The following is a 288,358-nucleotide window of genomic DNA, read 5'->3' on the forward strand; positions in this document are numbered from 1 at the left end:
CTAGCTGCATATCTACTATAGCACAGTGTTGGCTAACCTGTGACACTCCAGGTGTTGTGGAACTACAAGTCCCAGCATGCTTTGCCAATATATAGCAGCTTATTGCTGGAAGGGTATGCTGGGACTTGTGGTTTCACAACACCCTGGGGGTAAATGTATCATACTCCGGTTTGTACAAGTCGCCGGAGGCAAGTTTTCCTTTACAAGGCAGCGCCGCTTTAAATTTTAGCTGTCAACTCGCCGATTTCCGGCGACTTGTACAAAATGGAGTATGATACCCCCTGGAGTGTCACAGGTTAGCCAACACTGCTATAGCAGAAATCTTTTCCACCAAGTTCTAACTAAAAATAATCTATTCATAAATAATGAAATAATGATAAAAAGAACTGCAATATGATGATATTCTGTTCATGTGTGGACCCAAGAGCACACAAAGATAATTAATAGTTAATTAATTGCTTACATTCCATTGTTGACCATCACAATCCTGATGTAGTCTTTAATCTATTTGAACACTAGGTGGCAGTCTAGCACCACATAATAATTAAGCAGTTTCATTGTTGCTCAAATAGCGTCACTTTTATTTTAATCACTTATAGTCGGTATCCACCTTGGTGTTCATTATGTAAACTAGTATATTACAAGTAATAATCTACTACAAATTATTACATATGTTAGAAACAATATTGGGACCTTTATAAAAGCACGACCTATGGATTTGTATATTTATATGGTCACAGTTATCTGCAGATAATTTACGGTAGTTGGACTTCTAACAAACACCGCTCTTTTGCACCTTTTCTGAGTTATAAATTGATCTAATAATTGGCCTCTTACTCTTTTTGCAGGGGATACCTGGTCCAATGTTAATATAAAGATAATTTAAATGAGGATGAGTGCCCCCAGTACACTCTGTATTTGCTATAGAAAGTGGATACTGCTGCCCCCCTCAACCAGACAGAGTCCAGGGTCTATTTTAAATGCTTGTCCCTTGTAATTCTGTTAGTGCTGTTATGGTTTTCACCTGGGCAGGACATTGGTGGCTGCTCTAAAGTTTCAGATGAATGAGTTTCTATTTGTTGGATTTACCCATACTTGCCAACTTTTCCTCATTGGCTTCAGGGAGATCCCGGGGGAAATGGGTGTGCAGGGGCGGGGCTTGACTGATCACATAATTTTGGCCCCGCCCCCTAAACGATTGCCACTATTTTGGCCAATTACAGCAGGGGGCAGGGCTAAGATGAAGCAATATTTGCTTCATTAAGCCCCGTCCCCGCCACTTATCTATTGAGAGGGCAAGAGGCGGGAGGTTGCCCTGCTCTCCCAGGAGCCCAGGAGGTCTCCCAGAAATGCAGGAGTCTCCCGGACATTCCGGGAGAGTCGGCAACTATGCATTAAAGAAAAGCAGCTAATGAATCTCTAGAGACTGAAGTGTCTTTTACATTTCTGTCTCCATTACTGAAGTCATGTTGTCTTACCTGTCAGTCTTTGATTAAATCTTGGTCTCCATGAAAATGGCCACCTCCATAGGCATCAATACATGGACATAGGACACAATTTCTGAACTGTGTCATCATGCCACAGATAGCGAAGCCAACCACGTCTTGTACTGGCTCAGCATCAGGGAGAATGTCAGACTCTTCAGGGAGTGAGGGAGATCACCCCTATTTCAGGGAGTCTCCCTGAGATTCAGGGAGCATTGGCAAATATGGTTTTTACCAACTATCTATGTTAGTGATCCATGAAGTCCTTGAAGACCCCTGCTGATCCCTTCTGGCCCACCCTGGTGGTGTCATCCCGTACAAGGTGGCTCTGGGAGCGTCGTCAACTTCTGGATTAGCGCTGGATGAGACAACGTGAAGTCCTGTTACTTTTGCATGACTGAGACTGAGACTACTCCTCTCTTTCCTGACATGGACGGTCTGTCCCTGCTCTCACTCCTGTTATCCCTCTTTTCTGTGCTTTGTCTGACGCCTGTCTATATCCTTTTATCCTATCTGCCCAAATTTTTCCCATTAAATAGCAGACTGTAAAGCTGGGTACACACTACAGGGTTTTCATCCAATTATCGTGCAGATCACACAATAAACGACTGTTTGGTAAGATTATAGAAATCACATCTGTGTGTACACTCCCACCATCACGTTTTATCGTACCAAAGCACGTCGCATCGTTTGATTTAATTTGATAAACTTCCTAAAAATAACAATCAACGATGGAACGATGTTGGACAAATGTGAAAGTGTGTACACACTCACGACCAGCAGTGTCCATAGATCTCTATGGAGTGTGCAGAGTCTCGATCTTTTCAGCAGATGGTTATGACAGATAAAGAGCACAGATCTGAAGGTAAAACGCGTAGGTGTGTACACATATATCTGCATAAACATTGGGACTTTCAGTCGTTGGTAAAATCGTTACAGAAATCTCATCTGCAATGATTTTCTGTAGTGTGTACCCAGCTCAAGATATAAAGTTTTAATGACTCTACATTTTACTTATTTATCAACTTGCCTACTTAATTATTAATTGTATTTACCTGAGCTTGATCCATTAACTATTAATCTGCTAATTAAATGCCTAGCAATACCTGACTTAATTTACTGATTGAAAAACTAATAATATTGTACTTACTGATTGATGTGTAATTATTTTTTAAGACTAAAGACTAATATACTGTTATACACTGACAAACTAATACTAAAAAGGGCTCTATTCGGTGGTAGTCATTACCGCGACTACGAAAACGCTGACAACAGTTTCCACCACATGGTTAGCGCAAAACTGTCATTCACGACAGACTGGTAATCCCCAGTGCTTTAAAAAACAGACCTGCAGCAAATTGCGACAAATGATCATTCCGGCACCACAAAATGACGTCAGTTTGAAGGGCGATACTATTATTGGTGCTGTTAAGGGGGTAATGGAAGGAGGCGCTGCCTCTACAATTTTTTCTACATTGTACAGCCGCCACCTTCTTGCATTACCATCTTAACAGCACAACAAACCCATTTTGTTTGTTCAAGTGGCACTGCGGTGTAGAAGCACTCCGAGTCATGTAAAGAGCTTCACACACACAAAATGGCAGTCAGTAAAAACAGTCCTGGGGGTATAATTACTAAATATATTTACTAAACTGCGGGTTTGAAAAAGTGCAAATGTTGCCTGTAGCAACCAATCAGATTCTAGCTGTCATTTTGTAGAATGTACTAAATAAATGATAACTAGAATCTGATTGGTTGGTATAGGCAACATCTCCACTTTTTCAAACTCGCAGTTTAGTAAATATACCCCATGGTCTCTGCTTACTCCTTATTACGCTATAAACGAGGCCAATCTATAAGCAGCATTTTAGGAGAAAAAATTTAAAAAGCTTAATTCAATTAAATAGATGGTGGTAAACGGTAGTAGGATGAACTTTCATGTGATTATTAAATGAGGCGCACACTATATAATATTAGGTGAACGTATTTTTCTGCAGTTTCTCCTGTGCTTAAATACAGTTCTCTAAATGGCTCTGGCATTGTTTTTCCTGAATATCTAATTTACTTTTTCTTTTAAGTCTTTAAATTGTGGTGTTTTGCTTTAATAGATATTCATCATCATCACCATCATCATCATTTATTTATATAGCGCCACTAATTCCACAGCGCTGTACAGAGAACTCATTCACATCAGTCCCTGCCCCATTGGAGCTTACAGTCTAAATTCCCTAATATAGATGCACTCACACACATAGACATATACATACAGACAGAGAGGTAGAGACTAGGGTCAATTTTTGATAGCAGCCAATTAACCTACCAGTATGTTTTTGGAGTGTGGGAGGAAACCGGAGCACCTGGAGGAAACCCACGCAAACACAGGGAGAACATACAAACTCCACACAGATAAGGCCATGGTCGGGAATCGAACTCATGACCCCAGTGCTGCGAAGCAAAAGTGCTAACCACTAGGCCACTGTGCACTGTGCAGATATTCTGTCTTCCCCTATTTCTTCCAACTTCTCAGATCATTAAGGCATCCAACTGTCTTTGCAATTGGAATATACATTAGACGACTACTGATTTCTAAACATGGGTTAGAAAAGATATATCTTGAGCTTTAAGAAATTGGAGAACCTGATATCTGCTACCTATGCTGGCATTTGGAGTGAGGTTTTAAAGAATAGCTTAAATAGAAATGCAGGGTTGGCTTGTCATTTGTATCTGGTATTGTAGTCTTAGATACCAACTAAATTAAAATACCAGATTGGTATACTAATGAATCATGTCTTACACTAATCATCCTTGTCTCTTTATATTTTGCAACATAATTATCATTTTCTATAATCAATTTTATTTGCGGACATGTGTATACTTCTATCTCTATACCTATATATATTAATTTTTGCATAAACTTCTTGTTATTTTCCCCAATAGGTGGTGCTACCCAGAATTGATTCTATCAGCAGAATAACAAAGAAGGAAATACCGATTCTGATTGGGTCACTCTTAGTTACAGACCAGATTCTAATAATAATATAATAATATCTTTATTCAATCCATTAAAACGTTTGCGTTTCTATGTTCTGACCCATTTTTGAAGGTTTAGCAAAATATAACATTGTAACGTGAAAAGTGAACAGTATTTGTGCTCTGTGCTCTTAAAAATAAAACTTGTTAAAAAAAATTGCACTCTTTAGTGCCATGTCAATTTATTATATTAAACAGTTTATAATCTCTTTTGGATTTATGTGAATTAATATCAATATATTTCCACTTATTAATGGTTAATAATAGGGTATTTGGGTTTTTGATGTTCTAAGATAAAATCATTACTATAATGTGATCACTTGGCTCTGTAATACCTAAGGAAGAGACATAAAGTCACCCATTTAAATTTCTTATTGAAATAATGATATTCTGAGGGGTGTGTGTTGTCACATGTTGTTAGAATAAGATAGATTCCTCTAATTTTGTAATCAATTTTCCATATACTAACAGCCATGTTAAATTTATATTTAAATACATTAAATTTATTTCACCACTTGAGGGAAATGTATTTTCAACTCTTCATCAACTAAGTACACTAGTATAGGCAGCTGCCCCTATGGATAGATTAATCTATTATATCAGTCAGACATTTTATCTTCATGGGAACGTTAGTCATTGTACTCATTAATTCCCTTAATAGGATTCTCTGCAACCCATATAGACATAGAATATCCTCAATGTGTATTGAACTATTGTGGCCAGATGCGAATTTCGCTGTCATGTTTTTTCAACTATGAAAAAAACTAACAACTTTATAGCAAGGTTTATATTTGAGAGCACAGAGCACAAACACTTTTCACTTTTCATGTTGCAATATTATAGTGCGCTAGCAACTTTCAGACATGTGGAACTGCAATGGGCACAATATTTGCCCCAGAATTTGCAAATTCATATATGGGAGGATGTAGAAAGGATAACTTTGATGCATAAATAATATATATATATGTGTGTGTGAATAATCCCTTTACCACTTATATAAAACACTATGACATTATAATTATAGTATCATGCAGGTACAGTTTGGTTAATTTTTATACCCTATTAAAAAAAAACGTTAACAATACACTAAAAATAAAGGATATAAAAGAAATAAAATTTCCACGAGGATGTCACATATATGTGGTGAAACAACTTTAGCGTGACTCCTACATGGGCAACAGACACAGTTTGCTCATCTCTTTAGTTTATTATTTTATTCTTACATATAAATATATATGCAAATAAAACATAGATACAATACGGGGCTTAACCCAATATTGGGATTTGAGAAGGTTCATGTAACAGACAGTACACTTCTTTATGTGCAGGCGGCTACCAACCTTCACTATGCCTGGTGGTAGTTCCAGAAAAAATGTCAATATAAGAAAAAGAAGGAATAGGGCACCTAATAGTGTAGTATTTAGGAGGTGATGTCTAATACTAATGGTGGTAATAAATAGAGATAGTGTGATATCATTTTGACAAGTGAATAGTTACAATCAACAACTCCCATTGATAGTGCTTAAGCGTACCCGATAAAGAAAACATTGAGCTGATCTGTATTTATCTTGGGTACTGCTGTGCATCTTGGCTGTTTTCACAGATGGCACGAAATATGCCAAGGAGCCAACTTCTTAGACCCCTGCTGCTGTTCCCGGTTCCGCGTTGTGATGTGCCTCCTCACCTCTGTTTGGTGGGGACTTCTGTAGTGCCTTCAAGTCCTTCTCCTTTGGTACAGGGGGTGGGGTATGTTTCTCCTACTGCGATAATTGCGACACAACAAATCCGATTACTATAATTGCCTAACCCTAATCCTAACCCTAAACCTGCCCCTTAGATCAGATTATACAGGAGGTGGGTCCAGGCATTGTCCCCTTAAAATCGGCAATCTCACTGTCGCAATTTTAAGTAACATCAATCCCCACTGCCGGCATTTACTGTACTCGGAATTTATAGGAGACCTGTCGGAAATGTTCTTTGGCTGTTTTACAGTAAGTCTGTAATTCTTTCATGTTGGGCTTATAGTAATCAGATTTTTTTGTGCCGCTATACTAAGTGTAGCAATTATCGCATGCAGGAATAATGACTACCACTGGGTACGGGGTAGCGGCAGCGTTATTCAATGGGAATTAAATGAAGAATTGGTGTGTCCATTGCAGTCTCACCAGTTATGGTCCCATGTTGCTGTGAACTCGGTGCGAACCCCTCTGCCTCTCCTCCACTGGGTGGAGCGTGTTGAGCAGCAGTTGACTAGGGGTAATGAGCGTGAATTAAGATAATGTACTAGGTGCCGTGGCGGTCAACATATAACAATGTGGTTCAGCTGAGTTGAGACAGAAAGCGTCTCACCGTAGGTTTGAATTGTGGTTAAGCTTCTTTTCAAATGCGCTTCGCTCCTAAAGGTCAACAGTGGTAAAACTCAGATGCTCAAAGAAGTGACAACACCCAAAGAAACCTCTTTCAGACCCACATAAGTGTTAGTAATAACTTTTTCAAAACTCTTTATTCAGATATAATTCCCCATCTGCTGTACATTTAATTCTGATAACATCAGGCTATGGCCCCCTCTCATTGTTTTTTGTATTAGATTTGTTTTTGGCGTTGATGATACAGCACCCTTCAGTGTATATTTGTAAACATTTTATGATGTTTTTTTCCAACAATGAAACTTCGTCTGTGAACAGTTCAATATCAGCCGTTAATTTAAGGAGTAAGTCACGCATGTAATTGAGTTTGTCAATGTAATTGTATTTAAAAAATAGATATATTTTTTGGAGACCGAGCGAGCACGGTATTTGAGACTCTGATTAATTCTATTATAGAAGTTAATTAGGTAGACTGAAAGGGGAGGGTTATTTTGTCCTAACACAATGCATTAAAACTATCAAGCTCTTGTCTGAAAGTGAATCACTTAAGATGCCATGTAGCAAAAATAAATAAATAAACATGTTTTACTAATTCATCTATATTATAGAAAGCAAGTGTATGGAATTGGAAAGATACTGGGAAATCACAAGTGGAGGAAAGAGGGTAACGTGGATAATGCTGATATATTATTTCAGCTGGAAAATTGGCACATTTTCTAACTATTATAAACATAAATGTTTGCATTAAAAAATATTTCAGTATTTTTGCATTTTTAAGCGAAAAAGGAAAACCTATTATAAAACATAATATAATTTATTTAGATAAAATACTATGTTTTACTAATCTACAGGAATACTTTTGTTACAGGTTAAATGAGATATGAGGCTATTGATGTCTACGACAAAATATTTGGAGTGTAGGGCTAGCTGCATATATTAAAACAATCCAGATAACGGCTTCTGTTCATTCAAATGATAAATTAAACTCAAATTGTTCCTAAAGGCTCGTACACATAGGCCGTTAATCGAAAGCAAAGGCAAAACATGGTACATTGTCTTCGCTTTAACAAAGTGCTAGCAGCACATACCCATAGCCCCAAATGAATGAGCCTTGACATAGAACTCTGATGTATTTTACTGAGCATTAACCCTTTTAAATGTTGCAGACAACATCGAAATTGACAAGAAGCAAAGTGAATTCTATCCGAAATTCTGGACCAGATTCATTAAGACAAGCAAAACCAACGTATTCTGCATTTTTTTTTAAACGCACATAAATCGGTATCTGAAGAAACGTCTCTTGTTGAATACAGGTCTAGGTACGCTTTGCTTATAAGTCATAATCAATTATGTCAATGTCACCTGTTAATAATGTAGTAATTAATGAGAAAACATTAAAAAAAAAGTTTCCAAATGTTTCCCCCCATAAAATACATTTATCATAATGTTATTAATGTCTACTGTACATAAAATACATGTTTACAGTTGCTTCTGATTGCAAACACATGTTCTAGCATGTATACGTGACAATCATCCTTATCACTCGGCACTTACATCAGACCTGTAGCTGGTGTAAGTGATACGACAGCATAGGCAAACCGAGGGGGGGGGGGTTTCCAGGCACTAGGAACCCCCCAAGCCTCGGGCACTGTATAATCGAGGTGGCTGGAACCTGCCTCCGCTTCACACGGCTCTGCTTGAAAAGGGAAAGCTGTGTGCACCTAACAGTAGTGCACACAGCATTGCCCATGTATATTATGGGGGTAGGAAGAGTTGGAGAGCAGCCAAGCACTGTCTAAAATTATAGCTACGCCCTATGCATTCTTGCCACGCCCACTGGCGGCGTGGTGTAGAGACCCCCCTTTACAAATCCTGCTTTTGCCCCTGGACAGAAAAACACGTACCTTAGAGGTGCCCAATGCTTGAATAGGACGCTGCTGCGTGCACTAGAGTTTGCACGCCCTTACTGTACATTGACTACGTGCATACGCCCATTCTCTGGCATATAGCCCGTTTCTGAGCATGCACAGAGCGATTTAACGCAAAATACGGCCTGTATCGGCATTTACATTCCTTAATGAGTCAGCCCCTCTATGCGCAAGTCCATTTAATTCCATTAGTTTTTGAACTATCTCCGCCTGTGTTTAACATGCACTCCGGGTATTGTGAAACTACAAGCCCCAGCATATCTCGCCAGTTGATAGCCAGTCAATTGCTGGCAAAGCATGCTGGGACTTGTAGTTTCACAACACCTGGATATCCACAAGGTTGGCCAGGCGTGCCCTATCCACTATCCAGTAAAGCACTCAAAGAACACATCAACCTTACAGCAGCTGGTACCCTCAATGTATACTTCCCATCACATCTCTCAAGCTGAAAGTTTATTCCAGTGATGATAAACACATAGTTGCCAACATTTAACGATTGGCCTCTGGGAGTCTCGGTGTAGAGGTGGGCGTGAGGGGGCGTGGCTCTGTGAATTGTGCCATTTTGGCCCCGCCCACTGTGACGTAATGAAGCAAAGGCGTCATTTTAGCTCAGGGGGCAGGCCAAAATAATGAGATTTCCGGAGAATCGTATCACGGAGGCTTCAAATCTGCCCACTTCACTAGCAAGTGTGCTGATGCGGGAGAATTGTCAGCTCTCCCGGGAGTCCGGGAGACCTACCCTGAATTCTGGAGCCTCCCGGGCATTCCGGGAGAGTTTGCAAGTATTGATAAACATCCTTGTGTGGCGCTCTCAGACCCTCCCTCTATTGGTGTGAAGTGCCCAAGATGTTATACCCCGTGGAAAGGGGAGCTTCAAATTAATATTTTTCTTCTAGCAGTCCTGGCACCGGCATATTATTTCAATATATAATGACAGGGAATAGAGCTAACCAGACACCACAGATTCCGCACCTAATTGCTGGCTGACATCCACTGATTTACAGAGTATTTGATCACTTGGCAGCTTACTGTTCAATGCTTGTTCTCATTTATAAAATGTCTATGTATAGTTAGATCAGAACTAAAATTCTTAATATTGTAAAAAAAATGAATACATAATCAATTTGGAATCCATTAATGATACTTCAGCAGGTGTTTCTTCTACTAAGTACTCAGAGGGGTTGTTTAATATTTGGCTTTCTGCTTTCCCATCTGTTTCTCAATTACATTTACAAAAATTAACGATTGAAACAAATTTTTTCAGAAAATGACAAATATATATTTTTTTTAACAATGGCGGGCTGTGTAAACAGCGTGAGAAATCTTATTTAAATATAATGATGTTGAGATAACCGGTAACAATTGCGGATTAATTATAATATGCATGCTGTGATGACTTTGTATCTACTTAGGTGGCAGCTTTAAAATTTAAAACCTTCCAATGTAATTATGGTGTCACATGAGACTGACAGGTGACATTCCCACCATGAGCGGGTCAAGTACAGATATTTACTAGGCATGTTCATTATAATAATCACAGCTGAACCCTAAAGGTTTTAAACCTGGCTTAATTAATATGAGAATGTTCTTTCATTTATGTAAATTACTGAAATGGCCTATTGTCTAATGAGTGAATATACTTGTTAACTATCCACTATATCTGTTCAAAGGGGGTTTAACATTGAGGTGCATCTCTGAGTATCGAATCTAAGGTCTGGGTCTTATTCTCCATTATTATACAAAAAATATAAAATATATCAATGGATTTAGTGGTGAGTTCTGTATATCCTAAGTAGCCATGTTGTGGGTTAAATCAATCATGACAAGAGAATCCCTATAGACAAAGGCACTTAACCTCTTCAGTGATACTGGCACATATGTGTACGTTTCCTTTTATATAAAAAATAACGGTTATTTTTAATTATAAAACGTTTTGAAGTTTGAATATATATTTATAACTAAATCGTTCATTATAATCAATATTAAAATCTATTTACAGACAGCGCATTTGCAATTTCTGTGCATTCGATTGGGGCACATACACAAATATTCAACAGCAATTTGCTTCAGTAATATGGTGTATTTTTTCAACATAATGTAATTTAAATTTTGTGCAATAAAAAAACAGGTAAGTACTCTAGATATGTTTAGGAATTGTGATTATATTCATCTATGGGTTTTTGTATTGTGTCTATTCAGTGTAAATACTAAACGTCCACATTTGTGGACATTTAGCGCTTGTGGGTATTTTTGTGTGAGTGTATGTTCTATATGTGTTTTTTGTGCCATATGGCTGCCGTCGCCTATTGATGACATCACTCCCGCTCCGTGGCACAAGTCTCCGCTTCTCCAGGATTTTTGATAGGGTTGGACATCGGAAGTTCACCATCAAACTATGGCTGGGCTTCCACCATTGAAACTTTTAATGTGATGGTAACTTACCATCACATCAAAAGAATTCAATGGAAATATTTGTATGATTTGAACATGCGCAAAAAATCCATTTTGCGCATGCGCAATACCCCTGCAGCGCACCCAGCTGGCGATGGGACTGGGAGCGGGATCACTGGAAGAGGCGGAGCAGGACAAGACAACACCATCACCTCCACCAATGACTGACTGCTGTGGCTGCTGTGCTGCTCACACAGGGCTCATGCAGGCAGCTGACTGAGTGTGGGACTGTGACAGGTCTGTGTGTGATTCTGTAGCCGGCTGTGGTCTGATTGGCTCTATGAGAAAGTGAAAGCCAATCAGAGGTAGCAGTATGAAAACAAGGAAATCAAAAGGTTCCTACATTATAAAAACAACAGTGAAATACCAGATGACTGCAACGATATAAAAGTTATCAAAGATTTGCCCACAGTTAGATATGTTGTCCAAAACATTTGCTGATGTTACCAAAAAGCATCCCCCCAGTCATATTAACCCTAATGCTGCCAGCCTAATGCAGGTCGGAGGAAAATCGGGGGGACAAACAGCTTGGGGTCCCCTTGATTCTCATCCAACCAGCCCTAGGCTTAGCCAGCCAGGGCTGGTGTCACCGTCGCAGGTAAACCCGCATCAGATGGTCCCCCTGCCATGATGCCAACTAGCCCCTGGCTAGTCAGCACGGGGCTGGATTCCCTAGTGAGTTGGGGTCCAAAAAAAAATGATATATATATTTACTCCCCATATCCATTCCCTTGCCCATTCCTCCATTTTCACAAGACCATTATCCATGCCCTTGTCATCTCCCGCCTTGATTATTGCAAACTTCTCATCTCTGGCTTGTCTGACTAATGTCTGTCCCCCCTGAAATCTGTGCTGAATGCGGCATCGCGACAAATCTTCCTCTCCCGACGTTCCTCTTATGCTATACCTCTCTGCAAAACCCCCCATTGGCTCCCCAGTCCCTCCAGAATACAATTCAAGTTGCTTACCCTCTATAAAGCCATCTTTAAAGCCTCCCGCTCCTACATCTCCAACCTTGTCAGGAAATACTCCCTTACTCGTCAATAACCTTTGCCTCTCATAACCTATCACCACCTTACACTCCCTCCTTCAGGACATTTGGAACTCTCTGTCCCACCCAATCAGACTCGTCCTTACCCTCAAATGTTTCAAACGCTCCCTCAAAACTCACCTTATCACACTTGCCAACCTGGCCGTATCCTAAGACAGTTCCCTCCTTACGCTCCACCTGCCCCTTTCACTCCCCCCCTACTGTCTCCATCTACTACTCTAATCCTGTTAATGGTAACACTCACAAGTTTAGCCCTCTTTACCTCTACCACCTATCTCCTCATCTCCTCATCCACTTTATAATGTTTCCTTTGTTCTAGTTGTGTCTTCTTATGTAGTTGCTTCCTCTATAGTCTCTTGTATTGATGTTTTACTGATTTTGTTGTTGATCTTGTTTCTTACTTATTTACGTATTTTTTCTCCAGTTTATTTTTTGTTAATTGCGTGGCGCTGCATTTTCTGTGGCGCCATATAAAGGACGATGACGGTATCTGATTGGTTGCTATGGGTTGCCGCATATGTGGAAAATAAACTTGTTAAATTTTGTATTTTGTTATACCTTTGTATAGTAAAAAGTAATTTCTTTGTATAAGTCCTGGTGGCTAACAAACAAAACTACATCTGTTTCCTCAAATATTAAAAGTCCCTTTTTGACCGTTTGAAATATTGGGATTTAAGCCATTAAGGACACAGTACTATAAACACATACATTTTCACCTGACATTGCAAATGATCCATCATTGGAGGTCAAAGATATTAGAGTGAATGAGGAAACTAATTACAGTTATAAATAAGCCCTTGAACAGGTGTGTTAAATGTAGCCCTTGGGGTTAATATAATGGACTAAGCAGCCAATTACAGCAGCTGCTCTCAAATAATAAAAGATATAAAACACCACACATTTCTACGTTTCCTTCCAGAGATGAAGTTGCACTGCCGAAAACAATAATGAACATAATATTGCAAAAAATTTTTTACAGTTGGTTGCATGCTTTTACATATGTCTGTCCTGGGATTTTGTGTAAAATTATATCACATATAACAAATCTAAACAACAATGTATATTTCTGGAATATAGTTTAGATTAAAAGGAGGCAAAGGAATGACATAAACGAGCAAAAATATGCTGAACATATTAAAGCTAAAAAATGTTCAACTGTAGCAAATTTCTATGTTATTTAACGCTATGTTTTTGTCTATATAGAGGATTTTTATTATTTAATATTTTTTTGTTACTTGTGTGCAATTTTTATTATTTTACACAGATAACAATATGAAAGCATTATCATTTTTTTTAAAGGGTAATTCCACTTTTGAACCTTTATTTCCTCCGTCCCACTTACCTGAATTGTGGGACTCCAACCCCAGAACACTTACTTTCCTTAAAAAAACCACTCTGCACTGTCAGGGTCCCTGATAGCGGAGTAGAAATATGGCCACTGCAACCTCTGTTGGCCCAGCCTTTTGCAGCATCATCAGGATAGTGATGTTCTCTGTCGTTGTACACAGCAAACATTTCAAATAGTACAATAGACAATACAACAGGTACCACCCCTGGCCTACCTTTAATGGGGTCCTGACCACAGGGTGAGGAAACACAGAACACCGGGAGAATTTATAGTTACGTGAGCACTGCAAAATGGCCACTGGGAATTTTGGACAGGACAATGGGGACCAAAATGGTGGACCTCCTGCTGCAGGCAGGTCTAGCACCTGAATTAGTGTCCACTTTCCAAGGCTCTGAGCCTAGCAGAATTGCTGCACAGGCTATGAGGCTCAATTACTATGGCCTCCAGTCTAACCTTGAACAAACTGCAGGGCAGGCTTTTAAGCATACTTGCCAACTCTCCCTGAATGTCAGGGAGACTCCCTGAAATAGGGGTGATCTCCCTTACTCCCTGAAGAGTCTGGCATTCTCCCTGATGCTGAGCCAGTACAAGACGTGGTTGGCTTCGCCATCTGTGGCATGATGACACAGTTCAGAAATTGTGTCCTATGTCCATGTATTGATGCCTATGGAGGTGGCCATTTTCATGGAGACCAAGATTTAATCAAAGACTGACAGGTAAGACAACATGACTTCAGTAATGGAGACAGAAATGTAAAAAACACTTCAGTCTCTAGAGATTCATTAGCTGCTTTTCTTTAACGCATAGTTGCCTTCTCTCCCAGAATGTCCCTGAGACTCCCGCATTTCTGGGAGACCTCCCGGGCTCACTGGAGGACACGTCAACTTTCTGGTTCTCGCCCCCGCAATAGATAAGTGGCGCGTGCGGGTCTTAATGATGCAAATATTGTGTCATCTTAGCCCCGCCAAATGATGCAATCCATCGAGCCCCGCCTCGCACATCCACCTCCCACGGGATCTCCCTGAAGCCAACGAGGAAAAGTTGGCAAGTATGATTTTAAGCCTGAAATTATTATGGCCCTAGGCTTGTAAGCGTATTAAAAACTATGCTAAAAATGTAAGATAAAGACCTACAATAAAAATTATAGGAGCCACCAGGCCTAGTGCCCAACTATTTGCTCCATGGGACTAGTGGTAGTTAAGAAAATAAAGTGGTGCTCTCTTTATCTCGGTGTCCATCTTCTATCTTCAGCCGCAGATCTTCTGCCTCGCTCTGCCATCCTCTTGGGTGATCTTGGGGTCTGGCATCCGGAGCTCCTTTGAGGTAGGCCTCTGTTGTCGGACTCCTCCACTTGCGTGGAGAAGGTCCCTCTTCGCACTCCTGCACCTTTCTGGACTTCGCGCTCCTGAGCCGCTGTTTTTGTCTTCGACCTCCTGAAACGGTCTGAACAGGCCAATGCAGGTGGTGGGGCCTTGTGACGCACCAACAAGCAATTGGCTTGCAGCAGCACCAAATACACATGGCCAGCAGTGAGCCTTGATTGGCTCACCGCCCTGGCCACTGATTGGCTGACCAATGCCGGGGAGTGGGTTGACGGAAACAGGCTTAACTGCGCTGGATCGTTGGTCCTGTAAGTTGACCCTTTGTTTCTTCATGGGCTCCGGTACAGGGGACCACTCTGCTCCATTTGCATCAGCCAGAGAGTTATAAGGCTTCAGACATGAGGAAATTGCAGTAAAAAAATAATATATTTAATGGGAGCTATTTGAAAGTCAAACTATCCTTTAGAGATCACCATGTAAGTTCCCAGTGAGAAAACACTGAGATAAAAAGTTGGTTAAAGTCTGTGAGCATTCATAATTGAAATGGTATTTAAGTTTTTGACATTAATAAAAGCAGTTTACTGCTGATGTACAGGTTGTCCTGTTGGAGTGTACAGCAACAATGCATTTTGCACTCTGACCGTGCAACTAAAAATGATGCTGCAAAATTTACGTTTTGCATGTATCTCAAGATATGTAAAACTCAAAACACAGCAGTGTTTCTTTGTAGGGTGTGGTGTGACTGTAATCAGTAGTAAATGCAAAAGTCACGTTACCCTATTCATACACAATTTAACAAAGTGTCAAGATATAGCCTTACAGTATTAATATTAAATGTGGAAGTCTCATTGTACATATAAAATGTTATGAAATACAAACATATGCATCGTTTACCACTTTAAATCTTCTAAGATGATAAAATAAAGTATCTGGGAGAACTATGTTCTATTTAAGGACATTTATCCATCTAACTACTAGAAAGACTTCATAGATGTGTACACATATGTATATGTTTTATATACCCTAAAAGCAGTGGTGGGATTCAAACTTTTAGACACTGAAACGCGTAGGTAACACCATTACTTTATTTACCATCTAGCTGTACCGGTGGAAAAACAAAACTTTTTACCATGTGCCAAGTGTGCATTTCATAAACCACCTCCACTGTTGGCATGCTGTGCTGTTGCCTTACCTTACGATCTTGCTGTACCCACATGGACTGGTACATGGCGAAACCATGAAGCTTCTTCCAGCTAACACTAAGAAATACAGTATGTGGCTCATAGTAGTGTTAATGTGACATTGTACAACATAACTGTACATTCTATTTCTTTGATTTAGAGTCTAGGGGGCATATTTACTAAACTGCTGGTTTGAAAAAGTGGAGATGTTGCCTATAGCAACCAATCAGATTCTAGCTGTCATTTATTTAGTACATTCCACAAAATGACAGCTAGAATTGATTGGTTGCTATAGGCAACATCTACACTTTTTCAAACCCGCAGTTTAGTAAATATACCCCCAGGTTCTCATCATGTGGTACATATAACCCAAGGGGTAGTTCAGATAGATTCAAGAGGTAAATATAATTCCAAATAACTAAAATAACATTACAGTGTATTGCTTAAAATAAAACCTAAACAAAACTAATGAGAAAATAATAAAACATTTAGATGCATAGGGAGGTTCTTGGTATAAATGTACTTAGGTTTAATATTGTGAATACAATGTACACACCTTAGGGGCTATTTAGCATAAACAAAGACACAAGGCAGACTTGGCAAATATTTACTATGACGCATGGGTAACTGTTAAAAAAGTGGAACCCTGGTTTAGAGCAGAGGTTGGCAGCTTGCAGCGCTCCAACCCCGTTGGAAGTATAAGCTCCAACAAGCCCTGACAAGATATGCTGTGACTTGTAGTTCTACAACAGCTGGCGATCCGAAAGTTGCCTACACCTGGTTTAGAGCAATAAAAATAATAGAAAGTAGAAAGATGTGAATGTAATACATCTGCAATTTGTCCAATTCAACCAGAAATAACAATTGTTATATTTACTATTATAATTGCTTATTTGCTCAGTTTGTTTTATGTACCACATTCTGGTTAGAGGAAAGTCTCATTTATTGTATTGCATTTTTAAATATTTTATTCATATAAAAAAATATTTTCGAAATTGATGAATTAATTAATTTATAAATCTAGATGCAACTGATTCAGTAGGATAAATGGGTAAATTGATTGGTTTAAAGAAGATGTTTGTTATCCATAGATTGTAAGCTTGCAAGCAGGGCCTTCTCACCTCTTTGTCTGTTTTACCCAGTTTGTTTATTAGTTTATTATGTTTGTCCCCAATTGTAAAGCGCTACGGAATATGTTGGCGCTATATAAATAAATGATGATTATGATGATGATGCAACATTTACAGAAAGGGAGGAAGAGAATAGTAATATAACTGTATGAAGGTCGAAGATAGGCAGAAAGGTAATTATACCATTAAGCAGCTGCTGTGGTATACAGAAATTTCTATCCAAGGAACGTTTGTAGATGATTTCACTGAAAATATAAACCGCCAGCTGGAAAAGCGATGCAAAACCACTTTTTGAACTTAGAACTATTCACTGCATATTTGTACTGTTGAAACTGCATCTCTTTTCTACACAAAGCGGGGGCAGACATTTTGTGGGCTAAACCAATACTCATGAAGAACAAATGCACCTAACATGCTTCCTTCACTTATATCATTGGCTAAAAGTTATTTTACAAGCTGCATTTCAATTTTTACAGCTCACAAAATTATTACTGGCACGTAAATATAAGATTTGTTGCACTGTGCATTGGACCATACTTCCCAACATGTTGGTCCCCGTCAGCTGGACAGGAGGTGTGGCCATGTCTCAATGGGGGCGTGGTCACATCCCGTTGCGGCGTGGCCACACCTCCAGGGGTTTGTCTAGCGCTGTCTAGCACTAGACTGCCCATTAAATATCTATCGCACCCCCCAACATTCCCACCCGCGGGACAGATATGTCCCCAGGCAGGACTGCAGGATAGTCCTAAAATCGGGACTGTCCTGCTGAAATCGGGACAATTGGGAGGTATGATTGGACACATGGCTGTCTCTACGCCCCTACTGTGTTGCACTTATAGGTGGATGCCACTGAGCTGCCTCCCCCAGCACAAAGAGATACAAGTACATGTTATGGAGTTTCCTACCAACCCAACTTATGTCCAATACCAAAACAAGCCCCACAGGTGTAAAATAGACCTATTTGTAGGATTAGTAGAGTTTATATAGCACTTAACTTCTATAGCCCCTACCATTTTTGGTGGTCCAGCTGTATCGAGTCTGTTGCCTCTGGTGCATCACAAACTTGATGTCGTCGAGTTTGAACTCTGTTCAGAATTGACGATGTTGGCAAGATGACGTGGCCATACTGGTGGCGAGAGCGGCAACAGAAGCAAGCGCTACATACTCTATTCAAGAGCGTATATAGCCAATCTTTACTGATAAGATGGGAATTATATTTCCCCCCTTCCCCCCGCAGAAAACAAAACTCCACATAGGTATTCCTTTACACCTGGTAATATATTGCTAAGCAAATTAAGAATTTTCTTGCCAATTAAATTCAGTTTCTAACTACAATGTCAGAATTTCTCTTATCTATCTTACACACATTGGTGCTGTTTGTTTTATTTTTAGCTGAAATAAATCACTGCCATTATTTTTCTCTGAGGCACTTTTATGTGCACACTCAGCAGCGGGACACAACAGATTGGTGTGTAATCATGTACTCTCTGTAGCCTCAAATTTTTGAGGTCAATGGATGTTCACTAGAGGACTCATCAAGTAGATTAATAATAGGTGCATAACATTAGGTCAGGGTTAATCATTAAAAGTAGGATGGGGGACAGAGGAACAAAAGGTTCTGGCTTTTTAATAGAGGTGGGAGGCTCATATCGCAGAAGGCGATAAATAAAATTAATATTTTACAATGAAGCTGAGAGAACAAACATTTCATGGGAAAATAATTTACAAATTTCCCCCAAAAAATGTTCTTTTACTTTTAATTTCAAATGACTGTTATAGTCAAATTCACAAACACTGCATGTTAATGTAAAAAAAAAGTTATGTTCATTATATGAAGCTAACATTTTAATGACTTAAGTACTTAACACTGTAGTCAAATTTTTTGAGTTATATCAGAAACTAACTTTAAACAGTGGTCGCCTATAGCAACCAATCAGATTCTAGCTATCATTTTCTAGAATGTACTAGATAGACGATAACTAGAATCTGATTGGTTGCTATGAATAACACCTCCACTTTTCCTTTATATAAGGTTTGATAAATCTACCCCATGGTTTGTAAAAGTTTTAGATGCAGAATGTTCAAATTGTATAATATCTCACCAAGGACAGAGTTTAGAGTTGGACGTAAAATTTGTTGCACTGGGTATGCACACAATTTATGCCCATATTTTCAGTTAAGCATATTTTATATTTGCGCCAATTTTGCTTGGAGAGGCAGGTCAGGGGCGTTCATGTTTAAGCTAGGGGTATGGTCATGCATCCAATTTTGACTTACACGTATCTTGAAGATATACCCTTTAGGAAGCATATCTTTGATTGTCCCATAAGCTGGGTGCAAGTTTTCGAGTTGATGATGATGATGATGATGATGATAATGGCCACATCTTTGCTCTGGACGTATTTAAAAGCTAGATTTAAAGCTATATGTACAATTCAAATTACAGCAGTAGAAATTTATGTCACGGAGACTCCTGAACACTGGGTAGATCTCCCGTGAGAACTGGCCATTCTCCCACAAAATTCTGAATGGTGCAATTTGCATCACTTTGGTCCCACCCCTGCAATGAAATTACGCAATTGTGTCATTCTTTAACGGAGACAGGGCCCCGTCACATTTGCTATTCACCTTCCTTAAGGCAGCAGCAAAAAATACCCCAAGGAAATGGCAAGTTGCTCCATTAATTTAATGGTGGAAATACAGGTAGGGGCAATTCCCTACAAGAGTGCATACAAAGAGATCTCAGCTGCACTCCTCTGCCAGCTAGCAAATACATCCCACGGGAGGACCATCGAGATCCATGGGAATTATCATAGGAATTCTGCAGCTGCCCTAGGGGTGACTCCCAAACCGTACCCAGGTGCACTGTGGAAAATGTAGACATCACATCAAAGCCATTCTTTTATTTCAATAAAATAAACTTTAAAATGTGTCTCCAAAAATGCTATTCAGTTGAGCTCCATTTATCGCTTAGATCAATGGATCCCAAACTTTCTTAGTTCAAGGCACCCTTAGGGTCTTGATAATTTTTTCAAGGCACCCCTAAGTCAAAATAATTACCAAGTAGACCGTGGAACCCCTGTGAGATCACCACAGCACCCCAGGGAACCAATGCGATAGCATCCAAGTGATGAGGGGAGTGTCAATGATAGCCAAGCCTCCTGTACAGGAGGTCAAGGTTCAGGAAACACAGAAGTTTATACTGGGCGGGTACCTAAATTGTTTTTCGATTGAAAAAGTATCTTTATTTGTATACACGTACAAAAAACATACGATACATTACATTCATGTGTACGCAGTACACCGTGAAACATAATCATTCATACGTTTTAGCACAATATAGGACATAAGGTATAAGATATGGCATCCTACACTATACATCAAGTACTGCACTAACCATGCAAAACTTAAACGACATAACAGATTGAAATAAGCAATAGATGTGAGGGGACGGTAGGTGAGCGGGGTAGGATTTGGACATCACAAGCCCTAAGCTTTATTGAGAGACAGATACAAATATAGGGAAGGGTGCATAATTTAAGTCAAGACATTACAACTAAACTTCAAACAGTGATGGGGTAATGGGTTGGAGGGGGTAAGGGAGGGGGAGTCACAAGTCCAAAGCTTTATTGAAAAATCTGATACATAGGGGTAGAAGGGAGACAACAATCGATCATCATCCTCTTCCTCAGGACTGTCAATGGTGTTATAGTCTCTTTGCAGGCTGTGGATCAGCCTGTAACAGTCCTGGATGGTCATCTTTAGGGGTGTGCACCGGCCACTTTTGGTGCTTTTGGTTTTGGGTTTTGGGTTCTGATTAGCTTGAGGTTTTGGGTTCTGATTTGTTTTGCCAAAACACCTCACGAAAGGTTTTGGTTCTGATTTTTTTTTTTTAAAAAGCATAAAAAGTGCTAAAATCCATATTTTAGTTTTTTTTTCACTCCTACTCTACTAACTTGAATAACATTAATTTCCACTAATTTCCAGTCTATTCTGAACACCTCACACCTCACAATATTGTTTTTAGTCCAAAAGGTTGCACCGAGGTAGCTGGATGTCTAAGCTAAGCGACACAAGTGGGCAGCACAAACACGTGGCCCATCTAGGAGTGGCACTGCAGTGGCAGACAGGATGGCAGTTTGCAAGAGTTTTCTAGAGGTGCAAGATGGAATTGTCCAAGTGTGCAAGTACAAACATTCAGAAGATTCACACATGCCTCGCACAGTACTTCATATACTTTTAATAGTCCCCAAAATAGCCGCCAACTCCCATTTTCGTAGGGACCTGATTTAAAGTTGCCTGTTTACGCGCAGCAATACGTCTGTACACTTACGTTTCTGAGTCTATTCTGAGTTAAACACATTTTAAAATACGTCCAACCTTTAATCCAACGTCCAGAGCAACAAACGTGCACCCAACTTACGCACGTTGCATGCCTTATTGCTACCGTTGAGGTGAATGGGGAATGTTCTGTCACATAGGAGCAAATAAGCTCTTAAGACGCTGCATGCAACGTTTTCTCTGCATAAACGCTAATGTTCTAAGCGGTGGTAGTCAGCATATCGATGCTGACTGCCCCGACACTACTTACCCTGACGTGGAGAGACCGAAGGGCTCCTTCCCCGACCAGCGTGCAGGACGACTTCTGTGTAAAGTGACTGGAAGTCATGGCGATCCCTGAAGAAGCCGGCACCAGCTGATGATGTCACCGATAACCCCTGCACGCTGGTCGGGGAAGGAGCCCTTCGGTCTCTTCACGTCGGGGGAAGTAGTGTTGAAAGAGATAAATAGTTATGAGATAGATAGATAGATATGAGATAGATAGATATATATGACATAGATAGATAGATAGATAGATAGATAGATAGATAAATAGTTATGAGATAGATAGATAGATAGATAGATAAATAGATATGACATAGATAGACAGATAGATAGATAGATAGATAGATAGATAGATATGAGATAGATAGATAGATAGATAGATATGAGATAGATAGATAGATAGATAGATAGATAGATAGATAGATATGACATAGATAGATAGATAGATAGATAGATAGATAGATAGATATGACATAGATAGATAGATAGATAGATAGATAGATAAATAGTTATGAGATAGATAGATAGATAGATAGATATGACATAGATAGATAGATAGATATGAGATAGATAGATAGATAGATAGATAGATAGATAGATAGATAAATAGTTTGGTCTCTTCATGTCGGGGTAAGTAGTGTTGAAATAATGAACATCATTATTTCATACCCAACCCGTTATAAGAGTCCGCCTGAAACCACCTTTTAAATGATGGAATTCCATGTGTGAAGAGAGAGAGAGAGAAATATCAGATAGATATGGGACAGATAGATAGATAGATAGATAGATAAATAGTTATGAGATAGATAGATAGATAGATAGATAGATAGATAGATAGATAGATAGATATGACATAGATAGACAGATAGATAGATAGATAAATAGTTATGAGATAAATATGAGATAGATAGATAGATAGATAGATAGATAGATAGATAGATAGATAGATAGATAGATAGATACAGGGGCGGGCTGGGCAGGGGGGCATCGGACCCCCGGGCCGCTCAGAAGTACAGCTATTAGGGCCAGCCGGCTGCCCCCCCAGAAGCAATAAAAACCGGCGATAAATGTGCTGCATATCTGTGATGCGGCCGTGCCTGGATAGATAGATAGATAGATAAATAGTTATGACATAGATAGATAGATAGATAGATAAATAGTTATGACATAGATAGATAGATAGATAGATAGATAGATAGATAAATAGTTATGACATAGATAGATAGATAGATAGATAGATAGATAGATGGATGGATCATAGAAAGATGTTGCAGAGTGTAGTTTGTGTTGAATGTAAGAACCAGAATATTAATATGGATCCTTCAAAAACTGGCAGGCGGGATAATGACTGATACAAGGTTCCAACATTGGTGATGAGATTAGTAAGACAAATTACTGTAGCAGCTGCATTTAAAATGCATTGCCAGTTTAGTTATCACGAGGCCAATCAGAGCTTTCCAAAAGACTAAAGACTGATTCATCAAGGAAAATAAAACAACAACAAAAAAAGAGTAAATTTGCTCCTGGACAAACCATGTTATAATGAAAGGGGTGCAATGAGTTTATTACTTTGCAGATAAGAAAACTACTGGCTGTTTTTTCAAGTAGCACACAAATAATTGATAGCTTTATTTTTACATTGAAATTTAAAGTTGATCTAGAACATGCCCACCCCCAACTATAAATCTGTCCCCGCATTTTAAATTTACCTCCCCCTCCAATGCAACATGGTTTTGCCAAGATGCAAATGTACTCCTTTTTTTGCTTTCCTTCCTTAATGAACCAGGCCAGGGAGTAGTATAACAGGGTTACCAAGTGATGCATGTTTGAATACCAAGCATTAACTATACCGATCTGCAGCACCATATGTGCCTATACTTACACTGCCGATCGGACAATGATATCAAACCTATAAATGTAGCCCAAATCTTATAATTTACCATCATTTTAAAAATGGTAAAGTTCATTACATTCATATATTAAAAACATATTGGTATATTCATATTTGTCCTTTAATACAACAAGTACAATAACGTCCTATTACCTTCGCTCAGTCTCCTTTCCAAATGGAACTGAGCGCAGCATCTACTATACCGGCCTCCGCCGCCTCCTCATTTAGTAACTCAAGCAAGATGACAGACGCAAGCAATAACATCTCCCTCCACAGCAGAGCCCAGGTCAGTCCTGTAACATCTATATTTCCCAAGGGGCCCGCTCTTCACACATGAAGAAAAGTGTACAGACAGCCTTTTGTTCGGGAGTGCACAGAACATTTGCTGTCCTTTTTTTCATTCCAAGGCTCTGACAGACATCAACAAGATGCATCCAGCACCTGATAAAATACAGGCACCTTCAAGGTCAGGCTAAGAAAAAGAAAACACCGACCTCTAACAGTTATGGCAACAACTAAAATGCACTGTGCGAGTGTTCATCGGTTCTAAAGGCAGATTAAGTATATATATACGAAACCAGAAGTTACAATAATCAGATAATAAAACAAATATGATTATTTTATGCTAATTAATACAATCCAAAGAGAGAGGGACTGTCAAGCTTTTTACATTTTAAATAATTTGCCCTACTCGCCAAAAGCACATTGTTGGTGTCCTATTACTGTGCAACCTCTCTCTTCTAATACCGTATATGGCATTCTGGAAAATTGGTTGCTCTAACCAATCAGATTTCTTTCATAAGGTGGTAGCCGAATCAAAGGATGCCCCCTCCAGCACTTTCTTATGGAAATCTGTTAAATGAGGAACAAAGACTTCTGAAAACGTTTTGTAATATCTTGCTGTAAAGTTGTCGGGGGGCCAGGGGCAGAAGAGTTCTTGAGGGATTTTGTAGCAGTTATGGCTTATTCTTTGTTGATTTCTTCGTTTAAGGTGGAAAGCTGAGGTACGGTAAGTTTGGCATGGAGAGTATTTGCTAGGTACATCTCCAGGACATCAGTGGTTAGATCCCCCATGGTGCCGATCTAGGTAGGTTATACAGGGAGTTAATAAAGTCTCTCAAAATTCGTTAACAATTTCCATAGGATCATAAGAAATATACCCAGTGTTGTTTTATCTATCAGACCAAGGGCTCTTTTTTGCCTTAATTTTCTCACTAGCATTGGAATCGGCCTTGTTGGCCGTATTGTAAAAACATTGTTGAAGGCAGCTCTGTGGGAGAGGGGAGTATTTAATTGACCTTTGAGAGCCTCGATCTGAGAGAGTAAACTAGAGTCAGGGCATTGTTTATGCTGGACCAGCAATGATGAGATTTGGTGTTCAAGTGAGGCCACTTCCACAGCCGCCAATTTCTTGGCAGCCGAGGCCTTCGTAATGAGATGCATTCATGTTTTGTCTTTGTGGGCTTCCCAGACAATTCCTGGTGCGATTACAGGTGATGAATGGTCTATTAAATAATCACAGATGGCTGTTTTGATGGCAGAGAAAACACTAGTGTTTAAGAGCATTCCAAGCACCATCTCTGAGGCCGAGGCAAGGTTCGAATTAACTCTAGAAGGATATATACTTCCACATGATCTGTCCAAGAAAAGGGAGTGTTTCCTGCTTTTGCAGTCAAATCTATCATTGAGTGAGAAACGTGGATCGTATTTATATGGGAGTATATATGGTGGGGAGCTGAAAAATGGATGTAGTCTTTGGCAGTAGAGATCTAAAGGTGGCAGGAGTCATATAAGTTATGTTGTTTGAGTAGAGCAGAGAATCCAAGGAATGGGTGTTGACTATTTTTGAGGCAGGAAGGGAGGGTGCCGATTTGTCTAAAGCCAAATTCTGAGTAATATTAAAGTCACCTGCCACAACAACATGGCCTTGGGCTACTCTCTCAATGCATTTAAATCACTTAGAAAAGAAGGAGGCCTGACCTTGATTTGGACGTAGACTGATATCAGGGTGACCTTAATGGAGCAGAGAGTGCTAAGTACTATTAAAACCTCAGGGTAAGTCTTAGTGTATAAAAAAGGGGACTCTCAGGATTCGAACCCAGGGCTTCTGTCTCTGTGGACTCTGCTCTACTGACTGAGCTATTCTGGCTGCTGGATGGTTCTTTGCCTTTATCCTCTGTTCCAGATCAGTCCCAGTGATCTCCTGATGTTCCAGCATGCCTTAGCTCCAACCCCTGACCTCTTATAAAAGCCTGGCCAGTTCCTGTCTCCAGTGACTGATTATTGTGCTCCTTGCCAGCGATCTAGCTCCTGTACCTGTTGCTTTTCTTACCTGCAGTCATCTACTACTCGTGTACCGACCTTGGCTTGCCCTCGACTTCGCTTCTTCCCTCACCATTGGACCTCATTGCCTCTAGGTGTACCGTACCTGGCTACGTTTGACGGTTCTGATATTCTAATCTACTGTTGGCCAGCCTTCCTCCCTGCCACTGGGCTCCTATCCAGTTTCCGGACCGTGACAGGGACCTTATTATGTTTAAGGATTACTACGCCCCTCTACCAGACGTTTCATTCTCTAAACGCTACTAGAAGATTGTCAGAATGTGATTGGTCCGTGAAAGCAAAGTCACAGGTTCAGTTACTGGTAATCTTCTATCCAAAATATTCCTGGTCTTAGAATAAAGACTCGAGGTATCGAGATTGTCAGAATTGTGGCAATACCAGTGTAACTGCATCTGGCATCCAGAACTCTGAGTCACATCCCACATTGCTGAAATGAGTGCACCTTCTATTCTCTCACAATCACCTTGGTCACGCGCTCAGCAGGTGTTGCCGTCGGCCATTTTGTATTTATGAGGTGACATTTCTTAAATATGTTATGTTGTTTTGGTTTGACGCTTGGAATGGTGTCGGCATAGAGCCGAGTATGATCCCTAGCGACCACCGGTCTACGACAGAACCGCATTCCTCTCTTCTGATCATCTGGAACGTGAGGGAAAGAAAAACATCAAACCTCTCTTCCTGTGGAATAAAAAACCCAAGATTGAAAACACTTATCCCCATGTCAGAAACATCTCCCTGTGGGACAGACTTTCCTACAAACATAACAGACTGCAGTGACCAACTTTTGGTGTCCAGTTCCAGTTATGTCTTTCACAAAGCTGTTCTGAGTTTCCTCAATTTATCAAATATTTTATATACAGTTTTACTTTAAGCTAAAATACAGAAACTAACATTAACATTTTAAGAATAGGTCTTAATAATGTTATTTATGATGTGAAATGATAGCAAACATTTGTGTAACGACGTGACAACACTTTATTATCTTATCAAGTTTCCTAGAACACATATAGGGGTATATTTACTAAACAGCGGGTTTGAAATAGTGGAGGTGTTGCCTATAGCAACCAATCAGATTCTAGCTGTCATTTTGTAGAATGCACTAAATAAATGAAAGCTAGAATCTGATTGGTTGCTATAGGCAACATCTCCACTTTTCCAAACCCACAATTTAGTAAATCTAGCCAATAATCTCAAACGGTTACATAAGTCATGTGGATATTACTAGTGTTCTTTATTATGACAATGTGTAGAACAACTCTACCTAAATAAGCATGTTTTATAACTACTTTCCTGATAAATTCTCTAGAGACAATGTAGGTAGCCTGCAGCTCTTCAGTTGTTGTGGAACTACAAGTCTCAGTACGCCCTGTTAGTGCTGTGGTAGCAGCACATGTTATAAATCCATAGTGGCTTGGTGGTCTCATGTAGACTAAGCCGGCTCCAGAATACCTTCATTATGTTAGGGCTAGAGGACAAGCTCCATCTATAACTTACCACATGAACATAATCGTCCCTGCCAAACCAGTGGTTGTGGATCTTCCATAGATGTTTTCCGCCACAAGTCCAAAGTCTGATATTTATACATGTTCCTCATCATTAATGACAATGTTCTCTGGCTTAAAGTCTCTGAAAGAGACAATTTAATAATAAGTTATATTTGTAAATGTTTTAATAGTGACAAATAAATGGTCACCTTGACTCCGATGTAGAGTTAGATAGAGATGCTGAAATCAGGGGGTGTTCAAGTGCAACTTATTTAAAGTAAGAGGGGAGGTACACCTAAGTGTGACTTTCCCCCTGAAAATGCGGTCTATTTATTGTAGATACACCTCTTAGGAGGGGTGGGGGGGTACGTTTTTTCAGCTGCAATAATGCTGGCAACAGTTAGCCCGATGTAAAAATTCCGATTACTATAAGTCCGACAAGGAGGAAATAGGGACTTAGCATACAGCAGACATACAACTTTCCCTACACACTTAATTGCATGACCCCAGCGCTGTGAGGTAGAAGTGCTAACCACTAAGCCACCGTCTAATGACATTGTATTCAAATACATATACTTTAATATGAAGTTGGTCCCCCTTTTGCAGCGATAGCAGCTTCCACTCTTCTTGGAAGGCTTTCCACAAGATGTTAAAGTGTTTCTGTGGGAATTTGTGCTCATTCATTCTGTAGAGCATTTATGAGGTCAGACACTGATGTTGGAGGAGAAGGCCTGGCTCACAATCTCCATTCCAGTTCATCCCAACGGTGTTCAATGGGGTTGAGGAGGTCAGGTCTCTGTGCGGGCCAATCAGGTTCTTCCATGCCAAATCCATCAAACCATGTCTTTATAGTCCTTACTTTGTGCACTGGGGAACAGTCATATTGGAATTGAAAAGGGCCTTCTCCAAATGGTTGCCACAAAGTTGGAAGCATAGCATTGTCCAAAATTACCTGGTATGCTGAAGTATTAAGATTGCCCTTCACTGGAGATAAGGGACCTAGGCCAAACCCTGAAAAACAGCCCCATACCATTATCCCTCCTTCACCAAACTTCCCAGTTGTCATAATGCAGTCAGGCAGGTAACGTTCTCCCAGCATCCGCCAAACCCAGACTCACCCATCTGACTGCCAGAGAACCGTGATTTGTCACTCCACAGAGCATGTTTCCATTTCTCCACAGTCCAGTGTCGGTGTGCTTTACACAACTCCATCCAACGCTGGGCCTTGGCCTTGGTGATGTGAGGCTTTGAATGCAGCTGCTCGACCATGAAAACCCATTCATTTAAGCTCCCGCCGCACAGTTTTTGTACTTACATTAATGCCAGTGGAAGTTCGGAACTCAACTATGGAAGCAGCAGAGCGCTGGCGACTTTTACGCACCATGTGCCGGGTCTGATTGAAACACCTCAATTCAATAATTAACAGTTGTGGCCAAATACTTTTGTCCATATAGTGTATATGCTGTGACTAGAAATCACTAAGGTAAAAACACAGTTGAGGAGATGTGGGTGTGTCCAGCATTTATATATTATTATCGTAGATTTGTAAAGCGCCACAGTGCTCCACTGCGCCGTACAGTGGTGAACACAGGACATACATAAAACAGGGACATACAAAAAACAAGAACATACAAGGCAGACAAAATAAATGCAGACATGAAAACAAAGGGTATGGAGGACCCTGCTCATTAGAGGGATTACATTCAAAGTGGAAGAGGGCACAGCTGAGACAAGAGGAGTGAGTGTGGCTTAGAGTGAAGATTGGGACAGCTGTGAAGGTGTATTAGTGTGAATAGTATCATCAGGGATTAGGTAAGCTTTAAAAAAGTGATAGAACGTCTAAAGAGATTTGAAGACTGTGGGAAACCTTGATTGGGCGTGGTAGGGAATTCCATAAGTGGGGAGCAGCACAGGAGAAGTCTTGTAGGCGGGAGTGAAAGGTGGTATAAGAGGACGAGAGGATATATATATATATATATATATATATATATATATATATCTATAATATAAATGCTTAGTGGCGTGTGTTAGTCTGTCTGTCTGTGTGTGTGTGTGGAAAAAATAAAACCAAACTGCAGCGCCACCTGCTGGGCGGAGTTATACACTGACCTACTAAATTCTTAGTGTGTGTGGAAAAAAAAATTCAGAAAGGGCTGAAATTTGGTATACTAAGATGTTTTTAATTTGTTAATTTAATTTGTTAATCGTTAAAAGTGTTTATAAAGATTTAAAAAATATATATATACATTTCTTGAAGTAGAAGTGACAGTTGGGAGTGGTTGGTGGTTGCCGGGGGTGACAGTGGGGAGTGGTTGGTGGTTGCCGGGGGTGACAGTGGGGAGTGGTTGGTGGTTGCCGGGGGTGACAGTGGGGAGTGGTTGGTGGTTGAGGCCTGGGCTATGGCCCAAATGCATGACAAGAACCTTTTTAACACCTTAAGTAGCTTGATTTGACAAGAATGCATGAGTATAATGCACGGGTTAACTTGTATGTATATATATATATATATATATATAGGGCAGTAAAGAATAAGAGGGATCACTGAGAGGCAGGAGAAAGAGTTCAATATGTGGGGCTGTGATGGGCATAAGAGAGGGCACTAAATGTGGTAATAATAGGCATGAGAGGGGACAAAGAGTGTGGCAATAAGAGGGACATATCGGCTTGCAATGAGCATGAGAGGGTATGGTTATATATTAAATATACACGGTTACGTTGATGCAGAGCCGTAACTTAGAATTCTAGCGCCCTGGGCGATAAAGACAAATGCCGCCCCCCTAGCCCTCAATTTTAACCAAATTAACCTAAAATATTCCTAAATTGCGCCCTCCTTCAGCGTTGCGCCCTGGGCGGTCGCCCCTGTGGCACAGCCCTAGTTACGGCCCTGTGTTGATGTGTGCTGCCGAACCATCTCTGCACGCCATACTTGCTTTTTTTGACCTCCCCTCCAAGAGATCCCGGGAGGACGGTCCAAGGGACAAGGGCTGGAGGCGTGATGACGTGGTCGGTGTAAATGCATCCCCACCACTGCTGAGCAATGGCACAATTTGCATCATCAAGCTGAGGGGTGTTCATGATGATGTGATTCCTCCGCCCACCTCAGAAGAAAGTAAAATTAAAAAAGTTGTTGTGCTGTGCTTATCCAGTGTGCTTTGTACATGACGACCACTGTAAACATTTATACATGTACATTATTTTTATGCAAAATACATTTTCACTACTCCAATGAATTTTACTAATATTTTCCAAAACTGTTGTTTAATAAACGTCTCACAATTTGCTGCATTTAATAGGTCTTTCATGCATTCCTGACATATACTCATTTCTTTATTCAAGTCTATGGGGGGTATTCAATTGTTTCTTTTAACGCGCTAAAACCAAAAAAAACGAGCGCTCTAAAAATATTACCGTTAATACGGTAATTACTCGCTAAATTTCATCTCGCAGCTCCCTGAGCAGCGAACTGAAATTCAGCCCGCTGGCAGCGAGTAAGTACCGTATTAACTGTTTACGCGCGCAAAATTACCGTATAATATGAAGTTTTTTTCGAGCGCTCGTTTTTTTTTGTTTTAGCGCGTTAAAAGAAACAATTGAATACCCCCCTATCAGTCCTCCTAACTCTCTTGTCCTGGCTCTCTCCCCTAGTTAGTACCACCCTTTTTTGTGTCTCCCCCTTCCCTTTAGGTTGTTAGCTCTCATGAGCAGGGCCCTCTTTCCTTGTGTGCTCCTTCTACTGTTCCTTCACCCTCTGTACCTCTTGGCCTGCTTCGCTAGCCCTGTTTTACCTGTTTTATTAAGCTTCGGCCTTCTTCCTGCTTATTTCTACCATCCCTTTCACTATCTGTCAGATATAATCTGATTTGCTTTACCCTGTCACCTGTGTTTGTATATATTTGTGTATCATGTTGTGTCTTGGTTCTGTTTTCTGTATATGTAATGTACGGCGCTGCGGACCCTTTGTGGCGCCTTATAAGTCAAAGATAATAATAATAATATATGAAATAGCCAATGCATGACTTCAATGCAAATAGTTCACATGGTTCATGCTTGCTGTGATGATGCAGATAACGCAGCTAATTGTGGTCTGGGTATGGGCAGCATGGTGGTGTAGTGGTTAGCACTTCTGCCTTACAGCACTAGGGTCATGAGTTCAATTACCGGCCATGACCTTATCTGTGTGGAATTTGTATGTTCTCCCTGTGTTTGTGTTGGTTTCTTCCAGGTGCTCTGGTTTTCTCCCACATTCCAAAAACATACTGATAGGTTAAGTCGCTGCTAACAAATTATCAAATTGTGTGTTTTGTGAATTTAGACTTTAAGCCCCAATGGGGCAGGCACTGATGGGAGTTCTTTGTACAGCGCTGTGGAATTAGTGGTGCTATATAAATAAATGGTGATGATGGTCATACAGCCATGAAAATGCATACTTGCCAACTGACCCCCGAAATTCGGGTAGGTCTCCCGGGAGAGCAGGCAAATATCCCGCAAATGGCATCTTGCTTCTCAAAATGACGCGATTTGCGGTGAATCGCGTCATTTTGGCCCCGCCCCCTGCAACAAAACGTTATTTTGTCACGGGGTTGGAGCCAACCACGCCCCCCTGCCTGGGATCTCCCGGAATGAATTTACCAAAGGTTGGTAAGTATGTGAAAATGTCACATGTCTAGTTTACATGGGTGATCTTGTCTCTGTCTCCCTCTGAATCTGGGGACTGATCAGTATATCATATTTTCAGTGCTTGTCTGTTTAAATAAACTAAAGGCAGAATGGTGCAACCTAAAACGTACTAAAAAGTGTATCTAGTTCATGTGAACGAGTTATATTTAATCAGAAACTATCTGTAGCTTGCGGCTTCAACAAAATGGCTGCAGCAATGCAGACAAAATTAAAACACATTTTTCTCTAGCAGTGCTCGGACAGAGAGGAGGGTTTTTCATGACAGAGGGACAAGCAATCGCTAACCCTGGGTGATGTAAAGTAATTAGACTCTTAACTGTCATAGCCGAGTGGATTGGTCTTTTGTCCCTGCTGCTCAGGTCACCCTGTGTTGATACTTGTTTCAAACATGTGAGTAGAGGAGTAGTCCCTGGTAGTCTGGAGAGTGCTGCTGGCTGACACATGGAGAGGAGAGACCTCTTCACATCCCTGCTGGTGAGATCTGTAGTCTGCTGTCACTGTATGATAGGGGGCAAGTGAAAGTTACTGCTGATATATACCAGAGGCTGGCAGGGCATGCTGGGACTTGTAGTTTCATACCAGCTGTACCTTTTATCAGACAGGTGTGCAGACAGTTAATGTCAGGGGAGAAATGTAATCACCTAGTTCTCCAGAGTGCCATATAGCAGTACTTTATAGAAGGTCTGAGTTGTATAACTATGATGTAATTGATGTTTTTTTTTAAAAAAAACTGACTATATATATATATATATATATATATATATATATATATATATATATATATATATATATATATGCTCTTGGTGATATGCTCCTCTTGAATACTTGCCTGCTTGGGTGTATTACACTTTCACAGAATGTTTACTCATTCTACTTTGCAGGGTTACACTGTTTGTTTTATTTTTTTACAGATCTTGAAATACTTTAGCTACTATTTGTAAATTTTGCACCCACATAAGTTGGGTGAGCATTTTGGAGTAGGTGATGTTGATTGTCGCAACTGCTACAAGGGCATGTCTCATACTTGCCTACTATCCCGGAATTCCTGGGAGGCTCCCGAATTTCAGGGAGTCCTCACGGACTCCCGTAAGAGCAGGCTAAGCTCCGACTTTTGCCGAAATTCACGGCATTGAATGGAGGGGCGGGGCTTAATAGCGTCATTAAGCTTTGCCCCATCCATTCAAACTTCCCTTTACAAGGCAGCGCCGCTTTAAATTTAAGCGCTGAAGAGGCCGAACTCGCGGGAGTTCAAGAATCCGGAGGTTAATACATTTACCCCCTGGAGTGTCACAGGTTAGCCATCACTGCTCTATGGTATGCGCTGCTGATTAACTATCTCACGTATTCTTGAGGTGTTTACTTTCTCCCCCTTCTCAGGACAGATGTGTCAATTTTTCTTATCCCAAGGGGAACTGGAGGTTTATCTCCTGTCTGCCATATCCAAAGTCATGGACACAGCTCCCACACTACGAGCTGAAAATGAAACTACCTATTGTTCACAAATTCTTACAGGAGTTCTCTATGTCAGCTTAACCTGAAGGCCGTGCGCTTATATCTTGCAAAACTGCATTTCAGAAGAAACATGAATAATCTCTTTTAGCAAATAATATATCTATGCGAGTTACAAAAATGGCTCAACGAGGGCCTTATGAGGTCATTACAAAAAATCATATTTAACACCGTTCACACTGCAGGCGACCCGGGACTGACACGGGAATAATCCTGCAAAAGTCAGGTGTCTAATTCATCAGACTCCGGTCGTGGGAGCTTGCTCTGGCAAAAACACGGATTTTATAGTGGGAATGGGGTATAACCAATCATTTCCTAGCTTAATTAAGCTGGGTACACACTATACATATCTAAATATCTTTAACGATTTTACCAACAACTGAAAGTCTCGATCAGCAGCCGATTCCTGTGTACACACTATACACGTTTTACACTCAGATCTGTGCTCTTCATCTGTCATAACCATCGAAAAGATTGACTGCACACTCTATGGAGATCTGTCTACACGGCTGACCGTGGGTGCGTACACACTTCCACATTTGCTCGAAATCTTTCTATCATTTATAGAGATTTTTAGTCTGTTTTCTATAATCAAATCAAACAATATAATGTGCTCTGGAGCCATAAAACATAATCCTGGAGCGTTCACACTAATGCAATATTGGACTTAACGGTTGTTTATTGTGTGATTGTCACGATAATTGGGTGAAAATTCTGTAGTGTGTACCCAGCCTTAAGAAACGGTGATTCCAATTCAGATTGAACAAGGTTTGATGTGTTACACTTCCTAGAATTTAGCTCTAATTCTAAACTTTTTTTTTTGCTAAAATGTTATTATTTTAAAATGTTATATTTTTATCGTTTTAATTGTTCTGAAATGCCTGTGGATTTTAAAATTTTTGAACCGGTCCGTCGAACCAGTTTGAGAAACAATATGCAACCGTCTCTAGCATCTCCAAACCTTACCGCAAGAAATGGTGCTGACAAATGCAATAATGGAATTGAAATATGGATTCCTTGATAGCTTACAAAAAATAAACAAGAGAGAAATAAGCCCGCGCTCGGTATATCTCACATTATATATGGTACCAGCTGCTTGGCAATAAGCCTGCGCTTAGTATATCCCATATTGTATGTGGTACCAGCTGCGTGGCAATATAAATGCCCATATATGTATACAAAACAAAAAAACAGTTGTCAGCGCTTATCCTTTAAACTGCATATCTGTGTGTGTCTAGCAAAATGAAAACATGAGGTATTCGTTTATATTTTGATCAAAAGATTTAAGCCTGCATCCCAGCGTCAAGGGAACCTCATCATATGCAGGTCCTACACTGACCTATATACTTTAAACACCATTAAAATGCAGTTAAAATCAGATGCACTCACCTCCCAGGTATAGGGGTTTACATCTAGCAAGGGCTGGCTTGTTAGCTTACAAAAAATGTCCACTATAGCTGGTAGAGGACATGATGGGTATGTTTGTTCCACAGAATTAATTTGATTTCTGTTTATCAAGGGAGGAAATGTTATCCTCCCCCTTGAGGAAAAATTGTCAGTTGCCTATGGCTGGGTACACACTACAGGTTTTTCACCCGATTATTGTGCCAATCACACAATAAACAATCTTGGGTCCGATATTGCATTAGTGTGTACGCTCCATGATCGTGTTTTATCATTCCAAAGCACATCATATCGTTTGATTTTATATATAGACTAAAAATCTTGTACAACAATGGAGCGATGTCGTTCCAATCCTGCAGTGTGTAGGCACTCAGGACCGACAGTGTCCATAGATCTCTGTGGAGTGTGCAGAGTCACCATCTTTTCAGCTGATGGTTATGACAGATAAAGAGCACAGATCTGAAGGTAAATCCTGTAAAACGTGTATAGTGTGTACACAGGAATCTGCATGGTGACCGGGACTTTCAGTCAATGGTAAAATCCTTAACAATAGCTCATCGGGAGTCATTTTCTGTAGTGTGTATCCGGTCTTACTGGTTTGTTTTGCTTGACACAGTAAGAATGTGAGAATATGTAACAGGTTGAACTTGATGTGTCTTTTCTATTTTTATTTTTCTCAACCTTTTCAACTGGGCTATTGCATACCTCACCTCTTTCTCCAAAAACTAGTTGTGATGGAATTCTAGGAACGATAAATCATACTTGCCTGTTTCCGGGAGAGGGGGCGTGACTGGAGGGCGGGAGGGGGCGGGACGAGGCCAATCGTGTCATTTCCGTCGCGGGGGCGGGGCCAAAATGACGCGATTGACCTCGTCCCGCCCCCTCCCACCCTCCAAAATGGCGTGATTCATGCGATTCTCGGTGAGATTGGGATGCGGGAGAAATGCCAGCTTGCCCGGGAGCCTGACCCGAATTTCAGGAGTCTCCCGGACTTTCACTTATAGGTATGAGACGTCTTCCCTCTGGATGAGCATGTAACAGATTGCACATGAAAGTGGCTCCTCTCTGTATTTACTGCCCTTTTATTCAAGTCTTTCCTTTGATTTTACACAAGTGAATTTTATATATTCTTGTTATTTGTTATTTTAGCTTATATTTTTCTCCGTTCATTTTTTTTTGATACAGTTGCAGGATATCTTTTTATTTCATGGTCATCATATAGGGAAAAATAGTTACTTTTACACAATTAGTGACTACAGTATGTATACAGCTTGATGTTTGCAGGATAAGACGTACCAGATATGCGTCTGACGACCTAACAGGGTCCAGGGAAAAAGGTTTTCATTTCAGTTTTTGTTTATTTTCTTTACGGTCACGTTATGCTGCCTCTGGACGTAGGTACAATGAACCTGTGTGCTCTAATCAGGAGGTTGGATGTAGTTGGGGGTTGGGCCATGTGTAGAGGGTACAAATGTCAGATGACTAACACTATTTGGGGAGTTTTGGGGTATCAGACATGAGTGTCACCCAATGGCTAATGATGTTTCATCAAGCTGGGAATGGGGCTTGGGGGGGGGGGGGGCTCATTTTATTCATATTTTCAAGAATATTTTACACTTTTTATATTTATTTTATCTTTTTTTTATTACTTCCAAAATTGTCTTTACTTTAAATGAGCCTTTAGAGCAAGAGGCGGGTGTATTGGAACTACGTTGCACAATAACACTATTGAATCTAGCCGCCTACATGTGTGCTGCGTCTAGATCCAGGCTACACCGTAAGCAATTGTATTGCTCTAATCTACAAACCAAAGACTTGTCCCACATGTAAGGGAATTACAGTGAAGTCAAAGTGACACTGGGGGCTAGATTTACTAAGCTGCGGCTTTGAAAAAGTGGGGATGTTGCCTATAGCAACCAATCAGATTCTAGCTGTCATTTATTTAGTACCTTCTACAAAATGACAGCTAGAATCTGATTGGTTGCTATAGGCAACATCCCCACTTTTTCAAACCCGCAGCTTGGTACATCTAGCCCTGGGTCTCTTAGCAAAAATGTGTGATCTGATCGCTTGTGGGGGTCAGAGTGCATTTGGGTGCATTTTGTGACAAGTGTGGGTCTGAGGGCTTGTGATGGCAATTTGGAGCAGAATTGTAAGTAAGGGGCATGTGGGGACTTTTGGGAATTAATGATGTGGACATGCCGAAGTTGTTTTTGAGCTGTATTTTCACTCTTGAAATTAAGAGCAATGTTTAAATGGTCACTCTTAGAAAACTGCAAAAGATATAGCGGAGAAGCGCTGCAGTAACTCATAGACAGATATATATCATAAATGCATTGAGAACACTTATAAAATAAGAAGAGGATAGATAACTAGCTGTTCCCGTGCTAAAGATGATTCTCTTCGTTCTCCTTGTGCAATTTTCCCTCTTGCCCCTAAGGAAAGTGTGTAGAAACTAGGGATGAGCGCACTCGGATTTATGAAATCCGAGCCCACCCGAACGTTGCGGATCCGAGTCGGATCCGAGACAGATCCGGGTATTGGCGCCAAATTCAAAAGTGAAACTGAGGCTCTGACTCATAATCCCGTTGTCGGATCTCGCGATACTCGGATCCTATAAATTCACCGCTAGTCGCCGCCATCTTCACTCGGGCATTGATCAGGGTAGAGGGAGGGTGTGTTAGGTGGTCCTCTGTGCTGTTTAGTTCTGTGCTGTTTAGTTCTGTGCTGTTTAGTGCTGTGCTGTTTAGTGCTGTGCTGTGCTGTGCTGTGCTGTGCTGTGCTGTGCTGTGCTGTGCTGTGCTGTGCTGTGCTGTGCTGTGTTCTGCAGTATCAGTCCAGTGGTGCTGTGTGCTGTGCTCTGTCCTTCTGAGGTCAGTGGTGCTGCTGGGTCCTGTGCTGTGTCCTGTTCAGTCCAGTGGTGCTGTGTCCTGTGCTCTGTGCTTCTAAGGGCATAGTTATTTCCCCAATATTCCCCTGTGTTTAAAAAAATAAAAAAAAGTTTTTTTTATAAAATACCAAAAACTACTTTAATATTTTTTAATTACCACAAAATTTTCACAACCAATCCTGCAGTATAAGCCCATTGGTACTGCAATATTACCAAGTTCACACATTCAGCAGTAAAAGTCCAGTGGTGCTGTGTCCTGTGCTCTGTCCTGCTGAGTTCCGTAGTGCTGCTGGGTCCTGTGCCGTGTCCTGTTCAGTCCAGTGGTGCTGTGTCCTGTGCTCTGTGCTTCTAAGGGCATAGTTATTTCCCCATTATTCCCAAGTTTGTAAAAAATAAAAAAAAAGTAAAAAAAAATTAAAAAAAATAAATAAAATATAATAATTATAACCAAATTTGCAAAACCAATCCAGCATTATAAGTCCATTGGTACTGCAATATTACCAAGTTCACACATTCTGCAGTATCTTGTGCTACATATAATGGAGAGCAAAAATTTGGAGGATAAAGTAGGGAAAGATCAAGACCCACTTCCTCCTAATGCTGAAGCTGCTGCCACTAGTCATGACATAGACGATGAAATGCCATCAACGTCGTCTGGCAAGCACGATGCCCAATCTCCTAGTACAGGGCATGTAAAATCCAAAAAGCCCAAGTTCTCAAAAAACAGCAAAAAAAGAAACTTAAAATCATCTGAGGAGAAACGTAAAGTTGGCAATATGCCAATTACGACAAGTAGTGGCAAGGAACGGCTTAGGCCCTGTCCCGTGTTCATGACTAGTGGTCCAACTTCACCCAAGGATCAAAGCCCTCCTCCCCCCCCCTACAAAAAATTTAAGAGAGTTATGCTGTCAGCAACAACAACAAAACAGCAAAGAACTCTGCCTTCTAAACAGATGACATCACAAATCCCCAAGGCGAGTCCAAGGGTGTTGTTGGTTGTGAACCCTGACCTTCCCATCACTGTACGGGAAGAGGTGACTCCATCCAGCATTTGCAGCACGCCCTCTGCATATGCTGGAAGGATCACCCACAGTCCAGTTACAGATTTGGCTAATGAAGGTGTGAATGTTGTGCACTGGGAGGAGGATATTGATGTAGCTGGCGCTGAGGAGGATGTTGATGATTATGATGCAGACAGATACCAAATTGCATTTCTCAATTTCTATTTATATTCTAGATTATATAACGGCTGAAAAGTTTTCTGTTTTACTCCTAGTGGAGAGGGGATCTGATGCAGACAGATACCAAACTGCCTTTGTCCATTTCTTTGTATATTTGAATTGCTAGTTCTACAGTCTATGCAGGCTGCTTTATTTATATTCAACTACAAGTGTAGGGCGGGGGGGGGGGGGGGCATAGATAGCCACCAAAGTAACGTGGTCCATTTAATTTCACTTTCTAGCTCCACAGTCTGTGCAGCCTGCTTTTTTTTATCTTCAAAGTATTTATATTTACAAGCCTTGCAATCTAAATTAACTAGAGGTAGTGACGTGGTAGAACTCCAAAAGGCAGTTTGGAAGCCCCTGTACAAACTGGCTCTATTTTTTAACTGAGTTGTCCCCCCTCCAGTGTGTACTCGGAAAGAGTTTTTAGTGCAGCGGGGAACCTGGTCAGTGAGCGGCGAAGGAGGTTGCTTCCTCACAACGTTGAAAAAATGATGTTTATAAAAATGAATAATCAATTCCTCAATGAAGTACAGCACTGCCCTCAAGACAGTACAGAGGGACTGTGGTTGTGGAGTCCAGCGGGGACGAATTGATAATGTGTGAGGAGGAGGAAGTACACACTGTAGGGGGAGAGGAATCAGAGGTTGAGGATAAGGACGACATCTTTCCTCAGTAGAGCCTGTTTAGTTTGTACAGGGAGAGATGAATTGTTTTATTGGTGTGGGGGCCCAAACAAACCAATCATTTCAGCCACAGTTGTTTGGTAGGCCCTGTCGCTGAAATGATTGGTTTGTTAAAGTGTGCATGTCCTATTTCAACAACATAAGGGTGGGTGGGAGGGCCCAAGGACAATTCCATCTTGCACCTTTTTTTTTGGCATTATGTGACCATTCAACAGTCGTTTGCCATGTTCAAAAAGTAAAAGAAAATGCCAACAAATTCAATAAATTAAATCAAAAGTTAAATGCCCTGTCATTATTTAAAACAAGAGGTTTTGACGTGCTAGAATTAGTGTAGTGTTAAGATGTTATAAACACTACACTTGGAAATTGGAGGAGGTAATGTGGCCCCGGTATCAAATTGGGTACCGGGGCCACCCCACTATGCAGTCCAGATACTTGTTTGGTGGAATTCCGACACGTGGAGGGTTTTTTAATTATATTGTGGCCTCGGTACCAAATTGTGTACCGGGGCCACCACACTACGCAGTCAAGATACTTGTTTGGTGGAATTCAGACCAGTTGAGGGTTTTATTATTATATTGTGTGGACCACTCTATCTATACCACACTACAACTCTATACCACTCTATTTCCTACTTTAATTCTATTTAATTCTATTTCCTACTTTAATTCTATTACTAATTAATTAACATAAAGAGGAACAAAAAAAACCAATTTTACCAAAAGTATAATATGACTTAGACTTACAAACACTACACTTGAAAGATCGTGCCTTTAAATGAAAAAGTAAGTCTTCATTGCACGACTATGTGCAACAGGGACAGTTTTTTTCTTTACAAAGTCAACTAATAACACTTGGACCCTGTCTGTCTTTAACATACTTAATGGGATCTCAATGACGAATTGTCTGTAGCATGTTTGGAGGAGGTATTGTGGCCCCGGTATCAAGTTGGGTACCGGGGCCACCCCACTACGCAGTCCAGATACTTGTTTGGTGGAATTCTGACACGTGGAGGGTGTATTTATTTTATTGTGGCCCCGGTATCAAGTTGGGTACCGGGGCCACCCCACTACGCAGTCCAGATACTTGTTTGGTGGAATTCTGACACGTGGAGGGTGTATTTATTTTATTGTGGCCCCGGTATCAAGTTGGGTACCGGGGCCACCCCTCTACGCAGTCCAGATACTTGTTTGGTGGAATTCTGACACGTGGAGGGTGTATTTATTTTATTGTGGCCCCGGTATCAAGTTGGGTACCGGGGCCACCCCACTACGCAGTCCAGATACTTGTTTGGTGGAATTCTGACACGTGGAGGGTGTATTTATTTTATTGTGGCCCCGGTATCAAGTTGGGTACCGGGGCCACCCCACTACGCAGTCCAGATACTTGTTTGGTGGAATTCTGACACGTGGAGGGTTTTTTAATTATATTGTGGCCTCGGTACCAAATTGTGTACCGGGGCCACCACACTACGCAGTCAAGATAGATAGATGCGTATCATAGATAAAGTACATTCAGTGGTGTGGGGCAAATTGAAAAATATTCAAAATGCACTGACATTATCAAAAACAAGAGGTTGTCACACGCTAAAACTCCAACATGTATATGATGGAGAGGATGGAGGAGCAGCCGTATGTGTAGTGTAATGCAGACCTGTTGAAGGTTTTTTATATATTTTATTGTGGTGCCCAGTGCCCACTCCTCTACGCAGTCCAGGTACATTTATTGGTGCGAATCAAACAAGTTGATGGTTTTCTTATTATATATATTGTGGTGACCCACTCCTCTACGCAGTCCAGGTACATTTATTGGTGCGATTCATAAAAGTTCAGGGTTTTTAATATATTGTGGTGACCCACTCCTCTACGCAGTCCAGGTACATTTATTGGTGCGAATCAAACAAGTTGATGGTTTTCTTATTATATATATTGTGGTGACCCACTCCTCTACGCAGTCCAGGTACATTTATTGGTGCGATTCATAAAAGTTCAGGGTTTTTAAGATATTGTGGTGACCCACTCCTCTACGCAGTCCAGGTACATTTATTGGTGCGATTCATAAAAGTTCAGGGTTTTAAATATATTGTGGTGACCCACTCCTCTACGCAGTCCAGGTACATTTATTGGTGCGATTCATAAAAGTTCAGGGTTTTTAAGATATTGTGGTGACCCACTCCTCTACGCAGTCCAGGTACATTTATTGGTGCGATTCATAAAAGTTCAGGGTTTTTAATATATTGTGGTGACCCACTCCTCTACGCAGTCCAGGTACATTTATTGGTGCGAATCAAACAAGTTGATGGTTTTCTTATTATATATATTGTGGTGACCCACTCCTCTACGCAGTCCAGGTACATTTATTGGTGCGATTCATAAAAGTTCAGGGTTTTTAAGATATTGTGGTGACCCACTCCTCTACGCAGTCCAGGTACATTTATTGGTGCGATTCATAAAAGTTCAGGGTTTTTAATATATTGTGGTGACCCACTCCTCTACGCAGTCCAGGTACATTTATTGGTGCGATTCATAAAAGTTCAGGGTTTTTAATATATTGTGGTGACCCACTCCTCTACGCAGTCCAGGTACAATTATTGGTGCGAATCATAAAAGTTCAGGGTTTTTAATATATATTGTGGTGACCCACTCCTCTACGCAGTCCAGAAAGATACCTTGTTGCAACGTTTTGGACTAATAACTATATTGTGAGGTGTTCAGAATACACTGTAAATTAGTGGAAATGCTTGTTATTGAATGTTATTGAGGTTAATAATAGCCTAGGAGTGAAAATAAGCCCAAAAACTTGATTTTTAAACTTTTTATGTTTTTTTCAAAAAAAATCCGAATCCAATACCTTAAATCCGAACCGAGACCTTTCGTCAAGTGTTTTGCGAGACAAATCCGAACCTCAAAAATAACGAAAATCCGGATCCAAAACACAAAACAAAAGTCGCCGGTGCACATCCCTAGTAGAAACAAACTCAGATTAGGGCCAAGTTATACCACTTTCACATTGCCACCTCTGCAATTTCCCGGGTCTTTCAAGCCGGATTTTTGCTGTCATAGAGCATCCCAGCTCAGAGACCCCGCACCTTGGACCCGGAAATTTCCCGGGTCGACCCCGTTTATACTGAACCCGGGTCTGCCTTGGCAATAAGTGTGAGTCATCACAAGAGGAGCTTTGATTGGCTGAAAAATGGTGATGTCATTTAAAGGGGACTTTTTTTTTTTTTTTGCACGCAAAGATGAGGCCAAAGTGGGTGGTGACTGTTCACACCATTGCTTTAATCATGGCCAGATCTGTTCGTATTATTTTATTATTATTTTTTCTGTTAGTATTTTTGCTAGTACACTGTTTACAGTGATTGTGATCTGTTTTTTTGATTTTCTCCTCTCCTCTAATGGCCAGCAGCTCACGCACTTCTTCCTCTAGTCAGTGTGCCATGCTTTCTCCTAGCCCTCTTCTCTGCAGCGTTGAAATGACGTCATCCTCCAGCGTCCCTAATCCCCCCCCAATCAGCTTCTTTATGTGAGACCCGGGTTGAAAAACCCGGGTCACACTGTTGTTGGATCTAAAATCTGATCCAAGTTTGCCTGTGGTGTCAAGTATATCTGGAAGCGCTTCAATCAGCTGGAGAGAATAGACACAGACCAAGTTCTGTATACCAGGAATCTTCTCTGTTTATTGATATCAAGATACAAGTCTTTATAGCCAACTGAATATATGAATCCTACGTCATAAGCATACAGTAGTCTATGGGATGCGCTGCTGATTAACTATCTCATGTATTCTTGAGGTGTTTACTTTCTCCCCCTTCTCAGGACAGATGTGTCAATTGTTCTTATCCCAAGGGGGGCTGGAGGTTTATATCCTGTCTGCCATATCCAAAGCCATGGGCACAGCTCCCACACTACAAGCTGAAAATGTAACTACCTGTTGTTCACAAATCTTGCTACATTCTTACAGGAGTTCCCTATGTCAGCTTAACCTGAAGGCCGTGCGCTTATATCTTGCAAAACTGCATTTCAGCAGAAAAATAAATAATCTCTTTTAGCAAATAATATATCTATGCGAGTTACAAAAATGGCTGAACAAGGGTCTTATGAGGCCTTTACAAAAAATCATATTTAACACTGTTCACACTGCAGGCGACCCGGGAATAACCCTGCAACAGTCAGGTGTCTAATTCCCAGGTCATCAGACTCATGTCGTCGGAGCTTGCTCCAGCAAAAACCCAGGTTTTATAGTGTGAATGGGGTATAACAGATCATTTCTTAGCTTAATTAAGCTGGGTACACACTATACATATCTAAATATCTTTAACGATTTTACCAACAACTGAAAGTCAAGATCAGCAGCCGATTCCTGTGTACACACTATACATGTTTTACCGGATTTACCTTCAGATCTGTGCTCCTCATCTGTCATAACCATCGAAAAGATTGACTGCACACTCTATGGAGATCTGTCTACACGGCTGACCGTGGGTGCGTACACACTTCCACATTTGCCCAACATCTTTCTATCATTTATAGAGATTTTTAGTCTGTTTATATAATCAAATCAAACAATACAATGTGCTTTGGAGCCATAAAACATGATCATGGAGCGTTCACACTAATGCAATATTGGACCTAACAGTCGTTTATTGTGTGATCGGCACGATAATTGGGTGACAGTCCTGTAGTGTGTACCCAGCCTTAAGAAACGGTGATTACAATTCGGATTGAACAAGGTTTAATGTGTTACACTTCCTGGAATTTAGCTCTAATTTTAAACTTTTTTTTTTTCTTTTTTTTGCTAAAATGTTATTATTTTAAAATGTTATATTTTATCGTTTTAATTGTTTAGAAACCTGTGGATTTTTTAATTTTTGAACCGGTCCGTCTAACCAGTTTGAGAAACAATATGCAACCGTCTCTAGCATCTCCAAACCTTACGCAATAAATGGCGCTGACAAATGCAATAACGGAATTTAAAAATGGATCCCATGATAGCGTACAAAAAATGTCCACTATAGCTGGTAGAGGACATGATGTTTGTTCCACAGAATTAATTTGATTTCTGTTTATCAAGGGAGGGAATTTTATTCTGCAACATCCCCCATTGGCGGTTACCTAAGGCTGGGTACACACTACAGGTTTTTCACCCAATTATTGTGCCAAACACACTAAAATAAACAACCGTTGGGTCCGATATCGCATTAGTGTGTACGCTCCATGATTGTGTTTTATCGTTCCAAAGCACATCATATTGTTTGATTTTCTAAATAGACTAAAAATCTCGTACAACAATGGAATAATATCGTTCCAATCCTGCAGTGTGTGTGCACTCAGGACCGGACAGTGTCCATAGATCTCTATGGAGTGTGCAGAGACACGATCTTTTCAGACAATGGTTATGACAGATGAAGAGCACAGATCTGAAGGTAAATCCTGTAAAACGTGTATAGTGCATACTTGCCAACATTTCTTTTTCTTTTTCCGGGAGATGCCGGCTGGGACGTGGGCGTGCAGGGGGCGGGGCTGCGAAATCGCGTCATTTTGGCCCCGCCCCCGTGACGGAATGACGCAAATCGCGTCATTTTACAGCGGGGGCGGGGCTAAACGCCGCGATTCCGGGTGAATCGCGGCGTTTAAACTGAATTTTTCCCCCTTCCTATCAGGGAGATTGCCACACTCGTCCGGGAGACTCTCGCAAAATGCGGGAGTCTCCCGGACAATCCGGGAGAGTTGGCAAGTATGGTATAGTGTGTACACAGGAATCTGCATGGTGACCGGGACTTTCAGTCGTTGGTAAAATCCTTAATGATGGCACATCAGGAGACATTTTCTGTAGTGTGTATCCGGTCTTACTGGTTTGTTTTGCTTGACACAGTAAGAATGTGTAACAGGTTGAACTTGATGTGCCTTTTTTATTTTTCTCAACCTTTTCACCTGGGCTTTTGCATACCTCACCCGTTTCCCCAAAAACTAGTTGTGGTGGAATTCTAGGAATGATAAATACTCTCCTGCTGGCATCATACACTGTAACTGAGTTGTGATCTGTTGATAAACTGAGGATTCACCCGTGTGAGGAGAATACTAATAAACTATAATAAACCAATGTGAATCTCTAGCTTTAGATTAGATGTGTAATTAACTTATTGATTAAAGTTTCACTTATAGGTATGAGACGTCTTCCCTCTGGATGAGCATGTGACAGATTGCACATGTGGCTCCTTTTTATCTATTCATGTTCTTCCTTTGATTTTACACAAGTGAATTTTATATAGTCTTGTTATTTGTTATTTTAGCTTATATTTTTCTCCATTCATTTGCTTTTGATACAGTTGCAGGATATCTTTTTATTTCATGGTCATCATGTAGGGAAAAATAGTTACTTTTACACAATTAGTGACTACAGTATGTGTATAGCTTGATGTTTGCAAGACCAGGTGTACAAGATATGTGTCTGACGATCTAACAGGGTCCAGGGGCAAAAGTTTCCATTTTAGTTTTGTTTATTTTGGTTTTTTTTACGGTTACGTAATGCTGCCTCTGGACCTAGATACAATGAACTCTGTGCTCTAATTGGGAGGTTGGATGTAATTGGGGGTTGGGCCATGTGTTGAGGGTACAAATGTCAGATGACTAGTACTATTTGGGGAATTTTGGGGTATCAATCATGAATTTTATTTGCATGAGTGTCACCCAATGGCTAGTGCATAGTTGCATACTTTTGAAGGCAGCTGTCCTGGAGGGGGGTCCGTCAAGGGGGGCGTGGCCACGCATGATGCGCCGTTCGACTCCGCCTCTGTCAATCTTAGGCAGTTTTAACCAATCACAGTAGGGGGCGGGGCCACAATAGCATGTTTAGCCCCACCATTTTAAACAACGGGGACAGCTGGATCCAGGATTATTGCCTGCTCTCTCGGGAGTCCAGGAGAACTCCCTAAAATTCGGGCGGCTCCCGGACATTCCGGGAGAGTAGGCAACTATGGGCTAATGATGTTTCATCAAGCTGGGATTGGTATAAATAGCTGATGATGATGAATGGGGTTTGGAGGGGGGGGGGGGGACTCGTTTTATTCATATTTTTAAAATATTTTACACTTTTTATTTATTTTATATTTTTTATTACTTCCAAAATTGTCTTTACTTTAAATGAGCCTTTAGAGCAAGAGGCGGGTGTAGTGGAACTGCGTTGCACAATAACACTATTGGATCTAGCCGCTTACATGTGAGCTGCGGTTAGAGCCAGGCTACAAAGTAAGCAATCGTATTGTTCTAATCTACAAACCAAAGACTTGTCCCACATGTAAGGGAATTAAAGTGAATTCAAAGTGACTCTGGGGGCTAGATTTACTAAGCTGCGGGTTTGAAAAAGTGGGGATGTTGCCTATAGCAACCAATCAGATTCTAGCTTTCATTTATTAAGTACCTTCTACAAAATGATAGCTAGAATCTGATTGGTTGCTATAGGCAACATCCCCACTTTTTCAAACCCGCAGTTTAGTAAATCTAGCCCTGGGTCTCTTAGCAACCACATGGGGCTGAATGTAGATGCCATAACCTGTGAGCGGCCACAAAGAGGTGGATGAGCTGAGTATTTGTTTTGTCTTGAATCCCTTGTGCTATTATCATGGGCATGTCAGTAGGACCTGTGTGTAGAGAGCGTTCAAAAGTTGGAATAACCAGATCCAATAAAGGCATATCATCTTTAATGATACGGACCTGGGAACCAAACGCTCCCCTAATAAACTGAACTGTAACTAGGGGTGATTGATTGTTATGATAAACCAATAAGAAAGTGAGGCTAACACTATGGTAGGAAACTGAGGTGTTTCTACAGGACCTCCCGATTCATGTTTAAGGATTGAGACACCCCCTCCGCTCTCTGGTCTTCCTGTGTCTCGGGGGTCCTCCTTTTTAAAAGCATTTTTGTTTGTTGATTAGAAACTAGTATGAAATATATTATTGCTCCCTGGTATAATGTGTTTTTACTGTGGCGCTGGGCCTTTGTGACTGTCTAATATCCAGACCATGGTGGATGGAAATTGTTGACTGCCTGCTACAAGTATACAGTGTTGGTTTCCTCTGTGTATTATCATCATCATCACCATTTATTTATATAGCGCCACTAATTCCGCAGCGCTGTACAGAAAACTCACTCACATCAGTCCCTGCCCCATTGGAGCTTACAGTCTAAATTCCCTAACACACACACACACACACACACACACACACACACACACACACACACACACACAGAGACTAGGGTCAATTTTGATAGCAGCCACTTAACCTACTAGTATGCTTTTGGAGTGTGGGAGGAAACCAGAGCACCCGGAGGAAACCCACGCAAACACGGCCCATGTATTATTCTCACTATAACGTTTCTGTTCTCGTTTCTCTGTACACATTCAACTTGTTTGTTGTGTATTCTGAACTTCTTCAATAAAAAGCTTTGATGTAAAAAAAAAAGAGTGGCTGAGGATAGTGGTCTCTCCATCATTCCTACTCCTTCCATCTTAAGCTATTTGTTTCCTCTGTGTTGCGAGTTCAAGGATTCCAAGGCCAAGATCAATTCATGCACTGTTCTGAAGCATGCCGACCACGTTGAAGTCCTGGATTTGGCCTCCCATGTTTATGGGACGTATAGGGTTAATGACTTACAATAGCCATATAATGGGTAATTCACTTTGATGATCTCCTAAATAACTTTAGAACCTTGGTGAGTAAACTATAAAATATATGATCCATAGTAAGTTTACTGATGTTTATTGTGTACAGAATAAAACCCTCCACCGCAATTTTTACAAACTCCTGAAATATTTTGCGTATATGTTTGTGGGTGTTATTCATATATCTGTATCTATGAAAGTTTATGTACTCTGTGTGTTTGTTTGTTTGTTTTAAAAAGGACTAAAGTAAAACATTTCACTGCTAATGTGGCAGCACGGTGACTCAGTGGTTAGCACTTCTGCCTCACAGGGGTTATGATTTCAATTCCCTTATCTGTATGGAGTGTGTATGTTCTCCCCGTGTTTGCGTGGGTTTCCTCCGGGTGCTCCGGTTTCCTCCCACACTTAAAAAACATACTAGTAGGTTAATTGGCTGCTTTCAAAATTAACACTGTTTGTGTGTGTGTGTGTGTATGTTAGGGAATTTAGACTGTAAGCTCCAATGGGGCAGGGAATGATGTGAGCAGTGGTGGATCCAGGGGGGGGGGGGGCACAAGTCCTTTAAATTTAGATCCAAGATGCCGATCAAAACGGGTGGAGGAGGTGGGGCCAATCACGTGTGGTGGGCGGGGTTTCCCGGGGCCAGCCAATCAGAATAACAGAGAGGGGCGTGATTATGCAAAATCGCCCCCTCTAAAAATTACATCTAGGTCCGCCCCTGGATGTGAGTGACAAATATTTTCTGTACAACGCTGCAGAATTAGTGGCGCTATATAAATAAATGATGATGATGAATTTGCAAATTTTTGAGATGGAGTGGGTATAATCATATATAATTATAACATTTGGAGAATCTATGCCCAAGTAGCATGCCCACTTTTGAAGCACAAAGCCTTGCTTTCTGTAAATATAATATAAGAATACACACTGCCTTTCAAACTCCGAATCGATTGTTTTGTTTTCCAGGCTGGCGGGACAGCAGGCATGTGCGTGGACCTTATATTATTTCCCCTCGACACCTTTAAAACCAGACTGCAAAGCCCTCAGGGATTTTCCAAAGCCGGCGGATTCCGTGGCATCTACGCTGGCGTTCCTTCCACGGCTATCGGATCGTTTCCAAATGGTAAAACCATCTCAACTTAGTTTCTTTTCTTAAAGGACAGCTAGGAAAATAAATATATGTTGGTGTATGAAGCTAGAAGGTTTGTGCGGTTTCCTCTCTCACGTCATTTAGCAAGTGGCCAAAATATTACAAACAAGTTCTGTATCTTTATCATATCCAACCAATCTAGAAAGTCTTGCTTTATGAATATTGATCTTGAAATACCTCTATACCGTCCCTGGTTTCTAAACTGTTCTCATCAGTATTTGGTTCAGTCCACAAAGTGTCTGTCTCCATTGTGTGTCAGAACCAAGTATTTTTTCCCAGGGGTTGAAGGAGACACTATGCTAGTAAGAATTGTATTAAAAGAATAAAACATTCATGCGAGGATATTCCTTAATTGCGTATATATGTCAGCGCTATTTGAGGTATGTTCGCTCAATAGTTCACTGGCTTTAACACATATTCATATCCAGTAGTGAGTTTGTTCTTTAATAACTAGACAAATCATTTTAATATGCTTTTATGGAGATGAGACTGTTTTTATTACTATACTATGTATGTATTTATTTGTTCCATTGTCTCTTCGTAGCTGCTGCCTTTTTTGTGACTTATGAATCTGTGAAATGTTTGCTTCACTCAGGCTCCTCCCCCTACTGGTCACCTCTAACTCACATGGCTGCTGCCTCTATGGGGGAAGTGGTAAGTACATTATGAAACGTGATCTGTATTTACTATGTACAGTACGGTCATTGTTCTACAGGTGTTTTAGAACACAGGGAATTTCTGTCCAGGAAACTGCGCATTCTAAAGGGCGTATACACTCAGTCGTGAATGGGGAAGTGCATTCCACTGTCATAAGGCTGCATGCGACAAGACTGATTGACCATACCTTCAGTTTAGAAAGCCATGGTTTCCTGGTTCCAAAATGATGACTTCACACAGGAAAACAGCTAAGCAACAAGGCTTCAAGCACATGCAAAGTTGAACGCAACCATTATCATCAACTATTTATAAAGCGCTGTAGAGAGAACTCACTCACATCAGTACCTGCCCCATAGGAGCTTACAGTTTAAATTCTCTAACATACACACACACAGACTGCATGAGACTAAAGTCAATTTAATAGCAGCCAGTTAACCTACCAGTATGTTTTTGGAGTGTGGGAGGAAACCGGAGCACCCGGAGGAAACCCACGTGAAAGCGGTAATCACATACAAACTCCACACAGATAAGGCTATGGTCGGAAATCAAACTCATGACCTTAGTGTTGTGAGGCAGAGGTGCTAACCACTAAGCCACAGTGCAACACCCCCTTATTGTACTCTGCTGGTCTTAGAATGCCTCTAAACTCCCCATCACGCCTCTTTAGGTGCAAGTGTGGATGCGTGCAACTCTGCCTAAGTGTAGGTACTTGAGTGTTTTTTATTGTTGTGGCCATGCACAGAGTGTAATCACGCAATTTACACTACACAAATAGCTGTACATTCAAACATTGCATCAGTTCCATGGCATTTAAATAGTGTTTCAGCATTTGTTAAATTCTCAGTATGACGAGATGTAGGAGACATAACGTAGATTTCTGTGAATCATTGGTTTGCTTTCGTTGTTTTCCTGCTGCCCATAAACACTGCTTGCATAATTTTAAAAGCAGGTAATATGTGACACCATCTTTATCTCTGAGTCGGGGTTCTATATAGAGAATAGAAAGCTGATGTTGTTAGTGGAGCATTAATTTATATTGGTAACTGAAAGAAATCGAGATGGAACATTGATATGATAATGTTATTCAAGTAGCTAGTGTATTGACAAAAACAACAGTAAAACAACAACACATAAAAGATGCTCTGTTCAGACTTAATAATATAAAGTTTGAAGGGGTATTTAACTGGGTTCTGAGCACCTTACTTATTCAGTGTTCATCTCTTGTTCGCCTGGGATGTTCTCCGTTTTGAAGTTGGGGGGGGGGGGGGGATAGAGCAAGCTGGATTCATTCGCCATGAGCACAGGAGCTCAGAGTATTTCAGGAGATGAATCTGCTGATACAGTGACCTGTCCGCTCAGGGCTGCATGTGACAGCAGGTCATGATCAGTCATGATGTGAGGCGGGGAATTAGAGGTAAGCCAGAAGCCACAGACTGAGAGTTGGATGGTGGAACAGCAGGGTCTCCCTACAGCACAGAGTGAGTTTTGTGAGGCTGCTGTCAAATTGATGCAGAAGACTGAGGTATCAAATACACCGCTATATTAAACGAAGGTCATACATTTAACTTGTCAAGTTCCAAGTTATTGGACTCGCACATGATCCTGTAATCGGGTGAAGCAGGATTTATTGCAGCACTTATTTCTCACGGTTTAGAGAGATCGGGTTCATTCTGCTTTAATTGAGATACATGGGTGTAGCTCTAAGTTGCTGTGATGAGTGTATTGGGGCGTATATAGGACAAGACTGTGAAGACATCCAGCTCGGAGCTGGTAGAAAAATAAAGTTCTTTTACAAAATGGAAAAGTCCCTCTAAACGTCCAGGAGCATCCCTAAAAATTCTTCACCTCCATAATCCTGCTCCGTTAAACTTGGCACAGTGGTGGCTCTGCTCCGTACTTCACGTGAGCCGCCGTCACTCCACCCAGGTCCTCCCCACTACCTGTGCACACTTCTGCTCTTCCACATTCCTCGTCATCTTCTTCCACCAAACGTTGCACTTTGGTAGAAATCCAGGATGACTTTCAGAAATTGAGGTGCACAGGGATTGAGGGATTAAAGCGGATTTTGTAATGCGCACTGAACGTCTCACTGTTGTAAATGACCTCCAGTGTTTGCCATAGTGATCCCTCGATTGCTATTTTGACAAGTCCTGATGCTGCATCACCTTCTCAGTGAATACCAGTCAAGTAAATGCAGCACAGATGAATATAGTATCGCCCGTGAATATACACCCATCGGGTGACACCTCATCATACCTCAGCTGATAAATCAATGTGGGCAGCACGGTGGCTCAGTGGTTAGCACTTCTGCCTCACAGTACTGGGATCATGAGTTCGATTCCCGACCATGGCCTTATCTGTGTGGAGTGTGTATGTTCTCCCCGTGTTTGCGTGGGTTTCCTCCCACACTCCAAAAACATACTGGTAGGCTAATTGGCTGCTATCAAAAACTTCATCCACTAGCCTCGCCACCCCTCCCCCTCCCTGTGTGTATTCAGTTTTCAACATGATGACAATAGGTGCTCGGGCCCTAATCAAACAAACCTAAAAAGAATGCAAAGTTTCTCTTTGCTGAATGACTTTTGTGCATATGGTTACTGAGTAATTCTGGGAAAATAAACCTTGTTTATCATGGGAGTATATTATATCCATCTACCTATGTCCGATCTCCGGGGGTAAAAGCCATTTTCATTCTAATCTACATCCCATCTGTCCTGTATAAACGGCAAATTGCATCGGAATAAAAAGTGAAGCTTTTTATGATGTGATTTCCACATACATACGAGTCTGTGCTGAAAATACAAATTATTGTACTAAACAGCTTCTAGAGTCCTGTAAATAAATATGTCATAGATATGATGTTTGGAATTGGATGCAGAAATTGCTGTGGCACAGTTATGTCTGGGAGAGACATGATCTATGTTATTTCTGTAACTGTAATGTACAGGAAGCTGATTGTCCCATCTAGGGCAGGTAACATTACATTTAGATTACAGAGAAATGAGATTCTCTCTCTCTGTTGAATCTGCCCCATCACTATTCACCCTCCAGGAGAACGTGGAAATGTTTTTAGTAACCGCATGCCTGCTTTGTCCTGTTTACCCCTACGATTTTCTTTTAATAATTGTCATATTTTCTCTCGGTACTAATTGAAGTGTGTTTGTTCTTTGTGTTTGTAAATACAAGTCCTATTTTCAGGGGCTACACAAGTAGACTTTGATTGCTCGAAGAGGCCGCAGATTACACTTGTAGTTAAGTGATAACTACCAACGTCAACCTAAAATGTATTTCTCAGCTAACATTGGGCCCCCTCCCCAAAGTAGCAGAACTGCGGGGGTCCAATACAAGGGTCCCTTGCAGTTCAGGAGAACTTGCCTCTCCCAGTGGTGAAAAGGCCTCTGCACGGGAGAATTCATATTGTTCATGTTACCAAGAGAGTCGATAAGAAACAGTTACAGTACTGAGGATGAGTGCTATGGACTGTGGTCCCTGGACTTCCACAGTTCTGCTCGTTGTGGGGGTGAGAGGGAAGTTGGCCTTTAAGCTGTGAAGCTCCAATTATGATTGGTCTCAGTTCCTCTGTATGTACTGTAGTCCATATTGTGAGATTGGAGAACTAATACTTGGGGGCATATTTATTAATGGCTGCAGATGCCCCCCCACCCTCATTAACGATCATCCCTTATCGCAATAGTAAGGGATAATATTTCACAGTCCTTTATTAAAAAATCATCCCAGGACGGCACATCTGATAGGCTGTCCCAGCGATGACTTTACTTGCCTCTCCGCTCTGGCATCTGACCCTGCACATGCGGGACCTTAGGTGACGTGGGCAAAAACCCGTTTTGTGATAGTTATCAGAGGGGAGAGCAAGAAAGCGGGAGGGATCTGATGATCCTTCTACCGCAATGCTCTCCCATAGGGTAGAACGGCTAACGCCATCTTCATCTAAATGGGTCCAAACTGCAATCCCCATTGAAAATTATGGGGACTGTGGGACTGTGCGAAACTCTGCCTAATGCAGGAGGAGATACCATAGGTAGCTCCTGGGTTAGGCTTTTGTTAGATACAGGTGATAGTACCTAATATCATAAATAGGTTTAATAAATACGCTCAATGTGTGCAGATCATACACTGATTAAAAATCCTAGTTTGCTTTGTATTTTGTTGTCGGAATAACCCAAACTGGTTCTGTTCAATGGGGCCACAAATTAACCTGCTCAGGGCCACTTTATTCTTCCATTCTAACTATTTTTTTTTCCTGAAATCAGCAGTTATATTGTCATTGCTATTATATTGTGTTGGTTTTATAACACGTTTGCTCAGACAAGCTGAATTCAAAGATCAAAATTTGTTTGACCAAAAATCTCTAGCATAAAAAAAAAAAGCAGGACTCCACACTTCACTGGTCATGTCCCTATTTTTAAATCCATTGCTATATATTCATCATCATCATCATTTATTTATATTGATCATTTCTATTACGTTAGAGGATGCAGGCAATTTACTTAAGGGTTCTAGAACTATAGTGTCTGTGTGCTCTGTACCTCCTCTACTTGCCGTTTCAGAGTGATGAAAGATAGAGGAGCCCCCCACCCACATATTTTATTAACGTTTACGTTCAGCAAAGGATTTATTTAAACCCTTGAGTCATTTCTTTCATGGTATTTCGCTATGTAATACAGACTTTGCTATGCTTTAATGATCAATAGTTAGTCTACTTGCTCTTTAATTCAATAGATCTATAACACACACTGTTTAAAGAGAAACTCCACCTGCAGAGAACTCTATTGTCTAGGGTGATTTGTTTATTTATTTGCCTATGTTTACGCTAACTGTTCTGTGTATAGGCTACAATAGTATCTACACTTCAGGTCTGTTGTGTCTAAGGGCCCCCGAAAATGAACACTTGAGCCTGCAATGGTCGTGCTACATTTTTTTTTCGGCACAGTAAAAATACTTTTTATAATTTTTAAGTAGTATTTGTATCCAAAGAGGAGTTTGTCATCTGTAATTCAGGTGAATGGTAGTTTGGCATAGGATGCTTAGAACTATTTAAGCAGGGGGGCATTGACTTTACTTTTTTCAGTATAAGTGAGTGTGAAATGCTGCAGAACTCCGGCGCTTGTCTGGAGAGCTTCCAGTTTGTAAACGTGTTTTTTTTTTTAATTGTTTTTTTTTAAAAAAATGTAAGAAGATTTCTCAGGCATAGAAATCTTCACGAGACTAATTCTGAAGGGTACTTGTGATGTGTAGATGCTTGTACAGGCGTTGTTGCAATCATTCTGTGCTTGGATAATGGAATTCACTGAAATTGGAATTCCTCTTTAATTTCTATTTTCTTAACAATGAAACCATAATCAATCCAGTCGGTGATACCTGCAGTTTACTAGAGTCGGGCAATAGGATATTTTGTTATGCAGAACTGTACAATTTACTGTAACAAACCACCGCAGAGCGATTTTTGAAGCTACCGCCTTTATATATATATATATATTATTTTTTTTTCTGGTTAAAACAAACTGCTGAAATCATATGCACTCCCTCCGTTCAGGGCCTGATTAAAAACGTTAATTACTAATCAATAAAAGTATAATTGCCAACCCCTGCCTTATGTTCGCAATTTCAGATACTGTAGAATGGATGGGAGAGGGCTTGATATGAAGTGAGGGCATAGAGCTTTGTTTATGCCGTCAGTAGTGGCTGGATTGCTGCGCTAAATCTCTGGGTCCCTACATCAATTACGCTACAGCTCCGTTCCTTCCCTGCCAGCAGAAAATGGATAAATAACTGTGGGAAAAGGCAAAATTTGTTATTTGATAAGAAGTGCTGCAGACCGTATCTGTCATAACACAGAGGACGGAGCAGCATGAAATTGCTCTTTTATAAGAAGACCCTCAAGTGAATGTGGATTTGATTGTTTCGTATCGAGGAAAACTGATCTGCAGGCATAACGGGTCCTAAGATCGCTATGTTATTGTTGTGAGAGGTAGCAGGGAACATACCGCACTTCGGCAGGTTCAATTTGATTCGCGCTGACGTTTCTTCCAGTGGAAGCAAAACCAAAAATGCTTGTTTTAAAATTCTGTCTATTCATATGTGTCAATCTGGGCGGTTTGTATTGACTTACATTGGCGCCCAAATATCTGCTTCCGCTGACGGCGGTGCTGCCGTGATTATCTGTCCTAGTGGTGCTATTTTTACGGCAGTGGAAAATTGTGTGTTGGTGGAAATGGTTTTCCTCTGATATGTGTCTATTTTGTAAATGTGTAAAATCTATAGTAAAACTATATTAAAACCAGTTGGGTAAAAGATTTTACTAAGGTGTCCTGTCCCCCAGCTGTAATTCAAAACCAGCAAATGAGATAATCAACTTTTAAATGGTGACGGGCGAGCCAATCACATGCTGAATTCCCTTTTGGGTACTGTTGGTTACCATCTTCTCCCGCACAGTTCACTCATTGTCCTTCCTTCCTGGTTCACTTCCTTCCCATCAAACCGCTCATTCAGTGCATCAACCTCTGGCACATCTTCCCGTCCTCTCCCAGTATCTTTTGGGGACCTGCCCAGCCCTCTAATCTCTGCCCTCTGCTTCTCTTACTGCGCACTTCTTCACTTAGGGAACTAATTTGCTCATTCTGCCTCCAATACCACCTCTATGTTGGCAACACCCAAATCTTCCTCTAGTCCACTGACCTCTCACTTTCTGTACTATCCCGTATAACCAACTGTCTTTCTGCTATCTCCCGGCGATTTCTAAAGCTCAACTTCTTCTTCCTCTGAGTCACCACCTCATTCATATCTCCCTCACTGTCAATAACGCCACAATTTCATCAGTTTCCCAAGCCCGCTGCCTCGGTGTCACACTTGACTCTGACCTCTGCTTTATTCCTCACATTCAGACTCTCTCCCAGTCCTGCCGACACCACCTTAAAAACATTGTCAAAATACGGCCTTTTCTTGCCCAACATGCTACCAAAACTTTTATCCATTCTCTCATCATCTCCCGTCTTGACTACAGCAACCTCCTGCTATCTGGTATTCCTGACACCCAGATATCCACACTTCAATCCATCCTAAATGCTGCTGCAATACTGATCTTCCTCTTTCACCTCTCAACATCTGCTGCACTATTTTGCAAATCCCTACACTGGCTCCCTGTGTCCTCCAGAATCCTATTCAAATTACTCACCCTTACCGATAAAGTCCTCAGCACCACCACCCCTGCATATATCTCCAATCTCTCCTGCCCTCTTAGATCTACCTCTGACCTGCGCCTTGTCTCGTCTCTGGTAACCACCTCTCACTCCTGCCTACAGAACTTCTCCCGTGCTGCTCCCCACTTATGGAATTCCCTACCATATTCAATCGGACTTTCCCACAACCTTCAAATGTTTAGATACTCTCTGAAAAACCATCTCTTTTTTTTAGAGATGACCTTATCTCTGATAACACTGTTCACACTAATGCACCCTCACAACTATCCCAAACCCTACTCTGAGCCACACTCGCTCCTCTTGTTTCAGCTGTGCCCTCTCCCCTTTAGAAGTAAGCTCTCTAATGAGCAGGGTCCTCCACACCCTTTGTATTCATGTCTACATTTATTTGTCTACCTTATATGTACTGTGTTTCCCACTCTCCGGTGCTGCAGATAGACAACTTGCAAATCAAGAATAATAATAAAAAAAACTTTTGCTACAGTTCCCGTCAGCGGTTACTGCGCACAATAAGGTGTGTGAGAGAGGAGCAGGAAAGTGGAAATAATGCAGAGGCTGGAAATTGCTTGTAAATAAAGATGAATGGAGACAGATATCCACTGATCCTGCCAACAAATTCATCACAGAATTAAAGCTTGAAATCTGCAAATTAGGAGCTGTCAGCCATCATCCACCCACACAAGACCACTCGCTGTCATCGGCCGTGGAAGCTGGAAGAACCGGGCAGCCTTGTGCATTAAATACTGTTGGCTAATTGATAGTTTTGCTAAGTAGTTAAAGTTTTGCCAAATAATTAGAAAGTTTCAGTATTTAGGTATTAATAATATTTTGTATCCATTTCACGAACAAGTGATTTTATAGAATTTATATACCGAAGCTTAAAGGAATCTTCTACTATTGGTTTTAAACAATGCTCTCTAAGCCTTCATCTGCGCCCCCCAACTCCTACCTGCTTTTATTGTCAGAATTCTTTGTTATAGCTTATTACAGTGCCGGCTGATGTGTTATTACAGATAGGTGCCTCTTTCGTTAATTTAATGTATTGTTTTAACTTATTACTGACATTAATGGTTACGGCCCTTTTGAAGGTTAGAGGGCTTGTTTATATCATTAGAGTTGATTTGTTGCTGTGCTTTTTGCCCTTGGATGCGGTGCAGAGCTGCTCCCTTGATACAGCAGTATCCAATGCAGAGCAGAGATGTGTAGTATCCAAAGACTATAGCTTAAATCTTTCAAAGCATATAAAGACATTGCTGAGAAGTTAGTAAATGTTACAGTAGTATATGCCGAAGCTAATGAATTAATGTTGTCTGAAAGTGGACGACCCTTTTAAGCTGCACTGATAATAACATGTTATACGACAACTTAAGTCTGCGAGGTCTCCAGTTTGTCATTTCCTCCCTCCTGGGTTGTTGTTGGGGGGGTTTTTGTCACTGAACATTGTTAAAGGATGGTAAACCTAAAATAAAGGTTATATAAAATGCTACTAACAACACTACAAATGTTACTGTGTGCAAATCAGGAGATTATTCAGATCAGTGGCCCATTAATTCAGTATGTCTGTAATTTAGGTTCTAATTGCACACAAAGGGCAGATTCATCAAGGAATGCAAAGTCAATGCGTTTTGTTTTGTTGTAATCTGGCGGAATTTGCAAACACGTTCACCCATATCCAAGTACAAGCGGATCTGAAGAAGCGTTTCTAGTGTAATATGGGTATTATTACGCTCTGTATATACGGCACTTGTCGTATGTAGACAGATGCAACACACTATATATACATATGCATTATGCGTAGCCTGCAAAGTCCCATCGGAAAGCACTGAAAAAATAAATCCATGAACACCTGTTAAGAATATAATCGTTAATAAAAATACATTAAAAAAAGTAGGTTTTTCATTTATTTTTTTTTCCATGAAATACATTTATTAGGATGTTATTAATGCCTACAGTACATAAAATGCATTTTTACAGTTGTTGTTAATTGCAAACACATGTTCTAGCTGCATACACAGCCGTCATAACTATCACTCTGCACTTACACCTGTCTTGTAGATGGTGCAAGTGATTTACGTAAAAATCAGATCCCCGAAAGATGCAAAGAGCTTATATTGGACGGATGTCCGTGTGCTCAGCCTTGGCACGCCCCTACTGTGCATTGACTACGTGCATAGCCCCTTCCCTCCCCGTTCCGTCCATGAAATCAGAGGCTGTCGGGAGTGTCCTTTGCGTTCTAAGATGAATTGTATACACTTGGATTGACGGCGTATAGTCCATTTCTAAGGATGCACAGAGCAGTTTTACGCAAAGAACGCAGTGGGACTGTGCAGGGCTTAGGTACACAGCCGTACGCTACGGAAATACAAATAAAAATTAAACTAACTTGTAATCAAAGGCTAAATTCATCTCATCTCTATTGACGTCATTCAGTGTTATATCTAGGTATCTCCAGGTAACATGGAGGCCACAAACAAACAAACCAAAAATCCCAAGGCTCATATCTGGCTTACAGGCTGCCGGTTGTACAGGGCGAAATGAAGGTATATATTTAATGAGCGTGACTGAATGAGATTGAGCCCCTTGTTTGGCTTTTGGCTCGTTGTAATGATTGGTGCTGCCTGAAAGTCTTTAAAACCACTTCACTGGTGCCAGCAACAAAATACAATATATGGACTTACAAGTTTTGGGTCAAATTCTAGTTTTGTTAATAATGTTCGTAAAACAATAAAGTAATATTATAAGACAGTTTTTTAAAATATCCACTAGATGGCAGTCTTAAATCATAAGTGTAAGAAATGTCATTTTCCTCCCAGAGTTTCATGATCTTTTATCTTTTTGCCTTTTTAGACAGAATATCTTTATCACAGAGCAGTGTACAGTGGTACCGGACAGCAGATCTTATCACAGAGCAGTGTACAGTGGTACCGGACAGCAGATCTTATCACAGAGCAGTGTACAGTGGTACCGGACAGCAGATCTTATCACAGAGCAGTGTACAGTGGTACCGGACAGCAGATCTTATCACAGAGCAGTGTACAGTGGTACCGGACAGCAGATCTTATCACAGAGCAGTGTACAGTGGTACCGGACAGCAGATCTGATCACAGAGCAGTGTACAGTGGTACAGGACAGCAGATCTTATCACAGAGCAGTGTACAGTGGTACCGGACAGCAGATCTTATCACAGAGCAGTGTACAGTGGTACCGGACAGCAGATCTTATCACAGCAGTATGTAATGGCACAGGATGACATATGATAAGCAGTCACTAATGTTACCGGACATTAGACTACCATTACATAAATACAATTGGTGCCACGATGTACTAGAGAGCGTCAGCACTGTGGTAGTTATGTGTCCAGCACTGAACGCATTATGCTTATGTATCTGGAATGAGGCGCCTCCTTCGTGCCCCAAGTGAGAGATGCCTAGGTGCAGCCAGGCCCTGCAGCTCTAATAATCCTCAGTACAAATGCAGATGGGCAGAAGAAATGGGAGGAAGTCCAGGAAACTGAGGGGATAACGTTGGGGAATGAGCGAGGAGTCTAAGCTGGGATCTTACTGTAGGTCAGTGGTGGAGATGAGAATCTGTTGAACTGCAGTTTCTCTATAACCACTTGAAAGAAACAGATGTCCTTCCCTTAGATTTGGACACACAGATCACATTTTTGAGGGAAAGGAAACAGTCATTAGTGTCCACTGAGGGCCCCGAGCAGCTTGAGATACAAATGTTCTCTATCCCTGCTGTAAAACAGAGTACGAGGGAGGAACGATCACGGGTGATGGAAATGTGCCCACGAGTGTGTGTGTAAAATATGTATCTCTCTTCCTCTATCTATGTCATAGCTGTCTTTCTCTATCTCGTCTATCTCATCTGCCATATCTGTCTGTCTATCTAAGCTCATCTCTCTCTCATCCATCTATGTCTGATCTCTGTCTCATAGCTATGTCATATCTATTTATCTATCAGTTGTATAAACTGTGGGCCTGATTCATTAAGGATCTTAACTTAAGAAACTTCTTATTTCAGTCTCCTGGACAAAACCATGTTACAATGCAAGGGGTGCAAACTAGTATTCTGGTTTGCACATAAGTTAAATACTGACTGTTTTTTCATGTAGCACACAAATATCAACTTTTAAATTTCAGTGTACAAATAAGCTATCAAGTATTTGTGTGCTACATGAAAAAACAGTCAGTACTTAACTTATGTGCAAAACAGAAACTTATGTGTCAGTCCAGGAGACTGACTTAAGACGTTTCTTAAGTTAAGATCCTTAATGAATCAGGCCCCTTATCTGTATTGTTCCTTCATGTCCCTTATATTCTTGATACCATATTTTGGCTAGTGATATTGTGGTACAATGTAACCGCTACAGTTATATTTTAAGAGGTTAAACCCTACTTGCCACTTTTTTTCCTTTCCTCTGTAAGATCCCGGCACAGGGTTGGGGCCAAAATGACACTATTCACGGCGGATCACCTTATGGAGGTCCCCATCTCACCCAATAGGGAGAATGCGGAAGTCTGACAGACATTCCGACAGAGTGGACGGGTATGGGTTAAACTGACTTTTAATTATAAAAAAATCTGGAAATATTTAAGAAAAAAAAATTCATTTAATTTCCAATTACCTTGAAACCATCTGATATAAAAGGATGATATAGCCATTTGTTGCCGCTTCAGTGGACACGAAAGCTATACACAAGGATAGCATAACCTTCCCTTCAGAAATAACAGCCTTTTGAATATATGTAAGATTAGAGAAAAGCACAATTCTAAAGGTGGTTTATTGTTTAACATTTCACACATTTTGATGTCTAAATGTCACCTTCTCTTTGCGGCAAGGCGAGAGCACCGCCGTTTCCTGGATAACGGACCCGAGCCGCGGCCCTAAGATGACATTATCTCCATTTTGTCTTCAGAACAGGGCATCGCTTTGTTTTGTTCCTGTGCAGTGAACGCCATCGCTGTAGTTCAGATTCAAATAGGATGAACAAAAAAAAAAAAGATGAAAGATAATCTAAAATAAAATCGCCTGAGCTTTGGAATATAGAGGAAAGCATTACTTTGTAAGACCCCTTCACAGACCAATATAGCTGCGCCACAGAAATCGGGAACCCACGCTGGGCGCTCCGTACCCCCTCTGTCAGATAGATTGTTTTTTATCTGTAAAGCCTTTTAAAGTTTCCTTTCTGCCTCCGTGTGTTTAGGAAAACAAAAAGCTAATGTATAGGCATGGAGTGTTATGAAGCATGAAGGTCTATAAATATTTATGCTAAAGTTCACAAGTTGACGATTTCTTATTTTCTTGACATATTGGGGTCGGCTGCTGGTGATGACCTTGGACACGGAGAGCCGTGCATCAGATTACCTTATCAAAATGACTTTGGATCAGATGCAGCGTTGTTAGGTTTGCGGTTGGGGAGATTTCCTACTGGTCTTATGAATATGGCTATAAAGTGATAATCTTGTACAGTGAGGGAATAATATCATCGCTCCAGGAAGACGCTCACAGCTCCCAGACGCAGTAAGGGCCAAGATCTGGTCACATGTTTAAAGAGGAGCCAAATATCCAAAAAATATATTTGTAGCAGTGGTGGGTGAACGGTATCATCTTACTTTTCTGTGGTTGTTGGAAACGTTCTGTTTGTTAAGGTTGTTTACTGAATCTAGTCGTATTTATTTATAGCTCTGTCCTACATCCCAGGCTCTAGGGCTTATTTGGTAATATCGGGTAAGCATTTAATGCACACAGCAAATTGCCTTTATTTTGCACAACTGTGTCTGGACAGGTCACCCGGCTTACTAAAATGCCTACTCTCAAAGGACCACATACTTAAGAAACAAAACATTCATCATCATCACCATTTATTTATATAGCGCCACTGATTCCGCAGCGCTGTACAGAGAACTCTCTCACATCAGTCCCTGCCCCATTGGAGCTTACAGTCTAAATTCCCTAACACACACACACACACACGTCAATTTGTTAGCAGCCAATTAACCTACCAGTATGTTTTTGGAGTGTGGGAGGAAACCGGAGCACCCAGAGGAAACCCACGCAAACACGGGGAGAACATACTTACTCCTCACAGATAAAGCCATGGTTGGGAATTGAACTCATGACCCCAGCACTGTGAGGCAGAAGTGCTAACCACTTAGCCACCGTGCTGCCCATTGATAGAAATAGGAAATATTGTAGAAATGTGGCATCACTTCTTTATAAATATGTCATTGTGAAAGCTTTAATCGCTTCTGTTCAGCCTGCCTTATAATATCTCCTGGCTGTTGGTGTATGTGCCTTTTAAAAATGTAGCAAACATCTTTTTACTAACGATATGTTGTGAAAAATCACCCTATCCACCGCTCTCATCATCCTCAATTTATATAGCACCACCAATTCCCCAGCGCTGTACAGATCATTTTTGTCCCTCACATAAGTCCCTGCCCCATTGAAGCTTTTACAGCCTAAATCACACAGACTAGGGTTCATTTTGTCAGCAGCCAACTAACCAAATGTTTTTGCAGTGTGGGAGGAAACCAGAGCACCTGGAGGAAACCCACGCAAACACGGGGAGAACATACAAACTCCACACAGATAAGGCCATGGTCGGGAATCGAAGTCATGACCCCAGTGCTGTGAGGCAGAAGTGCTAACCACTAAGCCACCGTGCTGCTGTTTATCCTAGGCTTCCATTGTTCTCACACTGTGGGATGCTGCCGTTGGGCGTGGCCGCATGGACCAACCACAGGGACAAGAGCTTTGCGGCCACTCTCCCGTTTAGTCACCATTTACAAAGGCTAACTGGGGAGTGCAGCATTTCAACTAATATCTTTTACGGCCCTTCCCCACCAAAGAGTTTCCGGAGATGGATTGCTGCATCCAGATGTTTTTTCCAGGGCTCAAGGTTATGGATGTAAAACAAGTCTTTGCAATGCTGCAGGGGGAGAGAGACGGGGTTGGATAAGAGCAGGAGCACCAATCGAAAGCTGTAATCGGAGAGATTCTGTCTTCTGATTGGTACTCTGACTCATATCACTCTTGTAGCCATTTTAAACAGTCAAGCTTAAATGTATCGGCAGAAAGGTGTTAATGCAGCTTTATGACAGGAATTTTTGTAATGGCTATAGTTATATTTCAGAAAGTGAGACTGGGGGCAAAAGGCCAGCCAATATACTGATCTGAGGTAGTAGATTTCTGCTGCTGTGCCTGATGTTTAAAGCTGGTGGTATACTTTATCTTAGTAAGGCAGGACATGTCGTACACTGCTCTTCTCTATAGGTGTCGCCTGTATGGACACTTCATGTGATTAATACTGATTGTACCAGTCGCCATCTCCCAATATCACTATCTAGGCTGTACCTGTCTGTAAATTAGAGTCTTTAGACAGATATCTATCACTCGCATACCTCTGGTAGGTCTTCGGTCTTCCTGCTTAGTGGCTGTTAGTAGTGGATCACCAGTTTGGTTATTGTACCCTTGTGGTCCTGTTTCTTTCAAACCACGTGTTTTGTACAAGTAAAGTTAGGTAAAATATATAGCTTTCTTAATACGTCTTGGAAACTTAAGGAGTGATAAAAAGCCGCTGAGTTTTATTAACATATATCGATAGTCCCAATTTTAAAATTCCACGGAATATGCTGGCGCTATATAAATAAATATTAATAATAAAAATACTTGGCTAAATGATTTAACTGAAAATAACCAAACATTTTTTTTTTGTGCTCCGCTAAATCTACCTGGGCAGCTAACTGGGGCGGTGGTGCTTCTCTATCTAGCAGCAGTGCACAGCCAGAGCTTGTGTGATTGGCTGCCAAGTTTGCAAGGTAACGGAATTCTCTGTACAGGCTGCTGATTGGCGGATACACACAGGTGAAGGACCAATGTGATGTCACAGGAAAGGTAGCTGACACAGTACTTTATGCATTTTCCATCAGGACTGTGTTCTAAATATACTGTGTGGCTTCATGTGCCTTTAAGGAGGGATGCAAAATTGCTCATTCCCACTTTTAAACAGAGCTGCAGTGTATGATGAGGATAACGCTCAACAGTGTATTTTACCATCATTCGTTATATATTAAAATGACACTTTTGAGGTTTAATAGTCCTTTATTTTGGATCAGTCACCTACACACAGACATTAATACGATTCTACTTCCAAGTGAATTTGATCATCCTACTGAACATTGGTTCTGTACACAAAATGGTTATATAATCTATTTTGACACCGCACAAAGGACAGCGTGATTTTGTTTATCCACCGTCTGCAGCGTGCAGACTGTTCTCTCCATACCGCGTGTTTGTTGAGGAAGAAGTGATTCAGATGAATACTGTACCGTTCGCTTTTAATCAGCATTCCTTTTTAACACACAGCCAGTCATGCAGACCATTTAACTTAATTCAACATAGATGTTCTGCCAGAGGCCTAACTGTAACATGTCTGCGACTCCTGGCTTGTTATACTGGGCTGGACGGTTTCGTGTTGTGTTAAGGACAGATCCAGTGTCAGCCTCCGTGTGTTACAAAACCTGCGGTCAATGCTGGCTGTTGTTCTGAAATTCTTTTAATGAGTGGCTAGGCGTGACATTTAAAGAGCTGGAAACTTAAAGAGCCACTGTTAGACTTGAGTCTGTATTAAAGGATGTGTTTATTGAGCTGAACAATACACCTGAACTACATGATGTGTTTATACGTAACTAAATGCGGCCATCGTTCTCCCTTTCACTCGTCTGCAGCCGGTTGCTATGTTAGGGCAGAATGGCTGCACTGTGTGTAGGCAGCTCGTACCCTTTTAAGGATTCCTACATTGTAATTTAATAATATGCCATCTCCTCCCTTTTGCTAGTATATCATGATCACCAATATTCTGTCATCACCCTCTCCAGTACCAACCGCTCGCTCTGTTTCCTTATACTTCCCTCCCCCTCTTCCTCTACCTGTCTGAGAACCCCGACCATCTGTTGTTGGCCCCATGCTTTTCTCCTGCTACTCCTCCCATGTTGTTCTCGGCAGCTCCTTTGGCCTCCAATATCCACCTGTACACTGACACCCAACTTTCTCTATCCTCTCCCTTCTCCTTCTCTCTTGTGTTTCCTATTACCCTTCTACCATCTCCTCTTGGATTGCAGAAGGGTGGGGCAGATTCAATTCGGGTCAAGGTGACGCAGTGTCTCTCTGGAATAGTTCGTGGAGTTACATGTTAGAGCTTTTACAGAAATTTCCATGTTTCCATGCATGCCATCGAGGTACGCAGAAAAATGAGCTGTGATTTCTTACCGTAATAACTGGCAATATGAGCATGTGAACATGGAGGAGATGTTTAGCGGTACATTGGGCTGAATTGAATCTGCCCTGATATGTTTAAGACTGAAATCATTGTAACCCCTCCACTATCTGGGAATCATCCTAGACTCCTTCACTCCCTATATTCAGTCCCTCTCCAATGGCCTTTTTTTCACCATGGACGCAACCAAAACTCTCCTTCACTTCCTCCTCTCCTCATCTCTTGCCTAGATTACTGTAACCTCCTCCTATCTGATTCCAGTCTCTCTTCTCTTCAGTGTGTTCTTTGTGCTGCTGCTCACCTTATTTTCCTCTCTCGCCAGTCTCTGCTGAACCTCTGTTACTGCGTTGGCTCCTTGTCTCATACAGAATTCAATTCAAACTTCTCACCCTCACCTACAAAGCCTCGGTCACTCATCTACCCCCCCCCCCCCTAGATCTCCAACCTCATCTCTACTTACTCTCCTTCCCGCCCATTCTGCTCTGCCAATGGCTGCCCCTTTACTACCACACCGATTACCTCTTCCCACTCCTGGGTTTTGCCCGCGTTGATCCCTACCTGCGGGACACACTTCCACGGCTCTAGTCTCCAAGGCTTCAAATGTGCCCTTAAAACTCCATGTCTTCATTCAGTCCTCCGCCTCTCGGCCTCTTTCCTTGTGTTACACCTTTTGCCCAGCCCTCTGCACCTTTAGACCTGCTTCTCTAGGAGTTTCTTAAGCCCATGTTCCTGGGCACAGAACTACATCACCTCGGTATTACTTTACTTACCGTCTTGTCATTAAAATAAACTCCAGCACCTTAGGACGGACCACGTTACCTTCCTTCGCGGCTCAGTCGCTGCCTGTCTACCTTAGAGTTAGGATCTGTCACGTGATGCCAAAATTGCGGCCTCTTGCTTTGTAGACGCTGAATGATATGTTAAAGCAAATAGATATATATGGGAATTGAATAAGCCGGCACCTTAATGTTCTCAATTTAATTATTTACTCTTTTTATTTTCATTTAAAAAGAGAGAGATAATGGTCTTGTTTTGTTTTTACCTGTAAACTCCACACACTTGAGGCAGCCATTTTGTGGTAGCCTATCAATGCAGAAACTGGTGATCTCACTGAGCCATGAGGAATATGAATCGGTCCTCAAAATGGCTTCCTCCAGTGTGTGTAGGGGTCTGGTGCAATCTAAGCCCCATAACAAAATGTTTATTTCTGAACAAAGGACCCTGTCCCCAAGCATTGAACTGATAAACAGAACCGTCATGTATTTTTCTCCTCCATTACCAGGTTGCCTGTCTTATTCGTGTACCTTCTGAGGTGGTGAAGCAGAGGGCGCAGGTGTCGCCGTCCTCCAGCACCTATCAGATGTTTTCCAGCACCCTGCGCCAAGAGGTGAGAGGTCAGGAGTCCTGATCCGTGATCCTGTGTAGGATCTCATCGAATTTTGATATGAGTTGCCACGAAAGAGACTTTTCTCCTTGTATGAACCCTGATACATCCAAATACTGTCAAAATGTTTGAGTTGAGACAGATAAAAGCTTTAAAATATTACAGTATAAGCAGAGGTAAAACTTATTCTGTTGTCAGTTCTTTGAATGAGCTCCCAAGTGCAGACAACTATTGATGTGTCTTCATCTGAGACATACTTTATATTTGGCCTTAAAAGGGGTATTTTCAAAGAGATGTTTGTGTAGTTTTGTATTGTACTTTTTTTTGTCTTTGCACTTGCTGTTTTTAGGTGTTAGATTGGCCAGTGTGTGTGTGTGTGTGTATGTGTGTGTATATGTGTGCATATATATATATATATATATATATATATATATATATATATATATATATATATATATATATATATATGTGTGTGTGTATATATATATGTTAACCCGTGCATGATACTCATGCATTCTAGTCAAATCAAGCTACTTAAGGTGTTAAAAAGGTTCTTGTCATCTTCAGCGCCACACACACACACACGCCGCTAGGCTTTTATATATTAGATAATGCTAAGAATTTAATAGGTCAGTGTAGTATATAACTCCGCCCAGCAGGTGGCGCTGCAGCTTGAGCACTCTGTCACCCGGTAGTTTTTTTACACACACACACACACACACACACACACACACACTAACACACCATGTGTGTTCATGAGGTAAAATTACCTCACGAAAATGAGTTTGAGCCCTCAACTGGTAAATTTAGCCTTTACTACCCCTCCGACGGGGGTAAGGGGGGATGATGGAAGTTAACTGACTTCACTATTATAATTTTTTTGTCAAATAATGTCAGTATACCACATTTTAGGTCAATTGGATGAGCCCTTTCTGAGAAAATAGTTTTTTCCACACACACACTAACACACGCCGCTAGGCTTTTATATATTAGATAATATATTATAATACCTCTGGTTCTGTTGGCTGGGGTTGAATTTGTCTTAAAGATTATTTTGAACAGCTTTATGAAATAAAGAAAGCTTCACAACATAAACATACACGCTACACGGCATCCATACAATATGAGATAAAATATATTTAAATTAAAGTTCTATCACGTGGAATATGTTTCCCTTAAGCACACAAGACTCTTTGTCAGCAGGCTTATTAGAAGACTATGCTTGGCAAACCTAACACGACGGGTCATGGATGTTTCCTTGCACCCCATAGAAAATCACAGGATAATCTGTGATGTTCGGGTACCATAATTACTGGAAGTGAACGCAGGCAGACATAGCTGTGATGTCTGGGGAATTATATTGGGGATTTGTATCCATGCTCCCCCCCTTCCCTCCTCAAAAGTGTATTCAAATTGGTGAAAGGTGTCTCCATGTAGCTAAAGTTATGGCATTAATCTCCGCTCATTTTGACTTGCGCCGAATTGACGTGCAGGATAATGAGTTTAGATTCCTACCGTAATGGCTGGCAATGTGCGCGCGCCTCATCGTCCGCAATTAAATCTCCCCCATCAAGCACATTAACTATGTCATCTCCAATGTGCTAATTTATACCCTTGTATTACAGGGAATACGGGGCCTATATCGAGGCTATAAAAGCACAGTACTGAGAGAGGTAAGCCAGTGTTTATTTTTGGAATGTTTTGGGTAAATTTGCTAAAACGTATAAAAATTATACAAAATGAGTTCAATTAATGTGTATTAATTACAGTTGTAGTGTGATGAAAATATCCTAGTACAATAAAATCACATGAAACGTCCTCACACTGCAAAAAGTACACCAATCCTGACTTTAGAAACTGGTGTTAATTGAAAGGATTACAATGTTTCCATCTATAACCCAATTTTTAATGTTTTTAGATGTACATAAGTTTTTATTACAGTGTCCATAAACTCCTACCTCCCAACCAGAGGTGTTGGCTTTGAACAAAAAATGTCATTCTGCAAAAATGGTACGAGGGGTCATGCCAAATAGGGGGTGAGGTGTAAGTGGGGAGGCTCGTATGGTAATGAACATATTGAAAGTTTTAAAGTTTAAGTAATATGTATATGTGAAAGAGCTGGTTAATGATTCACTATGTTCATTAAATTTATATTGCTGCTTTATAAACACACATATAGAGATAGAGAGATGGATAGATATAGAGATTGATAGATAGATATAGAGATTGATAGATAGATATAGAGATTGATAGATAGATAGATAGATATAGAGATTGATAGATAGATAGATATAGAGATTGATAGATAGATAGATATAGAGATTGATAGATAAATAGATAAAGAGATTGATAGATAAATAGATAAAGAGATTGATAGATAGATATAGAGATAGATAGCTAGATATAGAGATTGATAGATAGATAGATAGATAGATAGATAGATAGATAGATATAGAGATTGATAGATAGATAGATAGATATAGAGATTGATAGATAGATAGATATAGAGATTGATAGATAGATATAGAGATTGATAGATAGATAGATAGATATAGAGATTGATAGATAGATAGATAGATAGATAGATATAGAGATTGATAGATAGATAGATATAGAGATTGATAGATAAATAGATAAAGAGATTGATAGATAAATAGATAAAGAGATTGATAGCTAGATATAGAGATTGATAGATAGCTAGATATAGAGATTGATAGATGGATATAGAGATTGATTGATAGATATATATATATTGATAGATGGATAGATATAGAGATAGATAGATAGATATAGAGATTGATAGATAGATAGCTATAGAGATTGATAGATAGATAGATAGATATAGAGATTGATAGATAGATAGATATAGAGATTGATAGATAGATATAGAGATTGATAGATAGATATAGAGATTGATAGATAGATATAGAGATTGATAGATAGATATAGAGATTGATAGATAGATAGATATAGAGATTGATAGATAGATAGATATAGAGATTGATAGATAGATTGATCGATATAGAGATTGATAGATATGTGTATGTATGTATACTCGCATATATCAGTCCTTATTATATATTGTATTCTTTAGCCTTTAACATTGTCAAAATTCCAGAAGAAAGTTTATGACACCATGCAGAACCTTGCACTTTCCATTGCAAGACCTAATACAATTACGCTTAGTGTATTATAGGAGCAGAACTTATTTTGGGACGACCGGTAACCTTGAATGAAATAGGGAGTACTTTGAATTCTCTCCAGTGGACTGTATATCAAGGCCCGATGGTTTACTCACCGTCTAAAGATTTAACATGTACCTGTACTGCCTGGTATTTCCTACACTAGATGCTCAGACGCGGATATAAACCCAATAAGCTCAGTAACGTAGGTGTGTTGCTCTTAGTACACCCAAACCCATGTGTAAGTGAAGATGACCCTTTCACTGGTAACAGTACATCCAAACAGGGATTGTGTAGTCTTGTCACATGTCATCATATATGTAGTCACATAAATAGGAGGAATTCATTTCCCCCCGAATTAGCGCAGCGTTAAAAATATTACCGTTCTTACGGTAGTTTTAACCCGGCTTTCTGTTCATGGAGCTGCCAGCAAAAAAACGGCGTTGAAACTACCGTAATAGTGCTAATTAAGCGCATTACGGTAATAATGCTCAGGCCGCGTTCCTTTTACCCATAACGCGGCCAATTGAATTCCCCCCCATAGAGCACGAGACATGGTCAATATACAAAGAAAAAACAAACAAACCCCCAAAATGGGGATTTCTGTTTGTCGTATGCTAGAGATTCGCCATGTCCTTGATCTAACCCCATTACACCACTGCTCCCAACATAGCAATATAAAACTTGGGGTAAAAAAGGTCATAACCAAAGCCACGCTTCGATCTTCCAAGACCAGTCTCCCATTTTGTCATGCACATACCCCCAAACCTTTTCCTTCCTTTTGTCATGCGATAAAACAAGAATGTTGGATAACATACGAGCTGCATCGAACTTTGATATCTCGAACTTGTTCTACGTTAATTCGTAAACCACCGGACCAAAATGTTGGTCCTGTATGTAAAGACATCTGGTCACATTCACAAATGTAAATACTCTCGTACAATGACACAGGTCAAGATGTGGCTAAGTGGTTAGCACTTCTGCCACACCGCACTGGGGTCATGAGTTCAATTCCCGACCATGGCCTTATCTGTATAGAGTTTGTATGTTCTCCCTGTGTTTGAGTGGGTTTCCTCCGGGTGCTCCGGTTTCCTCCCACACACCAAAAAACATACTGGTAGGTTATTTGACTGCTAATAAATGTACCCTAGTCTGCGCCTGTGTGTGTGTTAAGGAATTTAGACTGTAAGCTCTAATGAGCCAGGGGCTGATGGGAGTGAGTTCTCTGTACAACGCTGCGGAATTAGTGGCGTCATATAAATAAATGGTGATGATGATGTTTTCCAATAAATATACCTTCTGTTATCTCTTACGGCAAGTTCTCTGAAAGGCGTTGGAGGGCTTTTTACTGCCTCAAAGACAGTGAGAAAGTGTTTCCGCTCTGATCGGATCATCATGTTAAAGTCAGAGGTCTTAGAAGATCCTCAATGTATTGGGTGACCTGACGTTTGTTTAGGTCAACAGACCCTCCCCGTAATTCAATTGTGTCTGGATGCACAATTCTAAAAAGATGTAAATAAGAGAAAGTTATGAAACGCGCGCACAGGTGTTCAATGAAAGATCAGGTTGAATTCACAAGTGTATCAAGCCGTACCGCTGCTTTGGCTGGATAGCGACTTTCAGTTATTTGCAACTGTAATTAGATGTTCTTCTTAGAAAACATGAACGTGATATTCCGCATGTTGAGATAGGGACACCAGTCTTGCCTGCCTGACAATTTTCAAGCTCGGATCATGATATACAAAGTTGCGATATCCATTGTGTAAAGAAGTTATCTGTCTATCTGAAATATAAACCACACAATAGCTTTTTTTTTTCCCCCCCTGTACTTATTTCATGGCTCACTAAACACGTGTAATTTCTTCAGATTTCATCAAGATGCAGATGGAATAACAAAGCCTAACAAGTCTCTCTGATTTATCCAAGGCTTCCGGAATAAATGAATACATTTTCTTGCCAATGAAATCTGATTTTGCATACCAACAAATGGGAGAAATCCCGCGTCTCCGACCCAACTCTGTTCTCTGTTTAAAATCCATTGTGACATATGTCAGCGCAGTAATTAATTTTCCCCGACCACGACAAAAGAGCACTTTCTGACCTTTCGGAGGTGTATTTGTAGCTCAAAATGGCAGCACTTTGTAGGGAATTTAATTGGGGTCCTTTCCATTATGTGTGTTCATAAAAGAACCTTCAAAACCGATTTCGTTTGAAATATTTGTTAATTTCCAGAAAGCTGTCAATGGAATGAGAACAATTATAGGTTCGGAGGAAGAGGCTTTTTTCCCATCTCAATATAAATAATTTGAAATGTGCTTATTTAGTAGGTAGGATGCAATCTCTTATTACAGTACACAGGAAGTAGGATGCACATATATTGTCTTTATGTTCAAAGCTTTCAGGTCAGTAGGTTAAATTCATATTGTAATGTGTATTTGTGTATTTTATACTTTGGGGGGATAAACAGTATCTGACCTTTTAACTCCCATGATAACATGTCATGCAGTTATAGGAATGTTAAAAGGTACAATTCAAGCACCTTTACTCTCCACTAATTGGGGGAGGGGAGGGAGGATGCAGAATAGTAATAATCCTCAATTGTATTAAACACACACACACACACACACACACACACACACACACACACACACACACACACACACACACACACACACACACACACACACACGCTGTCTGTCGCTCTGTCTCGCTGTCTGTCGCTCTGTCTCGCTGTCTGTCGCTCTGTCTCGCTGTCTGTCGCTCTGTCTCGCTGTCTGTCGCTCTGTCTCGCTGTCTGTCTCTCTGTCTCGCTGTCTGTCTCTCTGTCTCTCTGTCTCGCTGTCTGTCTCGCTGTCTGTCGCTCTCTGTCTCGCTGTCTGTCGCTCTCTGTCTCGCTGTCTGTCGCTCTCTGTCTCGCTGTCTGTCGCTCTGTCTCGCTGTCTGTCGCTCTGTTTCGCTGTCTGTCGCTCTGTCTCGCTGTCTGCCTCTCTGTCTCGCTGTCTGCCTCTCTGTCTGGCTGTCTGCCTCTCTGTCTGGCTGTCTGCCTCTCTGTCTGGCTGTCTGCCTCTCTGTCTGGCTGTCTGCCGCTCTGTCTGGCTGTCTGCCGCTCTGTCTGGCTGTCTGTCGCTGTCTGTCTCTCTGTCTGGCTGTCTGCCGCTCTGTCTGGCTGTCTGCCTCTCTGTCTGGCTGTCTGCCTCTCTGTCGCTGTCTGCCTCTCTGTCTGGCTGTCTGCCTCTCTGTCTGGCTGTCTGCCGCTCTGTCTGGCTGTCTGTCGCTGTCTGTCTCTCTGTCTCTCTGTCGCTGTCTGTGTATATATATATATATATATATATATATATATATATAGTGTGCTGTGTGTGTTTTCTCCCCATATAGAACAATTTTTTTTCCTTGATTTATATATTATTTTGATAATCTCCAGCAGCTTTATACATTTGTGAATGTTACCAGTAGCTGTTAAGTTTGTATCCCCATCCTTGTCTGAAAGCCCACGTGCAGTATATTCATATTAAGTATGATCCTTTCTGTATAAAGTATGAATATTGAGTAGATCTGTGAGATACAGTGATTTGGAGACTACTGGGATGTCAGGGAGTTATGTTAGTGGCTTTGCATAGCAATGGGATTCAGTTAATTAAAAATCAATATCAAGGTCTGGTAATTTATGATGTACTGGAGTATAGTGGGATATAAATCCAGGGGCAGCGATTGCTCTGGAAATCAGTGGATTAGGGCATGTACACACTGGGGTTATAATTCTGCATTTGAGGCTGTATTACTGAGTAGGGTGAAAATAAATATACCCCATAGACTTTATTTTCCCTTGTACTTGTCAAATGTAAGTAGTGGGGGATAAATGTGTTTAAAATGTCCTTATTACAGGACTCTACTTTGTTTTCGTTATGGCGCTAATAAGTCTGTTTGCAGTGTTCATTGTAGAGTACAGTTCCATTATTTGCCTTCTCTTCCATATAAACCCTTTTTTTTTTTTTTTTTTTTTCCCCTCATCCCAGAGCTCTCTCCGGTTAACAATAGGTTGGGGTCCGTGGCTTAGTTGTCAGGTATTTGTGTGATGTCAGTGTTGTGTTGCCTGGTCTGAAAAGGACCAAAAATATGATTGAGATCAGGCACAGAGGCAGCGGACAGCCCCCTCACTGTCTGCACAGGAGGGGGTAACATAGCACTTTCTCTAGCGCATATATTCCCCTGCAGTACGCGCAATTAAGCAAACACAATTTTTGAGGTTACACTAAGAAGGGGGTTTTAAATGCACGAATGTCCAATAAAAAAACCAAAACATTAAATCCATTTCAATAACCTAGATTGGTTTTTAAATACAAGGTGAAAATGCTACAACTGTTACTTACAAGGTCACATTAGGAGACAGATTTGATGGATATAAAGGGAAATCCGAGGGGGCAGACAGGTAAACTCTCTGTACAGCGCTGCATAATATGATCGGCGCTATATAAATAAACAGTAATAATAAAGATGGAAAAGAAACCAAAGAATATTGCACAGAGAGGAGCACAGTGTATCAGTGTTTTTATTTATTTTCTTATTTGTATTATTTCTCAACAATAATTAAACGGTAAACGGCAGAAATTCTACATGCAGTGCGCCAATACGTACTTGTAATCATAGAAAACGATCAGATTTAAAGGCACATTCAGTAAGGATCTGAGCAATTACGTTTGGACGATTATCGGCCTCCTGCTCATTTTAGGGTCAATTGCCCAATATGGCGCGGCGTGGAAAATAAGACCAGGCTGGAAACATTGCTTCTGTAATCAGATAGATGGAAAATCATTCCAAACCGTGAGCAGCTTATCCCGTGTTCTCATCCCTTTCCTCACGGTACTGATAATGTTCTGTTACCAGGAGGAGATCTCAAATCATGCTCTACCAGACTGAGGACACTGGTTCAAACTGACCGCACACTTTACAGTCCGAATACGGAAGGTGCGTGAGTAACGGACCTTACAACGTGTCTACATGTAGGTGGCTTCATTTACTGATAAACTGATAATCTGATCAGATAATATAACTTCAGAATCAATCCGATTGAAGCTCGTTGATGTGAGTTTTAATCTAATTGTGTAATTAAAGTCCAGCCCTCCTGTCCTGCTTTGGACGTGCATTTGAAATGTCCGTCTGCTTTGCCTAATTAAAATTTATAATGTGCGTCTGAAAGTGGGATTGTAACATTCGTATTCTTAGGAGATTGTACATAAAAACGTTTGTTCGGAAAACACAAAATTGTTGCGCGTTTCGTCGCGTTTTAGACTATAGAGCACCGGATGTACAATGCTGGTGCATATATCTATATCCAGTCTGAGTGTTGCTTTATAGGGTTGTACACTTTTATTTTTCCTCTATAATTCTTTACCTCCAAGAGTAACTTATTTTACGTCAGCGTTGTAGCTATACTTGTAGCTTATGCTTACAGCAATAGGCAGAATTCTCAGGTTCCGACTTCCTCTCTCACATGCCACCGATAACTTATTATAACGTGATACTCAATAATACTGTAGAGATAGTTAACATAGAGCACTCGATACGCAGGGCAGAATGCTTTGTTCTGCACCTGATTGGCCTAGATATACCTTGGGGATGTAACGGTGCAGTCTACTTTCTGTCATTGGGTGTGTCCCCAAATTCGTTTAGAAGAGGTGCACTGAGCAAGAATGTAAAGGTCAGATCAGAAACCAATCTGCTACTGCTTTAGAATCATCCATTTAATTACATGATACATTTACTATTTTTGTCCTTAAATACTGCTCGGTCCGTCGGGATCTGCCAGAAAAATAGAGTAGGTTAGGGATATATTGATCCTAGTGCAATGTCGCGTGTCCTGTCCAAACAGACAGCGATGATATATACTGTATGGAACTAAGAATGACGCAGATATTGTTTTCTCTTAGTCACTCATGTAGATTAGTCAACTCTCCCTGAATGTCAGGGAGACTCCCTGAAATAGGGGAGATCTCCCTGAAGAGTCTGGCATTCTCCCTGATGCTGAGCCAGTACAAGACACGGTTGGCTTCGCCATCTGTGGCATGATGACACAGTTCAGAAATTGTGTCCTATGTCCATGTATTGATGCCTATGGAGGTGGCCATTTTCATGGAGACCAAGATTTAATCAAAGACTGACAGGTAAGACAACATGACTTCAGTAATGGAGACAGAAATGTAAAAGACACTTCAGTCTCTAGAGATTCCTTTGCTGCTTTTCTTAACGCATAATTGCCTACTCTTCTGGACTGTCAGGGAGATTCCTGCATTTCTGGGAGACCTCCCAGGAGAGCCGGGCAATCTCCCAGTTCTCGCCCCTCGCAATAGGTAAGTGGCGGGGGGGGGGGGGCTTTATGACGCAAATATCTCATCATCTTAGCCCCACCCTCTGCTGTAATTGGCCAAAATTGTGGCAGTCGTTTAGGGGGCAGGGTCAAAATGATGTGATATGTCAAGTCCTGCCCCCGCACGCCCACCTCCCTCGGGATCTCCCTGAAGCCAACGAGGAAAAGTTGGCAAGTATGCACTCATGTCATAACCATCTTGGTGGGCAACACATGTGGCACCGTGTAGTGCCTGTCTAGCCAATCTGTAGCTGTACAGGTGTCGGCTATTGGCTGGCTACCTACTGGCAAAGCATGCTGGGGCTTGTGGTTTCACAACTGAGCCACAGGCTAGCCAGGCCTGCTATAGTGGATTTCTAGTCTTCTGTACTTCACCAACAACTTCATTTGAATACTTTTTTATCTGGACGAGCTCTAAGGTCCTGAAACTCCTACGTATATGTTTGTAAAAGTTAATAGTAGATTCTTATATACAGCAATGTAAATATATTTGGTCAATTAATTTATCTCAAGTCAATCTGCTGTTCTATTAAAATTCAACACCACTAACGTCATTTTCTTAAGGGAGAAAAACAATGATCTGTTCTACATGAATGCTGCACTCTGCCTACTCCTGATTGGTCGAACCGCACAGTGCGATGGGGGAACATCTGTCTAAATGCCATTATTATAGCTTCATGGGAAAAATAAGTTATGTTTGGAATTTTTCCATTAAACAAATGCTGTAAGTTTTAAGCAGATGTCTTAAATAGACACTATTATTAATAGGAAATTTTACACGAGGAGAAACCAAGCTCCTTGCCTAATCAGAGTATTTATTTAACTGATCGGTATAATAAGCTGTACCGGAGTATACCTTTATGTTTAAGTAAGACAGATAATCTTTCCCCCAGAACAAAGACGTGAATTAAAAAAAAGAGATTTTATTAGCTTAGACCTCAAAAAGCCACCTGTCTGTTTTCTTTCAGTTAAACGTTGTTTTCTTGTCCTCATGCGGCTTATTTTGTAAAATGGATTAAGTGCCTGACGCAGGCTCGGGTAACAGCAAATGGGGAAGAGAATTTTAACGTTCCCAACAGAATTTTGAGGTTTCTGACACTATGTGATCAGAAAAAACATAGGGGGGAAAATAGGAGTATATCTGTTTTTTTAAACATACTGTATTTGTCTTATGTTCAGATAAAGAATAATTGTATAATAACATTCAGCTGGCGTAATAAACTCTACTTGCAGCACTTTGAGCCATTGCTTTTATCTATGTACCATACTTCCTTTATGGCTTCCTTAAGTCTTGCTTGTGTATGATAATCCTGTTAGAATGACAATAGCTTCAGAACATGGTCTATCAATAGGTTGCGGGCTGATGTCAGCACAGTGGTTAGCACTTCTGCCTCACAGCACTGGGGTCATGAGTTCGATTCCCGACCATGGCCTTATCTGTGTGGAGTTTGTATGTTCTCCCCGTGTTTGTGTGGGTTTCCTCCGGGTGCTCCGGTTTCCTCCCACACTCCAAAAACATACTGGTAGGTTAATTGGTTGCTATAAAAAAAAAAAAAATTGACCTTAGTCTCTCTCTGTCTGTGGGTGTATGTTGGGGAATTTAGACTGTAAACTCCAATGTGGCAGGGACTGATGTGAGTGAGTTCTCTGTACAGCGCTGCGGCATTAGTGGCACTATATAAAGACCTGATGAGGATGATGATACTGGTATGATGTTATTGGTGGCAGGGCCAAGTTCAGAGGTCCCAAAAAAATGGCAGCTAACTTGCTGGGGTGAGGCTCTCACAGACATCTCCGTTTGCTTTTGAAGCGCAGGACATTTGATTTTACTGAGCTGTTTTTATCCTTTTAGCAAGAAATGTAAACGATGGGCTGTATCCTAATGCAATGATCAAAAGTTTTAACCTCAAATGAATGGTAAAACAATTGCCGTTCCAAATGTAATCTGTATTCATTACCCTTCTTGTTACAACGTAACCCAACATTGTTTGGCGTTGATCAGGCTCTTCTAACTGATGCTTGTGGGAATGTAACTTGTATGAGCAGTAACCGAGAGAGGTGGGTGTCTAATGAAAGAGCAGGGGGTAAATGTATCAAGCTGAGAGTTTTCCGGCGGGTTTGAAAAAGCAATCGGATTCTATCTATCATTTATTTAGTACATTCTACAAAATGACAGCTAGAATCTGATTGGTTGCTATAGGCAACATCTCCACTTTTCAAACCCGCCGGAAAACTCTCAGCTTGATACATTTACCCCCAGGTGTTTGTTTTTTTTTGTTTGTTTTTTTTGAAGAGTAGAACAAATATATAATCTGCTAAAGTCTCCGCCGTTTAATTTTATCACTTAATCATTCCAAAAGGGTCAACTCACATTATAGATACACTTCTCTTCGTGATAACTTTTAAGCCAACTGAACATGTTTATCAAACAATACAGAAGTGAGAAGTTGCTCAATCAATTTATAGGTTCATAGCAGGTGCTTGAAAGGGTGGGGTTATCCTGAAATATCCTTTTTATGAACAATTCCCACTTCTGTATGGTAGGATAGCGGGTAGGAGCTTGGTGCTGTATTCTAAGAAATTAGAAATGAAAGCGGGTTCTTTTATACATCACTAATTTATTATTGCTGGCTTAACCTGCCAAAATCGTCACCCGCTCTATCTCAGCAGATGATGTTTTTGGGTTTGCCAATCAATAGCTGTGGACAAAGGATATTCCCACCAGAAGAGAAAATTATCTGCTAACAGCACAAACACAATCATGTCGTAGTGGGATTTCAAATCCAGGACTGTGTGCAGGTGATCAGCATTGTGGTTTCTGCTCTGGAACCCTGTTCCTTGTGCAGGTACTTGTCTTGTTGGGGGTGATTGGATAGGACGTCATTTTTGGTCCTCAGTTGGTTAGTTCAGGTACCAGTGTAAGGGGTTAGAGAAGAGTTTGCCATACAAAGTTCTTACAGCCACTACATATATACAAAGCATTATATTGTGCACTGGTTTAGTTGAGTCATTTTTATTTTATTTTTTTTGTATCATCTTGTAAAAATCCAGTGAGGCCGTATCGTTGCCTTGTTTTATATAACTTGTCAAGGAGTGAACAGAAGATCCTTATCTAACAGAAACCCTTTAATTAATTTTATTAACATGGATTAAAAGAAATCTGTTAAGTTTGGTTCCAAGGTAGCAAATGAATGTTTGGATTTCTCTAGGGAGGGCAAAGATTTTGGTTTGAAACGATTCAGTAGCCAATCACATAATCAGCGTCGCAATAAATTCACACAACGCTGTTTCCAATTTTGTGCCGACATCCAATGGAGACATGTGAAAAACAGAAATAGATATAAATGGGTAAACGGAATGGTTTGGACCCAAACTGATGATATCTGACATAGGAAAGAGGTTCTAAATATATGAACTGATACAGACCACTTATCAAAAAGACAGTTGTTGTAGGAGCTTGTCGTTAACACATTGGGTTTTGGTTCATATTTTGATCAAAACATTTAAACCTGCATCCCATCGTCAAGGGCACCTCATTGTTTGCAGGTCCTACACTTGCTTCAAACACTATTAAAGTGCAATCAAAATCAAATGCACTCACCACCCAGGTACAGGGACTTACACCTAGCAAGGGCTGGCGTGTGAGCTACTCCCAGAAAGGTCTTAAATAAGACACCACAAGGCAATATTTTAAAATAAAGAGAAGAAATGAGAACGCTTTTTGTTTACTGTGCTGCACGAGATCCTGGAGTCCCTAATAATAATTTGAATAATTTTCATTTATTATCATAGTTTAAAAAAAATATATAATAATCTGTGTCCATTTATAGCACCACATACTTGGTGCTATAAATGGACACAGATTATTTGGTCTAAGTAAATTACCTTGGGCCTAGGGTTATACTGTATACATCATGCGCTATAAACTTTAAGTAAAAATAAAAATGTTGCCCCTTTTAATTATCATCTGTCATCGCACAGATGACCAATGAATGAACTTGGCAATTTACTACTGCACTCACGCACAGATAGCGCATCAATGACTTAATTCTAAGGTTAACTCAGGGTTCTAACCCGGAACCTTTACTGCGTATGTGTGAACTAGGGTCACACAGGCGCATTGGTTATTTATGTAAATTAATGCAGGGGGGAGAGCAGGAAGGTGTGGCAAGGGATCCGAATTTCCCTCTACTGTAGTGCTCGCCCCATGGTTTAGGGCTGATTAATAAACCCCTATATTACACAGAGTATAGGACTGGTGGAATATCATGTAGTGCAGCAACAGGTGGAGTGACAACGCTTCCCCATCCCCGCTGTACACGTTCAGGCGAGTTGACAGCTGTGTCCTGTGTTATCTCTGGTATAGGCCATTTCCAGGGCCGAAACATCTGCACTTGAGCTATAGATCTCCATATAAAGCTACTCAACAGTCATTTTTTTCTTCCACGTATTAGGACGCAGGTGTTTACATTCTTGGCAGAGCTGCGAGTGCAGATGAGGTTGTAAAAACAGGAGCGACATTGTTTGTTAGTAGGAGACCTGTGAGATGTCAGTTAGCAATGTCGGTCAGTCCTGGATTGGGTTTGCCTTTTAAAGTGTACCTGTCACCATGAATTAACATTTTACAAACTAATCTTTAGAAGAAAAAAAATTGCACTACGTACATTTTATGCTTTTAATATTAATTCCTGAAATAAAATCCTGCAGCTATTTTCTCCCCCATTTATGCCGGCGGCATTAGTATGCAAATTAGATGGTCAACTGAGATCTGTCTGGTAGCATCAGGGCATTGCTTGTTGAATATGTCCATGTTACATTAAGTTGCACTTGCTTTAACAGGATTGGATATTTTAATGAACTTCCAAGGGTGGATTGCACGTTCGGGAGTTCAATGATCAATTTCTGCCTTGGCAAAAGTTTTTTTTTTTTATTTTCTTTTTAAGTCTTTAAGTCTCTTTTGTTGAAATTGGAAATTAATTTATATAAATGCAGTTCAGTGAAAACCTTAAAATACTCAAATGTGAAACCCGACTTGAAGGGGGGAATTCAATTAGCCGCAAAGTGTCTCGCGAACATTCTGGAGACGCTTCTGCGGAGATTTTAACAGAAATCATTCTTCCTTGCGCCCCATAGAGGTGCGAGGAAAACTGAGCAGAGATTTTTACCGTAGTAACAGTAAAAGTGCGCAGGCTGATTGAATCCGACTGTGCTTATGTCCCCGTTCTCTACATGATGGAAGACAGGGGCGGATCTAGACTTTATGTTTAGGGGGGCGATTTTGCATAATCACGCCCCCTGCTTTGCTCTGATTGGCTGGCCTGCTTTAACCCCGCCTTCCGCCCGCGATTAGCCCCGCCCCTCCCGTTTTAATCGGCGGCTGGGACCTAGCTTTTTGCTGCTCAGTGGCAGATCCCCCCCCCCCGGATCTGCCACTGATGGAAGATATAAATTATACTTCAGCGAGCAGTAAAATAAATGTTATAACTGGTGGTAGTCCCAAAGCAGAGCCGTAAGTTGGGCTGTTCAGCGAGTAAACTACCGTATTAACGTTTTTTGCGCGCAATATTACCATATAAACTGTAATAGTTTTTAACGCGCTCGTTTTTCCGGCGGCCAGAGGAACAATTGAATACCCCCCTATGAATATTTTAGGTTCATTTTGGTTAAAATTGAGGGCTAAGCGGGTGACACTTTTTCCCCAGGCGCTAAAATTTTTAAGTTACGACTCTGTCCCAGAGTAGTAGTAGGAATTAGACCTTGTAATGTTGGCCGACTTGCTCATTCCACAAGTAGTTACGTAAACTGGATGGATGCACCTAAAAGAAGCACATCTATGTACGTACTCTACCTCTAACCTGTAGAACACAGAGGATCTTTTAGAAGCTTGTTTTAAAAACAAAACTGTTTGTTCACCATTCTCAATACTTTTTAATGCACAAGCTGGACTAATGTGACTATGACTGATGCAGGTGAAATACCTCCAGTTTCATTCAGTGCCACGGACAAAATCCCCAATATGTTTTGCCTTCGGTTTTTGCATGAAATATAGGAGTGTTTCAATAAAAGTTCTGTGTGTGGCTTTGATGCCTAAACTACTACTGTGCTCTGGTAACTTTATACACTTAAATACCACCAGAGGGCAGTAGTTGTCTGTGAATTATGGTCAGTCTCTTGCAAGAATTACTGTAATCCGCTGCAAAAGTCTAGACCACACACTTGTAGTATAACCTAAACTGATGGCTTAAGTTCCTAAATAACGAATAATGATTGTTTATGTTCTCTGACAACATTTGGGCCTTGTTTCTGTACTACTTAGGTGTTACCTCATTTGTATTTTAATATACAACAACCTTTAATGCCACAGATATCCTTGGATTAAATGCCCCCTATAATCCACTGCTTTTCCCATTCTTGTTCAACCGATGAAATGAAGCTCGCATGGACCCTGTTGTATATCTGACGATCTGTTGTGTAGGATAGTTGCTGATTTAATGTCTTAAATACTGTATAATCTCTTTATGATGCCTGTCTGTTCTGTAATAAGTTATTGTCTGTTTCTTCATGGATCTGGTAAAACAATTGTTTAATGTTTAAGATGTTTAGCATTGGATTGTAAATATGTTGTCTAAAATGTAAAATATATGTTGGCTATATATGTAAGGAGAAAGAAATGCCATGTATATTGCATACTTGCCAACTCTTCCTGAATGTCAGGGAGACTCCCTGAAATCGGGGTGATCTCCCTCACTCCCTGAAGAGTCTGGCATTCTCCCTGATGCTGAGCCAGTACAAGACGTGGTTGGCTTCACCATCTGTGGCATGATGACACAGTTCAGAAATTGTATTGATGCCTATGGAGGTGGCCATTTTCATGGAGACCAAGATTTAATCAAAGACTGACAGGTCTTGACATGACTTCAGTAATGGAGACAGAAATGGAAAAGACACTTCAGTCTCTAGAGATTCATTAGCTACTTTTCTTTAATGCATAGTTGCCTACTCTCCTGGAATGTCTGGGAGACTCCCGCATTTCTGGGAGACCTCCCGGGCTCCTGGGAGAGCAGGGCAACCTCCCGGTTCTCGTCCCCGCAATAGATAAGTGTTGGGGGAGATTTTTTCTACAGCAATTTTAGGAGAAAAACAAATATTACACTTTCTTTCACCAGTTTCCTCTACTTTTTGCCAGCCAAAATAATTGATAATCTCCTCCAATTTTATATACACAGAAGGGGCTGATTTATGAGGTGTACTTGCCCTTCTCTGTATTTCTCTGCATAACCTTAATCACCATTTATTTATTTCTATAGCGCCACTAATTCCGCAGCGCTGTACAGAAAACTCACTCACATCAGTCCCTGCCCAATTGGGGATTACAGTCTAAATTCCCTAACATACACACAGACAGAGTAGGGTCAATTTTGATAGTAGCCAATTAACCTACCAGTATGTTTTTGGAATGTGGGAGGAAACCCAAACGCCTGGAGGAAACCCACGCAAGCATCAGTGTATGTATAATTCAGAGATAGGACGATAAGGCAAGGAATTTGTGATTTGGCACATGGCATTCTGTGGCGTGCCAGACTTGCTGGAATAGGGTGTATTCAGGAATAGCGATAATGCTGAGCGTACTGCTGTACAGCTAATGGGCCACCACCTGAATAGCCTCAATCCTACTGCAATTCTGTGGTCGGAAAACAAATGGCGAATGAGGCTGGCAATAACTTGTGCAGAGTCACAGACATTGGGCAGTCAATAAGTTAACAGCTGATGCTGAAACGGGCATAATAGAACTTCCAATATAATTAGCCTGCTCAGGGTGGGTCGGTGCCTGCCATAACCCATTGCCGTCCCTACTTGTCGGCAGAATACTTTAAACAGCTGTTGCAGTGGGTTAAGGAACATAAACACTGGATACTGGAGTATTGAAAAAGCATCACCTGGTTTGGTAAATATGGCTATAAATATGGATATGGTGAAAATGACAAATAAGGGAATCCATCTGGGGAGATATCAGCGATGTAGTCTGTTGTATTGGTGACAATTATTGGGTTCCTTGGGACATGTAGATTAGCATTTCAATGCTACCGGATATCTGAACATAGATACGCTTCAGCTGCATCCCCTCATAGCAGCAGTGTACCCATCTGTGAATAGGCTTTTTCATCAAAATAATCCTTTGACAAGGGTGGGAGTGTCCAGGAATCACTGAGCTCTGCGTTATCCCCCATCTCTCATCACCACATTGCATCTGTAGGATGGGATGGAGCACGGTATTCAGATTAAAGGTCTACACACATTAGTAGTCCCTTTCATCCCCCTGTTGAGTCCATGCCACATTAAATTCTAAGTTCTAATAGGTAGCAACTCAGTAATATAGAGGCTATACACCATTGTTTCACAATTTTATAATAAACCAGTGGTTGAATAAAAAAACATATTAATTCATTAATTAACCGTACCTGTTGCCAGTTTCAACATTTGACTTTTATTTGATTTTTACATACTGCCTTCACCAGAACTAGATCGGTGGTATTTGCGTTTGCAACGACGAGAATCCCGACACCACTGACATCAGCAGGAAAATTCTGAATTTATGCTACTAAGGGGGCAATGAGAGGACCCCAGGGGTGTATAATGTGTTTTAGGCGGTGGTAGTCAGTGCAAATCTTTCTGGCGTGATCACCCCGATCGTCATCTAACTTACAGTGTGGGGATCTCGACTGCTTGTGAAAAAAACTTCAAACAATTGGAGTGAATTCAATTGCCGGGTTTGGGTACTTGGCGTTTAGTACCCAACCCGTTTTAGGAAGGGCTCAACACATTGCACACTCCTGGGGCCCTCACATTGCCCCCTTACTAGCATAAATCTAACAGTCGCGCTTTCAAGTGACGTGAATGTCACTGACACTATCTTTTCATGCCAGAATTGTTCACAGTAATTTTTTTTTTGGTAGTCGGAATGGAGTGCAGGTCGGCTTTACACCATTCGGAATTTTCCTGCCAGTGTCAGTGGTGTCGGAATTCTCGTCGCCCCTAACACCACAGTCACTTTTTCTTAGTTTACTTATTGTAATCATTTCCCCTCTGTCAGTCTTGTGAATCTTTCTTGCTAGTGCATCTTATGTTTACTGAATCTTGGTAAGCTCCATGTCCTTTGTTTGCAGTCAGTTATTGATTGAATATCACCACCATATTTTTGCTTGACCCTAGAGTACAATGTTCCTTATCGTCTCTTTAAGGAGTTGTCAAACACACAAGCTATGGTCTGTCCCACCCATATCCTATTTCACCAGTTTCCATTCCTGTGGGCGCTGCCTTCACTTTCTCATTTCTTGTGGCTTACACTCGGCCACAGATTAATAAATCCTTGATGATCCTCCACATGCCTTACATTCTCCCAGTTTTCTCTAGTAACTGTCTCGGCACTCTCTCAGAGATTTAGTCTGACAATGGCGGTCCCGGCATGTCCGCTAGTACTCTTCGTCTCCATTTCAGCACCTAATATCTTTCATCATCATCATCATCATTTATTTATATAGCGCCACTAATTCCGCAGCACTGCACAGAGAACGCATTCACATCAGTCCCTGCCCCATTGGAGCTTACAGTCTAAATTCCCTAATATAGACACACACTCACACATATACATACAGACAGAGAGGTAGAGACTAGGGTCAATTTTTGATAGCAGCCAATTAACCTACCAGTATGTTTTTGGCGTGTGGGAGGAAACCGGAGCACCCGGAGGAAACCCACGCAAACACAGGGAGAACATACAAACTCCACACAGATAAGGCCATGGTCGGGAATCGAACTCATGACCCCAGTGCTGCGAAGCACAAGTGCTAGCCACTAGGCCATCTTTCACTGAAACCTGGAAGCTCCTTCTCATATCTAAGACTAGCTTGTCTCCCGCTTACAGCTTATTGCCCCCTACCGTCACAATTTAGTCCAGGCTAGCTTGAATAATGTGAACTTTGATGGATCACTTGACATCGATACTTGAGAGGACTGGAACAGTCAACTCCATGGGAACTCTGTCTGTAACTCATGATGACTTCCTGTAACTGAACCGGCTGACTGACCCTTTCCCGGGCATTGGTTAGTAGCCTGGCCTCTGTTGGTCTAGTGGACATCATAAGTAATGTTTTTTTTGTCTATTAACAAAAATGACAAAATCTATAAATTGTAAAAATTATTAGTGTGAGACCAAAAGGACAGTCATTCCATGGGTTGTAGAGGGATCACTATTGAAGAGATATCATTGGCACCTTGTTTGGGTAAATTTGTGAGATTTATTATTGAGATATCTGATTTAATTTTTCCATCGCAGCCAGGTGGTAAACTTTACTGAGGACCAATTGTAGGAGCGGGTATTCAAATCCTCCGATCCCACCAAAGACCACCCCATACGCACTTTCAGTTAAGTCAACCATGGAGCCCCGTGTCTTCTAAATATTATATATGTGTTTTATATCCATTAACGTAGGATTGTATTGCTCACATTTTCACATGTCTCCCTAGTTTTTGTGCGTTATCAATATTGGTCCGGCCTACAGACAATCGATCAGTGATCGAGCGATGTCATTGGTTCCTGGTGAATGGAGTTAAAAGGGAGCAGTCGATGGAAATATCCATTGTGACATACTAAAAAATGTAGCTAGCAAGTATAAACTTGTTATTGCTCCGTCTTCCAGAACTAGCCTTACGCCAAATAATATCCACCAAAACGAGCTCGTTAATCTAATCACATTTCTTGTGCGCTGTTACCCCGCACATGAAAGTCTTTTTTTTTTATTTTCACTGTCCAGCCAAAAACTGTACAGATTATCTGGATGGCATTTTGTAATTGGAATTTCATCTAATTTTGTTTAAACATATCTGCGGTTTTGCAATATTTTGTTATCAATTTAAACTTGCGTGCTTGAAAACTTCATTATCATGTGTTTATTCAGAAGCCGTCTCTGGTGTGAAAAAACAAGCAAAAAACATTCATAACGTGGCCAGTTTCAAAGTGTACCAGTCACATACACATGGAGGCAGCCATTTTGTGTCGTGAACAAATATTTGACCTTTCAATTTCTTAGGAATTAGATATGAAGTACCTCACGTCTCAGTCATGGCTCTAGGTCTTATTGAATTTATAGGCCGCAGTGTCATGACAATTGCTTCAGCCGGCGCATCAAGGTTTACAATAGGGGTATACAACTGAAGGATATGAGTTTAACAATGTCCGTCACCTTGGTCTGCAATATCTTTCTTTCTTGGTTCTTTGGAAGAAAAAAAAAAAAAAGCTATTTTAGTCAAGAGCTGCACTAGTCTTTGTGGGTTGGTAATAAACCAGGATTTTGTGTGTGTTGTGATATTTTCAGTCAGAGAATGAACATGTTGGTTGCCTCACCTGTGATTAAATGGAGATATACAACACATCTGGACTGTTATCCTCCCCCCTCCCTCCCTCATAGATTTGTTTTGTGTGGGTTTTTTTTTTTTGTTTTTTTTTTTACAGAACACAATGAATGGTGATGTATTGTCCAATAACAGGGGAAGGGGACCTGTAGTTTTAAAGGTTCAGATGATATGAAAGGCAAAAAGCTGTGGCATCAAACTGTGGGAAAAGCCACTGGAACACTTGGTTGTATACAGGGCCAGATTAAAGGAATGGAGGCCCCTGGGCTAATGGGGCCTCCATTCCCCCGTGAGCCCACCGCAGAGGCCCACCCGTGATCCGAGCCGCCCCATGTGAGCCGAGCCGCTCAAAGGCCCCAAGGCACTTACCTCCTTCTCCTGGCACTGCAGTCCTTCCCCGGATCGCTGTACGCTCCTTACTGAGAGAAATTTGGTGAGAGCGAGACTCACGAGATCTCCTCAGTAAGGAGACTACAGCGCGCCGGGGAAGGACCGCAGTGAAAGTGCTCAGCAGCACTGATCGGTCGGGAGCGCCCCCGACCGATCAATAATGCTGCTGAGCACTTTTAAGGGCCTCTGCCTATGTTACAAATATAGTATAAAAAGTAAACAGAGCCATCCCCAATCTCTTGTTCACCACTAAAAAATAAATACTTCTTTCTCCTTGGCCCACCATACTCCAAAGTAACATTTTAGACAGATCTTCTTTTAATCCAAGGGGAACAATTAGTTATCCAATGGGAAATTTATTTCATTTTTCAACCGATTGGAAGTCCGAGCCATATTTTTTTTTTTTTCTTTTAATCCAAAATTTAATCCAAGCGAGATCCTCTTCTTGCAGTCCAGTGGAAAGATTGACGGCCTGCTCTGCTTGCAGCCCCCCCCCACCAAATGAGGGCAGAATCAATTCACCTGGGCTCCCCCTAGCTGCACAGCCAATCACAAGCAGTTTTGCTATGCTAGCCACGATGTGATTGGCTGTCGATACGGGAAGTCCTGGGGACTCCCTGCTTTGATCATGCATCTATAGAGATGAGTTGAATCTCTGTTGATGTGGGGGGGAAACCGATAGCAATGTTGTGCAGCTCCATTTGTATCTATCCATTTGTATCTCCATTTGGCCCATTGATTTCTGCAGCTCATTCATGTCAAGGAACTTTCTGCATGTAGTGCACAGGTCCGTTGAAATTACTGGGCATGGTTAAACCATGCCATGTATTCCCTAGTGGGTATGTACACAATGTGCTCCCATATGGATCAATCATCATCATCATTTATTTATATAGCGCTACTAATTCCGCAGCGCTGTACAGAGAACTCATTCACATCAGTCCCTGCCCTATCGGAGCTTACAGTCTAAATTCCCTAATATAGACACACACACACAGACAGATACAGACAGACAGAGAGGGAGACAGGCATATTTTTTTATTTAACTATTTTTTTACTATAGAATCATCTGTACCATGTCAAAACACATTAGTACAACATATTTGTACCAAAAACATACATAAATATATTTAATTATTATTATTTTTATTTTTTTAATGTTTTTTTTTTTTTTTTATTTCATTATTTTTTCACAAGAAAATCAACTTTTACATGTTGGGCATTAGTGATAAACATAGTTTAACTTTTTTTTTCTCATTATTAAATGATTTCCAACAGTTTTCAGAGGTTTTTTATTTTTATCACACCCCAAAGAGGCGCGAGATAAAACGGCATATTGGAATGTTTAACCCGCCGCGTTAAAAAACAATTGAATAGCTTTTAACGAGGCTGCCTGTCGCACACCCTATACTTTCAAAAGACCTTCTACTGGAGCGCGAGAGGACTGTTTGATGAAAAAAAAACCGCTGCATTAAAAATCTAATTGAATCGCGGGTAAAGTTAACCCGCCTGAAAATGATAAAATACAGCATTAAAATGACTTAACGCGGTCTAAACAGGAATCTTGCGGTCAATTGAATACCCCCCATAGAATGGAATGGGTTTCGTATTTGCATGTATTGCGTTAAAAACCCAAATCACATGCAGCTTTAGAATAGCGGTCGATAACCAGCCTTATTTAAACTAAAGGCAACAGAAAAATAAATAGCTATGACTTGAAAAACTGTCTTCTTATTAAAAAACCCTCTCTTCTTAATGAGTATTCCATGCTTTACCATGTACTTTTCTTTCCAATATATTATCGTTTTGCCATAAAATTACAGCTTTGGACTGTGACTGATACTGTGTTTTTGGCAAGATGACAACGTTCTGTTGCAGTAATATAAGTGTGTATTACAGAATGTGTTCAGAGTTTGGACCCTGCACTCTCTTGCACTCTCTCATTGTACCCAGCACATTGTCTAAAGCGAGGAGTCCTAGCCGTGAAATCTGGCAGGCGCTGGGAATAATAATTAGTTCAATATACTGACCAAATCTGCACATTGGAAGTTCAAAGAGACTGGTGGACACGTATGAAAGCAGAGTTTTGGCACTTCTCACGTTCAGCTTGCTTCAGGATCCTTTTCAGTTTTTTTTTGATCTGCAAATAACAAATGGATTGCACACGGCACATCAAACATCCTACCGTCTCCTTTCTGCATTCAAAGAGTTCATCTACTTCTTGAAGTGATTGAGATTAATGGACTTCCACATTCTGAAAAGTGAAAGAAATGTGTTTATCTTTTTTTTTTTTTTCATCTACCTTAATAAAGAAATGCATATTTAAAATAAGACGTAAGCTCCATATTCAGTCATCTGCTTTTTTTTAATTTTTTTTTGTTTTTAGCACCTGTACTTCGCATGGCAAATCTACCCTCGTCTTTTTTTTTGCTATTCACTTTTTTATTTAATCTTTTTATTTGTAAAAGTTTTAACATAAAAATAAAAACAGCTATGGCATTGCCGGCTCCTCAGACTTGGGAGTGTGGCGCTTGGCTGTGACATCACAGCGCCACACTCCAAGTGACACACAGACATGGGGGAGGAGCAGCAGCAGCAGCTGGCTGCTTCTCCTTCATGTCAGCAGCCTGGGATCCGTGTTGGGGCACTGCAGGGGCATTAAAGACAATTGAAGAGTGACCGTCTTGGAGTCCTGGGAGAGTCCGTCGCATCCCACCCACTTCCACTTCTCCAGTGAAGTAGGTTGGACAGGAGCAGGAGAGTTGATGTTGCCCCCCCTCCACTGCGATTATGGACAATTGCGCCTTTGCGCCGTGGTGGACGACAACAATTTGCGGCACTATGCCATCCGCACTTGCCACTTGGATGTCCCCCACCGAAAGGCAAGTACGATATAGAATAATCATGTAACCATGGCAACTAATCAGACATTTTCTAAACTACTGGAAAAATGTCACCTACAGTACGGTTGCCATCGGTTACAGCAACCTTCTTTCACAGTTACTTATGAACCAGTTTTCATGAATATATCGCAAAGTGACGGGAAATACGTTTCTAAAGAGTTGATTGTTTGTCTTACATTTGACATCTTGTAATCTGCTGTTGATTTAATTGTTTGGCGATAAAATGTTATTTTCCCGTCCTGGGACAACACTCATTTCCCTGATAGGGGAGGAAAGAATTGAGGATGTTACTTGTAGCCAGATGTGCTACCTGACACTCTCCAGTTTTAGCGCTCATCTGGCCACCTACTTTGCTTAGTGATAAATTTGTCAAGGAGCAAAAATATTTTGAGAAGTGCCAGCTTGATAGGGAAGAGACAGGTTGACATTTCAGAGTTTGATGCCTTTTGTTTTTCAAAGGTGAAACAGACCGTGCCATTCAGTGTCACATTCCTTGGTGTGTCACCCAATAGTGTTTTTACATTTCGGTATACACTCAGGTATGCATGTAAGGCTGGTGGGACACAGGCATGTACAGAGCAGGGAGTGTGAGTTCCAAGCGCACTATGGGGGAAGGGGGCGCTCCATGAATGCTGCGCACAACCCCCCGAGCAATGAGCCTAAAGCAGAAGAGGTGTGTGACTAGGGAACAGAGGTTTGTGTGGCACACTAGGTTGTTCCATGGTCTCCCAATTTATCTGCAAGGGCGCTGCCGCACCTTTTGAATTTTTAACATTTATGTCATTGTTGTGATGTGCTCGCTTGTTTTTGTTGGTATAAACACGTTTGGAAATGATAGGGTGAAGTTTATTGTTGCTGTAACACTGTGGGATGTTAGATATAAAACTTTCTGATATAACCACTTACATCCTCAACTCCAGATTCACTTTAAAGTCTCCAACATACAGTGGAGGCAGCCATTTTTCATATGTTTCAACTGTTCTGATTTCGGCAGTACAGTCCCAATTTTAGGGCTCTGTTCCGCAGTGGAATAGATGGGAGGTAGCTTCTGTTTATGCAGAGCAGTGGTCAATGGGTGTCGTGTTCACCTGCTACCGGGTATGGCTAAAAGGCTGCCTAGTGCCTCACAGGCATGTCCCCTGGCAGCATAACCACACCCCCTACGTGACATGACCACACCCCCATTGTGATACGGCCACGCCCCCTGTTCCGATTCCGGATTCTCATATGCTGGACGGTATGTATTTTTTGAGCTGAATTGAGATGATTATGAATGCAGTTTATTGGTTCGCTAGGAGCCAATGATCTCCCTGAGGCACTTGATAGGCTGCTGTCTGAGGCCACAAGATGGCTTCCTCATTTGTGTCGCTTAGTCATTATTAATTGACAAGATGGACTCTCATGCATTACGTGCCTCCCAACGTTTAGAATCACGAAATTGGGACAAAATAAGCCCTGCCCTTGTTCTGCCTAAATTCCGAACACAAATGGTCAAATTTGGGTAAAGCTCAGGCCTCTTTTGGTTAAGATTAGCTAATTTCACAAAATGGTGGCCTGCACTGGATGTTTTTTTTTTTTTTAATGTCCCATGCAAGAATGCCTTAAAGTAAATAGGGCGTGAATCTGCTTTATAGCAGTAAATTTTCACAAACCATACCTAAGAGCAACCCATTCTTTATAATGACTACATTACCCCTTCCAATACTTATTTTAGAGGGACTGTTCTGATTTGTAGACTGCGGGTTGTGTCCTCGAGCTAATGTGGGTGTGGTTTGGATGAATCTTTGTCTTGAGTCATGTAAGGGGCTCACTGTATCCTGCTTTTGTATTTTTAAAATGCTCGGGGGTATGCATTGTGCTTCTGGCTGATAAATTATGTTATTTTAGGTAAACTCTGAAAATCTGAATAATTATTTTAGAATTGGTTATTTAAAATTTGTTTTTAAAAATTACTTTTTATTTACTTTTGAAAATAAGATCTTTTGCATTAGGTGGAAACCCACAGACTATCCCTGGTAACACTAAATGAATATAGCCATATACAGTGATGCTAATAAATGTGTTATACCCCTGCGTGTTATGGCGTCCTTTGTTTATCTCACACAGTAAACAGCTGAAATGTTCATACACTGTGATTGATTGAACATTACTTACATCTTCTCTCCTTCATTCCTGTCTTCTGTCCTTCATATTCACCTCAGTAAGACGTTATAGAGCAGTGATGGGAAACGGGCAGCTGTAAGACACATCTGTGTATGTGAGGATCCTGGGAAACTAGCCCATGGGTACTGTAAAAATGGCCGTAACATTTGCTGTAGAACTCTACAAATACTTGAACATTCCAGTCTGTTGGCAATGTATGCCCTGCCTAGGCGTTGTAGCAGCGTGAATAAGCCTGTATTGTTCACCTGAATACAGCTTTCTGTAGTTCATGCTTGAAAAAATAGCACAACTGCTATAATAAACTAACACATTATTTCCACAAAGCAAAACAAAAAGTAAAGTAAACAGTGTTTCGTCAGTCTTTCAAGCTCTGCCGCTGTACAGGAGAGAAGGAAACACTTTAAACAAATAGCATATATACAGTGAAAGGGGCGACATGTAGCAGGTATTTCTATCAACCAGAAGTTGAATACAAGATTACAGAGACTGCAAACTCCTGCTTGTTCAAAACTGTATAAATAATGTCAAGTTTTCTTTGTTTTTTTGTTTTTCTTTTAATCATTTGTTAAAAGTGACAACGGTTTTAGTCAAGGAACAATCGTGAATAAAGGCTAGCAAAACCGATCAAGCAGGGAAAGCATTTAGGAGTGACGTATTGTTCGGAGAATTCTTTTCAGTCTCTGGAACGGATTCATCTCGCACCTGCTCTGGTTTGGCAGTAGTTTCCATGTTAGAAAAGACGTGTTCGCTTGTCTGAAAAATTGTTTTTAATAATTTGCTAAACGTTAGCCACTTGGGAAAGTCAAACCCGTTTAAGCGTAATAATCATTGTAATCTAGTCAGAAAAGAAATGTTTTGTTAACATATCACAATATTGTATTCTTTTGTACACTTGCCACTCTAGATCAATTGACCAACTTGTTCATAGTAGTGGCAGCCATTTTGATTGTACACAGTAGTGGCAGCCATTTTGTGGGTTGAACTAACAATCATCATATTAGCAGCAGCAGCTATTTATATAGCGCCACTAATTCCGCAATACTGTACAGAGAATTACTCACATTAGTCCCTGCCCCATTGGAGCTTACAGTTTAAATTACCTAACACACACAGACCGAGAGAGAGACTAGGGTCAATTTTGATAGCAGCCAATTAACCCACCAGTATGTCTTTGAAATGTGTGGGAGGAAACCCACACAAACACGGGGAGAATTTTAGAGGAATGCTAACATTAAATTACAGGTTGCTTCCTGTCTTGGGGCAGCTAAGAACATTGCTTATTAGACCCGCTATGCTAAAATGCTTTCATTTATTACCTATATTATTGAATTTCTCTTTTATATAAAAGTTCACAGCTAGCATTTGCATGGCCTGGTCCTTTAACTCTTTCTTTTGTAATATAACGCTGCACAATCGCTGCCTCCTCACATTACTACTACTCGGGCATCTATATATGAAATAGCACATTAAACTTATAACCAGTTTATATTGATCAGTTAAGTACAAGTTAGACCAGTGATGGCTAACCTGTGACTCTCCAGGTGTTGTGAAACTACAAGCCCCAGCATGCTTTGCCAAAAGATAACTAGCTGATAGCTGGCAAAGCATGCTGGGACTTGTAGTTTCACAACACCTGGAGTGTGACAGGTTAGCCATCACTGAGTTAGACAAATGAGAGCAGATGGTTGGCTGCTATTTGTACTAATCTCCCAACTCCAGAACAGGTTTTAGATTTTTATTGTGAAATTTGGGATTCCTCATAGAGATTGATCAGTCTGCCCTCTGGCTAAGACTCTCATTTAATGCAAAGAGAAATCCAGGAGACCAGAATTAGTTATACAAAGTGTTGGGATTATTCTTCAATCAATACTATTAATCCAAATTTAGCTGCGCTTGACACATTTCAGCTGTGCTCTGGGCATTGGATAGACTTATAGCCAAAGATCAGTTTTGTGTCGTGTCCAAGGGCAGTGAAACATCTGCCTCTATTATAGAAAGGGTTGGGTGAAAAACCTAGAAGCTACAAAGTAAAATAAAACTATGTATTTGGTAAAGGTTTCAGGAGGGTACGTTTAAAAACAAAAAAATAATATTGGCTAAAGCTGAAAATTCCCTCCTGCGTTATATTAATTTATTGTTATTGTAATATTTTCCAGATTTATCTTTCTGACTTGTGTTTATTTTTTTTTTATTTTTTTTATTTTTTTTGTTGAGTGTTGATTGAAAATTATTTTCAATGTGAAAATACAACTTTTTAAAAAAAAAAAAAAAATTTGGTTATTAACACTTAACCCGTCACAATTATAATATACATCCTGGACTGAGAAGACGGAGCACTGCTCCTTTACTGCCTAAAGCAGTGGTCAGGGGACAGGGGTAAATTACCCCAAATGGGGTAAAAATGAAATTCCTGGGGGTAATGCTGCCAAGTCACATGCTGTCAGTTGGATTGTAGACCCCTTTAAATGTGAAATTGCTGTTGTACCAGAAGAGCCTCAAGGGTTGGCAGAGGCACTTCTTGAGCTTTGATGCAATAATGAAGCATATATTGCATTTGAAAACAAAGCAGATCTGTCAAATTTTTGGATGAACAGCTGCAAAGGCATCAAAATTGCACATAAGGAGGCAGTCAAAAAGTTGCTGCCTTTTGCAACAACCTACCTTTGCGAACAAGGATTTTCCACTCTAACAAACATAAAAACAAAGCAGAGAAATCGATTGGACGCTGAAGACTTTACCCAAATTGCTTTGACATCAAAATGCCCCAATATTGATGCTCTCATATCAAAAATGAAGCAACATCGTTTCTCCAAAACCTGAAGTTTTGAAGTTGAAGCTTTCAAAGAAATTTTGAGTAGATTCAATACAATTTTGAATTCCAATAATTAATAATATACAATTTCCTTCCTTTCAAGTCAAGGGGGTAATGTCAGCGTATCTAAATATATTTGGGGGTAAAAGTTAAAAAAGTTCCCTGACCCCTGGCCTAAAGTAAGCATACGAAGATGAGGTTGCTTTGTGTGAAAGGGATTAAAGATTGCGTTAGACACACATCTCATAACTGGTATGTTTTGAACTGCCTCAGAGGGACGTCGCACTTGAGATGTTCCACATCTGCAGATCATGATAATAATTACATAGTTCCCATCGGTGTGAAAGTTTTTAGAGTGCTTGTGGTTTGTACGCCGCAGCCTGGAAAGTTTACAATGGGATCTGATCTTCGGCAGACTGTAGGAAGGAGTCAGACTATGTATAAGACTCTCCAGGTTGTATAAATCTCACATCTTAACATCTTGCTATTTCATGATATGGCTGCTAATATTTGATGATGTCACTGGTTTGGCGTTTCCATCTATACCATCTCATTAAACGTAATTAGCAAAGGTGTAATATTATAGGTCCACAGCACAAATGAGGTGGAGGTTTTGTTTTTCAGGATGAGAGATGTAGATGAGATTCCAGAGGTGAAGAAGTCACATTAAGAGGGGGTTTCCGGGTCAGCGGGGGCGTCTGCAAATGCCTTTTTATCCTCGCAAAATACATGACCGTTATACAGCCTTGTAGGTTTCAGAGATAATGCCTCAGTTTATACTGTAAGCCCCTCTTACAGTATCCGTATGTACAATATCCTCATCATCACCATTTATTTATATAGCGCCACTGATTCCGCAGCGCTGTACAGAGAACTCACTCATATCAGTCCCTGCCCCATTGCAGCTTACAGTCTAAATTCCCTAATATATACACAGACAGAGAGAAACTAAGATCAATTTTGATAGCAGCAAATTAATCTACCAGTATATTTTTGGAGTATGGGAGGAAACCGGAGCACCCAGAGGAAACCCACGCAAAACACAGGGAGAACATACAAACTCCACACAGATAAGGCCATGGTCGGGAATTGAACTCATGACCCAGTGCTGTGAGGCAGAGTGATAACCACTGAGCCACCGTGTTGCACACAATATATGGAAAAGTGCACTTTTAGGCCTACTCAGACCAATGTAATAGAAGCAGTCAAATACACCGTACAATAGTGACACATAAGCAGTACTTTAGGCAAATAAGCAACACATTGAGATTAATAAAATGTACTAGTAGACAGGAAATTTGAAATCTTTACCCAATGACAGGATCACTGTCCTTTTAGGCTGCACATATTGATAGAAAAACTTTGATCAGAATGAGTTGTAGCCCATAGTAACCAATCGGATTCTAGCTTTCATTTATCTGGTACATTCTAGAACATGACAGCTAGAATCTGATTGGTTGCTGTGAGCAACACCTCCACTTTTCATTTCCTAGATGGTTCGATAAATCCACCCCTTTATCTCACTGTTTGCCAAAAATTAGATTGAAGACTGTATTTGAAAAAATGTTGCGTACAATGTTAAATAAAATTATACTGGTCACTTCAAAATATTTTTTTTTTCTGAAGCCAGTACCAAAATATTTTTATTTTTGGCAAATTACCACAGGTGGTGTTTTACTTTTAAGCTAAATAAACTGAGAAATATCAATCATATTTTCCTTTTCATAAGCCAGTAGTGGTATTTTTTTTTCTAGAAAACCTACACGCTGAATTGTTGTTGTGTTTGGAAAGTTTACTTGGGGTAGAGTTAATGTGTATAACAAATGTTGAGTGAAAAAGATGTTTTGGCATGTACATCACGCCTACTACAAAAGTGGTTGTTTGCCTTGCAGAAACAGAGGTTAAGCTTGTTGTTGTAGCTCTAACCCCATGGTTCATCAAAAAGTGCAGCTCCATTTGTGTTTGGTTGTGGTTGTAGAAATCTTTCCTGTTCTAAATAAAGCTTTGTACTTCTTGTTCAGAGCCTCAATTCCTTCTCACCGTTTAGGCTGCCATTTTGTGAGGATGCAGCCATTTTGGGTCAGCCCACAAAATTGTAGTCTCCATTGTACTTTAATGTAAATAAACAATAAAATATCAATATGGTGATTACAGTTCTTTACGTGAAAGTGTGTAATGTTTGTGTCGGCAGCAAACACTGGCTAGTGGTTCTAAGACTGGAATATTGTGTACCTAGGTGATGCATAGCTTACATCAGTAATGGACAGCATTCAGCCCTAGGATGGCATGTGGCCCTAGAGCAGTGTTGGCTAGCCTGTGACACTCCAGGTGTTGTGAAACTACAAGTCCCAACATACCCTTCCAGCAATAAGCTGATATATATTGGCAAAGCATGCTGGGACTTGTAGTTTCACAACACCTGGAGTGTCACAGGTTAGCCAACACTGCCCTAGAGCCTTCACTTGGGCCCCAGCTCCTTCCTCCTTTATTGTCAGAATTGTCATCGCTTATAGCACTTGATTAAAATGACTGCTGATATGTTATTACAGAAAGTGATCAATCACTGTTATAATTCCATCTACTAATTATAAGTACATATAGCATTTCTTGTCTTTTTACAAAAAGCTTGCAATCCATTCTTAAGTTTGCCGTCACCCCCTCATGTGACAAATTCTTACAGTAAAGAACTCCAGTGAATGTCTTTATTCAATTTACAATTCATGACGACTTGTTCTCCATATGATCCTTGTTAGGAAAAGTTTGTTGGACAAATCTTTATTTTGACCTCAAATTTATTTACATAATTAAGTCACCCCTACAAACCTACTTTTTTTTCTTCTAACCTCTCTTTTTATAAATTAAACTTCTGTTCCCTTTACTAATGAACCCTCCTTCTCCAAACGGTTTCCCATATACGAGAGATGATATAACTAGTGACTTATACAATGGTAATACTATGATTGCATCAGCATTTTTTGTGCATGTTAGGATTTTAGTCGACTTTGCAGCTGCTGACTGGCACTGAGTGCTGCCGCTCATGTTTCTGTGGAATCATATTGCTAAGTCTTTTTCCATCTCAGTTTCCCCAATTCTATTCCATTTAATGTGTAAGTACAATAGTTATCGCAAGGGCTTAGATGCATAACTCTACATTTATCTACATTAAATTTAATTTGTCATGTCGTGGCCCAGTTTACCATTTTGTCCAAATCTTCTCCCTTATTTTTAAGGAAGTTATTATCCTGATCAGTATTAATAACTATATGCCATCAGCAAATATGGACACTGGACACCATTCTAGGCTGTCTGTAAGGTCATTAATGACAAAAATTAAAAAGGACATGACCCAATATTTATCCCTGGGGTACAAGACTAATGCATTTTAGTAGTAGTGTAAATATGATCTGTTTATAACAATCATTTGTCTTCTCTTCCTCAACCAGTTCTCTACTCGTATACATTATTTTAACTCTAGACCTAGTACTTTCATTGTATGTTCCAGAATGTATTGTGAAACCGTTTCGAATGCTTTTGTAAACTTCAAATATATCGGATCAATTGCAATGCCAAGTTCTGTTTGAAACCTACCTCTTGATAAAAACTAATGGTACTTGTTAGACGTTCCTGGCCCATAACATTACCATGCTGGACACTGTGCTATGAAATCCTTTTCTACAGTATATTTCAAAATTAAATCTCTCAGAATCCGTTCAAGTAATTTACACAAACAGCAGAAGTCAGACTCACCGGTCTGTATTTTCCTGGTTCTAATCTGTTTTCCCCATCTGGCACCACCTCTGCTTTCTGCCAGTCTTGTGGAGGTCTTGATTATAATGAATCCAATATAACAAATAATGGTCTATCAATAATCAAACTTAGTTCCATCTGGACCAGATACTTTATCTGTTTTACTATTATTTAGGTGTAACTACACCTCCATCTGTGTGCCTAGACGATATTAGGTGTAACTACACCTCCATCTGTGTGCCAGGTGATATTAGGTGTAACTACACCTCCACCTGTGTGCCAGGTGATATTAGGTGTAACTACACCTCCACCTGTGTGCCAGGTGATATTAGATGTAACTACACCTCCACCTGTGTGCTAGGGGATATTAGGTGTAACTACACCACCTGTGTGCCAGGCGATATTAGGTGTAACTACACCTCCACCGATGTGCCAGGCGATATTAGGTGTAACTACACCTCCACCGTTGTGCTAGGCGATATTAAGTGTAACTACACCTCCACCGGTGTGCTAGGCGACATTAGGTGTAACTACACCTCCACCGGTGTGCTAGGCGACATTAGGTGTAACTACACCTCCACCGGTGTGCTAGGCGACATTAGGTGTAACTACACCTCCATCGGTGTGCTAGGCGATATTAGGTGTAACTACACCTCCATCTGTGTGCCAGGTGATATTAGGTGTAACTACACCTCCACCTGTGTGCTAGGGGATATTAGGTGTAACTACACCTCCACCTGTGTGCTAGGGGATATTAGGTGTAACTACACCTCCACCTGTGTGCCAGGCAATATTAGGTGTAACTACACCTCCACCGATGTGCCAGGTGATATTAGGTGTAACTACACCTCCACCTGTGTGCCAGGTGATATTAGGTGTAACTACACCTCCACCTGTGTGCTAGGCTATATTAGGTGTAACTACACCTCCACCTGTGTGCTAGGGGATATTAGGTGTAACTACACCTCCACCTGTGTGCTAGGCTATATTAGGTGTAACTACACCTCCACCTGTGTGCTAGGGGATATTAGGTGTAACTACACCTCCACCTGTGTGCTAGGGGATATTGGCATAGGCTGTTGCAATGCAACCTATTTCCTAGTGTTTTTCCTACTTTTGTGAATAAAGATGAATAAAAAAACATTAAAAGACCAGCTTTCTACTTTTATCATTAACTGGCCCAATATTATATGGTTTTTTTTATCTTGTTGTTTATGTACTTGGGACTAATCTTCTCTTTTACAATCTATCTAAAAAGCTGCATCAAGTCAACCAACCAGGCATTTGCTTTTCATTTTCTTAACTGTGGTAAAAAAAAATGTCCTGACTCAAACTAGTCTGTAGTCCTTCTATTTTTGTGTGTTTTATGTGATTTGTCATTCTGCCTGTTGGGGTGCTGTGGAGTTCTGTGGCGCCTTACAAATAAATAACCGTGATGATGGTTGAAGTCATTGGGCCTGATTCATTAAAGGAAGTAAAGGAAAAAAATAGAGTAAGTAGTCTCCTGGACAAAACCATGTTACAATGCAAGGGGTGCAAATTAGTTTTTTCTATTTTGCACATAAGTTAAATACTGACTGTTTTTCATGTAGCACACAAATATCAACTTTAAATTTCAGTGTACAAATAAGCTATCAAGTATTTGTGGGCTACATGAAAAAACAGTCAGTATTTAACTTATGTGCAAAACAGAATACTAATTTGCACCCCTTGCATATTGTAACATGGTTTTGTCCAGGCGACTGAAATAAAAAGTTTCTCAAGTTAAGATCCTTAATGAATCGGGCCCATTTTCAGTATTTCTGTTCCTTATGCTGACCTGTCTAAATAAAGATAATAAAAGGAAAAAAATTCTACACTGATCACTGATGTGTTGCTATTGTATTTATATTACCCCTGTTTGTGTATTATTAGTTTTCACCCCTTTAATGAATTAGCCTTAGAGCGTATCCGCGACCTTTTATTTTCCCATAAAGAAAAAATTGTGTGGAAGCTGCTTAGATAAGGCTGGACGGGTATGGTAATCAATAGCTTATTATCACCGGGACCTTCTCACCCTCTTCTCGCCCTCTTTTCTGTTTGAAGCAATTAAATAACCTGTTAAATTATGTGTAAATAGTAATACATAAAAACACTGTGTATAAAAAATGGCATACGTCCTAGAGGTTCATATTAAGTGCACGAAATTGGTAACGTATAGCAACAAAAAATATAATCTTTCTTTACTTTGAAAAAACGCCAGATTGCCGTTTTCCATTACAGCAACCCCATCCAAAATCATGTACACAGGTTTTGTTTTGTTTTTTTTAATTAAAGGCAACATTTTAGCCGTCGCTTTTCTGAACGTTTATGGGGAAAGAGACAGTACAGCAATGTTTATATATTCCGTGTTGGCCCTACTTTTTCAGTGTGAGCGTATTGTAACGGAAACCAGCGCCGTGAAGCGGTATTAGCAGAGTATTAGGATGCATGGAGCGGGTTGACACAGGTCGTCTTATGTAAAGGTTTGTTAGAGCGGTTTGAATCGTTGCTCTCTGCTTAGTATGTGTGAAATTTGGAAGTCATCCCTTTGGCATCTGCTAAAAAGATAAAGGAGGCTGGAAAACGGTTATTATCTAACAAAATGCAGAATGTGTTGACAGAGAGCGAGTTTAAAACTGACCTAATCAGTTGTTTGAGCCGTCCAGCGATATAATTTAGCATCGTTAATTAAGTGCCTGGCAGATTCTTGTTAGGTATCTGACTTTGTGGGTTTAGCAAAGGGTGCAGCAGCCAATTAGAATCTTGTATTTTGCTGTAACATAACCAAAAGACACAAGCAGACCAGCAACTCAAGTCATACTTGGAGATTTATTTTTTAAAAGGAAAAACATGTGTGAGTTCTAAGGTTAAATTGACTTTATAGCTGAAATGCAAAAAGCAAGGTGGTAATACCCTACTGAAACTATTTTCCAAAGTGGACCTGAGGCTTACACACAGTGAAAGCGGCTATTTTGTACACACCTCCCAACCTGTCCCCAATGCCCCTGGAGTGCTTGGGGGTGGGTGTCTAACAGGGGGGAGGGGCTACAGCGGCGGCTTGTGAAAGGCACGCCTCTGGGATAAAGTTCACGCCCCACTGGCACGTGACCACGCCCCTTCAGCGGCTCCCTTTACTGATTGACAAACTTCACATAATATGTTTTTTTTGTCAGTTTCTGTTAAAAATATGCAAACAGTTTAATAGATAAATAAACCTAAAATAAAATATAGAGGGACATTCAATTCTGCACCAGGCACTGATGCGCTCATTTGTACCCCAGGATCAATGATTTTCTGTGCACATATGTGCAGAGACACTTTGGCGCATAGTGGCTGCGGATCGCCGATAATTGGATCTCGCCCGTAGTGTGTCGTTAATAGGTATATATGCAAAAGTTCCCATATGTTGTCCGAATTTGTTTGACATTATGTTTGTAATTGGAGCAGAATGCAATGTTCTCCCATACTTGCCAACTTGACTGCCTGTCATCACTACTCTGTGCTACATTTGGTCTAGCCCCTCCCACTTCAGTCTTGTCAACCAATAGAAACGCGGGAGATGGCTGAACTTAAATACTCTGCGCTGCTTTTACTATTCCAATGCCCATCTAATCTCCTGCACATCCATGTGTAACAGGATTTTGAAGAAGGGACAGAATAGGGACCCAAGTCAGATGCACTTCAAAGATCACTGAGTAGAAATGAATTGAATCTTTGGAGAGGAAAAAAAACAAATGACTTCTCCTTTATGGGATTTAACTATTTTGATATGGTGGAAACTTTTATGCTGACAATTTTGCATCAGATCTGATGAGAACACAAAGCGTGAAATGTCAAAACAGGTGTCTCTTCACACTTCCTTCATTATGATAAGGATTTGTTCACTCCAAAGCCAGGTTTCTTTTAGTTTAAATAAAATGATTTGTTGAAAGGTGCAGAAAATGACTCTAATTACTTGATAACAACTTGCTGTCAGATGCCCAGACGAAGCTCCTTTACGTCACCGGCCCCAGGAGACTCCTGTTAAATAAAATAATTGTTACTCACAGCGGTGTCAGCGTTAGATATACAATATAGCTGTACACATGCATTAAATCATACGTTAAATCAGCAGGCCAGCCTGGTCTATTTTTACTCACTATATATATGTTTAATGTCTCACCGAGCTGGACAGCTGTAGGTCTAAATCTGTACGTACAAAAACTTCCTGCTGCTGTTTCAGGGATTAACTGTTTGGGAGTCAGAGGTGCTACTAATGCAAACTACATAATCCTTTTCATTCATAATTCTGTCATCAATTACAGATGGGAGTAAGCTCTAATTTTGTGACGTCCGTACGTGTGCTTGACGTCCCTACTATCATCAACATCATCAGTTATTTATATAGCGCCACTAATTCCGCAGCGCTGTACAGAGAACTCATTCACATCAGTCCCTGCTATAAGCCAGATCTTACTAGCAGAGCCCTCGCTCTATGGGTAAATCTATCAAGCTGCGGGTTTGAAAAAGTGGAGATGTTGCCTGTAGCAACCAATCAGATTCTAGTTATCATTTATTTAGCACATTCTACAGAATGACAGCTAGAATCTGATTGGTTGCTATGGGCAACATCTCCACTTTTTCAACCTAGGGGGCAGTATAGTAATTATACCCCCTAGGTTTTAATTATATAATTATGTAAACTTGTTTGTTCTTCTTTCATTTTGTCACCTTTGTATGTTTAGTTATTTTGTCATTTTGGTTTTATGTTCTAACCCCCTATTTATGGCGCTGATTAGCCTAGTGACACTTTATAGATAAAACATAATAATAATAATCTTCTTCTTGTTTTATAATATTTGTAAGTTCAAACGTCTACAATAAATTTTTAACTGTGCATAATTTGCAATCTGTTTTATTAATGGAAATATACTTCAAAGCTGCCCATACCTATGGGCGTTATCTCTTTTGCCGATTCCTCGACCCTGTCACCTGTACCGAACCCACAGGAAAATACTGAATTGTCTCCTCTTACCAGAGAGAATGGATTTTTAAACTGTATTATGTAAGCTTGCGAGCAGGGCCCTCTTACTACTTTGTATGTATTTCCCAGTATTGTTTTATTACTGTTTGTTCCCAATTGTAAAGCGCTACGGAATCTGCTGGCGCTATATAAATAAATGTTAATGATTAAAAGATGCACTTGATAAAGCTAATTTAAGATAACATGGCACAGTTAGGTAAACTGTGGTGTAACTAAAGTTTTTGTGGACAAAATGTAGAGTTGATCCCATTTTAACTAGCTTCACGGAGCGATATAACGCAGAAAAAGGCATCAAAATATGGTAAAATAGCACATATATACAATGCTACAAACTAAGAAAGATCTATACAGCTCTGATCCTTATTGCATGGTCCGTGATTCCTTCCCCAGATGCTGCCACATTGCACTCACAGTCTGACCTTAGACCTCTTTGATAAGTTATCGTGTGACCCAGTTTAATATAATTGGAGTGTTACATAATCTAGTCTGCACATATTCTTCTCAATATGAAATGTTTTCTTTTATTAGATTAGGAAAATGACTTTTCTTTTCGCTCAAGTTAACATTTGTAGTTACTGAACAGATGTGGTTTTTTTTAACCGTGTGTAGGAACCTGCTGGGACAAACTGCTTAAGATCCTAAACCACTATCGTCAATTGAAAATGTCCTTGTTTTCTCAGATTGACTTATTTGTTTGTTTTTGTTGAACAGGTTGGTGCACTAAACTTAGAGAGAACATTTTTCTGGGAGGACCCAGGTAGAAGCAAGATTCCAAAATGAAACAACCAAGTTAATAAGTTTAAGCATTTCAAACCGTTTGTACTAAATAAAAGAAATAAAATGTAATATTGGGAATTGAAAAAAACAGGCAGGGTGTACAGAGGCATACTAGGTACAAAGGAAAAGATGCAAAGAGAGATTTAGGAGGGTAGAGAAGTGCTGGTTTTTAACCCATAGAAGAGAGGACGTGAGTGCAGCAGTTGCAAGGGATTATGGGAGACCTGATTTGACAACATGGCCATTTAGGACGCCAAAGAAAAGCTACAAATGTGTGGGTTAGTGTAGGTCAGGCCTGTCCAACCTGCGGCCCCCCAGATGTTGTGAAACTACAAGCCCCAGCATGCTTTGCCAGTAGACAACCAGTTGATAGCTGGAAGGGCTGGCACTTGTAGTTTCACAACATCTGGGGGGCGGCAGGTTGGACAGGCCTGGTTTAGGTCAACATAGAATTGACAGGGATGCTGGAACCAGGACATGCAGAGGAATAATGGCAGATCACATTATAGGCCGTAATCCATTTATGAAGGGAGAATTTTGAGGCCGAGATGAAAGTGACGTAGCGGTAGTCTGTGGGCAGGAACCCTTGCGCACCAGCGAGTGTAGCTGAGGGGTAAGGGCATTGCTCATTCTGTAATCACTACCAAACTCGGCAGGTTTACAATTTTACTGAACGTTTTGGGGTATATTAAAAACTAAATAATTGTCAGCGATTTAATCTGTTTTTTATGTAGTGATTGATATGAAGGTTCTGGCAACATCCCTGTCTCTCTTCATTTTCTGTAACCGTGAATATGGAAGTTTGTAGTGTATTTCGTAAAACACAAAAGCCGTGGTCACGTTGGTGCCGTGTCTTGCCACAACCTAAATCCGTGGCCTCCTAATGCTTCCCACAATTTTCTGCATGTTTATCTCAAATGAACCATGAAATGAGCAGATGCCGACATGTGGCTTTAATCATCATCAAAAACGGGAAAATGGAGGAATGTTAAGTGCTACAATTTGTGGCTGAGCGTTCAAACATGGATGTGTTTTACATAGCTTGGAGATATGGCTTCTGCATGAAGCCTGTATCATCCGTCAATGGAATATTTCTGTATTATTGGTCACTGCTCTGTGGGTAGAGAATGGGTGGACTTTTAGAAGCCCTATGTACACGTTGTTGTACTGTAAATTAATACATCATCCACTTTTCTATATGCAAACAGAGCCCTATTTAGAGTTGGTCCGTGCACAGGGCTCTATTTGCTATATGGGCAAACTAGGCACTCGTTACAGGCAGCATTATGCAATGATTTATCTTAATTTTATCAACTTTTTACCTCAGAATTTTTGTGTTTCTCTTTTCCCTGCATGACTAGTATTTATACCAATTGTTTCCTCCAGTAACGATAATAACGGGGGTGTTGGATGGAAGGACGAGCATTCCTGGTGCACGATTACTTATAGACTTACCCACTCGTAGTGCTTACCTCACCCACCATCCTAATAGTAATAAGACAGTCCAAGTTTGCAAAGTCTTTAAGGAGCAGGTCTTATGGTGGACTGGGTGTGGGTTTGTCACAAAATGGGCATGATTGGGTGGATTAGGGGCCTGTGTTGGATGAATTTGGGAGCATGATTTACGCTGATCAGGGGGCAAGATTGACCTTGTCCTGATTTTGTCTAGATAGAGTTACCGTGAGGGCATATGTCCTAGATTACTAGTATTTTTACAGCATACGATGTTGCCTCGTACATTTCATTATTGACAAATAAAAAGTAGCAAAAAATAAAAGTAAAAAATAAGATTCATATGAAACCTATTTTATGCTGCACCTTGGCCCGGTGCATCCCTGGTAATGTGTCTAGTTTGCCTGTATGGTAACTATAGCCTTGTATGTTAGATAGCGCATACTTTACAACATTTTTCTTTTTACCATCCGCCAAGTCCAACAGGCTGCGATCGCGTCATTTTTCTTGGGTCATGGAGGCCCCCGACTTTCCCATTTCACAAGGATTTTCATTCATGGACAAATTTACCGCTCAGCAAAGTAGGTGGCCAGGTGAGCACTAGCAGGGGGCATATCTGGCTACAAGTGAGATTATCAATTCTTTCTCCCCCTATCAGGGCAAATCACATTTTATTTCCAAATAAACAAAATGATTTAGAAACGTATTTCCCATTTGTTTTGGAATATATCTATGAAAACTGTTTCACAAGTAACCGTGCAAGAAAGCTGATGTAACATACAGTGCTATCTTTCCAATAGTCTAAAAAATGGAAGCAAATGTTTGGTTAGTTGCCATGGTTACATCATTATCCATTTATGTATCATACTTGCCTTCCGTAGGGGGAGATCCAAGTGCGGAGGGCGTGGCGCCCGCAAATTGTTTCATCGCGTTCTCGCCCCACCACTGCGCGATGACCCATAATCACGCAGCAGGGCACATTTAGGCATCCCACCCACTTCACTAAGGAAGTGGGTGTGATGCGGCTTACACTCCCAGGAGTCCGGGAGAGCTACCTGGAATTTATAATACCTTTTCTGATGACAGTAAATATATTTGTTAATAAATCAGTGTTGTGGGATGTTCTTTCAAAGAAGTATGGCAGCATCCGTGAGCAATTTCTGAATGTTTGGTTGTCGGTATAGTCATGGAAGAGTCTGACTTCCTGTGTATTATGTTGGAAATGGCGCTAAAAAAATTGATTTTGCGAATATAACCATTAATATTTTTGTAACATAGTCACAAATAGCCTTGAAAATGTTATAGTGCGGATCGCAAGATAAAGTTGGTGATATTAACACACAGGAGATAAATGCTGAGGATATTTAGCAAATGTCTGTAGCTCCTCAGCCTGTAAAGATGGACAGGTTTGCATTGAGCTTTTCCGTTGCATCGTGAAACAAGATTGATGGACTAAGGGGTAGGCTGCACGGGTGATCTGTGGTCGTCAAGCAATCTCAGGAGGTTAATCTAATAACCAGAAACAAAGCGTTTTAAAAGGATCACTGTTTGCTGTGCGACACAAATGATTTGTTAATAGCATTTTAGTGCCATGATCTTGTTCAGCTGTGTAATCCCGCAATGGAATCGCTTCATATAGACTTCAGAAGAGTAATTTCCTGCATAGAGTTTAATAGGATGAGCGAATAATCGTTCATTCAAAAGATCTCTGGCGATTCTGGATAAGAAATGCTCATTAAAATTGAGAACAGAAGATCTTTCTTTTTTTTTTCCTTGTCAGCGATTAATTGCATAAAACAGCCTTTTGCACTGTATTCTCTTAAGCGATAAATCTCACTTGATTTCATCTCAGAGACTGAATATCGCTCGTGTAGCCATAGTTTGGCTGCACATTATTATTTTGAAATAATAGAATGCACCGTGTCTTGCCATCACTCATACTTGCTTACTTTTGTGACTTGCCCCCCCTTTGGATCTCATCTATTTCACATTACCATAGCCCTAGACCTCGCTACGCAATGGCGCAGCCATCTCATTGGAGCTGGGGACATAATGATGAAATGCCCTCTTTAGAAGAAGCAGAGGCCTGATTAGAGAGGGTGCATGGTGACTCAGTGTTTAGCACTTCTGCCTCACAGCACTGGGGTCATGAGTTCAATTCCTGACCATGGCCTTATCTGTGTGTTGTTTGTATGTTCTCCCTGTGTTTGCTTTGTTTTCCTCCGGGTGCTCCTGTTTCCTCCCACACCAAAAACATACTAGTAGGGAAATTTTGTGAATCTCCCAGACATTTTCGGGAGGGTAGGCAAGTACTGATTAATTGCTGGACTACTTTAACATTATCATTATACCCACCATATTCTAAATATCCTGCCGCCTCTTCAGAGACGTGCAGTGAGCTTACCCATCAACATTCAGTGTGAAGTGGTGCTATCATGCAGTATAGTTAAGTTGAGTTTTGAACTGGGCACAGTTTTCTTTTTCAGATTAGCCAGCAGAAGAGGTGGGAAGGGTTAGACATGAAGAAACCTGTTGTATTTATATTCTTGGATCTGTTTATTTCACCCTCATTAATCCTTTTACAGAGCTTTAGTGTCCAAAATATTTGGATCTGCAGATGTCCTTTCCGTCTCTACTAATTTCCTGTTCCATGTGGTCCAAATATCAGTGCCAGGGTCAATGAAATGATCAATCAAATTATCACAAGACATCTGGTATCGGACTGCAGCTCTCTCCTCTCTGATTCCTATGATGCTGATCCCTGCAAATTGGTCATTTATGTAATATATAAAACTGTCCAAAACAGTTTGCCTATCCGCGGAGAAAATTAACGTTTATTGCAGCTTAAAATGTACCTGTCATCTACACACATTGGAGGAGGCCATTCTGTGACTACAACATAATATGTGATGTCACTGGTCCCTAGTGAATAGTTCGGCTGCGTTTTTATGAATGTAGGTTTACCATGCACAATACACCCCACCCAATATTTGGGGTGCTGGGGCTGAATACCCTGGGCCTGATTCATCTTCGGACACAACTTGCGTTTAAAAAATAAAAAAAAAAAAGAGCACAGATCTTTCCGGGAGCCAGGATGGCAGACAGTGATGCCCTCTCACCATGGTGATCTCCCTGTTACCAACTTCCCGGAGTTGGTAATGCAGGACAGTGACACCATCTCACAATGATGATAATCATCATCATTTATTTATACAGCGCCACTAATTCCGCAGCGCTGTACAGAGATCTCTCACATCAGTCCCTGCCCCATTGGAGCTTACAGTCTAAATTCCCTAACATACACACACACACACCGACACACAGACTTGGGTCAATTTGTTAGTAGCCAATTAACCTACTAGAATTTTTTTGGGAGTGTGGGAGGAAACCGGAGCACCCGGGGGAAACCCAGGCAAACACAGGGAGAACATACAAACTCCACACAGATAAGGCCATGGTCGGGAATTGAACTCATGACCTCAGCGCTGTGAGGCAGAAGTGCTAACTTAGCCACCATGCTGCCCGATGATGTTGTTCCTGCTACCAGCTCCTGGTGATGTCCCTGCTGTCATTAGAAAACCAACTAACATTAGAAACCCTGCTACCAACTTCCCGGGAGTCAAGATAGTAGGACAGTGATGCTCTCTCACCATGGTGATCTCTGCTACAAACTTTCTGGCATTCGGGATGTCAGATCAGTTGGTAGATATGAAAATGACTAGTCCATGGGTGTCCTTTACCCAATTAGGATCATCTTGTTACAGCTGTTCTGTAGTAAGCTACAAAAATATTACTAAAAACAATTTCTGTCTTTTGGGGTGAGGTAAATATGAAGAACCCCTTTCACTCTTTGTGACCATTAAACAGGCCTAGTTATCTGTCCTTGGTTTAGACTGTCCAATCAGATGCACAGATTACACAGTTAGCCTGACCCACACCTGTCTAGTCTTACTCTAGTGGTTCTCTACAATTAGAGGTAATGGGGAGCTGGTTCGCTCCAACATTGGGGTGACCAGTGTATTATCATAGTAATGACAAGAGGGCTCTTTACCCTTCTTCTCATCCTTTTCAAAGCAGATTAAGAAAGCTTTAATTTCTATTGAACAGATAAAGTAACGCGTCCTATGTGATGCCAATCTTTGTACACATGAAAATCTTTAGCGCTTACAATCACTTTAGACACTTAAACATTTTCACATTTTATTTTCTTAGTTTTACATTGACTCTGTAAAGCAACTATCACAATTTCTCAACATGCCGATATCAATGCTTGGCTTGGAAATGGAGCTGAAATGAGCACCTGGAATTAAATCAGTTTGCCTCTGGGTGTTTGCATCTAATTAATGACTTAATAATACATGCACACCCTGACAGCGTACAGAATGTATGGATTGCTTCACACCTTATGTAATTTCGTTTTCTAATTCTTCTTTTTTTTCCTAATGTGTTTGCTTATAAGGAATAGTGCTTTATCAGGTGTTAAATTGATTTACAATGTGATCATATCAGTTTGTCCCGCAGCTCCATAGCATATAATTTAGTAAGGAATGCCGCGTAAGGTGAAAACATGATAAGGTATACAAGAGCCTTGCAATGTATGTCAAGGTGCAGCTTTGTGTATTGTTCCAACATGAATGTGAGTAGAACACACACATCTTGTAGCACAATGGTTTACACTCTATTAAAAAAAAAAATACTATAGAGAATTTTTTTAATAGTACACATGTTGGAATAACACCCACATAGAGAACTGTGCACAGTATAATCAGTTTATTCTGTCTCGAGAAAGAGATGGATTGCTCAATGAAAGCAGGTAAAAAACAAAACGTTTTACGGTTTAATTTAACATTTGTGTTTGAAGAATTTGAGGGAGTGTAGTCTGTTCTCCTTTTTCTAATACTGCAACAATACATGACACTAATAAAAGTATTTGCAGTCCATTCTTAACCATTTCAGTGCATTGCGACGTTATGGTACAAGGAAGGGATAAAACTGTATGAAACAAGAAAACTGTCATTTCCGGTTTGAAGTTGAAGCTTTAATATAATTAAAGTGCCTTTCTACGCTGCATTCATTAGAAGCAGTTATTTAGTAGGCTGAACCCAGTATTCATGAGAGTGCAGCCTATAAATCGGTCCCCAATGTGAGGGACCGATTTTTTTTTCTAGTTGTGCTGTTGAGGAAGGAACATACACACAACATTTTTTCCCCAGCACACTGCTATAGCCAGCAACAGATCTGCCATTTCTACTGTAGATAAAAATGCAAAAGTCTTTGTTGCACACATTTGCAAATGTATGTTTAAGCCATCCTGCCACGCCAAGGCGCTTTTGCATATAGGATGGTCCTACTCTAAACAATGAGAGTCCCTATATTTGGGCCATACATATGTGTTTTTAAATTGAGAGCTAACTTACCAAAGAGGTACCCCAGAAGCCTCCAAATAGCAATCCAATGTCAGCACTCCCCCTCAGCTACTGACACCAACATGCCTCTCAGACAAATACAAAAGTGGAAGCTGCTCAAATCAATTTATAGGCCATAACAGGTGCTGAAAGGGTGGGGTTATCCTGCAAGGAACATACACACAACATTTTTTCCCCAGCACACTGCTATAGCCAGCAACAGATCTGCCATTTCTACTGTAGATAAAAATGCAAAAGTCTTTGTTGCACACATTTGCAAATGTATGTTTAAGCCATCCTGCCACGCCAAGGCGCTTTTGCATATAGGATGGTCCTACTCTAAACAATGAGAGTCCCTATATTTGGGCCATACATATGTGTTTTTAAATTGAGAGCTAACTTACCAAAGAGGTACCCCAGAAGCCTCCAAATAGCAATCCAATGTCAGCACTCCCCCTCAGCTACTGACACCAACATGCCTCTCAGACAAATACAAAAGTGGAAGCTGCTCAAATCAATTTATAGGCCATAACAGGTGCTGAAAGGGTGGGGTTATCCTGCAAGGAACATACACACAACATTTTTTCCCCAGCACACTGCTATAGCCAGCAACAGATCTGCCATTTCTACTGTAGATAAAAATGCAAAAGTCTTTGTTGCACACATTTGCAAATGTATGTTTAAGCCATCCTGCCATGCCAAGGCGCTTTTGCATATAGGATGGTCCTACTCTAAACAATGAGAGTCCCTATATTTGGGCCATACATATGTGTTTTTAAATTGAGAGCTAACTTACCAAAGAGGTACCCCAGAAGCCTCCAAATAGCAATCCAATGTCAGCACTCCCCCTCAGCTACTGACACCAACATGCCTCTCAGACAAATACAAAAGTGGAAGCTGCTCAAATCAATTTATAGGCCATAACAGGTGCTGAAAGGGTGGGGTGGGGTGAGGAAGGAGTGTTGGTTTGTGTGATTGGGATGTTGTCATCACCAGCAGTCCTAGACATCGCTGGCCTGTCTCCAAGGGTTGGGCGCGGGTGATCGGTGCTGAATATTCCCACACACCGAGGATTCCTCCGATTTTAAAAGCCGAATCGAAAAGCGGCAATGTTAATTGAAAGCGGCAATGTCAAACTCAGTAGTCGGAGTTACTTGAGGTCAGCGTCTTGCGCGATCAGACATCTCTAACGTCGGTATGCAGCTAAGTCTCCTTCTCTTTAAAGTGTTTTTTCAACCAGCCACTATAAGAACCTGCTCAGTCCTCAGTGCCTGAGTATCAATTGTGTCCAACATCGATACTCCCGCTCCAGGACTATACTAGGAAGTATAACATCTATTTGTGTTTCTTCTACTCCTGTTCCAGTCTCCCTGACAGCAGTAAACCCATATCCGCATCTCCATCTGTGGTGTTTTCGGCACAGTCCTCATACCAGCTAAGTACTCTGCTGCTTTCATGGAGGGAACAAACTAAACTGGGCTGTAACCTGGGTCCTCACTGAGCGAAGTCCATATCTTCTTGCAGGGATCCCTATTGAAGTCCGGTGGTGGTCTTGGACTTGTTTTTTGAGCTGTTCAAACAGTGCCAACACATCCGTGTACCCCAGTACACCCTACCCACTGCCCAGGCAGTGCCTACAAACTCTGTGTGCTCTGTTGCACGTTACCAAACCCCCACCTTTCATGTACTCCGTCATACCCTCAGCATTTTGTCTACACCTCAGTGTATTCCGGTGGAACTACCTCTTTGTATCGCATTCATACATCTTCTGGTGTGTTCCCCCTGTAGATACAAAATCCCAACTTCTCACAGATGTGGCTGGTTGCTCTGGGGAAAAGCCAGGGTGGATCTGGGTCACGGCCAATATTGTCCTGATTCGAGTTGGGATCGAGGGACCTTTAGCTAGCCATTGTTGCTGCAAATTAGTTTTTATGTGCTTTGAAAATATGAGGAGAAAAGTTGCACATTTGAATAAATTCCTGTTTAATGTTCTTATTAATGGTTAGTTTCTGTCAGCAAAATCTGTGCAAGAGTGAAGGTAGAGTCCGCATTCTTACTGGTGCTGAACTTATGCTATAAAAGGTACATTTATTAAAACTATTCTGCAGGCCAATAATTAGTGCAAACATCTGATTGGTTGTACAGATCAACCAATCAGATGTTTACTTTCATTTTTTACGCTGCGCTAGAGAAATGTCAAAATGGGTGCTATGGGCAATGCATCCTTTTCTACACAGTTTACTTAAACATCTGATTGGATGAGCCATGGCCAAGTGACACATTTACTGCAAAGCAGATGGTGAAGCCGGCTTGAGTTATCCTACTCCCTTCTCACGAAGAAGTGGACAAGCCCTTTAGCATAAACTACAGAACCAAGCTACAGTCTATCTTTCGGTTCCACATTGTTACATACACAATCGTCTGCGAAATGACACTATACAGCTGGTTACTGGTGTGACATCCAATCTAATATTTTTAAACTGTAATTAGTGCACAATAAAAGATTATTCATCTACTGGTAGGAAAATAAATAATTCAGATCATTTTCGTTTCTGTTGGGGCTCCCACCGTGTATTTATTTGAAAGCGAAGACGTCTACGTTTTCTTGAAAAGGTCTTAATGGAACAGATTGGAAGACGATAAGTCTTGGAGCAAGGCCAGGGGGCTGGTTCTAATATTCTAAGCATGTCTTAATATGCTTCAAATACCTTTCCCCCCTTTTCAGGCACTTGTTTCATCTCCAGGGCAATTTTAACAGCAGAGAGTGCTGCTGTGACAGTGTTATCACATACCCTCCGGCATTTCAAGTTCAGCTTGTGTAAATTCTACATGTGGGGCGATGACAGGTGGAATTTTATTCTCCATTTTATTTATTTTCTCTAGCACAAGTTAACATGAGCCTCTTGTTCTCCCTTACGACAGGACTATTTTCCACTTGGTTCTCTGGTCAAGCTAATTAATTTTTCCCCGGCGAGGAATAAACAAGATACCCTTTATCTTAGAATAAATACATTGTTTCAAGGGTTCCTGTGCTGAAAGACGATATTCGGCTGGATACTGAGACATTGGAAATATCCGTGAGGTAAAAAAAACTCCCAGCGATAGTGGTGGGCAGAGTAGCAGACATAAATTGACTTTAAAGTGGAGCCATAATGTAGGATGAACCTGCACGACAGTGCAGCCAATAAGTTTATTAGGAACCTGTTACATTAATGAGGCATGAGGCACCGACGGTGGTCTGGAAACGTTTGTGTTATTAAAAGGACACTGAACAGAAATATTACTGTATAAAAAATATCTTGTATAACTTCTCCTGGGAGTAAATGTATCAAGCTGAGTGTTTCCTGCAGGTTTGAAAAGTGTAGATGTTGCCTATAGCAACCAATCAGATTCTAGCTGTCATTTTGTAGAATGCATTAAATGAATGGTAGCTAGAATCTGATTGGTTGCTATAGGCAACATCTCCACTTTTAAAACCCGCCGGAAACTCACAGCTTGATACATTAACCTTTTGGTCTTTTTTGGGCAAGTAGACTGTTGTCAGTTGACCATGCAGGATTTAGGGGAGCCGTAGCAGTTAAATGCAATATGGTAGCATATCCTACCATGTTGACCCCATGTTGGGAACGAGTTTCTTGAATTCAGGTTTGGGTGGCATTATCCTTTAAAAAAAAAAGCTTTTGCATTGCAAACCGCAGATGTGCACATAAGTGGCAGACTTCCTCTCCTACAGTTGTGCTGTGTACACAGTAACAATGAGCACACACAAGATTCAGAAGATGCCTGTGCCAGGTACATAATGAATAATTAGATACCCAGATCTTATGGCATCATGATGTCACTAAATACTTGTGTAAAGCTGCGTACACACTACTGGTTTTTCATCCAATTATCGCGCCGATCAAACGTTAAATGAGCATTTGGTAAGATATTGCATTAGTGTGTACACTCCAACCATCATCATCATCATCATCATTTATATAGCACCACTAATTCTGAAGCGCTGTACAGAGAACTCAAATGAGTTCCTGCCCGATTGGAGCTTACATTCTAGATTCTCTAACATACACACACACAGACTAGGGTCAATTTAATAGCAGCCAATTAACCTAGCAGTATATTTTTGGATAGTAGGAGGAAACCAGAGCACCCAGAAGAAACCCACGCAAACCCGGGGAGAACATACAAAATCCTCACAGATAAGCCCATGGTCGGGAATCAAACTCATTACCCCAGTGATGTGAGGCAGAAGTGCTAACCACTGAGCCACCGTGCTGCCCATACAATGTTTTATCATACCAAAGCACATCGTATCATTTGATTTAGTTTTATAAACGTCCTAAAAATCACGGTCAACGATGTCAGGGAAATGTGGAAGTGTGTACGCACTCGCCACCAGCAGTGTAGGCAGATCTCATACAGTGTGCAGAGTCACGATCTTTTCAGCAGATGGTTATGACAGATGAAGATCACAGATCTGAAGGTAAATTGTGTAGGTATGTACACATGAATCTGCCTGATCATCGGGACTTTGTCGTTGGACAAATCGTTACAGATATCGCGTCTGCAGCAATTTTCTGTAGTGTGTACCCAGCTTTAGGGTCTAACTGAAAAGCTGATAAATAATATTCATACATAAATATAACGCACTATTTTAATAACACTTATCTGCATTAAGTATGTGCAACGTTTAGCAACATATCAAAGAGGTATGTGTAACAAACATTTTTAACACACGTTTTGTTTTTTTAGACTTAGCTGTTAGTGCCTTTATAATACTGGGGAGATTTTCAAAGATTTATAAAGAAAGCTGTTCTTAATTTTTTCTTCATCTTAATATTTTTTTCTATCAGACAGTGGCCAAGTGTAACACTGAGATATTACACAGAGCTGGTATGTGTAACTTACAAAATGCAGACTTCTGAACACCTTCCAAATAAAGATGATCGCTGCCTGGGGGCTTGTAACGTTGCAAGACTCGGTAAAGTACTGGCAAATTGTAGTCTTAACGTTGACCTGCAGCTTGTTCGTCTCATTTGACATTTGTGGCTGAAATGATTAAACGCTGTCAGTCAAAACATAACACCCGTTTCCTTTTTCATCTCGTCAAATAAAGCTTTACGGTCACCTTGCATAAGAATTACAGTTAAATATGATTTTTATGGTAATTTTCTTTATTGCTCTTTTTGTACTCGCTGAAATATATATATAACCTTTTATTTGGAAGGTCTGTTCTGAAGGAAATCATTTTAGAATAGTTATGAGGAAAAAAAATAAATTATTGGCTACGTTTTTAAAGAACTGAATCTGGCAATTATGCTTTGTTAAAGTTGTAAGCAAATTATTTGTGGTTAAAACCAAAATGGGATTTTATTGCAGGCAATTTATTCACTGAAACAAATTGAATTTTTGTATTGTCCTCTTTTTTTTAAAGCCAGAGTAAAATAAGTTCATATATTTCATTTTATTAAAGTGTTTTTCAACTGAGATTCTAAAAAAAATGAGGATTAGGCCTTGGGGTTAAGTTTATTAAACCAATCAGACTCAAGCTTTTCATGTTCTATATAAAGGATAGCTATAATCTGATTGGTTGCTATAGGCAACACCTCCACTTTTCCTATTTAGAAGCTTTGATAAATCTACCACTTTGTTTGCATGTATGTGGTAGGGAAATTGGTACCTGCCCCAGCGGAGCTTATAAAGTTATCTGAATGAGTAACTTCTGTTCAATGCTGTATAATACATACTTGCCAACTCTCCCTGAATGTCAGGGAGACTCCCTGAAATAGGGGTGATCTTCCTCACTCCCTGAAGAGTTTGACATTCTCCCTGATGCTGAGCCAGTACAAGATGTGGTTGGCTTCGCCATCTGTGGCATGATGACACAGTTCAGAAATTGTGTCCTATGTCCATGTATTGATGCCTATGGAGGTGGCCATTTTCATGGAGACCAAGATTTAATCAAAGACTGACAGGTAAGACAACATGACTTCAGTAATGGAGACAGAAATGTAAAAGACACTTCAGTCTCTAGAGATTCATTAGCTTAGCTGCTTTCCTTTAATGCATAGTTGCCTTCTCTCCCGGACTGTTCGGGAGACTCCCGCATTTCTGGGAGACCTCCCTGTCTTCCGGGAGAGCAGGAAAACCTCCCGATTCTCGCCCCCGCAATAGATAAGTGGGGGGGGGGGCTTAAGGACGCAAATATCGCGTCCTCTTAGCCCCACCCCTTGTTGTAATTGGCCAAAATTATGACAATTGTTTAGGGGGCAGGGCCAAAATAATGCTATCCGTCAAGCCCCGCCCCCACACGCCCACCTCCCCCGGGATCTCCCTGAAACCAGCGAGGAAAAGTTGGCAAGTATTGTATAATATACAGTATGTTAACACTGTAAGTGAAAGACTATAATATTTTTTTTTCTTCATTTTTTTAAAAAAAATAATTTTAATTTAATTTTGTATCTTAAAGAATTTGATTTTTTTTTTTTATTTGGTCACAAACAAGATATTATTTTACCAACAGATATTCTCACATATCTCAACAAATGTAAATGACTACAGTAAAAAGTATTAATTTTGTAAGATTAATCCTTTATCTTATTGTTTTATGATAATGGTTATGATTCATTAAGGAAAGTTAAGCAAAAGTAAGTAAGGCAAAACCATGTTGCATTGGAGGGGGAAGTAATTTTAAAATGTGATGGCAGATATATATTTGCGGTAGGATATGTCTTAGATCAACTTTAAATTTTAGTGTAAAAATTAGCTGTCAAGTATTTGTGTGCTACATGGGAAAAAAACAGACAGTATTTTCCTTATATGCAAAATAATAACCATGTTGCAATGCAAGAGTTTCAAATTAGTTTTTGTCCAGAAAACGTACTCAATTTTTTTGCCCAACTTTACTTAATAAATCAGGCCCAATGTTATTACTTGGTATCTGTTGCATTTCTAATTAAATAAAATATTCAATTTATTAAACCATGTGTAATTAAAAATAATATACAATTTAGATTAATACATTTTTTATTTATAGATTTTATTTTATTTTATTTTAGTTTTTTTATTTTAACCCATGCTAGTCACTTTGGCTACTAAAGACTTCAACAGAAAGCTACATATTAAAAAAATAAATAAAAAAAATAGAATAATACTTTTAAAATATTCTCAATCTAAATACATTCCAAAATTAATTTCTACTTTAAATTGGCACGTTAAACATTGTTATATTGGTATTAGTTTAATATTCAATTAGCAAGTATTACACAGCATATTTCACATACGGTATATTTGAGTTTGTATGTTTGAGTTCTTTGTATTCACTTCTATATTATCAGGAAGAACATATTTATTTTTCATTTAAGTTTTTGTTTTTCCTGTTTCTGTAATTTCCGGTATTTATAGCTTATATATTTCTTAACAATTTGTTAATGTTCATGGAAACAGCTGGAAATATGTATAGGATATAGATATATATGTTTGTATGTTCTCCCTGTGTTTGCGTGGGTTTCCTCCGGGTGCTCCGGTTTCCTCCCACACTCCAAAAACATACTGGTACGTTAATTGGCTGCAATCAAAAATTGACCCTAGGCTCTCCCTCTTTGTCTGTCTGTCTCCCTCTCGGTCTGTCTGTGTGATTGTGTGTCTATAGTAGGGAATTTAGACTGTAAGCTCCAATGGGGCAGGGACTGATGTGAATGAGTTCTCTGTACAGCGCTGCGGAATTAGTGGCGCTATATAAATAAATGATGATGATGATGATATCTATATCTATATCTATATCTATATCTATCTCTCTCTCTCTCTCTCTCTCTCTCTCTCTCTCTCTCTATATCTATATATATATATATATATATATATATATATATATATATATATATATATATATATATATATGTGTGTGTATATATGAGAAATATATATAGGGCCACGTAAAGTGTATCAGGTTGCTTATTACTGATATATGCTTGAAAGTTCACAGTAGAGGGGGCTCGATCCACAGGTGGCAGTCACTTTTTATAGATGGTTGCTCTGCTGAATGATGTCTTGTTTAATAGCAGAGTTTATGTGAATAGTTTCATTTTCAATTCATGGCTATTTGTTCTTAAACATGCTATTTCTGCATCATTTCATATTTATCTTTTTTTAAACCCTTTCCCCAGACCAATTGTGTCCCATACTTTATGGTCTGTACTATTGTGACCTTTTCATACGAAGATAGTTTAAAACTTCACAGTACTCGGCTGGATGCAGTGTGTATGCCTGAGAGGCATTTTACCCATCAATAAACGTAAGATTAGCTGCGCCTTATATATTTCCTGATCGTTGCAATTCTCTTTTATTTTTCTCAGATGGTTCATTGTTATCTAGTTTCTTTTTAACGATGGGACATTCTAATGGGTTTGCCATCTGACACACATCTGTTTCAGCTTAAACAATATCGTCATTCATCCAAAGCTGTGAAACTCATCTGTTATCATACAAGCTAGATTTTTTTTTTTGTTTTTATGTAAAAAAAATAATAAAAAAATGGCCTTCACAATGACTGGCCAGGCAGCGTGTTTTGTGTTGGGGCTGCCATTATTAAATCATTGCGCCCTAATCTCAGAATATATTCCTGCTGTAAAAATTATTTAAAACGGAATCTGCAAAAAAGTAAATTTTATCTACTTATACACGAAGTTATACAATGTTAAGTGATGGACGTGTTTCCTGGCTCTTAGACCTAACCTGGTTAGACTGGTTCCTATATTATTCTATGCACACTTGGATTAAAATGTGTTTAAATCTGTGTTCTCTTTACAAAAACACTATCTTTGATTCTTCGTATAGATTTTAGAAGACAGATAAGACTTATTGGCAAATGTTTCAGGATGAGTAAAGAGAAAATTAAATAGGAAAAATATTTTGAAATGTTGCAGGGGGGCAAGAGGGGGGGGGGGTCTGTTCTGTCCTTCTTTTCCACCTCAAATATCAGTTAGGCTCTATTTACTCAGAAAGTCATCCAGATGTTGCTCTCTGCGTGTTTCCATATTTATGTAAAGGTTCATCCAACTTTCCAAATCATCAACTTGGATCAATAAATAAACTTCTCTGTTGTTTCCATTATCCTGGAATTTTCTTTGATCTCTATGGGGCTACAGTAAAGTACAGCCCACCACCGAAGTGGCCGAATATATAACTTTGCCACTTTTAGATAGTGGTGGAAGGGTCGTGTGAGCTCTAGGACGAGCAGAAGATGCAATGTCCATGATTGCGGCTTCTAACGGGCCCTCTCACCCACACCGTACATTTTCGGCAGGCGTAACACAGCCTTGGTTTTCAAACTGTGGGCTGTAAGATCAAGCCACGGTGCCCTAGTAAAAACAGCTTACAGAACAGACCCCGGTGCTCCATAATCAATGAATCTGTAGCAATACACAACAAAAACTTTGCTAAATACGACATTTTAATGCATATCCAAACTATTCAACACATGAAAATGTGTTAAACTTAAAACATGCAATAAAATGTCTTGTTGAGCATTAACTTATATTGTATGCTACAATTTTAAGTCTGTGGTACTTCACTGACCGCATCACATGACCACAGATCACCAATTATGTAATATAAGCAAGCCTAACATAAGACCTGATTGGTTGGCTTCCAAGGTTAGAATGATAGGGAGTGAGGAGCATTCAATCTTGGCCCCATAAAAATGTTTGATTTTAGCCAGGAAGAAATTTATTTTTCTACATTTTTGATAAACTATTTTATTAAAACATATTTTTTTTTGTAACTAATAATGACGGAAAGATTTTGTAACTAACTAAAATTTTGACAATTCATCAACAATCTTTGTTTGGTAACAAGGATTAAGTACACATTACATTGGTTTGTTAAACTGACGCTTAATGTTTTACTCCAACTTTCTTTTATGTGGTGATGAAAAGTTCAGTGCAAAGGAAATAATTTTGCACTTTTTTTATATTCTTAATTTTTTTTTTTTTTATAATGAAAATAAAATATGTGAATATTTTGCCAAATGTTCTAATAATGGAAAAAAAAAAACGAACATCATTTAACGTCTTGCAGAGAGTACAGAAACCTGAGCTCTTGATTTGGAATTTATTGGATTTCGGTGTAAGAAAGTTTGACCTCTGTTTCAGAACTTTGAGATGGCATCATGAAGCATTTATCATTCACGGAGATGACCAACTTCCTGTGAGATTTCAGCGTGTCAACTTGTGACATTGATTTCTTCTCACTCTCAGTTCCTGTCTAAACAGATAACCCTGTTCTCATGCTGGGGCATCTGTCAGCTTTTTCTTTTTTCTTTTTTTTTCCCTCCTGCGAGTCTAACCAAAGTAAATTCATGTATTAATCATTGCCTATGACATACTGAATTAGCAAATATCTTTCAGCGCTTCTGAAATGAGGCACTTGCAAATAAAATTAATAATGTGTCGCCCTGTTAGGTGCAAGATTAAAATAAAATGAGTAACTGCTTACACTTGTAAATTTAGCTGTACATAGGCTAAGCATAGCTTATATTTTTTTTTTATTTTCTATTTTTTTTTTATTTATTTTTTTATTCTTTTTTTTTTTGCTTTTGGCAAATTACTTTTTGCACCTTGGGGTCACGAATATTCAAGCAAGAATCTGGTCCCACTGGTAGATGTGATGTTACTCATTTTGAAAGTGATCCCTGGCAGACTGCATAAAACAAAACATTTATTATTGCAATTTTTTTGCATTGGTATATTCACAAAGGAAAAACCCATTGGAGGACGGTCATGAAAACTCTTAGGAGAAATGTGTTGGTTATAGGAGATTATTAGATTGTAATTATCGTTTTTCCTGTACAGTATGAAACCGTGATGGCCACATACGCATACTTGCCTACATTTGATGGCAGCTGACCGGGAGGGGGTTTGTCAAGGGGGGGCGTGGCTACGCGTGGTACACCATTAGGCTCCGTCCCCTGTCAATCTTATGTAATTTTAGCCAATTGCAGCAGGGGGCGGGGCCACAATGCCGCGTTTAGCCCCGTCCCCACCATCTTCAACAACGGCGACAGCTGGATCCGGGATTTTTGCCTGCTCTCTCGGGAGTCCGGGAGAAGTCCTAAAAATTCGGGAGTCTCCTGGACATTCCGGGAGAGTAGGCAACTTACGGCCCTCCGAGCCTTCACCTGCGGCTCCCAGCTCCTTCCTGCTTTATTGTCAGATGTGTTATAGCCTGTAACCCTTGTATAAAATGCCTGCTGATATGTTATTTCGAGATAGGTGTCTTTTTCTTTGAATCAATGTATTGTTTTTACTTGATACTGAGAATAAGGATAATGTGTGGCCCTGTTTGACGGGTAGAGGACATGCCCAAGAAGCCTCCGAACCAAGGACTGGCTAGGCAGGATGGCATCTGACCCAGACCGATTCCATAGTGGGCTACCCTCAGGCTGGGTCACTGGGCTAACCTGCATTTATTTCCCTTTAAAATGTTCCTAAGAGACTGCTCGCAAGAGTCTCTGACCCTCCCCCCCCCTTTTTATATTGCACCATTTATTTTCTTTATAAATGTCCCCAATCCTGTGTATAGTTGGCTCCATCGATCTCTCTGGTTTTCAGTGTTGCAAACTTTACAAGACCTTTGACGGTCAGTGGTGACGATACTTCCCAACTTCCCGGCAGTCAGGACACAAGTGCCAACTGGCGGCACAGTAACCTCAAATCGTTGCTGTCCTGCCTAAATCAGGAGAGTTGGGAGGTGTATTGATGTCACTAGTACCTAGTAAAATTGGTTCGCTATAATTCCCATGATTATTGGTTCTACTTTCTGTAGTTGGCTGGTCCACTTTACTACTTAGATTTGATCTTACTGGGGCATTGTAGTAAGGAAGTGGGTTTACAGCAGTCGGCAGGATAGTTGCTTTATGGATAGCACAGATGTTGTAATAGAGGATGGCTTACTGGAAATGTCATCTCTCAGCCAGTTATTCTATATAAGGTGCCAGGTATAGAATCACAGACAGGAACTCGAGGACATGTTCAGAACATTCCGCACCTCGTGATGTCATATATATATATATATATATATATACAGACAAAGCCGCTCTTTCTTAGCTGTTATCTACAACACTATTTCCCCCCAAACATCATGAATCGGATATTCAGATTTTTTTTTCAATTGTTTTAAAACCACTTGTCAGCTGGTTTTCTAAGCACGGCTGAACCAGCATCCCTTGTGAAATTACCGAAATGTATTAATGTTCTTGTACATATTGAGATCAGGTTGCTTACTTTACTTCCCATCTAGATTTATTACACTGCTTTATATTTCTTTGAAAATGTAATACTTTGTACTGGATTAGTTATTACGCTACTATGTTTATGGATATGGTTTTGTAATACAATTGTCATCGTCGGTTGGAGATCCCAGCCAAGATCTGACACATTTATTAGTTTTTCTGCTCTCTCCAGATTTTGGTTCTTAATTTCTAATACACGTCCACCGTTTTTGTATATGTGCATTCTTTTGTAGAGTTCCCCACTGAATACTATCAGGACAGGGCAAGACAGTGGTTGATTTAAGTGACATTATATTGAAACATGGCTTTCGTTGAAAGCAGAACATATTTTGCATGGCTCTTTTTGATGTGCATGAGAGGCATTTATTTTGGCTGGTATCATCCATATGACTAAACTTCTATCCAGCTCAATCCTCTGGCTGCCATCCTGGCCTGTCACAGGCTGTTTACAGAAGCGCAGGAGGCGCTGATTGACCGTATCATGGCGTGTCATCTCCTGCATCTGTATGATTGTGCGCCTGCAAAGGAGTATATAGAAGGTCTAGTGAGGGCCTTAGTAATCCTGGGTATAGCCTCATTAGTTCTCTTTCATACAGATGCAGGAGGTGGTGATGAGGTTATTCAGTGACCTTTATCTGTGCATCTCCAGCTTCACTTAGCAGCACGCCAGTTGCAGACAGTGGAAGTCGAGTCCAAAAATTATTTTATTTCAGTGTTTTGTATTTTAATAATAAATTATAAGTCTTGTCCCACACCACTTGCCCCCTAGAGCATGATGCCTGAAGTACTTACCCCACCTCATGGCAGGAACACAATGGGAGATCCACACAAAATTTATAATTTTTACAATATTTAAATTAGGTGGATTTTAAAAAGGTTGTGAAAGTTTGAAAAGTATTAATGAATAAGGGGGAAGTGTTTGTAGGTAGTACTGAGTTAGGACAAGACCGTAGGCTGTACTATGTTAGGGTGTGATTGCAGGTGGTACTGAGTTAGGACAAGATAGTAGGCGGTACTATGTTGGGGTGTGATTGTAGGTGGTACCATGTTAGGGCAGGTTGTAGGTGGTATTGCGTTAGCGCGAGGTTGTAGGAGGTACCAGATTAGGGTGAGGTTGTAGGCAGTACCACGTTAGGGCGGGTTGAAGGCGGTACCGCAATAGTGCGAGGATGTAGGCGGTACCGCATTAGGGCGAGGTTATAGGCGGTACCGCGTTAGGGCGAGGTTGTAGGCAATGCTGTGGTATGACATTTTCAGTTCTCCAAGAAATTCCCTCTCCCTCTTGCTTAAGTTTATTTGGCTTTGTTCAAAACACCCCAGGGCAAATGAATTAGGCAAGGAGCGCACATTTATCTTTTACGTGAGTCTATAAATCTACATAACATATTATAAATAAATACTATACTACATGAATAATAAGATCCATAAAAGACCAGTATCATGAGCCACTGTAATCCAGGTTCATTTTCATGGTAATCTGAATGATTGTAGTAATATTATTATTATTATTATTATTATTATTATTTTGCTCTTATTTCAGATGAATGTATTTTCCTTACATATACTGTACAACATGTCACTATGACGTATGTTGTGCAGAGAACGTTTCCCTGTCTATTACCATATGCCGTTGAGTAGGGAGCACCATCCCGCCATACAACAGCTCTGCATACTTATTAGAGTGTGGCGTAGATGACCGGTTTAGACAGCTATAAAACTACCGCCCCCATCATACAATGTCATGTCCTTTATTTCTACAATGACTTTAGAGCTACATCCAAGGTTAACTTCGATGGTCAAGAAAATAGGCAGCAGAGTGTTTTTAAGGCTATACTTTGCATTTGGATTACACACGCCTCGATCCATAGGACAGAATAGAGACTGTTTATGCTATGTTTATTTATTTCCTTTTTTATTTTCTATTTATTGCTTTTTTTTTTTTTTTTTTGTTACCAAAAACCTTTTTTTCCCAGTACAAATAATAGACTGAATAAGTTGGACAAAAGAAGACAATTACTAATATATGGCAGCGTAGACTTTAGATCAATCATCATCAGCTATTGATATTGGTTTAAGTCAGAGTATTTCTGCTGGAACAACTTTTGAAAAAATAATCTCTCAGTATCTGACCTGTATACTTTCACCACAACAGAACTATCTACTGCCGATGAGCAGTCATTTTAGGATTGTATATTGTTACATCAAGTTCTCACAGTTCTACGTTTCATCATTATTGTAGCGTGAGATTTGTGTCGTATTTGTCGCTACTTGCAAGCAGAGGAATGAATATCTGGGTTCTGAATTGCATTGAAAACTTGCATCTGCAAAATACATTGGTACAGTGTGTGGGGGGGGGTGTCTACCATAAAATCGAGACTGGAGCCAGCAGACAGGCTGACTCTGGTTGCATTAGGTTGAACGTGTAAAACAGTCAACACAGAAAGTTATCCGTGCTCGGACAGAGAGAAAGGAAATAGACACCCACCAGCACCACCAGAGTTAAGACAAGATAAAAGACCTAATGTTCCATTGTCCCGCTGAACGGGGGAACATTTGTACAGCAATATAATAATACTTGGCGTTGTAACGGTCCCATGCCTTTACAAAGCTGTTTTCCAAATATTTGCCACTGGATGATTATTTTAGAACTAAAGACACTTTTATGTGTTGTGTTTAATAACCTATTTCAGGCCACCCAAGGTTAGGATGTGCTAGCAACTGAGCGAAAACTCTAGAATCCGGTGTTTATTCATTGGCTGTAAGTACAACACGAGTAGGTGCGCTGCCTACGTCACACTGGTGTGTTTAGAGTTTCAAATTTGTTTACGGAGTAAAGCTCTTACCAGCCTATCTTTCCGTCTCGCGTCTGCACCTTCTTCAACCTTGTATGTACTTGTTCTGTTTTTATGTACGGTTTGTTTTTGTATGATTTGTTATAGCGACTGTCCAGCGCTGCGGAGTTTAGTGGCGCCTCACAAATAAACGATGGTTGTAGGATAGGAATGAAAATTAAGTTTTGTAATAAACTTTTCTTTTTGCTCTCAAAAGCTACAATGGGCAAGATGTTATTACAGATAGGTGTACTTTTTTTTATTAAATGTATTGTGTTTAGTTATTACTGAGATAAAGGATAATGTGCGGTATATTTGAAGGTCAGAGGACCGTCCGTTTGGCCCCTGAAATGTTTGGTAAATGTTGGTAAAATTCCGGACACCATAAGTACAGGTAAAAAGTTTTGTTCAGTTATTACTCCGCAAACTTCCTCACCGACTGTTTTTTGTTTTTTTTCTAGATTCCTTTTTCACTGGTTCAGTTTCCACTCTGGGAGTTTTTAAAGGTGAGTAAGAGACAGCATTTGGACATAACTATAGACTGATATGTGCAGCTTCAAGATGTTTCGCTGAATGGTTCCGATTAGGTCATGCACATTTAATATAATCCTAAAATACGATTTTCTGCTTCATTGCGTTCATGTAAAACAACCTCCATGATTTTACTGACAATTATTTTGAATTAACTCTGGTATATTATGATGTCTTAATGATCAGACGAGTGGTAATATCACAGATGGGAGTTTCAGTGCATTGTATTACTTGGGTGTCCTTCAACTAAACTTCTCAAAAATCATAGGAGTGTCCATAAACCTGACCAATTGCAGGACAATGAGACTCAGAGGCGAAACTTCTGTATTATGTAATAATTGTAGTAGTTCTGTCAACTGTACTTTATCTGCCATCGTCCATGCATCCTTTGTAGGTGGTGAAACCCCAACTCTACTGCCTGCAAAGGTTCCAATCTGCATTTGATTTTCCATTTAGTTTTTCTTACCTCCCTAATGAGACAATAGAATGTAATTATTTGTTCTACTTTTCTAAAGATTAGTTAATAAGTAGAACTGGGAAGTTTTCTTTGGTGACTCAAGCAATGGTTTACCGTGGACCTCATCCTTTTCCGGCCCCGTTGTCACTTCTATGTAGCACGTGGACGTCCACAAGACTTTACATGTGTTTACTTATTGTAGGAGAACTTTTTTTGTGGGCCCTGTTGTATGCATAAGGTAAATGTCGAGGAGTGAAACAAGTAATGGGAAACAGAAGCAAGAGATATACTTATAGCTGGCACACATTGCCTGGCACATAGCGAAGAACAGTCCTCTCCATAGTATAGTTTTTATGCAGAACATGTGTCTTTGTATATGTGTATATAAATATATATATATGTGTGTGTGTATGTATAGATAGATATATGAATAGATAGATATCTGTGTATATGTATTTATCATATCGGTTGAAAAGTTCAAATCAGCACAGTGGCCTAGTGGTTAGCACTTCTGCCTTACAGCACTGGGGTCGTGAGTTTAATTCCCGACCATGGTCTTATCTGTGTGGAGTTTGTATGTTCTCCCCGTGTTTACGTTGGTTTCCTCCAGGTGCTCCGGTTTCCTCCCACATTCCAAAAACATACTGGTAGGTTAATTGGCTGCTATCAAAATTGACCCGAGTCTGTGTATATATGTTAGGGAATTTAGACTGTAAGCCCCAATGGGGCAGGGACTGATGCGAGTGAGTTCTATGTACAGCGCTGCGGATTTAGTGGCGCTATATAAATATATGGTGATGATGATGGATGACAAATGCAGGACAGATTGTAGATGGCTAAAGAGGTACAGAACTCCAAGGTCTTTTCACAGAGAGAACGGAACTGTTGGGTGTTAATAAATTCTCTAGTTACAAAGTCCATGATCAATATTACCAGACATCAAGTGAAACAGGATTAAATGCCCGAACCAGAGTGATTGTGAGGTGACGTGCTGGCCCACGAACCAGGATATATCCTACCAAGAAAACAAACAGATGTGATACAAATTAACAAGACCAAAAAAAACGATGACAAAAAGTGTGAATAAAAATGCATATGTGGTAAACCCAATATTGTAACAAGAACTAGCAGCAAGACATTGATCGCTTATGTCCTATAGCCCAAAATAATAGATTTTAGAGCAAAAACCTGGAAAAGCAGGAAGCAAATAAAAAAAGAGACCGGACACAGAAGATATTTGGTTATTGGTTCATCAGCGTTTACCATAGTGAAGATTTAGGATGTCGACAGGATACAAAGTACCTTGCGATTGAAGTATCACCATGTCCTGATCCAATTCAGATTAGTGTAAATTTGCGATTTGACATATGATCCCTAAAAGTTGTAGTAGTCTCTCCAAAATAAAACAATTGCAGGGACAAACAACATAGAAAATCACAAAGATAACATCTTAATCATTTCAAGGGTTTGCGTGTAGAGCTTACAGGTAATGTTAGACGACCAACGGCCATAAGCAATCGATGGTATTGGAAATGTATCAAATCGAGGAATAGAAAAAGTTGATTTATCACAGTGTTAGATCTAGTTAGTCAGTCTGAGTAAACTGTAGCACTGTTCAGATAAGTACACAGGTCACATGTAGCCCCTCTGTTGAACCTGTTCTGCCAAAGCCGGACCAGAGTCGATCCTAATGATCCAAAGCATTTGAGCATATCGGACAATGCGGGTGAAAACTGATCTTATGTAGAAATTAATTTTTATCCGTAGGTTACAGTAAGTTGTGGTACCACGAAAGAGGTTACGACCAAAGATCCCCAAATCGGGAAAATTGATGACATGTCTATCCTCATGACGCATCAAACAGATAGCAGAAGTAACCAACCTTTTGTGAGAGTCCTTGAGCTATACCATATCACAAATAGGTCATTCATGAATCAAAGGACTTCCAAAGACGAACATAATCTATGGGTTAAATATGGGTTTCTTCAAATTGAGCCCTATATAGATTGAAAACAGTGGTGCTAGAGGCGAGCCCATCCTAACAAGTATTTTAAATAAAATCCATTTTCCAACCTGAAATACTTAAAGTAGAGACACAAACATAACACTATTAAAACTCAACAAGTGTGTGTCATCCTTGTACGAGTGGAAAAACTCTTACACCACCAGGAGACTATGGTCTAAGGGAAAAAAAACGTGTAAAATTAACCAACGTCAAGTGAGGCCAAGGGTCCATAATTTGGCAAAGGATGAAAGCTCGATAAATGGCTCAAAGGACAGGTGTATCTTGATAAAAGATCTTTGCGATTGCCTAATGGCTCAAGTTGGAGTCCTTATTTTTTCGGCTAAGTATATAATACTGGTAGCTCAGGTGAAGGCTTATTCAAGACTTCATAAGTGATCTTATTGATCCAGGGCCTCTTTTAACAATGCTCATAAATGACTCTGAAAATTGAATTGAAGGTCGGATAAAACGAGACACTCTCAGCAGGTCTTAGCAGGCAGACAGATCCCCTACTACAACTTTAGAATTTTTTTTTAAGTGGTGTAAGTGGTGGTGTATACGGTGGTACGGCATACCGCCACTTCTCCTACAGCCTTCATTGTAACACTAGCAAATTTAATTCACTTGCTTTCCCATTAAATTTTCCACACCGCCGCTTCTAAATTTCCACTTTGACCACTGGCTGGATCATTTTGAGCTTGATGTTGTGCTGTCGTAATGTTTGTGTTTATTTTGCGGTCACAAATGGGTTTGTAGATCAACAACTCACCCTAACCCAAAATTATATAATACATAAAGGGATCAAATAACAGATGGTATAAAGCAGGCCTGTCCAACCTGCGGCCCTCCAGATGTTGTGAAACTACAAGTCCCAGCATGCCCTTCCAGCTATCAACAGGTTGTCTACTGGCAAAGCATGCTGGGGCTTGTAGTTTCACAACATCTGGAGGGCCGCAGGTTGGACAGGCCTGGTATAAAGGTTAAAGTCCAAGAAAGAATTTCAATCTCATCCAATGAAAGAATTCTAGTCACTGAGATTTAACAAAGCGTTGTGAGGCTAACATGGGGATTTGGGGGGTCACCTTCCCCTATGCCTGGTGTGTGGTGACTTCTCTATCTATACCACTTAGTGATTGCCCTTGTCTATACCCCTTATTAAGAGGCTGATGTAGCTTCCTAGGGTACTGTTTCTAAGTATGATGAAAAAAGTACCGAAAAGTCAATTGTAGAAGGTTTCTGCTGCCTGGAACAACGTAATCTACTTCTACTGACAGAAGATCATCTGGAAGGTTTATCTGGGAGCCCTCAGCTATTCATATACACAATGCTCCATGTAATCCCGATTCACAATGTCTATTCTGGCTAGTTTGTACTGATGCAAATCTGCGCTGAATGTATCTCTAGCATCCTGTAATTTCTCCAACCAAGATGTCCCTTACATCGGCTGTAATGTATTCTTCTATTGGCTAATCTTATCACAAACTGGTCAAACGTATTTCACCTCGATAACCAAAAGCCTATGGCTGAGACTTCACTTATTCAATATGCAGCACCACTTGCTGTAAAAAGATGGATTGGAATGAGCAATCGTAGGTCTATTGGGATACGAAATCCTCATGGAGTATGCTCTTGATGCAAGTAACCCGAGAGGTCAGTCTCTCTTCAAGTTGAGCAGATGCAGTTTAGAACAAGATATCCATGGTGTATATAAGGAAGTATCAGTGTACTGTAGGGGTTTCTGTTCAGCCTATAAAGCTGTATATAAACTCACTGCAGCAATCAACACACTTAGGGGAGTTTTCAGATATTCAGAAGTTAATTCTAAGAAATGCTGCTTGCGTATCGCACAACAGTTTTTCTCTAGGCGGGATCCTGCCTCAAATACGGCCTTGTTATGAATACCCAATGGATAAAACATTGTCTCAGATGGCTGCCTTTTAAAGCCGTGTCTGCGTTGGTTTCCTCCGGGTGCTCCGGTTTCCTCCCACACTCCTACCTACTGGTAGGTTAATTGGCTGCTAACAAATGGACCCTAGTCTGTGTGTCTTTGTGTGTGTGTGTTAGGGAATTTAGACTGTAAGCCCCAATGGGGCAGGGACTGATGTGAGTGAGTTCTCTGTACAGCGCTGCGGAGTTTGTGGCGCTATATAAATAAATGGTGATGATGATCATTACCTTGCTGGTAAGAAACAAGCGCATTGTTGTGTGAGGTATCTTTGCTTAATTTAGAACAAGCAGTGTTTGGTCCAATTGGCTCGTTAGCCTCCGTTTGCTGTGCACGCAGCTGTCCTATGAAAGGCATGGGTTAATATTACTGGTTGTACAATAATCACTGCAATGTTGGTCATGTGGGAAATCCATATTAAAATATAGCGCATCCAGCAGAAAATAATACACTGTCCTCTGTCAGGTGTACAATGAGAACGTCATGTTTTGTGCTGTCGCAGTCAATTTGTCAATGCCATTAGTTCTTCCTCTAAAGAGATTTTCCCCAGAAACACAAGCTGTTAGCATAAGCATTTGTAAGTGGCCTTTGGGGAAAAGCTTCCCGTAGCCAAAAGCTTATCAAAGGCTTCCTCTGTGCTTGTCTTTAAATATAAGCAAAGAACTAGTCTATAGAACATCCTGCAGAATACAGTACACATATGGGAACGGGGAGAGCTTTCCTCCAACACTGTATTACTAATTACTGTATGTTTTATGGTTGGTTAATGTCAGCTAGCACACTGTCAAGTGGATCATTTATATTTAGTATAATTAAACTTGACCTGTCTTCCACGCACCGTGAAGGCAGCCAATTTGTGCGCTGAACCAATATTCAGTTTATGAAGTTACAAGGAATATAGAGGCAGCTGGTGCCTCATGCCTCGGTGATGTCTGTAGTTTATTTTAAAAAAAACAATATTTTTTCTTTTAAAAAAAAAACATTTGGAAGTAGTTAGGCCACAGAAAACCTATTCCTTTAAATGAACAGTCGGGAACTTTGATATTTAAACCTGATATCTGTCAAAAAAAAAAAAAGAAGGGATTAGCTTGTGCAAATGTCTAGCGTTTCTGAGTGACAATATTTAAAGGCGTTTACCTATAAACATACATGCCAACTCTCCCGGAAAGTCCGGGAGACTCCCGAAATTCGGGTCAGTCTCCTGGGCTCCCGGGCAAGCTGGCATTTCCCTCGCATCCCAATCACGCCATTTTGGAGGGCGGGAAGGGGCGGGACGAGGCCAATCTCGTCATTTTGGCCCCGCCCCCCGTGACGTAAATTACGGTCTCACGGGGGGGGGGGCCAAAATGACACGATTGGCCTCGTGCCGCCCCCTCCCGCCCTCCAGTCACGCCCCCTCTCCCAGAAACAAGTTTCCGGGAGTTGGTAAGTATGCCTATAAAATGCAGTTTACACATTAACATTTCTGGGCATTCTATTAAGTGAGTGTTTAACCACTTTTTTTAGTGGTTACTTATGTTTATTGGAGTAACAGCTCAACAATTTTCTTTTTACAGAATTATAAAGTTTGAAGGAAAAAAAAAAAAAGTTTGTCGATGAAATATTGAAGAAATACTTGAACTTCACCCATCACCGGCCTACGGTGGAGTCAATTATTTTGTCAGATGAATCTGTATTTATGATAGTGCCTCCTTACTGGTCACTGGGATTTGGTGACATTACCCTAGTAGGGCAATGTCTCCTAGGGTAGGCTGCATTCCCGTGAATGTTGGTACAAAATGGCTCCCTCGGTGATGCCACTCATTCATTGGTGAGCTACATTCACACAAAATATTTGTTCAGTCAAAAAAAAAATGGCTGCCCCCGTTGTGTTTCTGTACTAATCCCTGCAGTAAGATTGTGACAGGACAACACGTTTCTGGCTGTTTGCCTTCATTCAGCCAATAAATATTTGCAATGGTGGGGAAATGGCCACTAATTGGTAGTTAGGGACCATTCAGTTCATAGCTTTAATATTCTTCTTCCTTTCTGTCAGGTCTACAGTGCATACTTGCCTAGTCTCCTGGAATATCCATGGTGGCTCCCGAATTTCCAGCAGGCACCCTCTTGGATCCTGTGCGGAGGTGGAGCTAAATGATGTGATTTGCGTTATTAGGTCCTGCCCCCGCTGTGTGATGCTGTGAATGGCGGCATTACAGAGCAAGGGGCGGGGCCACAGTGGCGCGATCGTGTCACCGCGCCTGTTTCCACACTTGTCACCTGACCTTCCCTCCAGGATCTCCCAGTGGGCAAATTCTTAAAGTTGGCAAGCCTGCTACAGTGTAGACCAATGACTTCAATCCTGCATGCTTATTTGGCCATTGCTGAACATTGAAAATGTGAATTGCTCATTATAGTTGGTTATGGTCAGCCATTTTGCTTATGTCCAGAACCAGAGGTAATGTATTCTTTGCAGAATGCCATATAGACATGAAAAACTGTGAAACAACGTTTTTTTTTTTGTTAATATTGCTCACAGAGTGTGTCTTAGGGAATAAATATGTAAATGCTGGTGGGTCAAGGCTTATCCGGAGTGAACCTCGCACTGTTACATTTGACTAGAAAAGCTTGGTAACATCATGTAATTCAATAGAGTTTATTTTCCAGTATTTGAATCCTTGCTGCTAAAGAGATTTCTTCTAGAAATACACAGTGAATATTATAGTCTCTTACTGTCATCACTGCTGCCCTGCAATAATGTAATTATATAGTGAGGATTATAGTTCTATTACAATATCCGTATTTACCGCAATATAATAACTTTATTGAGAGAGAATACTGCACACTGGAGGGTGGAGGCCCTTGGTTCCATGTCATGTAGAGATTCCAGTCTAGTTTTGGTGCCTGGGGGCCAAAATGATGAATTGTCTTGCAGAGGAATTAAAACTATTTTTTTCTGCTTTAGTCTGGTTATCAGAATACATTTAACTATTTAATGTTCTCTTATTTTTTTTTTATGTGCATAATATCAACAGGCAGTGAACGTAGTCATTTTGTGAGCTGAAACAATGGGCCTGGTACTGTGTCGGAGGAACAGTATCAGTATCTCGTTGTGTAAGTGGTTTTTGTGGCCATGCTCAGTACAAATTTGTGGATTCTACATTATGCAAATGGATGTACATTCAACCCAGCGTCATTAATCCATACTTGCCAACTCTCCCGGAATGTCCGGGAGATTCCCGCATCTTGGGAGTGTCTCCCGGACTCCCGGGAGAGTATCTCCATAATTCTGCCCACTTCCTAGTGAAATTGGCAGAATTTGGTCCCAAATGCCGCGATTCTCTGTGAATCGCGGCATTTGGCCCCGCCCCGGTGTAAAATGACGCTTGCGTCATTACGTTACAGGGGGTGGGTCCAAAATGACGCGATTTTTGGTCTCACGCCCACCTCCCCCGGCAGGGGGAGGCATCAAGTTGGTAAATATGCATTAATCATACCCCTCAACTGTCCCGATTTTGGCAGGACATCCCGATTCCCGTTCCACAAAGGGGTCGGGCTTAATATGAAAATGGGTGGAGTTTGACAGAATATGTCCATTTGTGGGTGGAGTTTGGGTGGGACAGGACTGTGATTAATTTTTTCCTGTTTTTAGGATTCTATATGTTGGAATGTAGGCATAAACAGTTATACAAATGGCCTTATATACAAAACATAAAAATATGTTATGTCTAGTGGTCCTCTAACATCAGGCTGCCTTTCAAGCCGTGGTCCGCTTATTTTGTGCCAGTAATTAAGTCGGTTGACTTATCTTTAATGACCTATTTACTATGGTGAAGCAAGGACAGACAGACTGGTAATATGTTAGTATTAGTGGGACATTTCTACATCTTCCATTATAACGTTAATACTGTAAAATATCTCATACATTTTTTTTTTTTACTCCTTTATCCCATTCTACTATTTTGGGTTACAGAAAAAAAAAATTTAAGACGTCGTACAACTTACTTAGAGGGAGCTTAACTGGACCTCAAAAGAGGGGAAAAAAATCTATGCTGCCTCATTTTCAGGAAGTCTTCAATTTTGGAAAGGTAGCAGGAAACCAAGTTTAAATAAAAAAAATTTTTTTTTTAGGCTGGTTTTGTAGAGGAGTGGAAAAGTGTTTTTCACTCCAAAAAGACAGTTTCTTCCAGTAAGGTTCAGCACTTAAAATGCAAAGTCATAGCGACTCACCAAGTAGACTCTGGAGAGTAACCCTAGTTATTTTTGTAGAAAATATATTCCTATATTTCAAGAGCCGTAACAGAAATAAAAATGTTTATTTCAATTACATTTATCCAACTCTACGAACGCTTTGGACTTATTTTGGACAGTTCATGTATTCAAAAGCTTAACGCCATTGTTTTACTAATTGATTCCCTACCGACTGTGATCCACTTCCTTTCCCTTAAGGAAAGCCAGCTCCCGCTCAGTCTGTATGATGAGGGCTAAGGTGACAACCGAGAGATGCAGAGATGTGTAATCAATCATTACATAAAGCAAGGTGGGTGTATGAACATCAATTCATACAGAAGTGTGTTTGACACCATGATTTTCCTGCATCAATGTGACAGGAGCCTCACGGGCTATGCAAACACCCCCCCCAAAAAAAAAAGAAAAGTTTGGGCCTCCCCTGGTGTCATCACAAATTGAGGCAGGGCCATGATGAAGCAAATAGAGTCATCATGGAGGAAAGTGGGCTAATGCGGGAGGGTGGCCTTCTCTCCAACGTTTTGAAATATGCCTGAAATACGGGAGACCCTCAGACTTTCCGGGAGAGTAGGCAAGTATGCGGTGGACAGGTGACTGCCTCCCGCAAGATCAACAGGCGTGACCATATTGATAATCTGATTTGGCTGTGTGTGAACATTCTGGCAGAGTAGTTATGTAAAAATGTTCCTGTCATCTCCACACGGCGGAGGCGGCCATCTTGTGAGCTGAGGTAACCAGACCACCATGTGAAGAAATAGGCCACATTTCATGCTGTATGCTATAGATTGTAAGCTTGCGAACAGGGTTCTCTTACCTCTCTGTCTGTATGTATTGCCCAGTATTGTCTTATTAATGTTTATTCCCAATTGTAAAGCGCTACGGAATTTGCTGGCGCTATATAAATAAATGATGATGATGATATGCTAACATTAAAATGAGTTAACGTTTTACCACCTACTTAAATGTTACTGAAGTTTGCTTTTCATTTCAATGATAGGGTGTCAATCACAAGTCTTGATTGCTGACACATCATACTGGAAGTTGTAGTTCACCAACAGCTTGCGAGTCAGGGGGTTTCCCAAGGATCTTTTTCCGTGACCCCATTGCATCAATTCCCATCCTTGAACTCGAGCAGTTTGCATATGATGTAAAACATTCAATAACTTTTTTTTTTTTTTTTTCTTTTTTCTTCTTATTATTCCTCTTCTGTTTTTCATTCCAGGATCTCTGGTCATGGAGGCAGAGCCGTGCGCTAGATTCTTGGCAGTCTGCAGTCTGTGGAGCTTTTGCAGGTGCAAGGGATTATATGTTAAACTGAGGAAGAAGGGGGGAAAACACATGCGAGAGGGGAGGGTGAAAAACAAAAAAAAAGAAAAGCAAAACCATATTAACTTCATCTGTGCAGCATTCCTTGCAGTTTGTTTACAGCATAATCACTGCCGTTGTTGTTTAGTGTTACAGAGGTCACTCCTGAGAAGGGATAAGAATTAAAAAAAAAAAGGTGTACAAGGTTGAACGACAGCCAATTTGTTTTTGACAAATTTGCTTTTGGTTAAAATAGCAGAGGTGTCAATCATCCCGCCCTGCAATCTGCAGAGAGAGGGCCAGAGAGTGAAATCCTGTGAGAAGAGACAGTGGGGTTGGTGCAGCTGTCTGCCCCCAGCTCCTCTTCAGGGCTTTCTCAGACTCCTGCAGAAAGACCATGATTCACCGCCTGTGTGACAGGCCTGACAGGGCTGCAGATTAACTGGTGTCATGAGAGCAGGAGAAATGTGTTGTAAGCGCCTACGGGCTGAAAAGCCTCCTCAGCAGAAGCCATGGTGGACTCAACATCTGGGCAGTGAGCGAGGACTGTGTGAGAGCAACAAACATGAGATCATTGAGCAAAATAATTATATACTGCAAGGATTATTTAATGGCAGGGTGAAAATGTGTTGTGACAAAAGAAACCAAGTCTATATAAGCGTTCATTAGTGTAAATGGCACTTATAGCACCATCTTATGACAGGCTTGCTATGTGTGGCAGCAGACTTATGCTATTTCTAGAGCATGGCTTGCAGGTGGGATAATATAAGCCCCACCCTGAATCTGCTCCAAACCCGCCCACACCCATCTAACCACACCCTCATTGTCTTTGGAGGTATACCAGAGGCATGTCTCTGGTGATAGGGCGTTAGTGAAAACACGGTGCGCTTCTTTAAATGAGTGAAATGTGTACAAGTGAATAAAATCATTTCAAAAAGTGCAGGCAGGGCAATTAAGACCACTGTGTACGTGAGAAGAAAAGATAATGTTGTCCGGCGCTCTAAAACAAACCATATATAAATCACTATGTGTCAGCATATACATAAATAGGAGGATGTCGTGGGCAGCATGGTGGCTTAGTGGTTAGCACTTCTGACTTACAGCACTGGGGTCATGAGTTCAATTCCTGACCATGGCCTTATCTGTGAGGAGTTTGTATGTTCTACCCGTGTTTGCGTGTGTGTGTGTGTGTGTGTGTGTGTGTGTGTGTGTGTGTGTCTATTAGGGAATTTAGACTGTAAGCCCAATGGGGCAGGGACTGATGTTATACCCTGTCTTTACTGCTTCAGAAAATGAGGAATGAACTTTAACAATAATTAGGGCATTTATGAAGATTGATATGTCACTGCATGGAGATTGGGGACCCCCTATGATCCCTTCGGGTCCCTTCATATCTTTCTCCTTTCCTATCTATATTATACGAGTGTTATATTATACGAGTGGTATGTGTCACTACGTAAACTGCGAGATCTGCTGTGCGAGGTACAGAAATGTAATATTCACCCGTTGTGAATCTATCCTTAATACGTTTATTTATAAACAAGATAATATTAGACTCTAAACTCGCCACATTTGTGAAGTAAAATTAGTATCTGAAATAGGAATCCCTTCCAGGCCCCACGATATGACTTAATTTCCTTTAATTGGCCTCAGGCTGCTGAGGAGAAATGTACTTGGCCGTGTATTCAATATTGAATTTATTTTTTTTGCTCATAACTCCAAAATATTTTTTATTTTATTTTTTCAAACAAAAAAGTATTTTATTGTCAAAATACAAACATTATATTTTGTAAAAGAAAATTGTAAATATAAAAGACCTGATAATGGGGAGTAACTTATACACAAGTGTGAACAGACACGGATTCTTGGAGCTCCCGTAGAACCGTATAAATCGTCATCCTGATGAACCGAACTGTCTGTAACTGATACGAGGAGAACTAGGGGAACACCTTAGAATACGCCAGACAGGTCACTATTTTTCACTAGCTCTCAGCCCTTCACCTCAAAACTTTGGAGGATCCTGGTTCTATAGGACCTTATTGATATGGCCCTTTGAGAACACATTAGGGTCTCTTTGCCCCTATAAGTAAGATAGAAAAGACCTTTAAAGTAGAGGGTACAGGTCTTTATTTCGGACATCTGGCGGACAGAGTGGAGGAAGTAGAGATCACTCAACAGAGCCAAGAGGAAACCATATCAGAGCTTCAGTAAGTGATGATTAAACAAAGAACCTTATTTAGTAAGATAAAATACCAGCTGGAAGACCAAGAGAATTGCAACTGTTCTATAGGTGTTGGGCCACACACAGGCCAACGGAGACCACACCGCTGCCAGGCATATTCAGTACTAAAGGACCCCAGGGGTACAGGCACTGAAATTTCATCTGTCGCCTTCATTACTGTTTGGTTAAATAAGAGATTATGTTTAGAGAACGCAACTTTACGACATTTGATAGATCCTCTATACAGATCTGTCAGGTTTGGCCTGTGTCAAATTTAATCATAGTTGACCGTTTAATCTACGACTGGACTCTCTGACCGCACAGTGAGATTTACAGGTTGGGATCCCCCTTTAGTCAGATTACCCACAGAGATGGGAGACGAGGCAGTCGGAGGAACTGGATGAATTCTACGTGTGTCTGGGCATCCCCAAGATCACATTACCAGAATAACGCTCGTCTACCAGTGTTTAAGGACGGGACTCGTGAGAAAGAGTCCTCCAACGGCCAAACATCTAAATAAACCTGTGGCCTCAATGCAAACGTCTCCACTGAGAGAGTCTGTCTGACAGCAGATATGGACTGTCGTGCTGAAACCTCTTCTTGGTGCCTATGTGATAGGCCATGCTGAACTTTCCGGAACATTGATGCATGCTTAGTTAGAATTGGTTCTCACCTAACCTTTTGGAGTTACATTAATGTTAGAACAAACATACTGAACCGTAATTGAACAGAATTTGGCGTTAGGTGCTGTGGCATGGTAAGCAGTTACCACATTAAGACCACCCACCCAACCTTCTCCTCTTGCAACTTGCCGAATATAGAAGAATTTAGACGATCACCAGAAACTAAGCAAATATATGGTTTATACGTGATCTTATCGGCAACAGTACCCACTTGTAACCTGACCAGGCTGTTAATGGACTATGTGGTTGATAGACCGAGAGAGTTGCCAATTGGTGATCTATCAACGAGCTGAGAGAACAGACACAAAGGAACCATCTCCAGCATTCATTCCCCTATTCCTTCCAAGGAGCTCAGACTTCTTCATGTGGTTATGGACACCATCATTGGTGATCTTTCTGGTCTTAGTGGATCCTAGCATAATTGATTTTTTTTTTATACAATTAACTTTGAACCATTGTAGTTGCTATAAGATAAGTGGAAGTCTTCCATATGCCGGATCAGATTAAATTTTTTCACATCTAATGAATAACATCTTGATTGTGAAGATGTAAAGCATATATATATTTGCAGAAACTATTTAGCTGGAATAACTCTGGGTTCACTGATAACACTTCAGTTTTCTTCATATTGAATGAGTCATGTTATGACTTCCTTCCTTGCATCTTGATATAGGATCTTTCATCTTAATTAATTGGCTTCCCAATTATGCTGATTTATATAAATTGACCGCATAATGAATGACTCTTGGTCATGCTTTTCTTATATTGAAAAAAAAAACAAAGGTTTATTTTGTCTTTTGAACAATCATAATGAAACTTTATATCCCTTTTACGTTTTATTGAGTTGATTCTGATGAACTTTGATTTCGGTACAATTACTAGAAAAGAAGTAACAGAGTTTCCCTATTTGAACCAGAGTGCATTAAAACGGAACCATTGTCTTTTCTATTAGCTGTTTTATTGATTACCTTACATTGTTGGTTTGTATCATCTAGTGTATTAATCACGTAAGAACTTATAATGTCAAGACTAGATCATTGGTTCTTAGCCGCCAATGGGAAATGAAAGGCAGCTATATACACCCTGTCATCTCCATCTCTCACCACGTTCCTGATGAAGCAGACAGGAGTACTGCGAAACGCGTTTGCAGAGAGAACCTTTAAGGATGATTCTTATCACCAAGTCTCTGGTTTTTATCTACATCCTGATTTAAATCTTTACTTTTGTGAGTGTATTTTTTCCCACATGATATTGATGTTGGCGAAAAATTATTTTACTACTTGTTTTAGAATAAAGAAAGGTTCACCCCATGAGACATGGTGGATTTATACAATACAAAAATGTGTTTTATACTAGATGAGTAGGGCCATAAAACTCTTATATGTCTATGAAAGACAGAGAATATTATGTTTGTCTTCTCTTCTTTTTTTTTAGCGCAATTGTTCCAGTTATTGAATTGATCACTGCTTAATAGCACAGAAACATACTCCTAACAACCCTGATTCATACCTTAAATAGATGAGTCAAGAAATACATAAACACACAGACATACATCTCCTCTCTTGTCTCAAAATATCTCCAAAATCGGCAACTTCGTTCTGCACAAGATCTGCGTTTCTCATCCACCCTCATTACATCCTCCAATTCCCGGTTACAGGACTTTTTTCGGGCTGCACCCACTCTATGGAATTCTCTCCCTCGCACAATAAGACTCTCCTCTAGTCTACAAGCTTTCAAGCGTTCTCTGAAAACTCACCTCTTCAGACAAGCTTATAATATTCCTCAACCACCCTCTTAACCTCACTACCTTACCCTATTACCACCCGTTACACAATTTCACACAAGACAACTACCCCCTGACCAACATTGGTGTGTGACGGGATCATTTAGCTTATGAGTCACTTTTACCTTTACAGCCTGGCTGGGTCGAAATGCAAAATGTAGACTTAGCCTCATGTATCAAACTCCCATTGTCCCATAGATTGTAAGCTTGCCAGCAGGGCCTTCTCACCTCTTTGTCTGTTTTACCCAGTTTGTTTATTAGTTTACTATGTTTGTCCCCAATTGTAAAGCGCTACGGAATATGTTGGCGCTATATAAATAAATTATGATGATGATGCTCACAAATTGTTACACAGTGATTGATCACTGGCACTTTTAGGTGTGTATCCTGTGTGTGTAGATATGTCAGAGATTCTTCTGAGTTTGTTGGATGCATTTAATTTGACAATTAGACCTATTCTCAAACTGTACTATTAATGTTAGATTTTTTTAAGACCTCCGGAATGGTCCATTCAGTTCCATAGATCGGTCACCCCATGTGTGTTATTTATGTATTACAAATACAGATACCATTTGTTATAAGAAGGAGATATTCATCATCATCATCAACATTTATTTATATAGCGCCAGCAAATTCCGTAGCGCTTTACAATTGGGAACTAACAATAATAAAACAATACTGGGTAATACATACAGACAGAGCGGTAAGAGGGCCCTGCTCGCAAGCTTACAATCTATAGGATATAGGAGATATTATGTGTACACCTGAATAACAAACCTGTAAGACTTACAGTGGGATTGTTTAGTCTGTCTAGTGATTACACAACCAGGAGGTGATTACACAATGAACCTCGACCCTCCGCTTGTCCTTCTCTCTTCTTGGAACAGTGTGATGGGTTTTCCTAAAGTTAACACACTAAAGATATCCCTGACATTTCAGATAGAGTTCAGAGCAGCCTATTTTCATGAGCCGGTATTGTATGATGTCGCCTGATCTTGGTGTCCTTCTATTCTGTCTGCCCTGTCACATGCAGGCAATGTCACTGATGGGATATGTGTCCTGGAATACTTGTGAGGGCTGGAGAAGACCATGTAACCCAGTGTTTCCCAAACCAGTCCTCAGGGAGTGAAATAATTACACCACATGTGTCAGTCAGTAATGAATACACCTGTGCTCCAATATCCTTATTCTGTATGTATGGACAATTGCTCAGTACAACTTCTCTTGGTGTGCATCTATTCTTATTCTGTATGTATGGACAATTGCTCAGTACAACTTCTCTTTGTGTGCATCTATTCTTATTCTGTATGTATGGACAATTGCTCAGTACAACTTCTCTTTGTGTGCATCTATTCTTATTCTGTATGTATGGACAATTGCTCAGTACAACTTCTCTTGGTGTGCATCTATTCTTATTCTGTATGTATGGACAATTGCTCAGTACAACTTCTCTTGGTGTGCATCTATTATTCTGTATGTATGGACAATTGCTCAGTACAACTTCTCTTGGTGTGTATCTATTCTTATTCTGTATGTATGGACAATTGCTCAGTACAACTTCTCTTGGTGTGTATCTATTCTTATTCTGTATGTATGGACAATTGCTCAGTACAACTTCTCTTGGTGTGTATCTATTCTTATTCTGTATGTATGGACAACTGCACAGTACGACTTCTCTTTGGTGTGGGTGATGGGCTGTCATTATTATGTGCAGTCCAGGAAAGCCAAGTACTGGAGAATTGTATGGGATGGTCATGTATATTACTAGTGATATGCTTTAGTTTGTTGATGAGTGCTTGAAAATCGTTGAGTCTTTCTTTTTCCCAGTTAAGAACCATGAGGCACACATCCTGCTGCGAGGATGTGTCCAATCAGCCTTTGTACATGTTTCAGCACGGCCAGGATTGGGCGAGGGAGTAAGTAACAAGAGAGGTTATGGGGAAGGTGGACGAGATAATTACAATTAGGTCACAGACTTCTTTCCAAAAACGTTCAAGTTTCAGGCAACTCCACTATATATGGAACAGGGTGCCAACATGAGTTGGAGACTGAGAGGCAGATGGCGCTGAGTAGATACCAAAGGAACAGCACACATTTTCCTTTTGATTCACCCTCACATTAGGGACCAGTCCTATAGTCTCAAGGAGTCACTCGTCTGCCTCCCAGCGTATCTCATGCAGTTCCGTGAATGGGAATAGAAGGTTGAGATCAGGCCTCTGGAGGTGTATATACCTCGGGCGAGTGGCTTCTCAGCATCTGCTTTATACTGAACATCATATGGGTAACTGCACAGTATCAGTCATGCTCTGCTTTTTTATTTGCAGTTTATATTTACGATAAGTGTTTAAAATAACAACAGAATTGTATTACGATCATGGCCAGTGTTGTCAGGTTTTTGGGAGGGTGGCAATGGTCTCACTAAAAGCAATTTCTGTAGGGTGAAATCACTTCCCAACAATTTTATAAGGGTTATTTCTATCCAAAGAGGAATATGGTAACATTGGTAATTCAGCATAATGGTAAATTGCCTTATGATGATCAAAACTCAACATACAAGCGGGGCAGCATACCCAAACTGGCGGAATCATGATGCACTCTAATTAGACGTGCGGCTCCATTCTGCCTCACCACTAGGGGGCACTGGGAAGCTCAGGGGTTGGGGCACATGAGGGGACGGGGGGACGGACACCAAAAACCTAATTGGAAGAGAAGTTGTGTTCTTTGGCAGGCAGCGGGAGGATAATGGGATAATGTGGTGCACCTCTAGAGGGGCGGGGGTGCCGCCAGTGTTCTTAGCAAGTTCTTCCACTAGCAATATATACACTGTGGGCTTCTCCGGAGACCGTTGCTCATGTTTTTTCTGCTCGATCCATATTTTATGTGTTTCTATGGAGTGTCAGATTTTTCAGCAGTCGGGGACACCTGTATATACATTAACGCAACCTCTGGATGGTCGTGTCCTGTCCCTGCTTAGATCCTACTACGACAGCTGTAAGTGTACTATAATATATCCGCCAGACCCCCACCAGTATGTACATAATGCAGGTTGTGCCATGAAATCAATTAAAAACATAGAATTTTATGACTGAAAATAACCTATAGTCCCATCTAGTGTGCCCTTTTTAGTGCTTGTGGGTTGTTGTTTTTTGGGGGGTAGGGGGGACGCTGGCCCCTCCCCCTAATTATTTTCTAGCAAGGTCTAAACGATATGTATAGGTTTCTTTTTATGTTGTTTACTTCTTTTACCGTACGAGTCTACATCACAGCTGCTGGGAGACTACAGTTTATGGTAGAAAAATGATATAATAACAGGAAATATAAATAATAAATTTAGATGGAAATCAAAATAAAAAAGATAATCAAGGCCAAAACCTCAGATCATGTGACCGTGAAACAATAAATAACTATCGCTTCCCAAGATGAAGGGTAAACGTTACTTAAAATAAAAGTAAATATAAAAATGTAAATGCAAACTAACATAAAACCTCATTTTATACTTATTTTATATATCTATATTTAGTTTTATTTAAAGCTCTGTTTACCCTTGATTGTGGGAAGCAATATTGCTCCCAATATAAGGCCGGGTATGCGTGCGTTCCCCATAGCTGCTTCCGCGCGGAGATCACTGACGTACCAGCAGGTGGCAGTGTAGAGTCCCAGCACTGTCCAGTATATCATCATCATTTATTTATATAGCGGCACTAATTCCGCAGCACTGAACTCATTCACATCAGTCCCTGCCCCATTGGAGCTTACAGTCTAAATTCCCTAACACACACATACACACAGACAGACACAGAGAGAGAGAGAGAGAGAGAGAGAGAATAGGGTCAATTTTGATAGCAGCCAATTAACCTAATAGTATGTTTTTGGAGTGTGGGAGGAAACCGAAGCACCCAGAGGAAACCCACGCAAACACAGGGAGAACATACAAACTCCACACAGATAGGGCCATGGCTGGGAATTGAACTCATGACCCCAGCGCTGTGAGGCAGAAGTGCTAACCACTAGGCCACTGTGCTGCCATGCTAATAAGGAGGGAGGGGCTTGAACATACGGCTGTTTCTGCCTACTTTGTTATATGTTCAGTCCTTTTTGGGCCATTCCACACCTGATGACATTGCACATATCCTTTGCCTCTAAAGCACTCCCTCATGTTTATGGTTTGTTAGAGGATTATCACACTCTATAAGATTGACAGGAGAGCCCCTGGAGGAGAGGAAGGTTTTACAGTGAATAGAAGAGAGATAATGGCACCTCTCCCCAGTGTTTATGATGATGCTAGTAAGTGCTTACTGCCACCATCATAAAAAGAGCTCATAATTCAGCAAAGTCCTATAGCAGAAGATATTTGTACATTTTTCAATTAGACGCATACAAAAGTTTCTTTAATCCTTGGCATCTACTGGGGAATAAAAATGTTGTCGTCTAGTTGTGATGAGTCCTCTTTAAAACACAAATTTGCTATTGAAAATCTTTTTTTTTTTTTCCCCCAGTCAGAAGCTGAATGACCCCTCTCATGTGTTTGATGTAGTTTATATATAAACATCACATTTGGAGATGTCTTGGCAGAGGTTGTGGGAACTGTACTGTAAGATCAACCCCCAACAAGGTCTTGTTTGTCTTCTGTTTTTCTGACTGCTCAGGTGGATTTGCAGCTGCAGTTACGACACCCCTGGATGTAGCGAAGACCCGTATTATGCTAGCAAAGGTAGGGAGATACTACAGCCCACCTCTACTCACCCGTAATAACGGCACTTATTATATAATACTTATTATGTGACATTCAATTTATTTCTTGTTTGCGTGAAAAGAAACTTCCTGCCTGAACATAGTCTCATAGTCGTGGCCTCTGGGGTCCTCGGGATATCTGATTGGTTAAAATCTAAATGGGTTGTCCGCTATAGTGAGAATTCTGACACCTAACCAACAGTATGTACATAAACTAGTATAAAGAGCCTGACATAAATGATGAAACAAAACAAGTCAGTTAAACATTGCTCTGCATTCTGCGTTGGGCTGTTTTATTGACCCAAACAAAACCTTTAAAAGAATGTTCTAAACTGCACTCCAAAGTGCTGGTTTGTGACTAGTCGGCTCGAGCAACCTTCAGTAATGCCATTATGGGGATGAATAAGATTGATAATAATTTCAGGAGCCCCCTAAAGCTGGGTACACACTACACAGTTTTCATCCAATAATCGGCTAAATCAGCCGACATACGACCGCTCGTTCAAAAGTCAGGTCAGTGTGTGCAGTGACACGATGGTCGAAAGTCTGCCCAAATGGACGATTGTCACCTCATTTGGTTGGTCGTACCGTTTAATATTTTCGTTCCAATCCCGTTTCCGCTGTGTAGTGTGTATAAACTTCCGACCGATCCACAACAGCGAGTACGAAATTACAGTCATTGCTCATGACAACATGGCTGTAAAAAGTCACTAAAGGGACGTCCGCACTTCCCTTTATCGTCCTAAACAAGACTAGTGTGTATGCAGTCCATGGGCCGAGCGATCGGACCATTGATCGCATGTAAAATCGCTTGGCATAAAAAGTTGGTTGAAATTTCTGTAGTGTGTACCCAGCTTTACAGTGTGCCTGTCACCTACACAGAATGGATTTTGTTGAACTATTATTTAGTATTCAATTTATTACAGACTAGTGACATTACAGGCACAAATGAAGGTGATCACATTACTAAGAGACCAGGGATGTCATTGGTATCTAGTGAATTATTGAGCTGCATTCTCATGAATATTGGATTAGATTTACTCTATTTTTATTCTCAACGCTCTGTAAAGGGCTTCCCTAGTTAATTGACTCATTTCTCTCTCCCCTCGTCCCATTGTGATGCTCCTGGCGTTTTGGTTGTTTTATTCCAAATTATCTCTCCCTTATGGATTGGGCTGTGTGCAGACTCTAAGCCTGCTCCAATTTGCATACGTATGGATGTGCATAGTCTGCAGACACTGAAATGGAGTATATTTAATAACACATTATAGTAAGTCGTACCAATATAAGAAGGTAATCTACAGTTGCCCATTTGTCTGAAACAATTTTGCCTTTTGCAGGTTGGATCGACTACTGCAAGCGGAAACGTGTTGTTTGCGCTCAGTGATGTTTGGAGAACTCATGGCGTCACAGGGTACAGAGCTGCTGTTATTTTACATTTTGATGTATTTAGATCTTGTACATACATTTTTTTTTTTCTGCTGCGTTTTTCATCTGCAGAATATTTGAAAGTTCTGTATATATTGGCCACAGACACCTTTTCAACTATACAGGACTTCTCTAGAGCTGCACATTTTCTCTGGAACTCTCTCCCTTGCTCAGTAAGCCATCCCTGAAAGCTCACCAGAGAAACTTACCATGACTCTTCGTAGTCATCCCTATCTACTTATAAAGCTTTCCAACCACCCCATTTGTAACCAGGTTAGCTGGGCCGTAACCACTTGGCACTTTTTTATTTTTCTATTTATTACACTCCTTGTTTGTCACTTTCACTTTTATGTTTGATTGCTTCATGGATTTTTAGGGGTGCAGGTAGGCCCTTTTGGGCTCTGTGTCCCCTAAGATCTAGGGGGGCCTGTGCGGGCCTTTTGGTTCCTGCCCCCTTGAACCCCATCGTTTGCTCATCCTTCCGGGGGTGAGCCAGTTGTCGAGCCCTGGGTGAAGCTTCGATGGATCCCAGTGCTGAAAGGGACCCCGTAGCCTTGCGGCGAAGGGGGTCTCACCCTTGCCCCATAAGGGTCCATTAGGATCCAGGGGTTGGGGACTAGGGCCTATCCTTTTTTGAGGAAAGAACTGCACCCTAGTAATTGTTTTTTAAGTTTCACACTTTCTGTCGTTTATTAGGGCACGAAAGCGCTGTTCAGAATTCATCAAATTAAAAAATAAAATATATATATAAAATTGTGATTTTTTATTTTTTTTTATACTCATGCAAAAAGCTAGAACAAAATATCATAATTCATATACATTCCAAACCAATTCATTTCCAGTAAAACTGATTCACCACAAACTAATGACTGGCTCAGGTTCCCCCAATCTATAGTCTATAAACAGTGTCGGTGAACGTTAGACTTAACAGATGTATAAAAATACCAAAAGGCATTAAAGAGAGATCAGAAAGAGGATTATGAATGTGTGTCACACTACAAGTCATCGGGTGTGAACACAGACCACATTTAACCTCTGACCTTCCACAGGGATAATGCATAGGACTTTTCTGTGAAATCACATAATTGCTGCATTTTACTTTAGTTGTCTAGCCAGCTGTACCCGGGCCTGACAATTATGCTTATTTTCCTTATAAATTTCATATGGCAATACTGCAAAAATATATCTGATTTCACTTAAGTTCCTATTCTCTTTGATCCACAAAAATCCCTATAGCTAAAGTATTTTAACTGTTAAATGATGAGGTTTAACCATTTTTTATTTTTTCTTAGAGTTTGCATAACTTTGCTCCAAGCGCCCAGGTCAGACATAGAGCCTCACTCGTCAATTACGCATCACTTCTAGCTCTGCAAAGCTGATTATTTTTAAATACTTACAAAAGCATTGTGAAGCAAGGGTCACGGGCTGACCTCCAGCATAGAAGTACACACCTGCTAGATCCTATGATGAGGACTTTCTTTTACCAACAGGAATTTCTCTGTATATTTTTTATGATGTATAAAAATAGGCTACAGTAGAGCATTTTACTTAGATCTCGGCCTTGCTGCACAGACTACAGTGTTAACGGTCCTGGGAGGCAGATTACACAGCGTAGTACTGTCTGATATAACCTCTTGGGTTCTCTTACCGGGAGAGAATCAGACTAACGCTGGCTGACTCGCTAGTTGCGTGAAAAATAAATCTGGTTAGCCGCAGGGTCTGGTGTAAGGGCCTGATTCATTAAGGATCTTAACTTGAGAAACTTCTTATTTCAGTCTCCTGGACAAAACCATGTTACAATGCAAGGGGTGCAAATTAGTATTTTGTTTTGCACATAAGTTAAATACTGACTGTTTTTACATGTAGCACACAAATACTTGATAGCTTATTTGTACACTGAAATTTAAAGTTGATATTTGTGTGCTACATGAAAAAACAGTCAGTATTTAACTTATGTGCAAAACAGAATACTAATTTGCACCCCTTGCATTGTAACATGGTTTTGTCCAGGAGACTGAAATAATAAGTTTCTCAAGTAAAGATCCTTAGTGAATCAGGCCCTAGGTCTCTTTCTCAAGCCAAGTAAGACTGGAGTAGGATGGACTCTCACAGAAAAATAAGAAAATATAATTTCTTAAGAATACAAAGCTATTTTGACTGCTAAGGAATGTAAAACACTGTAGTTATTATAGTTTAAAGTAGAGAGTTAAAAAAACAAAACAAAAACCCCGTCTAAAAAAAAGTTCTCGTAAAGTGATAACTTTCTCCTTTAGGGATTTGCTCTCTACCAGTCTCATGCAAATTACTCTGCTTCTGAGCTGCAATTATGTTAATAGGTCTAAGTGCTGTCTAGTGAATCCTTTAAACGGCTTCCAGCTGCTTCAGCCTGAGCTGTGCTCATTACCTATACAAGACTTTCTGTGACTTTATAAACCCGGCATCAATACATCAACCAGGCCAGTTACCTCCCTGCCGCTGTATTTGAATATAATGAAAGTATTGGCGCGGTCACCATAATTGCACACAACCAGTATGGCAGCTGTGTTCATGAAATACTAAAATTGCAATAAGGGTATCTCGATACATTTTGCAGTATTAACAACACTAAAGTTTACTTTGCTTTGTTGTTTAAAGTAACAAATTAATGGAGTTTACATATTTCTAAAGCTGTAAGAAGGGTCAAGGTAGCTTTTGTTATCACTTCATCTGCTGCTTGTCCGATGGTCCCCAGTTGTGAAGTGGGCCTGACTTAAACACCCTGTAGCCAATCTGTGATCAAAGTATTAATCGTAGTACAGAATGTATCAAGAGATGAGCTGATCTTGTCCTTGAGTCAGTCACCTCTCCACTTATGTGACAGTTAGTGACGGAGAGGTGACAAGCAGGAAGCCGCAGACTGAGAGTTAGAGTGAAAGTTGCAGAGTCCTCTTACAGCACAGTAGTGATGTGTGACTGCTGTCACAATGAAGCAGCAAGATTGCGCTGCCAACGCACCTTTCTATGAAAGTTCATCCATTCAACTTGTTTAGTTAACTGATAAAATGCACAGTTAATCATTAGGGATCTAGTTAACTTTGGTATATGTGTGTATATATCCTTACATCACAATACATACTCCCTCTCCTGTCGGCCAATGAATGGCGCCTCACCTTCCCTCTGGTACCCATGTCTCACTTCTCCATCTATCAGATTATCTTCCTAGCCTTCAAACGCTCCTTGAAAACCCACCGGTTCATTAATGCCTACCATTCCCCTATGCAGTATACCTCACCCTCTTGTCATCCTTCATCTCACCCACTTTTGCTTCAACCCCTCCTTTCTGATTTCTAGATCCCCTTACCCTGTCTCACCCCCTTGGGTCACATGTTTCTCTACCCTCCTGTTCTCATTACCTATGACTTCGGCTACACTGCACCCCTCCTGTTTGGCTCTCTACCCCTTGATTCGTCTCTTCCATAGTCTTCACACCTATCCATGGCTCTGATCCCATTAGCCGCACCCCTGCTCATGGGTACAGGTTTCACCTTGCACATTTAGGCATTTAGGGGAGTTATATTTTATTATCCTGTAATACCATATCATTTTTTGCCCTCTGTCGGTGCTGCGGACCATATGTGGTGGTCTATAAATAAAGGATAATAATGATAGAGCCCACAAGTTAACCAAAATGGCAGCCCCCACTGTGTGAGTGATGAGTACAGGTTAATGTTGAGAACTCCTCTAATCTGACTGTCCTTTATTGTGCAGATTATTTGCCGGCATCATCCCTAGAATGACGGCAATCAGCCTCGGAGGTTTCATCTTCCTCGGGGCTTATGACGAAGTGCGCAGTTTGCTTCTGTGAAAACTCCGAGCGCAACTTACAAAAAGGAGGCTGGTACAAGGCGTGTAATCAGCAGCAAGTTATACTTCACAGGTTTATACCAGGACATTATGGACCCAACAAAATCACAGGGAGAAAGTTTAACAGAACCCAGACCGTCAGATCTTATTCTGTCTGAGAAATTCAGGCGGCCCGTCCCTCTGTTACTGCAATCTACGACACGTGGCAGGTAACAGATCCTTTATCCAGGTGAAACCAGAACAATCTCAGACAAAGACAATACTTTACATTTTAAAAGCAAAACCTCTTATATCACGCGTGTCCTTCCCTATATAAACATGGAACAAACATGACTTGAACGTCTCCATTCGTACATTTGGCGCCCAGTCACCAGGAATCACATCCGTCATTAGTTTCATCTTTGTAAAGAACGATGGCAGCATCAGCCCTAAGGAGACTGTCGTTGTAAGAAATTACTGTTTATTTCAGCATTTACAGTGTTTTTTTATCAAGTGTTTGATGAAATGAATCTCTGTGCTCCAGATGCCAATTAAATAAGAGATTTTTAAAGAGAAATGGTTGACTTATTCAAGTTAGAATCCAAACTTATGGCTTGTTACTTATGGAGACATTCTGTTTTGTGCTGATCAGTTTCTTTCGAAGGGTAAGAACCACTAAAGGTCATGCATATAACACAATGTCGTCGCCTCTTCCAAGTGAGATTGTCGGCCATTATGTCAGTACTCCTTTTTCTGCGCACCTCTTTGGGGGGGAAAAAATGAATGTAGATTCCTACCATAACATCGGGGCAATGTGTCTCCGTGGCCGTTCCACACGGACTCAAATCTGTAAAGGTGAATTGAATCTCCCCCTATATGTGTGAGATGAACATTTCATTATTATATTATTTTTTTCGGCAAAATGTATCTACTTATTATTCAGTATTACCTTAGACAGTTCCAAGCTCCAGATGGGAAAGGTATGATGGTATTTTTTAAATCTAGGTACAGACAGGGCAAATATGGGGAAAATATGGGGAAAAACAATTACAAAAAAACTAATTTCCTTGATTTTTGGGAGAATGGTTTGTTCTTTGGTGAATATTGAGCTCTTTGCTTCTGCCCTGTCCCCGTCTCCGCTAGGACAATTTTCTGTGATATTATGACCACTAGTGTTATTTTATCTTGTCGGAACATGCAGCATACCTCCTGTCACCCGGATGAATAAATGCAGATTAAAAAGTCCCGTACAATGTATACATTGTCAATTTTTTTTTTTTAGGTCTTAAGTGTTTTGATATACACTATTTATTGATCTCGGCCAGTATATAGACCCATTTCCTCCGAGCACTCCTGGTAATAATACACGGTCTTGTCAGTCACCTCAGCATTTTTGGAATTTCTTCTGCTTAAGCTCTCAAGAATTTAAACAGGGTTCTTCACAGCTCACGTCTTTGAACACAGATAGACATTTTGGTATTTGTAGAATTTCTGACAAGCTTTTTAAATCTAGAATCTAGTAGCATTCATACCATGAAACTTTACTAGCCGCTTAGCCTAGCCTTCATTTAGTGCAGCCCATAGCACTTTATAACCTGGTTGCCAAACTTAGAGGAACCCGGACATAGTTTTGGTATGTACCCAATTGTCACAAGTGTGCCAGTTAGGGCTTGGCTACACTCGCTATTTTGTCAGCTGCAACAAATATTTAAACAACGAGTTGTCTTTTCTGTAAAAAAACAAAAAAAAACGCGACTTTAATAGGAGATGGAATTTTTATTTTTTAGCAATTGCATGCAACGCACGGACAGGAAGTGGTCCAAAGTTTACAAAAAAGACAATGGGTAAATGTTGCATAAAATTAACTAAAAACGCCAAATATGAGATCTATTTTTTTTGATTGATATGTTAATTCTGTGCACTCCACTCTGGATTACCCTCGGAGGAAGTATTGTGAGAACTTGTCTTCCTATAGATGGCTCAAACAAATACAATGAACGTTTTCTGCCTTGGCCAACAATGATGACTTGAATAAGACCTTTCCAAGGTAAGAAAAAGCTCCTGTACGTTTATAAAGAATTTCCTGTTAATGTTAAATGAACCTCTAATTATATGTACAGTTAAACTGATGAATATAATATTTTAATATTAAATCAGATTTATTCAATTTTCGTTCTATCCATAACCTGTCCCGTGACTAGTTATATTTTTTAAGATTTAAACAATATCATCATCATCATTTATTTATATAGCGCCACTAATTCCGCAGCGCTGTACAGAGAACTCACTCACATCAGTCCCTGCCCCATTGGAGCTTACAGTCTAAATTCCCTAATATAGACACACACTCACACACACACAGACAGACAGAGAGGTAGAGACTAGGGTCAATTTTTGTTAGCAGCCAATTAACCTACCAGTATGTTTTTGGAGTGTGAGAGGAAACCGGAGCACCTGGAGGAAACCCACGCACACACGGGGAGAACATACAAACTCCACACAGATAAGGCCATGGTCGGGAATCGAACTCATGACCCCAGTGCTGCGAAGCACAAGTGCTAACCACATATGCCAGTAATCAAAGATGAATAATATTTTTAGCTAATAAAACATGCAAAATTTAACCATTTAAAAAGATGTCTACGATTGTTCCGAGAGTGCGAAGTTCCAATAGTGCAGCGTACACACAACACAATATACTCATTAGGTCTTATTAAAGAGACAAGCACACCATTTATTTTCTGTAGTTTTATTTTTCAGCAACAAAAAAAAAGCTTTCCCGCATTATAACAATCATTTTAGTAAAGACACTTCAATGCCATTTGTCAGTAACTTCAATATTTTTCAATGTGCATTGTACCACATTTTCTATAAATAAATAACTGTACACAAGTAATACTTCCTGTTCACATTGCCTCTCAGAAGCAGCATTTTCCTATAGTTTTTGGAAGTAATCACATTAACTATCCCACCGGAAAAAAAAATATGGCTAAATGTGGCAAATGTGCTTTAGCTTAAAAAATAAATGTCTTTCTAGAATTGAAGAAACTGGTTAAGTACAGTTTTACTACAGCAGCCTAGGGCCTAGTAATACTTTGTTCATGTTTTTAGTGTCTGGTAATGGTATTTTCTATAATGAAACATATAGGCTCACTTATGTGATGCGAATTGCGATAGCAATAAAATGGCGCTTTGCTGTCAAAACCTCTGGGCGTAGATTTACTAAAGCAAAAGTGGGTGTCGCCATAGCAACCCGATTCTACCCATCATTTTATAGAGTGCGCTGGAAAAGTGATAGCAAGAATCTGATTGGAGGTGTTGCCCGTATCAACCAATCAGATTCTAGCTATCACTTGTCCAGCGCACACTATAAAATGATGGGTAGAATCGGGTTGCTATGGCAACACCCACTTTTCCTTTTGTAAGCCTAACGCGTGGGACGTCAAAGAATCAGCCTAAATATTCCGATTAACTGTAGTCAGTGCAGGTTGTTACTGACCCAAACAAATTAGTGCCCCTATATTGTCAGTCAATGAACTAGGCTTCTCTAGGAAAACACTAAAGTAAAAAAAACTTAAAAACAGGCCACATAACTTGTTATTCTAAAAACCTGTAATATTTCAAAAAAACATTCATGGAAATCCTATGGGTAAGTTTTGTTCAGCTTATAAACAGACATTTTTACAACTTGTCGTCGTACTTCACAGCTTTCAAAATGGCCGCCCTGTCTCCACATAAAAACTCGGTGGTTGCCATAGCAAAACTTAAACCTCTCACTTCGGATACATATCTAAGGCTTAAAGCAGTCGAAGGGGTCCAAGTATTGTCCTGTGGAAACCTCTCTTGAGGGGTTAATCTGGGCCCTACCAGCAATTCTGGTACCGATATCTGATTGTTTTTTGCTCGCACCTCTATGTGGTGCGAACATCCCGCAGAGGTGCCTCAGACGAGGTTCCAACAACACATCTCTCATCACTGAATCTGTCCCTAAAATTAATTTTATTTTTTATATCGATACCTGAATCGGGGCTAAAATGTAACTAGTGGAAGAGACTTCTTTCTGTAAAATACTTCATACCGGTGACATTTACTTTTGCCCTCATATACTGGTCCTATTTGGCAAGATGATATTTGTGCTGCATGTCATAGGCATGACTAGATACAGTGACACGTGAAGACACGTACATGCCAACAAAGTAAAAAGGGTAAATTACGAGAAAACAAAGAATCATCAAAATGCCTTTTATCTGATGAAATGTAATGCAAATAAACCTTTCAGTCAACATATTTCTTTAAAAAAACAAAACAAACGTCAATATTGTCAGGCAAATAACCATAATTGAACTGTAAGCCAGAGGTGCACCCTGTGTGGTCAGATATGTAATACATGCTATTGTAAACACCAGATAATCACAGCGTTCCACCACTGCTGTAACCTATGGCAACAGCTCCATTATTTATCTCAGTCTAGCACCTGTTAGACAAATTGTAATGAATGTCTTGTTGCAGTAGATTACATCATGTTTATAGAACTACCACTCCCAGCATGCTCCCCAGCTGTGAAATCCAACACCTCGGGCTTACAGCATAAAACGGTTCTCTTTGCACCCAATAATATCCTGCTACCATCAAATGATTGAAACCTGTCTATGTACTGAAAGGAAAATGCCTAATAGCGAAACCTCCTATATTAATATACTGCAAGCCATTTGGATTGAAACATCCCTTAAAAGAGAGGCAACATGGAAGACCGTACTGAAACTAGAGTTCTTATTCTTCCTCTTGTCGTAATGCACAGCAGGGGAACAAATGTTGACAAAAGGGGAAAGAGAAAAATCAATTCACATTATGCTATAAAGAAAGTTACAACAAAAAAATAATCACAGCAATGTTAGTGGATGTACGTTCACTTGACATTAGAGGTTTCCTAGAAGTTGTACAACTCATGGCTTTAGGTCTCACTGTCCACGATTAAACCCCTTTTAAAGGGTATATGTATAGAGGTGGTCAGAGATGTTGGCACTCGGTATACATACATAGAGCTAGATGTCCAGAAAGTGCAAATTCATGCTATTTACAGTGTGAGCAGCTAACGTACCATTAAGCAGAAGTCTCATTCGTTCCTCAGCCCTAGAGTCGTGCATTTACAAATAAAATCTTTGAAAAGATCATTATTTTAAAAGGAGAAAAAAAAAAATATTTTCCGTAACTGGAATCCCCACTCCCAAAAGAAGATTGTGTCCCCAATTCCTAGCATGTCTCTTTAAGAGATACCACCGCCTGGGGCTCATCAGCTTCCAAACATCAATCCTACACTGCGCAACTTGTTTATAATGTTCTCCAAGTATCTCCCGAACAATGCAGGGCTCCAGGCATATAGGGCCATCATCTACATCATAGGGAGGTGGGTCCAGGATGGGAGGGGGACATCGTGCACCCAAAATTTTACCCTACTCTTCATCTCATTGAGCTTTCCTGTCATAGTAACTAATTTAGGGTCATTGAAATTGAATACTAGTTGGACTTGGAAGGAAGGTTTACTACATAAATGTTACATTTCTTCAATGTTCCCCCCGATTATTATTCTGATGAAGATACAAATAGAACGCCAAGTACAATTACCCTTTTCTTTTATTAAAAATCAAGGTTTGTGCAAACGGCTGTAGGTAACATATTGTGTTGCTACATACTGGCATGGCCTATCCATACTGACCAGTGACTAACATTTAGCTTACTAAAGAACTAGCTGTACCCAAGCCTAGTTTTGTATGGGAGAAATGTACACCCCCATAAACAGAACAAGGTCCCTTTTTGGGATACTTTAGAAATGGCAGTTTGCTCACTACATGCAGCCATATTTCTGTGAAAGCTTTACTCTTCGTATATACAGCACAGAACCGTCAGACGTTCTTAGCGAATCCCCCTGTAGTCAGCAAACGACTGTAGAACCAATGAACGTTTAAAATATCCATTCAGCCTATGAATAAATAACCAGTTTAAATGAAGTGTTTTCCAGTTGTGGGGTTCAACTTTAAAAGGACTTCATCCCACATGGAAAAGACTATAGATAACTCATATTTGCCTACAGGGAGAAACTCGGGGAGAGAAAAGTCCAAAGAGACAACACGATTTGCATCATCGCGACCCTGCACCATCGCACAGCAAGGTGCAGATCCACGATGACGTAAGACGCGGCATTAAACCCTGCACCACCCCCATCACAAGGGAGGTGCTGCGATATTCGGGAGAGTGGCCTACTCTCCCCAAAGTTTAGGATTCTCCCAGATAGACCAGGGGAGTTGGCAAGCATGAGATAAGTTTTCTAGTAAACACACACCTTAAAATCCTGCACACAGAGAAAGGTTTTTATCCAGCTCCACTCCGCACACATTAAATGAACCCACGTCATATTATACAATAAGGCACCTAATTCATTCTTCACCACATGATGTTTTTAAACCAGTGACACATTTCACAGCTGTTAGAGTGTTATTCGTGCACTAACAATTAAAATAGACTCTGTAAAACATATAAGTATATATTTATATCTAGTTTAGATATTTACATATTTATATATATATATTTATGAAAACTCTTATGTACATATGTATCAAATACATTTTCTGTGTCACTACTTACAAGTCTCTTGCATTTTTGTGCCGCGAATGCAATTCAACGTTTGAGCTACCAACACTTATATTAGAAGTTCGTAATGTACGTTTGTCCCAGCGATGATCATGTGGGATTTTTTTTTCCCCCCCACAAAAGTGTTTGATTCATACCTCATTTTTCTTTTCTTTTTACCCCTAAAAAAGGTAGTTGAGGTAGAAGGATCTGTGCCGGATCAGTGCAAAAATCAAAAGTCCTATTTCTTCATTGCACGCAGCAATCATTTTGAATCGCTGGATCCGTAGTACGGTCTGTGGTCAGTCGGTGATGGGGATACGGCGTGGCCGTTAGATAGCGCAGTCTGTTTGGCTGTACCCTCGGGTACACAATCAGTTATGTATGAGGTTTGCTGTAGAAAACAGTCCGGTGGGGGGTGGTGAAATGTCCCCGTTTCGGGTGACCTGATTAATGGCTCCAGATGTGAACCTGTAAAGATATTAATGAGTATTTGGTTAATGAGATAGGCGTGAGAAGGCGCTCAGTGGTGAATAGCAATGACACTTTAGGGAAACTTCAGTTTAAATCACGTTACAGCTGGAGCCTAAGGAACCAGGGCCAGGCACCTGGGATAGATGGACAATTTGGAGGGATCTAATGCTTGGGCCAAGTGGACGGATCACAGCCTGTCAGAGATCAATATAGGACCAGCGTTGGGTTTACGGTATTATCCATAAATGTACCGATTGAATTATCGGACATCTCACGTGGAGCTAGGCTACCACACAAGTCACTGTGCGCCCCAGTTTCCCAGCCGCTAATAAATAAAGTAAGTACAATTTGGCAAGGAAAGCATACAAAGAGCTCAGCTTTGCATACCAAAATTACATATTTGTATAATATAATTTAGAATAGTAATATTATGGGGGTTTTTTTTTTGTTAAACAAAAAAACGAATGTATACAACGTATAAACTGAAGGTGTACTGTACCTTGTGCATCAGAAACCAATATGTGGGACTGCGGTTTGCTGAAGAGAGGGTCCCTCTCGTGGTTGCTTGGATACACCAGTTCACAGCCGTCCATTTTGTTGTAGTTTATCGTCCCAATGTTTTGGTGACAATTTGATAGCCTAGAATGGTCAATGCCGTTCTGGTAATGGTCATGGACGCTTTTTGGCTTTTCGTATGAATAGTCTATAGTCGGCAATGTCTGCGCACAATAGTCTGTGTCTTTGCTGTACATAGCGCGACCTTCCAAGCAGTCTGTACATACAACCGGACAGCCGTAGCCTAGAAGGACGGAAGAACAAGACATTTTATTTATTTTTAACTTGCACACATGCCACATCTCCATCTTTATCCGATACCGGTGGTGAAGAAACCATTAAATGAAGATTATAGATGACGCAAATGTCGCTCTGTAGTAACGCCCCAGAAAACAGTATTAATAAATACATTTTTCTATATACCTGTATTATCTGTACTGAACAATCCATCCGCTGTCTTACAAGGCTCATCCGAGTTACATCCTACGCAGAGCCTTGGTTGTCTGTACCCCACGTTGCAGCCCTCCACATCGGTGTCCCCGGTCCCGTCATTAGAGCATATACCTGGAACAAGAGACCAATCTGTCACTCATCCTATCCTGCTGCATGGTTACCTAGTGTTACTAATCCATCCTGCTGCCTCCATATAGGGAGATAGGGGGCGCCACCTGAATGCAAGAACCACCTCAGCGTTGAGGGGACTCTCCGTCCATTGATCTGTAATAGCGCTCTACTTGAACAGGGACTGGGGGATGGCAGGATTGGTTGAAACCAAACCAAAGAACGTACGCTGAACTTAGGTTAGCAGCGTGAGTGAGTGGGCAGGAAGTTAAACACCAAGGGGCATATTCAATTAGCTTTCCGATTCGCGGTAACGCGCGTTACCGCGAAAAGTGCGCGTTCTTGCGGGTATCACGGTACCGCATTAACGCGGATTTTCGTACGCAACCCTATGGGCTGCGAACGAAAATCCACGTTATTGCGGTAATCTGTATTACGTTTCGCGGCTGTTCCGGCGCGTTACCGCGAATCCGAAAGCTAATTGAATATGCCCCCAAGTGTTATTATTTCCGAATAATAATTTACGATTCAATAAATCAAACCTTTTTTTAAAAAAAGGTACCATTTCCAAGTATGGCGGCTTCCCTGAAGGCAGGTACCCCATATAAATGTTGCATGTAGATGTTTTACATATCACGCTGCTATAAACCATGTAATTCAGTAAGTTACTCATAAATTATACTATAAAGCCATTTAACTCTAAGGAGCAGATTTATCAAACCTAAAAAAGAAAAGTTGGTGTTTCCCATAGCAACCAATCAGAACCTAGCTATCATCTAGTGCATTACAGAAAGTGATAGCTAGAATCTGATTGGTTGCTATGGGAGACACCTCAACTTTTCTTTTTAAGATAGTTTAGTAAATCTACTGCTAGGTCTTTGGCTGAGGAAGGGTAATGCCCATTATAATAACACAGTAACATTCACTCATCAGAGGCTATAGGGACAAGCTCCCAATCCTTGTGTGTTTCTATAACATACCTTGCGATGATAGATAACTGGGAACATCTGGGGGCACAATGGTTTCATCTGAAAAAATAGAACATAAAAATGTTTTCCAGTTACTCTGCTTCACAAACAGACAAAACAACTTGTATTTCTATATTTCGCCAGCAGTTTGACTGGCAGAACGAACGGAGCCAGAATTTTCAGTACAACCACAAACTAATTACACTGACCAAATCCGCTGCCCCTGAATCCTGGCGCTTATTTGTATAAACAGCCCCAGAGAGAGCGTTCAAACCACTGAATAAACAATGATTTACTTGAAAAGTGATCTTATGTTTTTTAAAAGTTCTTGTCAGCTTAATGAATTCAAGACGTTGGCACAAAATTGTCCCGTTGTCTTTGCTTTGCTGGTCGTCCCTCCATAATGCCAGTGAGAATCCATCCAAATACTCATCTAGTTATTTAGTAAGAAAAATGGGCCCTGCTAATGTAGCTTTGTGCTGAGGAAAGGTCATACTTTTTGGTTTTTAAAATACAGCCTGTGACATTTTTGGCAGAATAATTCCAACATGTAAAACGTAAGTATTTATGGTTTAAATTGAATGAATAGGAGACAGGGGACCAGTACAAGACAATGGTTAGTACAATACTAGTATACAATAGGTAAGAAAGCAATGAGGACGGCAAATCAGATGCTTGGTTACATAGGGAGAGGAATCGGTAGCAGAATAAAAGAAGTAATAATACCACTGTATAGGTCATTGCTACGGCCTCATCTAGAATACTGTGTACAGTTCTGGAGGCCGTATCCCCAGAAGGATATAAATACATTAGAGACTGTACAAAGAAGGGCAACTAAAATGGTGCATGGTCTACAGCACAAAACTTACCCGGAAAGACTAAAAGATCTTAATATGTCTAGTTTGAAACTTTCTATCATGTCCCCCCATTCCCTTCTCTGCGCCAAATATATCAGGGGTTTTAACAAGGTGCAGGAGGGAAACATTCTTCAAAGGAAGAAAAGTAGTATTAGAACACGAGGACATGTACGGAGACTGGGGGGAGTAGGTTCAGAGGAAATATAACTTCACAGAAAGGGTAGTGGATAAGTGGAATAGCCTCCCATCAGAGGTGGTAGAGGCCGATACAGTAGAGCAGTAAAGACATAAGGATCAAATAGGGTTTGAGGTTGCCATAAGTTAAAAATTGGGCAGACCAGATGGGCCAAGTGGTTCTTATCTGCCAACAAAATCTGTTTCTCGGTTTGCAAAAAGAAGAGAATGGGGACACACTATTCCTATGGATAAGAACCTAAAACATTGGTTGTTATGACAGTTAAAGTGGCTGCCAACTACACATCATAGAGGCAGCCATTTTGTTGTCTGGACCAATATTCAGCCATTATTATGCCTCAGTGATGTCACCAACTGTTTCCTACTCGCTCTACCAAAAAATGGCCGCCTCCAGTGTGTGCAGGTGATGAGCACGCAATAATAATGTCTGTATGAAAGGCATCAATTTGAGATTAGACACATTAAACAAGGGGATAGAAGTTACCGGTGTTGGTGACGCTGTATTCCTCGCTTTTCTTCCTGGTCTGGTAGATAATACACACCCACACCAGGGACGTCAGAACTATGCTGCACACTACGGCGATGGTGATGATGCCAAACGTCATGGTCCCTTCCATCTTGCTGGATTCAGATACACAGCCGGACATGGGGAAAATGCTGACTTGGCTGTAAGCGCGTTCCGTCCCAAGGGTGTTGGACATTTCACAGGTATATTTCCCAGCATCCTCCTGGACTACATTGCGTATTATGAGGAACTGGTTCCCCGCAGTAAAATGATGCCTCTCTGTCATAACCAGGGGCTCGTCTCCTTTCAGCCACGTGATCCGAGGCGGGGGGCTGCCGCTGGCTTTGCACTGTAGCGCTAATGTAGACCCGGCAGAAACTGTGCGGTCCTCTAGAGGATGCGCCAAAAACGGCATCTCTGAAAATACAAAGCCACAAAAACCAATCAGTGAATGCTACAAATATTGTACAGAGAGTTTTTCTTTTACTAGGAGTTTCCTGGCACTTACCGAGGATGCTTAATGATGCGTTCGCAGAAACGGATCCGGCAGAGTTCTGCGCGGTGCAACTGTATACGCCCATATCCTCAATCTTCACATCTGTGATGAAGAACACATGGTCGTCGGGCATGACGTGCATGCGTCGTTCTCTGGCTGCAGGGAAGTCCGTGCCCCCGTCCTTCTGCCAGGCGATCTCTGGGGTGGGGTGTCCATCTGCCGCGCACTCTAGCCTGGCAGTGGTGCCCGTCCTTATGGAGTTATCGCTTGGGGTTTTGATGAAAGATGGCAGAACTGTAATCAAACATAGGATACAATAAGTAGCACAGTATATGTAGAGGCTAAAGGTCAACCTGTATACTCCATCATATATTAAATGGGGGATGTTCTTAAAAATAAAAGTGGACATTTCCAACTAAAGATTTGCAAATCTCTGCAGTATTATGGTAGTGTCACACGAGCACTTTGTACTCCATATCTTGGGACAGATTCAATCGACCACCTGCGCACAGTTAATACAGGAATCTTAACTCTGATTTCTGCTTGCAAATCCGCGTTGAAATTACCGTAGTAATAGTGTGTGGGACGCGTTACTCTTGAGAGTAACACGGTCATTTGAATCTGCCCCCTAAAGTACAGCATCTAATTGCTACAAATTAAACTAGGTCATTTCTACCATTAAAATGGTAAGAATGATAAAATACTCCAATTGAAATTATTTAAAATTTGAGCAGATCCTTGAAAAGCACTAGTGTGAAAAGCGACACCTCCTTTAGGGTCTCAGTCACAGACATTAATGTGGTGCATTGTAGTAGTTTTTTTTTTATCGCTAATACAATGCATGTAGACAGGTCTGAAAATGGAACCCATGGTTTCCAATGACCCCATACCCACTCGCGTCACTAGTCATGTTCAGGAGCGTCACTGTACCACCAAATCTTCCCCAACTGCTGTTTGCACCAGTCACTTGCCTTTACCGCAAGTGAACGCACTTGGAAAGACTGGGTGACCTCAAACGCACTCATGGACGCACATTAAAAGGTGTTTGCATCCGTTTTGCATTTAAAAACCCAAATAGCAAATGCAAATAGGCTTTAGGGTTGAAAAACAGCAGCTTCTATGAAGCAATAAGCGTTAACGTTTACTTATAAAAGCAACGCTGTAGATTGAGGGAATCATGATAGAAACCTTGTTATAATGTTCATTGTGGCCCGATGGATAATGGTCACTGACCCAACGGGATTCTCACTCACCGTTTACAATCAATCCGGCTTTGTTGGAGTAAGTGGAACCAAAGTGGTTGGTGATGATGCACTGGTACTGGCCCTCGTGTTCAAACGTCACGTTGCGCAAGTGCAGGAGGGTGGTGTAAACCATGACATCCCCATCCTTCTCCTTCACGTTGGCAAAGTTCTCCATTTCTGGATTAGGCAAGATCTCGTTGTCTTTCTTCCAGACAAAGGTCATGGGGGTGCTGCTGCTGCTAGCGGCGGAACAGGCAAAGCGGATGTCCTTTCCGACCACCGCCATGGTCTTCTCCGGCTGCACGGTGATGTGTGGCTTCGGTAGATCATCTAGGAAACCAATCAGGGATAAACAAATGTTTTTAATGAACATCCACTTTTTCGGTAACATTCTTCAAACATCATCTAATATTCCATCCACTGGCAACTAAGGTCAAGGTAACACTGTAGCCATTATGTCCGAAACATAAACATTAGTTTCGCTTTTAGAAAAATTTGCCAATCCGTGGCTCAGCAGAGGGAAATACAAAACGGGGGTGCTGGGATGTGTAGTTCCACAACGGCTGGATAGCCACCAGGTTGCCTAAAGCAGTTACAAGTTGAGATACACTTCAGGAATCTAACAAGAAAATCTGTCTCCTGAATCACCCCCCCCCCCCCTCCCCCCACCCCCCACCCCACCCCACCCCGACTGCTAGGTCCTATTTTCATCCCAATCGCTATGTGGTGGAAGTAAATGGCTACTGCATAAAGTTATTTTGGTTTTAAAGTGAGGTTTGGAATCTGTTCCAGCCCGCAGTGAAAGCTAAAACAAATTATTAGTTTTAAAATAAACAGATGCTGGTGGAATGATTGTATTTACATTAGGGGACAAAATTTCATGTAGTTATATATTTTTAATTTCATTTTTTTCTCCCTTAGAAGTGTGCTCATATAAATTGGGTTATTTTTTCTTTGTTTGGGAATCATCGACAATTGGGATGATCTACCCTTCTCTGTGATCCAGGCTGAACTGCAGAGGGAAATACTGACTCTTTGGGGGGTATTCAATTGTTAGCGAGATCCCCGGAAAACGAGCGCTCTATAAATATTAGCGTTAATACGGTAATTACTCGCTGAATTTCATCTCGCAGCTCCCTGAGCTGCGAGATGAAATTCAGCGAGTAAACTACCGTATTAACGGTATTTACGCGCATATTACCGTATTATCACTAATATATTTTGAGCTCTCGTTTTTCCGGGGATCTCGCTAACAATTGAATACCCCAATTTGTGTAATGAATACAAGGAGGAAGAAAAACAGCCAATCACTTTAACAATGGAGTTTAACTTAACACTCCAGAACTCGTGTTCGAGCTGGACATATGTTGCATGAAATATACGTTTCCACACTGTTCATGTGCGCACACATAATGCATCTCGCCATTAATTCTTACGCTTCGAGAAGGGGAAGGGGAGAGGAGGGGCGTCCAGCACAGGCTGAAGGACGTGTTCACAAATTTGCAACTGAAGCAGACCTAGACGTAGACACATTTACACCCGTCAAGAGGTTGTCTTTCTTGCGGGTGCTACAGGGCTGGTGGAGACTCCATGACGACGACGCTTCTGATTGGCTGATTGCGGACTGACCGCTCCCACTGACGGTACTTATATCACTAGTGTGGCCTATGTCTATTCTCATTACTGAACGGATGTCTATCTGGTCTATGGCAGGAAAGAAGCTTGATAAAGGGCAAAATAGAGGTTTTTATTTAAATACATTTTAGATGGTTTTTAGTGACAGGGTGAAGACACTATTCTGTCTGTGTATATAACATTATTATATTCTGTACACCTAGCATAGTGCATACTTACCAACTCTCTCGGACTGTCCAGGAGACTCCCGAAATCTGGATAGTCTCCTGGGAGAGCAGGCAAGTATCCCGCATACCGGAATTTACCTGCCAAAATGACGCGATTTGCAGTGAATCGCACAATTTTGACCCCGCCCCTCACGTCAAAATGACGTTTCCATCACGGAGGTGGGGCCAAAATGACAATTGAGCGTGCCCCGCCCTCCAGCCACGCCCGCTGCTTGGGATCTCTCGGAATTCACTTGTCAGAGGTTGGCAAGTATGCCATAGTGTAACTTTCACATACAGTCTCTGCTCCATCATGGGGCGCAACTACACACACGTGTTGCTCCTGACGTGAGCCTGACCCATGTACTACCGATGCCAGCTATGAGATGTCCAACCGGACACACCTTAATGTGCTCTATTGCTCGCTTCTTTTCCTTATTATGTTTAGGGCTCAACTCTACATAAGATCCTCATTATCTCTGAGTTCTTGGCTTCATTAGAGGGTATTTTCGAGATTATTATTAACAAATGCATTTGTTTCATTAGAATTATAAGGTATTTGTAATAGTTGGCGGTGCCTTTGAACCTTTAAATAAAACAGCTAATGGCTACATCTCCTATCTCGATCACACAAAAGACTTCCGGCCATCGGCCTCCGTGCTGCTCCCTGTAATCCAGGAGAAGACTTTCCCCTCTGCCACATGTGGAGAGTTTAAAACACACAAGATGACGAATTTCTATTTTTCCAAGTTCCTCTGCTGGAATGCACAAATCAGTAAACTAAATAAGCAACGCAAAACGTTCCAAGCCACGTACCTATCTAAAACAAAACATCTATAATTGAGCTTGATCTTGGAGTACCTTGTTTTATGGAAACCTTTTGTTGTTACTTCGGTGCTGTGGGGGGGGGGGGGTTGTGTTTTCAGCTGTCTGTTATTGAGGGCCAGCTGGACCACAAAGCAGGGAAATATTTGGATTTGGGTGTGAGCAGAAAGCAACACATGTTACACACATATGTGTCCTTACAGGAGTTTCTGATGCTTGTCTATTATCCAGATGCCTGGTACAAGGGTGGGCTGGAGATACAGTCATCTGATTGCGGTGTGGAGGCCCAAATATCTGCTTCTGTTTTTTTTTACAAATGCTGCAATCTCTCATACGTGCACATGCAGCATTTGGATTGAGTAACTACGGGTGACCGCACGCCTGGGCTATCTATGCTAGGTTAATAAAAGGAGGTATTCTAGTGCAGCTGAAAAAGTCAAAAGGAAGGTACTCCTATGTCTGGGTGATGCTTTTTTTTTTTTTTAAATATCAACCCAGTACTCTACCATGTGAATGGTGACTTGACCAATTGGTTGTCCACTTCTACATTTGTTTATTCTAGCCTGTACCCCTCATTTAGAAAACTGGTACGGCGAGGGGGTCCAGCTGTCACCCTTCATTTAGAAAACTGGTACGGCGAGGGGGTCCAGCTGTCACCCCTCATTTAGAAAACTGGTACGGCGAGGGGGTCCAGCTGTCACCCCTCATTTAGAAAACTGGTACGGCGAGGGGGTCCTGCTGCCACCTGAAGCCATCAGTAGGACCACACTGCATATCTGAAGGCAGCTGCTGCAGTTCACAAAACTGAAGGATTCTATAGATCTAGTCTCAATATATCAGAATAAATTGACTGGAGGGATTGGGTCCTGCTGCTTCCTGAACTGCAATGTCTACCTTCAGATAAGCAGCGTGTGGTCAAGCTACGTTGTTACACGAAGGGGACAGGACATACTGTGAACAACCCACTTAAAAAAGTTTATGTACTACTTCAGCTAGCCAACATGCTGCAAATAACGCCTCACACGCAAGTGTTTTACTGAACATTTTTAAAATAAAAAAAGTAAATAAGACTTCTAAATGCATGGTTTTCCTTCCAAGAATTGTGTGTGTATCGGACAACCGTGGATCTCATTTAGGAAGCGTGCTGGAAGTGCGCCTAGGTTTGCAAGCGGAAAAATCTAAGGAGGAGCACTGTGCACAAGTATAAATAAATAATACAGGAAGGTCCAATCTCCCACCACTTTAAAACCACTTATTTCATTAAGTTATAAACTTCCTGTCTCCTAAGCTGCTGCTCGGTTTAGCTTCATTTACTCATGAGTGAGGACTTACTGGAACTCTGTTTATTACAGATTTTTGTGTTTAAAGCTTTTTAGAAAAAAACAAAAAAAAAACAAAAGAAACTCTGAGCTTGTCCTTAGAAATGTGCCAAGGTTCAAAAAACACATACAAAAAATAATTCAATCTCCATCAGTTCAGAGCGCATGCAAAATTCAACCATTTTCGTGGCGTAGGTGGCGGTATATCCTTCCTCAAAGCAACAACCGCCTCTAAAAACACGCCCTTTCCACCGTTCTAATGTCAATAATGTGTGTGGTTCTGCAACTAGCGCACAGGACACACTGTCCGACGCCTATGGCCTGTGCAAGCTTCTCTATAAACTCTCGCACTTATGCATTACTGAGTATTTTATTGCACTGTGCTCAAGTGTGGACAAGGGACACAAGTCACAAGGGTTTGTTCCAAACTAAGACTGCCAAACCACCCAGAGTAGTAAACAAGACACCTTGTTGAATTATTAAGTGAAATAACTGGCAGATGTGTATTCAGACTAAGATCACTGTTTATACTTCTATATAATTATATATTAGTGTACAGAATGGTTTCTTTAGAAAGCTAGCTTACCATTTCTCTTAGGGTTCTTACACATGGGGCTAGATTTACTAAACTGGGGGTTTGAAAAAAAAGTGGAGATGTTGCCTGTAGCAACCAAATTCTATTTAGTACATTCTACAAAATGACAGCTAGAATCCGATTGGTTGCTATAGGCAACATCTCCACTTTTTCAAACCCACAGTTTAATAAATATACCCCGCGGACTCTATATATATATATATATATATATATATACACATATACATATATACACACACACACACACACGTCTGTTCTAGGGATTTGAGATTTTTTTTTCAGCAATATCAAAAAGCAGCGATAAATGGCACCGCAAGATAAGGAGCATTATCCCCTATGCAGAAAAGCAGATGTGTACGTCCGAGAAGCATTTTGATGCCGCTGAACGCAACCAAAAAAAACCTCTCAAAATCTGATTTCTTTCATTCATCTCAAAATAATGTCATAAAATACGTTTTAAAGCGCATCTTACCACACACAAAGCTCCGTGCCACAACGCTGAAAATACTCTTGTTCTGTAAGGACTCTGGATGGGCACAGACGGCGTTCACATTGGACTGCAGCTTCCTGTTCGTCAGCCATGGAGGGAGCCACTTGAGATGACAATCGCACAAGAAGTTCTCGCTATTGATGTATCTGGACAAGAGACAAGTGTACAACTCAGGCACTTCAAACAGCTCCGGATTCCATTCCCTTCAACTGAACGACAGCCCGACACTAATTGGGCCTGCTTAGATAAGGAATATGGGCCTGATTCATTAAGGAACTTAGGCAAGAAATTTCTTACTTAAGTCTCCTGGACCAAACCATGTTAAAATGCAAGGGGTGAAAATTAGTTTTCTATTTTGCACACAAGTTAAATACTGTCATGTAGCACATAAATATCAACTTAAAATTTCAGTGTACAAATAAGCTATCAAGTATTTGTGTGCTGCATGAAAAAACAGTCATTATTTAACTTATGTGCAAAATAGAAAACTAATTTTCACCCCTTGCATTTTAACATGGTTTGGTCCAGGAGACTTAAGTAAGGAATTTCTTGCTTACGTTCCTTAATGAATTAGGCCCTATATTATTATTATTCTCCTGTGTGAATTATTTCTAAGCCTTAAATCCTTCTTTCCAATTTCTTTAATGTTCTGAAGATTTCAAAATGACAGATTTTCTTACTTCTAAAGAAATAAAAACTTCCCTTTATAGGTGAAACGAAAAGTACTTTAAGTGCACACACTGTGGAGGACGCCATTTTGATATTGCTGGTATTGCCAAACTGCCTCAGCAATTTTGCTAGTTTCCAGTGGTTTGATAGGCCAACATCTCACGAATATTAGTCCCGCCCACAAAATGGGTACTTCCACCATGAGTCGTCAACAAGTGAACTTTAACCGTTATTGCCATCTGCCGTGACTATGCGAATGCAAACACTGTAGGCATGAGCCTACACTCCCGCTGTCTACCTTGTCAATGACGGTCTATTAATGGGTTAAGGGCCATGTGACATCATTTAACACTCTCACCACCAGAACAGTGATTCGCGCTGCGCCGTGGAGCGCTTTATTAGAACTTACAGCTCTTTCAACATCTTCATTTCTCCAAACGCCTCAGCCTGCACTGACCGCATGGCGTTGCCACCAAGGTCCCTGCCCGGAAAAAGAAAAAGTTTAGCCTACAATCCACACAAGAGAAAAATAAATAAATATATAACACACACACACACACACACACACACACACACACACACACACACACACACACACACACACACACACACACACTACAAGACATCAGGAAACTCTAAAATCAAATAGTACTTTGTACCTGGAGCCTAAAAAACAATAGGATTAAAATAGTTTCCATAAATTTTGTAAAAAAATAAAAAAACACACAAAAACACAAGTATATACATAAAAAAAAAAATAGATCAGAACAACAAATTGCAGTAAAGTCTTATTATCCTGGGGATATACTGTCCAGGCTGCATTTAATTTATAAAGGAAACAAGTGCTGATTCAGTACTTTAAGCATTTATAGTCTTCGGGGAAGGAGAGGAAACAAAATAAAAAAAAAATCCCTCTTCTCCAGCCAAGTTTGCTGCATACAAACAGCTTGTTGCAGTCAGACCGAGCAAAACTCAAGATGTCGCACTTGTGTGATAGCCGGGGTTGTGTGCTTTCTGCTCTTCAATCCCTCATAGCGGGGGAAAGAAAACAAACGAGTGTCTATATGTGTGCGCCCAAATAACGGACTATGCTGAAGAGCATGTAAACCCAGAGAATTAGTCAAGTGTTCTCTTTTCTCATAGTAATCACGGAATAAAATATAAAAAAAAAAAATGCACCCAAATTTGCCATATGTTCTCCAAACCCCTTTCCTGGCACAACAAGAGGCCAAAGTTGAAGCTGACTTATAATGAGAAGGAAGCAGCTGGTCTGCTCAAATGGACGAGCTTCTCAGCTTACAAAGACGCTATTAAATTGCTTGCAGACCTCTCAAGCAGCTACTTTTGGCAGCCCGCTATAAAACGCAGTGCATGATGGGATACTCACAGGTGCTCCAGGGCCCCCAAGCCTGAGAAAGCGTTCCTGGCCACCGACTTGATCTTGTTTCCAAACAGAGTTCTGCAGTTTCCAAACATCAAGGGTCAGACAAACAAAAGGGGGAGAGAGGGATAAAAAAAGAAAAAGCAGAATTAGTTGGGGTGAAAGAGATAGTGTATCCTGTGTACAGCGGTTTAAATGTAAACTACAGAAATTAGGCCTTTTCTTCCTTTTCAGTGCTGAAAGGAGATCCCTTTATCTTCTATGCAATTTACCAGCGATGACAAGCACGTATTTATCCTGTAAGAAAGCGGCCATTCAGCGGGCCCGTTTAGGGACTAGTTGTGTTGCCGTTTTTGTGAATGCTTTTTGTACATAAAGGGAGGTCTAACATGCATTTAATTATTGTACAATCGCATCATCTTCCAGGGTCTACAAATGATACTTTAAATGCAGACCTGTTACACAAGGGCCTTTCCCACCTTTAGGTTTTGGCTTGTACATGTTCTCCTAATTACAATGATTTGTCTTTCTAGTCTAGATAAGGTCTGTGCATTTCATCCATTTTTTTACATCTACAGACAGAACTCAAAATTTTAGTAGGAAAGCAGATACATCTGCGTTTGTCATTTCACAGACAACGGAAAGTCTGACGTATCCTTTAACCAATGGCCTATATCCCTACTGCACTCAGTGTATGCAGCCAGGTCCTCAGATAACTTTAGACATTTGGTACTTCCTAACCCACCAAAGGGTGAGCAGGTAAAATAAACCACAAATTTTAATGTGGAGAATTTTCAAATCAGGTTTAAGATGTTTCGTTTGCCGACTTCACCCGAGCGTGTCTAGGTCATGCGAGGTCACCTAACCAGACATCTTTCATCCGAATCAAAGTATCGAGACCAAAGCCTGAATAATTAAATATTCAGGTGTCTGTATAATGGAAAAGGTGGGGTTCTGAGTGATGGGAAGACCACAGAACCACTAGTCAGAGGGGTAGATGGGGCATCATCTCATTACACAGCAGGCAAGTACTCGCTTCTACAAACATTATACCAGAGGTGGGCATCCTGCCGTTCTCCGACTGTGGTTGGATTCACTACAGCAGGAGAGCCGCACCTTTCCTAGGCCTGCATTATACAAAATTAAAACCAAACAAAAAAGTCCTCCACAAATTTAAGATTTAAGATCCACAGATTTAATGGTATTTTAAATAGAAACTATTGGCAACATACATATAGCCTGACCTTTTTGTCATAGTTCATTTATAAGAAAATATATAATATATCTTTTATAAAACCTTGCAAAAATAAAAAAAAGCTACCTAGCTAGAGACCACCCAAAACTTTCTCAACTGTGCAGCACTTTCTTCAGCACTACCTAAAGTCATTAATACTCCAACACAATGAGTATTATTATTCTAAGCTGTGACTTCTGAGGCTGTGGGTTGACAAGATATATGTGTGAACCTCATGTGTGCGGCCAGGATAAAAGGCAGACAGTAGGACCCCCCCCCCCCCCCCACCCCCTCCTCCTACTGCCTGAGGAACAGAGGAAGAGAAGGGAAAAGTACTCACAGCTTGTTTAGACTTTCCAGGCCTATAAAGGCCCCATTGGTATCCTCTATTGTGCCCGAGATCTCGTTATGATCCAGTTCCCTGCAGAGGACACAAAAGACAGCCTACAATCACTCTCCGTTCTGGGGACGTCTTTTGAAGAATGAGGGGAAGGTTTGGAAAGAGATTACAAAAAGCAGTCTGAGGTTCAGCCTCTAAACTATGCTTTTCTTCCTTAGACCCTCACAGAGCAAACATACTGCAAAGGCAGTGGATTTACACTTTATTTTCTATATGTATTTAGTAAAACAGGTTCTGCGGTTAGAAAATTATTTCCTTGTACATTTGCTTTCATAGTATGTGAACCAGGAACCACCGACTGCAATAGAACACTGCCCCTAGAGGCCAAAACTGTCATACGGTATAACACTTTGCTTGGAGTGTTTATATCAAAGTGAAAAACGCCTACAAAATATACCGCTAATAGTTATTTTATAGCGATGTAGAAGCTCTTTTTAAAGCAGGCTCGCACAGATCAGGACTTTTCCTGCAGTTTTGGAACTGCATGTGGTCAATGGTCCTGCGCAAAACGGTAGAATACTCGGCTTTATGGAACAATATCTTTTTAGCAAAGTATCTCGCAGGTGTGACATGACTTGAGCTCTCTTTAAGCTCTGCCTGTAATAAAATCATCACACAAGATATTATGGACTGAACGAAGTTATCCATTCTATGGTAACTAGTGACAACACTTAGGAATGAGGCACTGTACAATATGAGGCATATTCAAATTGTGCGCGGAGTGCCCTCCGCGTTACCGCTCCAATGCGTATTTCCCTTCGGCCCCATAGGGTTGTGAAGGGAAATCCGCAATGTTGCGTTACCGTAAAAAATACGCAGCCGCGATGTTCATCCCAACATGGCGGCTAATTGAATATGCCCCTTTAGGTCTTCGTGATGTTACTAGTTTTCCCTAAATTGATCTGATGAATATTGACTCAGCCCACAAAACGGCTTCATGTGTAAGTGATGGGTAAGATTTAATTACCTTTAACAAAGCACATGACTGTAGCCAATATGTGTAAATAGTGATTTTTCTGTGTATATTTTCCATAGATTAAAGTTCCCCAAAAAAATAAAATAATAATTCTTCGTAGGCAACTAGAGAGACATTTCTACTTCCAGGATCAATACATTAACCTCAGATATAAAAGTTAATTTTTCCTTTTTAAATTAATAAATAAAACATCTGACATTTGACCATTACTCTACATCCATCCTGAACTAGAATTTCCAGCATATAACAATACAGCCCACAGTTCTATCCCTTGTCGCCCACTTTCTATACAGTGATGGAATGCTGTAAGCCACCCATAGGGGACAGTCGTTTATAGACTAAATCCCTAATGTTACATTGAATCCATGTCCATTACTGATGTATTACCGTTCCTTTTTGGCCTGGTTTTGTTCTTCCATTGAAATCTGAGATCCGTATTGTTGAACGGACAATGAAGGGCCTGAGCCCATCTTTCATTCTATTCAGCTTTCTCCTCTCCCATGCCAAGTTCCTATTCTTTCTGGCTGGCTGCATCTAAATGCAAGTAGCCCTGTTAATCACAGGACTGAGGTCCTCCAGCGTGATCCCTGTTTGAATAAGCCCAGTGATTCAGGAGTTTCGCACAGAGCAGAGGCATCCAAACAATAGGCTATAATTAAAGCATGTCTGGGTTCTTTACACCAGGTGCACGAGCCTGTATGCTCTCCCACTTATTAAATCAGAGCTCACCCTGCACCTCTGTCTATTCTTCTTCTTCTACAGAAATGAAAACGGAACAAGGACACATGATTCTTTTACTCTTTTTTTTTTTTTTTCGGGAATGCCAACAGATCCTGAATGAAATACAGGCACCAACAGCTGCCATTAAAAGACACTTTCTGTGTGCCAAACACTGCGGCTTTAGAAATCCCCGGAGAGATCAAGTCTTTTAGTTAGTGTGGAAATCAGGATAAAAGCAGGAAAGGCTCCAACCAACATTTTTTTTTTTTGGAGGGGGGGGGGGATTTTTAAACGGTTCATTAAACAAAATAATAATTGCAGCTATTGACACTCTGCTGAAGATGCACTTGTATGTGCCCGTCTGCTTTGTCACAATACTGGCACAGCAATCATTGCACAATATGCAGTCCAGATTTTGTATGCATCAGCCAAGTAAAAAGCATCACTTTAGCTTGACTGCCAGACAACAATTTTATGTGCCGCAAAGCACTAATAAAAAGGTATTGATCCTTACAAGTGATTGTACATTTAAGTTGTGTAAAAGTTGGCTTGGTCAACTATGCTACCTATGTTAACGTGTAAGACGTTTCACCGAAATAGGATTTGTACAATTGTTTTGTAGCCATCTACTCACTGAATAAATGTACGAGAGATCAAAAGTTATTACGTGATAAGTTTAAGCATACATTTGCCATTTTGTATGCACAATTGCGCATAGGAAATTATTTTACTTGACACATCGATCAACGTCACAATGAGCACTTTTATGTTACAATTCAGCAGAACAGGGCTCTTTGCCCACAGTACCCGACACTAACTTGGCATGACATAAATAAACTTAGATGTTGGTCTATACTTTCCAAAACGTCTCTCTCAAGGAAATGTACAGATATTGTTAATAAGAAAGCCATCCAAACTAGTTTAAGACAGTCTAGCAAGTATTTTGTTAAAGAGTATAAAATAAAATTACAAACTACCTATAAGACACATACGAAATAAGCCAGCTAGTGTATATATAATGTACAAAGTAGATACATGGAAAACCTTAAGACAACTTTCAAGATATCAGATATTTTTTTTTTAACATAATCAAAGAGATAACGGTGTACTCTAAACTCCATTTATGTATTAAGACCTCACGATCAGGAACGTCAGTTCTTTGCATCTGTAATTACTTGCATGTGATTGCAAATAAATAATAGTAATAATAATTATAATAATAAATCATAGTAGTAGTAATAATAATAGTAATAAAATATTATAGCTACTTCTGGACTATGGCCATTCTAGTTTAATACTTACAATATACGCAGTTTCTGAAGCCGTTTAAATGCCCCCTCTGCAATGAGATTGATAGAGTTATGGCTGAGGCGTAGGACAGTCAGAGACCCCAGATCTGCAAGACTCCCTTCATCTAACCGAGTGAGGTTATTATGAGACAGGACTCTATGGAAACAAAAAACAGATATACTATGTAACCTGGAGAACACAGATCTCTGCAAGGACAAACATTACTGGAGAAGGTATACTCTAGACTGAACATTCTCTTCATTGTACTGAACAAACGAAACACAATTTCAACATAGTCCAAAAGACAATAAACTCCCATAATTACACATAGCCTTAATCATCAATTTATTTTTGCATTCTAAGGGGGGTATTCAATTGTCCGCGGGTTCGAGCACGGAAAAACTAATACAGTTAATACGATAATCAGCTCGCAGGGAGCTGCGAGCTGAAATCCAGCGAGTAAATTACCGTATTAACGGTTTTTCCCGCGAACGATTACCGTAATAACGGTAGTCGTGCGCGGACCGCGGGATTTTCGGCAATCCCGCCAACAATTGAATATGCCCCTAAAGATATGTTTATGGAGATAATTTCATGCACCAAAATATCCACAAAACACCTTTCTGTCCACCGGACTAATCTCCTATATAGTCCGACATAATTAATGATCTGCGCAACACTTCTTAAAAGAGGAGTTAAATCGCAATCTGGCGCACATCCCAGATAATGTCTACACTTACTATTAAAGAATTTAGCTAAGAGATAAAAGGCGTTTCTGAGCTACTAACCAAAGACCTGGATTCTACAAAAAGAACAAAATCACTTTGATAAAATGCAGAGAAAAATCTGCCACCGATGTGAAAGGAATATCATTTTTATGCTCTTATTTCCAATAATTCAAACAGAAAGGCCAAAAAATTAAGCTACGGACATTTAAGAGCTGTAATTAATGGTATAGATTGAGCATGCTGCCATTTGCGATTTAAACCTCAGTGTGTGTGTGTGTTTTTTGCAGTAAATAAATCACTTTGTATGGGAAGTGGCTACTGCTCTTTAAATACAGGAAGGCAGAAAAGAAATTATATTATTTTGCGAGTTACTTAAAATGATCTTCTGACCCCATCAATTGTGCAATGAAATACTGTATTTATAGTAGTACTCAAGACTGTGGAACTAATGTGCTCTTCTCTGTGTAAACCAGCTTGGTAAAAGAAACAATTGCTAAAATAAAAACTGCTATTGAATTCAGTTTACAGCACGGTCCTCGAAAAATCCTTTATTTTATATTTAAAAAAAAGATACCAATGTGCCAATTGGGGGAGGGGGGTTACCAAATACCAACTAGTCTAACCATCAAGCCATTAGAATGATTTAATAATCCCTCTAGAAAAGACAACTTTTATTTATCTTTTAAAGGGCATTTTCGGAATATCCTTTGGTTGTCATTCCACATCTTCTACACATCTGTGTATTTTGAACTGGGTGGAGATATAACAATGTCTGGCCAATGAGATAATCTGAATGCTCACAGCAACACAGAGTATTTCAGGAGATTGGTGTGCCGATATTCTCGGAGGCAGTGAGATTAGGTTAGTGAGGACAATACTGCATGTGCTCGGGACAGTGTTAAGATGCCAGGAGGCGGCCATACACCCGAACACCCTCAGTCTATGCCTGCCCTCCTGTCTGGCTCCATCGGATGGCACCGGTAGGTGGTAGGTGATACTTACAGCTCTTGCAGTCTCTGGCAGAAGCTCCAGCCCCCGGAGCTAATTTTGGATATGGAGTTGTTGCCCAGGTAAAGTTGCTGGAGCGACATGAGCCCATAAAGAGAACCACTGTTCACTTCTGTCAGGCTGTTAAATTCCAGATGTCTGCAAATACAGGCAGTAGGGGGATGAAGCCATTGGTTAAAATGTGTCCTTTAGCTGCACTATACACATCCATCATACAAATATTCACTGGGGATAAGACAAGATTGTCATTGTTTAACTAACATAATTATTCCCTTGACCGTCCACAGCTGAATAAATAATAGCCATACCTTGACCTGCGAAACGCGTGGACCTGTTTTACTCAAAACGCAACCCTGGGATATCCATATTGAGTAACATCCATTATCCAGCTGTTATAATGCATGTATATATATGCATACACGATACAGTCAGAAGTGCTAGTGGAAAGTTCAGGAAGCAACTAATAAAGCCTAAGTTTAATTGACGTTTAGGTGTACATTGTGAATATTGGTCTGCTCTCACTTTGTATAACGGACAGGTATGCCAAATTGAGGTCCTGTAGAAGGTATGTTCTGGTAACCTTAATTTCCTAACAGTTACAGTCCTAAACTCTACGGTAAGAACAGTAGAGATGGTGGGTATTATTCGCGAACACAAAAAACAGTTCAGGCGCCATTTGCCAATACTTACAGGACTTGCATTCGTGCCAGGCCCCAGAAGGCCCCATCTGTGAGTCTGCTGATATTGTTGCGCTGTAACTTTAAAACCTCCAGGCTGTCCAACCCCTGGAACGTGAGCCCCTCTATCAGGCGAATCCGATTCCGATTGAGTTCCCTACAAACCAGAGATAGTTCACGTAGCATTGTTATAATGTAACCTGCTATCGGGTAGTCATCCCACGTCTAGCAACAGGAACAAGAGAATATAAATAAGTGCCAGATCACATAGCATAGCTCTCTCTCCCCCCCATTTACAGCACCAGTGGGTAACGAGGACCTGCTAAGAACCAAAAGACCTTTTTAAAGAAGCACAAGAAAGATCTAAAGACTCTGATTGTTCCCTCTGCTTTGTCTGTCTGAACTAATGGAAAAATTATCCTTGCTTGGTTAAAAACCATTATCTCCCAATGCACCTACCTAAAACACAAACATTCTTATTATTCACCAAGTTCCAGAAGCAAACTTTGCTATAAGTGCATCACTGGTAATCAGAGGAACGGGGTTTGACCAATAAAAAAACAAGTTTAGTTTCTTATCTAGAACAAGTTTGTGTTTCTTAACTGCGAGCAATTAATTGCAGGTGGAAAAATGTAACAAAAATGGTTACAGTATATAGACCGTGCCAACTACAGCAACTGCAGAACAGGACAGTGTCCTTAGAAATGCAATGTTAAAGTGATCTGGATACAATTTACTGCTATCGAGACCACTGAATCAATATTAGAACTTCAGGGGTCTCATGGCCAAACACTACGGTTGGTATTAGAGACCTCACATCTGCTAGCACCTGTATCCGCTTCTTCTCCAGGTATAATGAAGACATTTGAAAACGTAGTGCTGTGTAGTGGATAGTTGTCAATGTTAGTCATCCAATCGGATGTACTGACAACCTTCCACCGAGCAATGCTTACTGGCCGATTCATCTAGACCAGTGATGGCTAACCTGTGACACTCCAGGTGTTGTGAAACTACAAGCCCCAGCATGCTTTGCCAGTAGATAACTAGCCAATAGCTGGCAGAGCATGTTGGAACTTGTAGTTTCACAACACCTGGAGTGTCACAGGTTAGCCATCACTGGTCTAGATTAACAATCGTTAGCAATACCGAAAGCTCTAAGATTTCAGGGTCGCGATCTGTGTTTTACAATGACTGGCAGCTCTTAAGACTTCCATGCCAAGTCAATAAGGAAATACCTACTTAAAATTTACCTGACTGGTCAGTAAGACAATTGTTGTGAACGTCCCAGATTGACTGAACCAGCCATCTGAGAATAATCCAAAAACTATTTCAACACCTTCAATCCTTGCACTTAAAATTCAGAAATGTTCACAATGGCCTTCGTTTTGGCACAAGTTTATTTATTAATTGGAAAATCAAAATGGTAAGCAAGTGGTAGATTGCAAGCCCGCTGTGACAGTAAACCTATGTCTGTGCTCTCTGGCACGGATACAACGAGAAAATAAAAGCACATACGTTATTACAGTAAACTGTTGCATACCGCTTGTGGCGTTGAATAAACATCAGAAAAAGTTTGAGCGTTTAACTATAGTATTACAATGATTGGCTTTGGTTCGGAAAGGCTAGGCAAAAAAAAGTTTTATTAGCAAAACAAAGGAAAGATTTATTTAACTATCACCTTGTTCAACATTTCCTGCCTAATCATCCCCTGTGTGGTCTGAAAACGTTCGTACTGTGCCAGACTTCAGCCGAAGAACGTGATAAAATTACTGATAATCATTAAAACTTAAACATCATTGTTTAAGGCTGAGAGGCCCCGTACGTCTGAAAAGTCCAACTGACTGTAGCTTTATTGGGTAAAATAGGTCCCTAATCTTTAAAACGAGCCATTTATCCGAGAGAGAGGAGGGGGGGAAAGTCTAAACATGTTTTATTAGGTGGTGTTTTTGTATTAATGAATACAGAGCATTGGTAAAACCCTGGCAGTTGGCATGTTAATCCCAAGAGGTGCAATATCTGTTGAGAGTGTAGGGAGCTGTAATTAAGCTCTGCACTGGTACTTACAGTTGGGTTAGTAAGTGTAGTCTAAATGCTTTGGCAGGAAGCTGGGAGATTCTGTTTTTGCTCAGACGAAGTGTAAGCAAAGACCGTGACAGGTTATCAAATGATCCAGGCTCCAGGCTGTTCAGCTTGTTGCTCCCCAAGTTGCTGTAGAAAAAGATTTGCAAAAAAAAAAAAAAAAATGTCAACTATTTCACGTCAGGCCGTATGACCATTTTTTTTTTTTAATAATGAGTGCGTCTTTCTTTGCAGAAAAATGCTGCTGTGAATGTCAGTTTGTAAGTTTAGAAACAAGCAATGCATTATTTTGAAAGAAACGGTTTACAATATATTGCACACAAAGTATATATATTAGGGATGAGCGCAATCCCTATTTTAAAAGTCAGAAGACTACTGAATCCTTTTACAAAAGATCTGTCCCATTTCAATAAAGTTTATTTGGTTTTCAGACAAAATGGGCGGACATGATAAATCTTATGGACAATATTAACTCCAGGGAACAATTGTTCTTCAATATAATATGAAAAGTTTGTGCAAGTGAGCTGAAGGTGTCTTAGGAGTCCTTATATGGATCCTTAAAAAAGGTGAATTATCCTTTTTATCTGCTTTTCATCATCCCTACCTCATACACCCCCCCCCCCTCTTTTATTGACTACGCGAACAGGAAAGCAAAGCAAGAAAAAAAAAAAAAGTGAGGTGTAACTTTGCACCTGAGCAAAACCATGTTGCATTGGAGGGGGGAGGTAAACGTAAAATGCAGGGACAGATTTATAGTTGGGATGGAGCATGTCCTTAAAATTCAATGTAAGAATAAAGCTATCAAGTATTTGTGTGCTACATTTAAAAAGCAGCCAGTATTTTCCTTATGTGCAAAATAATAAACTAATTTGCACCCCTTCCATTGTAACATGGTTTGTCCAGTATTAAATTGACTCCTTTATTTCTTAATGACTCAGGCCCCTTATGACTACATCTTAATTTCTCAGATCTTGGTATTTGGAGATGACGGAAGTAGGTAAAATTTGGTTTCACCCAACAGAATTGATAATGCTGCCCCTCACTCGCTATCGGTTGGCCTGTGGCATCAACATCAAGGTCTGCAAATCAGTTCCTCTGTTATGGAGGTACAGTTTCATCAGGGGTCCTTGTACCGGCAACTTGAAAAGAGTCTAGTACTCCGTCTAGTAGTGGTGGTGGTGGTGGGGGGGGGGTGAAAACTCAATAATATTATCAGGACTGCATAAAAACGGAAGTCTGTCAACTACATCCTACATTACAGGCCCTTTACCAACGCTAGATCCAACCGCTATGGCGAGGTGCACAGTACTTACAGGTCCGTTATACGTAGCCGTGAAGGGAACGAACCGCTTGGAATTTTCGTTATTTCATTTGAACTCAAATCCAAGTTCTCCAGTGCTGTGTATTCAGTCAGTTCATGAGGCTCGATACTGCGAATCTTGTTGTGGTGCCTGCAAGAGATGCAGATGACATCATAATGAGCCGAGCAGCCAGAGCCTTTTCCACCAGCGGTGTGCAAAATTCATGGCAAGGTGGCATAAATAAAAGTCAGAATGTGAAGGAGACACACTGAGCAGGCATTTTGGTAGTTAAAAAAAAACAAACAAAAAAAACAAACGAAAAAAAAAAAAAACAAAAAAACAAAAAACACACCCTACAAGGATCAAGCATAAAAAAATACATTAAAAAAAGCCTGCTATACAAGTATCTCATACTCCATAAGCTGAACTTTTAGTCAAGAGACTGTAAAACGGAACAATACACATAGATGAAATAGTTGAACATCTAATACTAACTCGCTGCTAATTCTTTTGGAACTCATGAGGTTTTGTGACTCACAAAGTTGGCCGGCCTGTGACATTTTGGAGAACTGAGGAGGCGCTTGTCAGATTTAGGGTTTTTTTCACACCTATCTGCTATTAATGCATATTAAAATTAGGATGAATAGTTTCTTATATACTTGTACCCACAAATGCATTCTTAAATTTAAACACTGCGTAAATTTAAAGACCTGTTCCTTGTGCACTGACTCACACTGCCAGTGTAAGATTATATTGGTAAAGCATCACTAGATGGCATGTAAAGTGCACGTTCCTATCCATGCACTTTTTACCCATTTTCCCAGTGCAGATGAACCCTCGTGGTCTGCTATGCCTCTTTGGATTTTGTTAATACAACAGGAAGTGAAACATACGCATATCATAGAGGGGACCTCTTCACAGAGATGCTGAGTCAGACCTTCCCAGGGGAAGCCGGACAAATTCTCAGGCCGACTGCAGATGTCGTGTTTGTTCAGGTGGGAATTTAATCCTAAAAACAAGGATAGGCCAATGGCTGGATACACGAGCCCAGGAGACCAGAATCAGCAGCATAGAAAGCCGGAAGTACATTATATGGGTCACTTTCGACAAAAAGACCAAAAGAAAATTAGACAGCGACACTTTTAAATGAAAATATTATATATTAAACATACGCACACCATATCTCCTTTATTAGAATCCAGACACTGCTCTCTATATGACTGCATGAACAGACGCACTGTAATTCACTAGTAATAGTGCGGAGTGGCTTCTCCAGCACCGGATGACGGGGGCACACCCGTGTGACGTAGTTTCATACTCCTTTTCATGCATAAATTATAATCCTGGGGCAGTTCTTCTGAACACGATCAATGTGCAGCCCGTGAAATCCTTTTGGTGATCTTTCCTTTTAAACCTGGGTACCTCTACGCAATTATCGTGCGGATCACACGATTCGCAACCGCTTGGTCAGATATTGCGAGAGTGTGTGTACGCCCCCACAATCAGGTCTTATCTTATCAAAACACATTGCATCTGTTAACCGTGATTTTTAAAGAAGTTTATAAAACCAAATAAACGATGGACCGATGTCGTGCAACTGTGGAAGCCTGTCCGCACTCACAACCGTCTGTTTAACACTTATAGTTCTTATCCATATTTATAGAGTGTGCAGGGTCCATTTTGTCAGAAGCCAATTCACCTACCAGTAAAGCTGGGTACACACTACACGGTTTTCGTCCAATAATCGGCTCAATCAGCCGACATACGACCGCTTGTTCAAAAGTCGGGCCAGTGTGTGCAGTGACACGATGGTCGAAAGTCTGCTCAAATGGACGATTGTCGCCTTATTTGGTCGGTCGTACCGTTAAATATTTTCGTTCCAATCTCGTTTCCGTTGTGTAGCGTGTATAAGTTTCCCCACCGATCCACAACAGCGAGTAAGAAATTACAGTCATTGCTTAGGACAACATGGCTGTAAAAAGTCGCTAAAGGGACGTCCGCTATTCCCTTTATCTTCCTAAACAAGGCTAGTGTGTATGCAGTCCATGGACCGAGCGGTCGGAACATCGATCGCATGTAAAATCGATCGGCATAAAAAGTTGGTGGAAAATTCTGTAGTGTGTACCCAGCTTTACATTTAGAGTAGTGGTGGGCACAAGGTACACAAGTGTTACACTCTAACATATCTGACAATAAAGCAGGATGGAGCTGAGGGCCGCCGAATGCCCATCACTGCTTTAAGCTATGTACGGTTACGGGAATTTTCATAGATGAGATGGTTGTAAACCGTTTTTATGTGTTTTACGAACTTGTCTTTTTAGAACCCTGAAGGCCCAGTTTATCAAGGTTATTTTAGAGCAATTCTCCAGCAATTAGCAGTTCCACATTTGTCAATCTTAAAAATTCCATTTCACTTTTCCTTCCAGCATTTTAGCAGAAGGATTTTATTTTTTAAAGTACATTGTAAATTTTCATATTCTTTGAGTTACTGTAGTTTATTGGCACTGTCGTATGTTTATCTGTTTTCACTGTAAAAATGAAAGATTAGCCAACTCTATAAAAAAAAATCACGTTATTTTACAAGACTACAATTATTAAAAACTGTATAATAAAACGAACACTGCATCAGAGATTTATTGTAATTTATTAAGATTATGATTTTTTTTTTCTTCTTTTAAAGAGCTGAATATTTTGAAAGGGCTAAACAAAATTAATCGTGGAGTTACGACCTGTCGTTGATTTATTTTACAACGGCATAAAAAAAAAAAAAAACACTCAGGTCATATTTGCCTGCACTCCACGTCGAAGTCTGTTAGTCATTAAACGTCGCTTGAAAATGGCTTTTTAAACAGTGTAATTGGACGTTCTAAATCAGCATAAAAATAAAAAGCACCTTTAGCACCATCAAGTCTCCCAACTTGACATCTGAGTTTGAAATTCATCCAAGCGGCTCACGATGATAAAATTCTTTTCCTTTTATTTTAACCTTCCTGATATTTACCATGAAACAAGAGCTGGCTGTCAAAATAGAGCCGCAGAGGCGTTCAGTCACTTCAAACGAAAACCTCCAATGCCTACAAGGGCCCTTTATTTTGACATGAAGGGTATGTGATGTCACACACGTTTATGAAGGAGGCCGACACTGTCAGTTGATATGACGCGCCATTACATAGTTAGCAAGGGTGTGAGCGAACAAGAATACATAAAAAAAAAAAAATACATGTCAAACAAGTTCAACATATTCTTATATGACCCAGAGGAAGGGAACAAAATCTCAGCAATACAGCTGCCAATGTATTCTTGTGGCAGCACGGTGGCTCAGTGGTTAGCACTTCTGCTTCACAGCGCTGGGGTCATGAGTTCAATTCACGACCATAGTCTTATCTGTCTGGAGTTTGTATGTTCTCCCTGTGTTTGCGTGGGTTTCCTCCGGGTGCTCCTACACTCCAAAAACATACTGGTAGGTTAATTGGCTGGTATTAAATTGATCCTAGTCTGTCTGTGTGTATGTTAGGGGATTTAGACTGTAAGCTCCAATGGGGCAGGGACTGATGTGAATGAGTTCTCTGTACAGCGCTGCGGAATCAGTGGCGCTATATAAATAAATGGTGATGATGATGATGATGCGGGCAACAAAAATTATTTTCTGGCCCCTTAAATGGCGATCGCCTCAAGAGCTTAGATCCGTGTTGGCTAACCTGTGACACTCCAGGTGTTGTGAAACTACAAGTCCCAGCATACCCTTCCAGCAATAAGCTGCTATATATTGGCAAAGCATGCTGGGACTTGTAGTTTCACAACACCTGGAGTGTCACAGGTTAGCCAACACTGGCTTAGATCAACCACCCCAAAAATACATTCTAATATTCATAGCTGGACAATTTTTTATAAAACAAAAAGGCATTCAATTTATTTTTAAAATCAGTCCAATGACAAATAGTGACAAAAACATTTAAATATTTTAATTACGGTAATTAAGTGGAGTTGCTTGAAAAGAGAAAAAAGAAGTTCTAGCATTCAGTTTTGGGTGGACTTATCCTTAAGTTTACGGCAATGAGCGCACTTTTGGGATCCTGTTCCTGCAAGTAGTTTTAGGCTATACGTCCTTTTGTTTCCTCAATTTTTAAAGCTCAATGTTTTATCTTTTTGCTAAATTTACCAACCACACTGTTATCAACTCTTAGTCAACCTCTAAACTAGTGTCATGCAATATATTATTAATTTTTAGGCTGGTGGGACAAAACACCTTCTCACTGCTTTAATTTATCACAAGCCAAAACTAATTTCTCGATTGGTAAAGAGATGAGAATAAACGGCTCCACCGGCCGTCTTGTGGATACTTAAGTTCCTAAAAAGAGGTGTAGTCACTGGCACCTGTCACATGCAAGAGATTCTATGTAGTGTTGTCGATAGACTGTTCTTTAGATCTCCATCCCCTTCCTTCTCTTCCTGCATTAAAATATTTGCTACCAGCACTAATTAGATATAATATAATTTGCATTGGTAGCAAAGTTCAGATTTTCACTCCAGCTCATTCATGTGTAAATTACAGCAGTCTGTCCCTGGTGACCCAGACATGCCGTTCCCAGCACATCTATAGGCAGAACACTTGTACTGCTCATATGGTACAAGCACAAACAAAACCACATGACCGACTTTAAAACAGAGCAACAGCTTTTTTTTTTCTAGACAAACCGGTTTGTCTGCCATTATCGCTTTCCTTAGTTTACTGAAGTGCAAAATATGAAACAAAGTCAAGTTTGCATCTTTTCTAGACCTGTTGTTTTGCATTATAGTATCAAGATCAGTTTCGGCCCAGACATGCGCTTCCGTAAGAGGACCATCAACTCGCCAATGAATGAAGCGTTTATTTCTGTGGCATTTAACTACAAAGACCCCCGAGTGCGCCCAAGGCGGCACACCTCCCCTTCCATTTGGCAGCTGCGCCGCTACTCCCACTGCTTGTTTCCGGAAGCAGGAGGTGGGGCACATTCATGCCCCAGCGCCACACTCCAAGCGTAACTCGGAAATGGAGGAGCAGCTGCCACTCCCATGTAAAAAGCTTCTTCTTCATGTCAGCAGTGGGCGCTCTATGCCAGGGTGCCGCAGGGGCATTAAAGTCACTCAAGTGACGTTAAGTCGCTCATTCAGCGTTTTAGGTGCTCCCTAACCATTGGCGCCCTAGGCAACTGCCTAGGTTCGCTTACTGGAAGTGCCGGCACGGACTGCTGGACACTGCAGCTTGGTAGAGATGGTTCTGGTGTTTTCTTGCTTTTTTGTTTTGGGGGTTTTTTGAGAAGGGAAACTGTTGCTGAAAAATGCCAGGTTAGCAAGACACAAATCTAACAGTTATTGTGCAAAATAGAGAGAAATCAACATATGCAGAAAGAAAGTATTGCCTGAGAGAAGCACACGTGCCCTCCGCCACACAGAGAGGGTAACACACATAGGAGCGACACTCACCTTATATCTCACAGGTACATTATATCTGAGAAGGGGGGGGGGGGTTGGGGCTCCGATATAAAATACAGGGGCCACATGACTCCACGTTGGGTAGAGAGAAGTCCGAGCTTTTAGTAATATCTATCACATGCATTCTAGGGAAATTTAAAAGTGAATCACAGCTAAATAATTCAAAACAGCTTGTGAATCCCAAATACCATATAGGGCAATAAGAGTATTTTGGGAATACCACCATTATTACTGTGATTAGGTGCCAGATCCATAATTGCAACCAAATGTGCTGCATGTCAGCAATTCAACTAAAGTACTAACCTTGATTAAACTAGTTTGTTACTAATGTATAACATGCGGCAAAGGCCTTTGTTACCAATAATTATATTCCGCGTTCTTTTATTTTTTACTAAAGACTACATATTTTGGGCATTCAGAATGTATTAGATGGATATTGTTTGTGGATTAGTGCGGTTAAGGTCAGAGTTTAGGAGTTCAGTTAAAACGAGAAACCATATTGATTTGCAATCTGAACGTCGTGGCTGAAACCAAGCTGGAGACCAACAGATGCTGGCGGGGGGGGGGGGGGGACACTAAATAGATTCTGTCCGAGATGTTAAAAAATAATGTGTTTTATACTGTAACAGTGTAAAGAGACGAGGTGGAGTGAACCAAAAATGGGATAAACTGGAGCACAAATTCTTAATACTACAGAAAACTTTTAATGCAAAACGACATTTAAGGGAGTGGAAAAATGTCAATATTAGATGTTAATTTTCTTTATTCGTTAGACCTGCAAGATGCTCAGAGTACATAAAGCATGCAAGATGCAAATTTTCCAATTTAGAGTCAAATTTTTAAAAATAGGAATGGGTTCCATGACACCCAAATACCCTTCTATATAGGTAAACTATGCAGAAAGGAAACGGATTAGGTTATTGTAAAAAAAATAAAAAAAATCACATTATTACCCTGTCTTTATCAACCACTTCTTTTCCAAGTATAAATGTTGTAGTTTGGAGAGAATGTGTGGGTGGTACAGTTACCAGATCTCCTACCCTTTCTTTCCAGGTCTGCATTTATTTTGTCTACCTTGTATGTCCTTGTTTTACGTATGCTGCGTTCTCCCCACTATCCTGCACTGTGGCACCTTACAAAATCAACAATAATAATAATAACAACATTACAAGTCGTATCCGTGCCACAACGCCATCGACTTGTGTGTATATCCCGTGTCTTCAAAAATGTACAAAAGACAAACAAATAACGGTAACAAGATATTAACGCTCTGTAAAACACAATCAGGTTCTATGGAAACGCTAATGGCCGTACATAGTGCAGTAGGCTACAGGGAGGCTTACAGATGCGTTAATGAAAGCGCTTCAAACGCTCTGATCAAGCGCAAGGCCGTGTCTACGCTTTATCTAGCCTGGTTTTTAAAACGCACCCTTGTGTACGGGCCCCCAAATAGTCTTTTCTATCTAGTGCCTTTCTGCAGAAGAAAAAAATCTTTGTGTCGCCTAGTTAGTCTATTTAATTACCGTTTAATGTGGATTGATCTGGACATTAATTAGCCAGTAAAACAGATTGATTTTTTTTTAAATAGAGTTTTATACTCTCTGCCGTGACAATGTTAGACCTATTGATTTAGTTTCAACAGTAAATACTCAACAGAAAGCCGTTTCGCCCTATGTGATCTATCTAATCCTATTTTCCACTGTCTTAAATTAACCCTCCTTTGGACGATTCACGTTTGGCTTTTCTTTTATATAGACTTAGTAACCATTAACAGCACTGAGCAGTAGAGTAGGTTCAAAACATACTATTTACTTTCAAGAATTGTTTTCCTGCATATGAAAACCAGAATGAAACATGCAGTGGATTTCAGGGTCTGAGCAAACCAGGGGGTAAATGTATCAACTTCTGATTTCTTCAAGTCGCCGGAAATCAGTGACTTTGCAGGTAAAATTTAAAGCGGCGATGGCTTGTAAAGGCAAGTTTGCCTTTACAAGCCATTACCGCTTTAAATTTTAATAAATAAAGTAAACCAATCACCGGTACACCTATCTTTTTATATGTTAATTCGGGGAAAAAAATCATTGCTTTTATTATGTGTGTACAGAGAGGAGCAGAGCAGGAGAAGGAGAGAAGAGAGGTGCTGGGAGAAGAGGAGAGAGGAGAGAAGAGTACTGGTGTTGGTTGGGGGGGTTGGTATGAAGAGAGGAGAAAAGAGGACCGGTGTTGGTTGGGGGGTTGGTATAAAGAGAGAGGAGAGAAGAGGACCGGGGGAGGGTATTGGTAGGACGCCTTTAAGGCTCGGAATGCAACATCATCATCATATATTGGAGATAATAGTCTAAATTCCCTAACACACACACAGACTATGATCAATTTAATAGCAGCCAATTAACCTACCAGTATGTTTTTTGGAGCGTGTGAGAAAACAGGAGCACCCGGAGGAAACCCACGCAAACACGGGGAGAACATACAAACTCCACACAGATAAGCCATACATGCACCCATTCAGTGCTGGGCCAATATGCTCTTCTAGACAAGTCCTCAATATAATAATCACTCGTTTTAATATGTAATTTAATTTTAGATTGAGATATATATGTATATCAATAAATCACTTGGGACTTTTTTTTTTTTTGCCTCGATTTGTCTTAATTGTTCGGCTTTCAGGAACAGTGATTCTGTGTTGAAAACAGACAGGGAAGAGGAGTAAGGAGGCCAGTGGGAGCTCAGCCTTGTTTGGGATAGAGAAAGGATTCTCTTTTACCACTGGTAGTTAGCGGAACACTTGAGGACATTTAAAGAGAGTCTCCTTGATGTCATATTGCATTAAAACCTATGCTTTCATTACTCTTGAATTTAAAATCCAAAAGCATTTTAATGTATTTTCTCCAAATCCCAATCGTTAGCAGTTTAATTCTTCAGCACTGAATAGCTCAGTATTTGTGAAATAGCAGGGGGACAGCTAATTGACCACTTTCTATTTAAACAGGACACATAATAGACGAACATCTGGAGATTAAAAGAAGGTCCTTCTGAAAGGCTCTGTAGGATTTAGGCTTGGACTTCACAGCAATGAAAGGAGTACAGCCCTTTTCAAGCAGCACAACGCTTGAATACATCTTTATAATAAAAAAAAATAAGAAGGAGAATACTTCTCTTTAATTACATTTTACAGGCTTTATTTATTCTCCCAGCATATGGTGGAATTTACAAACGTAAAAAAATAATAATAATAGTCATTAAAATCACAAATTGCACTATTTAAACAAATCATAAAGCTGGAGGTGTAGAATTCTGAGACTTTCAGCGAGTTCTAAAGTGGGAACTTTAAATACTGGAACACAGATAGAAAGAAAGAAAAAACAACAAGTGCTATAAACAGATTCTACTTTTCTAATGGTTTCTAGGATTAAAGTAAACATCTGATGGATGTCTACGAAAACTAACACACAAGAAAAAGTTGCTGGAATTCATTTAGGTCCCCAAGTATCTCTCGATTCCGTTAACAAGGTCAAGAACAATTTTTGGTATCATATTCTGTATGGATGGTCAGGATTGTATATTGGATCAACAGACATTCCTCTTACGGTTAACATTTTACTGCTTAAAAAGGGCGTTGAATCTGACTCTTCTTATGTATTTGTTTAATGTAATTATCAAGTTATTGAAATATTAAAATTTTTTATTGTTATAGGATTTAACCTATTTTATATTATGGTGCAAATTAGCATGCAGAGTTTATCATTAAGGTAGAGGTGTCATTACTTGTCTCCTCTTTTACCCATAATCCCATTATTTCCTCCAAGAGCTCTGCTGCCAAGTTTATTGAGGTGTGATAACCTTCCCACAATACAATACAATAGCTTGGGGATGTGGCCTAGCTGCAAGGGTTATATCAATGGGGCGTGGCCAGGTTCAGAAAGAAAGGACAATATGACAAAATGCAGACAAATAGTCATTTAAACCATGAAGCATAGTTCTAATATCCTTTAAAAAGTAACAATAAATGCAATGTATTTTTATATATAATATAAAAGTACCGAAGCCCACAATAACCATGTTAGCTCCCTCCATTAAACTGTTAGTGCTGTAACCCATAGCAACAATATTTGCCCACTGTTCTTAAATAAGTCCCTATAACATGGGAAACGCTTGTAGAGCTCCCGCTCTTCCACATAACAGAGTCCCAGGGTTCCATTTGTGGCGACAACCCCCTCCACCACCACCCAATTCAGCGTACCCCCCCTCCCCAACCCCACCACTTGCCCAACCCCACCCCAGTGCCCCCCTCCCCACCACTTGCCCAAAATCCCCCCAGCGCCCCCCCCCCTCTCCACCACTTGCCCCAGCGCCCCCCCCCCCCACTTGCCCCAAAACCCCCCAGCACCCCCTCTCTCCACCACTTGCCCCAAAACCCCCCCAGCGCCCCCCCCCCCTCTCCACCACTTGTCCCAAAAAAAAAAAAAAAACAGCGCCCCCCCTCTCCCCTACTTGCCCCCAAAACCCCCCCCCTCTCCACCACTTGCCCAAATTTCCCCCCCAACATCACCCTTCCCCACCATTTGCCCAAAATCCCCCCAGCATCTCTCCCCTCTCCCCACCACCATGACAGCAGATCATAGGAATAAGCAGCTGAACATCTCCAACAGTAACACAAGGGATAACTTTATTTATTTTTAAATCTGTGTCCCATACAAACAATGCATAAATATGATGGTGATCACCTTTTAAAGCAAATTTAATTAAAACGAACACTAGAATTCAACTTTAATTGCATCTATGCACATACCAAAAAAAAATAAAACGTTTATCTTACCCAAGTAAGACAAGAAATTGGCGAGGACACCAAGCCTTCAGAATATGGCTCTTGGCCAGCATCAATCTTAGATCTACAAGCTATATAAACACTTTTATTGATGGAGCACCGTGCCAAGTCACCTCAACCGTATTTGTAAAGTCTTTTTTTTTTTTCACTTGAAAGTAAACACAGGTGAGTAAATTTAAACTGAAAAAAATGGAAGGCGAATGTATCAGCCTCTGACAGAATGCCGATCAATAGCGCTGCAGGATTAAATGCTAGTTTAATCAAGAATAACCTCAGTAACCAACTTAAAGTAAACAAGAGAAGACTTTAAGTAGAAGCACTTTCTGGCAGAGATAAATCAACGCTCCAAAAGGTTTAATGAAGCGTATAGACCTTTACAAAACATATCTCACTGGATCTTAGGTTCCGATAGCATCAGGTTCTCATTCAGGGAGGTATGTAAGACGAGAAGGAGTTCAAAGAAGTAGCAGAAACGCTCTCAACGTTAGTAACTTAAAGTGTTCCGTCCTTGTACACAGTGCAGGGGAGTCATTATATGGGCTGTACCAATACTCATCATCACCATTTATTTATATAGCGCCACTGATTCCGCAGCGCTGTACAGAGAACTTATTCACATCAGTCCCTGCCCCATTGGGGCTTACAGTCTAAATTCCCTAACACACACACACAGACAGAGAGAGACTAGGGTCAATTTGATAGCAGCCAATTAACCTACTAGTATGTTTTTGGAGTGTGGGAGGAAACCGGAGCACCCGGAGGAAACCCACGCAAACACGGGGAGAACATACAAACTCATCACAGATAAGGTCATGGTTAGGAGTTGAACTCATGATCCCAGTGCTGTGAGGCAGAAGTGCTAACCACTGAGCCACTGTGCTCAGAATGAAGTTTAACAGTTGACTAATAGACAGCGACACCACAGAGCTACTAGATAGCAATATGGAATATACGAGGGTGAATAACTGGCTCTTCGTTCAGTGGCTGCTTCCGCTATATGAGGGGCGACAAGACATGCCCTTCAATGCAGCGCTATTTCTCACGGAGCTGTAAGATTGTCCGATCCACATGGAACAAGGCTTCTTAAAGGTCTATCATTACTACTTGCTGCATTAGAATATGTCTAGTGATTGATGATTATTACACCAGGAAAATACATATATGCATAGAACATTAGGAAGACAGAGAAGGTGAAGAAAGTTACTGCCGTGCAAAGTCACTTTTTAATAAGCATTTTATTAAGGGGTTGGATAAATATTCAACTTACAATGAAAGGCTGATGACTTGTGAAGCAACAGGTCCAAGGGATGGGATAGCCGTCAGTTCATTATAACCCAATTGCCTAAAAAAAACAAAATAATATATATCAGAACACTACAATTATATATATATCAAACAAGCTTAGTATAAACTTATAGGCTCTATTTAAAAAAATACAAGTATGGTAAACAATCACAATGTTACCTACATTTGTGAATTACAAGGATTGACAATATTTTCTTTTAAATTATTGATTTTTTTAAATGTATACAATTTAAAGATACAACACTCCATCCAAGCCGGACAGGTCTTGAAGAGTAAATATAAAAAAGGTCATTATTTTTCTTTCATGGATAAGGGCACACAATGTCTGGCTTACATTTTAGAAATGTGCATTCACACCTGTGTACAGGAAGCCTCCCTTAACACAAAGTATTTTGTAAGTACAGATGCTGACAGACAGGAGGTCATGTGTTGACCTAAGACCTCAAGATCAATTTCCTTCTGTTTAAGAAATCTTTCCTGCCCATCTAGAAACTTCGATGTAAATAATAGGTCACTCCTGAAAACCACGTACCAGTTGTGTCTACGACAGAGAGCTCATTCACTGCAACAATAACCCATTGACATACACACACACACATATATATATATATATATATATATATATATATATATATATATATATATATATATATATATATATATATATATATATATATATATATATATATATATATATATATATATATATATATATATATATATATATATATAGCAGCACAGTGGCCTAGTGGTTAGCACGTCTGCCTCACAGCACTGGGGTCATGAGTTCGATTCCCGACCATGGCCTTATCTGTGTGGAGTTTGTATGTTCTCCCTGTGTTTGCGTGGGTTTCCTCCGGGTGCTCCGGTTTCCTCCCACACTCCAAAAACATACTGGTAGGTTAATTGGCTGCAATAAAAAAAAAAAAAAAAATTGACCCTAGTCTCTGTCTGTCTCCCTCTCTGTCTGTCTTTGTGTGAGTGTGTGTATATATTAGGGAATTTAGACTGTAAGCTCCAATGGGGCAGGGACTGATGTGAATGAGTTCTCTGTACAGCGCTGCGGAATTAGTGGCGCTATATAAATAAATGATGATGATGATGATATATATATATATATGCCACTTTTCGTACTGTTTTGATTGTAACACTATCAACCTCCATTCACTTACATTACCATTATATTTTTCCACAGCGCAGGTGTAGTTACCCATGGCAACCACATTGTCTTTTTCTACTGCAGCTCAGAGAATGAAAGCAAGCATCTGATTGGTTGCTATGGACAATACCACTTTCTCTTCAGTTATTATAAATGTCCATCACATATACATGCACGTCTAGCCCAACCATAAGAACGTGGGGCCTGATTCATTAAGGATCTTAACTTGAGAAACTTCTTATTTCAGTCTCCTGGACAAAACCATGTGACAATGCAAGGGGTGCAAATTAGTATTCTGTTTTGCACATAAGTGAAATACTGACCGTTTTTTCATGTAGCACACAAATAATGGATGGCTTATTTGTATACCGACATTTAAAGTTGATATTTGTGTGCTACATGAAAAAACAGTCAGTATTTAACTTATGTGCAAAACAGAATACTAATTTGCACCCCTTGCATTGTAACATGGTTTTGTCCAGGAGACTGAAATAAGAAGTTTCTCAAGTTAAGATCCTTAATGAATCATGGCCCTTGGTCCTGCGCCATCATATATAAAACAAGTTTATCAAGCTTTACTTGAATGGGCCTCTATTTATTTTCTGCCCCCACTTCCTCCGACACACCAATCCCTCCAAATCTGAGTGACAGGGGGGGGGGGGGGGGGGGGGGGGTAACGGGACACAAATAAAATTTAAATGACAACCTCAACTAATCCCTGGTTACTAGTGGGCATGTTTGAAGCCTCTATAAAAAGCCTATTTATCTTGCTGACAGATAAAACTTTAACACAAAAATATAACATGAAATACCCCGTGTGTTTTGTCTGATGAAATATTCCACTAATTAGCACAATTTTTCGGCTGCCTCCTTGAATGATGACGGCTCAGTCTTCGGCCACCCTCAATGATTCTCCCCCCCCACCCTCGGCAGCACCATATTGAAGCAATTACCTGCTCACTCTAAACTAGGAACCGGGGGCACCTCGAACATTTGCTGAATTAGCAGTTTTATTTTATACTTTACAAGAACGCACTTTTTTCCCCCCAAGGTGCACATTTTTCGTGGCAAGAGCCAGGGATGAAAATAAAAAGAGGAACCAAAGAAAACAGCCAACGCCCACGAGATATCCTGTGGTGGCCTATTTATTTACTGAGGAAACATCTAGGTGAAACCTGCAGTCTAATCTAGGCACATTTTGTGGTAAAAAGAACATTGGGCTATTAATGGGCTCCTAGATTAATTTATATTGTATCTGGTTTACACTGCAAATAACAAATAACTTGGCAAGCGAAACAATCTGGTAGCCCTCATTATATTATTATTAAACGCAAATATGCACAGAAATTAAGGTTTTCTTTGGAATAGGACTAAAGTCCATATGTTTTAGTGCACATCATCAATATAAAAACTAAAATAAACAATTATAAAGGCACTCTACTTGAGTCAATCTAATCTGGTTGGGGGAACGAAAACCTGCCCAGGCTATGAGTTAAGCTGGGTGCACACTACACTGTTTTCGTCCAATAATCGGCTCAATCAGCCGACATACGACCTCTCGTTCAAAAGTCGGGTCAGTGTGTGCAGTGACACGATGGTCGAAAGTCCAACGATTGTCGCCTCATTTGGTTGGTCGTACTGTTTAATATTTTCGTTCCAATCTTGTTTCCGCTGTGTAGTGTGTATAAACTTCCGACCGATCCACAACAGTGAGTACGAAATTACAGTCATTGCTCACGACAACATGGCTGTAAAAAGTCGCTAAAGGGACGTCCGCTCTTCCCTTTATCGTCCTAAACAAGGCTAGTGTGTATGCAGTCCATGGACCGAGCGATCGGACCATCGATCGCATGTAAAATCACTCGACATAAAAAGTTGGTGGAAAATTCTGTAGTGTGTACCCCCAGCTTAACTTGTGGGACATTTGAGTGACAGGACACATGTCCAATCAGGAACCACATTAGTTCTGAGCTATGAAATAAATACAGATGACTATGATTCTCCATGTTTTGAGGTTCTGAACTTTCGCTCGTGACCATAACTCCAAAAAAAAAAATATTGAAGGGGCTCCTGATGTGGGGGAACCTGTTTAAGCACTAATGGAGGACTCCTCACCACTAATTGGAAGGGTCTGGTGGCTACAATGACGTCACGTTGGAGATTTAAGGGAGGCTTAAGTCCCGGGGTTATTGTTTTATTAAGAAGTGGGTCTTACAGTTTGTTACATGTTTAAAAAAAAAATAAAATAATACACCAAAAATAAACATACAACCTTCGCATGTTTTAGTACAAAGTACGCTTTACCAGTTTTTGGAAAATTATAACACCCTATTGTGACATAATGGTCAATTCTACAAGCATGGGTACAGGACGCTCACATACATTGTGCTGGAAGAAAAGAACATCAGGCGTTAACAAAAGCATCCTAGAGGTTTAGTAATCAATGCTGCCATTCTTCAATAGATCCCCAGTCACCTTGTGATTTTCTACTTCACAGGGACAGACAAAAGCCTGGAAGAAATTCTGTCACCTCCAGCGGCATAATTAAAGGATATCTCCACCCTAATCTAAATATTTATGTCTTATTAAACTGTTTAGTCAGGTGTAACAAAGATAATTCGGCTTCTGTCTGGCATTGTGTAAGGACAAGTAAAAGACATTTCTGTAATTGATACAGAGTAGTGTGTTGTGACAGCTAGATCGGTAAATGTCATTAATTTGTCCTCGCCTGATACATTCTTTTGACACAGCAGAATAACCCGGGAACACGTTATGGATTCAGCAACGCACACATACATTGGTTTTTATTGGTGCCTTCATAATGGATTTTGGCTAACCAGTCTTTATTTCTGCTTCACTTTAAACAGACACCCTTTCCAAGGATGGAAAAGCAGAGTTACTCCATATAAAATATTTATGGACCAGCTGCCAATTTGGTGTCAAGTGAAAACAGAGACGGCTCAAACGTGGACCAGGCCAGTTGCGTCTTGCAGTCTGATGAATTAAAAAGGCTAATCTCCAAATAATGCTCAAATCTGTTAGTGCGGAAACAAGAATTAGCCACAGAGTTTGCAGATTGTGTCCATAGTGTTAAGGTTCAGAGGGAAAAATGACAGTCACACACAGTAAAGCTGGGTACACACTACAGAATTTTACACCAACTTTTTATGCCGATCGATTTTACATGCCATCGATGGTCCGATCGCTCAGTCCATGGACTGCATACACACTAGCCTTGTTTAGGACGATAAAGGGAAGAGCGGACGTCCCTTTAGCGACTTTTTACAGCCATGTTGTCGTGAGCAATGACTGTAATTTTGTACTCGCTGTTGTGGATCGGTCAGAAGTTTATACACACTGCACAACGGAAACGAGATTGGAACGAAAATATTAAACGGTACGACCAACCAAATGAGGCGACAATCGTCCATTTGGGCAGACTTTCAACCATCGTGTAACTGCACACACTGACCCGACTTTTGAAAGAGCGGTCGTATGTCGGCTGATTGAGCCGATTATTGGACGAAAACCATGTAGTGTGTACCCAGCTTAACACAGAGAGAGTGCAAGGAAAGAGGGAGAGACAGAGCGTTAGTGACAGAGAATCAGACAAGAGGCCAAAGCATAGGGGGTATACAATGCTTAAAACTCAAAAACAAATAATTATAATAGATATAACTGACAACGTATAGAATTAAGTCTTTTTTTGCAAACCAAAAAGTTTTAATTTCTTAAATTATTTGGATGGAACTCAATTATACACGAGTTGCCTCATACTACATTTATATCAGTCGAATTCCAGCGGAGTTATCCAAATCCGGGACTCGCAATGCTCACCGCGTATGGAAATAGGGCTCAATTACACTCCGTATTGCTCAAGCTTCCAGGTGGTAAAAATTTATCAAGTTGCGAATTTCTGGTGGGTTTGAAGAGTGGAGATGTTGCCTATAGCAACCAGATTCTAGCTTTTATTTAGTACATTCTACAAAAGGACAGCGAGAATCTTATTGGTTGCTATGGGCAACATCTCCACTTTTCAAACCCGCCAGAAACTCGCAGCTTGAAAAATTTGAGGCAACTCACACTGGATTGAAGTTTTATGATAGAGGAACATAGTAAATTACTTTCCTTTAAAGAGTTAAAACAAAATGCATGCCTGAATCTATGCGAAACAGAGCCTAATCTTGATATCCAATATTTTTTTCAAAATTTACAGTTGAAATGGTGCAGGAGTTGTTTAATCCATCACAGTCACCAGAGAAAGTGACCGTCAGGAACACAGAATTCTATAGGAGGGGGTGTGAGAGAATTTTCTGCTACTTCCATTAGACACAGGGACACTTAATTCCGGGACTCCGATGCCAATTTGATTTGGGAAGAGATCCTTCCACACTCACATACAGCGTATGGCTATAGAGAGAATTATATAGGATTGTGTTTAAGACATTTGGCACTCAATAACCAGGGCTGTTTTCCTACTTTACATTGAGGCTTCCATCTGCCAGAGTCACAAGTATGACAGTCTATCAATACAGGGCTTATACAACCAGAAAACAATATTCAGACAATTGTGTGGTACTTTAGATGGATTATGTACTATATTTAATGCAGAACAGAACATTCTTGATAGAAAAGGGTAATCTAGTGTGCATCCAATACCTCTACACACAGATCCAATGCCTCAGTGATGTCACTGGTTCCTAGTGAAGGGATAGGGTGTATGCTCAAGAAATTTGGTTCAGTCCACAAAATGGCTGCCTTCATGTATACACCGAGCCATTTAAAAAAAAAAAAAAAAAAGTAAAAAAAGATGGCTTAACACATTTGTCCCCTAGAGTCCTTGGGGAGAATCAATTAGGCGCAAGGTTCGATAATTACAATTAAGATAATGAAAATATTACTCTTTAATACTTGCACCACTGTGAGCTACTAACAAAAATGAGTGGAGAGTCTAAGCTGTGGCTTCTAAGCATTGATTTAGCTAATTCCTAGTAAATGTTTAGGCATTTTTATGAAAGGTGGCTCAGTGGTTAGCACTTCTGCCTCAAAGCACTGGGATCATGAGTTCAATTCCCAACCATGGCCTTATCTGTGTGGAGTTTGTATGTTCTCCCCGTGTTTGCGTGGGTTTCCTCCCACGCTTAAAAAACAAACATACTAGTAGGTTAATTGGCTGATATCAAATTGACGTGTGTGTGTGTGTGTGTGTGTGTGTGTGTGTGTGTGTGTTAGGGAATTTAGACTGTAAGCTCCAATGGGACAGGGACTGATGTGAGCGAGTTCTCTGTACAGCGCTGCACAATTCTGATATGCATTCAATGGAACATATGAAATATCATGACAAGTGGATGGAATTAATTTCTACACTACATTGTAAAACATGGCCTTAGGCAGACAAAAGTAATAGATTTTCACAGTGCAAGACCAGGCCAAAATAAAGACCGTAAACACTGGACAATTCGTTACATTATGGGTTCCTAGATCCTGGTAACAATGTTGGTCCGAGCATTAATATCTGTAAAGGCAGTGTGCATTTAAATAAGAGTAATCATTTTTTTTATTATTAAAAACAAAATCAGTTGGTTGATTGTGCTCCTTTAAAGTTGATGAATTAGAGTAAATCTAGACTATATCTCAGGGAACTTCGCTGCAATCACCGAAACAACCATCATTGGCTAACCGATACAGTAAACATCACTAAATAAAATATATATAATATTAAAACCACAGAAACGCGTAAGGGAAAGGCTAATCTGCTGATGTAACTGAACCAGGAGAAGCTGGTGCCCAGAGAGTAGAGTATTTTGTTTCAAATCTCCAGCTGAAGTACCAGAAATCTCCTCTAAAAGCTTCAGAAAAATACTCACTCTTCCCGTAGCCCCACAAGCTCCACAAAGGCAGCCGGATCGATCTCCTTCAGCTTGTTGTGGCTCAGGTTTCCGTTAAAATTTAAAAAAAAAAAAAAAGGCAATGGAATCAGCACATGGCAGTCACCGAGGTCAGCAGAAACTCGCCTGACGATTATTCTAGATCGTGTGGAGAAAACGATCTGCTGTTCTACAAGAGCACTTAGGTAATGGCAAAGCTTTTTCAAACTCGGCAAACAAGCCAATTACAAAAAGGCACTATAAAAAGGATACATGAAATGCTCTGTATGTCCCATTCCCCGGTAATTAAATCAGCAAATTAAACTGCATTACCCAGTGTTTTGTTTTCATTTATTTTCTTTGGTTTGGAAGAGCCAAACAAATCAATCTTGAAGCATTTAGTCTGCGACAGACTCATTTGTCTGATTTTTTCCAAGGTATTAGAAGTATTGTGGCAATTAATGAGACATCTGTAGCACCAATTCGTCAATAGACACCTTCAGGAGACAGAAAGTGCAAATTGTACACAGGCTAGACTTGGAAGGAGTGCTCCCTTTACAACAATGGATGTTCAGTATCAACTTGTAGCAAAGAGTTTACACTATAATACCAATGTTTATGGATATGCTATCATTTATTTATATATCACCAATCATATTATTTAGTGCTGTGCAGCCAATATTTAGTCATTTAATTCAGTCCCTGCTCCCATTGGGGCTTATAATCTAAATTCTCACACACACATACACACAGTCAGAAGCCAGTAACCTAATGTATGGCAGGGAGAACATACGAACTCCACATAGATAAGGCTCTGGTTAGAATCGAACTCCTGTCTCAAAGCACTGTGAGATAGCAATACTAACCACTGTGCCACCATGTATTATGGGATATGCTAGCTATCTTGATAACACCATCTATGTCATGCATGACATAGAAAAGCGATCGGATATCTGTGGGTTATAGCTGATAAATCAATTTATTAAGAAAGCTCAAGACAACGGAAACTGACACTCAGGCACTCCTGTGACATGGGATTGATCATTGACAGACTACAAAACCCGATTCCTCTATACTCAGACACCACAAGATCATTTACCAAGCCACGGGTCATGAAATCACTAGATGTCGCTCTACAAAACAACTGTGTGTCACATCTAGTATCTACCTCACTTACGTAGTCACGCTTAATAGTCTAAAGACAGAACCATGTCATTTAGCAATCATACTGAAGTAACTTTTCTTTGCAGTGTTGTGAAAAGTGACAGGTAGGTCCTTAAGGCTGGGTGCCCATCAACAACACATGTTGAAATGCCCGTGAAAATGTATTTGACACGTGAACTTGTTTTACTCCAGTTCCATAGTACAATAGAGGTTGCTTAACTTGCTTTAAAAATGCACTGGATGTGGCAGGCAACATTCAAATAGCCATAATACTGCAGAGTAAAGCTGGGTACACACTACAGAAATTTCAACCAACTTTTTATGCCGAGCGATTTTACATGCGATCGATGGTCCGATCGCTCGGTCCATGGACTGCATACACACTAGCCTTGTTTAGGACGATAAAGGGAAGAGCGGACGTCCCTTTAGCGACTTTTTACAGCCATGTTGTCGTGAGCAATGACTGTAATTTCGTACTGACTGTTGTGGATCGGTCGGAAACTTATACACACTACACAGCGGAAACGAGATTGGAACGAAAATATTAAACGGTACGACCAACCAAATGAGGCGGCAATCGTCCATTTGGGCAGACTTTCGACCATCGTGTCACTGCACACACTGATCTGACTTTTGAACGAGCGGTCGTATGTCGGCTGATTGAGCCGATTATTGGACGAAAACCGTGTAGTGTGTACCCAGCTTAACATTGTGAGCAGATATGGAGTTATTACACCAACGGGCTCCATTTTCAGACCCGTTTTTCTATGCATTGGACTAGCCATAGAAACGTTCGTGCAATGCACCAATTTAACACCAGTGGATACAAGGCCTAAGAATCAAGCAGAGAAGCTAAAGCAAAACCCAGTTTCAGCTGCAACAATAAGATAGTAGATAAATAGTTATTTTGTGCAACAATTCACACATAATAACCAGCAACTAAACACTTAAAGATTGTTTAAAATATATTTTTAATTTCACTATTTTGATTATAGCCTAGTGCCCTTTTAACATATCATCCTCTTATGAAGCCAAAGGGTCTTCTGTAAAGTAACCTAAAATATATCATATTGCCAACCACTGTGGGTGAAATACTCCTGACCGGTGTAGGTTGAGCAATACAATCCAATAAGTGCGTGGACTTTCCGTGGTATAGATGTTCTTTTCAATTACTGTCTTGTATGTTTAATGCACTTATTGTATTATAATCTTGTGTACTGAAACCTGTTTTGTAACGATCCGTGTATAGACAAGGATTCCGTAATGCAAACAGTCCTAAGAACGGGTACAATATAAAACATACTTTGTTGCGTGCCTCCCTTTATATAAAGCCTTAACAGTCTTCAACGTCAATTGCAAAATATCCATTTGAATGAAAGTCAGATGAAACATGGACTGACAGTCCATTCAAAACCCTAGCCTCTTTTGATCACATGTAGGACAAAAAATGTAATTTGCTCTGCAGAGATTACATTACTGGTTAACCACATAATGAGGTTAGGTTGAACGTGTCACTACCGATTTGAATTGTAGTGAGGAAGTCTTAATGGATAAATAAAATATCCATATGACATATTAAATCAAGTATAATGTAGCGTGACAAATGCTGGTGCAGGCAGATAAGTGCGTACCTCTTGAACTCGGATCCCTCTTAAAAGGAACGTTAACAGAATAAAGCCACAGAAATGTAAAAAAAAAAAAAATAGAATAATGAAAAAACAAAAATGGAATAGTTACAATATTCTCATGTCAAGACATTTATTTTAAAATGATTTATAAATCGGGGCAAAAGCCCCCCCCCCCCCTGTGATTCTCTGTATGCAAGTTCATTGCTATATTATACAAGTAGATTGACATTTTTACCAGTAGCTTGACAAAATGACTTTTGTGCTGTCTTTTATGCAGAACAGGAAATACTGTATACAAGGAAAAACTGCATCTTACACCAACACAAAAGCCTCCGGGAAAGTAAAATTAAAAAAAAAAACCAAAAAAAAAAAAAACACAAAAACACTAACAAGATTTCTAAAAATGAAGGGAAATTGCAGCTATGCCAGAATACAACACGTTTATAAACTATTTTTGGCATTTACTCCAAACAATTTTATAGCATGCTTAAAGGCCAAGACCCTATGAAGGAATGTAGCATCATGTGTGGGTTACATAAGTGTAGGCCCATGGAGCTTTAAGCCATTCTAAATTAAATCGCCTTTACAATAGACACAATGCATATAAAACAGTTATTATGAGACCTATAAAGCCACCTTCATAAGAGCATACAGAATACACTACTGGATATTACTATATCAATAGTGCACTGTTGAAGTAACAATCTATCCAGTGCATTGTCTTTGCCGACAGCTGCCATCTTTAAAAAGTTGCTTAGGAGAGCAGAGTTTCTCTATCAAACATCAATGTAGGGAAGTACAGAGGCCAGGAATTGTATCAGGCTTGCAGTCTCCTAGGTAACAGAACACCTCTGTAGAGATTTGTGAATCAAAGAATATTGGGGTAAAGGTATGCTACGCTTCATTGAGTTTTACCTGGACTTTATTAAAGATACTGAGTGATTAACTGAAATATTGCCATTCTTTCATAGTACAACATTACTGCAGTGTCTAAATGATGTTTAGGGCAGCCCATTATCATCATAACATTTATTTATATAGCGCCAGCAAATTCCGTAGCGCTTTACAATTGGGAACAAACATTAATAAAACAATACTGGGTAATACATACAGAGAACCCTGCTCGCAAGCTTACAATCTATTAAAGGTTTTATCAATGATAATTCAACACTGCAGTTTTCACTTATAATCATTAAATAAAATGGGGGAGGGGAATTATCTGCAAACTCTCTTATTGCTTTTTACTAGCCATAATATCCGCTTATATAAATGTGATCCATTTATTACACTATGGCTTATTACACTTGTCTGGTATATACAATTTCTCTTCCCCCTACCGTTGCTATATATGAATAATGAATTCTGATGTATGTGCAAAAATGTAATTTTTCCACAACACATTAATCCATAAAAGGCATTTTTTCCCCCGACATAGCAAAATAATTAAATATTTAAATGTGTAAATTAATTAATAGGATATCCGAGCCAAGAATGGTTTTGTTAACACATATGATCCAACTTGACTATGGTTTAAAACCAAAAACAGATGGCGAGTTAAAACGGCGACAAATATGGCTGTAACTCCGGCGCAAACCAAGAAAACGATTCAATAATCTGACAGAGTCGTTCATCTTTCCAATACACAAACATGCTAGTCATCTGCGAACAAAGGACATTTGTAAAAACTGGTTCTTAGAAAATGTGTGGTAGTTCAATAGCATCTATCAGATTGTGTCATATTTTAGCGCTGTTCAGAAAATTAAAACAAAGGTCTGATTGGTTCTAACGCCCACAGCGAACAGCTTTAATAAAAAAAAGTCTCACAATATCAGAAAAATCAATGGAGTATTTGTCTATAATCGCCCAAGGCAAAAAAAAACCTAGACATGCCATGTCATTATTTATTTGAAATGATTCGGTACTAAACACAGAAATTTTCAGTCACAATTTCCATTATGTCTTAGAAGGTTTGATAAACTCCTAAAAGGGAATAGTGGAGAGGTTGCCCATAGCAACCAATCAGATTCTAGCTACCATGTTCTAGAATGTACTGGATAAATGATAGCTGGAATCTGATTGGTTGTTAGGGGCAACACCTCCACTTTTCCTTTTTAAAAGGTTTGATACATCGACCCCTTAGAATTTCCCAAAAATAACCAATAGTCCCTCCCAAGAAGCCATCTTTTTTATGACCGTTCATTTCTAACAGCCATTCAATACCAATCTCTACATTATTGTCAGACATTGTCACAACACAACTGTCCCCCCCCCCCCCTCCACCCCAAAGGGAACACATCTCAGAGCGGAACAATTGAAACATGATTGAAAATTCCTGTTGCTAATCAGTTAAAGGCATCTGGTTGTCGGGGGGGGGGGGGGGGAACAAACAAAAAAAATCAAAACCTCTGACTGGTATTGGGCCAAATTTATGTGTATTTCCAGCATTTGTAGAGTAATACTGGTGTTACCAGCCATTCTGTAGACTAAAAAGCACGTCCCATTTTGCACAAACTTAAAAAATACGGTATTGTTGTTTCTTGTAGATTGTAGTATTTATCCTCAAAGATAACCATACAAAATAAAATACCAAATGTACTAAGCTGTGCTATGTGGCACGTAATACTATGCAGGATATAATAAAAAATAAAAAAAGTATTGCCCAGCTGTTTATCTACAGATTAACTAAATGAAAGGAGAGTGAGCCAAATAATTGCACAGGGATACAAGCAGCTTTTTATTCAACTCCCAGACCTCTGCAAAACCCTCAAAAACAGATTACTAGTGATGCTACACAGTCCGCTAATACAATCACGTGGCGTTGGCTAAGAGACTTTTCATTTTGTTCCAGAAAAAGGTATTTTTTTAGTCAGACGTAATCATTGTACTGCAATAAGCAAATCAGGGCCCAGAGAAGTTTTGGTCACAAACTTTCTCATATCGCTGATGCAAGAAAGGAGATATTTCACTCAGACACTTAAAATTTAGGACATCTATTAACAATGCGTCGTTAACCTTCAACCTTTATGCCATTTAGCAACGTTAATGACGTATAAAACATAAATTAACAATCGCTTATGGATGATCTTGTCAGCATGATACAGTAAAAACAAGGTTCCTGGTACAGGTTTTACGTATGAACAAGAAGAAATATTCACATTTTCTGACTTGCGCTTGTGATATATAGAATTTCTTATAATAAATATATACTTTAAGAGCCACCTTTAAAACTTGTGCATTCTATGTTGCCATTAGAGAAGTCAACTTCATCTTAAAAGCATCTGTCTGGACGTCTGTGCCGCCAGAGGACTTAAAATTTAAGCAAACATTTAAAACTTTGTGAAGTTTTAAATAACTGAAATTCAAAACAGACATGATTTATCACATACGATTTTATCATGGGGAGAGTCTGTAGTGGTCTGCCGTAAACTGGTTTACTAATATTTCAGCCCCCTCTCCTTCCCAGCGTCATCTTGTACAGAGAGCGTACCATGCGTACAATAAGAGGTTAGTAGAACGAGTTTACTGTTAAAGAAAAACTACAGCGGCAATGTAGATACCGCTAGCAAACAATACAATATTCGTAAATGAATCCACGCTTGCATTGAGTAAACAATGTTGGATTACCATGATGCAATACAAGTACAGGTATAAATGCCCCAATTCTTCCTTTAAAACTTGCAGTAAAGCTAGGTACACACTACAGAATTTTCCACCAACTTTTTATGACGATTGATTTTACATGCGATCGATGTTCCGATCGCTCAGTCCATGGACTGCATACACACTAGCCTTGTTTAGGACGATAAAGGGAAGAGCGGACGTCCCTTTAGCGACTTTTTACAGCCATGTTGTCGTGAGCAATGACTAATTTCGTACTCACTCTTGTGGATCGGTCGGAAGTTTATACACACTACACAGCGGAAACGAGATTGGAACGAAAATATTAAACGGTACGACCAACCAAATGAGGCGACAATCGTCCATTTGGGCAGACTTTCGACCATCGTGTCACTGCACACACTGACCCGACTTTTGAACGAGTGGTCGTATGTTGGCTGATTTAGCCAATTATTGGTCGAAAACCGTGTAGTGTGTGTACCCAGCTTAACATTACCTTGGAGACATCAACCAATCAATCAATCAGTACAGACTATTTAGGCTTCAGTGCACCTCTTCTCAATCCCCAATCCAGGTGGTACAAGCTAGCAAAGCTCTGCCCACTTTTCAGACATTTTAGCTTTGGAGGAAAATATTGGGTATTTTGGGTACACTTTGTTCAGTGTAAAATCTCTAATAAAAATATTATTTTGAAGAATATAAAACTTAGCTCAGGAAGCAGATCACACTACAATTGGAAAATATGAAGTTTTTAGCAGGTTTCCCCATTAGCAGCTACTGTATACACCAAAAAAAACATCTAGAGACCGAGAGCAACAGCTAGCAAATAACTTCCAATACTACCCATGTGTTGTCTGTCACATCTGCATCCAGAATAAATCCTTCCATAAATATTCTGGGTTTTTTTGAGCCACATTAGTCCTTTCATCTGCTGTACAGCCACGTGTTTAGGAGTTATCAGCTCCCACTTTAGACTTTAGGATCTATATAAAAAGCAAATGTGAATAACTTTGCGTGACCTTGGGCAAGTGTCCGAAACATGTTATGCTCCAGTACAGAATTAGATTGCAATCTATTATGCAGAATTAGATTAACCGGCTACTGTACTGGAGAGGGAGAGGGTGAGGGTAATACCCACTGGAAAATAATAAGCTAAAAATACCACAGGCTAGAATAACTGTTGCGATCATTTGGTAATTGGGAAAGAAATTAATGTATAATAGAGCAAATGATTTGTTGGTACAAATCGTGAAAATGTAACATTTTTGCTACTTATTATATGAGTGGCAATTGTCTCAAAATGACGGGTCGGTTTAGTCCAAGTTTTAAGCAGTGCCCTTATAATTAACAAGTACCTTTTTCTTAATATCCTACATTTTTTAATACTGTCCATCCATATAAAAGCCATCTTTGATCCCCCTCTATGTTGGATGTTATTCCTTGCATATATACTTATTCGGTATGTATTAAATAGTCACATTATATAAAATTTGATATATATATATATATATATATTACACACACACATATATATATCATACAAGTTAACCCGTGCATGATACTCATGCATTCTAGTCAAATCAAGCTACTTAAGGTGTTAAAAAGGTTCTTTTCATGCATTTGGGCCTAGCCCAGGCCTCCTCAGGGGAAGAGCGTTACTTCCCGACGCAAGCGCCCTTTTTTAACGTGGTTTTGTCCACATGTCACCACCTCATCATTCTTCTCCATCACCCCATCCTTCATCTTCATCGCCACATCCTTCATCAAGCTACTTAAGGTGTTAAAAACTCCCCACTGTCACCCCCGGCAACCACCAACCACTCCCAACTGTCACTTCTCCTTCAAGAAATATATAGGTCAGTGTATAACTCTGCCCAGCAGGTGGCGCTGCAGCTTGGTTGTTTTTTTTTTCACACACGCCACTAGGCATTTATATAGTAGATAGCCCACTAAACTTTTTACCTTTGCAATATGGCTGGACCAATATGCAATACTTAACCTCATGTATCAAACTACCATTGTCCCATAGTTTGTAAGCTTGGGCACAGGGCCTCCTCTGTCTGCATTAGCCAGTAGTACCCCCCCCCCCCCAAACCCCTAAATTATAAATTTGCATCTCCTACATATTTTGTACAGTTCTGATGGGATCTGCGTTACTGTGACACCACCGTCCCCGTGCACGAATAAACCAATCCACACCGCGATTTTAAGCAAAGCAAGTCTGCCTAACTGTCAGTCTCTGCTCTCTCCTAAACATGGCAACCTGCCCCAGAGCATGTTCTACATATGTACACAAGTATAGAGACTCCAGTTAATTCATTTATATATTACTAAGCTCCGTAATATACAGTCTTTGTATATGCATGTCAAATAGTGGCTTGTGTCCTCTCCAGTACCATTTATCCAATTCTTTATGCAATTCTCACAATCCGTTATTCAATATAAACAGACACGTGTTTAGTAACCCTTCCCCCTGTTCTATATGCTGGTATTATGTTTATACCATAATTACCTACTTTTCATACCTTACTTCTGGGACAAAGGATAGAGAGGGGCCACGGGGCGGGGCTTATGATGCAATCTGCATCATCAAGTGGGTGGGACAAGATGTCACAAATCATCATGTCTTGGATCACTCAGATGGCAGGGCTCAATGACGCAATTTGTGTCATTATGAAGGGGCAGCACGGTGGCTCAGTGGTTAGCACTCCTGCCTCACAGCACTGGGGTCATGAGTTCAATTCCCGACCATGGCCTTATTTGTCAGTTTGTATGCTCTCTACGTGTCTGCGTGGTTATCCTCCGGCTGCTCCGGTTTCCTCCCACACTCCAAAAACATACTGGTAGGTTAATTGGCTGCTAAAAATTGACCCTAGTCTGTGTGTGTATATTAGGGAATTTAGACTAAGCTCCAATGGTGCAGGGACTGATGTGAGCGACATCTCTATCAGTTATTGAGATTATAATTTACCGTTTGCAAATAGCCACCAAATTCATCAACGTTCCTCAACTGTTCAGCGAAAATTGAAAATTGAACATTGAAACCCGTGAGCGTGTTCACGGATACATACCGTACGCCTGAAAACCATCAGGAAACGCAAAACAGCTACAACAGGTTGATAGAAGGCAACTGGCTGTACAACGCGCCGACTGCTCCACCTGCACCAACTTGCCAGGGTCTTTCAAACAACAGCAATATACCAATGAAAAGATCTTTTATTTTCAAGGCTGGATAACAAACGATAGGGCTGCCAAGACCTCAGCTGTCAATATTTATCCAGAGCTATGTAACCGCTGATTGCATAAACTGGGCTCATTTCATTCCGCCCGTCCCCCACCATGAATCATGTGCCGGGGCACCTCTACACAATAGAGATTATTGAGGAGGTTGGAGTTTTCTTCCCCTTCCTTTTCATCTCTGCTTGCTGCCTGACCTACACCTATGACAGCCTGCGCATATCTCAGATAAGTAAACACAAGGCAGGATAAATCAACAGAGGTAAATGCTGTGTGTGAGTGTGTGATTTATAGCTTTCACCATTGTTTGGCCAACAGCGTTGGGTTTTTCTTCTCTCTGCAGATGACAGCTACACAATCCGGTTTTAACGTCTACAAAACTCAAAGGCTAAATGAACCAAATCCTTCGAAAGTTATTTATTCTGCAAGATGAGAGAGACTGTGCAGAAGCTTTCAGCACAAGAGCGGCCATATATAAAATATGGTAGCGGCTGACGAGTCCAATGCCCATTTATAAAGCAGCAACCCAGAGCGCCGTATGCATGTTACTGCTTAAAATTAACCTACATAACTGAAATTTATTAAAATAGGTCATTGTGCTTGCTCGACTGATGTAAAATTAAAAGTAATTCATATAACCCAACTTACAGAGTTGGTAAAAACACCCTAACAGGAACAGAATTGAAAGTTTGTGTATACTGCGAGATTCACAAATGTTTTCAGAATATTTTACCATCTTTCGTATTATTACCATTTATTTATATAGCGCCACTAATTCCGTAGCGCTGTACAGAGAAATCACTCACATCAGTCCCTGCCCCATTGGAGCTTACAGTCTAAATTCCCTAACACACACACACACACACGGGTCAATTTGATAGCAGCCAATTAACCTACCAGTATGTTTTTGGAGTGTGGGAGGAAACCGGAGCACCCCGAGGAAACCCACTCAAACACGGGGAGAACATACAAACGCCACACAGATAAGGCCATGGTCGGGAATCGAACTCATGACCCCAGTGCTGCAAGGCAGAAATGCTAACCACTGAGCCACCGTGCTGGACATCTTGAAAGTAATTAATAAAGACTTTATTATTGACTTAATGATGATTATGATTGAGAATTATAGCAAAATAATTTTTTTGTGGAGACTATGCCCAGATAAACGTTATTGTCCAAATTTCATGGTCTTTCATTTCTGAATTTGACCAATGTAAAACAATAGACTCATTTTCTATATTATATAATATATATAATATATATATATATATATATATATATATATACACACACACATACACACACACACACATATATACACATATATATATATTATATATACACACACATACATACACACACACACATACATATATACATACATACATACACACACACTCCAATGTAACTTTTTATCAAATAATTAGACATAAGAACCCCAGTTTTCTGTCACCCACAGAGCCAGCTCTCTCTCTCTCTCTCTCTCTCTTTGAACCAGTGTTGACTGAACGCACTCTATCATCTTATCAGGCACTAGTGACAAATTGAGGTCTCTGGTTCCCAGTGAAGCCTCAGACTGATAATTGTTTCAGCCCTCCAACCATTTACCTCCACTGTGTGAAAACAAAACGTACACTTTAAAATAAGAAATATTTCTTCCTAAAAGGCCCTTTAAACACGCTGAAAGGCAAAGTATGTTCTAAGCCACATGTACAACATAACGTAAATCAGAGAACCCTGTACAACCATAAACCCCGTTCCACATCACATAACACAGGAACAAACACAATTCAATTACTTTCCTCCAGCTGCCACTGAAGTCACTTTAAATCCTTCCACCCCCCTCCCCCCCATTCGGTCTTCCCGCCTTCACACAAGCCAGAGGGACACCTCACACCTTCCTACAGTAAAGCTGTCCTGAATAATTACCCTGCAACAGTTCAGATAGACTTTAGGAGCACATTTCACTCCTAACCTAGCTGCCATCACAATATCAGCGGTCTGGCCTTAGCAAATCATTTCCTAACATAATGCAGAAAAAAAACAAAAAAAAACACACAACTAAAGTTGAATTGACCAGAGGGCATTTAAATCTGGTCAGAACTTTCAGCACAGAGTGCTTCCCCTGTCCTCAGCCCTGGTATCCTCAGAATATGGCTACAAGTAGCATTAATGAAGTTTCCAGGTTTAAGCTAAAAGAGGCGCGTTCCTAGGTTTCAAGCACATAAAGGAATAACGTTTACTTCACACACAAAAAAGCCTGTGTTGGGAAACATGGCAGATATGTAATAATGGTGCATGTATGCCCCCCCTCTATCTCCTACTTGTTTACAGTCAGTGGAATAATGATGCAAAAACAGGTGCTTGGAGAATTACATAAGACTCCCAATTATTACTGCAAGAGGAGATATATATATATATTTTATACACACAAACACACACACGGGAGCAAACACAGGATTTCTAGAAGGTGGTGTCCACACCACGCCACCAGTGGGCGTGACCAGCATGTATGGGGGCATAGCTATAATTTTAGACAATGCTTGGCTGCTCTCCAACTCTCCCTATCCCCATAATATACATGGGCAATGCTGCGTGCACTACGGTTAGGTGCACGCAGCCCTCCTTTTTCAAGCAGAGCCGTGTGAAGCGGGAGCAGGGTCCAGCCACCTCCATTATACAGTACCTCAGGCTTGGTGGGGGGTTTCCAGTCACTAAGAACCCCCCCCCCCCTCCCTCCGGTTTGCCTATGATCTATATATATTTCACTATTTTTTTTTTAATCAATCAAAGCATGCAAAAAGGGTTCGATTGCTGGCTATGGGAATCAGAAGACACTCTGCTACGTTGCTAATTCAACTTCATAAAGTCTTCAGGAATTAATCAAACCTAGTTGCCACCTATCACTAAATTTACTGACAGAATGCTACCTTCTACTGAAATACTAAATTATCCACAGCATGCACTACACCTATGATTTGGGCAGTATTGTTAGCATTCATGAGACCCACTGTCCTCAAAATAATTTTACATAATTTGCATATTACTCATGCAATATGTCAGTAAAAGTTATGGGCAGCAAATAGAATTTCAAAAGCCGATGAGCTTTAGGGTCAGCTGGAGTGTTCTGGAGCAAAGTTGAGCGATTATATATATATATATATATATATATATATATATATATATATATATATATATATATATATATATATATACACATATATACACACACACATATATACACATACTGCTATTAGTGCGAACGTCACGTTTGTCAACTGGAAAGTGGACACTTGGTAAATAACAGTTAAGGTTTAAGAGGAAAATCATTCTCCTAAATGAATTATTACACTTGTCTAGTTTATAGGGAGGTGGAAAACAAGCTTCAAAGAGTGCCGCCACGTTGCACTTGTGCAGTAAACTCCTTTCACCAACATCACTTCACACTTCTAGAGTGCAAAGTTCAAATTGATATTGTTGGCTCTCTCACGTGCTGAGTTTTGGCAACGGCCCTCCCGCTTGGCTGTTCATTAATATACAATCAGTACATTAAAAGACTCTGTCCGACTTCTTTGTCTGCAATAGATATACTCAGTTTCTCTTCTACTCAGCGGAATAAAATAAAAAAAAATAAAAAGTCAAAACTTGAAAGTGACACTTGTAATTAACTCTTGTGTGACAATTTATAAGTTCGGCAACATTGCAGGCTAATATCTTGGTATAAAGTCTGCATTGTACTTAAACATATCAATGCAGATTTAAACTGCAACGTTCTGCCTTAAACACCTTCTAAAGAGGAAAAAAAAAAAAATACTTTGAAATACTAGTCTGTTTTATCATAATATGTTTACCATCCTCTATTTGTATAACACCACCAATTTAGCAGCGCTGTACAGAGAATATTTGTCATTAACATCAGTCCCTGCCCCAATGGAGCTTACACTCTAAATTCCCATACATTGTAAGCTTGCGAGCAGGGTTCTTTTACCTCTCTGTCTGAATGTATTACCCAGTATTGTTTTATTAATGTTTGTTCCCAATTGTAAAGCACTACGGAATTTGCTGGCGCTATATAAATAAATGTTGGGGGCATCATGGTGGCTCAGTGGTTAGCACTTCTGCCTCACAGCACTGGGGTCATAAGTTCAATTCCCGACTATGGCCTTATCTGTGTGAAGTTTGTATGTTCTCCCCGTGTTTGCGTGGGTTTCCTCCGGGTGCTCCGGTTTCCTCCCACACTCCACAAACATACTGGTAGGTTAATTGGCTGCTAACAAATTGACCCAAGTGCGTGTGTGTGTGTGTTAGGGAATTTAGACTGTTAGCCCCAATGGGGCAGGGACTGATGTGAGCGAGTTCTCTGTACATTGCCGCGGAATCAGTGGCGCTATATAAATAAATGAGGATGATAATGATGATGATTCCCTAACACACACACACACACACGTGTGTTGGTTTTGTCAAAAGCCAATTAACCCACCAGTAGGTTTTCACAAACAAGTTTTAATGTGTTTACCAGAAGCTCAAGCTAATGTGTACTCAAAATTAAACTCTATCAGTCAAAAAATACAACCAGACAGAGAAAGTAGGGTTAACCAAAAAAAATAAGAATGTATAAAGGAGTGCAATACTCTATGATAAACAGATGGTATGGGGTCGTCTCCTTAGAATTGTATTAACTAGACCCAGTGATGCTTGGAGTGATTTGGCTGCATATACATAAAGGCCCACCTCACAATTACCCCCTCCATGTTCAGTTGCAAAATTGTGCTTAGATTATGTAGTAATCAGCGTTACTCACACATCACCATTAAGGGGCTTGTTCTGTGTACAATTTGCGAATACTTTACATCACAACACATCATTCTGCACCTTTTATAGGCACTAGCCGAGTTAAATTGTTTAAAAAAAAAAGGTATAATTGAACAATGAGGTTAACAAGTCCCTACTGGCCAATAACTTCTCGGTGGTGTTTAGCCATTTCCAACGTATCAAAGCGTTACAGACTTACAGGTCCTAAGCTCAAAACGGAGAACGTCTGCCATTTATAAATAGGACAGGGCTAAAATACCAGGAGCGCCAGCAATAGCGCGCTGTAAATATGCAAAGCAAATGTGGTAAGTAACATTAAACACATGTCACGCACTGAGTGGCTTTGAAGGGAGCAGCCATCAAAATGTCTAAACTTTATTGAAATGGAGAAACATCTGTGCGGTGGCTCTTGACCAAAAAAAAAAAAAAAAAAAAAAAAAGTAAACAAATACATTCATAAAGTGAATTAATGCAATGTAATATTCTGCAAATAACCAGAGCAGGAAAGAAATAATTTGCAAGGAAGAGGAGAGTACGAGGGCACCGCCGCCGAAAGAGGCTTACATGCTCGCAAGGCCTCAGCCAGCAATTTGTGGTTTTTAGTGAATGTTTGTTTACATTACAAGGAGCCAGTTTCTTCCGTGGATACAGTAGATGCTTACAGCAAAGCACAGTCACAGGTGCATCACTGTTAACAGCCAAACTACAGCTGCATAAACACATTAATTGTAGGGTGTGATACTAAACACCCATAAAAATGTACGGGTTCTTCTGACCACACGCTGTGATATCACTGCCTGGAGCTGGGCAACTGGCCCAATATTGCAGCTTCTGTGGCTCGAAAACTAAAGTGATGCCAATAATATGATCAAAATCCATCAATTAATTACTGGGCGTGTAGGTAAATGTAGGCAGCAGATTACCGCAGATGATGGTCGCCCTGTGTTTACGGTCTTCTTCCGCCCTCACAAACCGCCCCCAGTCATGACTGAAGTGACCCAGAGGTGCCAAACGGTCGGATCATGTACAATTTGGCGGCCAAACTGGATGATAATCCTGATGTTCTGGAGTAGCTCAGCCTGTCTATCTTCAGCTTTTAGGAAACACGGTCTGCCACATACAAGTGTGAAATATAGGAGGCAAACACAGGGAAAAACAAATATGATTGTGTGCCTATCCCTTACACACAACGGAGGTAGCCATCTTGTGGGCTGTATCAACACTCATGATAACTCACTAAGCACTAGTGACATCACCAGGAGCGCACGCAGGGGGGGCTTCCAAGTCTCTGGAAACCCCTGTCCTGCCTGACTCTTTCTCCCCACCCGGCGCGAGCTGGGTGGGACGGGAAGATCAAATCATTGGTGGTCAGTGGCGGCAACAGGCAGTCAATCGTGAAGCTGCCTGTTGCCGATTGGCCTCAGACAGGAAGTGCTCACTTCACTTCCTGTCTGAGCAGTGAGGAGCGATGCAGCAGAAGTGCACTTAAAGGTAAGTGTAAGTGAGAGGTGCTGATGTCAGTGTTAAGTTGTTTTGATTTAATATCGGACTGCATAGGAGGCCTACTGTGTTCACTCATTGCTGGTATTTCTATATCTCATGTACCTATTCTATTTTCAAACAGGGACCCAACATTCCAGGATCCAGACAAGCACAACTGAGCTTAAGACATGAGCAGCAGCAGTAAGTATTGAAAGCAGGAAGAACAGGTAGGAGAGAGCAGGACAGTCTGCCAACTATTTGGATTCTGGTGGGGCAGCCCTGAGTTTAGGGACTGACCCACTCAGTCAGGACTTTGTCCCGACTACAGGAATAGTTGGGAGGTATGTCCCACTTCACACTGCTCTGCTCATGAAGGGTGAGCTGCATGCACCCAACAGTAGTGCATGCAGCATTGCTCGTGTATTTAAAGGGGGATTGAAAGAGTTGGAGAGCTACCTAGCAGTGTCTAAAATTATAGCTACGCCCCCATGCATGCTGGTCACGCCCACTGGTGGTGTGCCGTGGAAACCCCCCTCCTCAAATCCTGCGTTTGCCCCTGATCACGGAGACCATACTTGTCGAATTTTTCTGCTACCCCCTTACCAGGGGGAAGATTCATTTCAAGGGATAAATGAGTGCAAACGAGGAGGGGGCTTGCACAACGAATCACGTCAATTTGCCTCCATCATGCTATGATACAATCATGTCATTTCGCCGCAAGGGGTGGAAGCAAAATGACTAATTAATTGTGTCATGGAGTCCTGCCCAGGATGTGGCAGATTGACATAATGTGAATTCGGGAGTCTCCCGGAAATTCCAGGAAAGTGGGCAATTATGACAGACACAAAATGGCTGCATTATATTTCCTTTCCTCATCATTTACAGGCTACAAACGGATAATAAAAAAAAAGGTATAAGAATAGCTATAACTGCCCATGTGACCAATATGGGGCCCTGCAGCATAAGGGGCCACAGGACTCAGAAAAGGAGATGCCACTCATTAGCCATAGCCTAGCTAAATACCAAATTTTTCACACATCCACTGAACTCTTACTACAAAGGACAGAGAACAGTAAAAAGGTAATTTTTAGTGATGGCACAGGGTGGGGATCCTTTGGCTGAGGGGGCTCAGATGTTCCTGGTTATGCCCCGGCTACAATTCACTTAAACTTAAAAAAAAAACGCACTGAAATCATAAAGTCTTTTCAAGTTTTAGACAAACTCATTGTTTTTCTAAGCAGTGGAACATTTTAAAATAGAATCCAGCAAAAAAAAAAAAAAATGATGAAATAAACCTGCCAGACTCCTTGTAAGTAAAGTACAATATGGGGGACTAAGAGATTGCAGCAAGATTAAAAGCACATTTATAAATGTGGAAAAATGTGTAATAACTGTGGAAAACACATAAGAAATCCAAGGTTTAACCCTCTTGGGGGACGTCAGCCAGAACACCATTATGTTATTGCAGATTTAAAAAAAAAAAAAAGAAAAATATTATTGCATATAATAAAAAAACAAATAGTAACGATTATAACCTATAATATATATTTGTTATATGATTTTTAAGCAAAATAAAAATATTTATAGTGTACACAACTCTGGTTAAATATTTTTTTTTTCCCTCAGAGTAGCACTAGGGGCATATTCAATTGTCAGGGAGCCGCTAGCTGAAATCCAGCGAGAAAACGTTTCCGCCGACAACTGAATATGCCCCATAATGTCTCACATACATTTTAACTATGTAGTTCATTGGCTAACCAATCAGTGCAGCTTCCCCATGCTCTGACCAATCAGAGAGAGGCCACTCTGCATCGATTGGCGCGTGACAGGCAGCAAGCCCGTCATGAGCGTCGCAGCTTCTCACGGATCAAGTCCTCAGCATCCCAGGTGTCACATCATTCTTCCCCGAAAGTGATTTACAAGTTGGAAGAAAGACAGGGATCCCCACCAAGGATTTAATTGGCGATTGTTTTAATATTTAATAAAAATATCTTTTTACAGTGTGTGCCAGTTTGTTTGTTTTTTATTATACAGATGCACTACAGGTCCCAGCAAGCCCTGTATGCCAGGGCATGCTGGCCCTTTTAGTTCTGCAACCAAAACACTTTAGGCATGCTTGACTTGCTGTAACCTGTAGTGCACCAGCAGAGGAAAAAATAAAATAAAAACAGGTTTTTGGGTTTTTTTGTGTGTGTGTTTTAATTACCCCACACCTACCGCACCGCCCCCCCCCCCCCCCCCCCGGGGTGTTTGGGAATTATACTACTGTATAGCTACTCCTATATATTATGGTCCCTAGGGTTTAAAAAGACTAATTTTGCAAGTGTCACTTTCCCTGGAGAAAGCCCTTCTCGGCTTGTATTTTTTAACGCTCCTTTTCCTGCGTCTCTCAATTACGCACTTTCCAGATACACAAACTTTTACCAGATGCACGAAATTCACAGATGAGTCATCTTCCACGACCAACTCGTAGACATCAGGCCTTAAGCAAGACAAGCTTTTCATTGCTACCTCCCCACCAAGCCGGTGCTGGGCCTGATCTCAAATACACATCATGGATTGTTTTCAATTATATTCCAAATTCCACTAACAATAACTATGAGGCGCCTGGCACCAACACATCCGATACTTTGAAGTCGTTCTCCACTAGTGCAGTCAGCAGTTCTACTTTTAGGAGAGGTTTTTTTTTCCCCCTAATCTTATGATGAAAAATGTTTCGTTCTAGAGGAAACTGGCCAACAAGTACTATTAGAAAGGTCAAACGGTGTTACAAATGTGCTTGTGTCAAGAGGTTAACAAGGGAGCAATTTTGTGCCTTTTAAAAATTACAGGATTTTGAAGACGAACAAGGTGTGTATTTTAAGAGGAAAATAACTTCAAACAATAAAAAGTTCAAGTTTTTCTTAACAAAAAGAATGCATTTAACTCTATATAAATCAATCAATTTACAGCCAGCCATTTAACACTGCGCACCCCATCGGTCTTAAATTTGAATGATCCTTCTATAATTATTGTGGCCATTTATTAAAAAGTGGCAATAATAATAATTTATCTCAACGATCAGAAAAGCTGTTAGGGTTGACAGGTATCAAAAAAAAAAAATCATCGCCAACAATACCGCCCGAGAGAGTTAAGGCTTAACTTACCACTTTGCCAAGGCAAAACCAAACAATGTTTTTGCTCCCAAATGCTATCCTACGCATAGGCAAACGGAGGGGGGGGGGGGGGGGGGGGGGGGGGGGTTCCTAGTGCCTGGAAACCCCCTACCAGCCTGGGGCACTGTATAATTGAGGTTGCTGGACCCTGCTCCCGCTTCACACAGCTCTGCTTGAAAAGGGAGAGCTGCGTGCACCTAACAGTACTCCATGCAGCATTGTCCATGTATATTATGGGGATAGGAAGAGTTGGAGAGCAGCCAAACACTGTCTAAAATTATAGCCACGCCCCCATGCATGCTGGTCACGCCCACTGGTGGCTTGGTGTGGAACCCACCCCTTCCTCTACAAATCCTGCGTTTGCCCCTGCTACGCATGTGTGTGTAGCTTTATGGAAAATACAACCCTAGCTGGAATACGAGATAGATATTTCAGTGGAAAGAAATTTTACGAATACAGTGCAAATTTACAATTGCAGGGAAAGGCAAATTAAAAATAGAACTGGAAATTGTATTGCAAAAAACACTGCGAAAAGCCTGTTCTGCCCTGAATTGCGATATCTGCAAAAGTTTGCACAGCCCTAAATGTGGAAGATCTGTCTATCAAATATGGTAATTTACTGATGAATGGAAGATTTCTCACTGATCACCCCCCCCCCTTCCCCCACCGTCCTCTTTATAGAAATGCAAATTGAATCATCTCCGATATGTCTATTCTGCAGAGACATTGATGAATGGTGAGGTTTTATTCAAGTTAAATAAGAACTTCAATAGAAAGTCAAAGCCCACTTCTTATTCCTGCATGGAAGCCTCCAAGCATGAAATTGTTTTGTGTGTTCCCTATTCCTAAAATTTATACCCTGGGTGTAAAATGAATGTAGAAAGCAAAAGACCTCGAACAATTCCCACCAACTGGGAACCCTGAGTGACCCAAACTCTTTCCAAGAAAGAAAACTTTTTTTCTTTTCCCCCCTGATAAAGACATTTCCTTCAGCTAAAATATACACAAGTGTGTTACTATTTTAATAATCAATTTATTTACAGCGATTGATTAATACCGCCTTCAAACCCACTGCCTACAAACAGTGGAGGCAGCCATTTTGTTCATAAAATGGGAGAAGGAGACTGTAGCCTATCAATTCACTAATGAAATCACTGAGCAACAAGGCACAGAGTGTCACGTGACCAATAGTACAAGTACTGGGTTTAGACCGCGAAATGGCGGCCTCCATTGTGTGTAGACGATAGGTACGCTTTAAAAATAATTTGTAACAAAACCGATCAGCTTTGGGCTACACGGAGTTTTGATGGTTCATCATTAGGATGTGAAGAGAAGAAAAAAAACCTGCTAGCTCATTTAAAACTAATTTTCCATGTTGAAAAACTCTCTCACAAATGCTGGTAAATGATGCGTGCAAATAACTCTCCATTTATTTATTTGTGTGGGGATTTTTTTATTTTTTTTTAAAAAAAAACCTTTTGTGTCAGAAGACTGAATAGATACATCAACTCCACATACTAGTTAGTGGGTAACAAAAACGCAACTTATTCTGTGAAACAATGGGGGTCTTTTAAAGTCCTGTAGAGACTTCCTGCCTCTGCCCACCCACTGAGTCTAATTGAACTATCACAACAGTTTTCTGAAAGATATTTTTGACTTGGAAACCACTGTGCATCCATAAATGTAGATGAGTAGCCTGCCTATACCACTCTATTTAAAAAAAACCTCACAGATAAAATGCAGAACCTCTTGCATCGTTGTGATGTGCATAGTTGCAAAGTGAACCAGGAATGTATAATGCAGCCATCTTGTTCGATAACATACCTCATCTGAGGTGTTCGTTTTTAACCAGAAAATGGTTTATCGTCATAACTTAATTTATGACACAAAATTGATTAAAAAGGGTCTCCTTACATTGAATATTTAACGTTTTGTAATAAACCAGTAACAAAATGGCTGCCACCTGATTTATTAGGGATGCTTTAACGATAAAAAAAAATAAAAAGATAAAATCTAGCAGTGAATATGAAGTGTTTCAAAAGGTTTCCGGTCTTAAAAACCCCGAGATGGACTGTCATTCTAGCCGAATCTAGTCACAGAAAATGATTTGTCGTCAGAACCTAAAGAAGGGGTTTCCACCTTCAGATAACCTTAATCTAGTAGAAGTTGCACAAGGACATATACAAACTAATGAATACACCAAATTTTTTTTTTCTTCCTAGCTTTATAAAGTCTTCTTTAACCTAGTCTTTAATCACATCAATTTATTTACTAAACGGCGGGTTTGAAAAATGGAGATGTTGCCTATAGCAACCAATCAGATTCTAGTTATGATTTATTTAGTGCATCTTACAAAATGACAGCTAGAATCCGATTGGTTGCTATAGGAAACACCTCCACTTTTTCAAACCCGCCGTTTAGTGAATCTAGCCCCAAGTGACGCAAGCCAGGGTTAGACTTTAGAAGGGAGGATTCAATTAATAGCGCTGAGGTTCCGCAGCAAATGTCCGGCCGCAAGTCTTTGCTCATTTTTTGTGTGGGGCCTAAGCCAGTACCTTGCCTAGGGCCTAAAATCAGGCTCAAAATTAAACTAATTGGTTCTTTTAAACCCAAGAAATTAAATTCCAATACAAAAAAAAAAGGCAACCCCATATGCTGACAGGGTTAATAAACACAAATATTTCTAACCAACAAAACTGTAAATGTTCCACACTTTTGTTTGGCATTTATAAGAAGGATTTATCCCTATACTAGCAAAGTAAACACTGGACATTAATACCCTGGGAACAACATGCTAGGACTGAATTTTGCAGCCGACGTGTTGCCGATATGGGACATTTTGCAAAGGGCCATTGAGCGGGACACCAAAAACCTCAAAAGATCCACAATACCCACTTGTACTTCCCACTACCTACAAGAGAAAAATAATGATAATTTGATCCCTGCGGTTTATGATGTTCAAAATAGAGCACCTGGTCCACAGTCCAGCTGAATAAGTCTCAACTCACACCAGGTGCACATATGTAAACAAACAAAAAAACTTTTCAATGAATCATATAAACGACATACAATTATTTGCGGTCTAGCGTTATACAATATTACATGCTAAAATTACAAATCTGAAGATGGACTTATCGCTCACTTCCTTCATATTGTCTAGGAGTAAATTGTGATGGGACTTGCTAATTTAACTAATAAAATGGAAAAAAAACAACTAAAAAAAAAACATTTCCTTCCTGAAACTTCTCATATACAAACAAAAAAAAAATGTTTAAAAAAAATTTCCATTCATGTGCACTAATTATATAGATTTTAATTTGGAATATATTCTAAAACAGTCATTTATCAGCATTGCACCGAGTAGCATACGGCGAAGGGGTTAAAACTGGGCAATAAACATTTAAGTCTTTTCACACCTCTAGGTAGACAAAGTAAATGACTTTGTCAGGACAGATTGAAAAGGTTGTTCAGTGGCTTCTTATCAGCACCCAACAAACGTGTTTCTACTTGAGACAGAAGTGGAGCTGGACAAGATAAGATAGACAAGAGTCTTCCCCTGTAAACAAGGGTCTGGAGAGGATGGAAATAATTTTGTTAGCCATTCCTTACGCCCTTGGCTCGGGCAACTTGTATGTGCGAGAACTAAAGTTCTCTAATAGGCTACAGTTTCATCTGGCCCTGTGGACAGCCTCAGGGCCAATACACACGGGTGATGAAATGAGGCGTTAGAGGGCATTGTACAATCTTAAAGAACATTCAGCAAATGCCAACAGTGGAGATATTATTAATGGAAGTCAGGATGTCAAACGCAAAACCCCAATTTGGCCAAATAATCAAAGTCTAAGATTGTGTGGGCCGCAAGGAAAAAAAAAAAAAAAGTCTCATATGCAACTTTGTAAGGTATATTAAAGAAAAAAACCCAAAAATAAAGTTTAATGTTTTATTCCGGATGCTTGACACCGTGCCCTCCATGCTACTTTTGTTCCCCTTCACTTGCACTTCTATTGCTTCTTTCTTCTTTTCTTCCTCTCACGGTTCCTCTGTTCGCTCCTCACTGCAAGTGTCAGGCGTGATGACATCACACCTAACATTCAGATGCGAATGGAGGAGAGGTAATCTGCGCGGCAGTGTCAGATAAGTTTTTGTTTTTTTTACTGGGACCTGGCAGAGCCGCAAGAACTAGACCTTTGGACCGTATGCGCCCCCCCCCCCCCAAGTTTGATGCCGCTTATGTAAGCGGAGAGATCTGTACACGCACACACACATAAAGCGTTCACTTTACGTCAATTTCAAGGTTGATTGCAGGCTCCACAAGAGGGTCACTGTGAGAAGACCATTTAAACAAAAGGGCAAAATCAAGGCTACGTATCGGAAAAGGATTGGGTTCCGATTGGCTACAGGGTGATCTAACCCTGTAAACTTTCTAGTGCCCCGATTGGCTAGCAACAACACAATTTGGTATTTACTCGTCAGGTAAATGCACCTAAAAACAGTTTAGTACAGTATGTAATGTACACCATGGTAAACATTACATAGTTATGTTACTTCATGCAGCTGCTGCATATTAAAAAAAAATAAAAATTTATTTCATGTTTTTGTACTGGGATTGGATCATTGAAGCCACTTTTCCTACAACAAGCAAAAAAACGTGTGCAACCAAGCAAGCGACATGTGAGAACCATTAGATGGAGGGCTTCTTGATAAAACAGAGACTCGCTCCCCCCTGCCCATTCCAGAGAGGAGCCCAGGCCTCACTTCCCCTTGACTAAAAGCAAATGCTTCATCAACTTAGCTGAAGAGTATTTTGACAAGTGGAATTCACATGTGGTGGATAAAGGATGCACAATAAGTCTGAGGCAGCATACAAATGGGTTAGTCTGTTTTTGAGGCCCATCTGCAAGCAGTGTGTTGAAGGCTCAGTCACCGTCCTTCACTTATTGCATGTTTAGATCTCTGAGGAGACCAACAGGAAACAGTTTAAAATACAAAAAAAAAACAAGCAAAAAAAACAACACCACCAAAATAGGTTTTAAATGTTGTGTAAAATATATGAACACGGTCATTTAATGAAAAGCCCTTAGACCTCCTCCTCTTTTTGAAATCTATGGAGAACATGCTCTAGTGGCTCATTTGATGATCTTGGCCAATGTTGGCTAACCTGTGACACTCCAGGTGTTGTGAAACTACAAGTCCCAGCATGCTTTGCCAATACATAGCAGCTTATTGCTGGAAGGGTATGCTGGCACTTGTAGTTTCCCAACACCTGGAGTGTCACGGGTTAGCCAACACTGATCTAGGGCAAAATGCATGATTGCTCGAATGGTCAAGGGGAAAGTGAACGATCCACTGACCCCAATGCGCGGTTGCAGTGAACACAACAAAGTACAGCAAGCAGCGCCCAATAAAACTCTCCACCCGAAATTTAGTGAGGTAAATTGTGATTTTTTTTCCCCCAAAAACAAAAAAAAAAAAAAAAAAGTTGAAAATAGTATTCCTTTCAGAATTATTTTTACTTGAGCAATGAGACCTGTAATATGATCATCACTGGATTTACCATGTCCTGCTGAGCCATCATAATGTAAAGAAAGCTGCATTTTTGGACATAAAAAAATGTCAGTGACCCAGTTTTACCACCAAACCGTCCTCAAGATCTTTCTAGACCTGACAGCTCAAAATCTCACCCCTCCTCCTTCCATCTGTGCCCAGAATCTACGTTTAGACAAGGTCACAAGAGGAACGAATATAATTAATTTTTTAGTAGGCCCTAAGGCGAATTAGCCTTATTTTCACACTTAACGGTAGGCAGCCGTCATTTTTTTTTCTAGTTTTTACCACAGACGGTTATTATAACTACTTTTGCAACAGCTGTGCTGGAGGTGGACAAGATTTTAATGTTAATCAAATTTCATATTTACTCCTGCTCTCTGCAGCCTTGACACTGGAGAGAGACGAGAAGATTTGCTATCTTCCAAATTGCTTCCAGGGAGCTTCATAAACTATGGATAAATGTAGAAATGTCTCATCAGAAGTGCTGAACGTTCACTTTACAAAAGCATATAGGTATATACTGAAAACATTAAATTAGCAGACTTGTTATAATGTATGCACGGCTCAACATCCAACAAAATCCATTTCTCTTGGTGTTACACAGTGTTCTGTGCCTGTTTCCCACTTATCGCCCAATTGCAGTAACCTGGACTGAATTAATTACCGTTTAGTGTTATTATTGAAATGTATACCTAGGCTGGAGGCAGACATTTTGTGGGTTGAACTATGCAGCCTATCATTTAACTAGAAGCCGGTGACATCACAGCAGAATTAGGCATAAAGCGATGTCATTGGCTCCTAGGCTGGGTGGGGCCTCAGTCTCACAATGGTTTCATCTACAAAAATGGCTTCCATGGGCACAACTTCGTTCATGGAATGTAGGTTACTTCAAAATCAATAATGAGTGAGGGGAACAAAACAACAACAACAAAGAATAGAACAATGTATACAAAATTAATTGGGTCAAACCTGAATATATGTGCACAAGAGCCATTCCCCCAAATTAGAATTAAGCAATTGCATTTACCATCGGTCCTTGAGGAGAAGTTTCTAGCCATGCCAGTCAAATGAGCACTTTGACTGCTCAATGACAATATCTAATTCTCTGCTAAGAGGTATAAACTTATTTGTTCCATTGCTGACCCAAAATTGGGAGACCCTCGTACGTGATTGGCTAGCAAAGTATGCAGAGAAACGTTGTACAAAGTGTGACCGACGCTGCTCATGCAGTCAAGAATAAACACTGTACAAACCAAACATTAGGCATTATGGGTCATAACATGCTTTTAATGGAATAAATCCTAGATTTTCTAAAATAAAATTATGAAGAAAATAAAAAAATACAACTGCCACCTGAGCATAATTATGATGAGCTAATAGATAGGAGAGCAATTACATGTACATAAGCAAATACACCGACTGAAGCAAATACAAGGTACCAATTATAAATGTCAATAGTGGTTCACAAGACAGGTCATAAAACGGAAGGATTCAGTTGTTGCTTATCGCTGTGCCAATAATATGAATCAATAAATGGATGCTAAAAGGACAGCTACATGCTTGTCTCACTCCATTAAACAAAGTACATCTATCCGCAGAAAAATTATACCCAACACAATAGGTCATGTGCCCAAGAAAAAAAAACCAAAAAAAAAAAAAATCAGTTCAAGAATATTTGAGTTGTTCTATTCTGAATCCTAGAAGAAAAAGGAGCGGCTCAGTGGTTAAATGCACTAACCCAGAGACATGCTGGAGACCCATGTTCAATTTGGTTTATAACAAGCCACTGTAAGCATGCAAAATTAAATCTCATCTGTCCCCAATAAGGCTCCATTGAATATATTTTATTCTATCTTGTTGTGGATTTACATACAATTTTTTTTATATATGAACCAATTATCTAGCAGTCAGATCTGACTGCACTCTGACAAACTTCTGGGAGAGTCGAAAGCCTCTGCGTAGTCATGTGCTGAAGTGACATCACAAAAGAGACCCTCAGCCAATCAATTTCCTCCATTTAGTGTCACTGCCACTCAAGATATGGAACACGCCAGAGATAAGGTGCTGAAGACGTGCAATACAGCATTCCGTAGCTGCAAAGATCTGCAAAATTGCACACGTTGCTTGTAATTTAAGGCACTTCATGTAAATGATATAAATTTAAATTATCCCAACGATGTAAAAGTGCAAAAAGAAAATTACCGATACTGATCAACAATATATACTCTTTTTAAACCAGATAGTACTCAATGTATAATGGGCAACTATAGCATAAGAGTTTGCTTTGTAGGGCTCTTCTTGACCATTAATAACAACGGTGGTCAGAGGTCTGCAAAAGGATCAGTTCAAAAACTATGACATTTCAATGTACTATAGTGCAATAAAAAATGACAATAGTGTATAAGAGCACTGCTTAGGCCACAATGAGGTACTGCAACCAATTAACAGGATTTCAGTTAAAAACCTAGATCTCCTTTTGTAAAGTTTTTTTTAACCTTGATTTTTTTTGCTAGGGGCTGGTAAAGCTTGCCGTGACTATAGGTTAACTACATTTGCTATAGATAAAATGCATGTATTTCTAACACGGATGTGCATTTAGGTCTCCTGCATGTCCCAATTTTCCAGAAGAGTCCACTCCCCCCCCCCACCTGCGATCTTTATTTCACAAAGCCTATTTTCCCAGAATTCACATAACTACGGCTCCAAATTGAATAGGACAAGCGAAAATAGAATCCTATAACTGTTTTCCCCCGATTTAGGACCAACAAATGAATTACGGGGTTGATTTTATAGCCTGAGCAAACAGGAGGGTCACAAGGGGTTCCCAGTTTTTTCCATTTCAGAACTCTGAGAGCCTTGATTTAAATAACATTTTACAAGCTTGTTTGCTTTTGTACAAGGACGGTAGCCAGCTAAGCATTCTGGGAGTTGCAGCTTTGGTAACAAGATAAAAGCAAAAAAAAAGTTTGTATATAGCTGCTTTAAAGTTCATTCTTGCACAAAATATGACCAAGCGGGAAAAAACAAAAAACACAAAAACCATTGATAATGTAGGGGGGCAGGGGCTGGGTTTTTGACAGATTGGTTGAGTCACAGAGCAAGGCCTGGGATTAACAATAGCGTATTTTATAGACCATCAGTCACATATGTTAAAAAAAAATTTTTTTAAAAAAAAGTGTTGTTACAAATGTAGGAGGATTAAAATAGTGTAACTCCATGACAGTGGAGAGACAAATGTATTTATTAGGGTGAGAAACTCAGAAAGAGAAAAGTTTTCTGCCCACTAATTTGCAGGATGAATGACAATTTAAGGACATGTCTTTGAGTGACAACAACAGTAAACCAATAGGAGGCATTGAAATCCTGGCGAATGGATGCCTGCATTAAATTTATTATTTTTTTTAAAAAAATAAAGCACTAAGGTAGCTAATTAAAATAAGGGCAGAGTCTTTAGGAAGACAATAGAGTGTTTCTACTATTCATGAATACTACATTAGGTCTCGATCAAAGAAATTAAAAAAAATAATAATATAAATAAATCCCAAAATGGGGATTGACCACAGACATTAAACAATCTAATCTATAGGAATTCAATAAAATGCACTAGCTCCAAGGAACACACACACACAGGTTCCCTTCATCTGTGTATTGCTATTCTTCTGGCAAAATAAAATACATTTTAGGCTGTAAATAAAACAGTGAACGCTAATGGCTTCATTCCAGACACTGGACCTAAAAAGTAAAATGATTTAGCCCAAGATCACCCATAATGTAAGATTTTCTGGTCTACTGTAATCAGCATCCATTTAAAAAAAAATAAAATAAAAGTTAAACCTCTACTATGTTACAACAACCTTGAAAACAGCCAATCGAGTTTTTGGTTTGTATAAGAAAGTTAAAAAGTTTGTGACCTTTCCAAGGTATTAACATAGATTTATGTTACAAATTTTCCAACAAGGCCCCTTGGCAAAGAGGTTTACGATTTCCACCTGTTAATTTGTTCTTTTATCACACGGTGCGATCAAAGCAGATATAGAACAATTACTTAACCCAGCACAGACCGGACTGTGGAAGAATCGTGGAAGATTCCGTTCATTCAACTCTAGAATTCTAATAAACAAAAAGGAACTGCTTAATATTTCTGGACATTTAATATCAGAAAATAAAGACACAGAAGACCGGTCAACTTTTCTCCTCCCAGAAGTACCATTTTCACCTTACAAACCCAGTGTTATTTTGTTGTGCCATATAACATTTATCAAGTCAAATATCCTAATGCATTTGGGACATGGAACAAGTTTGAACTTAACGCTTAAGAACTTTACAGAAGTATACACAGAAAGGATGAAACCAAGTCATTCTTTTAGACAGTCAAAAGCAATAATCAATAAGAGTTTGCTATTTTGCCAATACTGGTAATTCCTACACAGCACCAAATTAAAATCCCAACACCCTAATAATCATCAGCAATTCCAAACCAACCTTTACATAAGGACAAAGTGCACTAGGTTTACATCCCAACAAGACTGCAATAAACGTTTTTAGGGAACGACAAGACACTACTTTTTTGTCCCAACAATTCTTGATTAAGAGACCAAAACTTACAGGCACAAACACCACTACAATAAAATATACATTTTCTCTGTATAACTCAATCGTTTCATATTCGCACATATCTTCCCAACATTGATTAAAGTGTAATCACATTAGGAATTCAATCATTGTTGAAACAGGTACTGTACATACACTTTCTAGATACTGTTAAAGTCTCTAGTTTATTTTAACAAACAAAAAGTTAACAAACTACAAATACAGTCAGTAAAAATGACATTGTATCAACTACAATAGCAAATACCACAAAGGTAGTCTCACTTTAACTTGATATACTCTTTAAATTTGAATGAACAACAATTTCAAAATGTTTATCCATACATAGATTAAATATATACACTTTTGGAAACCAGCAGAGATATAGATACTCTCTATCTATCTCTCAACTGTTTTTCCCCCCCATTGTAAAACTCTACCTAGAAGGAAATTTAAAAACAAACAAAACGCCTCATTAAAACACAGAATAAAATCATATATAGAAAGAATTATAAGTAATCCTTCCTCCCACACTTTATTATCTTTAAGCTATGCTCCTTGTTCTACAACACTACCATTTGTTGTACTTGAAGAATTGACACCTCAAATGAAAGTCGAAACAGCAGCATCAACCATTCGTTAAATACAGCTGAATATTGACTAAAACATAGTAATATGAACCAGATTTGTGAACAAACTAACAGATGCCCCTACGTCTTCATAACTTACACTGTGCAGACTACGGCCATAAAGTCATATTAGCAATAATTCACCACTTTCATTCGTGTTATGCGTTTTCCCATAATTTGGAATGCAGCATTAAACCATAAAATATGGATTATATTATAGTGATGTATTAAAGTTACACTGAGGAATACTTGGCAGTGCTCCCAACGCTGCACACCTGGTGCAGGAAGAGGAAGATTTTGCAATACAATGTACAGTATGTTATTCTCCCATCAATAAAGCGGGGGATAAATCACAGCAGGCCATTAAACATGTTACAATGTCACATGGATATCTGGTTCTGTTAACAGAAAACCCACATGGAATGATATTATACAGATACAGAGCATGCAGTAATGTAAAGTATGTGTGTATAATACAATGCATGGTATTGTGCACTTCACACTGTGTAAATAAGCAGAGCTTCTGAAGTTATGATGAAACTGTTACTAGTTTAGAGAATGTCCAGATCAGAGCAAACTGTAATTATAATTATATATATATATATATATATATTATATATATATATATATATATATATACACACACACACACACACACACCTTATATTGTGTTAGTGACAGATAAGACCAGGATTAACCCCCTATACATGTACTACCACTGCTGTCACAGATCTGAGGGACTCTGCAGAACTTACAGGTGGGTTGTCCATGCTGGGATGTCAGAGGGGACCTCTGTGAGCCCCTGGTTACTGCAGTCCACCAGATCCCCAATGCAGGTGCACTTGGTGGGACAGGGGGTCCTGGTAGTCAGACAAGATCCCATCAGCACATGAAGGGTGAGGAGCAGGAACAGGCTCTGTCCTTCCCAGGGCTGCATGTTATAATCCGCACTGTTGCTATGATCAGAGCTGCTAATAGAAGACTGATTGCTGTTAATGAGCTGGGTGAAGTCACACTGATCCCTCCATGCCCGGGCAGATCAGGTCCTCAGAGCGGCAGATACTGGGGGGCTCATCAGGGATCCCTGGGCTGCTAGTGGGGTGATCCTCTCCCAGCACAAGGGGGAAGGGGGGAGCTCCTAGGTCCGGGAACCAGGTTGGAGCAGTAAGTTCCCTCCTTGCAGACAGCTCAGTCCCAGCAGACAGCAGCTGTGTGTCCTGGAGCACAGTCCGGAGTCCTCATACAGATCCCCCTGCAGACAGCTCAGCTCTCCAGCCCGGACTGCTGAGCTCCAACTCGCCAACTAACCGGCGCTCCCTATGGCTCATTCAGGCAGTCACTCATTGGTCGCTGTGTCGAGGCCGCTGATTGGTTGGTTTGATTCCTCTTCAATCCATCATTCTTTTCATACACTTGTAACTTTGCAACTTTTTTAGGCAACTGGACACATGGCTACTAGGAGGCAGTGTGAGGCGCTGTGTGCACTGAGATGTTATATGATTGTAATATCAGCTTGTATTACTGCTACTATTAATATTATTATTATTATTATTATTATTATAGTTATTGTGGTTATTATTATTGTTATTATTATTGTTATTGTTGTTGTTGTTGTTATTATTATAGTTGTTATTATTATTATGATTGTTATTATCATTATTGTTGTGATTATTATTATTATTGTTTTTATTATTGTTATTGTTGTGATTATTATTATTATTGTTATTATTATTATTAATATTATTATTATTATTATTATTATTATTCGACCAGCATTATAACCTGCAAGTTTCCCCCTGACATTAATCTGTCCTTTAAGAAAAAATTATATAAAAATATGCTGAAAATATTCTTTTATGGAACAATACAAATTAAATAAAAGACACCATATCATACCTGAGAGTGACATGTGGATCAGTATTAATAGCCAGGTTGAAGTGATGGGTCTTTGTTAGATACTGCAGCCCTCTCCAACACATCAAGGAGCCGCACCAGTGGTTTCATTACAATCAAATGTTAACTTTTATAACAAAAAAATCCCAGATCATTAGATAAAAGTGAATTAAAGCAAATATTGTTGATATAGAATTAAGTATAGCTCGTACACAGCCTCATTTGCATGTATTCAACTGTTACCCATAAATTATTTTGACAGGTTTGTTGTGGCATGCAAATATGTCCTGACATAATAGTTAGAAGTCATTAAAGTAGACAAACATAAAAAAAAGTACTGTATACAGGAGGCAGAGTGTAACTGTGAGATAGCTGACCGGCTAAGGCAACATCTTGCACTGAAATTACTTGCGTTATATGTTTTTCCTGCATTTACTTATTAACATTTATTTATATTGTGCCGCCATACTCAGAGGGTATTTACCATTGAGAAAATAATAAAATAAGGCTGGGCATTTATAGGAAAATCGGAGTGTGATACATGAGGTTAAGTAACACTTGCCAACTCTCCCGGTATGTCCGGGAGACTCCCGCATTTTGCGAGAGTCTCACGGACTCCTGGGAGAGTGTGGCAATCTCCCGGATCTGCCCACTTTCTAGTGAAGTGGGCAGAATTAGGTCCAAAACGCCACGATTCACCGGGAATCGTGGTGTTTGGCCCCACTGTAAAATGACGTGATTTGCGTCATTACGTAATGGGGGCGGGGCCAAAATGTCGCGATTTCCATGGCCCCGCCCCTTACAAGCCCACCTTCCCCAGCAGGCTCCCGGATCATACTTGCCATAAGTTGGCAAGTATGGGTTAAGTGCCACATAGTGCATATTGGTCCAGTAAGATTGAAATGGGAAATAGTACTTAGTGGTTTAGGGCCTGATTCATTAAGGATCTTAAATGAAGAGGATTCTTATTTCAGTCTCTTGGACAAAACCATGTTACATTGCAAGGGGTGCAAATTAGTGTTCTGTTTTGCACATAAGTTAAATACTGACTGTTTTTTCATGTAGCACACAAATACTTGATAGCTTATTTGTAAACTGAAATTAAAAGTTGATATTTGTGTGCTACATGAAAAAACAGCCAGTATTTAACTTATGTGTAAAACAGAACACTAATTTGCACCCCTTGCATTGTAACATGGTTTTGTCCAGGAGACTGAAATAAGAAGTTTCTCAAGTTAAGATCCTTAATGAATCAGGCCCCTAGTCACAACAATTTTGGTTTGAGGAATGGAGAGTTACATGAGTATAGAAAGAGAATACATGTAGGTTTTAAAAGACCTCTGTAGGAGGATGGTAATCTGGACTGTGTAGGGGTGGTAGTGGGGTACAATGGGCTAGGGAGTTGAATTTTCAGGAACACTTGAAAGTTTGGAGGCTAGGAGAAAATCTTCATCATCATCATCATTTATTTATTTATATAGCGCCACAAATTCCGCAGCGCTGTACAGAGAACTCATTCACATCAGTCCCTGCCCCATTGAGCTTACAGTCTAAATTCCGTAACACACACACACATAGAGAGAGAGAGACAGACTAGGGTCAATTTTGATAGCAGCCAATTAACCTACTAGTAGGTTTTTGGAGTGTGTGAGGAAACCGGAGCACCCAGAGGAAACCCACGCAAACATGAGGAGAACATACAAACTCCACACAGATAAGGCCATAGTCAGGAATTAAACTCATGACCCCAGTGCTTTGAGGCAGAAGTGCTAACCAGCTAGCAACCATGCTGCCCAATCTCCAACTCTTGTACGAGAGAAGGGATTTCACAGAGTAGGTGTAACCTGTATTAGGTGAGGATGAGAGACAGGGGTGCAGTTTTGTTAATTGCTTTGCATGTTAGTAGAATTATTATATATTGGAGTCAGTAAGATACAGGCAGCTAATGTAATGTCTGACAGAATGGAAGAGCTGTAGAAGAACGCAAGGAAAAATAGTCTAGCCGCTGCATTCAAAATATATTGTAGGTGTGATGACCAGTGAGAAGGAAATTGCAATAGTCAATGCAGGAGATAAGATAATAAGTGCATGAAGTGAAGTTTGTGTGAGAAAATTGCAAGTTCTGGAAATTTATCTTATATGTATGTAACAGGATTTGGATACAGATTGGACGTGGGGAACAAAGGACAGTTCTGTGTAAAGGATGACAGCTAGACAGTGAGCTTAAGGGGTATGGTTTAATGTTTATTATTATTGGAAATAGAGATGTCAGGTAGGTCGTTTTTGTTGACTGATGGAAATATTATTAGCTCAGTTTTTGAAATAGTTTGTGGTGGCGGAAGGACATCCAAGATGACATTGCAGAAAAACATTAAGTAACATAGATAGCGAGAGATACGCATACTTGCCAACTCTCCCTGAATGTCAGGGAGGCTCCCTGAAATAGGGGTGATCTCCCTCACTCCCTGAAGAGTCTGGCATTCTCCCTGAGGCTGAGCCAGTACAAGACGTGGTTGGCTTCACCCTCTGTGGCATGATGACACAGTTCAGAAATTGTGTCCTATGTCCATGTATTGATGCCTATGGAGGTGGCCATTTTCATGGAGACCAAGATTTAATCAAAGATTGACAGGTAAGAAAACATGACTTCAGCAATGGAGACAAAAATGTAAAATACACTTCAGTCTCTAGAGATTCATTAGCTGCTTTTTTTTAGCGCATAGTTGCCAACTATCCAGGAATGTCTGGGAGACTCCCGCATTTCTGGGAGATCTCCTGGGAGAGCGGGGCAACTTCCCGGTTCTCGCACCCACAATAGACAAGTGGTGGGGGCGGGGCTTAATGATGCAAATATGTGTCATCTTAGCCCCTCCCCCTGCTGTAATTGGCCAAAATGATGCGATTCGTCAAGTCCCGCCCCCGCACGCCCATCTTCCCTGGAATCTCCCTGAAGCCAACGAGGGAAAGTTGGCAAGTATGGAGATACGTAGAGGATAGATAAGCTTGGATAGAGATGATGCTGAATTAAAAAGGAGCATCTTTGCTTTCCAATAGAAGTGGAATAGCTAGAGAAGGGCATAGATCCTAGTTATACAAAAATGACAGTCAAGTTAAAGGAGAACTCCACCCAAAAATACAAAATTTGTATTGATTGGATAAATTAAATAAGAAAAATGTGCTTTGGTCTCCTGATTTTCCATTCTGGCAGAGCTACCGATGGCTGTAATAGTTCCAGTAGGGAACGGGGTTGTATTTCATATCACTAGTGGTGTTACGGCCATCAGAGGAGACGCAGAAACAGAGAATCTGGAGAGCGGAGGTAAGAACATTTTTGTTATTTTATTTATCTTACCTTAACTCCACCTGTACTATACTTTTACTTTTGGGTGGAGTTATCCCTTAAAGGGAAAATATGTAAAAATTAAAAAAATAATATAAATAAAAACGTAAAAAATATTTAAAATATATTTTTTTCCATCTTATATTATTATTATTATTATTATTACTATTATAACTATTTTTATTTGATTATTCTACATGAAGAAGTTTAATAGTATAATCTATTGCATTTTAGATGACGTCTAACCACGTTTTAAACTACTTGAATGTAACTGTAATGTTAGGATTTCAGGACCCTCTTCTCCCCCTTCCCTTTTTTGACTATGACTCGCTACGACAGAGCCGCTAATCTCAAATGTCGCTGAGGCAAAGTCGGATTCTTGCAACCAGACCCGGTCTAGGAGGTGTGGAAGACTTCTGAAACTTTTATAAGTTGAGGAGAAACTTATTGTATTGTGAAACTTTCTTTTCTATTTTGTTTCTTACCCTTTTCAGTTTTCTCTGTGTATAGAGGCAAAAATGTTCCCCCTTTCCCCCTGGTCCTTATCTACTATCAACTGTTGTCTGCAGTATAAGCGCTAAATAAAGTAACAGTAAAAAAAAAGTATAACATGCATCTGGCGTGTAACACATATGAGAGCCAATAACACTATCACAATTGTGCACACTGAACTGACCAGCTGCACACTACAAACGGACAAGAGTCAGCATCCTCCCCTGGAGGGTTTGCAGGTCATTTGGGAAGCTGTCATGCATTGAACCAATCTCCTTATTTCAAAGGGAACATAATTACTGATGGAAGACCAGCTCTCTGAAGTTTGACAGTGTATTCTTTGTTGGGAAAGGCACTCTATGGTTTGGGCTATACACAGGTGGTATCACAGCTCATCACAGTGTAATGTTAGTGCTCTCTGCTCTCTCTGGGCGCTCACTAAAAAAGAAAGTTACTTTGCTCAAAATGCAAATAAAAGTATATGCTGTGTGTTCTGACACACACACATATGTATATATATATATATATATATATATATATATATATATATATATATATATATATATATATTTTTATATATATATATATATATATATATATGCGTGTGTGTGTGTGTGTGTACACCGATCAGCCACTGCATTTAAACCACCTGCATAGTACTGTGTAGGTCCCCCTTTTGACCTGTCAAAACAGCTCTGACCTATCGTTGCATGGGCTTCACAAGACCTCTGAAGGTGCCCTGTGGTATCTGGTACCAAGACGTTAGCAGCAGATCTTTTAAGTCCTGTAGGTTGTGAGGTGGGGCCTCCATGGGTCGGAACTTGTTTTTCCAGCACGTCCCACAGATTCTCAATCGGATTGAGATCTGGGGAACGTGGAGGCTGAATCAACACTTTCAACTCTTTGTCATGTTCCTCAAACCATTCCTGAACAATTTTTGCAGTGGGGCAGGGCGCATTATCCTGCTGAAAGAGGCCACTGCCATCAGGAAATACCGTTGGCAAGAAGGGTGGTCTGCAACTATGTTTAGCATTGGCAAACCGAGGGAAGGGGGGGGGTCCCTAGTGCCTGGAAAACCCCCTCCAAGCCTGGGGCAGTGTATAATTGAGGTGGCTGGACCTTGCCCCTGCTTCACACGGCTCTGCTACCTAACAGTAGTCCACGCAGCATTGCCCATGTATATTAAACGGGGATAGGTAGAGTTGGAGAGCAGCCAAGCACTCTCTAAAATTATAGCTACGCCTACATGCATGCTGGTCTCGCCCACCGGCGGCGTGATGTGGAAAACCCCCTCTGCAAACCCTGCGTTTGCCCCTGTTTAGGTAGGCACGTGTCACAGTAACATCCACATGAATGCCAGGAAACAAGGTCTCCCAGCAGAACATTGCCCTCCGCCGGCTTGCCTTCTTCCCATAGTGCATCGTGGTGCCATCTCTTCCCCAGGTAAACGACATATGCACCCGGCTGTCCACATGATGTAAAAGAAAAAGTGATTCATCAGACCAGGCCACCTTCTTCCATTGCTCCATGGTCCAGTTCTGGTGCTCATGTGACCATTGTCTGCGCTTTCTGCGATGGACAGGGGTCAGCATGGGCACTCTGACCGGTCTGCTGCTACGTAACACCCATACACAGCAAGCTGCGATTCACTGTTTGTTCTGACACCTGACTATCATAGTCAGACTTAACTTTGTCATCAGTTTGTGCTACAGTAGCTCTTCTGTGGGATTGGACCAGATGGGCTAGTCGTCACTCCCCACACACATCATTGAGATTTGGGCACCCATGACCCTGTCTCCGGTTCACCAGTTATCCTTCTTTGGACCTCTTTTGCATACCAGGAACACCCCACAAGACCTGCCGTTTTGGAGATGCTCTGACCCAGTCAAGTAGCCTTCACAATTTGGCATTTGTCAAAGTCGCTCAGATCCTTACACTTGACCATTTTTCCTGCTTCTAACACATCAACTTCAAGAACCGACTGTTCACTTGTTGCCTAATATATCCCACCCCTTGACAGGTGCCAGTGTAACAAGATAATCAATGTTACTCACTTCACTTGTCAGTGGTTTTACTCTTGTGGCTGATCAGTGATTTACTGTATATAAATTGTATATTTTCTTGTCACCCAGATGAGTGCAATCAAATATCCTGAATACTACTGCCCTTATCAACATTATAAGGGGTAGCTTTTATGTGCCTCAAAACCCCTGGATTGAAACATAATCTGTCTTCATCAGTGGTTGAAATGGAAATTTAGAAGTGTCGGTATGAAAAATGTAATGGGAATGTTAGTGAATTTGATAGTATTACAATGAAGGCAGTAGGAGAAGTGGCGGTATGGTATACCACCGTATACACCCCCACTTCGGCTCCATTATATTGACAGGTTTCTAGTAAGTTTTTTCAAATAAAGAAAACTGAATTTAGATTTAGTGGTAGATTTACTAAAAAGGAAAAGTGGAGGTGTTGCCCATAGCAACCAATCAGATCCCTGCTATCATTTTTCCAGTGATAGGCAACATGCGGCCCTCAAGGCCTTCACCTGCGGCCCCCAGGTCCTTCCTGCTTTATTATCAGATTTCTTTGCTAAAGCATGCAACACTTGTGTAAAATTCCTGCTGACATGTTATTACAGAAAGGTCCCTCTTTTTTTGATTAATTTATTGTTTTAACTTATTACTGAGATTAATGATAATGTGTGGCCCTTTTGAAGGTTAGAGAACCATCCATGGGGGCCCTGAAATGTATCAGGGTGCCTATCACTGATTTATCTAGTAAATTCTACAAAATAATAGAATCTGATTGGTTGCTATGGGCAACATCTCCTTTTTTCCTTTTTAGAATGTTTGATAAATCTACCCCTAAGTGAATCTTAAACATATATCTATTTACACATGTTGATGGTACAGCAGTTTCCCTTATTTGTATTTGGCTATTTGTCTTTTCTGAGGACAACTGGACCAGTTTAACACAGGTTTAGCCCCTGTACTACTGTATTTGTGCATCCTAATCTCTGATTAGCACATTTCAGTGATTGGGAGGCGATGTTACTATATTAAAACGCATTCAGTTTCCTTTCTAGAAACTTTAGTAAATCTAAGTGTTCATTTTATGTAATTCGGTGATCCCCACATTTAAATATGCTGGAGTCTTTAAAACATATACTGTATTTCTCCATGTATAAGATGCACCTTTTCCCCAAAAATTTTGGGTCTAAAACCTGGGTGCATCTTATACAGGGGTAGCAGGGATGCGGGGGGGGGGGGGGGGCAGTGGCAGTGTGGGGGGATTAAGGGGCAGCGTTACAGGGGTACAGCAGTATGCGCACATTCAGGAGGAGGGGGGCAGCGGTACAGTGGTATGCGCACATCCAGGAGGCAGGGGGCAGAGATACAGAGGCAGCGGGGATCCAGGAGGAGGGGGGCAGAGGTACAGTGGCAGCGGGGAAGGGGTGGGGGGGGCATTTGCAGGGAGACTGCAAGGACTCTCCCTGTCCTTTTTTTGACAGCTACCGTAATATTTTTTTTTTAAATTTCGGGGCCAAAATTAAGGTGTGTCTTATACATGGGAGTGCCTTATACGTGGGGAAATATGGTAATTAGGGTTTCTTTATTTGACTGCACATTAAAAAAAAAAATGACCTTTAGTAATTACCCTTCGGGAATTTCCTTTTTAACTACTAGGCTGTTTTCTTTTGCATACCGCAGTCAATGACATTATGTTGCAAATTCCATCAGGAAAGTGATCAGATAGCGAATAGTTAAAAAAAGTACGATTTTCTGAAACAAATAGTGTGACATTTAATTTACCATTGAATCCGAAAAATGTCAATTCACACAATTAAAAGTGAATTTGCTTTGATGTTCTGTCCTTGTATAAATATACTTAATTTGTGCATTAAAATACCCTCATAAATATATCCTATTTTACGCGGTTCCATATTTAACCGTTGAGCTATAAACTGCTTCTCTTAAACATGTTGTCACTTGATATGCAATGAGAATTGCACTCCTGCTAAAATAATTCACACCTAGCAGCACAGTAGCCCTTGTCGGGGATATGTAAATGTCTATATTCTTGGTAATCTCATAAAAATTTAACTATTTGCCAACAAATGACATTTCAACACCTTCAGAAGGCATTAGATGTGTATGCTATTGTACCCAGAAATATATTGGTATTACGTCACTGTCTAGTAGGAAGCTAGCTTGCATACAGTAATAAAAATAACACAAAAAGAAACACTTTTAGTCCAATGGGACAAAAAAAAAATAACAAACTTTAAAAGTTTTTTTTTATTTTTTTTTTACATTTTCAAATCTGCATAACTTTATACGTCAATGATGCAGTACAGAGAAGTCCAAAATCTAATGTTCTGGTTGTATTTTCTACGTACACATACTGGGTTTTCACACTTTTTACCATTTGTTCACAGGAGGTTTTTTTCTTTCCATTATTTATTTATTCCCCCAGAGCGAAGTTTTAATCTCACACCATATGAAATATCACACCAGACAGACATGGGACGGTCATTATGATGGGTAGGTAGAAAAGTAATGAAAAACCCTTCACTATATACAGTGCGTACTAAAGAAAACAAAAAGCTGCCTTTGGGCGTATCTGCATGTTTCTAGAGAATTCAGCACCTGCCCTTCTAAAAATGCAAAGCAAAACATAACAGCAAGGGATTATGGGTAGTCACATGCCGAAAAAAATACCTAGTGTATCGCCTGTATTATCAAGAATGTATATATAATGTACTATTATATTTTGTATACATTGGATCTGATTTATGTTCAGATGCAACCTGCACGCAACATGTCTTTAAATAAAGCACGGAAGCTGAGTATAGCTCCGCCAGTATTCAAATCCAAGCGGATCTCAAGATATGTTTCCATTTGAATATGAGAATAAGCTCACGCTGCCTAAACGTTATGTGCCGTATGTTATCAGAGAGAACAGAGTGCTGTATACCCACATATGTGCCATATAAGATAACATCAGAACACATACAATTTTTTTTAAAATCTAAACAGTGTAACCATTAATGAAAATATGGTTGGTTTTAAAAAATATATACATATTTTTGAATCTAATGCATACTGCACATACAATGCATTTTCTATACATAGGTAAACCAAGGTTTTTTTTTCTAGTGCCTAGAAACCCCCCTCCAAGCCTGGGGCACTGTATAATTGAGGTGGCTGGACCCTGCTCCCGCTCCACACGGCTCTGCTTGAAAAGGGAGAGCTGCGTGCACCTAACAGTAGTGCACGCAGCATTGCCCATGTATATTATAGAGATAGGAAGAGTTGGAGAGCAGCCAAGCACTGTCTAATATTATAGCCACGCCCCCATGCATGCTGGTCACGCCCACTGGTGGCGTGGTGTGGAAACCCCCCTCTACAAATCCTGTGTTTGCCCCTGCTATAGTCTATCTTAGTTGCATGCACATGTCTGTTCTAGCTAGTGGCACGCATATATGTACTTTTCCAAGCAAAGACTATGCCGTGACAGTCATCACTATAAGTCGGTACTTACCTCTGCTCTGTAGCGGGTGCAAATGATACGGTTGAAACAAGCCTTCTTACAGGAAAGACAGGACTTGAAACGGCCACATTTGCGTTCACACGCGGTCAGCTCGCCTGTACATTGCCTATATCTTTCCGCCCCTTCCATCCCCCCGTTCCATCCTTCAAGTCATTGACAGTCGTAAGTGTCATTTTCATTCGGACAAGAAAAGCCTACAATTGCGTCCATTGATGTAGGGTCCGTTCCTGAGCATGCACAGAGCTATATCACGCAAGATATGGCACAAAAACGGATTTACGTACATGAATCCGGACATTGCATCATTACTTTCCTTGAATAAATCAGTTTAGACAGTATTTAAGTTGGTCTTGTCATCAGAATCCAATTTCCTTCCTTCAAATGCCCTACAGAAAACTGCCAATGTATAATTCTAGCTATTTCTTCTAGTAAGGCTTCCAAAATAAAATATTTACCTTAATTTTATCTATTTATCTCATATCTAATCACAGCAATTCCATAATGCTTCTATGCCAAGAAAAAGGATTAGGCAGATTTTACAGACAAGGGTGTAAAAACGTCCCCGTAGGTGTCAATAGGTGTCAAAATTTACTCATTTTAAACCTAAATTGTAGATTGCAGTAGATATGTTTGACGAAAATAATTGCTGCTCCCAGCATCTCAACAGAAGCTTTCAATCTTTGATATGAACTTTAGAAAAAGGTGCTTAGATGATGACCATGATCTTTCTGTGCTAATATGCAGTTATGCTCATATCTCATATCCAGAATTCGCACATATCTCACGCAAGACACTGCAAAAACCTTAATTCATGCACTTATCATCTCCCGCATTGACTATTGCAATTCCCTCCTTACTGGTCTTCCCAAAAGCAGACTCAAACCCCTACAATCTATTTTGCACGCAGCAAAAAGACTGATTTTCCTTGCAAATCGTTATTCCTCTGTTGAATCACTCTGTATGTCTCTACACTCCACTAGCTGCTTGTTTTCTACCGAATCCAATATAAAATACTTTTACTAACCTACAAGGCCATCAACAAAGCTGCACCAACATACATCTCCTCTCTTGTCTCAAAATATCTCAAAACTTGGCAACTCCGTTCTACACGAGATCTGCGTCTCTCATCCACCCTCATTACATCCTCCCATTCCCGGTTACAGGACTTTTTTTGGGCTGCACCCACTCTATGGAATGCTCTCCCTCGCACAATAAGACTCTCCTCTGGTCTACAAACTTTCAAGCGTTCTCTGAAAACCTACCTCTTCAGACAAGCTTATAATATTCCTAAACCACCCTCTTAACCTCACTACCTTACCCGATTACCACCCGTTACACAATTTCACACAAGACAACTACCCCCTGACCAACATTGTTGTGTGACAGAATCATTTAGCCTATAAGTCACTTTTACCTTTGCAGCCTGGCTGGGCCTAAAAGCAAAATGTAGACTTAACCTCATGTGTCAACTCCCATTGTCCAATAGATTATAAGCTTGTGAGCAGGGCCTTCTCAACTCTTTGTCTGTTTTACCCAGTTTGTTTATTAGTTTATTATGTCTGTCCCCAATTGTAAAGCGCTACGGAATACGTTGGCGCTATACAAATAAATGATGATGATGATCTGGGCACTCTGTATAAGCCCATTTGTCTAAACTCACGCTGGCAGTGAAATACATGGAAGACCCTAGGAGTAATTTTAAAGATGCTGATCAATGCAGTAACCTCTTGCACCTGGTGTCAGGCCACATCAACATGTTTTGCCTTTCAACAACCCTGTCCTCTTGTATGTTAGCAAAGCTAAATATTTTGGAGTAAAAATTAGCCTTTTGCAAAGCTCCGGATCCTCACAAGACCCCTGCGTCTTTGCTTGTATTGAACATTCCTCTTTTGTTTTGCAAAAGAATGGATTCTATTTGCTTTTTCTTGTGGCGGAACCCTGTCAGCTTTACATGTTATAACAGGATGAAAAGTACAACCACACTACCTGCATAGGTGTCAAACGTCTTCCAAGTGTACCATAAATAAAATAAGATCATCTACTCCGGCAAAGATTTCTCCTGCACAAACAAAGTGCGTAGTCTCAAAACTATGTCAGGAGGAGGTATCGATTAGTGAGTCCAACGCTGTCAGTGAGTTGTTAACAAAGGAAAAAAGTAGACAATATAGCGCCATCGTGAAAGAATTTCAAATGATGTTTTGATAGCTCTTGCGGAGCTAGATGTTACCTTTAATTATTTCAGTCTCTTTAAATCTGTTTGCATTTTTCCACATGATATTTTAACACTTCAAAGGAGAATTCAAAGAAAACATTTTGTTGTGCAATAATTATTGTAATTGAACTTTACAATATATTTAATTAAAGCATAAAGATACTTTTGAGTTAAATGTTTTGTAATGATTCTTTTCTATAGTACTTATTGTTAGTCTGTGTTTCCTTTCTTATTTGTCAACTGTCTATTTATAGCTTTACAAAATAATACATATATTCTAATTTAGACAGAAAGTGAATTGTATCCGTCATTAAATAAAGTCAGTTCTATCATATTATTTAGTTGCAATTGCCCCTTTAAAGTCCCAGAAGAGATGTATCAAAGTGCATTTTGTATGCAATTGTAAAACTGACATCAGTTGGACTCAGTATTATTATTATTCATTGGTTTACATAAAATCGCTACTGATGCGTGGAAATTTTAAAAGACGTAAGCTGTACGAGATACCGAATCAGCTGTGTTTGAAATCGCAAATTAATTTGCCAAATATGAGCTGACAATGAATAGTGAAGCAAAGTTTGAAATAGATATTTACCTAATTAGTCGTACTATCCTCGGAATATACTTCCAATTATCACTTAGCAGTCAGCAGAAAGAGATTTACTAAAGAAAAATAAAACAGAAAAGAAAGCAAAACAATTTGAGTAGCTTATTTTAATATTACAAATTGCTAGGAAGCTAAGTTACCATCATGAACCTACGAGCATCTTTCCTTCTGCCACAAATCTGCAATTTTCTACAGCATTAGAGTGCTGACTGCTTTTGCTTTAAGATTACCTAAGTGGGCTATCAGTTCTTGGAAGAAAATTTATGGAAATTTTATACAACTGTCACATGTTTACTGAAATTATGTTCATCAAGACTTTATTTTCAAAAGGATTCAGAATAGCATATAAAACAAACAATAAAAGCAAATAAAATTAATAAATCTTATATCAAGTAAAATGAAATAAGATAATTTAAACAAGGTATAAGAAAGGGAGAAGTAAAAAAAATAGACAAATAAAGAAAATAGTAAGTGCAAAGAGATAAGTTGGTTCAAAATCAGCTTCCCAGAAAACCTAAAAACCCAACCATGCCCAAATATTCATTATTACACAATGAGTATGTCAGTTTAAAAATATCTATCTAATCAAAGTTTTTTGACATTCGACCCAATGGAACTGGGACAATATCATAAGGATAGCAAATATTGTGTGTACGTTCTCCAGTGCTCTTTATTTGTTCTAGACAACCAGTCTGAAAAAGTGGGACAATTATCCGTACTCCAATGGATTGGTATAATAGATATAGCTGCATTAAGGAGATATTTAAAACTCAATCTTTTATATTTCAAAATCAACATTGGGCTTTAGCGCAAAAGGAACACCATGGGGTTAAAATATGATAATGTTTGGGCAAACTTGGGTGTTTGTCGCAGTGTTGGTTGATCCCAGAATATAACCAGTCGGCTGGGGTGGGATCACTACCTTTCCGGCCAAGTCGCTTAGTTCTGAGATGATTGGCCATGAGGAACGAAGCTGAAATCGATGAATTGGTGAAGGTAGAACTGTGAGTATGAAGTTGAAGGTAGAAAAGTGAGCGATGAAGCGGAAGTCAAGGGGTTGGAGGAGGCAGAATAGTGAGAGATGAAGCTGAAGTGGATGGATTGAAGAAGGTAGAATAGTGAGGGACAAAACTGAAGTCAATGGGTTAGAGAAGATAAAGTAGTAAGGGACAAAGCTGAAGTCAATGAGTTGATGATGGTAGAGTAGTAAGGAATGAAGTTTAAGTCGATGGATTGGTAGAATAGTAATGGGCAAACCTGAAGTCAATGGGTTGGTGATGGTAGAGTAGTGAGGGACAAAGCTGAAGTCTATGGGTTGGAAAAGTTAGAGTAGTAACGGACAAAGCTGAAGTCAATGGGTTGGAGAAGATAAAGTAGTAAAGGATGAAGCTGAAGTCGATGAATTGGTAGAATAGCAAGGGACAAAGCTGAAGTCAATGGGCTGATGATGGTAGAGTAGTGAGGGACAAAGCTGAAGTCAATAGGTTGGAGAAGGTAGAGTAGTGAGGAACACAGCTGAAGTCAATGGGTTGGAGAAGGCAGAGTAATGAGGGACAAAGCTGAAGTCAATGGGTTGGAGAAGGTAGAGAAGTGAGGAACACAGCTGAAGTCAATGGGTTGGAGAAGGTAGAGTAGTAAGGGACAAAGCCGAAGTTTATGGGTTGGAAAAGTTAGAGTAGTAACGGACAAAGCTGAAGTCAATGGGTTGGAGAAGATAAAGTAGTAAAGGATGAAGCTGAAGTCGGTGAATTGATAGAATAGTAAGGGACAAAGCTGAAGTCAATGGGCTGATGATGGTAGAGTAGTGAGGGACAAAGCTGAAGTCAATGGGTTGAAGAAGGTAGAGTAGTGAGGAACACAGCTGAAGTCAATGGGTTGGAGAAGGCAGAGTAATGAGGGACAAAGCTGAAGTCAATGGGTTGGAGAAGGTAGAGAAGTGAGGAACACAGCTGAAGTCAATGGGTTGAAGAAGGTGGAGAAGTGAGGAACACAGCTGAAGTCAATAGGTTGGAGAAGGTAGAGTAGTGAGGGACAAAGCTGAAGTCAATGGGTTGGAGAATGCAGAGTAGTGAGGGACAAAGCTGAAGTCAATGGGTTGGAGAACGCAGAGTAGTGAGGCTCAATTTCATGGAAGTAAGAGCATTATACTTCAATCTTGGTTTATTCCCTGCCCAGTTGTAATTAGTAAAAATAGATTGCCATTGTTTATGAAGAAAATTGGATAGAAATAACGTGGCTGACTGTAAGGAAGAACAACTGATAATAATATCTAATTTATAAGGCCAAACGCCTTTTTTGGTGTCATCAATCTCTATCCACCCCTCATTGCATGGTGTATTTAATCAGTTAGTCTTGTGATGTTATTTCTCCTTCTCCACCTGGTCTTGACTTATAAGTGAAGATTGTAGCATACATTTTGGTATCTCCATTAAGTGAAGAAATGGGTCTATAATATGAATATGTTTGCCAGGTGTGGGAATAAGAGATGTGTGAGCAGAAAGGACAATGGGAGGGTTATGCCCTTGTGGGTGACCTTCAGGACTTACAGCCATCCACCAACCATATAGGGTTCCTCCAAAACACCTCTTCAGGGAGTTTGTTTAGGTCGACTCTGGACAAATAACCCATAATTAATGATTTATGTCATAATGATTTAAAGAGGGAGAACAGCAATGTCAAGGCTGTAGTGTATATTTTAATGCTTCCTGTTCCATTTCAGTGCATCTGACAAACATCAGCGGAGTTGAAAATTTATATTCAGCTCAATGAGAGCATACTGTCAATGGAACGAGGTGCTGTTGAGAAGTGTTTCATATATGTGTCCACGCGCCTGTTTATCACAGATGCATGTTGAAAAACCATAGATTGAACGCATTGAAACACATATTAAACACATATAGAACATAGTGTGTACGCAGCCCTATGCACAGTAGTCCCTCTTTTATCCATCAGTTTCTCTATATAGATTTATTTTTTCCTCGGCTCTATCGCTATAGGCAAGAGCTGACCACATTTTAACTACGTATGTAAAATTTATGTCGACGTACTGCAAGTGGGAAGACTTCTATATTTCAACATTGTCATTTGACAAAGTGGTCTGGATTTAAAGTAATTTTTTGGTTTGGGCTCTAAGAACTGGCTGGTGCTACAACGCAATCTAGACTCCCTGTGCTTTAATCTCCATTTTTGGCTCCAAATTCAATTAGAGAACCAAGAATATTTGATTTATGTGCCTCCTATTCTAAAACAGTGGAGACATCAAGTACAAGATTTTCCTCCAACAATTTTGCAATGTCATATCTAAAAATGTTAGGTAAGTAGTAAATCTGATAACAGTGAACTGCTTAGTTTTCATGTCCACTTTTGCCGATTGGTTGACACAACAAGCGCAACTAAGACTGGAGAATGTTTAGACCATGTAACGCTCGCAATAGAAACATCCACCTGAAAATGTAGCTGGTGATATTGCATTACATAGAGGTCTAGTCAAGAGAAGACTTTATGGGGATGGGAAAAGAAGGTGTAATATTTTTATTTTGGGTGGATCGTTCTCCAAATAGTCTATCAAATGAAGGTCAGGACACTTACGTTGAGTTTGTTGCAACTGAATTCTAGGGGGATGAAGCAGCATCGACAGAGGAATCTAACAATAGTTTGCTAGTGAAAGCCTCCTTTATTGGTAAGGATTTTAAGTATGAGAGAGGATCCAACATCTTTCAGGGATTCTGTCCTGACTCAAAGCCCCTATATTCAGCTTCTCTGTTTGACTCCGGAAGCAAGCTAAGTCCGCTACTGGCTTAGATCTAGCAGTTTTTAGGATGTCCCCCTGCCCTCCTTCTTCATCTAAACATTGGAATGTGTGTAGAGGCTACTGGAGCGGATTGGGAGCAGAGTAGCCATTACAGAAGACATCCAGACCATGTAATGCTGAAATATTATTTATGTTACATGTATTCAAAAGTTAACGTTGTACCATGATCTAGAGACAAAGGTGGTCAGATATACTCAGCGGCGGGCCTAGTTTTTTTTTAGAGGGGTGCGATTTCGCATAGCCAGGCCCCTCTGTCACTCTGATTGGTTGGCCTGGCTGGCCCCTTCCCCTTCTTCCCGATGATCGTAGATCTCAGAAGCAATTTTAAGGTATAAAAGTTACTGCTGGGGGAGGAGGGTTGGGGCGGTTGCCCTGATCGCCCCCTCTAGATTCACCGGTGGACATACTGAAAATAAAGGGTTCATCACTCTATTCAAACACAAAATCGTCAGTGTGGTCGATATGGCATTGACCACACCGATGATTTCGTGTTTGACGAATGTTGACGTTTTATTTTACAGTCTGTTAATAAATGTTCTGACAGGTGGCAATCCTTCTAGTAAAATACTTCTGCTTTATGTTATTATCCATATTTGTTTCTATTGCTATCATTTTCTATAGAACTGTAAAATTACCCAATATATCAGATTCCAAAAAAGACATACTGCAGCTACAGGGGAACTTGCTAGAATGGAGCCGTTAATTTGTTCATTGTACCCTGAATTCTACCCAGCACTTAGGATAAATACAGCTTCCTCTAATTGTAGGGGTCTTTGAAGTAAAGCTCATTTGGTGGATAAGGTGCTTTTTCTTGTGTATTGTAGATGGTGGTTTTGTGTATGTAATCAAATACGAGAAAAAATACCTATTATGTAAGCGGCATTCATTGCAATAGGTGTATGTTCCAGCCAGTTCAGTTGTATCTCTATTGTGTTTAGTTACTTTAAAAACGATTGCTCAGTGCACAGTCTACGCAGAGGTATTACCACCCAACACAAAGTCAGCTAAGGTCAAACGCGCTGCTTGATAACCTATGAAATAAACATAATATTTTGCTATGCATTTTGCACATTAACACTAAACGCTTTGGATGCATGTTAACACAAATAATAAATACTGTATTCAATAATAACTGTATAAATAGCGAGTGGTGATAACTTTAGCAAATCTTGGGTGGCACAGTGGTTAGTTTTACATTTAGTGATTTAAAAATCATGTAAGAAATAACATGCTCCATACTCCACTAGGGGGTAAATGTATCAAGCTGAGAGTTTTCCGGCGGGTTTGAAAAGTGGAGATGTTGCCTATAGCAACCAATCAGATTCTAGCTGTCATTTTGTAGAATGTACTAAATAAATGACAGTTAGAATCTGATTGGTTTTTCAAACCCGCTGGAAAAATATCAGCTTGATACATTTACCCCTATGTGTTTTTAGGTTAGCTTTGCTTTTTAGAATTCTTAGACTTTTCACTAGAGGTACATTATTCAATTTTTTCCATGTATTGTATAGTTTGTTGTGGGTAGGTACTGGTTGGTGACAGATGTAAAAAATACATTTTATTGTGCATTTACAAGATTAGGGCTGTTAGGATATGACATGAAGTCCATAGAGGCTATCATATCATTTTCGTTGCCTTGTTTGCTTTTACTTGGTTTATAAGGTGTCTTTTTTAGATAAATGTTTTTTTTTCTCTAAATATTGTATTGCCAGAAACCAAAATAGGCCTAGTACGACCCAGACAGACGGGGGCGCTGTATAAGTTATATTATAAACGTGGTCTGCATTGTGGATACTTAGGTTCAGAAACCCCTACAACGTGGGTACTCCCAAGGATGGCGTAATTGCTTTGTTCTGCATCCTAGTCACAGACTCCATCCAGGGGCAGAAGCTTTATGTACCAAATAGGCAATTTAGGTGCATGTCTAAAGTAGCACTGTTTAAGGGGCAGGGTAAAAATATTTTTTTTAAGATTTTCATTTTCAATCGTTTTTCCCCAGAACATAATTCTCTCACTAAACTAGATGTAGGAGGGATGTTGGACAGAGAATTACGAGTATGTGGGTACACAATGACCAATTTATAGAACAATCACACACAAAGCCAAGAGCAGCTGTAAATACAACCCTTGTTATGGTGTCTGTAGTGTCTGATCCCTCTGTAGTTCGATGTTCAGACATAGGCGCAATCCAGTGAAAAATCTATCGAAGCTTTAATTATTTAACTATGCTCGTTCTTTTTCATGCACCCCATATGTAATGAACAGACAACGACTAACATTAGAAATAAAAATGACATGAAGTTAATTATTTGTAAACTGAAACAGTGCCAGATGAGTAAATGGACATTATTTGGTCACAGAGCAGAATTTGGAAGGGCACCAAGCCCTTCAAGTTCCATAGCAGAAGCCCCTCCCCTTCCTACCCCCAAATACTGAGATCTGCCCCAACCCAAAACAATACCCAACACTGTAATGTGACAGAAGGGTATGAACAATACATACATTATTTATAGCCTCTCTAACTACTAAATGAATTCAGTATTAGCAAAGGTCAAAACTGAGTGATGTATTTAAGACTTTAAATTTTTCTATGCAAACCCAGTGTCTGGATGGTTGCTATACAAACCTAGTGTCTGGATGGTTGCTATACAAACCTAGTGTCTGGATGGTTGCTATGCAAACCTAGTGTCTGGTTGGTTGCTATGCAAACCTAGTGTCTGGATGGTTGCTATGCAAACCTAGTGTCTGGATGGTTGCTATGCAAACCTAGTGTCTGGATGGTTGCTATGCAAACCTAGTGTCTGGATGGTTGCTATACAAACCTAGTGTCTGGTTGGTTGCTATGCAAACCTAGTGTCTGAATGGTTGCTATGCAAACCTAGTGTCTGGTTGGTTGCTATGCAAACCTAGTGTCTGGTTGGTTGCTATACAAACCCAGTGTCTGGATGGTTGCTATACAAACCTAGTGTCTGGTTGGTTGCTATGCAAACCTAGTGTCTGGTTGGTTGCTATACAAACCCAGTGTCTGGATGGTTGATATACAAACCTAGTGTCTGGATGGTTGCTATGCAAAGCTAGTGTCTGAATGGTTGCTGTGGGTTACTGCACATTTGAGCTTTGTTAATACATAACTCTCAGTCGATCACAGCACATGATCACTTTTTATTTATGAACGTTTCTAATAAACATCATAACAGTAACCTTGTCACATAATTCCTTTGGATTAAAAAGAGACAAAACCAAACAAACAAAGAATTGTTGTGCTCTTAGGGGCTTTTCAGGTAGCATTGAACCCCTCAGCGCACAAATAACGTTTCCTGTGTTTCCAATTGGCTCAGTGCAGCCCAGACCCCATGCAGTTCGCGTTGCGCACACAGCTCCTACCCCTGAGCCGAAATTAAGCATTTAAAATCCTGCGTTTGTCACTGATAGGGATTATATTATGAAAGTATGGCAATGTAAGCATCTAAAGGAAGATCATATTTATATAATTACTTCAAAGCTCTTTACAGTATATCAAAATACATTAAAACCTGGGGGTATATTTACTAAACTGCGGGTTTGAAAAAGTGGAGATGTTTCCTATAGCAACCAATCAGATTCTAGCTGGCATTATTTTAGTTAATTCGACAAAATGACAGCTAGAATCTGATTGGTTGCTATAGGCAACATCTCCATTTTTTTTTTCAATCCCGCAGATTAGTAAATCTACTCCCTGGAGTTTAAAGTTTAGCTTGAAAGGAAAATTGCACATCTATTTAAATATGTACAGTTTCCCTAAATCATAAACAGATATGCGTGATATCAGCATTTCCGTAACTAATTTGGCATTTTCTTCCATTCTCACACGACACAAAGGATTTAAACTATTATTACTATATTTGCTGTGAGAGGGGAAAATCCATCTATCAGATGTCTCTTCACACCTGAATCTATTCATCCTGACCTCCATTTCTTGTTTTGTTCCCAGTTGTGTGGTTAGAATGCAGAAGGGGAATGAATGATATCACATTCTAGATGCTGTTGATAAAAAAAAATATATAGAAAAACACCATCTGGGTTTGAAACTAGATCTCAAAATGTTAAAAAGCCCTGGGTGGGTGTTTTATAATGTCAAGGTGAATCCAACTAACAATGAGTATGAAATCATCAATAGATATGAAAGAACCAAAATCTCCAGTGTAATTTAGCATAGACTAATTAAGTCACAATAAACTGTTTGGAGATGATCTGTCACCTTGATTTATTTTAAAAGGAGAACTCCACTCTCCAATAACATTGTACAAATCTTCCCTGCTCCAATTAGTTCCTCCTCTGGGACCCCACGCTTTGGCTGTCATCCACCTCTTATGCCCTCTTCCATACAATGTGTTTTCCTGGGTGGCCACAAATCTTGGAGAATATTGAAATTGAGTGGGAACTCCTCTCACTTGATTGGACAAGCAGTGGTCAGCTGATCATCATCATCTATTTATATAGCGCCACTGATTCCGCACTGTACTCACTCACATCAGTCCCAGCCCCAGTGGAGCTTACAGTCTAACTTCCCTAACATACACACACACACACTAGGGTCAATTTTGATAGCAGTCAATTACCCTACTGGTAGGCTTTTGGAGTGTGGGAGGAAACCGGAGCACCCGGAGGAAACCCACGCACACACGGGAAGAACATACAAACTCCACACAGATAAGGCCATGGTCGGGAATTGAACTCATGACCCCAGTGCTGTGAGGTAGAAGTGCTAACAACTTAGCCACCATGATACTCCCAACCTATCGAATGTTGGAGAATTCCTAATTAAGTCTGTGCAACATGGAAATTGATTGTTCACAGAGTGAGACAACCGCCATTCTGCTAGGGCTTGAAAAATGTTTCTGGCTGGTTCACGCAGTCTTATCCACACGTTAATCTCATAGTGGGTGGGCATTGGTAGGAGGTCATCAACATTGATTACTTCGGTGTCTGACATTCATTAGATCCAGAATTAAGTGAACAATCTAGAGAAATATGTAGCACAGAATATGGAAAAAAATCATACGGCTGAGTTACTTCCTAGAGCTGGCGTCACTGGAGTGTCAGATCATGTTGACTGATCATTGTGGTCAGGATTTAGGTGAGAACTCTGAGGTTACCTCCTGCTACATAACATGACTGCTTTCTCAGGACGATAAGGGGTTGTGTTTAAATTTACCTGGTTTTCTTGGGTTTACATAAGAGTGATCACAGAAAAATTGCACCAATACCGCAGTTGAGGGGACAACGCAAGTTGACTCTACCAGAGACTGAGAGACTGGTAAGTTAAACAAATAAGAATATGGAGAATGTTTTGTAAAGATGACAGATCTTGGATGTGCGATCCGCCACAAGAGCTGTGGACAGGACATCTCCCCTTTAGGGTTGCCATTTAAAACCAGGCATATATTAAATGCAAATGCTGCATTATTATCATTAACATGTATTTCTATATCTCTAGCAGACTCAGCAGAGCTTTATAATTGGGAGCAAACACAGTAATCATAGAAAACTAGTATTGACGGACTGACAAAGAGGTTAAGAGGGCCTTGGCTGCAATCTATAGGAACATAGTAAGTAAATACATGAGTTTAAGAGCCACAAAGTGCATTTAGGTCCACCTAAATTGCAAAGGGAAAACATGGGGCTATATGATCCAGACACACAGCTATGTTGGTTTGGGGATCAGAAGGTTGTTTGAGTATAGAAGGAGACAGGGGTTGGCTGGCAAATTATAACCTGGGGGGGGGGACAGGCTCGGTTCAGCAGCCTATTAGGAACATGTTTTTAAAAAAGCATGTAGCCCAGTGACCTAGCTGACTACGGGAGCTGCTCATGGTGCAGATGCCCCCCTGCCCAGCTAGCCACTGGAAGGAAAGTTTTGAGTGAACTGTGCAGAGGGGTGGTCATCAGGTAGTGTGGTTAAGAAGATGGTTTGGGAATTTTATAAGCTTACCTAAAGAAGTGAGTTTTTAGGAAACACTTGAAAGTCTGGAGACCGCGGGAATGTGTTGTACAAGGGACGAAATTCCACAGATGTAACTGTAAATGAAAATGGCTCCATTGCATTTAATGCAGTGAATGAAGCACGTAGAATTATCACCAGACTTGCAGCAATGCTACCACCATTGTATCTGAACTAATAAAAATGCAAACATGCAGCTGTTTTTTTTATATAATTTTGGTTTTAAGTGAATAATTTGGCAACCTTTTGCCCTCTCTTCCCTGTCCCTGCAAAAAAAAACATAGATCCTGAAAACTATCGTTGAATCTTAAATTTTATCCTACATTTCAATACATTTCAGATCTATGTTGTTTAATTTCTCCATCTCTAGGATGTTTGCATACACCAGTCAACACCGTGGCATTCATCGAAATGCTTTCAAGTCTTTATCTGACTTCCATGTTTAATTTCCAGGTGTCTCCCTGGTTGGTCGTGTCCTAAAACACTTCCTTTAGTAATCACAAAACATAATGCAGCTGCTAATCATTAATGGGAGTATCTGTTCCACATGTATTGTTCATAAGCTTTTATCAAGCTAATAGTTATCAGCAGATAAACGGGACACATTTAAGTATATAGTCAGTAGAAGATTATTACATGCTGTGAGATAGACGGGGAAACAAAATAATTTGCTAATGCATATGGACTGAACTTCAATAAGTTTGGAAATGGTTCAAGCTACAACCTCGACCTTAGGGACAGATTTCTTTGCCCGTTGGTGTTAATTCACGCAGTTCTGAAGATTACTGTGCTAAAATCTTCGTACATTTCATCCACGGCTCTATGAGTTGCGAACATTTATATGCAAGGATTGTAACCTTGAACATTCCGTGAAAGAACCTCTCACGAGGTTCAATCCCCATTATATGAACAGATCCTTATCATCCAATAATATTAGGAACAGCAACAAAATATGCATGTGAAACAGACCTCAATATGAAACAGTGGGCCTAAGTCATTAAGGAGAGCAAGGCAAAAGCAAGGAGTATATTTGCTCCTGGACAGACCATGTTCCAATGCAAGAGGTGCAAATTAGTTTCTTATTTTGCACATAAATTAAATACTGGCTGTTTTTTCATGTAATACACAAATACTTGATAACTTTATTTTTACACTGAAATTAAAAGTTGATCTAGGACATGCTCTATCCCAATTATAAATCTGTCCTCACATTTTAAATTTACCCCTCCCCTCCAATTCAACATGGTTTTGCCAAGGTTCAAAGTTACTCATTTTTTTTGCTTTCCTTTCCTTAATGAATCGGGCCCCTTGATTATAGCCTATACCAGAGTTTCTTAAACTGGGTACCTCGGAAGCCCCAAGGACATGCACTAACCTAAGTATAAATCTGTCCCCACGTTTTAAATTTATCTCCCCCTCCAATGCAACATGGTATTGCCAAGGTGCAAAGTTACTCCTTTTTCTTTTGCTTTGCTCTCCTCGATGATTCAGGCAGTTAACTTGCTACATGACATTCTTGTCCTAAACTAAACTTAGGGGTAAATGTATCAAGCTGAGAGTTTTCTGGCTAGATTGAAAAGTGGAGATGTTGCCTATAGCAACCAATCAGATTCTAGCTGTCATTTTGTAGAATGTACTAAATAAATGATAGCTAGAATCTGATTGGTTTTTCAAACTCGCCGGAAAACTCTCAGCTTGATACATTTACCCCTTAATGTTTAATGTAATTATATTTCTTATTACAAGAAATCCACAAACTTTATCTGTAACGATTTTGTTTATTTGTGTTTAGTTTCATCATTAGGAGAATAAAAAAAAGCAAAAGATGGAAGGAAAACGAAGATGAGTTAGGAGAGAAAGATTGGCCTAAATTTGACCTATGAAAATAATGAGTCAAAGCAGAAAATATGTTAAACAAATAACGAATTAGTTTGCAATTAAGAGACAGCTAACACTGTTGCCGGCAATTAGTATCATTACAGTGTGCAAATGATGGGTTTATGCATTCTGCTTGCTGTCAGCAATTATCTTGCAATTATGTATTTTTTTGGAAACGAGCCAAAAGCCACACAAAATACTGGTATAATGAAAGAGATACTGGCTGAGCTGCCCTCAGCCTATTGAGTTCCATGTAATTATATATAATTAGATTAGTGAAGGTTTAACGGATTTACATTATTATGGTGCTTAAAAATATACATTCCTAAAAAAAATATAGAAATATATAAAATACACTTTCTCCAAACACTTATCTGTAAAAGCCAAATGCGCTTACTAGAACCCCTATCCCAGCTACAGATGGTATGTACCAGCATAAGGGGACTAGACGTTGAATGAAGGTGTGCTCATGTGTCATTGAAAAAAAAGGGATGTCCAAACAGAGATGTTCTGCTTAATTTAACCGGCATTTATAACAGTCCGGGAATGTCCAGATTTGCTGCTACCTATATGGCTTCTTTTTTTATAAATCTTGCTCAGCCTGTAGGTGACTGTCTCATATCTTTCTACTTAACTTGTGCGCCGCGGAGATTAGGGTCAAGCTAAGAGTAGAACTAGCAACATAAGTTATTTGCAAGAACTGTAATCATCAGTACCAGATGGAGAAAGTGGATAGATTAATTTTCCTTGCAAACCGTTCTTCCTCTGCTGAGCCACTTTGTCAGTCTCTACATTGGTTGCCTGCATTTCAACGAATCCAATATAAAATTCTTCTACTAACATACAAGGCCGTCAACAAAATTGCACCGACATACATTTCCTCACTTGTCTCCAAATATATCCCAACTCGACACCTCCGTTCTGCACAAGATCTGTGTCTCTCTTCCACTCTCATCACATCATCCCATTCCCGGTTACAGGACTTTTTTCGGGCTGCACCCACTTTGTGGAATTCCCTCCCTCGCTCAGTAAGACTTTCCTCTAGTCTCCAAACCTTCAAGCGTTCTCTGAAAACTCACCTCTTTAGACAAGCTTATGATATTCCTCAACCACCATCTTAATCTCCCCTATTACCACCCTCTACACAGCTAACACAAGACAACAACCCTCTGACCAACATTGGTACACACAGCCCACTCAGTACTTTTACCTTTGCGCTCTAGCTGGTCCAGTGTGCAATATGATGTAGCACATGTCCTTGTGTTTCAAACTCCCATTGTCCTATAGATTGGAAGCTTGCGAGCAGGGTTCTTTTACCTCTCTGTCTGTATGTATTACCCAGTATTGTTTTATTAATGTTTGTTCCCAATTGTAAAGCGCTTATGGAATTTGCTGGCGCTATTTAAATAAATGATGATGATGATGAAGATGATAGTTCTATTTGCAGGAACCCAAATCTCGATTACGAGTGTGATATCCTAGCTCTTTACACTGATATAACTAACCCATATTTTGTTTCTGATCCAGACTAGAAACTCCTCCAGTGGCGCGGTCACCATTTGGCCAAACTGTGTAATACATTTAGGGCCGCTTAGGAACTGTTCTTTTGAAATCTGTTTCTTTGGAGGGGCTCTGACAGTCTACCAAGGGACACTAAAGTGGCCTTGCAGAATTAGGCTTAGGTGTTTCACTTGCGTGACATTATTGTGAATGCTTGTCATTCTATTTTAGTGTATCTGATGCGAGTCAACATTTATCTCAATGTGAGCACATTGTAAAAGCAATAAGATGAGTTTAAGAAGTGTTGGACTATATGTTTCCACATGCATTTGGCTTGAACAAGATAAGAACTTTATGTTTTGTTACAGACGCATGTTTAAGAAACACAGATTAGTGAACAACAGGCATATACAATACAGTAAAGCCAAACTGGCATAAGGAATTAGACCTAAGACTTAATCATCATCATCATCATCATCATTTATATAGCGCCACTGATTCCGCAGCGCTGTACAGAAAACTCACTCACATCAGTCCCTGCCCCATTGGAGCTTACAGTCTAAATTCCCTAACATACACACACAGACAGACTGAGAGAGAGAGACTAGGGTCAATTTATTTTGATAGCAGTCAATTAACCACCCAGTATGTTTTTGGAGTGTGGGGGGAAACCGGAGCACCTGGAGGAAACCCACGCAAACACAGGGAGAACATACAAACTCCACACAGATAAGGCCATGGTCGGGAATTGAACTCATGACCCCAGCACTGTGAGGCAGAAGTGCTAACCACTTAGCCACCGTGCTGCCCTTAATGAAATGTGTAACAAGGTAAGCATTAAGGATGATATAGAGCAGGATTAATTAGCACATGTGTGCACAGGCCTTATTCCTAGTTGTCTTGATGCTCACCCCTACAAAGCTCTGATATCAATGTAGGTTCTTAGATCTAACCTTAGCCCAAACCCCTAAATTGTAAAACTTTGTCATAAGAAAAACTTCATTTTGTTTTGTACCTCTCTCTTGAGAAAATTTGATAAACGCTATTTTTATGATATAATCAACTAGTTAAATCCCATCAAAATGACGGAAAAAACTAAGAATAAGGTCATGGGACTGAGTTACGAGCATTAATATTTGTTTCATCCAAGTTATCGACATCAAGAATATCGTGGCATCTTGTTCGCTGACTTTGTAGAAGTCAACGTGATATTACCTCTCTCCTGTTGGCTCTTCGATTGTTTTCTCTGTGACGGGCAATTTGATGAGGAGTCGTATTTACATGGCGATGACAATCGCGTTCTCTTTGGTCATCAGTCATAGTTTGTCGTCGGGCTTTATCCAGCTCCACCCTTCATCTTTTTGCTGCTTCTTGCTGTGCGGTTACTCTGACAGCAGACATTTTCCTTTTAGGCGGCATCGCAGTTACACTTTGTCGATTAAATTAACAGTAAGTGCATATAAAACGAATTGATAGAAAATCGAGTCAATTTGGAATAGCAAAGGTCGTTATAAATGGTAACTGCCACCTAAAAAGCCTAAGTAAACCAAACAAAATAAGCGCAAGAAATTAGGAAAATCTAGTCAGTAGGAATAGTCAAGTTAACAAAAGCATTAGCCTTTTTATATATATATATATATATATATATATATATATATATATATAGATGGTCAAAATTGGGAGTGTATATGGTGGCATGCCTACTGCCTTCATTTTTCATACCGCCACTTTTAAATCTCCACTTCGACCACTGGATATACTCACAAGTTATACAGAATTTTATGGACAGGATTATGGGGCCCACTAACGTTATCTAAAATACTGAAAAGCAATCGCAGAAACATAGAAACAGGACATTGTATAAAAAGTCCAATGGTTTAAAATAGAAGGTATGCTATTGCTTGCACAGTAGGTAGGTCATTGAGTCATAGCACAGTACTATATAGCTTGGTGGCCTTCTATAAAGAACACATAATTGTGCCTCAGGAAGAACAGAATGCTGGAGATGTAGCAGAGTATTATGTTACAGCCTAGCAGAATACAAGCACGCTGATTAGTGATTGACATGAGAGTGAATTGTAACACCTGTTCTTCTGTGAGGGCTTACTGCTGCACCGCTGAACTGTCAGAGCCTGAGAATTGCAGAGCACATACTTGGATTCTTAATATGTGAGACTGACACTGCAAATACAGAGTAAAGCAATGACCTATGCCTCATTTTAGAACACAAAATGATGTCGTTTGACCGTAATACTGCATAAATACTGTACACTAAACCGTTTCCAATCCTTGACAAGTTTTTCAATAATTTTTTGGTTCTAAATTAAGCTGATTATCTTTCGAACAGTTTGAAACACCAGTTACAGACGGAAGACTCAGAACTTAAAAATGATTGTAACTTTGAAGATAACTGGTTCTCATTTAATGATCACAACTCATTTGTGATTCGTCAGCCATTTCCCCCCTCAGTCTTTCAAGCCTTCTATACCATACCCTATTTGACAATTGGAAGTTCTTTTCCTGTGTACATCAGATTTTTCTGTCAATAACTGTTTTGAAAGGACACTATAGAGCAGACTTCGCCAACCTGTGATTCGTCAGAAGTCGTGAAACTACAAGTCCCAGTTTTCCCTGACAGCTTTTAGCTGGCTATCAACTGGCAAAGCATGCTGGAGCTTGTAGTTTCACAAACACTTTTGAAGCCACCAGTTGTTCAGGCCTTCTGTGGAGCCTACAATGGCTGATAAAAAGAAGATAAAAGCTTGCACTGAGTTAGATAAAAAGACTATATGCAATAAAGATCAATCCCTGTCATATTATGGGAATTCATATCTATATATGAATGTGTTACAACATGCTATTTCATGATGGATCACGTTTCTAAAGTATTGTAGGTCTATGGCATATTACAATATTATTATGATTTATTTATATTACACCAACCATATTATACATATTATACATATTATACTGTACAGAGTACATGTAATTATTCACACCAGTCCCTGCCCCATTGGAGCTAAATTCTCTGCCACAACACACACTAAGGGCCATTTTGTTAGAAGTCAATTAACCTATCAGTATGTTTTTAGGCTGTGTGAGGAAACTGGAGCACCCGGAGGAAACCAACACAAACACAGGGGTACAGGAAGTTGTGGGCAGCACGGTGGCTCAGTGGTTAGCACTTCTCACAGCACTGGGGTCATGAGTTTGATTCCCGACCATGGCCTTATCTGTGTAGAGTTTGTATGTTCTCCCCGTGTTTGCGTGGGTCTCCTCCGGGTGCTCCAGTTTCCTCCCACACTCCAAAAAAACATACTGTTTTTTTTTTTAACTTATTACTGAGATTAAGGGAAATTTGTGGCTCTTTTGAAAGTTAGAGGGCCACCAATGTGGCCCCTGAAGTGTATCAAGTTACCTATCACTGCTTTAAGACCATCTACTTTATTAATTTAATTATATTTTTCTTTAAAATTTAAAATTTAATTTTAAAATTTAAAATTTGATTTTAAAGTTTAATTCTAAACTTTTTTAATTTAATTCTATTTTTTACCTAAATTACTGCTTGGTTTAGCTTAGAAGTGCAAGTGGCAGGTACAAAACACATGCTATTAAAAGTATGGAAAAAGACCCAAACTCTGATACTTCTTAGGTGGTGGAAAATGAAAATACTTTTCCTGGGAGAAAAAGGGCGTGCACCTTCCCGCAAAGCAGGCAATGCCAGTGTAGATGGGCACTCTTCACCCTCTATCTCATTTAAATACATACTTGCCAACTCTCCCTGAATATCAGGGAGACTCCCTGAAATAGGGGTGATCTCCCTCACTCCCTGAAGAGTCTGGCATTCTCCCTGATGCTGAGCCAGTACAAGACGTTGTTGGCTTCGCCATCTGTGGCATGATGACACAGTTCAGAAATTGTGTCCTATGTCCATGTATTGATGCCTATGGAGGTGGCCATTTTCATGGAGACCAAGATTTAATCAAAGACTGACAGGTAAGACAACATGACTTCAGTAATGGAGACAGAAATGTAAAAAGCACTTCAGTCTCTAGAGATTCATTAGCTGCTTTTCTTTAATGCATAGTTGCCTTCTCTCCTGGAATGTCCGGCAGACTCCCGCATTTCTGGGAGACCTCCCGGTTCTCGACCCCACAATAGATGTGGCGAGGGCGGGGCTTAATGATGCAAATATTGCATTATCGTAGCCCCACTCCCTGTTGTAATTGTGACAATTGTTTTGGGGCGGGCCAAAATGATGCGATTTGTCAAGCCCCGCCCCTGCACACCCACCTCCCCCGGATCTCCCTGAAGCCAACGAGGAAAAGTTGGCAAGTATGTTTAAATAGCCTTGTCCTACAAACTAAAATCTAATGTTTGCAAAAATATTGGCGCTCATGCGCCTAATCCGCCTATCTCCTGCCTCTTTTGCACCCCCTAGACGCTGCCATCTAGGGCCTCAAGTCCATTCAGTTCTCTGTGAAACTGGGTATAACTACGCAAAAGTAGATCACAAACGAGCATCTGGGCACCGGCTGTGTACTTTAGCAGCACGGAAATGGCTTTTAATGTTTGCAAGGAGATTTGGACTTCCAAGCTTCCACTCATTTCAATTTTAACTTAAAACAAGTGCTGCTTACGTCAAACAAGCATTCTCCCGTCACTTGATATAATTACATATTGAGACTTGGAGATTATAAAAAATACTCTGCAAAAGAACAAGTTGGATTTATGAACTGCTTGTGAAATAAAGGGGAATCTGACACCATAATCTTCCTGCATCAGTTATAAGACAAAACTGAAAATGACGGCTCTTTCCATTGTATAATTCTCATACTGTGGCTTCTTTCACATGCAGCTGTGTCCCAATCAACATAATAACATAAGAGGACAACTTACTCCCCCCCCATAAGAACTTATGAAATACTATGTACTGTCATGAACATTCCAACGGTCTGATTAGCTACTGGTTGCTCTATCACCGCCCACTTCAAGTCAGTACACACAGACTCGCAGATGATAACCAAAAGGCTCTCTGACCCTAGTTAAATGCAACTGGAGAAGTTTATTTAGCTGGAGTGCACAGTCTATATGTCACTTCTTCTGTCTTTGGGTCCAAGGTTAAGTAACTGCCATGCAACACGGAGCTAATAGTGAAGTAAGAAAGCTTCTTCTCCTGACCGAGACGGTTTTTGGTTTGACTAGTCAGTTACATAACTAGAGTTCTCTGGGCATCAGTAATAAATTGAACACATAGTCAAACTGTGATAGTTTGAACATTGCCAGGGAAGGGCTGACAAGGGGAGAAGATAGGCGAATGTCACACAATGTATTCTTTATAGATAAAGATAAAACACTAACAGATTGGTAGTGCTTCCATCAATTCGACAATCACTGCACTCACAATTAATTTGCTGTATGTAGCACCAATAGTTTTACTCTTAAAAGGGTTGTCTAGTTACCCAGTTACCAGTTACCCTTTGGTGGGGTTCCCATAGTTGGGCTCTCTGTGATTGCCTATTCCAGACATTCTGACACCATAGAGAGCTGAAAGCTTTGTACTGTAGGTGTGTAGGGTATGCAGCATCTTATTGGACACTGACAAGCCAATCAGGTGAGGGATAGACTGCAAACTTTATCAAATCCAGCCACCTGAATAGTTTGGAAAATGGCAATGCAGAAAAGCAACAAAGTTAAAAAAGCAACAAAGTAATGTAAAACATTACAATCGTCTATATATGATCACATATATATATATATATATATATATATATATATATATATATATATATATATATATATATATATATATAAAATGTCTATATATGATTTTCCAGATATATAGACACAATAGATTGTTAGTGTGGGTGAGGTGTTATGATTACATCAATGGCAGTAACTCATAAAAGTTGCCCTGGACATTACCCTCATACCAAACTTAACCAATAACTAAAACAAAACCCATCTCAAAATATAACTATTTTAATATGTAATCTTGCCCATGTCAAAACTTTGTTTTCCCCAATGTTCTTGTACGGGACATACTATGTCATCTTTAATCTCCAATATTAAAGTGATGTGGTCATTAGCTTTTAAAGGAATAAGAGGTTCCTTGGACTGCAAAGGATTAAATGATCAATCAACACCTCTGTTTCTCAAGTCATGTCTGTACTTCCCTGCTTATTCTATTCTAGGTTTCAGATCTGTTATCCTGACATTGGTGTAAGGGAAAGATCTGCAATTGTCCGTTAGCGCTTTGTGTCATTTTATTCAAGCGCCAACAGTTGTTTTGCAAAACGTTCCACTGGTTTGAAAATTCTATAACTCTCTTGTCTGGCTTCTTGACTTAGTTTTAGTAAAGCCATGGAACTCATTAAGGAAATTCTATGGAAAGGTTCATAGCAAGAAAAGTGATACTGGCCAACTATCCATATATACAGGATAAGAATAATCTTGAGATTTAACACCCGACAAGCAGAATATGCTACAGATTATCTGTCTATACACGCAGAATAAAAACAGATATTAAAAATACTGTACATTGAGCATAACGAGTAAAAGTAACTCTGCAGCTGTAATTCCCTATCAGATAAAAAGTGAGAATTACATCTGGGATTTAAAATAAGAGAAGTTGTACTGTGTTGTTGTCAGAACTAAAGTATAAAAACAGATGCTGGAATTACACCCTGGAAAAATAGTACTGGGCAGATGTCCATACATTAAGGGTGGTAAACTATTTGAAATCATGTAATAATGTGAAAAAAAGTTATCACTAATGGCTAACATGTAAAAGTTGATTTTCTTGTGAAAAAATAGCAAAATAGAAAAAACATTAAAAAAAATAAAAATTTAAAATCACTAATTAATTATATTAATGTAAGTTTTTGGTACAAATATGTATGTACTAATGTGTTTTGACATGTACAGATGATTCTATGTTAAAAAATAGTTCAATAAAAAAATATGCTAAAGAAAGTAATGTAATGTAGATATTATCAATGTGTAATGCAATTTAATGTATCATCATCATCATCACCATTTATTTATATAGCGCCACTGATTCCGCAGCGCTGTACAGAGATCTCATTCACATCAGTCCCTGCCCCATTGGAGCTTACAGTCTAAATTCCCTAACATACACACACACACAGACAGAGAGAGAGAGAGAGAGAGACTAGGGCCAATTTTGATAGCAGCCAATTAACCTACCAGTATGTTTTTGGAGTGTGGGAGGAAACCGGAGCACCCGGAGGAAACCCACGCAAACACGGGGAGAACATACAAACTCCACACAGATAAGGCCATGGTCAGGAACTGAACTCATGACCCCAGCGCTGTGAGGCAGAAGTGCTAACCACTTAGTCACCGTGAAAATGTATGCAAATCATTTTGTTGTGTTATACATGACGCGTTAAAACTCCCCTTCACTCCCCTAAAAACTCGCAAACACAATGATTAACACGCGGTGGCAGCGTTTCCTCTTTTTCAATTGAATTGCACGAGTTTTCGCGCTGCGTTAACTAAAAACGGTCGCTATAGCAGTTAAAAATCTGCGGGGGATTTTCTTTTTTTTTAACGCTGCGGGGGAAAAAAAATAACTCGCGGACAATTGAATACCCCCTAAATATAACTCTGCAGTATAGTGCAGCAGGAGTACATATTTTCTCGATGTTGCAATCTGAAATGATTTCACGCTCAGAAACTTTTTATATATATATAAATATACAATTCTCAATGTTACAATGCGCTTTGTATATTGGAACCATTTCACCATTGTGTCCTCATTCAGAGGACCGGCCATAACCACAGCGTCCGATAATAGATAAATAAAATGAATTCCTCTGAAAACCCCCTTTCAATAACTTAATCCCTTTAGCTTTTTTTTGTGTAACGCTAAAGAATGCAGCAACTCAATAAATAAATCTCTGCAGAACAAAAGGTGAGCGAACAGGCTGTTGTTCCAATTTAGCAAATGGTATCTGTAATTGGCTCCTTCCGCCCAGTCCGATGCACCTGCTCCAAGTGGGAAACGTTAAGTGCTGAGAACCTCTCCTCTATAAATAATGACTGGGCGTTTGGTGGGGTCCGAGCATTTAACCCCTTCTTAACACCTGGAAATGTTCTGCTCTGTGATCAAAAGGAGAATTTGGGATTCGAGTGAGTTGATGCTGGTAAATCTTTTTCCTTTATGTGAAATATACATTACCTGTGATTATAATGTTGTTGTGGGTTTTTTTGTAGCACAGAAACAACCAATCACATTCATTATTACAAAAGGACCCATGGAATAAATTTATTTATTCTGCATATAGTTTTGTTGTTCATAGATCCATTTCATGTTTGCAGATATTTGTTTCTGTATATATTACTGACTTTGGGACTTTGAATTATTTTGGGCTTAATTGAAAGAATTAATTAATGTAAATCTTTGGATTTGTGGAAGACCCTCACAGGCTCCTGCCTAGGGCGGCCGGTACTGTAGGGGCAACAGGCTGCTCCGTTTACATACCATTGTTTTTTGTTTTTATTTTATACATTTATAATTTACTATAATACTTATCCATGGGCTAAATTAGGGATATTTTGATTAACTTATTTGAAACATATGGAATGCAGTAGGGGTTTAGACCACAGAGAGCAATGGTTTTGTTGGTGGGTATTGGATGGCATTGAAAAAGTGGCCAAAGCAGGACAAAATAATGTAAATCCAAACGGGGGTAAATTTATCAAGCTGTGGGTTTGAAAAAGTTGAGTTGTTGCCGATAGCAACCAATCAGATTCTAGTTATCATTTATTTAGTACATTCTACAAACTGGAAACTAGAATCTGATTGGTTGCTATAGGCAACATCTCAACTTTTTCAAACCCGCAGCTTAATAGATTTACTCCTTGGTCTCAGTTACTAAAGATAAACTGTACCCATAAAAATAAGTTTAACTTAATTACCGGGTGATATTGCAAATGGAGCAGTTTGCTCAGTGGACTTGTGGGTGTTTTTTATGTTTAGGGTATAGTTCCACATCAAGAAGGAGCACCTAATGGTTTTTATTTTTGTTTAACGTCAAAGTAATTTTGTTTTTTTTACGAAACCTTGATTCTATTACTATTTTTATATAAAAATCTAAAAGTTTACATTAAAGGCTGAATTTGTAGAACGGCAATATGAAACATCCCACTTCTCTTTAATTCATCAATCATCATCATCATCATTATCATCATCATAATCATTTATTTATGAGCCGCCACAGATTCCGCAGCGCCATAACATCAGCAATAGACAAACAGAACATAATACAAATTAATATTGAGTGCGAACATTCTAAAGGGGCGGGGAAGCCAACGGAGACAATGGGGTGGCGGCAAATGAGAGGAATGGGAGGTGTTATTTAGAAACACCCCTCAGCGCTTTTCTCATGGGGGTCAATGATCTCTAGTGTGTGCCTACTTCTTCTGTCTACAGGATGAAAAAAAATGAGACACACCGGGGAGGTTTACAAGCCTATGTGCATGTAGCCCAATACAGCCCTAAAACTGCACCTACCATCATCATCATCACTTATTTACCATGCTAAATGAAATATAGTTGACCGCAAATTTTGCTTACCACCAACAAACCATCCCGTTCTACTGAAAACCGTAAATTTGGTGAGCTACAGTGTCCATTTCTACTGCTACAGCTGTAAAGAGACCTACAGATAACTACTTAATTTGTCACTAAATAATCAGTTCATAGAGGACAATGTTATGTACTTGTTAGAATTTTGTTCTCTGGTGTCTCGGACTTATGAATCGCAAACATTTATTCATTTTGTTTAAATATTTAGCAGCTTCTTGACCTCATTCCTCAGATTCATGTGGTTTATTTGAATAATTCTCAACTATAAATACAGCTATAAATATAGGGTAACATGATATGCACATTGCTTATATCTCTCGTGTAACAGGGTGGATCTTGGAAGATTATCTGGACAGAACAAGAATTCTTGTATAATGTTTTGAATGTGCTCCGAAAAACCATTACTTATTATATAATCAATGCACACACATATGGGTAGATTTATAGATGTTATTTGGTGAATAGATAGGACACAATTGAAATTGACCTTAGTCTCTCTCTCTGTCTGTCTGTCTGTGTGTGTATGTTAGGGAATTAGATTGTAAGCTCCACTGGGGCAGGGACTGATTTGAGTTCTCTGTACAGCGGAATTAGTAGCGCTATATAAATAGCTGATGATGATGATGATAATGAATATAGTTTTAAATTATCTCTGAATGGAACATATCTACAGGACAAGTCTCATAGAAGTTCAGGCTCACAAAAATATTGCAAATATTCTTTCATCTAAAGGCTGCAACATCTCTGTCTATGTAGTGTACATGCCACAAGTATGTTCTTGTATATCTGTGACACCAACATTTCAATATTTGTGCCGGGGGCGGGCCAAGAATTTGAGACTTTCTTGGGACAGTTGATAAATATAGTACAGCAATGTAACTATTTTCTTCACATAATTAGGAAAAAATATATCCCCCAAATAATAATAAGATGGTTTGCAATTTACAGTTATTAGTTTTTCTTCTGCCTACAGAGAGAAAAATAAATATATATTAAAGTTCTTTCTAACCTATCTACTTCTAAACCGAACACTTCATCTGGCGTGTAGCAAATAAGATTGAAAATACATTAGTCTCATGTAACAGCATGCTGTGTGTGATAAGCAGTAAACAAATTAAATCTGGTACAGCAGCTGGTAAAGCAAGTGGCTGGGAACTGGACAAGCCCACACGTCATGTTGCCCATCAGAAAAAAGCCAAGAAACCTGTGTTAAAATAAATAAAAAAAGCATATAGTACATTTGGTGGAAATGTAATTGTTTACTTTGTTGCAACAATGTGCAACTCTATGCAACACAGTGACACGATGAAGCTGATACGTTTATATGTTGTCTTTAAACTGTAATGTAGCAGTAAAGCAAATAAGCTTTTGGATGGAAATGTCTTTGAAATTGTGTTTCTTTGTATGAAAGGAAGTGTTGGTACAGCTTGAAGCTTTTTTACCCTGCCAGCCTTGTACCTACTTATGCCAACATTGCCCCATGTTGATTATGCCACCAGTCCCTATGATAATTATTACATTAATACCCCCATACTGGCTATAGCAGTACCCTAATGCATAACTTGGAACCACTTATCATGGTGGCTAAGTGGGTAGCACTTCTGCCTCACAGCACTGGGGTCATGAGTTCAATTCCCGATCATGGCCTTATCTTTGTGGAGTTTGTATGTCCTCCCCATGTTTGCGTGGGTTTCCTCCAGGTGCTTCGGTTTCCTCCCACATTCCAAAAACATACTAGTAGGTTAATTGGCTGCTATCAAAATTGACCTTAGTCTCTCTCTCTCTCTCTGTCTGTGTGTGTATGTTAGGGAATTTAGACTGTAAGCTCCAATGGACTGATGTGAATGAGTTCTCTGTACAGCGCTGCAGAATCAGTGGCGCTATATAAATAAATGGTGTTGATGATGATGTTTTAGGTCACCAAGCACTGATAGCCCCCACCTCTCCCCATTTGCAGTAAATAAGCAAATGTCCATATGTCCATACTAAGACACCTGGATGATCTACAAACTAGTGTTTAGTGATCTCTCTTTCCAATTATCTGGAGTTCTGTGTGATCTCCTACATGATCTCCAATCCCACTTTCTATTCTTTTTTTTTTCTTTAATAAAGCTTTATTTCTTATTTTTCAAGTACAACAGTTAACATAATACAACATGGCTGTCCTCAAGCTTTTCACACCCTTCGCTCATGTGATAGCCGTGGTCTAGATAAAGGTTGTAATAAATCCAGGAAGGCAATAAATGTTCATAAATCTTTTAACTGTACTAGTATGAAGGAACTTACATACAGGTCACTGTCCAAGCATCTCAAAATTTATAAAGACATTTACATTTAGGAAAGATTATCTTGTATAGAGCAACAACAGCGTTAATGTGGAACATCCACTGAAGTCTGGACTCTTCCTGGCCACCTGACCCCCTTTATTCACATTATTTGGCAAAGAAAAATATCTAACATTTAGATATTGAAGTATCACTCAGTACATGCACATGCCATTAGTAGGGCTGTATTACGAAAATAAAAGGTACATTTCCAAATTCTGTAGCCATTGAAGGGATTGCTCATCTACAGATGACTTTTATTTATTGGTTTCTTAATTCTTTTGCAGTTTTTATTAAATACACTGCTTTACTGTTTTGGTTGTCTTTAGTGTGTTTTAGCCTTGTGCTGTTATCTCTCTATCTATCTATGCCCTGGGCTAGGACACAACTCTGTTGTCTGAATCAATAAGTATAATATTACCTGATGTAATAAAAACATGGTCAACCACAGAAGGAACCTTGAAAGTTTTTTGGATGGTGGAAAGACCCTTTAAAACTGATGTATGTCAGTAAATTTGTGACAATAAATATCTTTATTTTCCTAGCTCACAAACTCTTCTGTAATCTCTAGGAGAGATTTGTAGCTTTACTGCAACTTCATCTGGAGACAAATTGCACTTAAACAGTTCCACATTTCTTGTCAATCTCTCCTCGCAAAAACTTTCCAAATGTAAAAACAACCCAGTTTTAATTAACAAAAGAAGCTGCTGAGATATTTTTCCTTTTACTCTCCACAGGAATACCAGGCTAGATCCAAATTCTGTTTTGACGGTTTAAAAATAGACATTTTTCCATAAACAGAGCGATAAACTTAAAAGCTTAATATTGTTTCTTCTTATTTTGTTTTCAATGAAAGCATTTAAGCAATCAAAATCTTTTTAACATGCTGAGGACATTAGCCGGGTAATTGTTTAATAATGACAGATAATGTCTTCCAAATGGACCTGCCCTTGGTGGTATTTTTTTGCAGGAGATAGGGGTATTCCTGTGCACCCCTCAGTAAACCCCAGTTATAACAGAAACTAATAATACAATGCATTTCTTTGCAGAAGATAAATGCTAGATGTTTGCTTTTTTTTTTCTTTCTCTCCTTACTTCATTAATGACATGCCTCTGTGGTTACTGGATCCACACCTGTAATACCGGAGGGCTTGGGGAAAATTATGCAATTTGTACAATTTTGACAGAATGCCTACAAAGTTTTTTTTTTTTTCTACTTTCCTTTCTTCCTTGTATCATTATAGAGGCCAGACACAAGGGTGTCAGCGTTTCTTTGTTCACAAAACTTTTGTGTTTGATTTTTGTTTTTATGAGGTGAATTTGAGACTGCTTACGTTTGTCTTCAAATCTGTTTCGTAGTTTAGATATTTTTTTTTTGACACCTTATTAAAACAGCAATCCCACATAGAAGATTTATCTTTTTTCTTCTTTAACCCCTACGTGACTGAGGCTTTTCTCACCCCTTTGTTGAGGCCATTATGGGCGGGTCACGTTCCATCATCAATATCAGTCGTTTGTTAATGAAGTAACCACACAAATTATAAATTGCTTTTTTTTAAGAAGACTTTGGGCCTGGGTCATTAAGGAGAGCGAAGCATAAAAAAGGAGTAACTTTGCACCTTGGCAAAACCATGTTGCATTGGAGGGGGAGGTAAATTTAAAATGTGGGTGACAGATTTACAGTTGGGTTAGGGCATGTCCTAGATCAACTTTAAATTTTAGTGTAAAATTAAAGCTATCAAGTATTTGGGTGTTACATGAAAAACAGCCAGCATTTAACTTATGCGTAAAATAATAAACTAATTTGCACCCCTTGCATTGTTATATGGTTTGTCCCGGAGAACATTTACTTATTTTTTTGCCTTACTTTCCTTAATGACTCAGGCCCTTTGAAGTTTCAGGAAATGACGTCTGCAAATACCTCCTGTCACATCAAAGAAAATCTACCAAAAATGGTCAGAAATATATGTATTTTTTTAACTTGCAAGAAAGTGAACTAAAAGCAAGAATGTGTGTGTTTTAATTTTCCAAATATCACCCAAAAATAACTTTGAAATTCTTGTTTGGCCATCAATCCAAAAATGGCTGCCAGACACATACACAGTCAGTCTAGAACACAGACACAGGCTCACAGCTCTCATCATGTCATGTGATGGCAGAGGGAGTGAAGGAGGATGTCACAGTAGAGGCCAGAGTTCAGAGGGGTATTCCAAAGCCTCTCTGCCGACTACATCATGTGCCATGTAACTGTGGTTGCCATGGTAGTTCAGAATTATAAATCATTGTCAGAAGTCTAAAGAAGAAAAAAAACAAGGGAAAGTGCTTAATACCAGCATTATTTTTAAAGCCTGATTATTTTTCATGGGATTGCTGTTCTAATATTGATAAAAACACCTGCATTAGTTTATCATAAATATACAGTGGCAAATTAATGTACATATAACATAATTAGTAGTGCTGCAATGGCATGTATGAGCTTTATGAATATGAATAGCGTGTGCTGAGAGTGTTTGAGAAGCTCAGTCTCTTTTTTTTATCTTCAGTTTTTTGTCCCCCCCATGCCCCAAAATTATGTTACATACTATTCAGGAAGGTAATGATCTTCCTATAGGAAAGGTTTTGTTAAAAAAAAGTGAGTAGCGTTTTATGCAGATGTGTCTGGAGAGCTGAGGCTTGCTCAAGATGGCTTCACCCACAAGAAGTATTTGGCCACATGGACCAACATTAATCATTCAGCTGACTAAAAAATGTTGGTTATTCAAATTATTTCCCTTTTTCAGGAACGTGTGGTGGATTCATTAACTGATGAGAAGTGTTTATTTAGCCTTTTTGGTTGTTTTTTTTTTTAAAAAAATGTAATTTCTTTTGCAATTAACTTAGCCCAGGTGTCTGCCCTATAAAATGAAGTGAGAAAATCTGGAGTATAACATTTTGCTCCAGGTGTAATATGTGTATATTATACCTGAAATAACTGAGGTGTTTTCATTCAGCTCACTCTAACAATAATTGTGTAGAGTTAGTTCCACTATAAGCCTTCTTTACATATTTATGTAGATGATGCATGGCTAAAAATGTCAAAAATGTTTGCATAATGCATAACACGTTGGTCATTTGTTCCGTTCTTTCTCTCCTGGGGATATAGCCCTCAGTGTTTAGATAATCTGTCAGGACTAGTATGTTTTGCCTCTTACCCACACCTTTCAGGTGACACTAATCACTACGCTACTAAGAAATGACAAATTGCATTGTTCTAGAAATTCCTTTTCTATTGAATGCATTTATGCTGGTGTTATGTTCACGCTTACTGTTTGTAAAGCCCATATTGTCCTCCACGTCCGCAGCCTAATAGACTGTCACTGGCTGAAATTGTGCATACAACGATCAATAGTAAAAATTAATTGAGGTACAAAAAATAGATAAAATATCTACAGCTGTTTGTGCATAAATTAAAGTACTGGCGGTCAGAAGGGATTCTTTTAAGGAGAGTTATGCATGATACCAGTGTAGAAACATTACCAAAAACAAATTATGTATTACTTTTCTTATCATAAATTCACATTACTGTTTTCTTGTTTGGGGTGGTACATACCTAAGGAGCCTCAACTTTCAAATTATAGGTACACTAAGAATAAACCATTTTTTTCCGTAAATATATTTTTCTAATTAAAGGAATTGATGCAACAGATTTGATTATTATTACACCAATTTGGTATTTGGTGGGTCTTGCTCTACTTCTTGAACCATAGAAGGCAAATTAGCCAATTCCCCATTTTTGATTGTTTCTCTTCTTCTATGTAATCCGTTCCCCTCCCTCCATAGAAGTAAGAAGAAATGCAGAATATGATTAAGATTAGTAAGGGCAAGTTCTGGAACCCTGAACTTGTACCTTATGGTCTAAACTCTTCAACCAGTTCTACCTCCGATCTTCAGTTGGATGCAAAAGAGGAAGTGGATTAATCTCAACTTCCTGCTCAGATCTCTATCGTATAAAGCAACTTACATTTTTTGTTTAGTGTTTCTGATCATTGTTATTTAATAAAGGCCATGGGGTAAATTTATCAAGCTGTGGGTTTGAACAAGTGGAGATGTTGTCTATAGCAACCAATCAGATTCTAGCTGTCATTTTGTAGAATGTACTAAATAAATGATAACTAGAACTTGACTGGTTGCTATAGGCAACATCTCCACTTTTTCAAAACCGCAGCATGACAAATTTACCCCCATGACTCTAAGGAGAACTAGTTTTAAAGGTCAGTGAAATAGCTGTTACTCACTATCAGACAAGGAACCGGATCGTCAGGCAAATTTGTTTATACTGTTTAAAGAGGTCCTTTAGGATTTTAAGAGAGCAAGGGGCAAATATATGTTTGGAAGCATGTTGGGGCATATGAAGAGTGCATTTATGTCTTGACTGTAAGTAGAAAAAGATGCACCCAATGAAATGCACATACTGTATGCTGGTAGCTTCATATAATATTGCAGCCATGCTAATGACTTAAGTACGATCAGCCAACCAGAAGTGACTAGCTAATGACGCCAATCATCATCATCATCATCCTCATTGCGTCTCATTGCACCAGGCCTTCAGCACCTGCAGGAGATTGGCCTACTGGAAGCACATATGTTTCTGTGCCCAAGTCTAGCACAATCTCAAATACAAGAATACGGCCTTAGTGTACTCGGCCTATGTTGGCCTGTTCCTTCCCGCATTTCCGAGTGTAAAATGTGAATAAGTCTGTATAGGGACGTATGTGTATGCATTGTTTGTGAGCATGCGCAGTAAGTAAATGCGTATTTTACACAATAAGACAGTAGTTTGGGCTGCCCATCGCCACCCACCTGTCCGTTCTCGGTGGGCACCATTTTGGCAGAGGGCTGTGCTAAGTTTCTCTTTCTCTCTCGGTCTGTGTGTAAGTTATGGAATTTAGACTTTAAGTCCCAATGGGGCAGGGACTGATGTGAGTGAGTTCTATGTTCAGCTCTGCAGAATTAGTGGCGCTATATAAATAAATGATGATGATGATGTATGTAAATTTAAGTGTGTCAGATCTTGAACATATACTCTGTATCGGGGGAGCAGTCATACCTCTCAAATATTAGCAACTGAGGCAATTTTGTATAGCGGGTATGTCCAACATCAGGCGGCAGGACCGTAGCAACAACTAGTCCGTCAGCAAAGCTTAAAGAAATCTAAAACACATGTATAGTATTTATTTCAGATTATTCTTACTAATTCATTCACGACTGCTCCTCTTTAACGCATAGGGGCATATTCAATTAGGTCCGAGCATCGTGTCTACGCGCCAGAACGGTGAACAAAGGTAATCAACGATACCGCAACACCATGGATTAGGGTTGCAAACGGAAATCCGTGAAGTTGCGGTATCGTATTGACACACTTAAATGCGCGGCTGAGCATAGCCTTAATGCCTGGACCTAATTGAATAAGCCTCATATGGGGGTATTCAATTGGCCACGTTGAGGTTAAAAGTAATGCGGCTTGCCCAATATTACTGTTATTACAGTAATAGTGCCCATAATTACCGTTATTACGGTAGTTTTAACGCCGGCTCAGGGAGCTGCGAGCAGAAAGCCGGGTTAATATTACCGTAATAACAGTAATACAGTTAACGCAGCGGTATTTCGGAGGGAATTGAATTCCCCCCATAGACTTGTAAAGGAGCTAATATTTAAAGCATAAATCCATTCATTATATAGTAATTTTTGCCAGCTTTTAGTCTCTAATTTTCCTGCATTGATGTCTGAGAAATTGGTACTATACGAATCTAAAATAATAATAATGATATCAATGTGGAAATAGTTTCTAAAAGGATGCCTTGTAGTTTTCAGTTGAATACAAGAGATATATAGCTATTATTGAACAAAATAAGGACAGAACCAGTAATCCACATATACACTCCAGCTTCGAGTGAACACCCTCAACAAACACTCCCAGGAAGCCACTGTGTGTTTTTACGCAGTCAGTAATCACAAGGACATTGATAGCGCAGAAAGACTTGGAAAATACACTGCAGATAAGGTATCAGTTGTTTTCAGACCTTACTGTTAACGTGTACATGTTATCTATACATGGTGGATGCAGGCGTTTTTGTGAGTTGAACCAATATTGTAGAGAAAGCATCTTGTAAACGAATAAGAACTAGTGATATCCCATCACCAGGGCACAAAGGGGCATATTTAAGAAGTCACGGTAGTGCACTTACCGTGTAAATTAGGCCACGATGTGTCCTACGCAAATTTATTAAAGGTGCATCGCAGCAGATATCATGGATATCTGCTGCTTTGCACTCCTCATCGTTTTTGCGAGCAGTCACCGTTCAACAGTGTGGTGACTGCTCTGGCCGCAATCTAACAAGTCCCGAAAAAATGTTTTTTTCGGGAACTTGTTGCGTTAATGTACGCCGAAGCTGGCGTACATCATCCGAAATGCTGCTAAAACTGTTGTTCTTGGTTAAGTCCAGCTCTGCTCCGGAGAGCAGAGCTGGACAGTGCATGCGCAGGGAGTGATCTTGTGATCCCTCCCTGTCACAGCCTCAAGCTCTCCGGACGGCACATGCGCAGTAGCATGAAGAAGAGAAAGTACACCGAAGAGGAGGAGATCCGGAGACAGCGCTTCCGAAGAGGCAGTGGTGAGTATGGTTGTTTTTATCACAGAAACAGCAGTTTTTCGGAACTGCGGTTTCTGTGATCCATTTTTAATAAATTTGAGAAATACATCCATGCGATAAGGATTGATAAGTATTTCTCGTTTTGCCCGATAAATGATAAATGTGCCCCAAAGAGCATTCAAAGCTTATTCTTAAAAGTTACGGAATGTTGAAGCGAAGTGTATTGATCCAGTGCACCAAACGCGGACTCCGCTCATACCTGTCAGTAGTCCCGATATTTTTTCAGGACGGTCCTGAATTTCACTGGTCAAAAACAGTGTGGTCTATTGGAAAAGAGGCATCACATTGCCTCAAATAGATGTGATCCTCTATCTACTATCTATCTATCTATCTATCTATCTATCTGTCTGTCTGTCTGTCTGTCTGTCTGTCTGTCTGTCTATCTATCTGTCTGTCTGTCTATCTATCTATCTATCTATCTATCTATCTATCTATCTATCTGTCTATCTATCTGTCTAATAAAAATGGCATATATGTTTGGCAAACGAAAACCAAAAATGTAATCGCATGTAGGATGAAGCAGGCGATATAATGTTTCTCTGTGATGTGAGTTTAATAATAACAAGTACTCAGGACAGTTTATTTTTAGACTGTCAACTGTGTGTATAAAAAGAGGAGATCATGTCCCTCATATATCGCTGAGTGTGAAAGGCAGGCATGTCTAGTGTAAACAGCTATCTCACATTGAGTGATTTAGCAATTTCCTCATCTACTCTGTACATTAAATGGTGTAGCCTTACGTAGGGATTTTATATATATATATATATATATATATATATATATATATATATATATACATATACATATATGTATGTTATTCATAGTGAGACGGTGGCTATTTTTCTTTCAGTCTTTATTCCCAGTTATAGCGTGTAATTAAACTGGAGAACTATAAAGATCTTTTGCTGAGTTCTGCATTGCATGACTGCCCCCATGTATTCGCCCCACTGAGTCGCTGGCCCACAATGCACAGATATTTTCCTTTAGCAGTGTCAGTCAGCTACTTGGCCCTACTATCGACAGGTGCACACATATGCCGAGGTCCTGTATCCTAACTCCCTGATTTAGTTAATAAAACCATTTTACACTATGTGACATTGGTTGTTTCAACCGGTTTTGAAGTTGAAATAAAGACTAAGGGGTAGATTTCTCAAACCTTCTAAAAAGGTAAAAGTGAAGATGTTGCCCATAGCAACCAATCAGATCATAGCTAGCATTTATCTAGTACATTGTAGAAAATGATAGATAGAATCTGATTGGTTGCTATGGGTAACACCTCCCTAAGTGAATCATAAGCATATGTCTATTTACACATGTTGATAGTCTATTTACACATGTTGATATACTGTATATTAGAACATATTTTACCCTATTAGGCGGTGCCTCTACCCTTGCAACTTCAAGAAATGCCCTTATTCTGCAAACTTGTCTTTGAAAATTAAATCTATTTTTCTCTCAAAAATTAATGCTCAAGTTCACCCAACTCTTCCCATTGGTAAATGCAAACTTCTGTGCATCTGCACATTTGTCCATCTGCTGGCAAATCTTTGCTTTCCCGATAACAGCTGGTACATTTTTGCCACATGGCGCTTTGCATGTCCGTAATGATTCTTTATGTTTGGGGGTCCACCCTCTCTAAACATATGTTTTGTTCTATTCACTGAAGAGGTCTACAGTAGATTCCCTGAGCAATGGACAGCACTAAGTACTGACAATACAGCTACCTATTGCTTTTAGCGCAGAAAAAGGGATTAACTATTGAGACTTTTGGAGAAAGGTTCCATAGATGATAGCTGCAGCACTAGGGATATTTGTTGAAACAACTTTCTGACTAGCTGACAGGATGAGTTGAAGCACACAGTGCCAGGCAGCTGCTTGAAAGGCGCATTAAATTCATAAATGCATAAAAGGGTGATCAGTTTGTACTGAGAACCATATAGAACACAAACAGGTGATTAGCTACGAATATCATCATTATTTATTTATATAGCGCCACTAATTCTGCAGCGCTGTACAGAGAACTCACATCAGTCCCTGCCCCATTGGGGCTTACAGTTTAAATTCCCTAACATACACACACAGACACAGACTAGGGTGAATTTGTTAGCAGCCAATTAACCTACCAGTATATTTTTGGAGTGTGGGAGGAAACCCACGTAAACACAGGGAGAACATACAAACTCCTCACAGAAAAGGCCATGGTAAAGAATTGAACTCATGATCCCAGTGCTGTAAGGCAGAAGTGCTAACCACTACGCCACCGTGTTGCCCATATATAAGAAAGACTGTTACCTTATTTTAGTTTGTCAGCAAAAAGGTGGAGCCCAGGGGTTTAAAAGCAGGGGTCCATCAGCTACAGTAAATGGAGGATAGCGGGGCTATTGAAAGCAGAGTGGGGTGCCTGAGAGGCAAGAAGGGCATTGTCATCCTCTACCCAAATTTTGTTATGGTGCCTGGCGATGTACCGTTCTACTGCAACTATACTGTGACAGAAAAAATGGTTGAAAGACCCTGGTGTTTTCATGACCCTTAGAAGTAATAGATAAATTTTGCAGAAATGCAAAAAATTAGTTTTTTCCCAATTTCATGCTATTCTTGTAATTAAAAGATCATGGATATCAAATTTAATCTTATATGTATACCCCCCTCCTCCCCTTCCCATCTTGTCCCTAAATCATATTCACTCTTTTGATGAAAAGAAAATAGTCATTTTTTTTCAAATATATATGCTAATAACTAGATTTCAACGGAATAAATGTAAAATAAAGTTTAAAGGCTTTCCTGGACAAAATGTAAAGTTACGACAGTCAAACCAGTCTCCAGCCAGAGGCGGTTTTATAAGTCAGTCTTTATTGAAAATGTGCAAAAAAATGTCCGTTTGAATGGAAAAAATGTGTTTCAGCAGGGAATATCAGTTAGGATGCTCCAGGCCTAAGGATATTAAATATCAGAATGTCTTCACGCCAAAAGGCTTTGTTTCCCTCCACATAGCTGCGCTCAATGTAATTTATTATGGCTGACAAGATCATTGAAGATTCAGGAGGTCTGCACATGGGCTGCTCAGTAAAAGGCTAGGTGTAAAACCTGCAGAAATTTGTTGATTCTGGTACAGATCATTGGATTTCATTTTAAACACCAAGGGCTAGATTTACTAAGCTGCGGGTTTGAAAAAGTGGAGAGGTTGCCTATAGCAACCAATCAGATTCTAGCTATCATTTTGTAGAATGTACTAAATAAATGAAAGCTAGAATCTGATTGGCTGCTATAGGCAACCTCTCCACTTTTCCAAACCCGCAGCTAACGTGTACCCATTGCTTACGCACGAGTAGCCATTTTGTGGACGTGGACTAACAATTCATGCGAAATGTATGAGGCGCAAGATCTTAGGGAATGAGTAGACTGCATTCTCGTGGGTATAAAAGAAAGCTGACACCAGATTTTAGTGAAAAAATAGGCTGTATTATCATTTATTAAGAACTATGGCACAAAATGGCTGCATTCACTGGAGATTTCTGAAGAGGTTGACATGTCAACAACGTACCGTCTGTGACAAGTAATGACGGAAAAGCAGCCGGTACAGCAGGCAGCTAAATAAAGCTGGAACTGCATGTAATGGTGTAACTCAGCCACGTTACACATATGAGAAAGGACAATTATTTTTTTTTTTTTTAAAATAAACACGTTTATTAAAATTATTTGTATACTATGTGCAACTAACATCCATCAATTTAATTTGAAAAGATAGTAGTCTATGCTCTCACATCCCCATTTTCCTAGCAGGAAACAATGATTACTAACTACTTAGTTGTGTACTTTGTTGAATCGATGTTGCAGCTCTGTCATTAAATAGTTAGACATGAAGGTGCAAGTGTGCCACAAGTAAGGCATGATACGTATTGATATGAAAATGTAGTTCAATGCATCTAACAAAGATAAATGAAAATAATTGACCATAGATACAAAGCCAGTCCAGATTTCCCCTTGCTGTACGGAGGTATATGAAACATGGATGAGAATCAAAAACCTTTATAGGACAGAATGAAATCTGGTTAAAAAGAAATCAGATTTCAATTTACTTAAATTATTATTTTCAAGTCATTATTATTATGTCTTTCTTTTTTTCTGCCTCCTTATGGTCGAAATACATCATTTCAGTATAGATTACCTGCATTCCATAACAGCAGCTGGACAGCACTAATTGGTATACGGGCTGGCTGGCTGAATACTAGGATCTGGTGTAGTAAGGAGAACTGGTTTAAAGAAGGGGAGGGGGGATATGAAAGGCCTTACCTGAGTCTTTTCAAAGTCAGTTGATAAAAGACAGCTAGCTGATTTTAGACAAGAATATATGTTAGGAGCATTAGTAAGTGCTTGTTTTATGCCATAAGGCAGCAGAGAAAATGAATGATTATTTGCAAATCATGTTATTATTAATTAGGTAGTTTTGGGTATTGTTTTAGAATTGATCAGATCTTGGAGGGTATAATAGTATAGATGGTGCATGTGCCTTAAGCTGGCCACATACATGTGGAAGTTGTCATAATGTGTAGCTAAAAATAAAATAATGACCTCAACCAGTATGAAAACAAATATTTAGGGTGTATATTCTGATTGTGTCCAAAGTCACACAGTTGTCTGATGCCACTCCAGAAGATTCAGAAATAAAATGGAATGTATGTAGCCAGCCATGGCGGAACAGCAGCTCTGTGCAAATTTGTGGTTCCATCTCTGATGGATATTTTCCCGTGTGTCATATGTCTCCCTTTTCCTATGACATTTTCCGTCGTGTCTACAATCTTTTCCCAACCTTTACCCATTTCCTTGTGTGTTTGCTATCAAACCCAGGCAAAAAAAATCAACAGAAAACAATTCTGCTAACATTTAATATACACATTTGAAACTGTCTTAATACAAAATTACATTGTCAAATGCGTATTAATAACTCAGGGGTAGATTTATAAAAACTTCTAAACAGGAAAAGAGGAAATGTTGCCCATAGCAACCAATCAGATTCTAGCTATCATTTATCTAGTGGATTCTTGAAAATTATAGCTAGAATCTGATTGGTTGCTATAGGCAACACCACCACTTTTACCTTCTAGAACAGGCCTGTCCAACCTGCGGCCCTCCAGATGTTGTGAAACTACAAGTCCCAGCATGCCCTTCCAGCTATCAACAGGTTGTCTACTGGCAAAGCATGCTGGGGCTTGTAGTTTCACAACACCTGGAGGGCCGCAGGTTGGACAGGCCTGTTCTAGAACGTTTGATGAATCTACCCTTCAGTGTGAGCGTAAGATTGTTTTTCTTATTTTTTTATAACACAATGGAGGTCTGGATTTTATTGAAATACTCTTAATGATACTATAAGTTTCCTGTGCTGTTTATACAGCTTTATCTTTGAGAAAGGGCAAATTACTTTTTAGGTCATTGGCTTGGACAATGAAAGTAACAACTGCTTATTGTCATTGTGTGTTTTTTTCATTGCAACAATTCACTTTTATTTAGTTTTATTACCATTTATAGTAACGTGCATGGATTACTGTACTGTACTGTTTGCATATGTTTTCTGTCAGCCGACAATATCAAGTAGGACATTTGGGATGATAAAGTTGAGTCACAGTTCAGCAACAGTGTAAGGAAAAAAGTTATGGTTAGGAATTAAGTTTCTGTAAATTGTGTTTTTTGTAGTGTAGAGGGTCAAAATAAATATAAAGTTTTTATTTGATTTGCTCAGTTCCATATATTGGCATCTGTCAGCCTCAGTAAGACGGTTAATGTTAGCTTACCATAGCGAGGCTGTGTTTTAATTGTTTTTACAGCATGCCCCAAAGTGAGGCTGAGCTGTAGACTGGAATTTTAGCCAAGTGATCAACACCATTTTCACAAGCAACATTCAGTGCATGAAATATATCAATAAGAGTCATTTTTACTTTAATATAATTATATATTATCTAAAAGGAGTATAGTCGGTTAAGTCCACATTTATTTGTGTGGCAATTACATGAACCCGCCACTACTGTACATCATACTTGCCAACTCTCCCTGAATGTCAGGAAGACTCCCTGAAATAGGGATGATCTCCCTCACTCCCTGAAGAGTCTGGCATTCTCCCTGATGCTGAGCCAGTACAAGACGTGGTTGGCTTCGCCATCTGTGACATGATGACACAGTTCAGAAATTGTGTCCTATGTCCATGTATTGATGCCTATGGAGGTGGCCATTTTCATGTAGATCAAGATTTAATCAAAGACTGACAGGTAAGACAACATGACTTCAGTAATGGAGACAGAAATGTAAAAGACACTTCAGTCTCTAGAGATTCATTAGCTGCTTTTCTTTAATGCATAGTTACCTACTCTCCAGGAATGTCCGAAAGACTCCCGCATTTCTGGAAGACCTCCCGGTAGAGCACAGGGCAACCTCTCGGTTCTCGCCTCCGCAATAGATAAGTAGTGGTGGGGGCTCAATGACGCAAATATTGCGTCATCTTAGCTCCACCCCCTGTTGTAATTGGCCAAAATTGTGACAATCGTTTAGGGAGTGTGGGGACAAAATGATGCGATTCGTCAAGCCCCGCGCCCGCATGCCCACCTCACCCGGGATCTCCCTGAAGCCAACGAGGAAAAGTTGGCAAGTATGCTGTACTTTGACTATGATTGACAGTGCTGGTCCGCCACTCTAGACATAAGTGGACTTGAGTCAACGATTCGCAACCCTAATTTTAGGGTTGTTGTATATGCTTTTTTGGCATGCATGCGCAGTGCAGAGATATGTATCTTACTTAAGAAAACAGATGTAGGTCCACCTCTCAGTGAGACCCACTCCATTCACATTGCCTATGTAGTAGTCTAGTCCATGATTTCATGGCAATGTCTTCTCACTAACTTCATCAGCCAGGTGTTGGTCAGCCATTAATTGGGCCGTTTAACCACTACATGCTGCTGCTGTGATCTCATAATATGACCTCATACTTCTTCGACAAAGTGAATACGTGAGACTATGGGCTAATTTCGGGGTTGTTGAAACTATTGATGTGCACCGGCAACTTTTGGTGTCTCGTGTTTTGTGTTTTGGATCTGGATGTTCGCGATGTTTTGGGTTCGGATTTGTTTCGCAAAACACCTGCCGAAAGGTTTTGGTTCGGATTTAAGGTTTTGGATTCGGATTTTTTTTGAATAAAGCATAAAAAGTTCAAAAATCAAGTTTTTGGGCTTATTTTAACTCCTACGCTATTATTAACCTCAATAACATTCAATAACAATCATTTCCACTAATTTACAGTGTATTCTGAACACTTAACAATATAGTTATTAGTCCAAAACGTTGCAACGAGGTATGTTTCTGGACTGCGTAGTGGAATTGTCCCCACAATATAATAAGAAAACCATCAACTGGTCTTAATCGCACCAAAAAATGTACCTGGACTGCGTAGAGGAGTGGTCACCACAATATAAATTAAAAACCCTGAACTTGTATGATTTGCACCAATAAATGTATCTGGACTGCGTAGTGGGGTGGCCCCGGTACCCAATTTGATACCGGGGCCACAATAAAATAAATACATCCTCAACTGGTCAGAATTCCACCAAACAAGTATCTGGACTGCATAGTGGGGTGGCCCCGGTACCCAATTTGATACCGGGGCCACAATAAAATAAATACACCCTCAACTGGTCAGAATTCCACCAAACAAGTATCTGGACTGCGTAGTGGGGTGGCCCCGGTACCCAATTTGATACCGGGGCCACAATAAAATAAATAGACCCTCAACTGGTCAGAATTCCACCAAACAAGTATCTGGACTGCGTAGTGGGGTGGCCCCAGTACCCAATTTGATCCCGGGGCCACAATAAAATAAATAGACCCTCAACTGGTCAGAATTCCACCAAACAAGTATCTGGACTGCGTAGTGGGGTGGCCCCGGTACCCAATTTGATCCCGGGGCCACAATAAAATAAATACACCCTCAACTGGTCAGAATTCCACCAAACAAGTATCTGGACTGCGTAGTGGGGTGGCCCCGGTACCCAATTTGATACCGGGGCCACAATAAAATAAATACACCCTCAACTGGTCAGAATTCCACCAAACAAGTATCTGGACTGCGTAGTGGGGTGGCCCCGGTACCCAATTTGATACTGGGGCCACAATACCTCCTCCAAGTTCCAAGTCTAATGTTTATAACATCTTAACACTACACTAATTCTAGCACGTCAAAACCTCTTGTTTTAAATAATGACAGGGCATTTAACTTTTGATTTAATTTATGGAATTTGTTGGCATTTTCTTTTACTTTTTGAACATGGCAAATGACTGTTGATTGGTCACATAATGCCAAAAAAATAGTTGCAAGATGGAATTGTCCTTGGGTACTCCCACCCACCCTTATGTTGTTGAAATAGGACATGCACACTTTAACAAACCAATCATTTCAGCGACAGGGCCTACCAAACAACTGTGGCGAAATGATTGGTTTGTTTGGGCCTCCGCATCAAAAAAGCTATTCATCTCTCCCTGTACAAACTAAACAGGCTCTACTGAGGCAAGATGTCGTCCTCATCCTCAACCTCTGATTCCTCTCCCCCTACAGTGTGTACTTCCTCCTCCTCACACATTATCAATTCGTCCCCGCTGGACTCCACAACCACAGGTCCCTCTGTACTATCTGGAGGGCAGTGCTGTACTTCATTGAGGAATTAATTATTCATTTTTATAAACATCATTTTTTCAACGTTGTGAGGAAGCAACCTCCTTCGCCGCTCACTGACCAGGTTACCCGCTGCACTAAAAACTCTTTCCGAGTACACACTGGAGGGGGGACAACTCAGGTAAAATAGAGCCAGTTTGTACAGGGGCTTCCAAACTGCCATTTTTTCCTGCCAGTAACAATATGGACTGTCTGACATGTCTATTTGGATGGTGTCAGCAAAATAATCCTCCACCATTTTTTCAATTGTGACAGCATCCAATGCAGCGACAGTAGACATGTCTGCAATGGTTGGCAGGTCCTTCAGTCCGGACCAGATGTTATCAGCATGCCCGCCAGCGCTTCTTTTAGGAAAACTGAGCTTTTTCCTCGCAGCCATAGATGTGGAAGAAAATGAGGGTGGAGCTGTTGGCATGTCACGGTCCTCTTCAGAGGACAATCTCCTGACCAGCAGGTCTTTGCACTGCTGTAGACTTGTGTCCGCCGGAAACAGAGACACAACATACGCTTTAAACCGAGGATCCAGCACGGTGGCCAGAATGTATTCCTCTGACTTTAAAAGAGTGACCACCCTCGGATCCTGGCAAAGCGTATGAAGGGCTACATCCACAAGAGCTACATGCTTGGTGTAATCACAATGGTTTACCAGCTCCTCTCTCACTTTCTCCAGCTGATTCTGCAACAGCCTGACCAGGGGAATCACCTGACTCAAGCTGGCAGTGTCGGAACTGACTTCTCGTGTGGCAAGTTCAAACGGCTGGAGAACCTTGCACAACACGGAAATCAGTCTCCACTGCGCTTGACTCAGGCGCATCCCCACTCTTTTGCCTATGTCGTAGGTGGCTGTGTAGGCCTGAATGGCCTTTTGCTGCTCCTCCATTCTCTGCAGCATATAGAGGGTGGAGTTCCAGCGCGTCACAACCTCTTGTTTGAGGTGATGGCAGGGCAGGTTCATGGTTTTTTGATGTGCCTCTAGTCTGCGGTAGGCACTGGCTGAA

The 288,358-nt window shown here is 40.1% G+C and overlaps 2 protein-coding genes across 3 annotated transcripts; one reads left to right on the forward strand and one right to left on the reverse strand.

The window, feature by feature from the left end:
* The first annotated feature begins 32,612 nt into the window (after positions 1 to 32,612).
* SLC25A26 (solute carrier family 25 member 26) lies at positions 32,613 to 154,869 on the forward strand. Of its 2 annotated transcripts, XM_075183400.1 has the most exons (10): positions 32,625 to 32,765; positions 49,632 to 49,788; positions 50,360 to 50,469; positions 68,258 to 68,362; positions 69,985 to 70,032; positions 129,583 to 129,627; positions 139,509 to 139,578; positions 148,925 to 148,989; positions 150,350 to 150,423; positions 154,185 to 154,869. In XM_075183400.1, the coding sequence occupies exons 1-10, from the start codon at positions 32,733 to 32,735 to the stop codon at positions 154,279 to 154,281; spliced, it is 804 nt and encodes a 267-aa protein (XP_075039501.1). In that variant the 5' UTR covers positions 32,625 to 32,732; the 3' UTR covers positions 154,282 to 154,869. The 2 variants fall into 2 exon arrangements, with proteins under 2 accessions (XP_075039502.1, XP_075039501.1); XM_075183401.1 differs by lacking the exons at positions 68,258 to 68,362; positions 69,985 to 70,032; positions 129,583 to 129,627; ... (2 more) ...; positions 150,350 to 150,423; positions 154,185 to 154,869 and adding an exon at positions 60,537 to 60,939 and having other exon boundaries at positions 32,613 to 32,765.
* A 2,123-nt stretch (positions 154,870 to 156,992) lies between these two features.
* On the reverse strand, positions 156,993 to 234,060 carry LRIG1 (leucine rich repeats and immunoglobulin like domains 1). Its single transcript, XM_075183402.1, has 18 exons — positions 233,514 to 234,060; positions 195,836 to 195,910; positions 184,284 to 184,421; positions 182,956 to 183,099; positions 180,905 to 181,048; positions 180,209 to 180,352; positions 178,491 to 178,634; positions 175,433 to 175,513; positions 173,865 to 173,936; positions 172,887 to 172,958; positions 171,791 to 171,954; positions 166,748 to 167,068; positions 165,507 to 165,788; positions 164,978 to 165,415; positions 163,454 to 163,501; positions 162,336 to 162,476; positions 161,857 to 162,156; positions 156,993 to 161,354 (listed from the first exon to the last, which is right to left on the reverse strand). Exons 1-18 carry the CDS (start codon positions 233,693 to 233,695, stop codon positions 161,149 to 161,151), a joined length of 3,096 nt encoding a protein of 1,031 aa, XP_075039503.1. The 5' UTR covers positions 233,696 to 234,060; the 3' UTR covers positions 156,993 to 161,148.
* Between the last annotated feature and the right edge of the window lie 54,298 nt (positions 234,061 to 288,358).

The sequence above is a fragment of the Mixophyes fleayi genome, chromosome 8 (assembly GCF_038048845.1).
Source record: "Mixophyes fleayi isolate aMixFle1 chromosome 8, aMixFle1.hap1, whole genome shotgun sequence".
Classification (NCBI taxonomy): Eukaryota; Metazoa; Chordata; class Amphibia; order Anura; family Limnodynastidae; genus Mixophyes; species Mixophyes fleayi.

What these genes read in the sequence shown, in the direction of transcription:
- SLC25A26 (XM_075183400.1), top strand. Translation starts at nt 32,733, where the DNA reads ATGGAGAGGAGAGACCTCTTCACATCCCTGCTG. An exon ending in CCAGCACCCTGCGCCAAGAG is followed by an intron (nt 68,363 to 69,984) that starts GTGAGAGGTCAG and finishes CTTGTATTACAG; the next exon opens with GGAATACGGGGCCTATATCG. An exon ending in AGTCTGTGGAGCTTTTGCAG is followed by an intron (nt 139,579 to 148,924) that starts GTGCAAGGGATT and finishes CTGACTGCTCAG; the next exon opens with GTGGATTTGCAGCTGCAGTT.
- LRIG1 (XM_075183402.1), bottom strand. Translation starts at nt 233,695, where the DNA reads ATGCAGCCCTGGGAAGGACAGAGCCTGTTCCTGCTCCTCACCCTTCAT. An exon ending in CCAGCATGGACAACCCACCT is followed by an intron (nt 195,911 to 233,513) that starts GTAAGTTCTGCA and finishes TGTTTTTTTTAG; the next exon opens with GCAATTGGGTTATAATGAAC. An exon ending in CTGGCACGAATGCAAGTCCT is followed by an intron (nt 180,353 to 180,904) that starts GTAAGTATTGGC and finishes CTGTATTTGCAG; the next exon opens with ACATCTGGAATTTAACAGCC.